Consider the following 244,757-nt stretch of genomic DNA (forward strand, 5'->3'; position numbering starts at 1 on the left):
ATAAAACAATTATAACAGAATTGTAACCTGCATGCCAACAAATTGAACAACTTACAAGAAATGTATAAGTTCCCAGAAACATATAACCTACCAAAACTAAAGCAGGAAGAAAAAGAAAATTTGAACAGACTAATCATCAGCAATGAAATTGAATCAGTAATCAAAAAAACTCCCAACAAACAAAAGCCCAGGACCTGCTGGCCTCACGGGCAAATTCTATCAAACATTTAAAGAAGAGTTAATAACCATTCTTCTCAAACTATTCAAAAAAATACAAGAGGAAGGAAGACTTCCAAATACATTCTGTGAGGTGAGTATCAGCCTGATACCAAAAACAGATAAAGACACGTCACAAAAAAAAGAGAACTACAGGCCAATATCTCTCATGAATATAGATGCAAAAATCCTCAACAAAATATTAGCAAACTGAATCCAACAATATATTTTTAAAAACCATACACCACAATCAAGTGGGATTATTCCCAGGATGCAAGGGTGGTTTAGTATTCACAAAACAATCAACATGATAATGTCACATCAATAAGAGAAATGATAAAAACCATATGATCATTTCAATAAATGCAGAAAAAGCACTCAACAAAGTACACCATCCATTCATGATAAAAACTCTCTGCAAAGCAGGTCTAGAGGGAACATACCTCAATGTAATAAAGGCTTTTATGAAAAACCCACAGCCAACATCATACCCAATGTTGAAAAACTGAGAGCTTTTCCCCTAAGGTCAGGAAAAAGAAAGGATGTCCATTTTCACCACTTTTATTCAACATAGTACTGGAAGTCCTAGCCACAGCAATCAGACAACATTAAAAAAAAAAAAAAAAAAAAAAAAAAAAAAAAGCATCCAAACTGGTAAGGAAGAAGTCAAATTCTCATTATTTGCAGACGACATATTATATATAAGAAACCCTAAAGGCTCCACCAAAAAACTACTAGAACTGATAAATGAATACAGCAAAGTCTCAGGATACAAATCAGTGTACAGAAATCTGTTGCAGGTCTATACATGAGTAATGAAGCAGCAGCAAGTGAAATTAAGAAAACAGTTCCATTTACAATTGTACCAAAAACGACAAAATACCTAGGAATAAACTTAACCAAAGAGATGTCTGAAAACCACAAAACACTGATGAAAGAAACTCAATACGACTCAGAGAAATGGAAAGACATTCCATGTTCATAGATGCAAAGAACTAATATTGTTAAAATGTCCATACTGCCCAAAGCAATCTACAGATTTAATGTAATCCCTATCAAAATACCAATACCATTTTTCACAGAACTAGAACAAATGATCCTAACATTTGTATAGAGCCACAAAAGACCTCAAAATAGCCAAAGCAATCTTGAAAACAAAACTGAACGTATCACAATTCCAGATTTCAAGTTATATTACAAAGCAATAATAATTAAAACAGTATGGTACTGGCATAAAAAAAGACAAATAGATCAAATGAATAGAACAGAAAACCCAGAAATAAACCCCAAAATTATATAGTCAACTAATCTTTGGCAAATGAGGAATGAATATACAATTGGAAAAAGACAGTCTCTTCAACAAATGGTGATGGGAAAACTGGACAGCTCCATACAAAAGAATGAAACTGAGCCACTTTCTTACACCATACACCAAAATAAACTCAAAATGGATCAAAGACCTAAATGTGATACCAAAACCATAAAAATCCTTGAAGAGTACATAGGCAGTAATTTCCCTGACATCAGCCAAAGCAACATTTTTCTAGACATGTCTCCTGAGTCAAGGGAAATAAAAACAAAAATAAAGTATTGGGACTTCATCAAGACAAAAAGCTTCTGTGCAGCAAAGGAAACAATCAACAAAACTAAAAGGCAACCTCCTGCTTGGGAGAGGATACTGGCATATTCAATAAAAGGTTAGTATCCAAAGCATACAAAGAACTGATACAACTCAACACCAAAAAAAGAACAAAACAAATAAATAATCCAATTAAAAAATGGGCAGAAGATATGAACAGACATTTCTCAAAAGAAGACATACAGATAGCCAACAGACACATGAAAAGATGTTCAACATCGTCGTAGACTCTGGGTCTGGAGTTCTCTCTTGTCCAGCAAGAGAGGGGAGGCAGGATTAAAATGCGAGAGAGGCTAATGTCCTGGAGGAGACAAGAGCCCTGAGTAAGTGTCCTTGCTCAGTTTTTATTAGGATCAGAAGGCTTACAAATGTGATGGACGTGCAGAAAGAGACAATGAAACCGTGAACATTAACTCATGTGAGTGGGAGAAAGGGGATTTTGAAGATATGGGGTGTTAGGGGTTTGGGTCAGTACAAAACAAAATCCAGGCAGCAAGGATATGGTTGTTTATGGAAGGCAGGAGGCACCTCATCTGTTTATCTTAGCTTGCCTAGGGGATAGACTTGATAGTTCCTGCTACCTCAGGGTCAACAAGGCACCTTTCTTTTGCTAATTAGCTCTGTTCTGGGCAACTTCTCCCTCCTGTGGTCTATAGCCCATTTACTCGTTTACCTATTTTGGTCCTTTCCTCCTGTGAAAGCAGCTTTCTGCTATTATACTAAGGGGCTGGAGGAGTGGGGAGGTGAGGGGTGCGTCTGCCCTGACGACCTAGATCTTGATAAACGATTCTTATGCTTTCATCCTGAGGCTTCCTATTCATTCCTATGTGCCTTGTTAACTCAGGGAATTCCTAAGCTTATTCCCCACACATCACTGTCATCAGGAAAATGCAAATCAAAACTCTAATGAGATATCACCTCACACCTGACAGAATGGCTAAACAAAAACACAAGAAACAAGTGTTGGTGAGGATGTGGAGAAAAGGGAACAACACTCTTGCACTGTTGGTGGGAATGAAAGTTGGTGCAGCCACTGTGGAACACAATATGGAGTTTCTTCAAAAAATTAAAAATAGAGCTACCCTATGATCCAGGAATCAAACTACTGGGTGTTTACCCAAAAAATACAAACACACTAACTCAAAGGGATACCTGCACCCCTGTGTTTACAGCAGCGTTGTTTACAATAGCCAAACTATGGAAGTAGCCCAAGTGTCCACCAACTAAAGAATGGATAAAGATATGGTATATAGTCAATGGAATATTATTCAGCTATTAAAATAAATGAAATCTTGCCATTTGCAACAACATGGATGGAGCTAAAGAGTATAATGCTGAGTGAAGTCAGTCAGAGAAAGACAAATACCATATGATTTCACTCATATGTGGAATTTAAAAAACAAAATAAACAGGGGCGCCTGGGTGGCGCAGTCGGTTGAGCGTCCGACTTCAGCCAGGTCACGATCTCGCGGTCCGTGAGTTCGAGCCCCGCGTCAGGCTCTGGGCCGATGGCTCGGAGCCTGGAGCCTGTTTCCGATTCTGTGTCTCCCTCTCTCTCTGCCCCTCCCCCGTTCATGCTCTGTCTCTCTCTGTCCCAAAAATAAATAAAAAACGTTGAAAAAAAAAAACAAAAAAAACAAACAAAAAAAAAACAAAATAAACAAGCAAAGGGGAAAAAAGCAAACCAGGAAACAGACTCTTAATAGAGAACACTGTTGGTTACCAGAGGGGAGATGGGGGCGGGGACTGGGGATGGGGATTAAAGAGTACACTTAACATGCTGAAAAAAATAAAATGAAATGAAATTAGTGCTCACTTTGGCAGCCCATATGCTAAAATTGGAACAATACAGAGAAGATTAGCCTGGCCCCATACAATTCGTGCAAATTCGTGAAGCTTCCATATATTTGCGTCGTTCCCCCAGCAAACTGCTACCCTTTGCAGATTAACTCAGAGGAAACAATAGGAGTCAAAACACGACATGCCACACTGAATGATGAAATTGTGATATTTTGCTAGAGAGAAATTTTTTTAATGAAATTAAAAAAATAAAAAGAATCCCAGGTGATGGATGGGCACACAGCATCAGAGGTCAGGGGAACCCACAGCATCCAGACCAAGCCTTGACCAGAATCAGCCCCAGCTTTCACAACAGTGTTGCACACTGGAGCAGCCCCAGCCCCCTCTCCATTCTCCACTCCTCGGACCCCCACCACAACCCACGGGGGCCACAGAAGGGGACTTTAGGGCTCTTTTACCTTGTTTTGCCACACGCTGGTAAGGTCAGCATCGTCCTTTGGAGAACTTCCGCAGTGGGCGCAGGCTTGTACGTCCCCTGTACTGCACCTGAAAGTACAACGCTGCAGGTGTCTGACGTCCTAATGTAGTTCTGCCTTTACAAGCCAAGGAGAGACCGGAAAGCGAGGCTGAGGCGAGAAGAAAGTATCCTTTCTAAGTTCATAGCTATCTGATTACTAGCATAATTGCTCGGCACCTGGTCCTCAGGTTAATTGTGGGGGTGGGGCCTAAAATAATGTAAGGAAAGCACATAATGAGACTAAAGACCAGTTCTGTCCGCACTTGCTGCCTGTGGGGTGACCTTGTATGGTCCCCTGAGGTCATTGAGCCTCAGTCCTGGGTTAACCCGCTGACCTGACCACCTCATGATACCCAGATGCAGTAACGCGCATGAAAGGATAGTAGGACACCATAGAGATGTTTTATGTAAAAGAACAAGACAGAATAAAGAAAACAAAACAAAATCGTTTGTCAGGTGGTATATTAGCGGCCTAGGCCAGCATAACAAAGTACCACAAACTGAACGACTTAAAACAACGGACATTTATTGTCTCTGGTTCTAGAGTCTGGAAGGCTAAAATCAAGGTGTTGGCAGAGTCCTGCTCCCCCTGAAGGTGCTAGGGAAGGAACTGCCCCATGCCTTTCTCATCTTCTGGTGGCCCCAGGTATTCTTTGGCTTGTAACTACATCACCCCAATGTTCCATGTTCACATGGCTCTTCCCTATGTCTTCACATTATTTTCCCTCCAGGTGTGTCCGTCCATTTCTAAAATGCACCTGGGGAGGCGTCTGGGTGACTCAGTTAAGCATTCCACCTTGATCTCAGCTCAGGTCTTGATCTCAGGGTTGTGAGTTCGAGCCCACACCTAGTATGGAGACGACTTTAAAAAAAGGTGGGGGGGGGGGCGTGCAGATAAAATGCACCTGGGATTTTGGTTTTATTCGAGTATGGTGAGCCAACAGATCAGGGGATGATTGCCATTGGAAACACGGTTTGTGGGGCACCTGGGTGGCTCAGTCGGTTGAGCGCCCAACTCTTGATTCTGGCTCAGGGTGTGATCTCACATTTCATGAGTTGAAGCCCCACATGGGGCTCTGCACTGACAACGAAGAGCCTGCTTGGGATTCAGTCTCTCCCTGTCTCTGCTCCTCCCCCCGCTTGTTCTCTCTCTCTCAAAATAGATAAAGAAGATTTAAAAAAAGAGTACTCATTACGGTTTTCGTGGGAAGGGAGGAGGAAGGCAAGGTGAGCAAGCTGAGGAGGCTTAGGATTGGACAGTTAGAATAATTTCGGCAAGCTCTGGGCCGTGGGGATGGTCTCTAGATAGCTAGTTCTTGGCCTCAAGGTGACTAGGAATATTGCCTCCTGGGATGTGAGAGCCAGATGGAGGAGGTGAAGTGTGGGCTCTGGAATGCTTAGTTTGCAAGGCAGGTCTCTGTGTAAGTCCTTTGCTATCTCTGGGAATTGGCCAATCATGGGAGGGCACCTTCACCCCAGTCACTGAAGCTTCAGATGTCAGAGCATCAAGAATCCAGAAAATAAGAAAATATAATTAATACAGTCTGTGTCCAGGGGCACCTGGGTGGCTCAGTCGGTTGAGGTCCGATTTCGGCTCAAGTAATGATCTCGTGGTTCATGGGTTCAAGCCCCGCGTCAGGCTCTGTGCTGACAGCTCGGAGCCTGGAGCCTGCTTCGGATTCTGTGTCTCCTTCTCTCTCTGCCCCTCCCTGGCTCATGCTCTCTCTCTCTCTCAAAGGTGAATAAACATTAAAAAGAAAGTTTTAAATATACTGTGTCCAAATTTCCTTTTTTATAAGGGCAACAGTCATATTGAAGTAGGGCTCACCCTAATGACCTCAGTTTAACTTGGTTACCTCTGTAAAGACCCTATTTCCAAATAAGACCACTTTCTGAGGTATTGGAGAGTTCAACATATCTTTTTTACAGGACTTAATTCAACCATACAGACGAGGAACAGTAAGCTTTTTCAGTAAAGGGCCTGATAGTGAATGTTTTAGGGTAGGGGGCCATAAGTCCTTTGTCACAACTATTCAGTCGCTGTTGTAGCAGGAAAGCAGCCAAAGACAATATGTAAATAAATGAGCATGGTTGTGTTGCAATAAAACTTTATTTACAGAAACAGGCAGTGAGCCATACATGGCTCACAGACCATACTTTACCAACCCCTTGATAGAGACAAATTTTCAAAACAAGAAAAAATGAGTGTAGATAGCCTTTCTGAGAGAGGGGATTCAGCCAGAGAAACAGAGGTCAGGAACAAAATTTGAGTCCCCAGAAGTATTAGGGGTGAAGTCAAGGCAGGTCTAAGCCCAGGGTCTAGGCTCAGGCACGTGTGTTCAAAATGAGAGAAGACAGAGCAGGCTGGACCCCTCACAGGTGCTAGGCACTGATCCTATAGAAAGACTGAATGGCTTTGCCAAGACTCAGGGGTAGTGGAGGCCGGAAAACAAACACAGGTGATCTCACTGAGGCGGAGTTTGTAGTCACCAACTTACACACCTCCCAGGCCGGGGGGGTCTGACTCCAGAAGACAAGGCTATGGGGGCTAGGCATCTCGAGGGCCAGAGAGCCTGGACAGAGATTGTGGAGAGCAGAAACAGAGTCCATAATGTCAGGCTTGCCACTGAAACTTGTTTGGGGAAGGGGCTTTAGAAATACCCTCCCCACAAAAGCAGCCAAAGATGGGGCACCTGTACTGAGTTCACAAAGGCTCTCTGAATTGTGTTAAACAGCAATTAATAAGTAAACACTCAGGGTTGCAAAGAAATATAAACAGAAAGGTCAGGATACTAATGGCAAGTCGCTAATTGTGCTTGTTTAGCAGTATCATAAAACTTTACCCTCATTGGCCTGTCATCCTCACACCTCATTGAAAATCCATTAAAACAATGGCTGGGCCATTAACCCTGACTTGCAGGAAAAAGCTTCCCTTGGGCACAGTTTTTGACTAGGGTCCTTTCATTAATACTTCGGGTAATTGCTCGCTTGCGAGCTGGATAATTGTGATTACACACCGCTGGATAATTGTGATTACACACCACTATTTAAATACTTAAATACGGAGGGCGAGCACCAGAGACTCTATCTTTTCTTTGCATCTTTTTAATAAATACAAGTGCAATCACCCCCCTCAGGCAAGATAATGTATTAAAACTTGAATTTTTAAAACAGACAAAAGTCCGATGTCTCCATTTACAAAAGAATTTGCCATAGGATTTCCTAAATAGTGAGCTCCCACAGCAATCAAAACTGTTTGATTTACAAAATTTCAGTTTGCTAGGGTTATTTTCCATCTTACAACCCGAGCACAAAGGTTATATGTCAGAAAGAAACATGACTGCTAGTAAGCACCCTAGTGACTGCTACACGAGAGAGCTAAAGGCTTGCATTTATAAGCAAGGTGGCCAGAAGGCATATTTTAAGGGCACCTTGAAGATCAGCCTCAAAGCCCGGGATAGGGCTGTTGACCTGCCCGGACATGCAAGGCAGATAGGGGAGCCACGGGGGTCACCATTCAGAGAAGAGCAGGTGGAGAGGCCAGACTGCAATCTGGAGCTATATACTACAGATAGACACGCCTCCCGTGTGTACAGAGGGGAAAGCCCTGGTTACTGCCATTCCCTAGCCGTACACGATGAGACAAACCTACCCAGCACCCCTTCAGACACTGTCTGATGTAAAGCTCGGGGGAATATTAAAGACTTTGCCGATAAAACAGTGGCTTCTCTTTCAGGATTCCATCAGCTTCCATGGCTCTGCATTGAAAACCAACCACATGAAATTGCAATATGCCATCTTGCAGGTGTGTGGCAACAAAGTCTGTAGGCTCAGTCGAGTAGTAACTTGTGACTAAGGATTGCTAAAAAATGGGTTTTGCTAACGATTACTCTTGGAGTTGTGGTTTTTAGAGTAAATCCATGGCTACCCCCTCTATTGGCTGCACTCTCACTCGCTTGCATTTCCTGATGCTTCTGTGAGGCAGACAGAAAGGTGTAGCAATGACGTGGTGAGCCGTGCCCAGTAGTCTCCCCACACAAGCATAGTTCCATTTGTGGCCATCAGTTGTCTAAGCCAGAAGAAAAAGCCACCTGGCCTGCTGGCTCCCAGGATTTAATGCACACACACCACCAGTAAAATGTGCACATAAAGCGTGGGGTGCTGGAGAGAATGGCAAATGTTTTATTTGCAAAATAAGAACACTTGATCAATAATCTGTCATCTGCTAAGACCAACATATTAACACCGACAAAGTCAGAAGGAGAATCTCCATGCATTCCCTCCCACAAGACAGGCATTACATTCACCTTATATATTAAAATATATGATTCACATTTTTCTCATTTTGCTGCAGATTGGTGAAAATGTTCCTTGGGAAACTACAAACATCAGTGCAATAACAGGGACAGACAGAGTGACATAGTTTGGAAACCATTCCCCAGACCTTTGCTGTCCAGTTCAGTGGCCACTAGTCACATGGGGCTATTGAGCACCTGCATTGTGGCTGGTCTGAACTGAGGTGGGATGTCATTGTAAAATTCACACCAGATTTCAAAAACATAGTACAAAGAAATGTATGTCTTTTTATATTGATTACATGTTGAAATGATCATTGATGGGGTTTCAGAGCGGTGGGGGTCCAGAGCTGACAGCCAAGAAAGAATTCTTGAGACATCTTTGGGGCCAAAAGGTGATTTTATTAAACCATGGATAGGGACAGGACCCATGGGCCGAAAGAGCTGCACTAGGGTTGTGAAGAGTGCCTGGTTATATACTATGGAGCTGGGGGAGGTAAAGGCAAAAGAGAGGCCTCCAGAAGAACTTTCACATGCTAAAGAGGACCCATAAGATACCTGGGGCTTGGCTATAGTCCAGCGGTTGTTTTCTTTCTGGTAAGTCACTAACATTAAGACAGTAGGGGGTTCCTAGAGAAATGGGATACTCTGTGTACCTCCAGTATTTGTCAATGGGCTGCAGGTTATAAGGAAATTTAATTTTACCTACCATTTTCTTCTCGCCTTTGTTCCCCACATCACTGTGGAGGGGAGGGTGATGTTGGGGCTCCAGGAAACTAAGTCTATAGGTTTTTGGAGATTAGGCCACTGTTAAGATTGCCTTTTTCTTGTAATTTACTAAGACATTTGTAAACTGATAGAGACTCTTGTCCTGTGTGACTGTGATCTCTATCAGTTAACCATTGGTTTTTCCCCTTCCTTTGTTCTTTTTCTTTTTTTTTTTTAAATTTTTTTTTTTTCAACATTTTTTATTTATTTTTGGGACAGAGAGAGACAGAGCATGAACGGGGGAGGGGCAGAGAGAGAGAGAGACACAGAATCGGAAACAGGCTCCAGGCTCCGAGCCGTCAGCCCAGAGCCTGACGCGGGGCTCGAACTCACGGACCGCGAGATCGTGACCTGGCTGAAGTCGGACACTTAACCGACTGCGCCACCCAGGCGCCCCCCCCTTCCTTTGTTCTTGAACAGCCAGGAGTGCCTGAGGAATGAATATCATACTTATCCAATGGTGGGAGGGGGGGGTAGCATTTGCAGTGTATTAGCTTACCTTATGCTCCCTCATCAATAATATTTTGGCTATATTAATACATCATTAAAGTGAATTAAACATGTCTTTTACTTTATTAAAAATGAGCCTACTAGAAAATTTTAAATTACTGTGTGGCTTACATTATATTTCTATTGAACGGTGCTGCCTAGATGGTCAGCCTCATTTGGAGAATATTATATGCCATGGAGGTCGATTACAGCTTCTGAGAATATGTATATATATCTTATATATTTGGCATTAAAGTACCAAATAAATAGGACTTGGATTGATATTTCTACACAGGGCAGGGAAGTTATGACTATGAGAACATTAATATGTTCAAGACAGACTGGTCCTCGGGCGATTTTACTTGCTGTTCCTGACTATACATTTAATGCCCATTGCGGCCACAAGAGGGCAGTAGCGTACATAAAAATGTGAGCTTTTACCCAACTATTAACTGCGAAAACCCCACAGGCAGAACCATTACAAGGCAAGCCTTCAGTAATTATTAGAGCTGATCCTTTCCCTCCCTCTTAAGTGCCATCTGCCCTGGGAAGAGGAAGAGACCACAGAGCACTGGAAGGCCCTTAAACTATGAGGCTCAGACAAAGCAGTAAAGCAGGAAAGCCATTCCATGTGAGAGAAATCATATTCAGGGACAGATGTTCAATACCCCAGGGAGTAGAGTCAGATTTACCTTCCTGGCTCTGCTACTAAGAAAGTGTGTGGCCAAAAGCAAGTCACTGGGTCTCAGTTTCCTCCTCTGTGACATGACGTGGAGTGAGATGAGCTTTAATGCACCCTCCAACTTCAGCTTCCTTACTTTCAAGAGTAAACCCTGCAGGCCTGATGTTATTGTAGATTTAATGGGAAGTCAAAGCGAGCAGTAATTCAAAGACTTGCAGGGACAATGGTACTATAGATTCACACCTTGAGGCCCCCTGTGCTCCAAACACTTAACAATAACAGATAAAATACAAAAAATTTAAAGTCAAAGCCTTACTCAAAAAGATGCACATCTCCAAAGATCAGAACAGCAGGTCCATGGCACTGTAAGCTGGATGATGCTGTGGGATCATGAGTCTCCAGGACAAGAAGCAGGCAGAGGTGGTGAGGAGCTTTTCTGTTATGGTGAGATGGGGAATACCACATGAGGAGGTGTCCCCAAACCAGGGACCGTATGGGGATCCCACACCCAAGAACCAGGGGCATAAAATGCATAACTGCTTCCAGAGCTGAGACTTACACCAAACTTCTTAGCCCCACATGAAGAAGAACTGGTTCCCTGGCCCAGTGACAGGATCAGCAGCACTCCCACATTATGACAGCATTGACACCCGACCGGACACTAGGAAATCTGGTTCTAAGCTGGGGGCTATGAAGACCAAGAGGAAGTAACTGTAAAACCACTAGTTTGGGGGGATGAGCATGACAGAGATCAAAATAACTAATAATAACTCCCCCAAGAGAAAGACTAAGAAAGGCAGTGAACACCCAAAAAGCAAATAATCCAGTTAAGAAATGGGCAGAAGACACAAACAGACATTTTTCCAAAGAAGACCTACAGATGGCTAACAGGCACATGAAAAATGCTCAATATCACTCATCTTCAAGGAAATACAAATCAAAACCATGATGAGATACCACCTCACACCTGTCAGAATGGCTAACATTAACAACACAGGAAACAACAGCTGTTGGCAAGGATGCAGAGAAAGGGGAGCCCTCTTAAACTGTTGGTAGGAATGCAAACTGGTATAGCCACTCTGGAAAACAGTACAGAGGTTCCTCAAAAAGTTGAAAATAGAACTACCCTATGACCTGGCAATTGCACTACTAGGTATTTATCCAAAGAATACAAAAATACTGATTTGAAGGGACACATGCACCATGATGTTTATAGCAGCATTATCAACAATAGCCAAACCATGGAAAGAGTCCAACTGTCCATTGACTGATGAATGAATAAATAAGATGTGGTATATATATATATATATATATATATATATATATATATATATACATGTATGTATATATATATATACATACACACACACACAATGGAGTCTTACTCAGCCATCAAGAAGAATGAAATCTTGCCATTTACAATGACATGGATGGAGCTGGAGTGTACTATGCTAAGTGAAATAAGTCAGTCAGAGAAAGACAAATACCATATGATTTTACTCATTTGTGATATTTAAGAAATGAAACAGGTGAACATAGTGTGGTAAAAAACAAGAGAGACAAACCATAAAACAGACTCTTAACTATAGAGAACAAACTGAGGGTTGTCAGAAGGGAGGTGCATGGGGGATGGGCTAAATGGGTGATAAATATTAAAGAGGGCACTTGTGACAAGCACTGGGTATTATATGTAAGTTATATGTAAATTCTACTTCTGAAACTAATATTACACTATATGTTAATTAACTAGAATTTAAATAAAAAATTGCAACAAAAAACCAAAATTGACTGCCTACATGAAACTTACATTTCTAGTGGAAATGACAATTACTAAAAATTATATAATATGCCAAGTAGTAACAAGTGTTATGAAGAACTGTTGAGAATCCTCAAAGATAGAACAGAATGATTAACAACTATATCTAAAAACAAATTATGAAACAACAAATACGCAAAATTTTAAAAAGCAAGTAATAAAAAGGAGACAATTGAAATGAAAAATTATAGATTTTGAAATATGTAAACTCAGTAGTGTTGGATAAACACTAAGAAGTCATAATGAAATACAGAGTCATTTATTAGAAGGCAGTACTAAAGAAATCACACATAATGCAGCACAAAAAGAGAACATGTTATATATATATATATATATATATATATATATATATATATATATAGTTAAGATATATAGAATGTAGAATTATAGTGGTTAAGAGGCATAGAATGTAGACTGGCAAGCACCAACATACAGCTAATATTAATTAAAAGAAAAGAATAGAAGAAATGCGAGAGAAGTGATACCTACACAGATAATACCTGAAGTTTTCCAGTATTAACATTAGAATTCAGTAAGAATTCTAGATATGGATATATAGGAACTTGTATCTTCATTATGATGTATTCAGGTGCCCACACATCATACTGAAACTGCAAAACATGTAAGGATAAATAAAAAATCATACTTGAGAAAAATAAGACTGTCTACAAAGGAAAGAAAATCTGATGGTAGCAACATCATCAGCAACAGTTGCCAAAAAACATGGGAGGAACTCTTGCAAAGTGCTGAAAATTGCCAATCAACATAGGATTCTATACCCAGCTAAAATATAGATTTTTTTTTTTTTTCAGGCACTCAAAAATTAAAAGAAATAATGACCCATAGGTCGCAGGTAAAAGAATTAGTAAGGAATGAAATCACAATGGAAATTACAAAAATTTGGAACAGAACAACAAAATCACAACATATCTGAACAACAGTAACAATAATGGTTATGATATGTTGCTTCTGGCTTTGCGCCAAGAATTACTTTAGAAATTTCCCAAGTAGTATATCTCTAAGCCCTCAAAGTCAGGAAATGAACTAGGTATTAATAAGTCCTGTGTAAGGATGAGAAAACTTTCTGGTAGAGCAAAATAATCATGTTGCTATGGACTAAATGTTTGTGTCTCCCCTAAATTCATATGTTGAAGCCCTAATCCCCAGTACAATGGTATTAGAGGTGGGACCTTTGAAAGATAATTAGGTTTAGATGAAGTTATGAGGCTGGAGCCCCCATGATGGGAGTAGTGTGACCTGATCAGAAGAGGAAGAGACCCCAGTGCTTCCTCTCTCTGCCATGTGAGGATATAGTAAGAAGGTAACCATCTGCAAACCAGGAAGAGGGCTCTCACCAGAATCCAAACATGCTGGCACCCTGGCCTCAGACTCCAGAGCTGTAAGAAATAAATGTCCATTGCTCAAGCCACCTCCTCTATGGTATTTTGTTACAGCAGCTCAAGCTGACTAAGACACATGCATAACAGTCTGGGTCTGTACAAAGATGGGGAGGCAGCCAAAGAAGCAAGAAGGCAGGTATAGATGGGTTTTACTGACCCTTAGGAATAAGAATAGGGGGCCTGTGCCAGAAACAAACAGATGTTTGACAGGCAGGAGGGGGAGGCAACTTAATTCTCAAGTATTTTGGGGCGCCTGGGTGGCTCAGTCGGTTAAGCGTCCGACTTCAGCTCAGGTCACGATCTCGCGGTCCGCGAGTTCAAGCCCCGCGTCGGGCTCTGGGCTGATGGCTCAGAGCCTGGAGCTTGCTTCTGATTCTGTGTCTCCCTCTCTCTCTGACCCTCCCCCGTTCATGCTCTGTCTCTATCTCAAAAATAAATAAACGTTAAAAAAAAAAAAATTCTCAAGTATTTCATGCTGGCGATGCCCCTTTGCTCTACTCACCTTCATTCTAGGCCCCCTGAGTTTGCTCCATTTTAAACACTATAATATCAGGAAGACCTGCCCAGCTTTTAGCCTGGACTGGATTTCTTTTTGTGTGGGGGGGTTTTTTGTTGTTGTTGTTGTTGTTGTTTGATGTTTTATTTATTTTTGAAAGAGAGCACAAGTGGGGAAGGGGCAGAGAGAGAGGGGGATAGAGGATCCGAAGTAGGCTCTGTGCGTGCAGTGGCAAGCCCCGTGTGGGGCTCGAACTCACAAACCGTTAGATTATGACCTGAGCCGAAGTCAGATGCTCAACTGACTGAGCCACCCAGGCACCCCTGGACTGGGTTTTCAAGCTGTAAACAAAGAGGCATTTACAGGAAACAACCACACACTCGGAATGAGGCCCCCAAGCCTGGCTGCACCCAGAAATCTCCTGAGGAGCTTTCAAAGATACCAATGTCTTCCCCCCAAGATTTGCATTCCATTGATCTCAGGTGCTACCTGGGCAATAAAATTTAAAAAAAAAAAAAAAGTACTGTAGTTCAACCAGAGCTGAGAACCAATGGCCTAGAGGTGGGTAAGACAAAGGAAAACGTTCTTGCTGAATGTGGTGACGGGGACTTATCAGCCTCTTCAACACCCAGGACCAGTGTTTGGCAAACCTCACTGGCTACCGTTCTGACACCTTCAAGAACTGGTTCCCATTTCCTTTAAGGAAAAGTGTCCTCTTCTCTGAAATCAGAAAAGAGGAAGCATAGAGCATTTGTCAGCAAAACTAACAATCTCCCCGAGTGGAGGAGGGGAGTTGTCTCTTCCCTTGGCATGGACAGAGTTAAGGCCAGCAGCCTAGAATAAGGGTGGTGTGGGGTAACAGTTCGGTTCCTCCTGTGCACGGCCTCACGAGGAAATGACCCAGACAACATACGATCTGTGAAACCTCATCCCCTGGGGTCTAGAAAGCACTTCCCCCTCCTCCCCTCTGCCCCCTCCCTCTCCCTTTGCTCCCTCCCTCCCTCTCCCCACCCCCACTTCTGTCCCAGGGTTCTCTAAATTCTGAGCTGGCCCTTCTTCACACGTCCCCAACTCCCCCAACTCGTACCTCATTAGGCAGGCCCCCAGCAGCCCGAGGCCTCTGGCCATTGCTCTGCTCCTTGCCGCCCACATACACCCTCATCCATGCCACCCCTGCCAGCTCAGGGTCCTGGGCGCTCAGGTCCTTAACCACTACCCAGGGGAACGCCTGAGTTTTCGATGGGACCTCTGTCGACCACCTGCCCGTCTCACAGAAGGAATTCGTCCTAAGTCACCTGCCAGGTGTTGACTGAAGCACCTTCTCAGGTTTGTGACTCCCAGTCCGCTGATTGTACAAACCCCACCTCCTCAGCAGATGCTGCAGGTCTTCCATTGGCCCTGCCCTGTCCCTCCCTGTCACCTATCTGCCTGGGCTTGGGCTGTCCACCCCACACACGAGGCTGCTGTCCCCCCGCCTCCTCTCGGGACTGACTTCAAACTTCAAACTGACTCAAACCTACTTCCTGCTCTCTTCTTCTGAAAATTCCTTCTTCCTCCCACCCCTGCTCCCCCTCTGTGGCCATATCTAGGTCCTCAGGGCTCTCCTAGCACGTGAACTCTCTGCCTTGCCCGCCTTCCTCTCTCTTCCCCCTTGATTTCATCTTGGGCCCCTAGCAGGAAGCAGAAACCGAAAAGAACCATGAGGTGGCTGTGCCCAGTTTGTCACTGGACTCGCCCCACTGTGCCCACCCAGTACCTAGCAGGTACCTAGGAAAAGGACGCTGCTGTCCAAGCAGCCCAGGAGAGAAAGAGCATTCTGGCCAAGAGGGATGGCCTGCTTCCTGACAAGTGTCTGCCATTCAGACATCCCCAGGGGCTGTCTGAGGGGACATTTTTTACCCCTGAGGAGACACACATTACCCAGACCTCAGGGCCTGTCCCACCTGCCAGGTAAGTTCTTTCCTTCACTGGACACAGAGGTACAGCCTTCTCAGGGCTCCCGGGGAAGTGGGCCACACAGACAGGTAAACAAGTGTGACCACATAAGGAGCAGACATTTGCCATGAAGCAGAAGGCAGTCGGGGGGGGGGGGGGGGGGGAAGGCACTGAAGCGAGAGGGAGCCTCTGTGGCACCCAGGCAGCTGGAGCCTCACTCTCCAGACTGAGGCTTCTGGCCATGGTTCCCCCTCACCTCCCCTTGGCCTCAGACTCTCACACTCTCTCCTGTGCCTGCAGCTGGGTCCCGGTTCTCTACCCGCCCCTCTGCTTTTCTCTCTCTGGCACTCTTTCACCCCTGGTCCCTTCTCTTCTAGTGTCGCCGCCTAACTGCACCCCACATCACCCCTTTCTTCTGGGCTGCATAGCCAGCCGCCTCCTGGACTTCCCCCCACGGTCACAGCCCTACCTCCAGTACTGCACAAGCACAACATCTCTCCCCACGAACTGAGTACCCCCATTCAGTAGCCCAAACACCATCCCTTGGAGCCATCATCCTTGACTCACCCTGCCTTGACTCACCCAGGCTGCTGTGAGACCCTGTCTATTCTCTCGTGTCCTTCCTGCCCACTCCTGCCCTACCTTCCACTCCCACTGGGGATACTGAGTCCAAGTCCCAGCCTCTCACTGCACCTAACCTGTTTCTCCCACAACACCCTTAAGCACAACACACTAGCCGCCCACACAAGGCCGCTAAAAAGTCATCCTGGGATGCTGCCTGGTATATGTTGCTGCCCATCTCTCAGAAAAACCTTCAGTGTCTCCATTGCCCACAGGACTGCGCATCCCAAGATGCTCCCCCTCCAGCCTCTGACCTCCTCCACCTTCCTACGTCCTCCTTCCTGCCCTCCTACCTCCCACCACTCAGTGACTCCACCAAATTTCATAAAGCCTCTGGGCTTTTGCTCATGTTGTTCCCCTTCCTGGAATGCCTTCTCTTTCTCTCTATTGGGTGAGTGAAATCCTTCCTTTACAGCAGGATCAAGCTCTACCTTCTCTGGGAAGCCTTCCTCAGAGCCCCAAGCATCAGCGTACCCCTCCCCAGGCACTGTGGCCATGGCTGTCGGTGGCACTCCCTCCATCAGGGCACCAGCTGCCTTGAGAGTCTGAATAGTTTCTCTGTGCACAGTCCTATCTCGACCATGCCTTTCACTGAGCTGGACAGCCAGCACCAGTGCTGGGCTGTATAGAACAGAGACTCTCGGGAGCCTGGGTAGCTCAGTCAGTTAAGCATCTGGCTTCGGCTCAGGTCATGATCTCACCTCTCATGAGTTTGAGCCCCTCATCGGGCTCTGTGCTGACAGCTCGGATCCTGGAGCCTGCTTCAGATTCTGTGTCTCCCTCTCTCTCTGGCTGCTTCCCAGCTCTTGCTCTGTCTCTGTCTCTCTCTCTCTTTCTGTCTCTCTCTCTCTCTCAAAAATAAACTTTAAAAAAAAAAGAGGCTTTCTACGGGATTGTACTGATGGTACATGGCAGGTTCTGGTCAAGAACTTGCTGCCTCCATCCCCCTCGTGGAGACTGGTTTTCAAATGACCAGAGGCCCACTCCTTCCGGTGATGCACGGGAAATAGGACGCCGTAATGAGAGGAAAGCTGGCTGCTCGGTCCCATCCCCTCCAATCAGAAAGTACCATTTATGCTCAGAGTTCAGCACTGAGCATCACAGGGGGTCCCCAGGAAGGAAAATAAGACAGGTGCCCCCGTCTTTCAGGAAAGGGAGTGAGAAAGATGCCCCCTCCTCTAGGGCTTAGAGCCAAGTTGACTTGGAAGTCCTCAAGGGACCACACCTCCCCTCAGAGACAGAGGAGTCCACGTCATAAACCCAACTCACCTGGTCCAAGTTCCCACCGGCTCATTCCCACCCAAAGGTCCAAGAAGCCTCCCAGGCCTCTGCTGATCTGTCTTGGGAGGCATGGCAGACCTCCCTTTCCGGGTCTCAAGTCGGAACATGAGACAGAGTTGATAAATGGCCACTGACGCAGTGGTTGCTGCAGGTCGCGGTGCTTGTGTGGGTGTTGTGTGGTCGTGCAGATGGGGTGGTTGCGACTGCTGTTGTGTGCTTGTGTGCTTGCTGCAGTTTACCGTAGCAATTGCTGATGTTGGTCATATGGCCCCACAGTGTGGTGGCTGCAGTTGTGGTTGCTGGGGAGTCTGCGGTCATCGTGGTTGTGTGGCCGTTGCAGGTATTCTGACTCCTTCATCACAGCCTGAGGAGGAGGCCAGCTGCAGGGAAGGTGGCCTCTTGTCACCTGACACCATCTCAATTCCCGGCACCCGGCTGAGCCCAGGCAAAAGGAAAGGAACAGGCAGAGAAAGGAAATCTTCTCCGGGTGAGCGGATGTTGGAAGCATGAGTCTCTCCAGCCCCACAGCCCCTCCCTCTTTGGCTGCTGGTGATGCCCCAGCACAGCTATGCAGACCACTTACCCAGAGCTGGGCGAGGTCCAAGCACTTGAAACCCTGAAGGCTCGCCTCTGCACAGCACCACCTCTGTTCCCAAGGATACTTTCCTGTGCAGAAACATCTGCATCACCAAAAATAGACCTTGTCCCATCCCCCCTGCCCTGAGGTTGTCAAGCAAGCCTGGCCAGACAGTGCTGATAGCCCTCAGGCAAAAATCAAGCAAACTTCTGTTGTAGGGGGCATATGGGAAGACATGTCTCACCTCAGGTCACAGTAGAGACCCAAGTAGAGGGCCCAGCCTGATGCCCATCCGATGCCCACCTCTGTGATCTTGGACCCAAACTCAGCATGAGGCAGGGCAAGCTGGTTCAGCCCTCCAATAGGCAAAACCTGGGCATCTCCTTGCTCACCTCCACCCACCACTGTTATGAAGGCCCCATGAGGGATTCGAGTCGTACTGAGGCTATGTGGTTTCCCCAGCATGGCAGACAGAGACACTCAGTTCTTAGTACCCAGGATGGAACTTTATATCTGCCTCAGGGAACCTGGGTCCTGTGCGATATATCCCCTCCCCTGAACTCTGCTCCCAATCAGAAATGTAATTGTTTTAAATGTATTAGTAGATAATACTCCACATGGTCCAATAGCCAAATGCACAAAAGGGAATACAGTGAAATACACTATACACTCTCATATCTTTCCCTTAGCCACCAGAGATCGCTTATGAATATGCAAGCAAATATGCACATGTATCCATATAAAGAAACATGGCACGTGGGAAGAGGACAAACCTTGGAGCCAGACTGCCTGAGTTTGAGACCCAGCACTGCCCAATACCAACTGATACATGACCTTGGGCAGCCTCTCTGTACCCCAGTTACCCCCATCTGCAGAGTATGACACAATCATAGTACCTTCTTCATAGGATGGGGGTGGGCTTAAACAACACATAGGAGCTTTCACTGTAATGGATGTTCTTTTCTTTCCTCTTTTACGGAAACGATATGCACTGCTTTGCACATAATAGTTCTACACCTTATCGTTTTCACTTCCCAGTGGATCAGTAGCTCATTCCCCTGTTAGTACATAAAGAGTTTCCTTGGTCTATTTCAGGGTTGCATAGTATTCCATTGGCTCAGTGCACCATAATTTATTCAGATGATCCTTCTTGGATGGACATTTTGGTGGTTTCCAATATTTTACTCTTACAAACAATGCTGCAATGAATAACTTTGTACATACTTTATTTTGTCCAAAAGTGATTAGGATAAATTCCTAGAAGTAGAACATTAGCCAACTGGTATATATGTTTGTGACTTTTTGCCATCCATAAATGCTGCACAGATTCAACATCCCATAAGCAACATATAAGACTTTCTGTTCCCCAGGCCTGTACCAGCAGAATGTATAAATAAATTTTTTTATCTTTGTCAATTTGGTACGTGGAAAACAGTAAATATTATTTCTCTGTAGTTTTATTTTATAATATCTCTTATTACACGTAATATGAAGCATCCTTTTATAAAATCATTTGTTTCCTTTTCTGTGAACTCTGTTCGTATCTTTTGCCTATTTTCTTATTATATGGTCATTTTTCTTATTGACTAGTGAAAGGTCTTTATATGTATTATTACGTATCACCATATTTTTCCTGGTTTAGCATTCCTCTGTAGAATTTGCTTGCTGGCTTTCCATACATAATTTTTAATGCAGTAGAAGTTATCCATTTTTTTCCTTATGGCTTTTGTATCTTATGTCATACTTTGAAACTTCTTCCCCATTCCAAAATAGTTATTAGATTACTTCTTTTTTTAATGTTTATTTATTTTTGAGAGAGAGGGAGTGTGAGTGGGGGAGGGGCAGAGAGAGAGGGAGACACAGAATCTGAGGCAGGCCCCAGGCTCCAAGCTGTCAGCACAGAGACCGATGTGGGGCTCGAACCCACGAACCATGAGATCATGACCTGAGTTGAAGTCGGACACTTAACCGTCTGAGCCACCCAGGCTCAGGCCTAGATTGCTTCATAATCTCCCACAGTTTGTTATTGCACTTGAAAAAATTTAAATCACTGAACTTTCCTGGTATGTTTCCTGATATAAGAAGTGAGGTATAGATCCAACTTAATTTTTTTCCAGATGGCTACTCAGTTGTCTCCACACTATTTATTGAATAATTCATCTTTTTTCCCAATGATTTGAAATGCCACCATTATCATAAACTAAATTCCCAATAGGTTTTGGTCTATTTCTGGATTTCCTATTTTGTTCCAACTGCAAGATGTCCTACACTATTTTAATTACTGTAGTTTTATAATATGCATTATAACATCTAGGGCTAGTTTCCCATTCACTTTTCACCTTCTTTTTCCATATGAACTACTTGTTTTATTGCGATTTCTTTTAATTTGTAGGTTAACTAAGGCAAAACTAACATTGAATATGTCATTGACTATGATGTTGATTCAGATTGAAGAGAATTACATTTTTTCAGAAAACTATCCAATATATCAGGCTTTACAAACTTAGGGGTTTCCGAAGACCACCCTCAGGTTTGACAGTTTGCTAGAAGGACCCACAGAACTCACTGGAAGCTGTTGTACTCGTCGTTACAGTTCATTACAGTGAAAGGATTAACGCCAGCCAAGGAAAGAGGTGCAAGATGCGTGCCGGGCAGAGTCCAGGAAACTTCTGAGCACTGAGCCTCCAGCCTTCCTGATGGACCCACGGACAGCACTGCTCTCCCCAGCGGGCACATGCAACCATACAGAGTAGTGACAGCTAGGGAAGCTCACCTGAGTGTCCAGAGTTTCTCCTGGAGCTCAACCACAAGATGGGACTGACTGCCCATGGAGCTGACGTTTAGAGCAGAGCAGGGATAGAGTGAATAGCATGTAACCCAAAGCTCCTGTCCTGAATCACATTGTTAAACTGTTTCGTGTGGCCTGAGAGCCCCCCCCCCCCCCCCCCCCCCCCCCCCCCCCGTCCCAGTAAAGAAAGACATTCTTATCAGGCAGGACATTCCAAGGTCCTGGAGCTTATCTCCCAGGAGCCAAGGAGAAAGACCAGAGCTCTCTTTGAGTAACGTCAGGTTTTTTTTACAACACAAGTTTTTAAATGTATTTACATGGAGTTGAGCAATATAGTCTCTAAGGTTTCTTTTGATTCTATTCCTCTGTGGTTGTTATCCCCTTAGCATTTCTTTTTTTGTGGCTATTTCCTTCTTTTCTCTTGACAAAGTTATCTGACAATTTATAATTCTCTTCTTTTTCCTTTTTTATACAGGCTTCACACCCAGCATGAAGCCCACTGCGGGGCTTGAACTCATAACCCTGAGATCAAGACCTGAGCTGAGATCAAGAGTTGGACACTCAGTTGACTGAATCACCAGGCACCCCAGCCGACAATTTATAAATCTTATAAATCTTATTGCTTTTTAAAAGAATTAGCTTTAGGGCGCCTGGGTGGCTCAGTCAGTTAAGCGACCCGCTCTTGATTTGGTTCAGGTCATGATCTCACGGTCATGACATCGAGCCCCAAGTGGAGCTCTGGGCTGGGCGTGGAGCCTGCTTGGGATTCTCTCCCTCTCCTCCGCCCATCCCTTACCTGCTCATGCATGTGCATGTGTCTTCTCTTTCTCTCTCTCTGGCAAAATAAATAAATAAACTAAAAAAAAAAAAAAAAAAAAAGAATTAGCTTTAAATTTAGTTATTAGCTACTTGTTATAATTTATTAATTATAAAACTTTTTTGTTTTATAATTTATTCATTTCTGCTTTAACATTTATTAATTTCTTCCTTCTGCTTTCCTTAGGTTTATGGCCTTTTTTCTAACTACTTCAGTGGGATGCGTATTTCATTTTTCATTCCTGTTTAATTTTTTATTAATTTATTATTAGACTATGTGTATGAGTCAGGGTTCTCCAGAGAAACAGAATCAATAGGATACTGATTTATATCAATATAAAAGAAATTTATGGGGCACCTGGGTGGCTCAGTCAGTTAAGCACCCGACTTTACCTCAGGTCATGATCTCGCGGTATGTGAGTTCGAGCCCCGCATTGGGCTCTGTGCTGATAGCTTGGAGCCTGGAGCCTGCTTCGGATTCTGAGTCGCCCTCTCTCCCTGCCCCTCCTCTGCTCATGCTCTGTCTCTCTCTGACTCTCAAAAATAAATAAATATTTAAAAAAATTAAAAAGAAATATATAAAAGAAATTTATTCTAAGGACTTGGCACACACAATTACAGAGACTGAGAAGTCCCAAGATTGGCAGGCAGCAAGCCGGAGCCCCAGGAGCACTGGTGGTGTGAGTTCTAGTACAAGTACAAGTCCAAAGGCAGAAGAGGATGATGTCCCAGCTCAAAGACAGGCAGGCAGAGAGAAAGAATTCTTTCTTCACCTTTTATTCTAGTCAAGCCTTCAACAGATTGGATGGGGCCCACCCATACTGGGGAGAACAATCTGCTTTGCTCAGTTTGCCAATGCATATGTTAATCTCATCCACAAACACCCGACAGAAACACTCAGAATAATGTCTGACAGAATAGCTGGGCCCTATGTGGGCCCTGATCCTATGGCCAGGTCAAGTTGACACAAAGAGTCTCACTATGCATTCTTCTCTGGACACTGCTTTAATTGTATCTTTTATGTTCTGAGAAGTTATATTTTCACTATTGATATTTCATACGTAATCATTCCATTTTGATGTCCCTTGTAGCTTACAGCAGGGATGTGGGTTTTTTTATTTTTATTTTTTTAACATTTACTTATTTCTGGGAGAAAGAGACAGAGTATGAACGGGAGAGGGGCAGAGAGAGAGGGAGACACAGAATCGGAAGCAGGCTTCAGCTTATTAGCTGTGCTGACAGCTCAGAGCCTGAAGCGGGGCTTGAACTTGCCAGCAGAGAGATCATGACCTGAGCTGAAGTCGGACGCTTAACCAACTGAGCCACCCAGGCACCCCTATAGCAGGAATGTTTTGCTACTAAATTTAGACTAAGCCATAAGTACAATGACTTTCCCTTTTGTATAAAGTTGACTGATTCTCACAGGCTAATACAAAGGTGAACCAGGACCTCCTCAGGGCCCAGATGTTGCTTTGAAAGGATTCTCTAAGGGGGCACCTGGACGACTCGGTTAAGTGGCTGACTGTTGGTTTTGGCTCAGGTCATGATCTCATGGTCGTGGGATGGAGCCCCATGTTGGGCTCTGGGCTGAGCGTGGAGCCTGGTTAAGACTCTCTCTCTCTCTCTCTCTCTCTCTCTCTCTCTCTCTCTCTCTCTCTCTCCCCCCCCCCACCTCTCTCCCACTCACACATTCCCCCTCTCTCTCAAAAAAAAAAAAGTGTAAAAAAAAAGAGGATTCTCTCAGAACTTGAAAAACCTCATTTAAATATCAATAGAAACATGTACCTTTTTTGCCTAAACAGGTTTCTTAAGAACCAAGGTCAAGAATTTCTCTGTTGAATCTAAAAGGGGAAAACAGAAGCCATCACTTCTCTCTTATCCAAATGATCATAAATAAAAATATTATTAACAAAAATTATAATAACTATCATAATACCACCTAAAATATGTTTCCTGTGTTTTATACATGACCTCTTATTTCATTTTTGCAGGAGTTCTTAGAGATATCATACTCTACATCTTAAAGATGAGAAAACTCAGCCTCAAAGGAGATACATAACTTGCTTAAGATCACACATCCTTTTAAGCGAGGGAGCTAGGATTTCACACTGGTTGTGTCTGATTTAACACTATAGGAAAGCAAACACTACTGAGCCCATCTTTACCCTCTATCTTGTTCACTGACCCCGTCCCCCTCCATGTGTTCCAGGGCCCCTAGGAGATTAATATACATTCCTTAAAATGCCTACCAAGGCTGAGATGGAGGGAGGCTAGCTTTGGCCCTCTGTAAGTTTGCTCAAGGTAATGTATCTCTCCCTTTCTTGATACACAGGTGGTGCCGTGAGATCTAATTAAATGTTAGATGTCAATTAGGTGCATGCAAACCCTTTGGTCTCACTACAGTGTCCTTCGGCACATTCCCTCGTTCTATAAAATCTGTAGATTAAGGTCCAGATTTCGCAGAGAATAACTCTGCAGCCGGATCACCATCTGCCTGATTCCCCGCACCCCCCCCCCCCCCCCCATCAGTAAGTTACCCTGAATAAAAGTCTATATCAACTGTATGGCGTGGCCTCCTTTCGTGTTTTCAGTCTCAAAGTGCCTTCTCAGTTTGGGGAATACTTTGCAGTCCCTCCTCCACCTTCTATGCAAATGCAAATGCAAAAGCCTATGCATTTTTTCAGGATGTCTCTCTTGACTCCCCTCTGCCCCAACTTGTAGCAATAAGATGGTTCTACTTCCTTTGGCAAAACTTATTTTCCAGGCAGAGAGAGGACGTTTGCTATGGTCCACCATCGATTAGGGAGAAGTCCAGCCCAGAATTCTGGAACAGAGACAGGCAGGCCACCAGCCACGGAAGGCCTTTGCCTGCAGAAGCCATATGGAAGAAGAAAATACTGAGCCAAGCACTAATGAAGAGGAAGGAGAGGGAAATCAGGGCGGGGGCTGGGAGAGTGGGGGTTAGGCACAGCTGCTTCAGGAGGGGGACACTGACCATGGATCTTGCATGTGCTGGACACACCCATCACTCATGCCAAACCCATCCAGTTCAACTCAGCTGTCTGGCAGCTGCCCTTTAATGCAACGAGCAAACAACTTGCTACATTGAAGGTTTCAGTTAGTGTCTTTGGCCAAGTCTCAGCGGGAACCAGCACAGACAACCATGGGGGGGCTGAAGGCCCCAGGAACAGCAGCCAGAGCCCAGGCGCGGCTCAGAGTGCCAGCCAACTGGGCGCATTATCAGAACCCTGCTGCAAAGAGATAAGGAACGTCCTGATCCAGCCCCTAGAAGAGCAGGACTTTATATAGCAGCCTGTGTAGGCTGCAAGGGAATGTCCTGGCCCCAGGCCTCCCAAGCCCAAGCAGAGAGGGGAGTGGGTGGGTGAGAAGCCAGGAGCTTATAAATAACCTCGTGTGCGCTGATGGGCTCAGTGGCTGTGTCTTACCAAAGCCTGAGATCTTGGGGAGGAGGGGTCACCTACAGATCGTTTTTATCTTCTTTATACTCCTCTGTATTTTCCAAGTTTTCCACAATGAACTCGAGCCCTTCTTACAGTCAGCAAACATGAACACCATGTTTAAAAAGTGAAAAAGAGAGGCCCAAAAGGAATTCCTTCAGCTAGGAATTCTGGTCACCATCCTTCCCCTGCTCATGAGTCCCCAGTCCTGGACCAGTCAGTCCTGTCCCCTCTTGTCTGATCTCTCCCAGAGATGCCCTACAGGTGCTTGCATGGACCCATTTCCCCTCTCCTCCAGGGTTCCTGCATTGCCCTTAACTTCCCCGCCCCCACCAGTGCAAATGTCACTGTTCTTGGCTTTGTTGTCTTTAGATAAGACGCCCCTGTTCCTCATCTCTGCCTGGGTGCAGAAAGGTCACTTACGTATGTCTGTCCTGCCTGCTTCCTGGCCTCCTAATGCTAACTTAGTAATGGGGGCAGGGAGGGGGGAAGCCATGATATTCCTGTATAGAGAATGTGCACTTTATGCCTCAGACTCCTTGTCTGTAAAATGGAGGTAATAATAACACCTGCCTCACAGAAATGTTATTAAGAATAAAATAAGAGTGAATGCAAAGTGCTTGACACATTAGAAATGCCCAGGTTGCCTCCTTCTCCACACTCACCCACCCCCTGAAGGACCATACTTACCAAACTTGGCCAACCTGACTTTCATTGTTTCCAAAAATAACTGCTCCTAGGAGGTGTGAGGATTCACCATCTTGACACTGGTAGTGATTCAAAGCAGGAGTTCTAAAAATGCTTCGGGAGGTGGCAGGCTCCTTGGAATAATAGCCTTCAAAGTGCCTCCTTATAAGGCAGCAGCCTCATTTGGATGTGTGAGTCATGGTTGGGCTGCTAGATAAACAGATAAAGGAATAAACATGTTGTTACTTTGTAGTAACGCCTTATGTAGTAGTCTGAGTTCAGCTCATGACCCTGGGGCAATGTTGAGGAGACAAAAGTAGGCGAAATATCAGCCAATCCCTATTTTTTGAGCAGTGCTATGTGCAAAGAGGCATTGTGCTAGGATTCGAAAATGAAACATAGACCAGATATGAAAGAGAGGCTGTGAAAGAGAGGCCAGTCTAGCTGAGGAAGTAAAATGCAGATTCAGACAGAAAGCTCACTCAGCAAACAGGATATGAGCCTGGCAGGTGATAAGGTGGAGAGTCTGGAAGAGACCTTCCACAGGGTTCTGGAGGTCAGAGCAGGTCTTGTGGAGAAAATGAACATCATTAACAAGTGGGCACCAAGCCTTGTAGTTCCCAACGCAATCAGGTTGGTCTGAGAGAAAGGATCTCACACGTTAATGTCAACAAGGCATGGGGCACACCTAAGTACGCCATCTTGTTTGATCCTGATAACGGTATTCTGTGGTGTTATTCCCATTTTACAGAACAGAAAACAGCAGCTCAGAGAAGCTCGGAGAGGTGGAGTTATGTGCTGAAAGTTACAACAGCAGAGGCAGAATTGGAACTAAGTTCTGCCTGCTCCACAGCCTCTGCTCTCGCTTCTGTCACCTGGCACCACTGAGACCTCCCTTAAAACTGTGTCCCAAGCCATGGGCTGTCTGTGACCAGCAATGGAGCTCTCATTCCAAGGCTGTGGCCTTCCAACAGAGAGGATGCTGCCCAGAGAGGCTAGCAAATTCTTTGGAGCTATATCAACATTGCATTGCCTGCCAATATCATGAGAGAAGACGGGGTGACCTCTAAAGCCCAGATCAGAATAATAACTTTGATGACATTTTATAGTTTTAAATATTTAAGCCCTTCCTTCCACATACTAGTATTTTTCCCAATTCAGAAACTCATCCCTTTTATCACCACAACAACCCATAATGAGCCGCATGAACTTTTCAGGAATGACATGGGAATAAGACAGGAACAATCTTCTAAAGGTGATTTTTGCCCCCCAGCTTTAAACCATTCAGTCTTGGAAGACTTTTGCGACATAACAAACAGCACCCGCCAGTCAGCATCGGAAAATTCCTCAGATGCACCTGGGTGCAGCCGATACTATCCTCCAAAGGGCCAACATATCATCCATGACCCTTGGTGTTATGCCCAAAGTCAACTGACACCAATATTACACAAACCCTAGGTATCACATTCCTGAAGGCATCAAACAGCAATTATTGAGCGCCAGGCTCATGGTTCTTAAAACCAGTTTGAAATTACAATCCAGTAATTCTTACAGTTATATAGAGTCTATATAACTATGTCCTAATCATGAAAGAAGATGGGAGAGCCCTTTAAAAGAACAGTGTTATGGACTGTTACATTTCCCACCACCACCACCAAAATCCATATATTGAAATCCTAACCCCCAATATGAATATATTTGGAGAGACAGACTTTCAGGAATTAAGGTTAAGTGAAGTCATAAGGGTGGGGCCCTGATTCCACAGAACTGGGGTCCAATAAGAAAAGGAAGAGCTCCTGGTGACCTTTCTGTCTGTCTGCCTGTGCACAGAAAACAGGCCATGTCCGGAGGACCCAGCAAGAAGATGGCTGTCTGCAAGCCAGGAAGAGAGGCCTTACCAGAAACCAAGCCCAATGACTCCAGAGCTGTGAGAAAATGCATTTTTGTTGTTACGCTCCCCAGTATTTTGTTATGGTGGCCCAAGCTAATGCAAACAGGAACTCAGGCTGTAAGGGAGCCATAAAATCAATACCCAGGGAATGAGGGCAGGGGACAGGGTACAGGTCATGGAAGTGACTTCCGCTCTTTTGCTGGGAGCAGTGTTGGAGAGTGTGAAACAAATACCATTCCTCTTCCATGAATTTAGTAATACTAAACCTGGTCCAGGAAGTGTGACTTAGGTACACAGTAAGAGTGGCTTCCGAACCCTGCCTCCAGGATGAGTCACTGTGGAGCCTGCTCCACAAAGCCGAGTGCCCAGCGGAAAGCTGATGATAACCTATACTCTCTGGAGGCAGACAGATTCTGAGAGTCAGGGAGAAACTGAGCCAGGTACCCTCAGTGCCTTTTCCCAGGCTCATTAAATTGTTAAACCACTAGGGAGAAGAGAGGAAGGGACAGAGAGAAGCCAAGAGTATTACCCTAATCAAACTCCCTCTGTATGGAAACATGAAGAGAGGGGAAAGAACGTTCCTCTCAACACTCATCCTAGTTCTGTTCCAGGCAAACATATACCCCTCTTCAAGGCTCTCCAATACAGTACAATGTGTGTCCAGCTTTCAAATAAACAATAAGATTCACAACTTGCAAAGAAACTCCCCTTATTACACACATACACACACACATACTTAAGCAATCCTAGGACACATCCCACATGGAAGGTAGAAATGTCCAGTTGCAGAAACTGGGTAAGCTAATTTGTGGCCTTAGTTCAGAAGGGCACAATAAACATGTGTTGAACATGGCTTGCACCCTTACAGCAGTCTCTTACTCTTTTGCTGGAAGATGGGACCATTCATTCATTTTTTTTTTTTTAACTCAACAGATATTTGCTAAATGTTTATTATGTGCCAAGCATCATGCTAGGCTGATTGATCCGGAAAACAAGAAGCCAAGAGATATTGGCAAACAGCAGCCCTAAACCAGCTATTTGCCCAGGACACCTGTGCCATAGTCCTTGTCTCCTCCCCAGCCCTCAACCTCCTTACCCAGTCAAACACCAAGTACTGACATTCTATTCTTAATGTATCAAAACCCCTTTACTTTTTTCCATCCTCTCTGTTCTTCCTGGGTCTAGGCCATCATGTTCTCTTTCTTGGATTTCTGCAGCAACCACTTAATTGGTTTTCCTGTTTTCAGACTTAACTCTCATCCAATCTAACTGCCACACCACAGTGCACAGTAAGAAATTTGGCGTCACCTAAAGATCTACCCTTTGTCTGGGTTCCTAGGAGGAAATCCCTAAACTTGCAATTTTCACAGCAAGAGGAGTGTCTTTGTTACTCAACGTTGGGCCCTCATTTATGCTCACGAGATGAGTCAGAGTGGGGCTGGCTGAGTCTGAAAGACCAACCAAGTGATTGTGGGTGGGGCTTTGGGCCATGTGACAGCCTGACCTTCAGGGAGGGGAAGTAGCCTGGAGCTTAAGTTCAACCATGTAAGTTATTATGCAATCAACCATGACTAGGTAATGAAGCCTCAATAAAAACTCTAGGGGCGCCTGGGTGGCTCAGTCGGTTAAGTCGGTTAAGCGTCTGACTCTTGGATTTCAGATCAGGTCATGATCCTACAGTCATTAGGGCTCGTTCATAGGATCGAGTCCCACACTGGGCTCCACCCTGACAGTGCTCCCTTACTAAAGCTTGCATGAACTAACGTGGTTGGCAATACTTGTGCCTATTCATGTAGAGATGCTGGGAAGTAATGCATCCTGAGGGCCTAGAAGCTTCATGTTTGGAACCCTCCTGATTCCAATTAATTATATCCTTGACTAATTCCAATTTATATCTGTTTATTATAATAAAAGTGTACTCCTAAGTATAACACTTTCCTAAATATCAGATTATCAACTGTGAGGGTAGTCATGAGAACCCTTGAATTTGCAGCCAGATGCTATGAAGAAAAGGTGATCCTGGGGACCCCGAACCTGGGGCTGGTGTCTGAAGTGAGGGCAGACTTGTGGGGACTGTGCCCTTAACCTCAAGTTGACTAACTCACTGCACACAGCCAGAGGGGTTTTCTAAAATGGGACTGTGATCACATCACATACCTGCCTAAAACCTTTGAGGGATGTCTCCTTTTCTCTAGGATGAAGTCCGAAGCCAAAATACAGCTCCCAAGACCTCTGATGCTTCTGGCCCTACATAGCTCCTCAGTCTCATATCCCTCATATCCCCCATTCCCCTGCAAATTTGGTATTCCAGCCACACTGAGCCACTTGCCACTCCCTAAGCCTTCCATGCTCTCTCATTTTTTTCAGATCTTAGAACATGTGGCCCCTCATCCTATAATATTCTCTCCTCTCTGCCTTTCTCCCACACCCTTCTCTTAGCTAACTCCTAGAAGTCCTTCAAATCTCAGCTTAGATGGCACTTCTTCTGGGAAACCTTTCCATATATCCTCCACGAAGTCAGAGCTGGGTGCTCACTCCTCTCAAGGGACTTAGCCCACGTACTGAAATGGCCTGGTTACTGGTCTGTCTCTCCAATCAGACCATGAACTTGGCGAGCATGAGGACTGTGTTTTCTTCCCTGTTATATTCCCCAGTAGTTAGCAGACTAACACAGAATTCCAAAGAGAGAAATGATACCTTTGCAGAGAAGAAACCTGGTAGACATCAACATGACTGGTGGTAAATGAGTAACTACACAAATGGGTTTTGGAAGGGTCTCCAGTCTCTTTGGCGGAGATTTGGAAAGCACCCTGGTTGTATCCAGTAGACAATTACAAGTTATCTTCCAAGATGATTCCGCCCAAAGGTTGTTAATCTTATTTCATTTGAAGTTGATTGTTGTGGGTTTCAACTTTAGAGGATAATTTTAACTTTGTCTACAAAATTCTAAGAGAAGTCCCTATCTTGAGGTTCTGTACCAACTGTGAATTGCCCTTTGGATGTTTCTTTGACCTATCAGTTTTCCACTCCATCTACAAGGTTATATGGCATTTGTGAAGACAGGGACGACAACAATGTGTTTAAACATAAATAATTGGATGATTTATTAAAGCAAAATTTATTACCAGTTCATACATGCCATATGCATCCGTCCGTGCTTTCTTACTAATCAATACTTGATAAAGCACTTGCTGATTAGGTGAAATGGCATCTCTTTTTCCCTCCTTTTAGCTTTCAGTTAAAGAATCAGCACAGACTTTTTCTTCCTTTTCCTTCCTTTCCTCTTCCCTTTCTGGCATGGAATAGTCGGCACCATGGCCCCACCAGGTACTGACAGCAGGAGAGGGCTTCCTTGTGGAGGCCCTTTGATGGCATACCTACTGGTGCCCAAGGACACAGGATGCTGGAGGGTGGGGGCAGGGAGTGGAGGTAAAAGATACACCTGGTATGATTGGGAGATTGATTATATTAAGCAAATAAGTAATCGTATTGAGCAAACAGGTACATATTGAGGATAATGAGAGCCAGGTTGAGAAAGGAATTGCAAACATAAAGAGGGAGAGAACTATAAAGAACCATGAACGTGGAATGGAATTGGATGTATAAACATCAGCTTATTTTTTTAAGTATATAAATACAGGGATATATAGAAATAGCTACAGGTTTCAGTATGTGTATATACATATTTGTGCATACACATACATGTATTTCCTAGCTCCCTCCACCAAAAGGGTCTAGAAGCAATGACACCCCACTAACAATAAACACACTAGGTGGCCAGATCTTGATTCCTAAACACCATCCTCCACTGAAAGGAAGCAGTTCTCCCTGGGGAAAGGGGTAATCCAGGCTGCAGCAGGAAAAGTACAAGATGAATCAGAGTCATGTTGTTGTATCAGACTGCCAACAAGTGCTGAGATGATGGGGGCGTGTCAGAAGGATGTGGGAGCATCCTGGAAGGAACACTGGTCGTGTCTGAGACGGTCAGAGTATCAAGCTAAACAAGGTTGGCAATGGAATACAATCTACTGAATAAAATGAGAGCCCTTACTAAAATAAATCTATAAACAAACACAGAAAATGGGAAAGCTCCTTATTAGAGTAACCTGCCAATTAACAGAAGGAGAAGGAATGATGGAAATAGAAAACAATCATTTGGCAACTTTCAGAGTGGTGGGTGCAATAAACAGAGAGAAGAGCAGCCCCGAGGAGCCACATCGAGAAAGTTATTAGCCCTGCCTGGAGATTCAGGAAAGGCTTTACTCGCAGAGGCGCCATTTGAACTAGTCCTTGAACGAATACATTTCTACCGGGCAGGAAAGGTCATTCTCTACAGATTAGGGAGAATTGGAAGATGCTAGTTCTAGTTATGTCATAAATGATTAATAACTTGCCAAAGCCCCAGGGACAAGTTTTCTCCAGTCCTGAATATTCTCTGTGATACCTCATCACACCGCACAACAGGATTCCCTCCTCATATTCTTTAACGTAATTATATATTTGAAACAACTTCTTCCTCTGTTCATTTTCTGATAACATCTGGAACTCCAACATCATGGTAGGGCTTCAGCCTCCTCACTCTCTTTTTTTGGTCTTTTGCTCTAGGTCTATCGTTAAGAATTTACCTTCTTCCTACCCTGTTACTTCCTGTTTTCCTAACTTCAGGGGCTTTTTATTCTTTGGGGTGCAAGGTTTCATTCTGCCTTGAAGCACTCTTCCCATTAGCTGGGGGATTTTTTTTGACAAGAAAGGTGTATCTAAGCCCATTTTCTGTAAAATCTGTCACTGCCTAAGTGGTACCCTGCTGCTTGAGGCCTCATCTGTCTCCATGGCAATGTTCTGAAACTATTCTGCTTGTGTAAGTTCAAGGCCCATCAAATCACTTATCATAACAGAGCCATTGTAACCCACCAATGCACACACATACACGTTCCGTGCATCACAGCAACATTCACAAATGCAGCCACGGTTTGTATTCGTTTCAAAAATCCTTTGAAACAGACAGGCCACTCATCAGCTGACTCCATTTACTCATTCACTCATTCATTTATGTATCTAGGCTTCGCGGAGGAGACACAGACATAAAACACCTCCTCCTGGGGGGCTGGGGGTGAGAATCAGGGATGGCTTCACCAAGAAGTGGCCAGCTGAGACCACCGAAGAGGAAAGGCTTTCCGGACAAAAACAAAGCGTGGGCAAAGGCATGAAGGTGTGAATGAACATTCGAGGTAACAAAGGAAAAGTGTTTGATAATGAAGCAGAAATGGGATGGAGGAGGAATGTACAGAGATGAGACAGAACTGGTGCTAGACAGAGGGGTAGCACTGAGGTCCTGAGGGGCTTGTAGAAAATACTAAGGAGTTTGTACTCCTTAAGCAATGAGGAAGGTCTTAAGAGGAGGTGCAGCATTATCAGATTTGCATTCTAGAAAGCTCTCTTCTACTGCTGCCCCAGGTTTAATTAAAGGCCCAGAGCCAGGAACAAGCCAGAAACAATCTGACCAGAGATCAACTTGGGGGGTGTGCACAGGAAAAGAGTCAAGCACCACTTAAGAGGTAAGCCAGGTTCGACTGCATGACCAATTAGATGGAGGAGTGACAGACACCTTGAAGATGGCTGGGCCCATGTGATGTCAAAGAAAGAAGCATAATGGGGGGAGAAGATGAAGCACGTAGTTGGGGACAAAGATATTCTTGTCCTCCACTTTCCCCACACCTTCAATTCTCTATCACAGGGATAATACAATGACAAGCTAATCCCCACTGAGGTAAGATGTAAGGGCTTAACATGTGACACCCTCCACCGCCACCACCCCCTCCCACCCCCCAGCCCCCCCGCCACCAGGAATCATGTTTTCAGTTAATAAGAGAGTACCGTGCAGCCAATGCTAATCAAGGGAATGACTCTCCTATAGTGAAATTCTGGGCAACGTGACGGGCAAGTTGGGGGATGTTTTCAGGTGGGGAGATCTTCCCAGCATCCCTAAAATCCCATCACAGAGGCTATGGCTAAAACTCTTAGTGAAGAGAATGCTGTTAACATTTCATCTTCATTCCAAAGAACCCCGTTCACGCCATAGATAAAGAGATCTTCCTCCTGGGCAGGCTTCTGCTCTCTTAGCACGGGGTGATGGGACAGCAGATGTCACAGAGCTATGGGGTCGCTGAGTTCAGACCCTGGCCCCGCCATTTACTTGTGTAACCGTGGTCATGTTAGTTAACCTTTCTAAGACTCGATTCCATCATTCATTAAGCAGGGGCTCAGAACACCTGCCTCTCAGATTGGCGTGAGCCTCGATGTAAATGGCAAGGTCGCAGTCCACATTAGTGCCTTCTTGCGCCACCTCACCCTTACCCCCACCATCTCATTTCAGATTTGAATCTTCATCAGTCACTCTCGCTACCTCCACCATTTATCACAGTATCTTTCAACACCCAATTCACTTGGAGAAGCCTCATTCTCTCCACGTTCATGGGCTATTAGCTGCCCTGACAACTTCAGGTGATGAAAAGCCACCGTTCGGGCTTGGGCGGCAGGCGCTCAGAGCCCGGCCGTGAGGGCTGTGCCCCAGAACCGCCTGCAGGAGGCAGCATCGGGCAGCGTGAGGCCAGCCGGGCCGCCTCCTGAAAACCGCTGGAGCCCGGCTGGGAGGAACCGCCGAGGAGGCGCTGGAATTCAGACTCCAGGTGACAAAGGACTCAGTTTACGCACGCGGCTCTGACACTCGGCCTCCCAAGGAGTCGGGTCTTTGGGGAACAGGGGAGGAGGGAGTGGCTTCGTGAAAGCACCCCGGGCCCCAGCAAGTCCAGCGAGGTTTTTCCCACACCCACACCTGGACTTAGTTACCTTTGAGCATGGCACCCGTCCTCCAGAAGCAAAAGGCATCTCCTCCTTCCCCAGCCTTAGGGCCCTTGTTGCAGACGCCCCTTCCTCCACGATGTGACGGGATGAGATGGGGAGCTAGCTCCCCCACACGCAGTTTTAGCGGCTCACGTGCTCAGCCCCATTCGGGAGTCCTGGAGGAGACAAAAGGAATCAAGGCACACAGCTCCTGACCCTTCGGAGCTATTAACATTGTTGAAGACGGGCAGATGTGAAACCGGAGAAAGACACAAGGGTACACGTCCTCACGTGCTCTGTTTCTGGGCGGGCACCGCCGGAGGCTCCTTGTTCCCCCAGCCCCGGGGCACATGGCCTGGCCCGGAGTGATTTTTATGATTTGTGAATTCATTTACATGGAAAAAAGAAAGGGACAAACTGATTAAAACCACCCAAGGCTGCCCAGAATGTGGGATCACGGTAGGGACAGATGACCCGAGCTGTGGAAATTGGGAGAAGGGATTTATTAATGCAGGTGGCATTAAGCGGCCTGCAAGATCTGGAGGACTTGGTCACTGGGGGCCTCAGAGCTCAGAGCCAATGAGAGACGGTCGTCACTAACTCTCCTGTTGACTTGAGCTGGGGTGGGGAACTGCGATGTCACCATGACATCACCACCTTCCAGGAATCACTGAGTCAGCTTGAGGCCGCAGGCAGGACCCACTCACTTCCTCCAACAGCGGGGGCCACTCCCCACCCCTGGCAAGGCTTTGAGCCTGGGTTTTCACCACCATCCACCAGTGCTCAAGACAGTGAGGGCCTGGCCCAGAGTCCGTCAGCTGGGCAGGGACACACTGGCGTGGTGCCAGCGGCACTCACTCCCACGGCGACCCATGCTGTAGGGTCCGCTGAGGAGATAGGTCCCTGAGGAGAGGTGGCCCTTTCAGCTTTTCAGTCACTTGTACCTCCTTGTGAACAAACTGAGGTGTTTCTTTCTTTTTTTTTTAAGTTTATTTATTTTGAGAGAGAGAGAGAGAGAGAGAGAGAGCAGGCACGTGAGCAGGGGGAGGGGCTGAGAGAGAGGAAGGGAGAATCCCAAGCAGGTGCCACACTTCAGCACAGAGCCCCACATGGGGCATGCTCTCATGAACCATAAGGTCATGACCTGAGCCGAGATCAAGAGTTGGACACTTACCCGACGGAGCCACCCAGGCCCCCTGACAAACTGAGGTGTTTCTAAGGAACTAAGTTGTGAAGGAGGAATTAGGCAGGAAAAAGTAAGGGGAAGTTGGGGCTGGGGGAAGAAGTGTCAGAACAGAGGTGGGGAAGGCTTCAAAAAAAACCACAAAACCTTGCCCACTTCACAAACAAGGGTCATTCCAGATACAGTGTCATACCTCAGTCAGCGTGGGGAAGCAGGGGGCTTGTCCGGCCCCACTGCTTTCTTGTAAGGTGGGCAACTAGACGGCCATACTCATCCAGTGGCCAGAAACCCAGGAACAGGGCCAGGGCTATTTGTAGCCCTCAGGTGATGACTTTCTCTTGCCCCTTCCTCCCCCAGATCAGACCCTCCCCTTCCCTGTTAGAGGATTGAAGCCAGAATCTGTGCATACTATGTCAGAGTCTATTTTGCCTTTTCCTTAAACCCAGTGCTCTGTAAGTTAGTCTTATGAAGACAAAAATTAACCAGTAGGCAGTAATGAGATTTTATAGCATGGCGAAGGTCCTGTACTTTCTTCCTCTCTCTCTCTCTCTCTCTCTCTCTCTCTCTCTCTCTCTCTCTGTCTCTCTCTCTCTCTCTCTCACTGCCTCCCCCCACCCCATATACACACACACAACCTGCTGTTTTGATCTTTTATCATATTCTTTCACTTAATGCCAACAAAAGCCTACCAGGTAAGTATTGCCATTTCATAGACAAGAAAACTGAGATTCAGAAAGGTGGAAGAAATTTTCCAGGGTCACCCAGCTAGTGGGTGACAAAGCCAGTCTCAGAAGCCAGGGCTATCTGACTCTAAGGAGCTGGGGCCTTACTACTCAGATACTCTGACTCAAAATAAGAGCCTCTCCTGAGTCATAAATTATAAAATTAGAATTTCACTCAGCAAGTCACAAAATCTTAAGGTTGGAAGACATTTTAAAGGTTGTCCAGGCAGATGTCCTGAATTACCTGAGTAATGTCCTGGCTTCTGCGTGGAGACACCAGCTCCAGAGAATGCATTGTGTCCTGATTCAGCCAACGCCCGCTCAGAATTATTAAACATTTCTTTTGGGTTTGAAGCTGAAATCTCTCTCCCTGTAATGTCCACACACTGAGTCTGCCCTCAGGAATGTGGAGGACCTTGAGTAGTGTGTCACTCCTGAATTGTTTTTCTCTAGACTACATGCTCTAGATTCTTCTTACCTACTCTCATGTGGCAGTTTCTCATTGTCTGAATGGGGTCTGGTTCGACAGGTCAGTCTCACAGTGAGACCCCAGCATGACTCCAGTGCTCAGGAAGGGAGCTGACCAGCCCAGAGAAGAATGGGACCAGACTACAACCCCTTCATTTTATCTCACAGATCTTTTTGTTGTTGTTTTCTTTTAAGTGTTTATTTGTTTTTGAGACAGAGCATGAGCAGGGAAGGGGCAGAGAGAGAGGTAGACACAGAATCTGAAGCAGCTCCAGGCTCTGAGCTGTCAGCACAGAGCCCAACGCGGGGCTCAAACCCACGAATGGCAAACTGCGAGATTGTGACCTGAGCCAGTCAGTTGCTTAACCAACTGAGCCACCCAGGCACGCCCACAGATCTTTTTTTTTTTTTTTTTTTTTTAATGTTTATTGATTTTTGAGAGACTGAGACAGAGCACAAACAGGGAAGGGGCAGAGAGAGACACTGAATCTGAAGCAGGCTCCAAGCTGTCAGTGCAGAGCCTGATGCAGGGCTCAAACCCACGAACCGTGAGATCATGACCTGAGCTGAAGTTGGATGCTTGATTGAGTGAGCCACCCAGGTGGCCCTATTTCACAGGTCTTAATATGCTGGAGACTCATTTTGCTCTTGTTATGAATGAAAACCTTTAAGTGCCTTTCCCCTGTGCTGACCCCTAAGCCACATCCTCTCCCACCCCTTGTCCAGCTGGGTTTCTGATGTTCACGACCTGTTCTTTCCATGTAGACCATGCCTAACAAGTACTCCTGGGCAGTCTGGCCATCCCTCTGCCCCGGTACCCCTGCCCCACCAGGGTTCAGCCTCACCTTCCCTCTGGCGCCAGCTCTGTCTACTCTGAGACCCTGCCAAGGGGTCCCCCTGACCCAGTCACCCCTCAACAGGCATGCTAGCTTTTAATTGTCTGCCACCTTATGCACCCCCAGGCGTCACCTGGGAAGTTCTGGAGAAGAAGCAAGGGCCACGGTGTCGGGCCGTCCCTCTGCTGAAACACAATCTGCCAGCATTTCCACTGCCATGCATACCCTGTATAGGTATGCATACAAGGGGTTCTCCTCCCACTGATCCAAATCTGCTTTCTACTTCCTGTCACCCCACCACCTTGCCCCCCCACCCCCATCTGTGGCTGGTGGGCAGGGCACACAGTGCCTCACCCCCTTCTCATCCCTTCTGAGTCTTGCTCTAAGCTCCTCTAGGCACCAGATGAATATTTCTACAGGACAGGTACTTCCTTTGTGTCAACGTCTCTATTCTCAGCATGATGGCTTAACGCATTGCTCTATGCTCAGACCCCCAAGCCTTGCTCTAGATACAGAAAGGGAATCTTCTTGAAAAGTAGAAAACCTTTTCCTTCTCAAGAACCAGGCTCTCAAGATTATTGATTATTAGCGTGGTATGGATTTTTTTTTAACCCAATTTAAAACATGAAGCCGAGAAAGACATCTTTGTTCCAGGATGGGGCTCCCCTGAAACCACAAACCCATTCAACGAGTAGGAACCTCTTGGTTCCTGAGAGCAAAAATCCAGTATTCCAATCTGAAAAATAATATCTTCTTTCTTCTTTATGCCCAAGACAAACATCTGAAAGAACTTCCCTCTTTTGCATCCCATTCTCCTTACAGTCTTCTGTCCTTGCCACCAAATCCTTCATGTGTCCCAAATTCTGTTTCCCCTAGATCTCTACTTGACTCTTAATGTTTGGGTTTTTTTTCTAATTTTTTTTTAACATTTATTTATTTTTGAGACAGAGAGAGACAGAGCATGAACGGGGGAGGGTCAGAGAGAGGGAGACACAGAATCCGAAACAGGCTACAGGCTCTGAGCTGTCAGCACAGAGCCCGATGCGGGGCTCGAACTCACAGACCGCGAGATCATGACCTGAGCCGAAGTCGGACGCTTAACCGACTGAGCCACCCAGGCGCCCCAATGTTTTTTTTATTTTTGAGAGAGAGACAGAGAGACAGAGCATGAGCAGGGGAGGGGCAGAGAGAGAGGGAGACGGAATCTGAAGCAGGCTCTAGGCTCTGAGCTGTCAGCACAGAGCCCGATACTGGGCTCAAACCCACCAACCATGAGATCATGACCTGAGCCGAAGTCAGATACTTAACCGACTGAGCTACCCAGGTGCCCGCCTACTGGACTCTTCATAACTACTTCTATTAGTGATCTTTTGAGGGTCTGTTTCGCTCACTCATCATCCCGCCTTGTAACATCATGTTCACATCCTCCAAAGGTGTGTTCCCATCTGCTCATCTCACTGGGCTTTCAACACAGGTATTAGCATATTAAAATATATTTTTTAATGTTTAATTATTTGTTTTGAGAAAGAGAGAGCAGGAGCAGGGGAGGGGCAGAGAGAGGGAGAGAGAGAATCTCAAGCAAGCTCCATGCTGCCAGCATAGAGCCTGACTCAGGGCTCAATATTGCAAACCATGAGGTCATGACCTGAGCCAAAACAAAGAGTCCAGACACTGAACCAACTGAGTCACCCAGGTGCCCCGGCATTAGCATATTTAAAACCAATTGAACTGTGATTATTTTCACCCCAGCTGTATTACTCTCAATGTACTTAATATGGATGGGAAAGTGGGGCTTGCTGTATAAATGACATGACCTGATTTATTATAAGCAATTATAAGCATAGATGCAACAAGGTCTAAACCAATGGTGACCATACCTCCCTGCCACTCTCCTGGAAACATCAGCCCCTATACCACTCCCATCAGATACTAACTCCAGCGCCTGGACTTCTAAGCTTCATTCTCATTCAACCCATCAGTTCCCTCCAACCACCAAGGCCTCACACAACTGCCTTGGCCTCAACTTGGAGCCAGTCCTCAATCAGCAGGATTCTGTGGGCTTATGCAGCCTCCACCCCCTCCCCCCAATCTCTTCCCACTCCATAAAATTTCCCTATCACAGAAGCACATTTTCATTTGTTTTCTCTAAGGCATTTCAGATTCGTTCATTCATTCTGCTAATATTTATGAACACCTTCATCGTCAGGCACTGTTCTGGGCCCTGCAGCTACAGTGATTAGCAGGCTGCACAAAGCCAGGCTTTTAAAATTCCATTCTGGTGGAGGAGATGCCAAACACACAAGGACACAGTGAACAGACAAGAGCACCGTAGATTGTGACTGCATTCTTCGAAGGAAAGAAACAGGATCTTTGTAAAAGAGCACAGAAGACAGCCCTTAAGAAAGGAAGATCAAGGAAGATTTCTCTGAGGAGGAGGCTAATATTTAAACTGACACCTGCTAGGGGGCACCTGGGTGGCTCAGTCATTTAAGCATCTGGCTCTTGGTTTTGGCTCAGGTCATGATTTCATGGTTTCATGAGTTCAAGCCCCTCGTTGGGCTCTGTGCTGGCAGCATGGAGCCTGCTTGGGATTCTCTCTCTCTCTCTCTCTCTCTCTCTCTCTCTCTCTCTCTCTCTCTTCGTTTCCCTCTCTCTCTCCCCCTCCCCAATTTGTGCTGTCCCTGTCTCTCTCAATAAACAAACAAACAATCAAACTTTAAAATAAAAAACATAAAGATAAAAATAGACACCAGCCACATGAGAAGAGGCAGCAGGGCAGCACGGAGGAAAAGTGGTCCAGACTAAAGGGTAGTCAAGAGCAAAAGCCCAGCACCAGGGAGGAGCCTGGAGGCAGGGAGACCCCCCCCCCCCACCCCCCAGGCCTGCCAAGGTCAGGGTAAGAGCTGGATTTCATACTACCTGCTGGGAGGGACGTGAACTGATAAAAATGGTCAAAGGTCCCTCTGGCCACTGTGTGGAAAATAGAACTAGGGATTGGAGCAGGGGAGGGAGTGGGGAGGAAAGAAGCCATCCAGGCTATTGCCCTTATCTCCACAAGAAATAATGACCACGGTGCGGGTAACGATGATGGAAGGCAGCGGAAAGATGGAAAGACAGAGGTACAGTTTAGAGGGAGATAGATTTTAGAGATAGGACTGACTTCCGTCATATTGTCGTTGTCAGACTTTAGGCAAGTGCGTGAAGGAGCATTCACACTGGGAGTCAGAGAGACAGGTGAGGAGTCGGGACAGGAGTCAGAGACTGGGGCCTGAGAGAGGTGTCCTGCTGTGCACAAATGATTTGAGTGAAGAGCTGAAAGCCTTCTAGAAGGATCGGTAGGGGTGGGGGTAAGGAGAGGCAGAGGTGTGCCAAATACTACAACCTGAACTTTGAAAGAAGCTGTGCTTCTTGCACGGTGTCATAACTCATGAAGTGTCTGATGGGGCATTTCCTGATATGACACAGGACTGTTGCTCTCTCCAATTGTTTCAGTGTAAACATGAGGATGGGAGCCATACACACACATTTCTAGACCAGCTCCAGAACTTGCCTGTATTTGTAACAATGATTCTGCGAAGGAAAGAATTCCAAGTTCCTGAGAAGTGACCTATAAATAAACCCTTGGAGCACAGCTTGTAGGGAAGTTACTCTGCCTTACCCCACTGAGGCAGGGGGGGGGCTAATTCCCTTTTCACACTTCACACTTGCCACAAATCTGCTTTTTCTTACAAATCAGTATTTCTGCTGCTTACTCATGTTCAGCTTGTGGCCAATTATGACACTCTAGGATTTATTTTCTTCTGTAGTGTTGCCCAGAAGGGTTTAAGCTGTTAGTGTTTGTGCCAATTCATAGTAGAATGGCCCAGAGGAGTCATAGCAGGAAACATTTTTAAGAGCCCTTTAAAGAGAGCCATACCTCCTTATAAGCAAAGGCTAAAGAAAGTAAATTATTTTAGAGTCAAGGGTGAAAACAATTCCGTTTTTAAAGACCTATAAATGTAACCCAAGATTTCCCAGACCTGCCAATCTGAGACACAAGAACAATAGGAATGCATATTTGGCTGGTTCTGAACCACATTTGCTCTAGGTCCCCCCTGAGACTCCCCACCCAGTATCTCTGGGTGTCTCCAGGAGGACGCTCAAAGTCTCCAGAAAGGACAGTGGTCAGGAGCTGACACAGATGGCACTCCACTGACGACCAGGGGTATGAGCCTCAGTTTTCTCATCCGTAAAACGCAAGATGTAAAATACGAACGTAGGGATAAATCTCACCTCAAGGGGCCGTTCTAGGGACAAAACGACCTAATACCCACAAACGATCAGAGCATGGTGTCCAGCATCTAGGAACCATTCCATAAGGAATACCCACCACTACTGCAGCCATCACATCACACGATCATCAATACCCACGCTACTCCCCCACAGCAGACCTCTCCCCCCTCCCCTGACCAAGGCATTCTTTCCAGGCCCAGCTCCAGATTACCATGCCTCAGCATCCAGTAGCAGCTCCCAAGGATCTCTGTAGTCTTCACACAAGTGGGCTCCTGGCCAGCCAGCCCCGCCAGACATGCCCAGGCTTGTCTCCCTCACTCTCAACCTCAGGCCAGACGGCCGACACACCAACTCAGAGGTCCAGGAACACATGGGCAGAGACACAGCACTAGCAGTCCTGCCACTCCCACTGGCTGCCCCCTCCCACAAGGCATGCTGCCTCCCAGGCCCCCAGGCCAGGAGACCACCAGCCCTGAAGAAACTGGCTCCTGTCAGGGATGGTAAATGGAGGCATGAGCCTTCCTGAGAGTCTCTGAAATTGTTACTAGGCCCTCAGAGGAGTCAAAGGTGGCAGCCAAAAATAAATCACCTACAATAAAACCCGGCAATTGGGAGAAAACAGCTGGGGGCACAAGGACACCTGGTGCGGAAGACAGAGGAGAGGTAGGGGTAACACATCAGCTCCCCTCAACTCTTCCCCCGCGAAAGCCCAGTGCTGCCAACACGAAGCCAAAAAAGAAAAGCACTTGAGGCAGCATCCCCTCAAATGCCAACTCTGTCATTTGTAGAGTGACCTTTGACAAGTCTTTCACCTTCTGGGGAAGCACAATTTCCTCATTTAAAGCCAAGAGAGCAGCCCACGCTGCACACCCACCTGCAAGGAGGCCACTGCCGTCACCTTCACCTTGACTCTGCTCAGTGGCACAGTCCTCTTCGTCTTCCCTGTGCACTTGCTGTGCGCGCTGGGGGCTGTCAGGCCTGGAGAGTGAAGGGGGGCAGAATACACCACCCCAAAATAGGCCACTTGGAGTAAGGATTTTCAGCTGAAAGCAACTGAGCTCTCTGCATGCCTGCTATTTGCCCAGAATCAGCGCATACATTTACAAGAGATCCCTTATCAGCCCAGAGAAGGCACCAGAGGAAGCTGCACAAACTTCACCAACCAGCCCTTATCTTCTTCCATTAATTTCCCTACGATATTTGCCTTCCCAAGTTCCCCACCCTTGGAAGGCTACAACCCTTTTCCTTTGTCCCCTCACTTTTTTACAAGTGTATTGTTCTTTTGTTAAGATGCTCTAGAAGCCCAGGTTCTGTGCACCCCTTCGGGTTACTCATCACTGAGTGCTCCCATGTGCATGTGCAATGTGTGATAACCTTGCGTCTTTTCTTTTGTTAATCTGTCCTTTGTCAAGCTAATTTGCAGGGCCCCAGTCAATGCACCTATGGCGCGCAGAAGAAAAAGAATAATTCCACCCCCCCTACAAAAGCAAAGCTGGTGGTGGCCGGAGAAGTGTTGCTCTTGAAGGGAGAAGAGGCTTCATCGCTCCCCGGGGTGTGCACTTGTAGTGCAGGCCAGGACCACCAGGGAAGCCCAGAGGATAGGTAGGCCCTTAACTCAGGAAGAGGAAGAGGGGACCTCCTGGGAGGGACACCTGACCTCCTTGAAGGACAAGCTGGGAGTGCAGGTGTAGAAGATAAAAGACCTTCCAGGAAGGGAACCGGAGGTGGGAAGGGAGCTATAAATGCAGGGTTTCTCTTGCAGGAAGGAGTTGTGAAGTGAGCGGAGAGGCGAGAAGCCAGAGGGCCTGGTGTGAGTGGGAAGGGAGCTCTGGCTGGAGCCCACGGGACTAGGGAGCACCCTGTCCAGGCCAGGAACAACAAGCCCCATGTGCTTCAGGACACAGGTCACACTGATGTCCCTGCAGGGAATGGAACCATGGCGGGGACTGGTTGGGAGACCACCGCCTAAGTCTGCAGAGAACAGGGGCCAGAGCAAGGTAGCTACGACAGAAAGAAATGAGAGGGGAAATGGAGAGAAGCCACCAGCTCAGGTCCCACAGGGAGGTCAGGCTGCAGTGAGGAGCAATTTGACAGACCCGCGGGTCTCCTTCTTCCCACCGCACCTGGTGGCTTCCACGCCTTGCTTCCTTGAACAAGACCAGCCTGTGACTAGCAAAACTCTGCAAACAACCCCGCGGTGGGTCAGTGGCGCCCTGACTGCAAGACAGAATCGTCTAGGGAGCTTTTAAAATGCCAGTGCCTGAGCCAGTCTCCAGACCCATGAAATCAGAATTTCTGGGGGTGCTTCTGTTCTCCCAGAATAGTTTCTCGTCCCCCTTCACTGGACAGTTTCCTACCTACCTGTCAACTTAGCTGAAACCTGCTTCCTGTGCAAGGACGTTCAGACTCCCCCTGGCCCTATGCTGTTCTTGCCTGTGGATGCCTCTGTGCCCCCAACTCTCAGTCCCTCGGGGGTGAGACTTCGGCTTATATATCCTTTATCTGACCCAGAGTAGACACTAGATATACACTTATTGGATGAAAAAAGGGAATGAGTGGATCTTTTTGATAAGCTGCCTCTTCCTAGACCTCTACCTCCTCATTAAGGATGGGGACTAACCCAAATCCAAGATCTGGGTTCAGTTTTTCAGCTGTTCAGGTGGAGTGTTTGAACAGACGTCAAGAATTGGTGAAATGAGGGACCAGGAGTAGTGAACAGCCTGGATGACTGTCTCTTTCCCCTCTCATGCAGAAGTAAAGCCAGGAGAAGGAAGCTGTCTCTTTTCTCCAGGGCAGGCAGGGCCATTGGCATACCCCTTGAGCCAAAATGCCACCCCTGCCCCACTGCTGGCCTTCGTGTCCCTGTGGAAGGGTGGACAAGGTCTTCCTTGAGAAAACCAGAGGAGTAGGTCTTGCAAGACGAGCCTTCTAGGGAAATCCTTCATCTATAACTTCCCTGAAGGTCTGAGGGACCCACATCTGGGAGCAGGGACTGTATAGTTATCTTTGACCCTCAGCACCAGCTGGTAACTGGGCCCCACAGCTCCCAGGGCATCTAACGTCCTGATGCCACTAGGAGATACAAAATGTAAAGGCAATCCCAATCAATGAGCTCACCACCTCAGGGGAGAATGAAGCAGACAGACATTCAAGATGAGGTTTTGGGGTTGATTCTCAGGGAGCCCCTGCTATATTCCCTGTGGCCACCTGGAAGTCGAGCCAACAACTGACCTCACCAGGTTCGAATTCAGATCTCCTTTCTGTCCCCTCCCCCACCGAAAACACCGCCACTCTGTGACTTCCCCATTTCTATAAACAACCACGTCATCCCCCCAGCCAGAGCTGCATTCCGCTCCGTGTTTGATTGATTCCTCCAGGCCGCCCGCACACCTCTCCACCCATGCCCTCCCCACTGCTCACAGGGTGGCCCCACCACTGTCCCTTCCTGCTCAGCTCCCCTCCGACCACTGCCAGCATAGCCCTGACCATGTGATTCCCTTCATCAAAACTTTTACCGGACCCCACCCCCTAGAGAAGGAACCACAACCCCCATGGTGCCTTCAAGACTCCACAAAATGGCTCCAGCTTGCCTCCCGGGCTGGATCTCCTTCCAGACGCCTGGTCACGTTCCGCAATCCGCACCAATCCCCACACGGGCCCTGTGCATCGGTGCCTGCTATTTTTTCCATTCAGAAGAAGCATCACCCTTCCAAATGTCAAAGTGCTGCTCAGTTTTCAAGGCCATTTCAAAGGCCCTCCACGAAGCCAACCCTGACCCTGCCTTGCACTGTACTCCCATCAGGCCTGGCCAGCAGCACAGCTCAGTGGAGAACCCCAGGCCTCTGTGGCCCAGTTTGAACGGTAGCTTTGCCCTCTACTAGCTGGATGATGGTGGGACAGTCTCCCTGGGCCATGATTTCCTCGCCTTCCTGGTTGCTTGTGAGGACTAACTGGGCAGCACTTTACCAGTGCTCGATAAATCACAGTTGATACAAAGTTGCCTCTGTTCCTTCTTCAGGTGGCTCCGCTGAGCCAGCCGAGAGCCCCTGTGCAGACACACCTGAATGTGAACGACATCTCCAGTCAAGCCCTGCTTGTTTCCAGCTGTCCATCAGCTACATCTGGTGCCCTCCTTGCTGGGAGGTTGCTAAGCTACAGCCTGACCTTCTTCAAGGCACAGGGGCCCCTCTGGCCGTGAGCACATCCCCCATTGCCCACCCTGCTCCTCAAGGCTCCTCCATGAGCCCTTAAGAGCCCAGCAGCACCAGTGCCATGACGTGCACGTCCACTTGGGGGTACCCCCCACCACGAGAGCTGCAAAGTGCTTCCCAGAGCCTCCAACCAACCCATGATCTTCAAGTGACTTTAATAGAGGGGAAAATCCCATGTTGATTGGTGTTAAATGGACCAATCTGCACTAAATCAACCACATTAGCGGTATGCGTTCTCCCGGCCCTCTCGGTCATGATTTCATTAGGTGCGGCTTTCCTGCTTCAAAGAAGGTAACGGTGACTTAGTCCTACTTTCCAGATGGGACCAGAAGACAGACGCCGACAAGGCCTGATGCAGAGAACAAGGCAGATTTCCAGGAGAGCAAGAGGGTGAACACACATCTCAGGGCCAGGGGCCAGGGAGGGGGGCAGCACTGCCGTGAAGAACCCCAGGAGAGCCAGCAAGCTGAGTTCTGAGAGAGGTCCAGGAATGGAGGCTGACGGGAGAAGTGCCAGGGGGAAGGATGCTTCCAACCCAAGGCCAATTTGTCCTGTCCCCAGCAGAGAACACAGACCACCTTCTGTGTCCTTCTGACACAGGCCCCGAAAAGCACAAAGCACACTTACCACTATTTGTGTCTGCTTTACTCATGCCTGGTGGCCTGCATGGAGGAGAAGGGATATTCTGCCACCTGCCCGGGGCCAACTCCCTCCAAGCCACTATAAATTCCCATCTGTGAAATTCTTTAAAGTCCATTCCCGAATGGCCTCAGAAACGCACACTTTTACTCCCCAAGTGAACCACATCAAAGGGCATTCAACACAAGTTTTCTTCCCAGCCCTAGAGACCAACCATCACATTCCTTTCTGAAAGCCTTCTGCTGGTGGCAGTTCTGACGGGGACCCAGCCTTGGCAGCTGCCGGGCAGGGCTGGGCTGGACCCTGGGGCTACTCTGACCCGAGAGCCAGGCTGCTCTGTCAGCCGCCCCCCCTCACCTACAGCTGGCCAGGGAAGGGCCGCCAGCCCACACGCTCTCACTTCCTCTTTCCTAGAACAGAAATAGGGCAGCAACTTCACACATCTGACGTGGAGAGATTTTTATACACCTTTTCCTACTCCTGGACTTCGTTCTTCTCTGTATACTTTATAGTCTCTTCCGCACCACTCACGTTTTTCTCTCCACACAGCTCACTCTCACCCTCTCTCTCTGTCTCTCACCTCTTCCCCTTTTAGCTTACCTACCAAGACCCTTGCACACCGCACCTGTTCTGAGCTTTCTTCCTTCCCTTGTGAGCCTGCCCCCTTTCACGCCCCAGATCCCTCTGTCCCTTCTTCCTGAGTCCCAAGCCCAGAGTGCCCTCCACCTCATTCCCAGGCCCCATGTCCTCTACCTCCAGCTTCTCCTCAGTTTAGAAGAGAGCTGGCCAGAGAAATCTGTCTCCTCCGCCTTTGCCCCTCCTCCCCCCCCCCCCCCCCCCCCGGCACACAAAAGAGGACAGAGGCACCAGATGGCCTGGTGCTAGCTGAGGGGCTCAGGGAGGCTGCCACCCCACAGAGGCCCCTGCTGGGCTTTCGAGCTAGTCCAAGCTGCTGCCCGGCCCAGCAGCCCAGCTGGTAGAGGAGTGGGGCATTGGGCCAGCCTCCTCAGTACACGGCCAGCTCCCCCTGCCAACTCCCCCTGCCCAGTCTGCCCCTGGGCCAGTCCGAGGGGAGGGGGCCATGCTCACCAGCTGAAAAGCAGAAACTGTCACCGCGTGTCAGAGCTTCAAGCACCAGGGGCCAGGACCAGTGGCTTGTGGGGACACTGGCTTTCTCTGGAGGAAGAGTGCCTGGCGGTCTGCTCTTTCTAGGGGACAGGCTGTGCCAAGGAGGGGCCTCAGCAATGGGTGAGTGGGCCACAGAGAAACTAACTGTCCCTCAACTCCCCGCTCAAAAAAGGTTTGATAATGCGGTGAATAGTGTTCATGGCTACCCTTTATTCAGTGGCTAGGTGAGCCAGGCACTATGCTAGGTCATTTACTGTACTATCCCTAATCCTTTAATAGTCCTGCAGGTAAGTATTTGGATCCCCATTTTACAGACAAGGAAACTGAGGCGCAGAGTTCAATGACTTGCATCACAGCCAGAAAGGCATTTAACACAGATTAAAGTTTCTAAGTCAGATTCCTTAAAGCTTGCTAAGGTCACGTTCCAAAGGTGGGTATCTACTCTCTCTTGTTGCTCCAAATGTCCCTTGAAGGGCTTTAGGGAAGCCACACGGTGCGAGGCAGAAGCTCCCAATGCTGGCTGGCCACTGCAAGAGCCTGAGGGACTTTTTAAAATATCAAGATCCCCAAGCCCCTCCTCTGAAGGTTCTCACATATACCTACCCTCTCCAGGTGACACTTGTGTAAGAGCAGGGGCTGTGGCGTCCGTGAACTCAGGCTCCCATTACCAGTCACATGACTTTGGGAAATGTTGCTTTTATCTCTCAGAGCCTGAGTTTCCTAGTATTGAAAAAAAAAAATGGAGATAATAATGTTTATTTCACCGTGTTATGAGTAGCGTATGGTGCTTGGCAAGATGCCAGGCATACCGTAAGTGAACAGTTAATGTCAGCTCCCTTCCACTTCCCTATAGAAACCTGAGGCTCCAGAGTCCAGACTTCAGAAGGCTAAAGAGAAAGGGGCGTAGCCCACGAATACTGCTCCTGTTACGCTGACCTTTGAAGATTCATGCCTGAGTAAAAGTCCATGCACCCTGACCCAGGGTCAGCTGGCTCCCACAGAGCTGCAGGACAGACTCGACCACAAGCCAACATGGGATAGGTGATTTCCAGGGGTGGGACATCGGCTCTCAGAACTTCCATGGAAAGTGCTCGAAACTGACCTACTCCACCCAGGAAAGATCAAAACCCAGCCTTGCTTAGACTTTCTAGAAACCTGTCTATCCATCAAACCTTCCCCTAGGCTACCTCCCTTCATGCACCAAGGGACATATGTCCAGAATCGCCTTTACCAGCTGCCCCTGGGGACAGTGACAGGCTTGCCCCCAGGCCCAAGCCCTCCTGCCTTGTCCAGCTGCCATCAGCCCCTCAACCAGCCCAGGGTGCCTTCTAACCCCACCCAAAACCCACTCCTCCATTTTGGAAAGGAATGAGCCCCAAATGCACCCTTCACTGCCAACACAGAGTGAGCTTTGACACTCACTCTGCCTCAGGGTGAGGCAGCCCCCTGAACCTGGATGACAATCTTGCCTTTTCACCCTTGTAGTGGAGAAGATGTGGGTTCCAGGAAAGCCCTGACCATTGTCAGAATCTGGGCGGAGGCTCCATCACACAGGCACCCTGTCGGGCACACTCATCTTCTTCCTCCCCCCACCTGAGAAACGCCGACGCAGGTGCCATTGTCTTCATCTTACAGATGCGGCGACTGAGAAGTTAGGCGACTCATACAAGCTCCCACAGTTGGTGGGTGGTGGCCTGAGATTCAATTCTGAGTCCCAGATCAGAGCATTTTCTACTCTACCCTCGTCCACCTCCCTACACTCTATCTTGAATGTATTTCTTCCTCTCCCTCTTTCCTGCGCCCAATGGACTCACCTGGGTCACTATAATAGCCTCCCAGTGGGTTTCCTTGTTCCCATTCTTGGTGCCTAAAGTCTGTTTTCCCCAACAGCCAGGGTCCCTTTCAAGAAGTGATCGTGTTATTCCCGTACTGCGTGCAAACTAAAACCTAACTCCTTACTATGGCATATAAGGTGTCAGGTGATGTGGTCCTCTGCCTCCCTCTCCCTCCTCACCTGGCACCTCACTCCCCCTCAGTGACTGCATTCCAGCCTTGCTGGCCTCCTTTCCACTCCTGGAGGTTCTCCTGAGGTCTTTGCACATGTTTCTTCTCTCCAGTTTTCACTCTGCGTAGCATCCTGTTTTATTTGCCTCATAGCACTTACAACTATCTGAAACTATATTATTTATCTGCTTCTTGGTGCTTTGTTTTGTCGTATTTTTGGGGTTTTTTTGGTTTGGCGGGGGGGCGGGGAGGGGCGGGCTGTCTGCCTCCACTGCAATCCCTTCCCACAACGTGAGCTTCACAAGATAATTTAGTCATGTACCCGACTGCGTGCCTCATGCCTGGAATAGCACCTGGCCAAAAGTAGGTGCTCAATCATCACTGGTTAGGCAAATAGACGAATGCTAAGGAGACCTCAGAGATGTGGGGCTGACAGGGCAGCCGGGACAGTTGCCCCTGCAATAGAGAAATGACCCTGCAGAATTCCAGGCAGCCAGGTGAGAACGCACATTGAGTCTGAAACTTAAAGACATAAAGACATCACATAAAGCCAGCAAATTGTCTGGCCAAGGAAGCAGGACTATTTGGAAACTAGGACGTAAAGAAAGGAGAATAGAAATGCTAGTTTTGTGCTGGTTGCTGTGATTTTTTAAGGCCACTCAAGGGGGTTTCTGCAGTGGATCAACATAAGCAAACATGAAACTTCTAGAAAATAGAGGAACTTGGTGAAGGAGAGAACTAAATGTTGTGGGCTAAAATGAAGAGGCTCCCAGAGCTTGACCACACATGTGTGAGCTCACATGATCCTCAGAGAGGCTTCCTCCAGAAGAAAACAAAAGAAGAAGGAGGGGGAGCAGGAGGGGCAGAGGGAGGAGGGGGAGGGAGAGGAAGAAAGAGGGGGAGGAGGAAGAAAGAAAGGAGGAGGAGGAGTAGAGGAAGGGGGAGGATGAGAAGGGGAGGGGGATGAGAGAAAGATGAGGAGGAAGAGGGGAGGAGGAGGTAAAGGGGGAAGAGGAAGGGAAAGAGGGGAGAGAAAGGGGGAGGGGGATTAGGAGGAAGAGGGGAAGGAGGAGGAGGAGAGGGGGAAGAAGATGAGAAGGGGAGGGGGATGAGGAGAAAGACGAGGAGGAAGAGGGGAGGAGGGGGAGGAGGAGGCAGTGAAGGATTCAGAGAAGGGGGAGGAGGATGAAAAGGATGAGGAGGAGGAAGGGAGGAGGAGTAGAGGAGAAGGGGAGGAGAAGGGGAGGAGAAGGGGAGGAGGAATGGGAAGAAGGAGGGGGAGGAAGGGGAAGAGGGGAGGAGGAGGAAGATGGGAGGAGGAGGAAGAGGGGAGGAAGAAGAAGAGGGGAGGAGGAAGAGGAGGAGGAAGAGGGGAGGAGGGAAAGAAAGAGGAGTAGTGGAAGGAGAAGGAGGAGGAACAGCAATCACAAACAAGGCAGCCTAGTGACCACGAAGCAGGAGTAGCCAGTTTCCAGATGACCTTCACAGTGAAGGTCATGTGGGGAAGTCACAGCACCCTGACTTGAGAGGGTGGCCAGTGTAGTCAGGGGAAGAGGCGGAAGGGGAAGAGCAAGGCAGCTCCACCGCGAAATGTTCCAGTCTCTCCCTGTCCAGCTTCCCAGAGAGCCCGAGCTCTTCCTGCTCTGAAACCTGGGCCTGGTGGCACAGCTCCCGCCACAGACCGTGTCTCTGGGGCTCTTCGGTGCCTCGGGATGTTGTGGCATATCTCTCCGAAGCATCACTTTTACTTGGTTACTTGGTGGGAGGCATTGTCTTGATTAAACATATAGGGACTTTTAATAGATGCAAGATGTATGTGGATTTTTAAGATGAAATGGCAGTGTTTCAGAGATTTTGCACCTGCAGTTGTCTACCAACAGCCCAAGAGGCATTCACCGTCTCCCATTGTTTACAGGTACCACTAGGATAGTGTAATGGGTATATGTGAGGGCTCTGGTGCCTGACTCCCTGAATTTGAGTCCAGACTCTGCCTGTATGACCCTGAACAAGTTATTCAACTGCTCTGTGCCTCAGTTTCCCCATCTGTGATAATGAGCCAGTATTAATAGCACTTGCCTCGTAGAACACATGCGTAAAGGACACATAATAAGCACTAGGAAAGTGTTGGCTATTTTATTGTTCCCAGTGGGAAAGCCAAGAAGTGCCATGACAGATGTCACAGCCCTCGACCATCAGATCCACGCCACCTTGAGCTACCTTCTCTCCCCAACAAGAGCACTGGTAACAGTGTCTGGCTCTCAGGCATGACTGATGAGGTACAGGAACCTGCAGCTTTCTCCCAGCCCCCTCCAGGGAGGTGGGAATGAAGGCTCTGTGGAGATCCCCCCTCAGGGCTCTGCCAACTCTACAGACATCCCTTACCTGGAAGGAGCTTCCTGGCTACTTACCATCACTATCTTCCCCTTTCTCACCAATTCCTGCATATCCTCAGGGCCAAGGCTGGGACTAAAGGAAAGCAAAGTAGATGTTCAGGGCACAACATTTAGGGAGGCTCTCACTCTCAGAGTTGTGCAAGTGGTCAGGGCTCAGTTCAAACATCTCCTCCTCCAAGAAGCCCTCCCTGAAACTCATCCATCCAAGTCTCTTTTTTTTTCAAAAATTTTTTAATGTTTATTTATTTTTGAGAGAGAGAGAGAGAGAGAGAGAGAGAGAGAGGCAGAACATGAGTGGGGTGGGGCAGAGAGAGAGGGAGACACAGAATCTGAAGCAGGCTCCAAGCTCTGAGCTGTCAGCACAGAGCCCAACGTGGGGCTCAAACTCACAAACTGTGAGATCATGACCTGAGCCGAAGCCAGATGCTTAACCGACTGAGCCACCCAGGCGCCCCAACATCCATCCAAGTCTTCTTGGACGTCCCTGATGGCTCTTACCTCCAGTCAAACTTCATTGTAACTGCCTGTTGACCTGTCTGGCTCTCCACTGGGCATAAACTCCAGAAAGTCCAGGGTACATCATCCATTTTCCTCCTGTAGAGCCTCATGCTTTGCTGAGAACAGGGAAGGAGCCCAAAAAATATTTGGTGAATAAATGTTGAATGACTCATTCTACAGGAGACCCAGCAGCCTGTGCTAATCACCCAGGTGGGGTGATGAGACGGAAAAAGAAGTGACGAGGGAAGGAAGGGCGAAGGGTAGAGGGGAGGGAGCACTTGGATGGCTTATGGTAGAAATGCCCTTGACCCGAGGGACACACACCCAAGAAAGAGCAAAGTGCTCCCTTTTCCTCCTTCCTGACAAAACATAGCACGGTATTCTAGAACCCACTCAATCATTCCTTCATCTGTGCAGCAATCCCATACAGAACACCCAAGCATTCCACCCAAGGTGAGAGACACAGGTGGATGGGCATGCCCTCCTCCAAGTCTCCCAGGAGGCCACCATGGGCCCAGCTGTTTGTGCTTCTCACCATGCTGATTACGGGGCACCCAGGCATGGGCCCCATGTGCCTGATGCTGGCATACTGAGTCACAGTGATCTCACTGTAGGGCTTGTGCTTCAGGAGAGGCACAGTGAGGGGCAATGAAAACAGACAAAAAAGACCAGGAGGTTGAGTTACGGCACTTTGGGCACTGCTGATCCTCGCATCCCTGGTCCCCTATCCCCTGTTCCCTCCCTTGTAAAGTCCTGAGAGGCCCCAAAATGGCCCAAAGAGAATCCCCACACTGGAAAACCTGCCTCCAAAATGGAGGGGACACAGGAGGCATCAAAATAGCAGAGAATTTGTCTGGGTTTGAACTGCCAGTGTGGCAGGTAAGTGCTGAGTGACTATGGTTGTACTGTTTGGAATCTCTTGTGCCCCAGTCCTGGCATTGTTGATGACATGCTATGACACAGTCCACAGTGGGCTTCAACAAATGCTGACTCTCTTCCCTTGAATAATGAACTATATGATTTTTCCATATAGCTTCGTAAAATTTCTTTTCGTAATTCGTATGTTGCAGTGTCTTGCCCACTTAAAAAAAAAAAAAACGATTTTCTAAGGCTGTCCGTTTGTCAATAATCATCAGAATCATCAAGCACCAGATCATTCTACTTCTGCTCAGCACAGACCCAAGTTCCATTCTGGGGACAGGTGGCACAAGGGAGGGGTAACTACCCGTAACTGGGGTGTCCGGAAATCTAACAAAAAGGGGGGAGGCCTGGGTTAGGTTGAAAGACATAAATGCGAGCAGGAAGGTGAATGGAGATGACTGAGGTGAAGGCCAGTCCACGAAAGACCAGCTTGAGTGAGATCTGTGGTGGGAAGCATGTGGCACCCTGGGGTAAAGAGTTAAGAGATGTGGCAACTACAATAATCAAGGCCCAGGGGCACCTGGGGGGCTCAGTTGGTTAAGCTTCCAACTTCAGCTCAGGTCATGATCTCGTGGTTTGTGAGTTCAAGTCCCACGTCAGGCTCTGTGCTGACAGCTCAGAGCCTGGAGCCTGCTTCGGATTCTGTGCCTCCCTCTCTCTCTGCCCCTCCCCTGCTCGCACTCTGTCTCTCAAAAAAATTAATTAAAAAAAATAATCAAGGTCCAGTACAAAAGGGTCTTTTTTAAGTTTATTTATGTATTTACTTTTGAGGGAGAGAGTGAGTGGGGGAGGGGCAGAGAGCGAGGGAGACAGAATCCCAAGCAGGCTCCATGCTGTCAGTGCAGAGTCCACCGCGGAGCCCGAACCCAAGAACCATGAGATCATGACCTGAGCTGAAATCAAGAGTCGGACGCTCAACCCACTAAGCCACCCAGGTGCCCCCAAAAGGACCTTTTATTCAAAATAATGGGTTTTTGTTTATCCTGGAGGTCAAAGAGAGGCACCCTCCAGCAAAAGGTCGGGTGGGAGATGGTGGAGAAGGCTCCAGGCGAGGCCACTGTGGTGACCAGGCTGATCAATTCTTAGAGCCTGCATTAGGACCATACCATGGTCAGGAATAGAAAAGAGGAAATGGGGGCACCTGGGTGGCTCAGTCGGTTAAGCGTCCGACTTCAGCTCAGGTCACGATCTCGCGGTCCGTGAGTTCGAGCCCCGCGTCGGGCTCTGTGCTGACCGCTCAGAGCCTGGAGCCTGTTTCAGATTCTGTGTCTCCCTCTCTCTCTGACCCTCCTCCATTCATGCTCTGTCCCTGTCTCAAAAATAAATAAACATTAAAAAAAATTTTAAAAAGAAAAGAAAAGAGGAAGTGGATTCAAGTGATATTTGGCTGGTAAGAACAACAAATATACAAAGTATGGATGAGAGAAAGGGAGGCATCTAAGATAACTCCACATTTCAGGTGGCTAGACCAATGGCCATTTACCTGCACAGGGAACCCAGAAGGAGTCAATTATAGTGAACTTGGCTTTATATAAAATGAACTTGAAAGGGGCACCTCAGTGGCTCAGTCAGTTAAGTGCCCAACTCTTGATCTCGGCTCAGGTCACGATCTCATGGTTTGTGAGTTCAAGCCCCTCGTCGGGCTCTGCACTGACAGCACAGAGCCTGATTGGGATTCTGTCTCTCCCTCTCTCTGCCTCTCCCCTGCTTGTTCTCTCTCTGTCTCACTCTCTCAAAATAAATAAATTTTCAAAATGATAATGAAAAAAATAAAATAAAATAAAATAAAATAAAATAACATAGTTTGAAATACTTGAAGGTAGCACTTGCAAGCAGCACAGGGTTCAGTGCTGAGGCCAGTGAGTAGATCCTATGTACTCCCTTGCCTTCAAGGCTCTCTTCCTCATCTGTCAAATGAGGCTGATACATACCTCATAGAATTACTGAGTGAATATACACTAAATAAGATAGCCATGGGAAAGCACCCAGCCCCATAGCTGGCACATAGTGCCATGAATTTCACGAATATTTATTGAACCTGAAAGTGATCATGACCATCGATGTTTCTTTGTTGGAATACCATCACCACGAATGTGTGGGCAACTTGTTCTTTTCATCATGGTCTCTTCAGGGCACCTTAGGCTAGGGGGAGAGGACTGTGGTCAAGGTTGCCAGGAGACCAGCCACTGAACTGGGAGCTCTTCATGCCCACCTCCTCAGCTCCCACCCACAAGAGGGATATGCCTTGCGTCTTCCCACTCCTCCTCAGCCTCGCTGCCCCAACGGGATTCCAGAGAAAAGGAGGTACTCTCCAGCCTGACTCAGGAAAACAGAGTGCTGGTTTCTGACACGCAGGCCCTGAGGCAAGTCTTGCTGTGGGAAGATAAACAGGTTTTTATTACCTCCACCTTAGGACAAAGCCTCAACCTCTGGCTGCTGTAAGAGGCTCATTCCCAGGAAGAAAAATGACCTCCAGCTGCAGTAGGTGCATGTGACACCTCCCTGGCTGGACTGTGAGCTCCTTGAAGGTAGGAACTAGGTCCCTCGGGTCCCCATTTCCTCCTAGCACCTAAGCATCCTGTCCACCTGAGTTCATGGTCAAGGGAGGTTTCTTGAATTTCAATCCCTTTGTGTTTGGTTTCTGCTTCGGAGCCAGGGTCTTCCGCTTAAAGTGAGCAGACGCGCTCCTCAAAACTCAACAGAAAAATGTCATTCATGCAGAGTCAAGGTTAACAGGGTCCAGGGCCAACAGTTCCTGCTGTTTCATCTTGCCCCAGCCTATGGTGCTGAGGGGCTCCGGAGTAGATTCCCAAGTCATGCCTGCGACACTGCATTAGGTCCTTCAGTAGATAAATTCAGTTCACCAGCCACCAAATGATACCACCTTGAGCAGGAAATTGAGGCAGCTCCAAGAACTTTCTTGGAGAGCCCAGCATTCCTTTAACAAGACCAGCCTCCCTGGATCCCAAATATCATCTCTGGTTCTCTCAGCTCTGGACGCTCCCTGCCCCCACGCAGGTCAAGGGTGTGTGCCCAGAACCTCGCTCACATCCTTCCTCTGGCTTCTTTGGGGGCCACTCACAGCTTTGGGGAGCTTATCCCCCCTGGTCTCAAACACGGGTCTTCGGAGCACTGGAGTAGAGCACAAGACATAGGGCCTGTTACCTGACACTCCCATGGGGGCTTGGCACTAGAAACAAGCCAATGAACACAAACCCACCCTCCTCCCCTGTGTCTTCTCCTTGCTGGGTCACCCCTGTACCCTCTGTAGCCAGTATAAAGCAGACAACTATGGGCTGATTTCCCAACTACCTAGGGCAATGACACATGCTGAGCCCCATAACAGCAAAAGGGCTGCTGGTGTTTCAGCAAAAGGGCTGCTCCAAGACTAGCCTCCCCTCCCCTGTGGTCCCCCAGGGCTGGCTGGGCAACCTCATTCAGTGACCAGCCCTGTCTATCTTTGCATTTGGACCAGCCTCTGATCCACCACCCACCCGCCCCCCCCACCCTGCAGGTTGAGCAGTCAGTGATCCAAGGTCTCCACTTGGAGAACAGTCCATTTAGATTGCAGAGGTTTTGGAGGCCTGGGGAGATATTCCTAAATGAAATCCTCTCCCACCCCCCACCCCCCACTTCCAGCACAGACTCCTAGTTGCCTAGCAACTGGAGAATGAGATCTGGGAAATCTGGAGCTGACTCCACAGCCCCCTGTGCCGTGATGAGCTCGGTGTGGCCCACCTAGGGGAGGGAATGTGCTGCAGCTGATAATTATCAGGGGTAACAACCATAATCCCAGACCTGTTATTATTACTGTGTTTACCAAGGAGCAATTGCTACAGAAGCTCACACCACTGGCCTTTCCCAGGCCCTCACCCTTCCCGCCCAGTGCTGACTAAGGGAGTAGAAATAGCCTCAGGCTGTTCCCAGGAGTAGAAGCCACAGCCTCAAAGTGCCCCAGGGTGTTCTGACACCGGTTCTACCACTTAAGCTGCTCCCCAAAGCTGTGAGTGGCCCCCAAAGAAGCCAGAGGAAGGATGTGAGCGAGGTTCTGGGCACACACCCTTGACCTGCGTGGGGGCAGGGAGTGTCCAGAGCTGAGAGAACCAGAGATGATGTTTGGGATCCAGGGAGGCTGGTCTTGTTAAGGGAATGCTGGGCTCTCTTTTTCCTTCCAGAAGCCAGTGGCCTGCTGTCTGCCCTCCTTTCTGAGTGGTCCACTCAAGGCCAGCTAAGGATGAGGAAGAGACATGCAGTTGGGAATGTGAAGCCTGCCCTCCACCCCTTATTCCCTAATGCTTCTTGTCTCTTCTCCAGCTTTGTTACCTGTGGTGGGGAAGAGTGAGAGAGAATTCCGTCCAATGTCATGATCCCAACGAGGAAGCAGTACAGAGGTCTGTACAGCCAGCCCACTTGCTTCTCTCTTGGGCACCCCCCTATTTATGATCCACCAACCTAAGCTTCACTGCTGGGAAAAAAAAACACCCTGACTTGCAGCAAATTTTCTGAGAATGACGTGTCACCCTTCCAGAAGGACCTCCAAGTCTGCCTTCTGTGTGAGTGCACCCTCCATGCCCTTGGTCATCCATCCTGGCTCTAGCAATCATATCCTGGTGGGTCCCACCCCTTTCCTTTGATTTCTTTCCCCCATGAGGCAAAGACCGGAACATCCTAGAGCCTACTTGGGAAGGAAGACCATGAGGACCAACAAATCAAAGTCCTGGAATCTTAGACTGTTAAATTTTGGCATGGCATTAAATCTAACCTAATTTAATATTCCCATTTTATAGGTGAGGAAACTGAGGCCCAGAAAGGGAAAGTGGCTGTCCCATGATCACACTGCCAACCAGTGAGTGGCAATATCGAAACTGGAGTCCAAACTTCCAGACTTCTACGCAATTGTTCTTTCCAACCTGCCCCTCAATTCTGTTTGCACTTGGGATTCAGATCACAGAAACATAAATTTTAAACAAGCAAACAAAAACCTAGCATTGTAGGATTAGATACCAAACACTTTGAACTTAAAAAAATAAAAACATTTATACGGGCCTTATCCTATCCTCAAAGCATTATTTTCAGGTAAATGAAGTTGATGATGTTACTCTCATTGTATAGATTGGGAAATTGAGGCCAGAAAGAGTCGCCCTAAGTCACAACAAAGATGTGTTGGGGGAAGAAGTGCTTGTGTTTCCTGACTCTATCCAGTGCTCCTTCCATTGTACTCCATGGCTCCGTAAACTTAGCATTGTCACCCAAATAACCAAACTAACCAAATGAAACTGTCATGGGCCCCTTCCAGAGAAGACTGGCCACACAGCTGGAACAGCCATGGCATTTTAATGCTGAGCTAACATGGTTCCTCATGCAAGTCACTGGTTCCCTGAACCTCCTTCTTGAGGTGAAGCCATTTTTCCCTCTCTCCCCGCTTCTCCAAGCCCTCGGAAAAAGAGCACTTCCACCTGATTCCCACTCCTCGTTGAGAAATGAGAACCGAGAACCGGCAGTGAGAAGTGCCCGCTCAGCACTGCTGGATGCCTCTGGTGCTGCTGTCAGTGGGTGGTGGCCTCCGGTACCTTTTGCAAACTGTGGGATGCTTACCAGGAAGCCCAGCTGGTTAGGGCAGTGACCTGCCCCTGCGTTGGCCTCCCTGCTCTGGACAAGAGTTTCTCTGCTCAGACTCTTGTAGACACTGTGATAAGGCAGTGGTTCTCAAACTTCAGAAAGCATCAAAATCACTCGGGGAGGCTGGATAAGCACAGAGTGCTGAGCCCCATCCTGAGAGTTTCTGATTCAGTAGGTCTGGGGTGAGCCTGTGAATCTGCATTTCAAGTTCCCAAGGGATTCTGCTGCTGCTGACGCAGAAGTCACACTTTAAGAACCACTGAGATAAAGGACATGACCCATGCAATCTGCCGTCAACTACACGGGTCTGGAGTGTAGGGAAGATCAGAGAGCATGGAAAGAAGGGTGGGGACTGGGAAGGAGTCTGACTGAGGACCAGCCACCTGCATTGAAATTCAGCATGTGCAAGTGGTGTTCCCATGTGTGACTATTTAAATGCTCATCCCCGATGAATGTAGCAATTTGGGATGGGAGCCTGAGATGAAAGGCCCTGGCAACTCAGATGATGATTCTCTCACTGCTTTCTCTCCCCCTTCTCTCCTGCACACTCAGCTGCTTAGCTCCAGAGAAGGTCCCCTGAGCTCTGACCCCCTGGTGCCTCACAGGCAGCATGGGGCAGGGGGGAAGGGTGCAAAGCCACAGGTGTCTAAGTGCACCTATTCACACAGCATAGAGACCTCAGGGTGGGGTGCACTGAGGAACTCAGAGAGCAATGACTGGTGATTTACTGGCCAGATGGGAACAGGACCCAGATGGATGGCTGAAGAGGGAGATGCCTGGTAGGAACAGGGAGAAGGCAGGGGCAGCCCAGCCCATCCACTGCTGTCATCTGCTGGTGACTGCCCCTCTCCCCTCCTGGGCTCCTTCAGAGGGCCCAGCCAAGGCCAGATGTCTGCCAGATTTCTAAAAGGGCAGGAATCTACCCCCTTGGGAGGTGGAAGGGGGCAGGGTGGCTCTGGGAGAAGGGGCCACCTCTGTGGTGGAGTTCAGACATTCATCCTGGCCCCAACCTCCTGTCTCCCCTGCTCCCTTGGGGTCAGGAAGCCTGGGAGAAGAGAGAAAGATAATCTCTCTGCAAATGGGTAAGCGTGGATTCTCAGAGCACGAGATGCCAAAGAGGGTGGGAAGCAGGGGCCTTACAGCTCAAAGTAGTGACTAAATGCCAAGAAAGCTGACCCAGCCCTCCTGAGTCATTTCCCAAAGAGCTTCCCAGTAGCCAGTGGGCCTACTGTGCCCAGAGCCTGCTTTACCTATAGGCTGAGGAGGCATATAGTGTATAATCTAAGGGGGAGACAGGCAGATTACCTCCCCCAGGTCTCCCCCCAGGTCTCTCTCCCATCACCAACAGTAGGCCAGAAATTAGCGTTCATTGCTTTGGGACTTAAGTTATTTCGGAGGGGAAGAATGGGGGGGGGGGGTGGGGGCAGGAACATAAAAACCGAGATTCTTCTTTGAGGCAAAAGAATGCCATCTGGGAGAGAGTATGGGGTTGATAAGAAAGCAAGTGAGGGCAGAAAGAGAACTTGAGAAGTCCCTACCCTGCCCTGCCCCACCATGAGGAGGCCCTGCACATGTGGCCTCATACTTGTACCAGAGGAGCATCTCAGACATGCCGCCCCTGGCCCCGTGAGCAATATGTTTGGCCACCTCCCTGCCTCCACACCCTTGACTCTTTCCACCTCCCACCTGTCAGGCATGTTGCAAGACTCCCTTGACCAATGTTTACATAATGCTCCAAAGAATGACCCAGTTGCCAAACACCTGAGTCATCTGGCCTAGTCACCCTTTGCTTATCTGGTCTGGCCCTCCCACCAGAGTGGAGATCACACTCAGCAACATTTTTCACCGGGCCTCACCAACCAGGAGGCCAAGCAAGCTTCCTAGACCTGCCTTTGTACAAAGACAGGTGGTAGGAAGAGAAAGAAACCTTTAGTGAGTCCCTAATATACAAGCCACTGGAGCAGACACTCTTGCATATATTATGTTATCAAATATCACAGAACTTATGAGGCTCTGTGATACTCATTTTCCAGCTGAGGCAACAGAACCAGAGAGGTTAAATGGTTTGACCCAAAGACAGAGCTGGTGAGTAGGAGAGCCAGGAGTGGAACCCAGTTGTCTTTACCTAGGTCTCCCCAAAAGCAAAGCCTGAAGGGCACGTGGCTGGCTGAGTCGGTAGAGCGTGAGACCCTTGATCTCAGAGTCATGAGTTCTAGTCTGACGTTGGTGATAGACTTTACTTTAAAAAAGTGGTTTTTGTTTTGTTTTGTTTTGTTTTGTTTTGTTTTGTCTTGTTTTAGTTACAAAAGGGAGAGCCTGAGACAAAGGCTTATATGCAAGTAGTACATTTGGGTATGTGACCCAAGAAGGCAGAAACAGGGAAGCAGAGAGAGCCAATACAGGAGAAGCTGTTCCTAAGGGCTGGCTGGTTGGCAGTCCTATGGGGGCCATCTGAGAATACTTGGAAACACATCTCAACATCATTCAAGAGGAAAAGTGGGGGAAAACATTTATCCATTGTCCACCGTTCTCCGTTGACCAAGAGTTGCCCCACAACATTAGCTCCTCTGTATCCTCTTTTTTAAGCGGGCTCCACACTCACAAACCTGAAATCAAGGGTCACACACTCTAGCATCCGCGCCAGCCAGGGGCCCCAGCTCCTCTGTATACTTGTACATACACAAGCCTGGGAGTCGTGCACAGAACTAGTCCCAGCAGCAGAGGCTGGAAGTAGATTCTTCACAGCACAGGCTTGAAGCGGTGCCTAAGGGTGATGGTTCTGGAGACAAGCCCCACCACAGCACCACATCATCCTACGTATGATGAGTAACTTACACAGGGCCACCAGGGCACCCAGGGGAAGAGCCAAAATGTGAATCACAGTGCGTGACTTCCAACTCTTCATTCAACAAATATTTATTACAGGCCCCCTATGTGCCAGACCCTGGGGTTCGGCAGGAACAAGAAAGGCAAGATCCTTGTGCTTATGGGGCGTAAATTCTGAGGACACAGACGGTTAGCAAGTAAACAAATAAACAAGTGCCGATTGTATATCAGGCACTGTGCTGAGCACTGGGAAATCCCAGAAGAAATTGGTTTCTTGTCAGGGAGTCAGAGGAGCAAAGTACCATCATCTAATTTGGTAGCCTCTATGATTAGGGTATGCATACTCTCATCTAGAACACAGAGAAAGGGCATCTTACTCCAGACAGGGGAGTGGGGCGGGGGCGGCGGGGGGGGGACATTAGGAAAGGTCCTCTGGAAAAGATGAGACACAAGTTCTTCTGAAGGCCTCTCTGGAGTGGGGGAAGGGACGGGTGCATTCCAGGGAGACAGAACAGCCCAGGTGAAGACAGAGAGGAATGAGAGTATGCCATGCTCTGGAAAACCACAAGTCACTGAGGGCGACTGGAGGGTGCTGTGTACAGGATGGCGTCAAATGGTGAATGATTAAAGGTAGGCAGGAAACAGACCACAAAGACTTGAGTACCTACCGCTGAAGTGTTTGGATTTAATTCTGAAAGTGAAGGCAAGCCTCTGTTGGTGCCCTAAGCCCAATTAGCTCTTGAAGGTCTCAGTCAAGACTGGAGGTAAAAACCAGTCAGCAAAGAGACAGGCCACAATGGCCTTGGAGGGCCTGAGAATGGCTGGATCTGAGCTGCCTGGGTTACATGGCAACAGCTTAGCTCTCCACACTTGATGAGGCACAGTGGGCTCACTCGCGATCATTCTGCCCAGTGCCCCAGCCTCAAAGTTCTTTGAAGGCTGCGGAGTTCACCTCTACCCCACCTCTTTCAGCTTCCAGCTCAGCCCCTCCCCTCCTCAGCCTTGCCTCTTGCGGGCAGAATTCCAAGGGCTGTTGCTCAGGGACACTGTGACATTGAGGACCGTGAGTTTAGATGAGGTGCCTCTGGCTCTCCTTTGGTTTGCGTGAAATACCTACCGGGGCTTTGCAGCTGAACCCCACAACTGAGAGCTAAAACCAGAAAAGCAACCAGCATCTGGCCGCATCCCTCGCAGAGGCCCATCACATCCATCATCTGGGCAGGAGAAGAGCTTCCTGCAGCCCACAGTGGCATCCCGCAACTCCCCTGCAGAGCCCTTGTCAAACTGAGCCCCTGGCTTCCGTTCATTCTTCAAAGCAAAGAACCCTGTGATGATCCGAATGCAGACACGAGCGAAACTCCCAGCAGCAGCCTTCCTGTCCTCAAATTCAGGACAGAAAAAATGAAATCCCATTCCAGCATCCTCCCATCCAAGAGAGGCTCTGACAGGACCCAGGCTCAGCCTCAGAGTCCTTCAGCAACAGGGGACGGCGTGAAGACAGCAAAACCAGCTCCTAACCCTAGCCCTGGTGTTTGGATTTTTCTCCTTTTTTTCTCCTTTGACTTGACCCTCCCCCCTGGCAAAATCCCCTGCTCCCTGATCCTGCTCCTTCAGGCCCTTGGTCTGCACTGGGTGGCCTTTTCCTGTGCCTGCATCTATTCCTTACAGCAGATGGTGATCCACAGCTTCATCATCCTCACAGAGAGAGTATTTGTCCCACCCAAAGATGCAGGCTAAGAGGAGTCACGGTTAGGGGAGAGTGGGTGCCCCTCCTCTCTCTCTGCAAGTCAGGTCCTTCCACAGCTACAGGACACGACTCCCTGAAGGACATTCTGGCCACAAGATGCTGAACACGTCCACGGCTCAGAAGGGGGTGGAAGGAGGAGGCTCTCCAGGGCTCACACAAACCTAAGCCAACAAGGCAGAGCTTGCCATCCCCAAGGATGCCAAGAACTCTAATGAAACGGACTCCTGAGTTGCTCTCTTGAACAGAGAAGCAAATTAGAATCCTTGCGACCCCTCCCTTCCTCCATTCACCATCCAGCAGTGTCACCTGCACCCCACCCTGCTGCTGGAGGTCCTGAGAGTCTTACAGATGCAAAGACTCTGCGGCGGGGGGGGGGGGGGGGGGGGGGGGGGGGGGAGGGGATGCTACTGAGCCCCCCCCCCGCCCCCCTCCCCACAGCCAGGGAAGGAGCTCCTAGGTCTTAGCAGAACTCCTCTTGCCAAAGATGGGAAAAGAAGAATGGGCCCCAGAGCTGATTCCAGGCCGCCCAAGGGCTGGGATATCATCTTTCACCACAGCCATGGCAAGCCCCCACCTGCTCCATCCTCAGGCTCCTGATGGGAGCCAACAAAACAGATCTGTCTCTATAAGGCCTGGGCCCTCTAACTGACACGTCTCATCTTTTAAAAAGACCAAGAGAGATTAAACCTCCCAGTCTCTTCTTGGATCTCAGTGACAGATTTTTCTGATTCACCTCATTACCTCCTCCTACAGGGGCCCATTCATTTCCACCTCATTTTCCTCCCGGTTCTCATTCGTGTCCCCAGCCTAGCATATCCTGACAGGCGGGCTCAATCCTCACTCAGCTTTCACCCTCACAGACACTGCCCCACTCCCTCGGCACTTCTCTCTGGATTAATAAGGTTTCTCTTTTCTGCCCCTCTCCTTCAGATCAAGCCCTGGAAATCTTTCAATCCAGCATTTCAGCAAGAAATAGACCACAGGGCAACGGTGTAAGAGGATGCTGACCGCCAGGCTTTGACTGAGAACTAATGGGGGACAGGACCTCTCACTCTGGCCTGGACCTCTTCCAGCCTTGGTTTGCTTTGAGTGTTGGTGGCCTCTGCAAAGATTTTAAACCCCACCATTCACATCTCTGAATCTCCCACAACATCAAGCAGAGCAGCAGTACGAAGTACACACTCGTAAATAATTGAAAAGAATCCCTAGAAAGCTTGAACTCATTCATTGAACACTGCCTAGGATTATTAGTATATTCCAAAATTGCAAGCTCCTGGAGTTAGAAGGGACCATGGGAGTCATTAGTTCATCCCCCACCCCAGCACCCCGCCCCCCTGAGCAGGTGCTACAGGGTTTCTGACAGACAGACATCTAGCCTAGACTCTTTGATCATCTCCAGGACCATGACTGCCTAAGGAAGCCCAGCCCCGTCATAGTTGAGGTCTCTGGTTATGAGAAAATCCTTTCTACTATTTGCCAGAAATCTCCCCGCCCCACTGCTGCATCCCATACACCTCCACACAATGACCACAAAACTGTTAGTAGGGCTTATTTCCTGGGAGAGTGTAAGTTCCCTGAGGCACTAACTCAGTGCCCCCAGTGAAGTGCCCAGGGAAAATTGGCTTGCAGATTGGTTTGCTAATTGATGGTGGTAGCAAATTCCCTCTCGAACGCCAGATGAGTAAGACAGGAGGAAAGGAAGCCAAGCCCCACAGCTCTGCCCACACTTGTCCCAACTCCATGGAGCCAGGTCTCTACTCCTTCGAATCTTCCTCCACCAATGAGATAGCAGCTTAAAACCAAAAGAAACACGAAAGGATCCTAGTTCTTGAGCCCCCTTCCTGACCCTCACCTGGGCCATCAGAGTGCTGTTGATAACACTTTCCCACTAGAAGGACACACTTAACAGACAGGGCAAGGATAAGCTTCCCCAAAATGAGCAAATGAAAACCCACTCCCTCTGGCCCCTGCTCAGTGTTCAGGACTCTGTTAACTAATCCAGAAAATGGGAACACAAACAGCAGGTTAACTTTGGACTACGTTTCAGACAAGCTCTTCCAAAGCACAAATCCATTTTTTTTTTTTTTTCATTCTGAGGCTTTCCCAGAACAAGATGCCACATGTACAGCCAGAAACCTGGTTGGCAGTTTTGTAGGCATTTGGATATTAAGTGAATGGGGATACAAAGACACACTATGCAAATAATAGTCACAGGACAAACCTCTTTCAGTCTATAACTAAGCACCTTGCCTGTGTTCCTGGGGCCTAAGATTTGGGCCAAGCTCAGAAAAAGAGTGGAGGAAATGGAGAGCAATACTGATGAGTATTTCTTTCCTAAGAAACAACTGAGTTTTAATGATAAAAAGGACCAAGTAGGGATAGTAATAATGGTTGAGATGAGGTAGTGTTAAGTGGCAGATCTTTACAAACTATAAAGCCCTATATAAATATGAAGTATTATAGACTATAAGAGCAAATTCACACCTACGAGTTCCTCCTGAAGTGTTAGATACATATTCCTTACCTACGGGATAGTTTTACCCTGGGAAATACATTTTTTACGAAAATACATTAAAAAAATAAAAGCTGACTTTGTTGGACAACAAAAAGACAAAAGAAAATGGATACATTAAAAATGTATCCGCAGCATATTGAACTCTGCCCACCTCTCTTAAATATGTCCACCAAATCCTCTGACCGTCCCCTCCAGGCTAAGGCAGGCAGTCCCAGCCGGTTTCTCAGAGATGGCAGCATAACCTTGGCTCTGGGATGGCCTTGGGCATGGCTTCACCGAGCTAAAAAGGAAAGAAGTTAAAACAATGCAAAGCCCTCCCACCGGATTCCATTTCTTCTGTTGGCCACTTCCTTCCTTCCCTCCTTTTTCCTTCCCTTCCTGCTGGAGCTACTCTGCCCCACCTTCCTTCCTGGGGAGGAGGACCTGCCCTTTCCTCTTCTAGGGCTGGTGCCAAAGGGATGAACAATGTGATGTCGAGGGGGGCAGGGACAGGGGTGAAGGGAGTCCAGAGGTGGGAAGAGGCAGATGGTGTATAAAGAGTGACCAAGCATAGGTGGACTGAGATGTTTACTCAAGTTGCATTTCAAGGGTCTCCGGCCAGTTCCCAGAAGTTTCCTTTACTTGAGCTTCCAAGCAAAGAGACTGCTAAGGGCAGTAGCAATAGAACTCCCACACTCCCAACTACAGCCACACCCACGGGACCCAAATAATGTGATTTCAGGGTCACAGAAAAAAGGGTGGTGTCAGAGAAATACAAAGGGGACTCAACCTAGGTAGCCATTCGCAATCTCTCTTCTGCTGTGAGAAAAGTGGAAAAGAAACTGGGAAAGGGGCAGATGTCAAGAGGATTTCTGGAAATCTTGAAGAGGCTGAGGACAGAAAGTAGGTTCTGATAGGAAGGGGAGTGGACAATAGAAAAGGTAATGCGAAGCTGAAAAATACGAGGGGGGTGGGGTCAGTCGCCCTTTTAACAAATGTATTAAGCTACCAAATTTGATGACATAGTGGAAGAGGGTCAAGGTCAAACAGAGTCGGTTGTTTAGGGCAAAGCTTTGGAGTGAGGGCCAAACTTAAGGTGGCGAGCACAAGAGAGAAGGCTTTCCAGAAGGCAGTTGTGAGGGATGGAAGGGTGAGAGATGAAGGCGAGAATGGAAAGAAATCAAAGTGTCCATCGAGTGAAGGGAGCGCCCGGCTTCGTCTAGCGAGGGCGGCGGCGGGGGCAGCACGTGCAGCCCGGAGCGCCTCAAGCAGCCAGGCTCCCAGCCGAGGAGGGTCCGGGAGGAGGCGCGACGTGAGGGGGGATGGGGGGGGGGGGTGGTGGCGGCGGCCCGGGCCCTCCGATTAGCCGGGCCTCTTGCCTGCGGGCCCCGCGCTACAGAAGGAGTGCATTGTTAGGTCCCAGGCCGCAGCAGATTGCCGCTGTCCTGCAATACCCTCGCACCCTGGCACCGCGCCACTGGCACCGCCCGGGGTTGGAAATAGCTGCGCCGTTCCCATGGCGACGAGGCGGCGACGAGGCAGCGACTCCGCCCCCGCCCGTGCGTCCTCCCGGGGCCCTGCCCGCCCCGCCCGCTGCGCAGCCCCGCCGGCCCCTGCAGCGGCGACCTCCCCTCCACCTGAGCGCCCCCCCCCCGGTAACCCAGGCAACGGTGGCCGCGGCGCGCGGGAGGCCCCTCCAAACGCAGCCCGGCCCCGCCTCCGCCCTCACTGCCTGCGGCGCCGCGCGCTCCGCCCCCGCCCCGGCCGGCTCTCGCGAGGGAGGGGCGCGGCCGCAGGCGCCGCGGGAACCGACGCAGGAAGCCTCTCCTCCTCTCGGGCGGCCCGGCCCGGAAAGGCGGGAGCAGGGGAGGAAGCTCCGCGGCGGCGGAGGCTGCGGGAGCGCCCGTGCGGGCCGTACAGTCTCCCCCGGAGCCTCCCTCGGCCCCGCCTGACCTCCCGGCCCCTCGAAATCCTCCCCAGATCTCCCCGCCCGTCTTCCTGGAACGGAAGGAGACCTTGGCGGAGGTTCCTTGGCCTGCTCGGCCAGATTAAAGAGGGGGCCGGAAAATAAGGCCCTCTCGTGCCCGAGGGCCGGGGTCGGAGAAACCGGGAAGTGTGGGTCAAGAGGGCTCTCGGCTGGAGGGGAAGGGCCGAAATGGGAATCGCTGTCGGGGGCCGGGGTCGTGCTTTCCAGACAGCTCCCTCCCCAAATGTACTGCATCCCGTGGGGGGGGGGGGGGGGCGGGAAACTGCCAGTTGCTCAGTGCTAGAATTACCGCTCCCCCCACCCCCAAGGTTTCGGCCGTGCAGGACCCTCGCGCATTTTGTTTGTCGGTGTGGTGAGAAGGAAGTGTTGCAGATCCCGAAAGAGTGTCTTCAGCTTCCAGGGTGACTGGGTCAGAATTCAGACTTTCTGACCGATCAAACAGCGGCGGGAGGAAAGGGGCAGACCAGAGAAAGTTCCATTTATCCCGTCTTCCTTAAGGGGCAGAGTCTACCCCTGGCTTCCTTGGAATGTGAACTCCTGCAGGGTAGAGCCCCTGGCACATAGAAGGTTCTGAACTAAATTAAGGTTTAGTGAATGGATCCGGTTAAAACCAGATCGTGCCTCCCCTCACTCAGTTGTTCTAGGTAGGCAGGGCATCTCAAGGAAATACACCAAGAAAGTATTCAGGGTTCCTTAAAATTTGGTCTCAAATCAAACAAACATAATAAAATAATAACTTTGTATTTGTAAAGTCCATTCCTCTAGGAACGTCACCTCATTCCATATATTCTACTCCAAACTCCATAAAATTTAGAGCCAGAAGGAAAGATTCATAAGGAGCAAATAAATCTAGAGTCTGGACTATCTATGGTCCTAGCAGAGGAGCTAAAGAGGTACACTGTGGTCCTTAGAGCCCTGTGTTTTCTTTGAAGTGGTATGGCTATTACATTGCATGGTGGAGTTTGGGAGTGAACAGCCGAGGACCTAGGCATGAGATTTGCTGCACCCGTTAGGCCTAAGTTTCCTCATCTGTGAAATGGTTGTTGTGAAGATGGGTTGAGTTAATGTATTAGATATTCTTCATAAGCTATAGGATATGCCAAACAAGTGCTTTAGTTATTGGGACATCTATAAATCGGTATACAAGCCATGGTTCATGCAAAGTGCTTTCCCAAGCTTGCAAGATCTTTAGCTTGCAAGTGTAGCTTGCAAAGTGCTTTCCCAAGCTTTAGCTGGTTATTTCTGCAAATAATTCTAATAAGATACAGACTACCCCCTTCCAGTCTCCTCTGAATGGGACAATTCAGTCCGAGAGAAATTCAGTTGTTTTTGCAGGACCACTCCTATACCCTTGACTTAATTTGGCAAACACCAGAGGACTTCCTTTTTACTTCTTAGCCTAAAAGACAGCTCCAGGTACTATATACTCCAAGTGTAGGCACCAAAACACAAGCCCAGAAGAGCAGCACCAATAAGAGACAAGGGATTATAAAAGAGTAAATGTTGATACCAGACCAAAAAGACAATCTATTGTCCATAGAGCAAAACAACAAACAGGGTGCCTGGAATCAGGAGGGTGCCAGTTGGGAGACATGGGGGGCAGGGCTGAAGGGTTCTATATGCTATTGAATCTCCTTTAATGTCACTATGGACTGAATTGCGTCCCCACCAGCATTTCCCCTTGTATATGTTGAAGCCCTAACTCGCAGTGTGACTATATCTGGAGATACGGTCTTTAGGAGGTAATTCAAGTTAAGTGGGTTCGTAAGAACTGTAGTCCTATGTGAAGAGGAAAAGAGAGGGGCACCCCGGGGGGCTCAGTCAGTTGAGCGTCCTACTTCTACTCAGCTCGTGATCTCACGGTTTGGGAGTTTGGGAGTTCGAGCCCCACATGGGGCTTGCTGCTGTCAGCGAAGAGCCCACTCCAAATTCGCTGTCCCAATCTCTCTCTGCCCGTCCCTACTTGTGCTCTCACTCTCTCTCAAAAATAAATAAGCATTAAAAAATAAAGAGAGAGAGGAAAAGAGAGATCTTCAACCACCACTACCATGCAAGGACACAATGAGAAAGCTGCCATCTGTGAGCCAGGAAGAGAGCCCTCACTGGAACCCAACCGTGCCGTCACCCTGGTCTCAGACTTCCATTCCCCGAAACTGTGAGCAAATACATTTCTTTTGTTGAAGCCACCCAGCCTGTGGTATTTTGTTATGGCAGTCTGAGCAGACTAAGACAGATATGTGTTCGCTTGGAGCTGAGCACCCCTCCTGCCACCCCCACCACCTGGCGTTTTGTTCAGCACTTCCACGGTTGTCTCCTTTTTAATTCGTAACCGTGTGAGTTGGAATTGGCAGGATTTATTTTCACGTGAGAAGCTAAAACTCAGAATGATTAAATGACTCGCTGCAAGTCATACAGAATGTGAATGGCCGAACCAGGACTTGAGTCTCCCCAGACAGCATCTAGTCAACTAATGCTAAGTACTTACCGCATGCTAGGTTCTGATCTAGATCATGGAGATGGAAAGATGAAGGTTGTTTTTGCAGTGGGGAGGGCACATGTGAACAAACAATTACTGCAAGGAGAAGGGTCTGCAAGGATTAATTGCCACCACAGGTATATGGGGAAAATGGTCCAGGCAGAGGACTCTTGGCTAAACACCGTCTGTTGGGGAAGCCACAAGTATTGCTGACAGCAGGGTATGGTGGAGGGAAGGAAGGGGCAGAGATGCCCCAGATGCCACTGGAGACTCTGTTCCTCCTACCTAAGGACTCTGGTTATCTCCTCAGGGCCTTGGCCAAAGGGGAGAACAAACTGGAACAGAGATCAAGGTGAAGAGTCCTTAAGGACCTAATAACTCTAAGGAGAAGCAACAGTAAACTAGGTTAGGTTTATATTGACATTCTATAGTAAATTATCTTTGTTTGTGTGTTTGTTTGACTTGAGGTCTCCCAAGGGTTAGTTTGTTGTAGCCTTAACCATTTGTAAATAAGTGATAATGTGCTTTAATTAGGAGAAGATATGAATTGCATACCTATGGCTTTTACTAGCAAGGTGTCAACGAATTCACAGGTCCCCAGAGGCACAAAATCTTAACTTCGGTCTATTCATGATCCTCCCTTGCAGTGGAAATGCAGATGAGAACCCTAGTGAATGAAGGGACTAACAGCCCTCTGTCCCCTTCCGGGAATATTAGTTTAAATTCTTGCCAGTTATAGTCAGATACAAGGATTCACTTCTCTTCTGCTGTTTTCTTCCTGAGCACAAGTTGCATATTTGTGTTTGTCACGTCTTTAGTCCACTCAGACTTTGGGGGATTTATTAAATCATAGCACTCAAATGCCCTCCCTGGGGGAGGGACTGTCGGTTGGGGAAGAAACAAGCCCAGCAGAACTACTTGCACTTCAAGCCCCTCTCCCAGAAAGCAGGTAACCAGGCCTGCCCCCCTCCCTAGGGTACCGGTTCTGAGCACCAGGCCAACAGCCAATTTAAGGGCTGGTTCTGGGATTTCAATACCTCTGTCTGCCTGGGACCAAATAAAGACTATCACCTCTACCTCACTGGAGACCTCATTAGAACTTGAACTCTGGTCTTTGTTCCTTCCCAGTGGGTTCAATGTGGTGGAGAAGGTGAGGGTAAAGGGGGGTCGGGAAGCCCACAGCTCCCAGAGCAGCGGGAGTCCGACAGCCTCTGAGAACTGGGAGTGAGTAAACAACCAATTACCTATAGGACAGCCAGTAACCAGAGAAGTGGCTGAAATGATGTGATTCTACTCACTGCCTGTGAGGATGGCTGCCTTCGTTCAAGCCCTGCTCCCACCCAGCTTCTCAAGACTAATTTCACCGCCCTCTGCCTACTTTCCAAGTGAGATTCCGCCCTCACTGGAAGCAAGATTCCAGGGCTGAGAGGCAGAAGGCTCTATTCTGGCTACATTCTTCCCAGCGTGGCCATTGTCAACATCACTGCATTTCGTCTATGTTGTGAGAAGGGGAAAGAATCAGATGGCATTTCTACCCTCCCCACTCCAACACCCCTTAAAGCCTTTGAATCCTTTGGGGGAAGAGAATTTAGGAAGAAAGAGGTGATTCAGAATTTGCTTCTTAGAAACTGGAGTGGGAACCCAGCTGGGCTGCAGGAAGTGTGGGGTCAGAGCAAAAGAAGCCTCACATTCCTTTCTCTCTTTTGGCTGTGAGCTCCCTCCTACCTGCTGCCTCTAGGCTAGTCCCCACCAACCCCTCTTTTTTTTTTTTTTTTTTTTTTTTTTAACATTCTCTGGTTCAACTGATATCAGTGCAAATCCTCACCGAAAGGCCTCTACATATATAAGATTAAGGTCTAGCACTTATCTGCAAAGAATTTACAATCTGGGGAGGTAAGGAATTTCATGCAACTAAAAAACATGTACATAAATAGCAATATGAGGCAAAGTACAATAGATGTACATTTGGAGAATTGCCACTGTGGCTATTAGCCCCAGGGATTTCTCACCTGGATGACTGAGGAGCCCTCTATGTGGCCCCTGCCTCAGCCTGCCTCATCCTTCCTCTTCTTCCACTCCCAGTCCTGGCTCCACACTATAGCTAATGATGGATCTACATGTAAATCTGAGTGGGTCCCACCCCTGGTGGGACTCTTTTGACTCTCCCACATCTTTCCAGATGAAACCAAACCCCTCCTGTGGCATGCCTAGCCTTTTGTAATCTGACCTCTCCTAATCCTTGGCACCACATCCCACTCTATACCCATGTTCCAACCAGAATAAAGCATTTGCAATATCCAGATTCTACCAGCTCTTTGGCCTCAGGGCCTTTGCACATGCAGCTCCATCTGCCTGAACTGTTTTTTTCTCTTACTTTCCATTTGGCTAACTCCCAATTTGTCTTTTGGGACTCGGCAGACAAATAAGTTCCTCTTCCCAGGACTCCTTCCTTGACACTGTCTGGGTTAAGCATCCCTCATCAATATTCCTGCATCACCATAGTATTAAGCCAAATTGTAATGAGTCTTCCATTGCTCTTTCCCCTAGACATCAAATTCCTTAACTCAACTTTGTACCCAGTGCCAGGTGCAGAGCAGACAATAACTGATGGCTGAATGAAAAGCTGAATGGCAGACAGAGGAGTTCATAGAGAATGTGGAAAGTCATTAGAGGCTTTTGATTCAGAGACTGAGAACATCGCCAAAACCATATTGTAAGATGAGTAGTCTCTTAGCTACCAGGTTGGTGGTTGGGGGGAGGTTGTTGAAGGATAGGGGAGAATAGACCAAAGTAATAAGGGCTTGACGTAAAGAATAAAGAAAGTGACAGTGAGGAGCAGGAATGGAAATGAGCTTTACAGGGAGTAATGCTAGAAGCGTTAGCAAGTGTTTAAATGTGTCGGCAAAAGAGGGAGATGAGTCTAAGGTCTGCAGCCCTGGTGTCCAAGGGAACTTGAGAAGCACAGAGAAGTCAGGAGAAGGCTCTGGATGCAGGTAGCAGTGGGGAAAGGGCCACCAGGGAATCTGTGAGAGAAGATGATCCATTTGTTTTTAGAAATAGCTTCAGGGGCACCTGGGTGGCTCAGCCAGTTGAGCGTCTGACTTTGGCTCGGGTCATGATCTCACGGCTCGTGAGTTCGAGCCCCGCGTCGGGCTCTGTGCTGACAGCTCAGAGCCTGGAGCCCGAAGCTTTGGCTTCTGTGTCTCCCTCTCTCTCTGCCCCTAACCCACTCGCATTCTGTCTCTGTCTCTCTCAAAAATAAATAAACATTAAAAAAAAAAAAAAGGAAAGAAAGAAATAGCTTCAGCTAATTAGGACAGAAAGCAACCGGACTAAAGGAATTTTGAGCTCTGGGTTGAATTTTATCTCTGGGTGGTCTAGGCAGACAAAGACTAACAAGTTAGGGCCTCATCTTAACCTTTCAGAAAATTGGGGTGAAGGTCCAACCATGATGTTGCTTTGTGACTATTTTCGCTTTAGCATAAAACGATGCCACTACCAAGTAGAGCTATTAATTCTTTTACATTCTTCCCCACCCCCGTTCCAGAAGACTTTGCTGGGGGATAATGCTGTTTCTCCATCTGGACAGGGCTATGTTTTACCAAACACACTGCACTTCTCAGTCCATTACCTTCTCCTCCTTCTCACATTCTTCCTGTTTTCTGACTCTGCGTTTATTTTAGTCTTGTGTTTCTTTTGAAATCACCACAGACATCTGTCTCTCTTGCCTTCCCCATGCGTCCACCCCTCTCCTCTCCCACTCCTATTCTCATCATTGCCTGAAGAGACCCAAAACTGCTCAGCTTCCCTCCTTCTTCTCTCAGTATCCGGAGCCTCTTTGTTGGGCAAGTCTCAACCCGTTCTCAGCCTCAGACTAATCCTCCATAACACTGAAAATGACAGATGAGGTCAGACTTTGCTTGGGAGGGAAGGAAGAGAAAATTTCTTACCCAGGAAAACCACACTCATTCATAACTGGCTTTCCAAATGAGAACAGACTAGAAGGGTGTGTGTGTGTGTGTGTGTGTGTGTGTGTGTGTGTGTTTCTGCTGACAAGAACCCCAGATTCTGCTTTCCTCATAGCACATGCCCGCATGTTCTGATGTTTTGGACTCCTGATATGTAAAGAGGATGAAGCATCAGAAACGTAGATCTTTAGATGAGTAGCTGGCGGCACTAGGGTTTGGGAGAGTGATCCTTTACCATCCAGGATCCTCTCAGTTTGTCACCTTGCCAACTGGTATGCAGGAGTTTCAGCTGCAAGTCTTTGCCGGCTGGGAATGAGGAAGACAATGCAGGCTGCTGATACTAACAAGGTCCCTGGAGTGATTTATTAGTGTCTCCAGTCTCCTTTTATTTGACAGGAGAAGAAAAAGAAAGTGTTTCTTCCTTCTGATAAGAGATGCATACTTAGCAGTTTATATATTCAAACCCCATTCGCCTCAGTTCAGTTGTCTCTGGTTGGTTCTGTCTTAAGAAATGTACAGGCCCTTTCAATTGACCTAACATCCTCTCTAGCTATCCTTCTCGTTCTCTTTTGCCTTTTATGCCAGATTTCTTGGAGGAAGCTGGAGCCTCCACATCCTTCCCTCCACACTTTATAATTGGATTTTTTCTTCCTGTCTTCTACCAGAAACTTTCTCAAAATTCGCCAGTAACTATCCTCAGTTTGGTGACCTTTTTCTTTGTTCTTGCTCTCCTTGACTGTTCTGTTGCCCATCTTCCTTGGCTCTACTCCCACCTTGCCACACAGTCCCTGCTACCAATGTCCTCTTCCTACTCCAGCCCTTACCTCCAGGCTTCCCCTTTATTACATCCTTAGCTTCTGCCCTTCTCTCTTGCTTGGAGAGTTTCTTTATGCTCTCAGGTTTAAGGACCATCTATAAACTTTGCTATGCCCTGGAGAGCAGCATATGAAAAGCAACACACACACACACACACACACACACACACACACATCCCTGCAGGCAGTACCCTAAGGCATCATGAAGGAAGGAATAGCGTGGGGGAGCTAGGCCTTGAGTGATCTCAAGCTGAGAAGTTTACACTTGACCCTGAGATCAGTGGAAATACCTGCTTTTTAAACTTTAATGTGCAAATCACCTCAGAACCTTGTTAAAATGCAGATTTAGTAGTCTGGGGTAGGGCCTGAGATCCACATTTCTGGTAAACTCCCAGATGATACCCATGTTGCTGGTCCATGGACTATACTTTGAGAAGCAAGGGGCTAGATCACACTTCATACTGTCAGGTTTTCGGGGGGGCGGGGGGGGGGGGCGGTGTCTGTGTTGTTTTCATCTGGAATGAAATCCAACTTGAGAACCAGCACGCTATTGTTTGCATCTCTGTGTTCCCCATTGATGAATTCCTTCTGGGTGTTCCTGTAAATACTTAATTGATAGGACCTAGGGCTGAGTTGTTATCTTCTAGCTATGCTTTACAAACACTGATTTATCTTTAAATAACAATGGTGAGGCAAGTGGATAATTTTTTTTTTTTTCCGGACTATAAATAGAAACCAAGAAAAGTGAATGATTCTCCCAGTAGTAAGCCACATATCAGATTCTGGTCCCTAAGTTTCTGGCTCAGAGGGGTCCCAAGGACTGGTCCAGGGTGAATTCTAACACTGCCTCTGCTTGGGTCCTCACTGGACTGTTCGAGAGGACCTACTCACTTTCTGGACCTCATCTACTCTTTCCTGACTGATAAGTAGGAGACTCTCCCCTCCGTGTCTCCTTGTCTCATAGGCAAGTTCAGGAGCCTTAAGAGCTGCAAGCTCCATGTTAGGAGGCCAGATGCCTGACGCTGAGGTGACTTCAAGTTTGGGAAGCTGACAGCTGGGCCAGCTCACATGCCAAAATCACCCCCACACCACATCTTTACAACTGCTCTTAGCAGTGCAGGGAAGGAGTGCCTTTTAAAAAGATATTTTAAAGAGGAAGTGGGGTGGTGGGGGAGAAAACCACAGAAATCATAGAGTAATAACAACCTCAACATAGTATCCCGTGTACCTTAAGTTCAGCTTCTGAAACTGAATTTTTGCTTTCAGGGATTTCTCCCATAGCCATAAAAAGAAAAGCAACTCCAGTCTCTAAAGTAGGTCACACAGAGAGAGAACAAGATGATAAATGCAGATGCCAAGGCACTTTCACCCTTTTCCAAACCAAAAATAGAACTTGGAAATTGTCTGAAGAAAATGGGTGCAGCTTGAGAAAAGCTGGGGAGAAAAAAGTGGGTGGGGTGCTCCTGCCCTGGATTCACTTGACCCACAGCAGACCTTCTGAGCAGGAGAACTTGACTCCATGGCAATTCCTCTCAATGATGGCCCCCCACCTCCACCCACGCAGTATCTCTTCACACCGTCTAGCTCACTTCCTACTGGTCACCTCAGTTGCAGGATTCCAGTGGGTTTTGACTATTCCTCCAGTAACTCACTGTAAAAAGTTTATATTAATCAGTCAAAGCCTAAAGGGGGGACGTGGGGAGAGACAAGGCAAAGAGGCACTTTTGGATTTCTTCATCAGAGCAGCTCTGTGATTCATTATCTGTTCTAAAACACGGCACTTGCAGTTCCAGGAAAGGGGGAGCGGAAATGCTGTGTAGTCCAAGTTTGGGCTCCCCTGGCTTTGCCTCTCCTTCCCTCCATCTGGCCAAAAGCCAGGCTGTTTTTCGGCAGCTGCTCCGGTTTCTAGATGGATACTCCCATACCCACCCCCTGCTATTATGATGGAATTGGGGGTCTGGTGAGGCACCAGGATTGAACGACCCACTACTACGGCTGTGGCTTGATCTCCAGGGCGTAGAGTCTCCAGATTCTGCAGGGTTCAAGGTCAAGAAATCCAACTCTGCTCCATCTTGCAGGAGGTAGCACTCCCAATCACAGCTCTTCCCTGAGCACTCAGACTCTTCCCCACAGGTAAACAATGAATGTGAGCATCCTCAGGAGAGGGTAGAGGGACGGAAGACTAGCACCCAGACAGACAGATAGGAAAGACATAACTACAGCACTGAAGGAGGTATCTAGGCCACAAAGGGCAGGGTGACACTGTGGCTAGAAAGAAACAGCCACGCAGATGTGGATCAGCCTGAAGAAAAACTTGAATGGGATCCAGGAAAGGAACCAAGTATGAGGAGTAGCCAAAGAAAATTCTGCCCCTCAGAGAAAACCTCCGTGCTTTGAGCAGGGAGAAGAGAGTAGTTTTCTTTTACCTCAGAGAAAGCAAGCTTCCAGCAGCTCTCCTGCCCCAAGACTTGAGACATTGAATAGATAGAACAAGCAGGTGGGAACACATGGTGTTTGGCACATCCCTGAGTTCTAGAAAAACTGAAAGGAGCCTTGCCTTGGCATCTAGTGCAATGATGGGCTGGGGCAGCCTGGCAGGGGCCCAGGTCATAGGGAGAAAGCAGAGGGTGACCAGATCTGCCTTGGTACTAAATGGGTAGAAAGGAGGAAACTGAGTCTTACCTTTATTGTGTAAGTTAGCGATGTGACTTATCACACAGGCATGGGGGCCTCTTGTGACCAGGTCCCAGAAAACTTTATTATATAAAAAAGTAGATTTATCAAGAAATGTCACAGGCCTACTGTATGCTAGACCCTTAAGAGATTTACCTGTGGAAGATGCTTGGTGGTAGTGACAGGCATCAGCCCTTCCTCCTGCAACTTTCAAAAGCTCATAGCTGACAATGTCTCACCTGCCCGTAAGTGGGCAGTATCCAGTGGCGGGGGGGGGGGGGGGGGGGGTGGTGGCTGTGGATCAGGAGAGTAGGGGAGAGGGAGAGGCGCTTGTAGGAATGCAGTCCCAGGAGGCTTCTCCCTCCCTGCTTGTGAGATTCCAAAGGTCTGAGATAAACCCCAGGATATAGTCCAGCAAAGACGCTTTGGGCTATGTTCTCTGAGAGAGAGCTAGAGAAGGGTTTTATTTTTAAAACCCTCATTCCTGCCGGGGGAAGGGGTGGTGGCAGGCATGGGGAAAAACCATGTTTGGATCAGGAAGGAGGCATTCTACTAGATGTGTGTATCCTTTTACACTTTCTGCTCTCACACACTCTCTTCTCTATTATACCCTCAAGATCTGTTACTGAAAAACTCCAAGGACATGAGCTAAGATTACCATGATTCCTAACATCAATTCTACTTCTACTAGATTTTTCCTCCCAAGGCTTTCCGCTGAGTAGAATTTTAAATGTGAATAATGGTTCAAAGGCTGAGAAACAAACTGCTCATTACTGGAAAGAGTGCCAGGAATCCTGGGAAGCAGACCTCACTGCCACCGGAGTTCGGCACCTAATAGTAATGGCTTCTTTCATAGTCACGGGAGGGTTGGATCGCTGTTTCTTTTCATTCTCCTCTTCTTTCAGTAACTGCTGGGATTAAAGCGAGCTTAGAAGAATAAAAAATTCACGAACAGGACAAGAATATTTAGGGCAAGAGATCAGAATGTCTTTGGTTATTCAGTGAACTGAACTAACTCTACTTAAAAAAAAAAAAAGCACAAGGAAATAAATGTCCATCGAACTCTGTATCACAGTAGGTATTAGCCTTTTGACTCCATCTCACAGGCTCTAAGGGGAGTTACCTGCCTAGCAAGTTGAGGTAAGAGATTCAGACTAATTCAGTGATAAAAAAGAGGTTTTGTCATCATTAATTCCATTCCCAATATTTACTATGTCTGTAGTCTGAGAAGATTTTTACCAATGTTGCTAAATAGTCCATTCCCTCCCACTTCTCATCCCCAAATCCAATCAGTGATAAAAGATAGGGATGGAAAGGTTATTATTACTCTACCAGGTGCCTTAGGGAAAATCTAGTCACTGTGCAGTTCAAGCTTTCCATCTTAAGTTCCTTTCCCGAAATACAATCAAGTTTCTGAGAGGAAAGACAGGTTTAAAGTAACCTGGTTAAGAAGTGTTGTACTAAAACTTATCACCTTTATTCACTATTAATGTGATCTTGAAGTACTCATCAAAAAGCACTTTTTAAACAACTAGTTTTCATGGGACAGTAAAAAAAAAAAAAAAAATGTTCCCCCTAGACCACAGCTAAGGTTTCTTTAATCAAAAGAAGAGGTCCCTCCCAGAGTGGTCAACAAGTGGTTAGGTATTAAAAACTATTGGCTTCATTTGTAGTCACAGTGAATCTGATTTAGTTGTGTGTGATAACCTTATCCTGCCACTGGGAAGGCTCTTGTCCAAGACCTATCAATTAACATGGCTTAAGAAACATTCTATGCCCAAGCAATTCAAGCTAAAAATAACTCTGTGGGCTATTTTTTTTCTTTACTCACAGAAAGCGTTTGTATGTCAACAAGATCTTTGCTCCTTGAGTGTTTTCACTCCTGCTTACTCTTCTCTGAAAAGAGTTGCTTGATACAATCAGAAAAGTCACAGAGTTGGTGTGAGACATACAGAACAGCAAAACCATGCTGATGCAACTAAGCTTTGTAACTGCCAAGTGTCCAGAGAATAAACAAACCCAGCATTCAGATAGGCTAAGTTTAAAATAGATTCCCCCTTACTTGCCTTTCTTACAAATATACACAATTTTTTGACAGTAATATATCTGATTTACACACAAAATTCACTTCTAAGTTAACAATAACTAAAAAACTGAGTGCTATGTATGCTCACTTTTCTAAGAACTTTTGAGACATTAGCTCATTAACTTTCACAACCCTACGAGATTGATACAATTATCTCAATTTCACATTTGGAAAAACTGAGGCAGAAAGAGATGAAGTCATCTGTCTAGAGTTCCTCACCTAATTCAGTGGCAGACCCAAGATACAAAATCAGAAGTCTCACTCAAGAGCCCAAGCTTTAACCATTACACTATACAGCTTCTGCAACAATTCTGCAAAACCAATCATGATCTCTTCAGATTTCCTACAAAGCTAGGTCTCCCTATCAAATATATCCACTTACGTTCTCTAAATTAAGTAGAAACATGGTCCCATGTTTTCTCTTAAATGTGAAAACAATCAACAGGAACTTCAGTCTTACCCAAAGCATACCAACTCTCTTAAACACATCAAATGTTACCCCCTTTCAAAAATAAAGATGCACTGAGATAGCTGTTCAAGCATAATTACTTTCTAGCAACAGGAAATGTTTGCAAAAGTAAGGCCCTGGACCCTTTATTCAGTTTAAGCAGTTAGCACTCAATGGATCTCTTGTGGCTAGAACTGAACTTAAATAGCTAATCTCTGAAAGAAAAACATGTCAATTTTAATAAGACCCTGATTAGACAAGGTTTAATTCTATGAATATATTGTTATGGTGATGGAGCATAAGGCCAAAAGTTCCTTATGCTTAATGAATCACTAATAGAGTTGCAAAAAATCAAAGCACTGGCCTACTGAGCTATGACAGAAGTTCACATAATCAAGACTTTAGGAATACCAAAGCACCATTCATTTGCTCCCCCTGTTCAAAGGCCATAACCTTTACTTAAAAGCTTTGTCTAATCTTTCCTCAATTTGTTCCATCTCTTAAATACTCATTTATAAGCTGTTATAGACCAATAACAGCTTTTAAAGTACTAGCAACAATATTTTAAAATAGCGTTCTAATTGATTTGCTTCTGAACTAGATTAGTGAATCCCTTTCACATATCGAATACTTGCCCGACAAAAAGCTCTCTTAAAATGCAGTAATTATTGTAAAACCAACTGATGACATAGCTGTCATCACCTAAGTGTTTACCATGACCCAAACACTGAGCAAATTAGGAAGTTTTGCTAAGCTGAATTTGCCTAGCCCTCCTTTCTTACCTAGTTTGACACAAGCAATTTCCTTTCACTTTCTACAGATAAGACAATAAGAGAAAAAAAAACAAAACAAAACACTGAAAACTCCATCCACTGAAATACAGAGGAGAATCAACCAACTGGGCGGGTCAGTCTCATCAGCTGCCCTCACGTGTCTGTTTTTTTCAATAATAAAGCTGAAAGATAACCCATATTATATAGTTTAACAGGATACTAAAAAGAAGTTTTTGTGAAAACATATTTGCATACGGGAAGGGCTTCAAAAGTTGGCACTAAAGTTAATTAATATTAGACACCATCAGATTGAGCTGCAGAAAATCAAACTGGGCTAAACGGACTTCAGAAAAGGCAGTTGTAGTGACAGGTTAACAAATTGGCTGACCACTGGTATCAGTACCTAATAGCAGTCCTCCGTTGATCTAAGGGAGACACCTTCAACACCTCTCTCCATACTTAGTGAAGTCAGAAAACAATGTCCCCAGTCTGTGCATGACTGATATTAAGAACCACTTTTCCAGCCAGGACCATAGTTATCCTTCTCCCTCTTCCCTCCCAACCCAGACAGATGATTACAGACAAGGAGGCAATTAAGTTGCTTCAAAATATTTAATACGTGTTAGACACGTAAAGTTACATTTTTATACCAAAATCAATACAACGAAGGAGAAAATACTGTACAAAAACCTTGTCGGCTCCCCCAACCTTTATACAACAAAGACTGGAGTCACCGTATCTACAAAACCATAAGGTCTTTCCACTTAGGGCTTCTGTCTGTAAACTCTGTTTCATTAAACACTTTTTAAAAGCACTCGTAGTAGTTCCGATCTAGAGCTTTTAAAAATATATCTATTCTCTATAAACTCCGTATTTCCAAGCTTGAACTCTTCTGTGAAGTTCATCAAGCTTTTTTCTTTTTTTTCCCCCCCTGTGGGGAAGACAAGAGCCGCTCAGATTCCCTTTTCCCAGAGTAATCACAGGGTACAGAAGTTTCTTCAGAGAGAGAGAAAAGTGGGGAGAGCGAAATGATACAGGTCTCTGCTCCAGACTAAATCCCTCTAGTCTTAGGAAATCCTGTGAGGAAATGCCACTCCCGGCCCTGGTGCGGGGCTAGCTTTCATGTGAGGGGTGTGTGTAAAGTCCCTTCCTCCCCCGAGCACGAAAGGGGAACTCCCCAGGCCCGGCCCTCTCCGCCGCTTCCTTCTCCGGGCTGCCGGCAAAGGAAAGTCCCCGTCTGCCCCCGATCTCCTCAGCCCTGGGAAAGGGGTGGTGCATTCCAGAAGGACAAAATGGTCTGAATTCAACAAGACAGACGTACGTACACAGACAAAACACTACACAAAAGTTAACGATCGTCCTCTTCCGACAAGCCTCCAGGGGGGAGGCGGCCGAGCCCGAGGGCAGTCGGTGCTGCCCGGCGGCACCCACGGTCCCCGCAACGCGTCCAGCGCCCTGCGGTCTCTGGGCCGTCCTCGCAGCCCCACGTCGGGGCCACCCGCCGCTCAACCTCCTTCCGAACGCGACCCGGGGGCTCAGAAGGCCACGATGGCTGTGCTCCAAGGGTTAATGTCTCTCAGCACCGGCTTATCGCAGCAGATCTGCCCGGGCTCGGCGGCTTCCGGACCGCTCTCCTCTCCCTCGGCTTCCTCCCGGCCGCCCCCGGGGCTTTTCCGCAAGAGTCCCGAGAAGCTGGAACCGAAGATGCTAATGAGGTTAGCCACGTTCCCGGTCTCCATCTCCTCCTCCTCCTCCGCCCCGCCCGGCTGCTCCTCCGAGTTCCGGCGGGGCTTCTTGAGCGGGCTGGAGCCGGGCGCCGGACCGCCCGCGGGGCCGCCACCCACGCCCGCCGCGCCGCGCTTCCGGGGGCCGACGGCAGGCGGTGCCGGGGGCTCGTCCTCGGCCGGCCGCGGCGCGCAGCGGCAGTCAACTCGGGGGCAAGCGCCCAGCGCCCCCGGCCTGTCCTCCCCTCCTGAGGGGCAGCCGCAGTGGCGGCGCGCCCCACGGGGCCCCTCAGCTCCCGCGAAGACCCCGGCTCCTCCCTCCGCCGCCTCGCGCGGTCCCTCCACGCGGCGCCAGGCAGCTTCCGCCTCCACCTCTCCGGCCCGAAGAGCGTCCCCGGCGCCCGTCACCGGGGCCGCGGGCTCCGCGGCGCCCACCCGCGGCGGGGCCGGGTCGGCCGGGCGCTCCGGCTGCGGCTCGGTCTCCGGCCAGGCGGCACAAGCGGCCGGCGGTGGCGGCTCCCCCCAGCCCGCGGGCGGCCCGGCCACCGGCTCCCCGGGCTGCTGAGGCGGCGCCGCCGGGCTCCCCGCGGGACCGGCCAAGTAGAGGCCCGGGCACGGGTCACTCAGGTAGACCTGGCGAGCGCTGCGCAGTACCAGCGAGACCAGCAGGTTCTTGTGCAGTTTGATGCCGCCGCGCTGGACCCGCGAGTTGTAGATCTTGCCCAGGGAGATGCTGACGATACGATGAGCCTCCAGCTTGAACTCCATCCTGCCTCCTTTTCGCAGGGCTGCCTCGGAGATGACGGAGAGAGCCCGGCTCACGTTCGGAAACAGGGAGGGGACGAGAGGCGTCGACAAGTCCGGTCCGGGGGTGGACCTTCGACACCTGAAGACTCTGAAAAGAAACGACTCCCGTGACGCGCTCACTGACTCCCGCTCCTACTCACGACAGACAACAGCCCGCTCCCAGGTCCGGTCGCTAACTGAGGGGGGCCCGCACTCCCGGCGTCTTATATAGGCCCCTCGCCCGCCAATCGCGAAGGGCCGCCAACCGTTCCGGGGCTGGGCGGCGCGCCCTCGTGCGCCGCGCGCGACCAATCGGAGGCCGAGGAGGGGCGCCAGGGCCATTCGAACGTTAGTCCCGCGGAGCAGTCTCTTAAAGGGGGCGACGACGTGCGGCGGTGGCCGGACGGGACGGGTCGGGGCTTGTTCTCCGCCTGTGGGTCACTGAACGGAGGCTTAGCCACAGTGTGGTTTGTAGTTAAAGATTCTGGCTTGTGCGCTGGCTTGCCAGAACCAGAGGGAACTAAACCACTGGAACTTTCATCTGAGTATCCCCCCCCCCCCCCGCCCGCCCCCGTAACAAATAGTATTACCACAAGGTATTTAGCAGATACTGATTTTGGATGAGTGCCTTGCCGCCCTGGAGTCACAAACACTCTTAGCATCTGTTAAATCTAAGAAAGAAAAAGAGAGTCCTAAAAGTTACTAAGTTTTTAGCTGCTTACCAAGGAATTGTGACTAGATACCAAGTTATTGGTTCTCTACTAAAGCAGTCATCTATCACTTTGTTCTCTATGAAACAAACACACTTGTCACAGGTTACAATGAGAGGTGGTACAGGTTCTCCACAGTGATTTTTCAACACAAGAACTGACTAGTCCACCTTGGAAGAATCTAGCAAGTTCTAAAAATACAAATAGAGAAGTCTTGTGTTCCCATCATGATGTCATAATTTTATTTTGTGTCAAGGTAAAAATATAGGGGAAGAGTGTTCCAGACTTTTCTGGTAAGTCAACAACTTAGTCCATCTACCAATCCTTAGTATGTGGCCTTAGGGCAGAATCACCACAGGATTGTCCAGGACTGGAGTTCAGTTCCTGGATTCCTGGAGAGTCAGTTTGATTTAGTCGGTCTAAGCTCCACAGACCCGCCTGATGATTCTGGTAAAGAACCTCGGGAGCTTTAGTCTCTCCACCTCTGAGAGGGAAAAATCACATACACATCTGTTCTATTATGCAGAAGATAACTAAAATATTCACCCATAAAAAAGAATGAAATCTTGCCATTTGCAACCACATGCATGAAGCTAGAGAGTATAATGCTAAGTAAGTCAGTCAGAGAAAGACTTAAATATGGTATTTACCATATGATTTCATTAATAAGTGGAATTTAAGAAATAAATAAGCAAAGGAAAAAGAAACCAAGAAACAGACTGTCTTTATTCTATAATTATTTTCTTAAAAATTTTTTTTTAATATTTATTATTTTGAAAGAGATAGAGCATAAGTGAGGGAAGGACAGAGAGAGAGAGGGAGATACAGAATACAAAGCAGGCTCCAGGCTCTGAGCTGTTGGGACAGAGTCTGACACAGGGCTCGAACTCATGAACCTCAAGATCATAACCTGAGCCAAAGTTGGATGCTTAACTGATGGAGCCACCCAAGTGCCCCTATAATTTTTTTTAACGTTTATTTATTTTTGAGAAAGAGACAGACAGACCGTGAGTGGGGGAAGGGCAGATAGAGAATCTGAAGCAGGCTCCAGGCTCTGAGCTGTCAGCACAGAGCCCAAATCGGGGCTCCAACTCATGAACTGTGAGATCATGACCTGAGCTGAAGTTGGATGCCCAACCAACTAAGCCACCCAGGTGCCCCAAGAAATAGACCCTTAACTATACAGAACAAACTGATGGTTACCAGAGGAGAGGTGGGGTGGGGGTGGGGAGTGATGGGTGAAATAGGTGATGAGGATTAAGGAGTGCACGTGTGCGATGAGCACTGGGTGATGTAGGGAATTGTTGAATCACTGTATTACACACTGAAACTAATATAACACTGTTATGGTAACTCTACTGGAATTAAAATAAAACGTAAAAAAAATGGCAACTCTCAGCCACAATCTGAATCCTAAAACTGAGCACAGCTTTCTTGGAATCCACCTGGAATAGTTGGCCTGATCCTGCCCCAGGGTTTGGCCAAGTGGGATATTTAATTAGGAGAAATAGTAAAAGGTAGGATTGATAATGGTCAATTCACAATCAAGAGTCTTCCAAAGGACGTGATGGCTCAGTAACATTACCTATGCCACAACTTATTAATGGTAACTGAGGAACCAGTCCATGAGACCCAGAGCTCCTCCCCTCTAGGAATTCTCAGCTTGCATAAAGGAGATAAAATAGTAACATGAATAATTACAAAAGCATGTCGTATATTTTGAATAAGAATGTGAAATTTTTTTTCTTCTATTTTCCTTTGAGAGCTATTAGTCACTTTTTAAAAAATGTTTATTTATTTTTTTAACGTTTATTCATTTTTGAGAGACAGAGAGAGACAGAGCAGGGAAGGGACAGAGAGAGGGAGACACAGAATCTGAAACAGGCTCCAGGCTCTGAGCTGTCAGCACAGAGCCCGTTGCGGGGCTCGAACTCACAAACTGCAAGATCCTGACCTGAGCCGAAGTCAGACGCTCAACCGACTGAGCCACCCAGGCGCCCCAAAAAATGTTTGTTTATTTTTGAGAGAGAGAGAGGGACAGAGAGAGGGAGACACAGAATCCAAAGCAGGTTCCGGGCTCTGAGCTGCTGAGCTGACAGCACAGAGCCTGATGCACACTTAACTCAGGAACCACAAGATCATGACCTGAGCTGGAGGTGGAAGCTTAACAAACTGAACCACCCAGGAGCTTAGGGAGCTATGGGTCACTTTAAAAAGCTTTAGTGCAGGCTTTGAAGGGAAGCTTTCTGAGTTGGAATCCCAGCTCCACTTTTCACTTGCTGTGTGACCTTTGGAAAGTTATTTTGCCTCTCTGTGCTTTGGTCTTTCCCATCTTTTGATTTTTTTTCCTTTAATGTTTATTTTTGAGAGAGACAGAGAGAGACAAAGCGTGAGTGGGGGAGGGGCAAAGAGAGAGGGAGACTGATAATCCCAAGCAGGCTCCAGAGCCTGATGTGGGGCTCAAACCCACAAACCATGAGATCATGACCTGAGCCGAAGTCAAACATTTAACCGCCTGAGCCACCCAGGCGCCCCTGGTCTTTTCCATCTTAAACTAGAGATAATAATAGTTTCCACCTCTTAGAGTTTTTGTGAGGACAAAACAAGGTAACACACGTGAAGCTCTTAGAATAACCTGGCATATAAGAAATTATCAACATATGTTAGTTAGAAAATACCACCCCCCATGAGACCTTAGAGTGGGCAAAGAGGCCAGGGAGGGAAGAAAGAGACAAGAGAAAGAAGTTGTACTTGAAGAGGGTGTTGAAAAAGCCTGAGGTAGGATCCACAAGTTGTAAGCAGCAGAGAAATAAAGTCTGGTATAGGGAACATATAATTTTGTAGGTGTGTCAGATGCCTATAGTAAGTGGCAACAGCTAGGAACAGAGGCTAGAACTTCAGGACAGTGGGTCATGAATGCCTCAATGAGGAGATGGGGCCTCAGGGAGCTTACCTAAGGTAGTTGAGTAAGAAAACCACAGATAGATTCTAGAACAGCCAGTGCTTTTAATTACAACTGAGCTATAAAGAGGATCACTTAATTATAAAGCTCTTGTGAGAGTTTAGGCAAGGGTCCTGAAGGCCTGAACTAGGTGGAGGTAGGAAGAATGAAAAACACAAAAACACAAGATCGGAACTGTAGTCAAGATTTGGGATGCCCCCCCCCACACACACCCACCCAAGTCACTGATAGAGAAAGCATTAGGTGAAGCCCTCCTGATCCACGTGAGCTGGGAGTTTAACCATCTGCCACTGCACTTCTTTTCCTTCAGCATTGCTCTCATCACTTGCTCCTGTCATGCTCAGGGCCCCTGTCAAATTGTGCTGTCATTGGAGGCAGGAGCCCATCTCATGTGTGTAGCCAGAAGATAGTGAGAAAATTTAACAAATGGACGACACGGGTACTAACCACCAGAACAGAATCCTGGAGGCCTTTACAGTGCCAGGGGTTATGGGGGGCTCCTGCAGGAGGTGCTGAGTGGCTAGGAAGGGGTGTACTCAGGAGCCTGGGGCAGAGATTCTGCCAACTGGCATGGAACCATTTCAATATTTTAACAACTGGGGTGGCCACACCTGTGTATACTGAGTGATTGATTACGCACTTGATGATCGAACTTCTAATAATGATGTTGTCTACCAGGCACTGTGGTAGTCACTTTAGAGACATTATTTATGATCTTTATAAAGTTCAGAAAGTAGATCTCATTATCTCTCTTTACAGATAAGGGAACTAGGACTCTGAAAGATCTCATCGTCACACAGCTATAGGTGGAGAACCTATATAACTCTACATAACTCTAAACCTAGAGTGCAGGGCTCTGGGACTAGGTTACCTCATTCTACCTATTACTTGCTGTGTGACCTTTGGAAAGTTATTTCACATCTAAGTAAAATGAGAAAACCATGCCCTAGTTTTGTAACATGTGCAAGTTATTCAACCTTTCTGTGCCTCAGTCCCCTATTATGTAAAATGGAAATAATAACAATACCTAAGGTGCTTACTATAGCCCCCAGCACCATACAGGCACTAAGTCAGTCTACTTACGGTTATTGTTAGTACTGTACAAGAGCCTAGTTCAGTACCCAGCACATAGTTAGCACTTGTTGAATTTTAAATACTTTTTCTACAACACCGCATAATAGGTGCTTAGTAAATATCTACTGACTTGAAACAGCATGACCACTACTATCATCAGGACTTCCTCTAATCCTGAGACAACAAAATGGAACATTGAGAACTCATGTCTGGAGGGCATGGGCTCTTATGTTCTGCAAGCTTTATCTCCACCTGCAAGCTTTATCTCCACCTATCGAGAGATGTAGAATATTTCCTAAACTTTAGAAAGCAGGTGATTCACAGTTGGTGGATTAGAGCCGCCTCTGCACTGACAGTGCAGAGCCTGTTTGGGATTCTCCCTCTCTCTCCCACTTGTGCTATCTCTGTCTCTCTCAAATAAATAAACTTCAAAATAAAGTTTGAGAGAGAGAGAGAGAGACAGCACGAGTGGGGGAGAAGCAGAGAGAGAGAGAGAGAGAGAGAGAGAGAGACAGGATCCAAGGCAGGCTCCAGGCAGAGCCCAACGTGGGGCTCGAACCACAAACCTTGAGATCATGAACTGAGCTGAAGTCAGACGCTTAACCGACTGAGCCACCCAGGCACCCCAGTAAATGAACTTAAAAAAAATTTGCCATTATCAATCTTTGAGACTTTCTAAGTTAAGGCAGGATGAGAAACACTAGGGGTAGGACAAGGACAAGGACAAGGAAGAAACTGCTCTGGAGGAAGTGGCCAGGACATGTTCATCAAGTCTGGTCCGTCCCTCCACCCCCAAACTCTCCTCTGGACACACAGGAGCAGGTTAGCATGCTGAGAGGTGGCCACACCTGTTCCCACTCAGGCGCTCTGACCAGAGGATTCTTCTAAGCATGGGGCTTGTGTGCCCACTGCTGTTGACTTTATTTCGTGTTGTTCTCTATTTCTTGCATGACAAATGGAAGGCTGAGTATTATCATTAGGTGATTACAGACCTTATATTGCCTTAAGTCTAGTCTGTATAAGAACAATGCAAACCGACCATGGATTATGCACTCAGTAGCTCTGTGAGAAGGCACCAGGAGTAGAAAGGAGTGGGTGAAGTAAGTTATCTGCACCAAACCTACCTTGCAATGTTAGGACACTTGGAAATTTTCAGGGGGTCAAAGTTGCTTATGTAAGTGAATAATCATTCGTATGAAATCCTGAGTGCTTTAGGGGAAAAGCGCTACAAAAATACATTATTAGCACTTTATGTAGACAATCCTGCTCTTGCTCTTGTGAGAACAAAGCCATTTTTTAATGCAACTTTTTCTCTCTCACTGTTGTAGCATATTTTACATCTTTTTTTTTTTTTTCTTTTGGCTGCTTGGCTACTAGAGAATTTCTTTTTAAATAATATTTGACAAGGAGTGGGCACCAAACGTTGCCTTTTTTTCTTTCTCCTCATTTCTTTTCCCCTAAAGCAGCCCTCCTTCTTGTCCTAAATTTTATATTTGGTTCAGAGAAACTTAGGTTGTTTTTATAACCTTTTTTGTCACATCTTTCTTCCTTTGGTACTCCTAAAGAACAAATTCCTCAATAAATAGAGTACTGAAACTCATGAAAATGAGCCTACAGCCCTCTCAAGCCACAGAATGAGAAACTACCACCATATAAAACCCTAGGCCTGCACTATTCAGTACAGTAGCCATGAAGCCAATAGGTCTAGGATGATTGAGGAACTGAATTTTAAAATTTGTTTACCTCAGATCTAAAAACTGAAACAAGATAAAATCCTTTTCCTGCAACCCAGCTTTATTATGTAATATTTTTGAAGCTTGAAAATAAAATTTTTGAAGTTTAAAATTTAGCATCTAAATTAATGCTGCAACTATAAAATACATAGCAGATTTAAAGATGTAGTATCAAAAAGAGAACATAAAAGGTCACATTCATATTTTTAGAATGGCTCCATGTTGAAATGATAACATTTTGGATATATTGGTTTAAATAAGATATATCATTAAATTTAATGTAACCGGTTTCTTTTTACATATGTGGCTCAAATTACATTTCTATTGGACAACAGTGCCCTAATGGTAATAAAGAGATAGGGTGGTGTGGACATATAAATATGCATGAGCATACTGTGAGCAATTAACAAATGTCCTTGATTGGAGAAGAGAGAAAGGAGAAGAAAGATAAAGTAAAAAGGAAGTAAGCCATAAAACACTTAGTTGTAGAGTTGAGAAGAAAATCTAAGAAAAATGTATAACACAGAGCCAATTGGCCAAATTTCTTTCTAGAACTGAGAAGGAGCCACAAAGGCAGAGAAGCACAATTCTACTTTTCTGATTATGAGAACGCAGACATTATCGCAGCATTGTTTTAAAATTCAAAATACACACATGCAAACAAATTTCAGAAACTCACTTGGATAGCATCAATCTCGTGAGCCATTAGAGTGCATTTATTCTTTTCAAATTCTGATGTCCACCTGGAAGCTGCAGGGACCATTTGTTTTCAATATGCCATTTTCCCCGCACAAAAACCTTCAATGGTTCCCCATGACCTTTATGGCAAAAATCCAACCCTCTGGCCTGGTCTCTGGAGTACTACACAATACATTGTCAAAGACAAACAGCCTGGAATGGTGAATAGAGCCTGGCTCCTCACCAGCTGTGCGTGGTCTTTATCTTATAAAATTGGGGAGTTGAACTAAATCAGTGGCCCTCAAACTATGGCCACACATTAGAATCACCTGGGGAGACTTTAAATATGGAGCTGCCCAGACCTGACCCCAGATGATTTAAATCAGAAACTCTGGGGTGAGACCCAGGCACTGGAATTGTTTTTAAACTCCATAGGTGATTACAATGTGCAGTCACGTTTGAGAACTAGTGGACTAGCTGATTGTTTTAGGATCATTTCAGGTCTAGAATTCTGTGATTCTATTAATCCAGGCAAACCTTTTCAACCTTTCTAGTACCCTGAGCAACATTAACACCCCATTTCTTTCCCAGCTAGACAGATCTAATCAAAAGCATACGTCTAGGGGCATTTGGGTGGCTCAGTCGCTTAAGCATCCAACTCTTGATTTCAGCTCAGGTCATGACTTCAGGGTCCGTGGGATCAAGGCCTGTGTCGGGCTCCCTGATGAGCGTGGAGCCTGTTTAAGATTCTCTCCCTCCCTCCTGTCCCTCCCCCGCCCCTCATGCTCTCTCTCTTTCAAAAAAAGTGTACATCTGTCTTCTACTTCCTCAGCAGAATGGGCTCTCCCTCTCCTGCCCAAATTCTGCACAACCACTTCCTCCAGGAAGTCTTCCATGCCCACTGGTGTTTACAGTTTGCTCACCTGGGCACACACTCTAATAGTCATTTGCTACTTAAAACCACAATACCGCTTATTATCTATGGTAACTTTTGTATTTTTGTTTTGCATTTTATTTCCTTGCATAGTAATTATTTAACTTTTATGTAGCTCTATTTCTCATTTCCCAATAATATTCAAGTACTGGGAGATGCTACATTATACTTTCTTTGCATCATGCCTCCTCTACACCAAGAAGCCTGAATATTGTTATGTACATATCAAGGGATCAATAACTGGTTGATAAACAAATTAGTAATGGGTTCCCCAAATCTGAGGTTAAACTACTCAAAAGCAGCCAACCGTCGGGGAGAGGGGGGGGAAGAGAACTCCACATATATTGCTCTAATGGCATATTAACCAAACTATCACATCAAATACATTTTATTTTATCCTAGCTTATTATTATTCATGACCCTAAGCTCCACCATTTCCCTAGAAAAGCTATTTTTCACATAAAATAAGTTGATTTTTGATAGCTTGCTTTTTACTGCCATGCTATTTACAAATGTGTGATTCTGTTACTGAAAAAATAATTGCTTGCCTACTCTGTTCTGATTAAACATTTATTATGGATTCATGATGTACTGAAAACTCCACTGGGTATCAGCACCTGCTTTAGGGGTAACCTATACATCTCCAGCCAATAAGAAAGTCTTGCCTCTTCTCCCCACTCCCATTCTAATTGCTGTAGCTAATAGAGCAAATTCTAATTCGTCAGTCAAGTCCATTTTGGATCAACACAGCTGATCTAAATTCTAATATGAATGCTCATTCAGTTTGAAAACCCCAAATCACTAACCCGTCTCATGTTCATCTTGACTAAGCAAATTCTGAGTAAGTATTTATACAGACACATCCTGCAATGTAAAAAAGAAGTTTCAGATCTGCTGTCTAACCAGGAGCTGGTGTGTGGATTAGCAGATTTATGTTTATAAAGCAGTCTGAGCTCTTTTGAGGAAAATGATTTTAAAATAGGCAGCACGCTCATATCCTTCCCTGCATCATAATCACTTACAAAGTTCTCTGAGTCCAACTTCTTTCCTAATAAACGATAATTCCTTATGGCATTCCCTGAAAATACCAAAAAGATCATTGCGGCAGGGTGGGGGGGCGGGGTGGGGGATAAAAGGTGTCCTTTGAAAGTCCAGTAGGACTAGGATCCTTCCATGTGAGAATTGGTCGAAGAAAAACTAGTTACAAAATACCTCGTGGCATTGCCCTTTTAAGAAGCGTAAGCATTTGGTTCCCAGTCTTTTTATCCGTGTTTCCTCGCAGGCTGACGTAATGCTTAGGAAGTTTCAGAGTCACGTGGGGGCCCCTGAGGTCAGAGTCCCGAGGAGCCTTTCCCCAGTCTGGGTCTTTTTCTGTTTGATTTTGAATTTGTTCGCGCCGTGATGGAATGAGTGCGTGTGACCGTGGGTGTTACGATTAGTGTCCCTGGGTAGGATTGTTTTCCAGTGTGTCGGTGGGGGTTGGCGGGGGAGGGGATCTGCTAAGTCACTTCGGCCCGCAGTGGTTTGTAGCAAGGCTGCGCTCAGGTCGGGTCCGAATGAATGGCAGAACCCCTCAAGTCATTTCGGTCACGGTGGGAATTTTTGTTTGTTTGGGTTTGGGGTTTGTTTGTTTGTTTTGAGGCTTACAAATGATTTTTAAACTACTTTGATTGGTTCTCGAGCCATTGTTATGGTTATTGGTTTCCAACTGGGTACATGAAATAGATTTATTTTTTAAAAATTCGTTTTTGTGCCTGTGCTTGAGAGGAAGAGGAGTTCTTTATCCTCCTCTCCTCTAGCAGATGCGAGAGTAAAATAGAATGAAGGGAAAGGGTATGACTTTTCTCTCTCTCTCTCTCTCTCTTTTTTTTTTTTTTTTTTTCAGGAGATCTAACTAGACTAGAGGGTTTGACAAACAATTAACAATCCTCCCTACTCAGCTGCTGTTTCCCAAAATAGCATCTCCTTAGCTGCCAGGGTGGATAGAGGCCTTAAGGGGAGGAAGACACAAAGGTGCCCTCTTTTTTAAAGCCTGCATCTCTGTGAGATCTTGAAGGCACAGGGGGAAACCCAGGGGATTAAATTAGCAGGCAGCCCAGGCTCCACCTGGAAGGGAGATAGATAATAGGCTTTTAAGACAGGAAACAGCTTGTGCTCCAAAATAATAATTTTCAAAAGCAAGATATGATGGATGCTGGGAAGATTATCGCCCCCCCCCCCAAGTTCATAATTTCACAATTTACCCCAATTCCATAATTAAAGGAAAATCGCCCTTTAAGATGCAGTTTGGTGAATGAGTCAGGTCTTCTGGTATTCTTGCAATTCTGCCCCACCTCGCCCCCATATTTGGAAGGACTGTTTCAGCCAGCCTGTCTCTAAAGCCCAACTCCCTGTTGCAGAAATTGCTCAACCCCAGGTCTGGGGAGATCTGATTAGGGTTGTGTTGCTTTTTCCTCCCTTTTCCTTCTTTCTTCCTTCTCTGTCTTGTCCTCTTCCAGTCTTGTTTCTTTTCCCCCTTTTCTGTCCTCTGAGCCTGCCATGTTTTACCTCTTCCTCTTCCTTTTCTCTGAAAGACTGCCTCTCACACTCCCACATGTTAATTTGTTCTGCCAGCCCAGGCTCTCTGGGGCCCTGAAATATCTCCTGTCACGAGTGGGGATGTGGATGGGAAGGGAAAGCGAACGATGCACTAAACAAAGGGAACAGACCAGCAACACGCCTTCAAGAAGGTCAGGAGCTTGAAGATAAAAGAGGAAGGCAGAGAAATATGCCCCCAAAGAATTGTACATATCAAATTGGATTCTCGATTTTGCGGTTTTAAAATTTCCTTGAAAATATACCCAAAGGGAATTAAAGCAGCTATCAAAAACAGAAACCTGTTCATGAATTAACTCACAATCAACCTCAGCTGCTAGTAACTATGGGCTTGGTTCCTTTTGCACTGTATATATGCTTCCACTTTAACAGTGACGTTCTGGTTCATGGTCTGATCGTAGGACCATGTCCCTCTGAACTGGCCCTTCCCTGAGGGCATCAGGCAGGTCTCCTGTGTGCATCTTCAGTGGGTAGCATAGCACTTGGTCTAGAGGAGGCAGTCCCATGTTGGAAGGACTCTTACAGTGTTGGGGTGAGTGGATGGATGGATGGATGGATGGATAGGAGAATAGATAGTAGAGCAAGACCCCTGGAATACTCATACATTTTCTTTTTCTCCTGATATTCCAGAAAGGGGAATATACAGTCGGCAAACTTTCTTCTGACAGGCAAAATAGAGAAGTAACATGATTGACTTTGATGTTCCAACAAGACTTCTCCTCAAATAGCCTTTTCAGCACTGAACGCTATACATGGCATGAACAGGGAACAGGGTTATATGTTTGTTGAATTAATGATTAGGAGAGGAGAAATATAGCTATTCTTCCTTGAGGAAGAGGTTTCCAGGAAAGAGAGTGGAGGAGCAGTATATAGTGATTCAAATATAAAGCATTTTATTTAGTTATTTATTTTTAAGTAGGCTCCATGCCTAGTGCGGGGCCCAACACGGGGCTTGAAACCTGAGATCAAGAGTCATATGCTCAACTGACTGAGCCACCTAGGTGCCCCTCAAATATGGAGCATTTTAGGCATATCTTCCCAACCTGAGTTCTGTGAAATATGTTAAAGAAGAAACAACGTCATGATGAGAAGGGGTATTTTGGAGACTACAGAAGGGCTTCTACAGTAAAGAGAGAGGAATGGGAGTATATATGTGGTATGATATTTCCAAAGGACCTACCTTCAAAGGTATTTGTGGCTGTCTCAAATGTTAAACATTTGGATCCAGAGATGCTTACATTCTTTTTACTTTGGCAAGGACTCTGCATGATAGAGGGATATCAGTTCGGAGCAAGGTCAATGCCAAAGCAGCTCGGAGAGCATGACTTCTGCTCTGTCCCAAAATGGGGTGTGGGAAGGGCCAGGGTGATACTAAGCAAGTGCATGATGATCCAGGTATATAATAACAAGAGGGCTCACTCAGGTTTGTCACTCAGCTAGCTTTAAGGCCTTTCATTTATCCAAATCCTCTCCCTCTCCCCAAGCCCTTCAGATGCTTCCCCCCACCCGCCAAAAAAAAAAAAAAAAAAAAAAAAAAAGCATAGGAGAGCTGATTTACAGAGGCCAGGAGCTTTACCAAATTCTGAACACAGAATATGCCTGGGAGATATTAAAAAGGGTAGTTAATTGGTTGGCTCCTGAATGTGTTAATCCTGAGCAAAGCTGTGTTACTACCTCATTAGCACACTAATTCTACTGACTATTCTCTGTAGTCCTGTATCACTTAATATCCCGGGCATTTCTGGAGGTTGTTTTACAAAATCAAGTTGTATTGACTAGAATTGCAAACTAAGACTCTTGGCTCAAAAGCTCTTATTCAGGAACATTTCAGAGTAAGAAAAGATAAGGTTGTAATTATGTGCCTGAAATACTGAGCCTGGTTCTTTCTTCTCTGCTCAGAAAACCTGTGGTTGGTCTGGGCATCGTCATGGTTCCTTGCTGTTCGTGTAAAGCAAGCACATAGTAAGAGGTGAGCAGCTGGGCTGGAAGTGGTCTCTGGGCCCAGTGAAGGATTCGATGCTCCCATCTCCACACACCCATATCCACTCTCCAAAGGACACTACCTTTACCCCTGCCACTAGCCAGTCAGGTGACCCTGTGTAAGACGTGGCATTTCAGAGCCCTCGGGATCTTAATCTATGAAATGATGAGGCTCCTCTAAGGGTCCTTCCAGTTCCAACAATCTAGAAAAAGGAGACTGAAAAAGACTTTGAGGAGCCCAAATTGTTTGCCAAATTGTGGGGGCAGTGGGAGAATATTTAAAGGAAAAAGGAGTTGAGATGTTTCCTAAATGTTTCTGAGTTTATTAAAATCCCTGCACTTCAGGTTCCAAACCAACAAAATATAACAGGGCAGAAGAGCCATCACAATATTCTATTTTTTAAAAAATGTTTATTTATTGGGGCACCTGGGTGGCTTAGCCAGTTAAGCATCTGACTTTGGCTCATCTTGTGCTTCATGGGTTTGAGCCCTGCCTCGGGCGCTGTGATGAGAACCTGTAGCCTGCTTTGGATTCTGTGTCTCCCTCTCTCTCTGCCCCTCTCTTGCTCTCTCTCAAGACAGCATGAGGACAGGGGCAGAGAGGAGAGAGAGAGAATCCCAAGCAGGCTCCATGCTCAGCATGGAGCCCAACTTGGGGCTTGAACCCACGAACTGTAGGATCATGACCTGAGCTGAAATTGAGTCAGATGCTCAACCAACTGAGCCACCCAGGAGCCCTGAAATAATTATTAGCATTTTTTAGAAAATAAAATTATTCAGCCTCTGTCGGTGAACATTCCCTGGTTGTCTGCTATATGGTAGGCACTATAGCAGGCCCTGGGGACACCAGGATGAGTATGGCCCATCCAGCGGTGACTTTATGCAGCTCACCTCCTTATAGGGGAGACAGGCAGGTAAGAATAGAAAGCCATCTATAACAGAAATAGTCATCATGATAAAGAGTCGTCATCATCAATAATAGAATGTCACTGAGAATCAGTCTTACAATACGACTATGTGCAAGGACAAGGGTGAGGTCAAAGAGGGCACAGGTAACTCTCCTGCAATGAAGGTCATGGAGGTAAGGGGAGAGCTGGGCGCCAAGGCTCATGGTGTCAGAGAAAGAGGCTTGAGCTACCTTTTCTTCTAGTTGCAAAAGTGAATAATGTACAGAAAAATGGAGGTGGGTGGGGGAGCTCTAGCCACCATCCACTCCTTAATGATTGCCCCAAGCATGCCAGGGCACCACATTTGTCTGTGTTGTTCACCGAGGTATCTCTAGCATGTAGGACAGTAGCTGGCATGTAGTGTGCTCACAAAATAGTTGAATGAATAAAAAGAATAGGGGCACCTGGTTGGCTCAGTCAGTAGAGCACACAACTCTTTTTTTTTTTAAGAGAGAGAGAGAGGGCACAAATGGGCAAGGGGCAGAGAGAGAGAAAGAGAGAGATAGAGAGACCTGGCTCACCTGAAGCAGGGCTTAAGTTCACGAACCATGAGATCATGACCTGAGCCAAAGTCAGATGCTTAACCGACTGAGCCTCCCAGGCACCCGAGCACATAACTCTTGATCCCAGAGTCATGAGTTCAAGCCCCATGTTAGGTATAGAGTTTACTCACTGCTAATAAAAAAAGAATACATTCAAACACATCCTCTGTTCTCTTTATCCTTAAGTACCTTTTTGACCAGTTCAGAAAGCTATATGGTGCCATCACAGAAGCCAAGGAAGGAGCTTTCAACAAAGAAAGTATATTCGGAGATGTTTAATTCATGTTATATGACGTGCAGAAAGGACAAGTGAAATCATACCAAGAAAGAGATTGGACAGTTGAGAGTTTCCAGTGAATTCCCCAGCAACAACATGACTTGAGGGGTAGCGACATATTCAAGTCCTTCTGCAGACCAGAAAGAGTGATAGGAAAGTGAGGAGTGGAGACAGCTAGCAGATAGCTTGCTCTTAAGATTGTGAAGATGAGGGAAGGTCTTAAGTAGAAAGAGACATCCTGGAGCTTGGGAGGGTTTCTGAATCCAGGAGAGAGTCACAGGGAATAAGAGGAAAAGGACCCAACCAACGTTGAATTCCCATAGTATGTAATCCTCCTGACAACCTTTGGAAGATATGGGGCTTTATAGGTGAGGAAACTTGGGTTTGGAGTTGGGGGGAGGGTTTGTTTTGGTGAGGTGGAGAGAGGCAGAAGGAGAGAGAGAATCCCAAGCAGGCTTCACACCTAAAGCAGAGCTCTATATGGGGCTCAATCTCAGGACCATGAGATCATGATCTTGAGCTGACATGAAGAGTTGGATACTCAACTGACTAAGCCACTCAGGCACCCCTGGAGTTGGTTTTTAAAACAATTTTTTAATGTTTATTTATTTTTGAGAGAGAAAGAGAGAGAGAGAGCGCATGCACATGAGCAGTGGAGGGGCAGAGAGAGAAGGAGTCAGAATCTGAAGCAGGATCTAGGCTCCGAGCTGTCAGCATAGAGCCCGATGTGGGGCTCGAACTCACGAGCCATGAGATCATGACCTGAGCCAAAGTCAGATGCTTAATTGACTGAGCCACCCAGGTGCCCCTGGAGTTGGTTTTTTAAAACTTGCTTATGACATGCTACAACATGGATAAACCTTGAGAACATCATGCTAAATGAAGTAAGCCTGTCACAAAGACAAATATCATGTGATTCTACCTACATGAAGTACCTAAAGTGTCAAACTGATATGGACAGAAAACAGGTGATGATGGCCAGAGGCTGGGGAGGGGTGAGTAGGGTGGTGGTGTTTAGCGGGTATAGAGCTTCAGTTTCACAAGATGAAAAGAGGTCTGGAGGTTGGTTGCACAACAATGGGAATTACTTAACCCTACTTAACTGGACATTTAAAAATGGTTAAGATGGTGAACTTTATATTATGTGCATTTCACCACAATTGTTTTAAGAAAGTGCTTAGGAGTGCATGACTAGTAAATGGAGGAGGTGGTATTCAAGACCTTGTCTGGCTGGCTATGTCTCTGTTCTTTTCTATATGCATCTGCACCAGTCTATGAAGCTAAAGCTGTAGTAGGGAGAGGGAAATTGGAGGAGGAAGTCTTGGGAGATCAGTAAAGGAAGGGATCTGGAGCCTTGGTGGGGAGCCAGCCCAGGACAAAGTAGAATACTTTGAATACATTCTCCCTCTATGGAGACTGTAGGGAAGAGGGTAAAGGGGAGAAGACTTGCGGGGCCATTTGTGACTAAAGGGCTAAGGAGCTTCTAAGAACGAACCTTGGCTTTCTCTGTGAATTTGGAGGCAAATGGGGTGAGATCACTCAGGGAGCCTGAGGGAGTGAAGAGAGTCTGGAATAGCTGTTATAGACAAAACTAACCAGATTTACATTTACAAATATATGCCAAGCAAGTTGAGATCCTGGCCATCGTGCCTAACCAAATATGTGGATGAAGTCCGTGAGGAACTGCCCCTAAGGAAATAAACAGTTAACAAAAGTTCATTCATTAGGTCGTCCAGCATAGTCACAATGAGAAGCATTAGTCATACCCCTTTGGTCACTAAGAGCCCCAGAAAATCAGCTATTTACCTGTAGATTCAGGCACAGCTCTGCCCATCTAGAAAACAGATATGCAAGGAAGCCAGCTTGAGAACTGAACAGTCAGAGTGGTTGAAGGGCAGTCAGTCTTAAGTGGTAGTCCTCTTGAATGTGCCAAAAGAGACCTCAAGTTCAAATCATCTTGAGCTGTTCACCACCCAGTGATGGGAGTTTTCAGTCATATAGGTAGGTAGATGATGCTCATCTTAGGTAGGGGCATCTTCAAATTATGAAAGACAGCAGCAAGGTCCAGACACCAAATACTTGCATTGAAATGCCCCCCATGCTCCCCAACAGATTACTCTTAATGCTATGAGATTACCAGTAATGCAGACTTTTCTGATTATTCCACTGTTAATGGGGGTCCCTTACCTATCTTAATATATAATCTACTGATTGCAAACTAAATGGGATTTTTCTAAAATCCCACTAAGTTTTATCCATGGTTATACCTTATGCAATTATGGTACAATATCAAAACCAAGAAGTTGATACCAATACAATATATGTGCATTGTTCTATGCCATTTTATCCATGTGTGGATCCGTGCCCCAACCACTGCAATCAAGATACAGGGCTACCATCCCAACAAAGATCTCTGTCATGCTACCCCTTTACTGTCACAGCTTCCCCTCTCCCTACAACCATCCCTAACTCTGGAAACCGCCAATCCATTGTCCATCTCTATAATTTTATGATTTTGAGAATGTTATAGAAATTACACGGTATGAATGATACAGTATGTGGCCTTTTGAGATTGGCTTTTTCCACTCAGCATAATGTCCTTGCAACTCATCCAAGCATATATAAATCGTTTATTCCTTTTTATTGCTGACTGGTATTCCATAATATGAATACACCATTGTTTCACCATCATACATGGAGGACATTTGGGTTGTTTCCAGTTTCAGGCTATTATAAATAAAGCTGCTATGAACAATTGTGTGCAGATTTTTGTGTGGACATAAGTTATCATCCTTCTGGAGTAAGCTGCCATGAGTGCAATTGCAGGGTAAGTATGTTTTTAGTTTTTAAAAAAATAGCCGAACTATTTTCCAGAGTGCTTGTACCATACTATGTTCCCACCAACCATAGGTGAGTGATCCAGTTTCTCCACATCCTTTCCAGCATTTGGTATTGTCCCAACTTTTTATTTTCTCTGTTCTTGTCGGTGTGTAGTGATCTCTCACTGTGATTTTATTTTATTTTTTTTTAATATTTTTTAACGTTTATTTATTTTTGAGACAGAGAGAGACAGAGCATGAACGGGGGAGGGGCAGAGAGAGGGAGACACAGAATCGGAAACAGGCTCCAGGCTCCGAGCCATCAGCCCAGAGCCCGACGCGGGGCTCGAACTCACGGACCGCGAGATCGTGACCTGAGCTGAAGTCGGACGCTTAACCAACTGAGCCACCCAGGCGCCCCTCTCACTGTGATTTTAATTGGCATCTCCCTAATGACTAATGATGTTGAACATATTTATGTAAAGAAATGATGTTTATAATTGGCTTAGGAGTTTCTATGGGCAAATCATTTTACACTCTCCAAGCCTCAATATTCTCATCTGTAAAATGAGACAATGTTTTTAAGTTTATTTATTTTGGGGGGGGTGGGTAGTATGAGTGAGGGAAGGAGCAGAGAAAGAGGGAGAGAGAGAATTCCAAGCAGGTACAGTGCTGACAGCGCAGAGCCCCACGTGGGTCTCTATCTCCCTAGGAGATCCTGACGTGAGCTGAAATCAAGAGTCAGATGCTTGACTGACTGAGCCACCTGGCACCCCTAAAACAAGAGAATTTAACTATAAAATCCTCTGGCTCTAAAATTCTAAGTCCCACTAAATTTACCTTGGGTGGGTTTCTTTGCAAGACAAAGAGCTTTTAATTTTCCCTTTGTGCATCAGCTACTCCCATCTGCCATGAATTGACAAGTAATGACTTATCTATGGGCTTCATTCAGCATTTAAGTCCCATTATCAAAAGCTAAGCAAAAAGATTCACACTTTCACAAATTTAAAGGGACTTTATTTTCTGATTCATTCATTGTAAAGTTGTTTTTATTTTGTTCCCAAGGTTCATTATAGAACAAGGTTTTGAATAGATGATACATTGCAATTCTCCACAAGCATTGCTTGAGCGCCTGGTGTGTGCAGAAAGGGTGGTGTCTGGGAAGGAGCATACACTGTATACGGAGGAGGACTTGGTTTTGAATCATACCTCTGCCCCTTGGTAACTGTGACCTTGTCAGGAAACATAACAAGTTGCCATGAAAAATAGAGATATCTGTAAAGTGTCCAGTTCATAGTTAGCACTCAGTAAATGGTAGCTCTGAGGATGTGGGGCAGGAAGAGTAGTCCCAGCATGTACCCTGCCCTGTGCACGGACGCCTTCACCAACACCCACACACACATCTCACTCAGTTCCTCCGGTAACACTGGGAGACAGGTATTTAATAGCCCTGGGTTTTTGGGGTTTTTTTGTTTGTTTGTTTTTTGTTTTTTTGTAAAAGTGCGGCTCAGAGATGTTCGACAACTTAAAATCATCCTGATACTAAGTGATGGAGATGGAATTCAAACAGTGTGCTGTTGTTGTTTTCTTCCTCCGAATGAGCAAACTGGGTTCTTAAGGGGTTAAGCCAGAATCTTGCCAGAGGGTCTAGCTGGAGTGATGACTGTGCAGAAACAGATAAATACCAACCCAGGGTAGCAAATGTCCGTTGAGTGGCAGAACCAAAAAACATTTAGGAGTTGAGAGAGGGAGTTAATTCTGAGGATTGGCCAGTTGGGGAATGGGGTAAGGCAAAAAGAAACTAGTGGATTACGACTTTCTCTGTGTCACCAGACATCTCTGAATTCCTAGATGTCACCCTCACAACTGCCTGTTGGTCCTGGAAGCCCAGCCCAGCTGCTTCTGGGAGGGAGAGAGCACTTGGCTCCTCCAATCCTTCCCTCTCTCCCTCCTCCCCTTCATTAATGGAATATTGATATGTAGGCCCTCCTTTTTCTCTCTGAAGTTTTATCCAACCCATGTTTTTCAGCATTACCACAGAGGTCACTGTGAGAGTTGTATTTCTTCTATTAACATAAATCCCAGGGTCTGTCTTTTAGACATACATTCTAGATTACCTTCTCTAAAATCATTTTCCATGATGTGAGCTCGATTTGCTTAGAAGCATGTGTCTCAGCCATTTCCACCCTTGCTCATTTTCAAAATGTCATTGAGCTTTATTGCCTATATACCCTGGCTCATAGTAGGCATTACAGAAATTCATTTAGTCTGTGTGCATGCGTATCAAGTACCTACTATGTGCCAGGCACTAGAGAATCAGGCCTCATACAACATCTATTCCATGAAAATCTGATCAATGTATGAAGGACAAAAGAATTTAATTTGAATGTCAATTTCCATGGCAGATTATTAATAATTGGAATAAATATAATTGGTGGCTTTTTTTAAATGTTTATTTTTGAGAGACAAAGACAGAGTGTGAGTGGGGGAGGGGCAGAGAGCAAGGGAGACACAGAATCTGAAGCAGGCTCTGGGCTGTCAGCACATGAGCCTATGTGGGGCTTGAACTTACAAATGGTGAGATCATGAGCTGACCAAAGTCAGATGCTTAACCAACTGAGCCACCCCGGGGAGCCTCTAGAATTGGTGGTTTTAATGAAAATATAGTGTGTGTGTTGCCACACAGATAAACTGCTAATTCCTTTTGGCAGGGGACAATCCTTGACAATTTCATCACAGGGGTTACAAACAAGTCATCCTGCAGAATGATCTCAAGTCTGTGAAGCTGGGCAAGCTTACAAATCTTTGAAATTTGATCTCAAGTTAAGGCGCTACATTGGGTTAGAGTAGCTTGCTTTCGTCTTCCCCCCCTCCTTGATCCTCAGGGATCAATGACTAATTCTGTCTTCTAAAAGTAAGGTAAAGGGTAGCCCAAATATTCAGCCTCTGGGGGTTACATCTGGTTTGGCAACTTCCTGTTGTGTGTAACGCACAGACCACGTATTTGTAGCCGTTTTGTGAGTAACATGCAGAGTATGTACTTTTAGATCTTTTAAAGTGAATCAAGGGGTTGTATTTTAGCAATTGACGGGATTCCAAATGTTTCAGCCCTTCAAATTTCCCCAGAATTGTCACCACCTAAAGTTCATGTCTTCTCAGTGCGTTCCCAGAATTCCCTATTTATGCCACTGTCCTGTCACTCAGAAAAAAAAAAAGAGCTTTAACTCAGTTCAGATAACAGATTCACCTTAGAATCCCTACTGATACCTCAAAAGGGGAAAGAAAAAAAAAAAAAAAAAAGCAAAGACTGCTTTAGCTTGGGGTTGAATGTCTCATTTCTCCCTTGGTTTCACTTCCTTTCCATTCGGGTGGCTTCCCATTTCGTCTGTAGCCTCCTGTTCCCTGAATGTATTTTCCATTTCAGAAACTGTTTTCTCAGAAGCTGTTTTTCTCGTTGGTTGTTCCCACTCTCTGGCCCCTGTTTTGCTCCTTCAGAGGTCTGGCTGCCGCCACAGTACTTGCCTGAGACCCAGGTCTGGGCTTGCCAGGGCTCCAGGCCAACTCAGCTCTCCAGCTGCCCCTCCGCCTTTCAGCTCCAACTGTCCAGCTCCAACCGACTCAGAACCTTCTGGTCTCAAACATTCTCTCACACCCCACCCCCACCAAGGGCAAATGCAGAAGTTCCTACTGGGTTCAGCCAACTCTGAAGGGAGGAAGGGGGAGAGGACAAATTATACATGATCAGTTCTGCTCAGAACAAGCAGTTTCACACACTTTCCAGGTCATTGATAAGAATTGATGAAATTTGTATTTCAAGAACTTTTGTTAAGTAAATACCCATGTAACAATGCAAAGGAAAATTCAGATTATATAACAACTCTACTGGCCTTAAGAATAAAAAGATATATGTTGGGTTTCAGATATTTGGGCCCACAAGGTGGCTGGGAACTCATTTCTCAGCACCTCTTGTCAGAGCCTTCAAGAAAAACTGTGCCTCCTGTAAGAAACTCTGAATTCTGTTATTGTCCCTGATATGTGTGACAAAAGTATAGTTAGAATGTTTGGGGTCCCTCATCTCACAGACAAGGCAATAACAAGATGGAGTATTAAATAAAGTTAATGCTGCTGAAACCTTTGAAGAACTCAGATGAGTCTTTGCAGTGTTCATTCTGGGCCCCTGGAATGTCACACCATCTAGGGTGGGATATGTCCCCTCTCTGACTTCAGTTGTAAGATGACACTGTTCTTTTGCACCAGTCCATGAGGACTAGCTAATTAAAATACTGTACTGGTTCATTCAAGAAGTATTTACTGAGTCGCTAATACATACAAGGCATCGTGCAAACAGACTGTGTGATATGACATAAAATTTTAAAAATAGATTGCCATAAATAAACTCCAAGATAGGATTATGTAAAACCTTTCAGTTAATTTTAGCCATTTGAAAATACAAACAGGGCTTCTAGTTCTACTGTTTTGAATGAATTGACCTATTTTTTCCCACCATTGCTCTCCCCTTCCAAATCAATTCATTCATCTTAGTCCACAGCCAATTTCCATCTATTTTCTAATGGTATGACTCGAGCTGCCATGTAAGGTTGAGCCCTGTACAAGAATACCCCGAGTGAGAGGGAAAATCAGGTAGAAATCTACTCTATGTTCTGCAGGGCTAAGCCATGACCTGGCCTGGGGCTGTGTCCACCAGAGAAAAAGAACAACTTTCTAATTTTCACAAATGTCCCATATGGGTTAGCTGTGGCTCTCTTTGTGTTCTTAGTTGGTTCATGAGCCAGAAATGGGCAGAGTTTACTGAGTTTACAGAGTTTATCACACGAGATTTACAACAAAAATACATTTGATGACATAGATGGCTTTTATCTTGCTATGTGGTAAGTCACCCCTGTAAGTGCCTGTATTTGGTGGTTTTTTTACTCAGCCATGCCAGCTGTGGGGAAGCAAGAAGGAAACTTGTTAGAGAAAGAGGCCACAGTGATAGCTTTGATGAGTTCCCCTGGAGCCAGCCATAGTTTGGGCGGTGGGGCATGGGGACTGGGGAGAGGGTTCCTCCTCAAGCATGGGGTTCCCATGCTCTTATGTTTCAGAAATCTTATGTCCAGGGGAGTCCAGGGTCCTGGGTTCTGAACTCATATTTAACTTACTGAAAGACATAAGCATCCCCCCCGCTGGTAGAACATGACCTTCTTACTGAGAATCAAAGATGGCAGGCATCAGAAGCCTCTGGCTCAAGAGGAGAAGCTGTTGAACAAGTAGATCAATGAGCAACTCATTTTACCATCAAGAGGCCACAAACACCCTTCCTTGTCCTAGAGGGGTTGCATGGTGAGCCTTAAAAATGGAAGAAAAGCAAGTGGTATGATTTAAAGAAAGCATCACTATTCTCCAAATTTCCCCAGAACCATCCAAACTTTCACCAGATTCATTTGACTTAACTCTTCTCATTCAAAGTTAAGAAAAGGTATACTACTAGTCAATCTCACGGTAGGGTGAACCCATTTAATTATTTTGATTTCCTAACTGCAAGCTGATTCTCTGGAGCAAAAGGAGCTTTGCTGGATCCTGTAGAGCCTTGATAGGGGTGTGCTGTAGGTTGAATTGTGTCCATCCAAAATTTATGTTTAAGTCCAAACACTCAGTACCTAAACATACGACCTTATTTGGAAATAGAGTTGTTTCAGATGTATATTACTTAAGATGAGGCCATACTGGAGTGGACTCCTAATCCAGTATGACGGGTGTCCTTATAAAAAAGGGAAATCCAGACACAGATACACACAGAAAGAACACCTTGTGAAGACTGAAATTACACAGCCACAGGCTAAGGAATTACTAGAAGCAAGGAGAGAAGCCTGGAACGGCTCTATCTCTGGTGTCTTCAGAGGAAGCATGACCTTGCCAACACCTTGGTTTGTGACTCTGCCTTCCAGAATTGTGAGACAATAAATTTCTGTTGTTTTAGAAGCCACCTAGTCTTCCTTACATTGTCATGGCAACCCTAAGAAGCCAATACAGGGTGGAATGGGGAGAGGATGGTGGGACATGGCAGTTGTGACAGATTGTATCATTCCCGAGGTGACCACAAGCATCTCCTGTCCACATGTTCTTCTTAGTGTGTCTTTGACAATCTTTCCATTGAGTATTGGGGTCCATGTCCCCTCCCCTTGAAACTGAGCAGAATTCTGAGACTTTGCCTAGAGTATGGCAAAAGTGACACTCTGTGACTTCCAGGGTGAGGTCATAGAAATACTAGGCACTTCTGCCCCGATCTTCTGGGATACTCACTGAGGGAATCTAGAGGCCATAACGCAGTCTCGCCACCCTGAGGCCACGGTGCCAATGTAATCTACACACAGAGACCACACGGAGAGTCCCTGAGTTTACTTGGAACAAGAGGTGCCTGTCCCCCACCCAGCTCCTCCAGTCCTGCACTGTTTCAGTTCCAGCCAGTATCTGACCACAGCCCGGAGCCATAAGGGCCTAGCCAAGCCCTGCCTAAAATCCTGACTCACAGAGGCTACAGAAAATAATAAAATGATTGTTGCTGCTTTAAGCCACTCGTATTGGGATTTGTTACCAGAAGACAGAAGGACACTGGAGAAAGGGAGGCAGTATAAAAGGAAGATGCAGAGATGTCCTAGAGAGACAAAAGGCTAAAAGATGGCAAAATGTCCAAAGAAAGAGAAGTGATGGGGGTGTCTGGGTGGCTCAGTCGATTAAGCATCTGACTTCAGCTCAGTCATGATTTCCTAGTTCGTGGGTTCGAGCCCCATGTCCGGTTCTGTGCTGGCAGTTCAGGGCCTGGAGCCTGCTTTGGATTCTGTGTCTCCCTCTCTCTCTGCCCCTCCCCACTCACACTCTGTTTGTCTCTCTCTGTCTCAAAAAAAATGGATCAACATTAAAAGAAAAATTTTTTTTAAAAAGAGAGAGAGGTAGTGAAGGCGCTTCAGACAGGCTCATGAGGGTCTCTTCCTCAGTCAAGTGGAAAACACCTGGTCTGGGAGACCTGTACTCCCTTCTAGCACCGCTTGCTGCCTGTGTCTTCCAGGCGCGTGCCCTCTCCTCTCCAGAGAAAGCTCTGTGAACTGACAGACTGTGTGTGAAAGGAGGAGCAAAAGAGCAAGAATGTGTCCCTTGCATCAATTCTGGGGCCACCAAGCACGCTTTTGACCCTGACTCACTGTTCTCACGTAGGCTCTGCTGCCAGAAAATTTGCTGACCAGCTGAGACAAATATCTGACCCACTTGGCAATCGTGTTTCTCACAGTAAACGAATCCACTGGCCCTCCAAGGTATGCACTCATCTGATCAGCACGTGGAGACACCTGACCTTCATATGTGAAAGACAAAGACCCCCGATATGGGTGATCAGAATAAGGTGTGACCAGTCTGAGGGATCCTGGCAGAAAATGATCTCTGGCCTGCCTGGTCAATGACTATTCTTCGTGGTCACAGCTGCAAAACAATCTCTGGCTAAAAATGAGAGAGAAGAGGAAAGACCAAGCAGTTCCTCGGAATTAAGGGAAAACTCAGAAGAGCTCAAAAATAGTGCGAGCAAGAAGAGAAAGGCAGAGGACAGAGGCCAGCCCTCTGTTGGGACAGCTCAGGACCCCTGTGGCAGGGCAGTCTGGCCCAGAAAAACCTTGTCTCACCTTCACACTGCTCTCCAAACTGCTTGCCTTTCCTCCTGATTACACTGCCATGGAAACGAACTACATCTTGGTCTGTATGCACTTAAAAAGAAAACATAAATTGAGTGTAGTTGAAGGAAGAGAAGGAGAGGACGGAGAAGAAGGAGGACAAGAAGGAGGAGGAGGAGGAGGGCGAGGAGGTGGAAGAGGAGGAGGAGGGAGAGAAGGAAGGACAGGAGGAGGAGACGGAGGAGGGAGGAAGGATGAGGAAAAGAAGGGGGAGGACTAAGTTTAAAGATTTCTCCTCCAGTGTTCTTAACCCAAATATTAAGTGAAAACCCAAAGTCAAAATGTGATTCTAGTGACAGCACAGCTTGTTTTTGATATTTAGATTATGTTGTCAAATATTTCATAGATTCCATTTGTTGAGCATCTGTCTTTAGCAAACATGAGTTAAAATTATTAAGAAATAATGAAATTTTGAACCTCTAGTAAAACAAAAATTGTAAAATTTTAGGTCTTATTTAAAAGCACCCCTTTATGTTACATGCATATGATAACTCTTAAATTATAAAATCCCCAAAGGAGAAACAGAAATGCAGCAAGCATATTACAGAAGGTCTTAGCACCACATCCTTGACCTTGTCTCTGCCCTCTCCTCTTCATCCACTGGGACATTTTAATTTTGTGTTAACTGTGACACGAAGAGGTTTTGGTCATTCCCACCTCTGATGAGAGCACCAGGCAGTTGGAGGGATGAGACATTTACATAGATATATCACCTGTATCACTGTAAGTGGTCCATCCAGAAATGTATTAAGTCTTAACTATTTTAATTGTGAGAAACTATTCCAAAAATAAAGCTGCTCTCTTCCCAGTGTAACACTGATGAGAAGACAACATAGGAACTGCCTACGGCGACCCTAAAATCAAAATAAGCAGACATCAGGGCACCTGGGTGGCTCAGTCGGTTAAGCATCCGACTTTGGCTCAGGTCATGATCTCACGGTTCGTGGGTTCGAGCCCCGTGTTGGACTCAGCTGTCAGCAGATTCTGCTTCAGATTCTGTGTCTCCCTCTCTCTCTGCCCCTCCCCTGCTCATGCTCTGTCTCTCTCTGTCTGTCAAAAGTAAATAAATGTTAATATATATAATATATATAATATCCAAAATAATATAAATATAATAATATATATATTATATAGGGCATATATTATAATATATTATATATTATATATAATATATATATATATTTTTGAGATATATATATATATATATATATATCCAAAATAAGCAGACACAGTTGTGCTCTTTTGCAAGTCAGCTGGCACCAGGAAAGAGACACTTGCCGTAGGAGCTTTATCCACGGAAGTGGGTAGACGAGTGTAATTGACGTTGATCCTAAGATCAGCAATTCAACAGGACCAGAGGTAAATGGTGGTGAGGATTAGGGGAGCAAGGAGGATCGTGGGGATGTTCGTTCTCACTGTGGGGCTTTTATTTATTCCCAGTGCATATATATGGAGAATGAGCATATGCATAAAGGTGAGTCAGGCCCATCTACCAGAAGCCAATAGAGGACAAATTGAACCCTCTTCTGAGACAGAGATATACTATCATTTTTTTTCACCAAAGGTTGCAATTGGGTCTAGGTCACTGTAGTTCCACTGAAGTGATAGAATGTCTGATCATTAGTGTTCTGATTTTCCTACAAAAATCGGAAAGAATGAGATGACTTCCACAGATCAGGCCAGGCATACTTCCAAGATTCCAAGCTACCTGGAAGATTTGCCATAAGAACAAGGCACTTTCACTTTCTCTCAGGCCAGGAAATGTGTAAAATGATCCAGCCACTCACAGGTCATTGTAGAAACTCACTGACTAATCTCCTGGACTGGTCCAATCCTGTCTGTAGGGTCACAGCAAAGGCATCTGTGATGTTCAAATCTCTTACATAATGAACATTCTCATGAAAGAAGAGAAAGACCATGTCATGGTGTAGTGAGCTGCCCTGCACTGGTGGTTTTCCAGTGGGAGCTGAATGCTCAAGTCAGAGGCACAGTAGAAGACATCTCCTTCCCTGGATCAGAAGGTTCCCTCCAGCTCTGAGATTCTCTAATTTCACAAAAATTTCATGACTTCCTATATTTCTGCCATAAATACTCAAACCTGTGATATCCATGTGTGTATTGTGGATGTGGTCAAGATTTTTTTGTGCACTGGACTTGAGTCCACAGGGGATGGGGGACCATGCTTCCTAGAGGAAAAACTGGAAAAGAGCTATCTCCAATCATAGATCTGGTGTAAGAAGGTCAATGGACTCCATTTTGCTTTGAAAGGAAAAGTCTTTAGTCAGATATATGCAATTTTCCTTGTAGCTCAAAAACAAATTACACAATGCTCAGCAAAATCTGACAAGCCAGCATGGACATTTTTAGCCTGTTTTGTCAAGATTCTCTTAGTACTTGACAGATTTTAACTCGAATTCACAAACTCCACAAGAAGGGACTCAGTGTGTATCATTCTTGAAAGGGGTGTGTCATTGTTAATTTTTTTTTTTTTCTTCAGCAGCTATTACTTCCTGGATTGGGATCACTACTATACTTATAAAGAAAATATTAATGACTCACCAACTCTCTGAGTTGATTTTCTAGTAAACGGGTTGGTTTTACTTTGACCTAATAATATGCTTTGTACACTATCACCAGAATTGAGATTGAAGTCTGTGGTTATGAAACAAAGCCAAACTCTTAGCCCACAGTGGGCTCAAACCCATAATCCAAGTGTCACCAATATTAAGCTGTGATCAATTTGTGCACCTAATGAAGCCAGAGGCAGGGGAATGACCTTATAAGACTAGTCTGTAAACTCTCTGACCACAGGAATTACATCTGTCGTTTGCTATATCCCAGCATCCACTATAGTGCCTAGCACATAGTAGGTATTAAATACATAGTTAGTGAATGAATTCATTTTTCCCCAAGGTATCAAGAACCTGTATATCTCCCATTTCTCCTTTCCCTTTTCCTTACCCTGAACCCCATTTTCCAAAGGTATCTACTCTTCAACATTTCATGTGTTGAAAGATGTTTTTTTGTTTTTTTTTTTTAGAGAGAGAGAGTGTGCCCATGCACGCATGCACACACATGAGCAGGGGAGGGTCAGAGAGAAGGAAACAGAATCCCAAGCAGGCTCCACTCTCAGCACAGAGCCCAATGTGGGGCTTGATCTCATGACTTTGAGATCATGACCTGGGTAGAAATTAAGAGTCGGTCGCTTAACGGACTGAGCCACCCAGACAGCCCTGAAAGATGATTTTAGAAGGAAAAGGATTTTCACATGATTTCAGGGAGAAAAGTGTTAAAATGGGAAAACTTACTAAAGTTTTGAAACAAAGGATAAAATCCCCTCAAAAGTTGGTATTACTTAATAATAAAGATATAGTTTGGAAAAAGACAAATCAAGATTACCATATCTTCTCTGAGTCACCTTTTAGGAGGACAGTTCACCTGGACAGAAGCTGTGCTTCTTTGCTGATGTTTAGGCGTCAGGCATCACCTACCTGTGAAACAGACCACTGTCCTCACAAGCATCATCCATGGGAGAGGTGTTCTAGGCCCTCCTGTGATCACAAAGGGAGGCCCAACCCATTTCTAAATGGAGCTTGGGGCGGGGGGCGGGGGGCGGGTGCAGAAAATGAGCTGTGGGAGTGAGTCTATACTTTATAGCCCCTGCCTCCAGGTCACTCACAGCTCAGGCCTTCTGCCCCAGGCTAGGACCAATTCCAGCTCCTAGGTTGGTGAACCCAACAACAGCTTTCAGCTGTCTGGTTCTGAACACAAGCAAGAGAGGAAAAATCCACAAGTCCCCCTCCCCTTCTATGCTAACTTTTGGGGACTTTTGTCCCTGTGATCGGCAGGTAGCCCAACACTACTTTTCTTACTGTTACCTCTCACTTCACAGCTTCAGGTGGGGTAATAAATGAAAACAGAGGAACAACAGTTCCCAAAATGTGGTCTGAATGCCCCAGGGGGTCTCAAGGCCCTTTCAGGGTGCCTATGAGGTGTACATCACGATTCCCCCCCTTTTTTTTAATCCTAATCTCTCACATGTGCACGGTGGGGTTTTCTAGAGGCTACCTGATGTGTGATGACATCCTCTCTCTGATGGCTTATAGATACGTACTTGTGTTTTCTTGTACTTAAAAATCTTTTCCATTTGTAATTGATAAGACAGTAAATAGCAATAGATATAACTCACATAAACAAAAGCTCCTTGGTGTCCTCAATAATTTTTAAGAAGAAAGGAGCTTTAAGGCCAAAATGTGAGAGAACCACTGATTTTAAAAAGCACATGGTGTTTCCTGCTTTCCCCTGTTCCTCACTCTCAATCTCCAGATAGCCATAACCCATTGTTATCCTGGGGGACCTGAACAGCCATGCAGAGGCCACAATCTGCACGGGAAGGAGTCCTCAGTTGCTCTGAGGACCCAGCTCAACTGATACCCGTGTCTGATAAGTTCCATCCCCATCGGGAAGAATGTCTCCATAACCTCTTTCTTAGACAATTTCTTCCCCGTTTTTCAACCAGATCATGCAAATTTCTGGGGGGTGAAAGCCATGAACTCTGCAGAAAGCAGTTGTAATCCTTCGAAAAGTTGTGGTTTGCTCTGACCTATGGGGCTCTAGAAAGAAGAAATAAAGTTACATACAGTACAGGTATCATAGGTACAGAGCTTACAATAGTAGAAATTGGCAACGGGGTTTCCCAATTAATTCTCTTCATTGTAGGAAACATGTAAAACCAAGAACGACCCAGAGCGCGGGTCCATCAACAACAAACTTTGTTGTGTACCTTCCTCTAGGGCAGCGTGCTGGTGAATGACGAATGTGGAGGTGAGCCAAGTTCTGTCCTCTAAGTGGGCAGAGTGGAGTAGCCTCATAGCTTTGAGTGTTTGGAAAGTGTGTCAGGATCATTTACTGTTAACCTTTGAAATACTTTTATGAGTCACAGAATAGGAAAACTGAATTACAAAATGTGTGACTGTTTGTGATGAGTAATTCAGCAAAAGACTGGAGATTAGAACTCAGCCTTCCTTTTTTTTTTTTCAACTCCATGCTAGTGCAAATAGATACCACAGCCACCTTGGCCCTGCTTGGGCTCTGAACTGCCTTGTGTCCTTGGGCCGGCACTTTTGTGATTACTATGGTATGAATGTATGTGTCTCCCGCCCACCCCCCAGATTCACTTGTGGAAACCGTAACCAGCAAGGGTGACGGTATTAGTAGGTGGGACCTTTGGGAGGTGCTTAAATCCCGCCAGTGGAACCCTTATGAATGGGATTGGTGCCTTTATAAAAGAGGTTCTGAGGGGCACCAGGGTGGCTCAGCAGGTTAAACATCTGACTTCAATTCAGGTCATGATCTCATGGTTTGTGAGTTTGAGCCCCACATCAGGCTCTGTGCTGACAACTCAGAGTCTGGAGCCTGCTTCAGATTCTGTGTTTATTTTACTCAAGAGCCTGCTTCGCATTCTTCTTTGGATTCCCTCCCTGGCCCATGGTCCATCTTTTTCTCACTCGATCTCAAAAATAAGCATTAAAACAACAAAAAAGAAAGAAGTTCTGAGAGATCCCTGGCCCAGTCCTACCATGTGAGGACGTGATGAGAAGTCCACAGTCTCCGACTGAGACCAGGGACCTCATCTGAGCCCATTGATACCCTAATCTCAGACTTCCATTTTCCAGAACTGTGAGAACTACATTTCTGTTGTTTATAAGTCACCCAGCCTGTGGTGTTTTGTTATGCAGCCAAATGGATGAAAACAGTGACCGCCATCAGAAACAAACATAGGTAATAAACAGATTGTGTTGTGGTTGGTTATGCCCTCAAATTCACAGAGATTCGCATCACAGAGGGGCACCTGTAGTGAAAGACAAAAAACAAAAACAAAAACAAAAAACAAAAAACACCACACCCTGTCCCTACGTGGACTTCCTTCTCCTTGACTATTCTGCTAATTTTCCAGATGGTGCTGTCCTTCACGTTCCCGCTAAATTGGGTCCCATCCAGATGTTAGCCACGCAGAGCCAGACAACATCCTGGAAGGGCTGCCTCCCACCCATCCGTGGGCCTCACCCCTACACCCCACCTTGCTATCTGGTACTCTGATAAAAGGAGGAGCCTTGTCTCAACAAAATCTTCCTTCTCTTTTTCCTGAGGCTTGGAGGGGGAGCAGAGGTATCCATGCCATACTTCCAGTACTCTTCCCACACAACCCAGCGGTCCAGGTTCTCCCCTGTCTTCCCAAGAGCTCCTCATCCCAGGGAGAATCAACAGGGTTGGTATTAACCCTCACATCCCAACTTACAGCAACTTTGTTCCAGTTTTCCTACCTTCTCCCTCCCTTCCCTGAGAGCAGGAGGGCAGGTAACTAACAGCTCTCTCTCTCTCTCTCTCTCTCTCTCTCTCTCTCTCTCTCTCTTAGTGTTTATTAGTTTTGAGAGAGACAGAGCATGAGCGGGAGAGAGGCAGAGAGAGAGGGAGAGACAGAATCCGAAGCAGGTTCCAGGCTCTGAGCTGTCAGCAAAGAGATCGATGCGGGGCTTGAACCCACGAACCGCGAGATCATGACCTGAGCCGAAGTCAGATGCTTATCTGACTGAGCCACCCACCCAGGCACCCCTGTTTGCACTCAAAGGTTATGCCACTCATCAAAATCTGGGAGTGGAGATTCATCTGGTCCCTCTTCCTATCTGCCCAGACTTGCCCTAAAATGTCTCCGTGATCAACGGTCCAGCACAACCCCAAGTCAGCCGTAGATTTCAGCCAGATCCTAAGCTGTCAGAGATTTTCCGGTCTGACAACAATGATGACATTTAATGTGTAAGCAGAGAACTACCGTGTACAAAGTGCTGCCATGTACGTTTTCACACCAATGTCTGTGGTCTAGGCATTATCACAACTTTATTTTACTCAAGGTTATTGCTTTGTTTGCTTAGCATCTATTAGCTCTGCTTTTTTCTGATAATAAGAACCCCTGCTCCTGACAAACACATAACACATATTAGAAAATTAGTTTCCCTGACTCTAATGTGTGCTTCTGTTAAGAAGCACCAATCTTTTTTTTTTTTTAATGTTTATTTACTTTTGAGTGAGAGAGAGAGAGAGAGCAAGCAGGGGAGGGGCAGAGAGAGAGGGAGACACAGAATCTGAAGCAAGCTCCAGGCTCTGAGCTGTCAGTACAGAGCCCAACGTGGGGCTCGAACCCACAAACCATGAGATCATGACCTGAGCTGAAGTCTGATATTTAACTGACTGAGCCACCCAGGCATCCCTAAAACATATCAATTTTAATCCTGCCACCCAAACATAGCCCACAGTGTATTGGTTTCTCTCTCTCTCTCTCTCTCTCTAGCCCCCAGATCCGGTCTCTGACCTTCTGTGTTTGGCTTCGTGCCCTGGGAGGTTATGCTCATCAGACTGCCCCTGGGGTCTCCTTGGCCTGAGTAGTTTTGGCCGGTGGAGGAGCATCCTCAGCAAATGTCAGAGAGCCAAAAGAGGGAAGGGTTGGGGTCACAAACACCTGTTCCCCAACCACCTCACTGCAGTCTGCCAGCTGCTGTGTTTCTCCACAGGCACAGCACTTGCTAGAAGGCGCTTCTTCTAGGGCACCGGTCCTTGCTCGCCCCTTCAGATTTGGGGGTGTAACGGTTTCCCTGTGCTGCAATCTCTGGGTACTTCACTGTGCCTTACTGGTCTCCCCAATCCTGATTGTATCTCTGTGCATGATCCCGTGATTGAATTCTATTCAGTGAAATCATTTTGAGTGTGCCAATTATTTCTTACTGGGATTCTGTTACCCACAGCCAATCTTAGAAACTCGTCCTGATGGTTGCAGTGATTAGTCTGGGGAGTGGCACATGATCCGATTCAGACCAACCATAGTTCTCCTGTGAAAAAAAGTATTTTTGTAGCTAGAATTGGGAGAGAGAAGCCCATTCCTCTAGAATGGTGAAGCTAGGAGGATATGCATAAGCTTTATGCTGGCTGCCACATCCCCACCTCATGGAAAAAGCCATCCAAATCTTGGTTTTAGTTTCTTGGGTTCTCACACAGCCCTGATTCTTGTCTTTCAAATAGCTTCCTCTTTGTGTCTAAGCCAGTTTGAGTAGATTTCTGTTACCAGCAACCATTGCAATTAAGATGGTTATTCAGCTAGTGAGTGGGAGGGTTGAAGTTCAAACTCTAGTCATCTGCCTCCAAAGCTGATATTCTCGGGCAGATAGTCCACATTCATAACTGTGACCCAGATGCCTCCCCAAAGCCTGTCACAGCTCTGGAAAGTCCCACCATTAAAGATCACTCCTAGGGGAAAAGGCATGTTGTATCTAGGAGTTACCCATAGCATGATGCATGATACAGACATAAATGCATTTTGAATGTTAAGATTATGTGAAAAGTCTGTATTAACTAAAAGGTGACCAACTGAGTCATATCTTTAATGTCTAAGAGGAACTTTATACTGAAAGGAATCTTGTGATAAATCTAGTAAAGACCCTCCATTTGTTTTCTTTATAAGTCCAGATTTTCGCTCATACTGGTATTGTATGAGCCCTCAGTTTAATAAACCCCTTATAGGAATGGCTCCCTCCCAAAGTTTTTCCCAGCTTATCACTGACAGGAGATGGAAGGATTTGTCTCACCGGATACCTCAAAAAGGAGGTGTCCCTTGGAAGTACTCCACTCTGTCAAGACAAGTGGAGTTGCTGAATCTTGTCTAGATGCTGATAAAAAGTAACTAAGGGAAGTTTTCACGGGGAGTTACCGATCACCACAGAGCAACTAACAAGGTGGATTTCAGAATAGGGTGACTATAACCTAGATTAGAGGAAGTTATATATAAACCCAAGGGTTCTGAGGATGTAGGGACCTGGTGTTCTCCCTTCTTGTTACCTATCCTTTGCAGGATATCTTCCCCAAACTGCAGGAACCTCTCTAATGAAGCAGTATGTTCTTCTTCTAGCCAATTCTTTTGATATTAACTCATGCCAATTAGCCTCCTGTGCCCACTTGGTAATGTGAGCCACATTATCAATAACCATCCAGGAAAGGATATCCTTAGTGAAGATCGTGAAATCTTGTCCATCATAGGCCTGCTGGAGAAACATGGTGCTTCTGTCCTCCAACAACTCTGAGCCAATGATTCTCTGGTAACTGTGAAACCCTGGCACACACGTGCAGGTCATGAAGGGGCTTAGACAGGGACGTGGAGGTGGGCATCCAGGTGATGACTAGGGGAATGGCTGGAAGCGTCCTCTGCCCCCAAATACATCACCCCACAGGCATGCCTCCAGGAGGTTCCTGTGAGATAACCCACTCATCAACAGATGTTTTCAGAATACCTCCTGCATGCCATAGGAACATGATCATTTTTGCCTTGGGGAATTATCCGATAATGGGAATGACCCACACTGATAAACTTTATAATGTGGTAAAGGAGGGAAAGATATGCAAGAGCCAAAAATATCCTGGGAAAGTTAACATAGCAAGTCACTGTACATAAGCAAGCGGCTCACTGAGCCAGGCTACCAGGAAGTGAGACACAGAATGGCCAGATTCAGAATGAGAAAGAAGATACAGGTTAGAAGCCTGAATGGGCATGGCATAGAGATATGGAGGTCAAAGGACAGAGGGCTCCTGAGAAGAGACGACTCGGAAGATGCTTAGAGCAGGTGGCAGGCACTGAACGCCATCAGGCTTTGCCAAAAGAGTGCAGCTCAGCAACCAGCTGCTCGAGTTCACTGTCAGCCCAGGGCAGCCACCTGCAGGGATGGGGGCTGGTGCAGGGGCGGACCCATCTCTGCTGCCACCTGAGTGATTGTGCTGACTCTGCAGCTGCTTCTGTTCCACCTTGAAGGTCTGCTGCTGGCCCCTTGGTGGCTGAGTGTACCTCTCCCGGTGACCAGGCATGGGGTTCTCCACCATCTACAGAGCCCATGGCTCTTTCTGCCAAGAGACATTCGTAGGTAATGATGGGATGAGAAATAAATTCAGTGAAATAAATAAATGCAGTGAATTGCCCAGGTGAAAAGATGTCAGAGTGAGTCCCCAGGAAGGAGGCCTAAAAGGAAGATATTTAGAGTCACAGACAACCCACGTTAGTGCTCTGGGTTCAGCTGCATCCTGGGACCTAGCTGTCACTTCCTTTCACAGAATCACAGAACCCTAGGAACTGGGGCCTAGAAAGGATCTTAGAGCTCCAGCCCAAGACCTGGAGGCTTTTTCTGTCCAGGTTTGGAAATTTAGGATGAAATTTTACAGGTAATCTCATCTTGGAAGTGAAGCAGAGAGCCCTGTCCTGGGCTTCAGGGAAGGACCCGTGATCACTCATTGGTCCTCCAGGGTTGCCGTAAGAGGGCTTGCAAACCCTGATAATCCACCCCCTTGTTTTATGAATGAAGGCTCTAGGTAGATAAATGAGGGCTCCCACCTTGCATGGGCAGGTGTGTGTGTGCATGGGCAGGTACGTACACAAACACATACACACGCACACCCACACACACACCCCAGATCACTCAGAGAACCCACATGAGGGCTCAGCCTCCTGAGAAAAAGTGCTTTGAAAGCACAGTGCTTTTCCTCGCTCTTTGCAGAAGGCTGTGGGGGCTGAGCAGAGTGAGGCCCTCTAACATGTGGGGCCACATCCACATCCAGGGACTTGGTTGTCTAGGGACGGTACTAGACACCTCCTCCCCAGAGTGTTTCCAGATTACCCAGGTGGATGCTGTTGTCCTTTTGTGAATTCTCTGAGAACTCAGATCTTCCCATGTGGCTCTTGCCACTGCGGAGAATCATGGATGGGTGTCAGGTTCCCATTCCCCAGGCTGAATACTACTTAATGATGTTTATTTCTTCCTCTTTATTTGTAAGATATATTTAAGAAAAAAATATCGGGGCACCTGGGGGGCTCAGTCGGTTAAGCATCTGACTTCGTGTCAGGTCATGATCTCACTGTTTATGAGTTCTAGCCCCACATCGGGCTCTGTGCTGACAGCTCAGAACCTGGAGCCTGCTTCGAATTCTGTGTCTCCCTCTCTCTGTCCCTCCCCTGCTTGTTCTCTGTCTATCTCTCTCAAAAATAAACATTAAAAAAATTTAAAATATATATAGAGAATTTAACAAAATCATCTCACAAGCGGTTAGGTCATCTTTGGTGCATACAAGTCTGTCCACACTTTTCTTTTTTCTAAAACTGTGTCTGAAAGAATTCATGTAGGCTGTCTTTTAGAACCGGCCGCCCCAAGGCCAGGATGCCTTTACCTTAACTATGAGGGGACACAGGATTCCCTGAGGCTGAAACCAGGCCTGCCGGGGCCCCTTCCGCCTGATTGCACCAGTTCTGTAAAAGCAGAACTGTTCTCTCCTTTCTCCTTGCTTCTCTAGCAGAGGTGGGGGCCGCTTGGCAGGGCTCAGAGTAGGCACCCAGCCCCGTGGGCCCCTCCGTGGAGGTGGTATTCTGCACGTCAGCTGCAGCACTGAGCAAGATAAAGTCTGGTCTTCCTTCCTTAGGCCTGGGCGGAACTGAAGACCCGAAGGCCCCTTTCCATGGCTCTGAACTTTTACCTTCTCTGTTTCCTTCCTGGGGCTGGGGGGGTGGGGGGATGAGGGTTGGGATGAGGAGGCAACAGTGGAAGACACTCTCAAGTTGGGCATAAGTGTCTTTCCCCAAAAAAGTGTTGGTTCTTGTAAAAATAAGATCCAGAGATTGAAGCAGAAGGACAAGCACTACCCCCGAATCAATAGTTATCACATTCTGCTTTCTATTCTCTTTATCTTCACTTACCTTCTACCGCCTTCTCGATGCTAAAGCCCTTAAGGACTGGGACTTTGCTTTTTTCCTTTGTGTTTCCTGCCAAGGCCTACCACAGGGAGGCTTGGCACATGGTAGGAGCTTCATAAATATTTGTGAATTAAGTTTTTGGCAGAGCATTTTATTTCTCTGCCTTGAAATATGCTGAGATGCACAGGAATCTATTTAACCTGGAATGCATACCTTTAAAAATACTTTTCGGAAAGTGCAGGCTGGCGAATGGGGAGCAGAGCTGAAATCTAATTTGCACCTAGTCTGGAATCTGCACAAGGTGTATGTGCTTGAACCTGCAACTGATTTTGAAACCGTTCCACTTCTCTACATCTGGAAAGGCTTTTGTGGCTGCTCTGCAGATACGCAACGGTTTAAAGGAGGCAAGAGGAAGAGCAAATCATGAACATTAGTTCTCACATCTTCTTAGTATCCATCCGTGTATTCGACAAGCATGTGAGCGCTTCCTCTGTGCCAGGCACTGTTCCAGGCCCTAAGCACACAGCACACAAAGCAGATACAAATGTCTGCCCTTGTGAAGGCTTCGCCCTAATAGATGGAGGGGAGGAAGGCAGACAATGCAAAATACATGAAATATATATCATGTCTCTTAAAAGGTAGAATGGATATAAAGTTGCAAAGGGGACTATGCAGTACAATTTAAAACAGGGATGCTTGTGAAAGGCGTCCCCCAGAAGGTGACCTCTGAACCAGTGACTGCCGGGAGTGAGGGAGCCAGGCAGGTATCTGGGGACACCAGTTCAGGCAGGGGACTGTACAAAGACCTGAAGGAAAGGGAAGGCAGGGCATGTTCCAGGAGCAGCAAGAAGGCCTGGGGCTCGAGCGGACAGAGGGGGGAAGAATAGTTCAGAATCGATTCCACACTTATTCATAGGAAAAAAACCTACAGAAATTAAATTCCAGGCAAAGAATGGGAGAGAAGGAAAAGGGATTTAAAAAGAGACTGTTTCTTTTTTTTCTTTTAGTTTAGTTTGAAGAGGGGGAGGGGCAGAGAGAGGGAGAGAGAGTCCTAAACAGGGTCTGTGCTAATGGAGCCCTATGGGGGGTTCAAACTCCTGAACCATGAGTTCATGACCTGAGCTGAAACCAAGAGTTGGATGCTTAACCAACTGAGCCACCCAGACACCCTCAAAGAGACTGTGTTTCTGAGCTAAGCTGGATTGGTATAGATAGAACTTCCCTTGGAATCTGGGGTTCCTTTTATGACATCAGGTCTATATGCCCAGGCCAACAAGCAAAAAACAAAACAAACAAGCATCAGCAACTTGGAGCATCCCTGCGCAACGGGAGGATCTAGGCTATGAGTGTCACTGACGTCATCTCCATACATATTTACATACATATTTACAATTCATATAACTTCACTTTCTTATGAAAATATAACCTTATAATAATCTGCATTATCCAGAGTTTATAAGAGGGAATTAGAAACATGGTCCGTCGACAATGCTGTCCAAGTACAGCGTGATGTCTTTTTGCCAACCTCAATCTCAAGCCAGGTCCTGGTTTTTCCTAGCAGTCTGTCTCCACCAGCCAGGCCTGACTTCAAAGGCTGCTCTGCCCCTGAAGGCTGGCCTTCATCTGCCGGTCATCTGCCCGCCTACCCTCCTGCAGCTGCGGCGTGGCTCTGCTCCAGGGCATCGCAGCCCTCTCCCCTTGCTTTGCTTACCCATCTGGCGTGTCCACAAGTACAGGTCACGCTTGCTCCTTAGTTGGGCTTCCGAAATGCTACTTCAGCCATGATGGGAAGTTGCTGGACAGATGTTAAGTCAGTAACTCAGAACAGAAAAGATAGGGGGAGATCCATGGTACCCTTTCTCTCTTGGCACATTAGACCTTATGATAATTTATATCCTATAGATACGTTGCTCAGATGATCAGATAGTATAATTACGCAGGTTGAGAATCATTTGAAAAAAACCTGTATCTGACCATTTTGTATTTCATACAATTCAATCTGATCTTTTGATTCTTTCTTCTTGTTCCAATAATTATGAAATTAGATTTCTCTCACCTTTTTCAAGGACAGATTATCAGCATCAACTCACTTATTGAATGGAAATTTGCAGTTTATTTTATTTTTTTTTAACGTCTATTTTTGAGAGACAGAGACAGAGCTCAAGTTGGGGGAGGGGAGAGGGCAGAGAGTGACAGAGACACAGAATCCAAAGCAGACTCCAGGCTCTGAGCTGTCATCACAGTGCCCAACGTGGGGCCCGAACCCACAAACTGTGAGATCATGACCTGAGCCAAAGTGGGAAGATCAACCCACTGAGCCACCCAGCCTCTCTGAAAATTTGCAATTTAGAATTTAGTCTTCTATCCAGGCCAGTCCAACTGCTTCTTAAAGGACCTTGGCTGCCCTGTCCCAGCAGCCTCTGACAGATATTGCTGACAAGCCTGAACACCACAACGAAACCACCCTTAGACCAGATGCAGTGGTCACATTCTAAATTACGTTCCCTTTAACCTGTAGGTTGACTAGTTGGGCCATTTTTACAAAGGACTGTGAAAATTACTGGATTATAAAATAACTGATGAGGTGTTTGCAGATATTCATCTGTGGGAGCAATGTACATTTATGGGTATCTGTGATATACAAGGAATGGTGAGGCAATGTCAGGAACAGTAAACAAATCAGATCCCAGTTCTGTCCTCCAGGAACTTACAGTATTATTGCAGACCTAAAGCATGGACAGAAATAAATACAAGGCAGCAACACAGGGCAGCAAGCAGTAAGTGCTATGAAGGAAGTACCAACAGAGTACTCCAGTAGCTCTGCAAAGACAGACTCTGTTCTCATATGAAGGAATCCAGAAATGCTCCAAGACGGAGGTAGCAAACCATCCATGAAGTTGGGCCTCCAACGGTCTGTAAGGGCAGCAGCATTTGAATCATAACCATCAGAACTCCAATTTATCTCTTGAGTACAGGCCGTGTGTTAGGTCCCATGCTAAGTCCTTGATAAACATGAGTTTCATTTATTCCTCACAGCAACCCTTTGAAGTAGGTCTTGTAATTCCCATCTCGCAGATGGAAATTAGGGGCAGAGAAATCAAGAAAATTGCCTAAGATTATCCCTAGAATCCTTAAGTGGAGGAGACAGGATTCACACTCTGATCTCTTGCATGGGCACTCCCTCCACCTTAGATTACCCAACTGGCCCTAACATAGGGGCACTTCCCCTTTCCAGGTTCTATTTCAATCTCCTCCTCGCCTGGTCATCCCTGTTCTCTCCCGCCCCCTTGTGTCACAATGACTCATTGTCCCTGATTTCCCAGTCCCTGAGGGCCCAGGCTCCAGATCTTCTTACAAGTGGCTGTGGGTCCTGATTGGATAACCAGGTCAACAAAATTCCAATTAGTATTTGTTCTTTCTCCCAAATGGCCCTATGCCTTAATACAATCAGAATGATTATGATTCCTGGGAACTACTCTTTGGAATTTCAGGCATTGTGGGAATGAGGGGGAGAAGCAGACAGTAATACTTTTAGTTAAAAGGATCTTTGGACACTCCTCAAACCATGCAGTCACGTGGATGCTTCTATGCCCAATAAAAACTGCTAATCTCTCTCCTCACCACTCACCTAAGACAGGAACTTATTGAAGGCCCCCAAGTACTGAATGTGACAAGTTGATTTTTTAAGTTCCTCTTTCAAGACTACCTTTTTGGAGGTTACCAATGTCTTATCTCATATAAATTTTATTCTTTTCTGAATTTCCAGTAGGCACAGACCCAGCTGCTAGGGATACAGCAATGAATACATCAAAGTCCTTTTCTCTGAGCTCTTTTCGATGACAAAGACTGGCAATAGATAAATACATAATACAAGATCAAGTGGTAATAACGCGTGTGAAGAAAAGTAAAGCAGAGACAGAGACCGTATGAAGAGAGCTGATCTTTTAGATAGAGGGACCAGTAAAGGCCTCTCTGAGCAGGTGGCATTTGAGAAGAAATTTGGGTACAGGGAGGAAGTGAGCCATAGGAGAAGAAACTGCCAGAGAGAACAGCAAGCCCAAGTCCTTGAGGAGGGTGCACAGAGGAATATAAATAGTAAGGAGAACCCCGTAGGGCCACGTAGAGCTTTAGAGAATGAATGAATGAGCTCTGGTAGGTTTTTTTCTTAGTATTCTCTGTATACAATGATGACCATATGGTCTCATATTTCCCAGAAGAACTCCAGCTTATGAATCTTACTCTTTTTAAGTGATTCACTGAAGTTGTAAGAAAATGTAATTTGATATGCATACTCTTGAAAGGTATTCCAGAATAAGTATAAATTGGGACATCAGAAAGAATGTCCTTTGTCCTCTGTCTCAACTTGGGTTTCATAAAACAAGTGTGTAAAGAGCCTCATCTTTAACTTATGCCCCTTCCCTCCAGTTCTTGCCAACCCCCTGGGGTAAGAAGATTGAGGTCAATGGGTTTTAAGAAAGAATAGGCAGATATTTTAACTAGTCAGAAGAAAAACCTACAAATGAGTTCAATTTCTCAAGTTTAGATAGATTCCATGTCATCCAAAAAGAAGAGAGCCTTAGGGGAGTGGAACATTGTCTTAGAGAAATTTTGGTTACACGTACCTTGGCAACAGCTCCATGGAAACAGACTGAAGTCTAATAAAGTCTATAGCAAAGGCCCACATTTTCTCATGTTAACTCTTTGAACTCTAGGCCATTTCTAAGCAGATAATCTGCAAGTCTGCCTTTTAACACTAGTCTGGTTGGCAACTTAGGGGGCTTATCCATCACCAGTCCTTGTCTCTGAAGGACCCTACCATTTGTGAAACAGATTAATATAGCAGATTGATACACCCATAGAGTTCTGAGTTAGTACCAAGAGACTGACCTTGACTATTTCAAGATGAAACACACAAACCACATATGGCTATGCAAGAGAGATCCCATATATGCCCCACACTAATTACACCCACACACATCAGGTCACAGTTTCACACAGGCTGAAGTGAAGAACAGGATGAGTTGTAAAGTGTGAAACATCATTTTTTTCCCCTACACATTCTACACACATTTCTATACACATTCTACAACTACAGAAAACCACAGTTGCAAATTTGTAGTCATGATTGCTGCCCAAATTCTATATGGCTCACAGTCAGATAACTTCAATTTCTTAGAGATAATACCTTTAATATAAATTCACTCAGGAAGTATTAGTGCCTATTGGTCACTAGGTATTGCCTGGGAAATAAAGAAGAAAAGAATGAGGTGATCTCTCCCTGCCTTTAAGGGAAGAGTTTTGCAAATAGAAAATTATAGAACTGTAGACAGGCACTATGGACTACAGACAAACAGTCTACTACAGGCTGGGGAGCCAATGAAAGCAACACTCTGGAAGTGACATTGGAGTTATCTTGACATTTCCTGGAGTCGTGACCCCAAACACTCTGGTATCTCTTCCCCATGTTTCCCCATCTAGAAGCTCCTACTCAAGGCCAGCATTAGGCACAAATATCACATAGACCAAGTCTCATTCATAACCCTGTCTCCCTTCCTTGTCAACATCCCTCAGAATGCTCAGTCGGGGTTCTGGCAAGACGCAGCCTTCACTCCAAATGAGTCACATAAATAGACCTGAAGGAAGAGACTCTTTGTGTATGTATGGGCAAGGTTAAGGGACTAAATGAGGGATGATGGCGCACATAGAAGCTAGCAATCAGGGAAAGCCATTATCACTCCTAGAGTTGCAGAGATAAGAGAAGCAAATAGTGTTATCAAGGTTCAGTGGGTCTAGATCCATGAAGAAGCGACTACTCAGGCAAAACTATATCGCAGAGGGACACAGCTACTACCAGAGGCATTGCAGAAAGAGGGCAAGGAGGAAGAAGAAAATACCCCCAACCTCTCTTTCCTCCCTGCTCTCTCATCTCTCTCCTTTCAGTGCCTCCCACTGGTGAACCCAAATTGAAATTAGCCTGCAAGAGCACTAGGTAATGCAATCTGTAGCAGTCAACTTCCTAGGGCACAAGGCAGGACAGAGAAGGCTTGGAGTCTAACGAGTCAACAGGAGAATAACCAACACAAAATGACCTTTCCTACCCTTTATAGCTGACTTGTTTTATTTCAAATTACACCAATGATCAAAGTGCCAAATATCCACATCCAAAGGTGCTGTGACATTGTGGTAAACCCCGGACTGTGGGCTCGAAAACCTGTATCTGCTTCGGACTCTGCTCATTATATGAGCTGAGTCAACCTCTCTATTCTGGGCCTGGGTTTCCTCACCTTGATTTTTTTTTTTTCCTTAGCCTACAAGTGTTAGTGAGACAATTACATGAAAGATTCTGTGCAGGGGATATTATTGGAGAGTTCTTTGAGGATAAAATGTAGGTGATATATAAGCTTTGAGCTTCTAGAATATCATCCATTTCTTTCTCCCTTCCTCTTTCCATCATTTGTATCTTATCCTCCTCACCCCTAGTCTTTCCCATTTCTGACTTGAATGGTGGGACTTTACTGGATTAAATTTCTGTGGAAGTAGGAACTATGTCTGTCTTGTTTACTGTTATATCTCCAAAAGTGCTTGACACATAGTAGCCCATCAACCAACATTTGTGGAATTAATACACAGATGATTTAAAAGAGCTCTTGACTGTCAAGTTCATGAGTCACCACCTATGGTGGTGACCCAGACCGAGTTCTAGACATTGCTTGCCAACCACTCAGGAGTACCAGTCCCTCGCTGGATGAGCAGTTGCTTAAGGCAGAGAAGCCTGGTGCTTCCAGTCCATGGGCCTTCTCCTGTATTTAGGACAACAGACGGCATCTGCTTTTCCAGTGACATGGATCCCCTAAAAAATTAAAAAAAAAATCCTCCTACTCAATTATTTTTTCTTACACCCATTAAACAAGTCCAGAACCATGGTTTTATCTTTCTAGGATCTTTTGTTATAGGTAGGGCTTATGGTAAGGAGGAAAAACAAACAAACAAACAAACAAACAAACAAACAAACAAAGTAAACCTGAGCAATGGATCTGCTCCTCTATTCAATGCCCCTGAAACTCTGGGCACATCCCCATGAGATTCACTAAGCTAGTAAAGAGAAACAAAAGGAAAGGAAAGAATTTGAGCAAAAAAGAAGGGTAGCAATGCTCAGAAGGAAAGTGAGGGGGTTACCAGGAGTGTCTTTCCAGAATGGCTTCTGCCCCTCAGCAGGTAGGTGACCTCAAAAGTCTACACACATGAACTGGAAAACTGTCCAGCTGGCCATCACTCATGCAAGTCCTGGGTTTCATAAATATGCTTTTCCACCCTTGGCTTCATCATTTCACCACAGGGGGAAGACAAGCTGTTCCCCTCAGGCTGCCTCAGCTTTGGGTTCAGAGCAAAGAAAAGTTGTGATACTCACAGGCTGTGCTTCACTGTTAATACAATGATGAGAGGTAATGAGAGAACCGTCAGCCCCTAAAGTCCTTCTCTTTACGAATCTTTGAATTGAAACACCAGCCCTTGCTCTTCAGTGACTTAACTGAGCAACACCTAGGGGAGAAATAGTGTCATCAGTTGCTAGGTAGAATAGGGAGACAAAATGACGGTGTTGACTGCCTTCTAAGGTGACTTTTAACCCTTTATTGGTCTCACACACTGCCCATTCAGCTCTACTTCCTTTTTCCTGTCTGGGCCTGTCCCCCAGCTCCCTGGACAAACTCAAGCTGCTGTTTCCCAATGTGGCATGCTCTTCTGATGACAGCGCAGTCACAGCTTGATCCTGGGGGTTGCTAATCAAGAGAGCCAAGCGGCTGTCCCTCAGAATCTTCTTTCAGGCCTTTTCCTTGCCCTCCTTTATTCAACGAGCATTTTTGAAATGCAAAAAATGCTCACACACTTCTGGTGTGCTGGTTTCAACCCTACTCCTAACTTTTAAATATTTCTGGAGCATAGCTATGTGCAAGGCACAGAAAGACTAAGAATACCTGGTCCCTTAAGGAGCTCAAAAGAAAAGAAGTCTTTGGTTCTTCCCTGGAGCTTAGATTTCACCTAAGGTCAACGCAAAAGATTCACACAAAGTTCCCAGGACTTGGAACTCCCTGCTCTGGCTTCTGACAGTCTTAGACCCCTTTGTCTGCTATTGCAGGTACCGCTTCGAGGGTCCAGTTATTTTTAGCTTACGTCTATCCTCCTTGCTGCTCTAGCACCGTGCACAATAAGCTCAAAAAATGCTTGTTGAATAAAGGAGGACAAGGAAAAGGCCTGACTGAAGATTCTGAAGAGCAGCCGCTTGGCTCGTTTGATTAGCAATCCCCAGGATCGAGCTGGGACTGCGCTGTCATCAGAAGAGCATGCCACGATGGGAAACAGCAGCTTGAGCTTATTCAGGGAGCCAGGGACAGGCCCAGACAGGAAAGAGGAAGTAGAGATGAATGGGAGAGAGGAGTGGAGGTAGGGCCACGAGGCAGGCTGGCTTGCACTGGGGTTGAGGGGCCTGGGTCTGCATCCCAGCTGTGTGACCTTGGGCAGAATCCCAAATCGCACCAAGGCTCAGTCTCTTCAGTCTCTTTGCTTTAAAAGCAAATCCTGGCATATATTGCACAAGGCTGTCGAAATATCAGATGAGGTTCTGTTCATGATGCTCCTGGCAGGTAGTAGAACTATAAATATTGGTTTCCTTCTGTGGGAGGCTGAATAATGTCCTCACCCCCACCACTCCAAAGATATCCACATCCTAATCTCCAGAACCCGTGACTATGTTACTTTACCTGGCAAAAGGGATTTAGCAGATATGATTAAATTAAGAATCTTGAGATAGGAAGTTACCCTGGATTATCTGGTGGGCCCAAGGTAATCCCAAGGGTCCTTATAAAAGGAAGGCAAAGGGGTCAGATTCAGAGAAGATGTGACAAAGGAAGCAAGGTCAAAGGGATGCCATTGTCGAAAGGGGACCTACACCGAGGAATGCAGACAACCTCTAGGACTGGAAATAGAAGGAACAGATTCTTCCCTAAGGCTCTAGAAGGAATGCCACCCTCTCAACACTTTGATTTTAGCTCACGAGATGAGATCCACTTTCAAACTTCTGACCTGCAGAACTGTACGAGAACACATGTGTTGTTGTAGGTCACTAAGTTTAGGGTCATTCGTTACAGCAGCGATAGGAGATTACTTGTCTCCCATTTCCTCAAAGAGAAAAGAAGCCAGGTAGTGAAATTAATATTTGGCAACCTCTCAGCCCTTCCAAGTACTTTCCCTTCTCAGATCTTTGTATTTCTTTTTTCTTTTTCTTCTTCCTCCTCTCCTTTGTTCCTCCCTCTGCTCCTCATTTAACAAATGTGGAGCACCTTTGTGCCCCTCCTAGAGCCCCCAGTAGTCCTACATGTCTCTTGGCAATGTATTTGCTCCTTGACAATGTATTTGTTCCTTTCACTTTCTGTTCATATCTTGTTCCAAAAATGCATACTATACCATAATCTACAGCATTTACATTAAAAAAGCAGGTATGGTGACCATGCCTTTCATGTTTAAGCCATTTTTTCAAATTGCAAATTAGCAAATACAATCCAGAAAACTTGAAAAAAAAATCAGAGTAAAAGATAAAAGTCACCCTTGAGAGAAAGCCACTGTTAACATTTAGTATATGTCTTTTATATATATATATGCATCTGACTACATATGCATGTATATAAACACACTTGGGGGGCTGTTCATTTTACCAAAAAAGGGTTTCACATCCTAATACTATTTTGTAAATTGTTTTTCACTTAGCAATATCAACAATGCATTTTAAAAAGTAGAATAGCTTTAATAGTCCTTAAATTCTTAAATAAACAGATTGGATGACAATCAAGATCCTAAAGGACAATGAAGCCTGCCCCCCCCCCCACTAAGCTGGGAATCACTGGGGTAGGGAGTGTCCTGGGAATTGTCCTTGGGAAGAGCAATTCTCCTTCTGTGGAATTGTCTAGCCTTAAATCTCAGGCTGCACTTTTCAGTGTCCTGTGCTTATCTTGTTCACTATGGATCCCTTTGTGTCTTGGCTTCGTGTGTGTGTGCGTGTGTGTGTGTCTTGACTCTTAACACCCGATTTATTATATGTATCATAAGGCTTTTCTGACGAATCTGACCTATTTGCCAGTGGGACAAATCATCCTCAAAAACCAAAAGACAAATTATCAAGTTAGCAGAAGGGTCTTGTTTGTTAAATAATGGTGTTTTCCACATAATGTAATTTATTACAGTCAATAAGTAGTTTCCTCTTAGCTATTTAAAAAAAATTTTAATGTTTATTTTTTTTATTTTTGAGACAGAGAGAGACAGAGCATGAACGGGGGAGGGTCAGAGAGAGAGGGAGACACAGAATCTGAAGCAGGCTCCAGGCTGCAAGCTGTCAGCACAGAGCCCGCTGTGGGGCTGGAACTCACGGACCATGAGATCATGACCTGAGCCAAAGTCCGCCGCTCAACCGACTGAGCCACCCAGGTGCCCCTCCCCTTGGCTATTTTTAAAAATTCAATAGGTGTGCATGTGTTCAAGCCTGTGTGAGCCTGCATGTGTATGTGCGTGGGTGTGTGTGAAGCCTGATCCATTTTCTGTGCTTAGGTAAAATCCATTTGCTAATTTTGGGACGAGGCTAGCCCTTATACAAATGGGCAGTAGGATCCTGTTGCAAAGAACACGGGTTTAGGAGTCAGAAAAACTTGTTTCCAAATGGGGCTCTGCCCTCCCTACCTATAAGACCTTGAACAAATTATCAACCTCTCTAAGCCTCAGATTTCTCATGTGGAAAATGAGGGTCATAACTCCGTACAGAGTTGTTGTGAAGATTCAATAAGATCCCCAGTGGTTCCCAGGACTTGTGGCTTGTCACTTGCTGGGACTTTAGAGCACTATTATCACACGTGCAATCACCATCATCACCCTTTAGCCATCCCAAATAAACCTGTAGTTTAAGAAAAGACAGTGGGTCTATCTGGTAATCTCAGTTCAAGCCCCTTAGCCCTGGTGTACAAACAAGTTCATTACATTCTAAAACCTGCCCAACGTAGAAATTCTGGAGCCACTTCTGAAGATTATGCATGGATGATCACTTAGCGCAATGTCTGGTACATAGTAAGTAAATGTTAGCCATCGTTATTACCATTCTAGTTATTCACTAGTATACCAAGAGAGATTATGGTTTTTACTTCTTCTCTGTGCACCGACAGATTTATAGAAAATGGTAAAGGTCATACCTACCCTCCTGCAATGGTTCAAATTCAATAACATATTTTAACTTTTAATACTTACCAATATCCATTCATTCAGACATGACTAACTTGCCTTATTCTAGGAAGAGTTTTAAACTGCTAACTTTTGATGTACTTTTTGCATATGTGGTCAGTTGGCTTTCTTATTTCTCTTTTTTGATTTTTTTTCACTTTTTGTATTTCTGATTATCCAGGTAAAAATTGCCAAACTCACATTTTCTTTTTTCTAAATATAAATATTTTCTATGTATAAAAATGTTAGTATATATGTACAAATGTGTATGTAAAAATGACAGGAGTGTATATATATGTATAAATGTGGATCTAAAGTGGACAGTGTATACCAAAATGTATATCATATATATAATTTTGTGTCTTGCTGTTTTGCATACATGTCATTATACACTTTTTAACATTTCTAACAACCATCAAATGTATCTTCCATAAATTCTTAATCACTTCTTAGTGTTTGGGATATATAAGCTGACTAGAATTCCTCTTTGTTTATTTTACACCAGTGTGTAAAGGGTAAGAGTGGGAGGTGTTGGTAACATCCAAGGAGAGGAAAGAAAACATAACCACTGTGTGGATATTTCCTGTGGTTGGGGCTAGGAAACATAGACAGCCATAGCTGGATCAATGGAAACCAATATAAGTGAATGTTTCCTACAGTGTTCTAGAACACACACATGTATATCAGTGTTTTCAGAAGATTGGGAAAATGATGAAGAGCATAATACCTAACACTTTTCTCCCTTACTCTATGCTGTTTCAAAAAGGATTTAGCGTGAACTCAACAACAAAAAACAACCCAATTAAAAGAGGAGCAAAGTGTTTGAGGGGTGCCTCGCTGGCTCAGTCAGTAGAGCATGAGACTCTTGATCTTGGGGTTGTGAGTTCCAGCCCCATATTAGGTGTAGGGATTACTTAAAAATAAAATCTAAAAAAAAAAATCTGAATAGACATTTTGCTCAAGAAGATACACAAATGGCCAATAAGCACAGAAAAGATCCTGAACATCAATAATCGTTAGAGAAATGTAAGTCAAAACCACCATGAGATACTGCCTCGTATCCATTAGGATGGCTGCTATTAAAAACAAACAAACAAACAAATAAACAAAATAACAAGTGTTGGAAAGGATGTGGAGAAATTGAAGCCCTCGTGCACTGTTAGTGGGATTGTAAAATGGTGCAGCTACTGTGCAAAACAGTCTGGTGGTTTCCGAAAAAATTAAAAATAGAATTAGCATATGATCCAGTAATTCCACTTCTGGATATATACCCAAAAGAATTGAAAGCAGGGTTTTGAAGTGATATTTGTACGCTTATGTTCATGCATTATTATTTACGAGAGCCAAAAGGTGCAAGGAACCTGAGTGACCATGGATGGATGAATGGATAAACAAAATGTGGTATGTACATACAACTGAATATTATCCAGCCTTAAAAAGGAGGGAAATCCTGGGGCTCCTGGGTGGCTCAGTTGGTTAATTGTCCAATGTCGGTTCAGGTCATGATCTCATGGTTTGTGGGTTCGAGTCCCGCATCAAGTTTTCTGCTGTCAGCACAAAGCCCAATGCAGACCCTCTGTACCCACCTCTCTCTCTGCCCCTACCCGGCTCATTCTTTCTCTTTCTCTCTCTCTCTCTCTCTCAAAAATAAATAAACATTTAAAAAAAAAGGAAGGAAATGTTGACACATGCTACAACATGAATGAACCTTGAAGACATTACGCTGAGTGAAATAAGCCAGTCACGAAAAGACAAACACTGTATGCTTTCAATTATGAGGTTCCTACAGCAGTCAAATTCACAGAGACAGAAAGCAGAATAGTGGTTGCCAGGGGGTGGGGGAAGGGGGAATAGGGAGTCGTTTAATTGGTACAGTTTTATTTTTGCAAAGACGAAAAGAGTTCTGGAAATTGGTTCAGCGACAGTGTCAATGTACTTACCACTCCTGGACTGTATACTTAAAAATGGCTAAGATGGTAAGTTTTGTTATGTGTATTTTACCACAATGAAGCGATTTTCAATTACTTTTTAAAAAAGATTTAGGGTACTTAGAGTACCCCGTTCTTTCCAAAATGCTTTCATATACATTATCCCAGTTGATCATTAGAACAACCTAGTGAGGGAGCAGGCTGGGTATTATTACTCCCATTTAGAGTAGACGAGATTGCCTTGTAGGGGTGTCATGGAGCTCCCACAGCTTTTAGGGGGAAGGGATGGCTTCCGTCTACCCAGAGTCCTTAATGACAGGATGTGATTCCATACTTTCCGATCCTCATTCTCATTGGATCCCTGGCCTAGTGGCCTGTGCCTGGGCCCCAGCAAGCTCCCTCTGTCACTCACTCTCCTAACTTTGCAGACTCACTCAGGGACCGGAGGTTCTCCTGGATGTCCTCTCAGGACTATACAGAAAACTCAGAGGTGGAGTTGCAGCCTCTGCCACCAGAATGAACAGAATCTGAGTGTTACAGTTTGATGAGTTCTAACAAAGGCATATAACTGTAACCCATGCTCCCATCAGGATAGAAAACATTTCCATCACCTCAGGAAGTTTCCCTTCCCAGTCAATACAACAAGCCCAAGGCAACTACTATTTTGGTATTTTATTCCATGAGAATTTTTAATTCTTTATTTTTGGTGGGGGGATGGGAGGAGATGGCTTTTTGCTGAGTATTCTTCCTGAGTGGTTGTTTATGCCAGGACCTTGGACCTATTAAACTTAAAAAAAAAAAAAAAAGAAAAGAAAAGAGAAGAAAAGAATAAAGTAGCTTCCTTTGTTTCTTCCTCATTTTAATTATAGCTTCCCTTTCCATGGAGCCTGTCTGTCCCAATGGTCTGAGAGTGCCTTGAAGGCAAGGACCAAGCCTATTTATCTCTGTTCTTCAGTGCCTAGCACATAGTAAGCGCACAACATGTCCCAGGCACTCTTCTAAGTGCTTTTACACATCAATTCATTTAATCCTTGTAAAACTCTAGGAGGAAGGTGTTATGATGGGGTCCATTTCACAGATGAAGACAGTGAGAGATTTAACAGTTTAGTGTTAAAGACACCATAGTCAGGAAGCAGCAGAACCGGGATTTGAACTGGAGCAACCTGGCTCCACATATGGCTCTTACTCAGTATTCTCATCTGCCCTTTAATTACATGTGCTTGTTGAATGAATGAAAAATGATCCTTTTTCACCTTCCCATCTCAGTATGTCCATAGCCAAATTAAATGGTTGTCTCCCAAAAGCTTCTCTTCCCCACATCTGACCTCACTGCTCCTGCAGGAGACCCTGCAGGGTCTAAGAAGCACAGAGCCTTTCACCTCTTGGCTCCCTAGCCTCATTTAATCTCTCATGTCTAGGTGTCCTTTTTTTTGTCTTTCCTAGAAAACATCTATCAGATTCACCCCTTCCTCTTCCTTTGTCACCCGCTAGACCCCAAGACCTGACATTTATTGCCCACCTGCCTGTACTCACTAACCTTTGTCTTACATTTTTCCTTGAGCTCTTTTTTCTGGCTTACATCTTAACTCAGGCAAATGAAACCCAAAAGCACTCCTGACAGCCCTGAAGAGAACGCCCACTGGCCCATACCACCAAGCCCTTTTGAGTTAACCAGGTGCCCCACCCCCACCCCCGCCCCAACCTTGTGCCTGAGAACATGGACCATGGAGTAACCTCTGGAATGACCTACAACTACCTTTATGACATTATAACACTAAAATATCTGCCCAAGGAGGAGCCTCAGACTCATTTACATAACATACAATGTCCATATAGGGCATGTTTCCTTAAGGTGCATGGGCAACCTTATGCCTGCCTCCACATACGATGATGAGGCTTCCCTATCTAAATATTCATCCTAGCTTAGAACAAAATCAACTCATTCACCCTCTCTTGGGGAGCCATCACTTTGGAAGTCCTTTCTTATTTGCTGCAAATTAAAGTTTTCTTTGAGCAACTACTCAACATGGTACAGTTTGGGACTCACCTAGGAGCAAACTCACATTGGTTTGGTCACACCTTTACAAGTGCTGCCTCACTCTTTGGGGGCCTTGGGGTTTACATGCATTTTTATTTAACCTTCACAATAATCCACAAGCCAAATATTATTATTCACATTTTGTAGATAAGAAACTGAATAATAGAACCCAGGTTCAAACAGGTTTTGTCTAGCTCTGAGGACTCTACCATCTCCAAAGACTGGTGACCTTGAGCAAGTCACTTAACCTCCAAGAGTCTCAGACTTCTCATTTGTAAAATGGGGATAATGGCAGTAATTACCTTATTATTAGAGCAACTGAGATAACACTTAGCACAGTGCCTGACACACAGTAAGTGCTCAGAGATAATTAGCAATTAGAGTTCACAAAGCCTATATAGCATACACAGAATGAGTTGGCTAATTGTTCTGACCAAAGTGCTATCTGAAGAGCTCTTGAACTATAGCTGGGAAGAAACTGCCATACGTGGTCTCTTCTTAATCCCTCAAAGGTGCTCTCCCCAGGGAAGCATTGTATGCTGTATGAAAAAATTACCTTACTGTTCACTTGCGCAATGCTCAGCATTAGAAAATACATCCAGTCTGGTGGAAAGTGCACAGAATCTATGGCTGTGCCCTGTCAGGTGTGTGACCATGGGAAATCTTGAAATGTCTGAACTTTGTCATTTACAAATTGGAAATAATTCCTTCCCCCCAAGAATATTGAGATAACTCACATACAGCCTTTAGGACATTGCGGGACACATAGTTAAGACCCACATAAAGGAATTGTGCAACATTATCATAGTCAGATAATGTTATATGAGCTCGTTTTAATGCAAGTCGAGGACGAGATGGATTTATAAATCATATGTTATCAAGATCAAGTGTTAAAAGTACAGGAAAGGTAAAAGAATTGTGCAAATCAGGTACTGGGGTGTATGTCTTGAAAACCTAACCAACCCCAAGGGGGGAGCAAGCAGCACCTCCCCTGAAACCTGAGTAGGGAGGCGGGGGAACACCGGCCCTCCACCCACCCCAGAGCCCCGCCTCCAGGGTTGCTCGACGCGGCGCCCAGGCTCCGCCGACGGGAGGCGGGGCCGGCCCTGGTCACGTGAGCGCGGGTGCGGAAGTGGTGCAGCGGGCCCGTGTTTGTGGTTGGACGAGGCCGCAGGTCCCGGGGGCGGGGTCAAGTCTGCCAGACGCGCCGGGAGGAGCCGGGGGTGGTGGCAGGCGCGGGGGCCGGCGTCGGAGACTGTGATTCGGTCTTCTGGGCGATCGATTGCTGGACCAGCGGCGGTCCCGTGCTCCCCGGCCTGCGCGCGCCAGCTGCTCTGGGTTCCCCAGGCCGAGGCGCCGGCGGCTGCGGCAGGCCGGTGTGGTGGGCAGAGGGAGGCTCGGAGGGCGCGGGCGCCCGGTGCACGGAGCAGGCGTGAGGCAGCCGGGGGCCGGGACGCCATGTCCATGGAGGACCCCTTCTTTGTGGTGAAAGGGTGAGTGTCCCCGAGGTCTCCACTGGAGGAGGAGGTGGCCGTGTTGCCAGCCCGCACCTCCCCGCTCTCCTCGCCGGAGGGGGAGGGGAGACAAGTGGAGGCTAGGGAGGGGACAGTGGGGACGGCTTAGCCTGCAGGGCCATGACCAAGCGTCCAGAGACATCCCTTCCCAGTCCTACCTGGACTGTGAAAACCATGTCCCCAGCCAAGCCCCTGGGGAAGGAGATCCTCTTTGGCTTGTGCGCCGAGATACAACTTATTTGGGGTTCGAGGGGACCAGCAGCTCTGCAGGTGGGGAGGGAGACGCGCGTCCTAGCCCCAACTAGGGCTCTGGTGGAGCACGGGGCCCTACTTCGAAGGAGGGAAAACAGCATCTGGGCAGGAAAAGGGAAATGGCCCTCCTGAGCTTTGTAGTTGGCGTTGATGGGGGTGAGTTCCCATTGTCCATTGAGTTTGGAGCTCTGGCCCGCAGACTGGTGAGACCACAACATGCCCAGAGGCGCCTGAGCACGTTTGCAGGCTGGGCTGCGGGGGAGCACGGCTCCGGAAGACAACTCAATTCAGTGGGGGCGTTTTTACTGAGTAATGTGAGGGGAGGAAAGCAGCCGTTCGAACTCGGCGATGATGTTGGAAGGAAAACAAAATGAAATCAGCCAAACTAAACTTTCCTCAGCTTTATATTAGCAACTGGGATTTTCCCACAGTGCTAAAGGAAGTGAGCGCTTTCTTTTTAACTCCCTGATTTCATCCAGGCTATTTGACAGGTTCCCCCCATTCTTATCCAGCCTTTCAGAACAGAACTGCCTTAACTTTTCCCTATGAGCTGTCCTGACTCCATCTTTGATTACTTGATTGTTTGGAGGTAGAAACTTGGTTTGCACTTTGTTGTATTATCTTTGTAGCCATTAAGCAAATGCAAGAAAGATGGATTCTTATGTTGTTGTAACTTGTCACTTCGATGTTTTAAGTGTTAGACATAAAAAAAAAAAAAAATCTGAGAACCACTAAATTCCCAGGAGATCAGTACTAGTAATCACGAAGTGTCCCTTTGCTTGCAACTAGTTGCTACTAGCTTCCTATTTCTGTAGTGGTAAAAGCTGACCAGTTGCTTGAGTGTTTGTGTTTTTTAAGGGTTCTTCTCAGAAAATTCACATGGTACTTTAGGTGAAGGACTTTGTTATCCATGATACAGTAAAATCTATTTATACACTTCTTAACGTTTTCCTAAAAGGGGTTTCTTCATCTTACTTTAAGGTAGATGGGAAAGTGACGAGTTGCAGATTGATTAGTAATATGTGGCTCTCTGCTTGGAAAATGTGTTATTTGTTGGAAGGATTCGTTTCGGGGTTCATTTTTAAATATCAAAGCCGTGCGTCTTTTCCTTAAAGGGATGTTCTTAATGCTTAGGTTGCAAAGGTTGTCTCTGGCAGTGGAAAGCAGAGAGAATCAGAAATTGTTTGATTTTTAATGGAATTTGCAAAAATGTTAAATTACCCTGCCATCTTGGCCTTTTTTTCCTGATAGTATCTATTACATTCTACCAATGCTTGCTCACTGATTAGATATCACTGTTGTATTGGAACACTGCCCTGGATTGTTGGTTGACTTTATATCATGTTAGCTCATGCCCTTAAGGTGTCTGAAGAAAGAGATTCACAATACTTCCAGACTGTGAGAGAGTATTTGGGGAGCCATGTACCTCTATTTATTAATATTGAAAATGTATCACACGGTGTAGAAAAATTAGATGCCTAAGTTATGGCTCTTAGCCTAGCAGCTGTGGTTCTGAGAAGCAACTCACCCCAAAATTAAGTAGAAATGACAGGTGATAAATTAAGCGCTGAAGCGAATGCTACAGAAGATTAAGTGCCCCAGTAGTTCTGAGAAAAGCAACTCATTAGAAATGGTTATGATTGGAAAAGCTTTTAGAGATAGTAGTAGGTCTTGGATTAGGGTTTGAAGATGGGTAGAATTTAGTGAATTCAGGCCCGAGTCTCATCTGGACTCTTACTAAAATGAGTCTCTTAATTGGTCTGCCTGCTTCTGGTCATCTGCCTTTGGTTCTACTGGATCAGAGCTGTCTAAAATATAACGTGAGCCATATATGCCATTTGATATTTTCTAGTAGCCATGTTAAAAACTAAAAAGAAACAGGTGAAATTAATATTAATGTCATCTTTAATATAATCAAAATATTTCAGCATGTGATTATTATAAAGATTATAATGGGGGGTGCCTGGATAGCTCAGTCGGTTAAGTGTCTGGCTTCAGCTCAGGTCATGCTCTCTTGGTCCATGAGTTCAAACCCTGCATCAGGCTCTGTGCTGACAGCTCAGAGCCTGGAGCCTGCTTTGGATGCTGTGTCTCCCTCTTTGTCTGCCCCTCCTCCCCTCACACTCTGTCTCTCTCAAAAATAAACATAAAAGAGAAGATTATAATGGGATATTTTACTTTTTTGTAGCTGGTCTTCAAATTTGGTGTCTATTTTACATGTATAGTACAGCTCAATTTGGACACTAAATTTGCATCAGAAATCTTTGATCTGTATTTAGACTTCATTAAACTTATAGTTGAAAAAGCAGATTCACATACCCAAATATTCCAAACATACTTAAAAATTTTCCAGTAACTGAATGGCGTATCAGTTTTTAAATTTAAATAGATTGAAATAAAAAAAAAAAATCAGTTCCTTCATCCTACTGGTGCATTGCAAGTGTTCAGTAGTCACTTGTGGAGCCCATATTGGGCTCTAGCTCTTCTAGAACCCAAGCAGGGGTTTCCTACTTCACATCTTTTAGTGGCTGCCTGTTGCCTACAGAACAAAGTCCAAACACTTCATGGCCACCATGATCCAGCCGTCCTTTCCCCTCCGCCCACTCTGCCTACCCTCAGCTCAGAGCTCCCACAACGTCAGACTCAGTACGGTGAGTCTGACCCGATACTGGGCGCTCTTACTTCACACGCACCCACTCTGCCTGGTTCACCCACTAAGCTTTGAAGATTCCGTGTAAGCATCTGCACTGCCTCCAGGAAGTGCTTCCCTTGGCCCTTGTGACACATTATTGCCCCTCTTCCTCTGGCTGTCTTTCATTATTAGACTATGAGCTCTGAGGGTTGGGGCTGTTTATTTTTCCTGTACTTCCAACCCGGCACTTTGAATATACAGCATAAATGTTAAATAAATACTCAAAGGTGGTGGTGGTTGTGGTGGTGGTGCTTAAGGAGTAGTGATTCATGGGTGGGAACGCTGCCAGCAAGGGCCCTGAGACGGGCATTGTGTATTAGAAATTGTCAAGGAGAGCATCTCAGGTGTGTAGGAAGTTTATTTGGGGGAAGTAATAATAATAACAAACCTTTAGGGGACGCAACTCCTATCCAGGCAGTTTGTGCTAAGTAAGCACTATCAAAATTTTCACTTGATAAGAACAGCTCTGTGATGTGAGTACTAGCCACATTTTAGAGATGAGGACCTGAGGAAGCATAGAGGGGTTAAGTTATTTGCCTAGGGTTACACAGCTAACAAGTAGTAGACCCAGGATTCAAATTTGAACTGCCTAGTTCTACTCACACTGTTAATATTTCACAGTATAGGTAGAATAGGGTCAAGGAGAGTCTCATTTTGAAGCCATGGGAGATTTTTAAATCTAGGAAATTGTGTGAAATTAGTTTGTTTTGTTTTGTTTTGTTTTTTAGGAATACTAATTTGATGGTAGTGTTGGATGCATCAATGTGAGGAAAGATTAAGAAGGGGACCAGATAGAAAGCTGTTTTAATCTAAATGTGTAGTTCTTAATGCCTGGATGTTTGAGGCTAGTTTTGTGGGGTTTGAACACTATCAACGAACGTCCTGTTCAGAGGAGAATCCCAGAACACAGAGGAGAAAATGACCACAATGGGGCAGCTGAGCTCTTAGGACACAGGAAGCCAGCCTCTACCTGGAGTAGACATTCGTAGTGGTATTTACACCACCAGACTCGGTCCCTGAAACTCCAGGTTTTACTGAATCACCTCTAGCCTGCCCTTAACCTAGCCTCTCTGGTGGATCCTCTCCCTGCGTTCTCACTGGGTGAGATTGATTATTCCCATTATGTCAGGTACTCTGTGCACATCCAGGTCAGTCTGACCCCACTCTCTTCCCCCTCGCTCCCAATGCCTGACCAGGCCTTCCTCCTCTTAGCCCTCTACTCCTGACTCCTTCGTCCCATGTCCACTAGGCATTGTGTTCTGTCAGTGCCATCCCTTAGCTATCTCCAGAATCTTATCTCCCTCTTTAGTTACGGTTCTTCTACCCTGGTTCATGTCCTTGTTCTCTCCTACCTGGACTCGTGTAAGCAACTTCTTCAGCAAGCTTCCCACTGCTACCAGATGTGTCCACAGGGACATGGTCAGATCATTTCTCTATTCAGAATCTTTTATTCTAAAATATTGAGGGTCTGTTTTGTGTGCCAGGAGCTGAGGGTATAGAGCAGCGAACAAACAACATCCCATCGTTATGGAGCTTACATTCTAAGGACAGGAAACGAACAAATATGTGGTATGTCAGGTGGTGATAAGTTCAGGTGAGAATAAAGCTGGGTGAAGAGAAAGGGAAAGTGGATTCTGGGTGTAATTTTTCTCTTTATCTGACTTCAGGAAGCAGTGAAGTTTGGTGAAAGAACTGGTTTTTGGTAATCAGGCTGATCCAATGTTGGGATCTCACCTATCAATTATTTGGTGCAACTTTTGACAAGTTAATTCTCCTCTTTGAGTCTGTTTGTACAAAATGTCTTAGCAAGGTACAAAATTGGCTTAACAATACCTGCTTTATTAGTTGTAAGGTATTAAATGAGTTAATGCATGTAACTTGCCTAGCAGTTGGGGGCACATGTTAAATGCCCAGCAGACATTCTCTTTTAAAGGTTTCCATCCAAATTGGCTGCCCTTTCTGAGAGGAAAACCCTGGTTTTTGAGTAACATTTAAAATAATGTTAGAGTAATATATGCTTCTTTTGGAAAATTAGGAAACAAAAATATAAAAAGGAAAATAAACATTTATTGAGGAAACTGGGTGGCTTAGTCGGTTAAGGATCTGACTCTTGATTTCAGCTCAAGTCATGATCTCATGGTTGTGACCTCGAGCCCTGTGTCAGGCTCCTCACCGATGGTGTGGAGCCTGCGTGGGATTCTCTCTCACCCTCTCTCTGTACCCCTCCCCTTCTCACACTCTCTCTCTCTCTCTCTTTCTCAAAAGAAATAAACCTTAAAAAATTTACTGAAATGCCACCATCCAGAAATAATTCATTAAAATTTTGGTGTCTTTTTTTTTAATGCTTATTTATTTTGAGAGAGAGAGAGAGAAAACGGGGAGGGGCAGAGAGCAAGGGAAAGAGAGAATGCCAAGCAGTCCCCTAGCCTTCAGCACAGAGCCCCCAACTCGATCTTGTGAATCAGTGAGATCATAACCTGAGCTGAAATTGTGACCTGACCTGAAATCAAGAGTCAGATACTTAACCCACTGAGCCACCCAGGCACTCCTTTTGGTGTCTTTTTTGATCTTTATTTCTATTAATAGTTTTAGGCAATACTACTAATAGAGTTTTTGATCTCTTACTATATTATCAGGCACTGTTCTAAGAACCTAATAGGAATTATCTTTTTAATCCTTATGAAGTAAGTAGTAGTACTATTATCATTTCACAAAGGAAGAAAATGAAACTTAGAGAGTAAAAAAAAGAAACAAAAAAGAAAACTTCAAGCTTATAAGCTTATCAGTGGAAAGGCTGGGATTTATATAGAAGTGTATTATTATTATATTATTTAGTAGTTGTTCTAGAAATTGGAATCATACTGTTTTAAATCTTTTAATCTGTACTTTTTATATCCTGTAAATGTCTTCAGTGAGGAGGGCTTTTAATGACTCTGTTGTATTTTGTCATACAAATTTAATATAGTTTATTACCCAGGATGACAGTTGTGATGTTTCTGATTTTTCACTATTACAATTAATGTAGTGGCAAAGAGAATGCCTGACAGGTTTTTATTGCTGCTTCTGATTATTTCCATAGTCTGCATTCCTGTAGTAGAATTGCTAATTCAGAGAGTATGCACACTTAAAAAAAATGTTTGTTTATTTTTGAGAGGAGCGGGGAGGGGCAGAGAGAGAGGGAGACACAGAATCCCAAAGCAGGCTCCAGGCTCTGAGCTATCAGCACCGAGCCTGATGCAGGGCTTGAACCCACGGACCCCGAGATCATGACCCAAGCCGAAGTCGGTTGCTTAACCGACTGAGCCACTCAGGTACCCCAGAGAGTATGCACATTTTTAAAGTTTCTGGTACATACTACTAGATTGCCCTCCAGAATACACCCCTATCTCCACTCTGTCCCTCACCCCACCCATTTCCCTTAATCTCTTAATAGTGCTGGGATTCTCATTTTAAGAAATCTGTACTAAATTGTGAGGTGAAAAAAATACCGTATTTGAATCCTATTTCATCTTTGTATTTAGTAGGGACTCATGCAGTACTTGTTTGATGAGTTTTGGATTCCGTATTTTTCCCCTATCTTGTTGACAACCTTTTAGAATTTGTGACTTCTAACCGAAGAGGCCAAGAAAACCACAACATTGAGCATTGGGTATGAGAGTCTCTTGGTACCAAGTGAGCCTCTCCTATAGGTAAAAGGCACGAATGTTGTGGCTCCTTAATATTTTGCTGTTTGGGAGGCTTTGTGCACCTGAATAAGGATAATTTCTAGGTTCTTGGCTGTGGATCAATGTTGAAATAATGGCATAAGTGAGCAGATGAGCAGTATGGTGTATGTTGTGTTGTGTTCTCTAGCCAGCACCTGTCTCTGCAGCTAGATTGTGCGTTCCTTGAAGGCAGGCATTGTGTATTTTATTCACACGTTGAGAAAACTATTAGTATAATCACTGAAAAAAATCACTTGTTTGTAGAGTAGTTTTAGTCTAATAAATTTAAATGTAAGTCAAATCTCATTTTCTACTTTTTTAATTTCTATTTTTTAACATTTATTTATCTTTGAGAGACAGAGAAAGACAGAGTGTGAGTGGGGGAAGGGCAGAGAGAGAGGGAGACAGAATCTGAAGCAGGCTCCAGGCTCTGAGCTGTCAACAATGAGCCAGACGCAGGGCTCGAACCCACGAACTGTGACATCATGACCTGAGCCGAAGTTGGATGCTTAACCTACTGAGCCACCCAGGCACCTCTCATTTTCTACTTTTTAAAAATCAGAATCAGATGTTTCACTATAAAAACAGCCTTGCAAACATTTGTTACAAATTTATCCAATGCCTAATACTATATTTGGCTGAAATTATAGTCTTGTTGGAGAATGCTATACAGAAACGCAGAGGAGTGTAGGCGAAAGACAATATGCATTGTGTGTAAGATTTTGGAAGAGAGTTAAGATGCCGTGGAGAGTAAAAAAAGTAAAGACCCCAGTGGGAATGTTGGTCAATAACATTTTAATGAAGCAAGTATAGGGTCTCAATCTGGGCCTTAAGGAAATGTCTGCTTTTCATTTGCAGAGATGTAGGGACTCTTGGCTGGGGAAGCAGCAAGCAGAAGTCTAGAGCCAGGAATGAGAAAGGGGAGGATGGGAAGGAGACCTGCCAAGTGACACAGATTTTGTTTTAATGAGAAATCAGGTTGGATATTAAAGTCGGCCAGTTTGGGGGAGGAAGGTGTGGAATACCCAGCTGAAAGAGTTTCAATTTAATCTGTTTCCTGTTACAAGTTCCTAATCAGGAGGCAGTTTTAACTAGCAGTTACTGTTCACTTGCTTTGGGCAAACAACTGTTAAGGGCTTAAACCCAGGTGTTCTGATTCCACAAAGAAAATAGATTGTCTGGAGGCTTAGCAAAGATGGGATTGAATAGGTCTTGGTGCTGGAAGGCGCCTCATAGTCAGGGTCAGAAGCATTTGAGGCAAACAGCCAAGATGCCCAAGCCCCATTCTCCTATTTGTTCAACCAGTGCAGACTAGATATCTTGAAAGTTCCTTCCAGATCTAAAATCCAGTGATTGGGCTTCAGTAGAAGCTGTGCAAGGTGAGAAGTTTAAGAGGAAAAGCGTCTAGACAAGTTTCAAGTCTTGGAAGATAGTGGCGCCATTGACTGAAAAGGGGAAGTTAGAAAGGGATGCAGACGTTTTTTCTGTTTTATCTTTTTAATACTTGCTTTTTTTTTTTTTTTTTTTGTAGGCAGGATAGGATTAGTTTGGTTTTAGGCAAATAGAATGCTCCTATGGGCAGCTAAAAATATAGGAATTAATCCTGGGTGAGTGGCTAAAGTTGGTAATGCAGTTGGGGAGTCATCAGCTTAAAGGGACATTTTGAACCTGTGAGTAAAAAAATCTATAAAAAGTGCTGAGAGGGGCACGTGTGGGGATCAGTCAGTTAAGCTTCTGACTCTTGATTTTGGCTCAGGTTGTGATCTCATGGTCATGGGATTGAGCCCCATGTCGGGCTTTGTGCTGAGCCTGCTTAAGATTCTCCCTCTCCCTCGGCCCCTCCCCCTCCTCCCACATGCTTGCTCTCTTTCTCTCATCTCCCTCTGTGAAAAGAAAAAAGTGCTCAGAAACACTGGGACCAAGTGGAGGAAGAGGAAAGAGAAAACTGGTAGAAACTAGAAGAGCACAATGACACAAAAACAAAGGAAGTGAAAGTTTCAAGAAAACAGGTTGTGGTGGCAAGTACCTTGAAAGTGAGCACGAGTGCAAGCCACTCATGACTTTGACCTGCAGTGTCATTGGTAGTATCCCCGGGGAGTTGTGGAAGCAGCAGCAAATTGAGGTCAAAATTGTATGTAACTGCAGGTGACTAAGCAGAGGCAATTTCTCCGCCACAAGAGTAATTGCAAAAGGTATCACAGTACAGTTGAATTTGGAAATGAAGTGAGGTCAAGTGAAAGGAGAGTGTGTGCGCTTTTCCCCTTAAATACAAAAGATGTGAGTGTGGAAGTCAAGCAGTAACCGGAGCTCCTCTCTCACCCTGCACGAGGGATTGGTGGCAGAATGAGGCTGGTAGGATATGGGGCGGGCCGGTGATACGGTTACAGGCGTTTCATTACTAGAGTGGAAACCATGTGCCTTTCCTAGTATATTGATGAAACAGGAACCTGTCAGTAGAGTCGTGCAGAACGAGGGCTGCCCCAGATACCGGTATTGGGGCAGATTGTATTTGTCCAAAGGTGGCCACCCCAGTATACATCCTGCCCCATTTGCTTTTCTCTGATTGCAAAGCTGGCATTCTTCTGTCAAGCTGGGATCCTTTCCCTTGAACCTGGGCAGACCTTTGTAACTGCCTCACCTGCCAGAGTGAGGGGGAAATGACACTGCTTGACTCCTGAAGCTCAGGTCCTAAAGGACAACCAGCACAGCTTCTGCCTGTATCTCTCTGACCCAGGACACAAGGCTTGGGGGTCCTGAGCTAACATGGGAAGAGTGCAGCTGTACTGAAGCCGCGAGGGAGACATGTGGACAGACGGCATAGACACCGAGGAGCACATGTTCTTGCCACCCCAGACATGGTGGAGCAGGGACCAGCCGTCTCCTCCGTGTTCGGCACAATTTCCCGACCCACAGAGTCCACGAGCATAATAACTGGTTGTTTTACACCTCTAAGTTTTGGGACGGTTGTTACACAACCACCGTAACTGGAACAGATGCCAATTCAGAGTCTGTCAGCGTGATCTGAGAAGAAAGGAGAAATCAGAAGGCTGCTTGGTGGGTGTTGCAGCTCCAATTATCCTACAACTTGTTGGTGTAGCTGAATGGAAGATTCTGCGAAACTCAAAATCCCTAATGGCTGAGATACTCCTTCCTCCAACTTTACTGATAAACTTGGTGAGATGTGGATGAGAAAACTTTGTGATTTTTATAGACATCTGGATGTATTGCCTTTAGCCCTAGAGGTTGGATGGGAGGGTGGGCCCTTCCATATGGTGGAACAGACTGGAACCTTATATGGGAGAGGCTCAGCTAGCAATGACAGGGTTAGTGTTTGCCTGGCTTCAGAAACAAACTAGGTTAGTTCTGACAGTGTCAGCTTTTTATTTATAATGAATGGAAGACTCTGGTTTCAAAAGCTTTGATGACTTCATTTTTGCCCCAAAAATACATTCTTCAAAGATACAGACTGTGTTTTCACTTTTGACAGTTATTTACCTCTAGTTCCCTGGGCATTGAGGTGGATTACAGCAAAGGACCTTCATTCTGGTGTTCTTGGAATTTAATCCACTAGGATATGACAAGTCCCATGATTTTGATTGACCATTTGGTGGACAGCGATGGGGAAGAGCTTCATCCCTAGCATTTTCCAACACTGTGACTCTCATTGCCCATGAAATGTGTAAGACAGAACCGACTTTGGAAACATCTGCAACAGATGTGGCAGCAGAAAATCGGCTTGACTGTTGTGGAGACCTTCTCTGGGTCAAGAGCTAAACCTGTAATTCCTAGGAAAATAATTAGCGAGTTTTTGGTGAAACGGTGCCAGACATGATTCCCAGTGCTGTTGGTGAGCAGATTGTTATTAACCAGGAAGTTTGCTAAGCCAAAGAGCTCCAAAAATTCAGGGTATACCTGGCCCCTCATGGAAAGTTCTGGGTGTCAGACTTCAGTTGTCCCCATCACACAGTTGAAAGAAAAACCTCAAATAGATAAACCAGACTTTACAGGAAAAAGATAGCAATATTTTGTGATTTTGACCTTTTTGGAGACCATAGACAAAAGTGATCGCTGTTGCCTGAGAAGTCAGCAGCTGCTGCTGTTTGGTCAGGGTGCCGTGTTCCTCACAGGGTGAAGTGCTCCTCACGGGGTGTGGTGCTCCTCCCAGGGTGCCATGTTCACATGGGCTGTGCTGGACTTGTGTGTGTGTGGGGGGGGAAGTACCTAACTAGTCAGTTCTTAGAGAAACAGATCCTCCCCCCCCCTTGCTGAGAAAGGAATGTGAAGAAAACTCAGTGGGCTCTCTTCTTTTTCGTTAAAACCCTCACAGATCTGAAGCAGGTGACGTTGCTATATACTCCTCTTTTTTTCTCTCTCTCTCCTCTGTTAATTGATTTACTGGGGATGCCTAGTGATTTTAAGTATTCAGCTCCAGATATTTACAAATGGTTGTTAATTGAGTTGTGTCACTAGAGTCTTGCACATTTATTGGGTGTGTCTTGTGGCTCTTGAAACCGTTCAGAAATCCCAAGTTCTTTGGAAAATTCTGGTTACCATTAATATTTGGCGTAAAAAAGAATTTGTGCCACATGTTGTTTTCTACTCTCCTTTCAGGCCTTCTTTTCCAGGCTGATGCTAAGCTGAAATGAAGTTGGGAGATGTTTTAAACTTTGAGTGACCCCTCTAGCTGCTGTTAAAATGGGATTCCTTGACACACGGCAGGTTCTGGCTTTTCAAGATTTGAACCATTGCCGATAGTTCCCATTTTTGTAATTCTTTGAAACGTGTGTCTTAGAAATGCAGTCTAATGCCTACTTTGCCTTTCTTTTGTCTGTGCCACTAACTGATAGCTAAAGATGAAACTTACTGAAAAACAAGAGATTGAGAGTGGAATAAGCCAGGTGACCAGTTGGGCCTGTGGGGTGTTGGATGTTATCCTGGAATTGCTTTCTGGCATTTTTCTGTTTCCTGCCATTTCTTTGATTACTTCTTCAGAACATGCTTAAGAGCTCCCTGATTTCACTCTGTGCTGCTAGGATTGAATCCATGCATGTGCCCCGCCTCCCCTCAAGTCTATCAGTGTCTTAAGAGTTATGGTTATGAAAGTGTGGTCCTTGAATCTCAAGGGGTTCTTGCCCCTCTCACAGAAGAGTCCCTTGGCTTAAAATGCTTTTCGTAATAAAACTCAGGTGTTGTTTGTTTTTTCCATTGTACTCACATTTACACCAATGGTGCAGAAACCTGTGGCAGATAAAACTGTTGATCCTGTCACGTAAACCCAGGCCCTACACCGGACTGGTACTCGTTGTGTTCCTCCCTCACAGTGGGGGGGTGGAGGGGGAGGTCATGTACCCTTAAGAATGCCCTTCCTGAAACAGTAAAAATTGTTAGTTGTATCAAATCTATCCTTGAAGACCTTTCTTTCTTTCTCTCTCTCTCTCTCTCTTTCTCTCTCTCTCTCTCTCTCTCTCTTTCTTTCTTTCTTTCTTTCTTTCTTTCTTTCTTTCTTTCTTTCTTTCTTTCTTATGTTTGTTTTTGAGAGAGAGAGATGGAGCATGAATGGGAGAGGGGCAGAGAGAGAGGGAGACACAGAATCCAAAGCAGGTTCTGGGCTCCGAGCTGTCTGCCCAGAGCCCATTGTGGGGCTCGAACTCACGGACGGTGAGATCAAGACCTGAGCTGAAGTCAGACGCTTAACCGACTGAGCCACCCAGGTGCCCCAAGACCCTTCTTTTTTAAAAGTTATGATTTACCTACAGTAAAACTGACCCTAATTTTTAGTGTACAGTTTTTCAAGATTTGACAAACTGATACAGTCGTGTGTAACCACCGTCTCACAAATAAGGTATGGGACCGATACATCTCCCCTAAAAAGTTTCTCTGCAAGTTTACTCCTTGGTGAGTCACAGATAGAAACTACAGCAGGTGAGGGGTGCTTGGGTGGCTCAGTGGGTTAAGCGTGCAACTTCGGCTCAGGTCATGATCTCACAGTTTGTGGGTGGGGGCTCTGTGCTGACAGCTCAGAGCCTGGAGCCTGCTTTGGATTCTGTCTCCCTCTCTCTGCCCCTCCCCCACTCGCACTCTGTCTCTCTCTCTCTCTCTCAAAAATGAATAAACATTAAAAAATTAAAAAAAAAAAACAGCAGGTGAGTTGTTGCACAAAGGAAGTATTTGCATCAAAGAAGGAGTTCACAGGGAATAACTTCTAAAACTGTGACTCCCCAAACACGTATGGATGCGTTCCTCTTACTTAGGGTTAGGATGAATATTTAAAAAGGGGAGCCTTGTCATCAAATGTGGAGGTGGGTGTAAGGTGCCTGCACCATAAGAAAACCTGCCTGTGTGAGCTTCGTATGTTATGTAAATGAGGCTTGTGCTCCTCCTCGTTGGGGGATTGGGGGAGGTTTTAGCGTTATAATGAGGGAAAGGGAGTTGTAGGTCATTCTGGAGGTCACTCCACTCTCCATCTTCCATCTTCCCCAGGCTTGAGTCAGCGGGGGTCACACTCAAACTGGTCTGGGCGCTCTGGGCTGGCCGGAGGTTTTGTCAGGGCAGGTGCTACTGCCTGAGTTGCTGTTGCTTGGGTGTTTTCAATTTTTGGCAGTGACGACTAAAGCTGCTCTAAGAATTTGCAGGTGGTTGTGTGAACGTAAGTTTTCATGTCACCTAGAAGTGAGATTGTTGGGTTATATGGTAAACGTATGTTTAATTTTAAGACACAGCCACACTATTTTACAAAGTTGCTGTGCCATTTTGCATTCCCTTGAGAAATGCAGGAGAATCCCGGCTACTCCGCTGCCCGGTCAGCATTTGGGCATCCTCGGTTTGTTTTAGGCCATGTGTAGTGGTATCTCACTGTGCATTTAATTTGCATGTCTCTAATGACTAATGGTATTGGACGTTTTATGTTCTTAAGCTGTCATCTGTATGTCATCTTTGGGGAAAGCACTATTCACATCTTTTGCCCGTTTCCCTTTTACTGTTTTTTCTTTTAAGTTTTTACTTATTTGAGAGAGAGAGAGAAAGCATAAGGTGGGGAGGGGCAAGAGAGAGGGAGAGAGAGAGAGAATCCCAAGCAGGCTCCACACTGTCAGCACAGAGCCCGATTCAGGGCTCGCGCTCACCTGCTGCGAGATCATGACCTGAACTGAAGTCAGATGTTTACCTGACTGAGGCGCCCCCCCCCCCCCCACCAGTCGCCCCTGCCCATTCCCCGCCCCCCATTTCTTTCTGGGTTTTGTTGTTGTTTGTTTGTTTGTTTGTGTTTTTGAGAGAATGAGCTCCATTGGGGGAGAGGGGCAGAGGGAGAAAAAGAGAGAATCTTAAAGAAGGCTCCACGTTCAGTGTGGAACCTGGCTTGGGGCTTGGGATCATGACCTGACCCTGAAATCAAGAGTTGGATGCTCAGCTGACTGAGCCACCCAGGTGCCTCTTTCCCTCCATTTCTTTAAAATGTCTTTTAAGTTTATTTATTTTGAGACAGCATGTGCAGGAGGAGCAGAGAGAGAGGAAAAGAGAATCCCAAACAGAGCTCTCGACACATGGGGCTCGATCTCCCAAACCCCCAAACCGTGAGATCATGACCTGAGCCAAAAGATGGACAGTTAACCGACTGAGCCACTCAGGCACCATACTCCCAGTTCTTAGTTGGGTTTGTTTTCTTATTAAGTTTTGAGAGTTTTTTAAAAATTATATTCTAGATAAAAGACATTGATCAGATATATAATTCATGAACATTTTCTCCCAGTCTTAGTACACATTTTTAAAAAATTTAATGTTTATTTTTTGAGAGAGAGACAGAGACAGAACATGAGCAGGGGAGGAGCAGAGAGAGGGAGACACAAAATCTGAAGCAGGCTCCAGGCTCTGAGCTGTCAGCACAGAGCCCAATGCGGGTCTCGAACCCACGAATCGTGAGATTATGACCTGAGCTGAAGTTGCTTAACTGACTGAGCCACCCAGGCATCCCCTTAGTACACATTTTGACATTCTGTGTGGCAAAATGAGAGTGTGCCAAAGCACTTTTGCTATATTGTGAATGAAATAAGATGGCTATCTCCAGGAAAAATAATTTGTGATTGAGTTGCAAGCTGAAATAGCTCGTTTTTTCCCTTCACAGATCCCATTTTTACTTGAAAGAATGCCTGGCAAACTTGTTATTGGAACTTGCATATGTTCTCAAATTTCAAAATTAAAAATACTTGAGATATTTTCTCAGAAATGAATGAAGTGAACCTGTCACTTAACAGAAAACAATTGACAGTATTTTCAATGATCATAAAATTAGAGCCTTTGTTTAAAAACAGAATTTTGGAAAACTTCTCTCAAGTACTATCACCTTACATATTCCCAGTAATGAAGTTTTTCTGATGATGTTGGTGGTGATATTATATGATTTTGGATAGTGTATAATGGAAAGACTCAGCATTTTCAAGACCTGTGATACTCAGTAAACTAGTATTTTCCAGATGACCAGTACATGTGATAAAATTAGACATGGGTGGGGGCGCCTGGGTGGCTCAGTCGGTTAAGCGTCCGACTTCAGCTCAGGTCACGATCTCACGGTCCATGAGTTCGAGCCCCGCGTCGGGCTCTGGGCTGATGGCTCAGAGCCTGGAGCCTGCTTCCGGTTCTGTGTCTCCCTCTCTCTCTGCCCCTCCCCTGTTCATGCTCTGTTTCTGTCTCAAAAATAAATAAACGTTAAAAAAAATTAAAAAAAAATTAGACATGGGTGGGTGAAAGATCCATTCAAAATACAAGGTAGGGCAATGGATTGTAATACATGAGAGTTCAAAAAGTCTTTGATACAGTTTCAGGTTCCACATTGCAACTAACCTTTAAGAAGCGGCCGTTTTGTTGAGTTTTGGTATAGTGGCAAAAAGGAATATCCACAATTATCTAAAAAGACTGTTAAAATACTCCTCCCTTTTCCATCTGTCTATCTGCATGAGGCTGGGCTTTCCTCATATACTTCAACAAAACATGTTGACAGACTGAATGTAGAAGCAGATAGGAGAATCTAGCTGTCTTCTGTTAAACCAGATATTAAAGAGATTTGCAAACATATGAAAGAGTGTGGATTTTTAAGATGTTATTTTTTTGTAAAAACATTATGTTAACATGTAGTAAGTTCATTGTCATGTTTTGATTACTTGATACTTTTTTAAACATGTTTGGATTTCTAATATGGTAAGTGGCAGTAGATAAATAACCCACATCAATTTAAGTTTTGGGGGTCTTCAGTAATTTTGAAGAGTGCAAAGAAACCCTGAGATCAGAAAAGTATATGAATGTTTAGTTAAGATAATTTAATTCAAGCATCATGGTTGTGTTCTGGTGATGGAGAATGAGGGATGCCCTGGCCTGAGGCTTCTGTGGTTTAAGGCTTCTAGTTCTCAAAAAGTAATTTATGTTTACTTTACAGAAGTGGTAATTTTATATTCTTTAAAATGAGATGTCATTATAGATACCTCTTTAAACTCTGTCTTTTATTATCATAGATGATACTCAATACTTACAAATAAACCAATTACCTCGGACTATGGGAAGGTGTGTACCTCCTTCTCTACCAGATCAGCCAGAAACCTTACTAAAAATTTAAAAGTGGATTTATATGTCAGTTAGTCCTTCCCCATTTTATGTTAGTTTCTCATTAGCACTGCAAGTATAAGGCTGATAGGGGAGGAACAATGAGAGAACTCTGCTAACTCATAAACTGGGTGCTGAGCTTACCTGAGGAGATTCACTGTTGGCCATATAGCTCATTGGTGTATTCAGCCTGGCCCAATAGCTGTATTCTGTGTTTAACACTCAGCGTTCTAGCTCTCATGAGTGGTCTCAAACCAAAATATTATTGTTATGCACCTTTCTTCATTTTGTAAGTGTTTTGTCTTCTGGTACTTGAAATGTCAGAGGGAATAGGATGCATGCAGTTTCTGTCTTAAAGCTACAGGTAGCAAACACCCTGAGTGTGCACCCAGAAGAATTGGTTAAGAAGTCATAGAAGGATCAAAACAGGTCTCATAGTTTGGGTGCATGAAGATTATAATCTTTGTACGCAATAGACCATATGATAGTAAAATGATTCCTTTTTGGCTTTTATAAGCAATAGTATTCAATTACAACATTTAAATTGTAGATATTGGGGGCACCTGGGTGGCTCAGTTGGTTAAGTGTCCGACTCTTGATTTTGGCTCAGGTCATGATCTCCCATTTCATGAGTTCGAGCCCCACATTGGACTCTGTGCTGACAGTGCAGAGCCTGCTTAGGATTCTCTCTCTCTGCCCCTCTCCCTCCCTTCCTCCCTCTCTCTCTTTCTTTCTCTCTCTCAATAAATAAACATAAAAAAATAAATTATGGGTGTTGGCCCATTGGTAGGGGGCAAAGTTTTGCCTTTTTTTTTTTAATGTTTATTTATTTTTGAGGGAGGGTGGACAGAGGATCCGAAATGGGCTCCATGTTGACAGCAGAGACCCTGATGTGGAGCTCGAACTCCCCAACCACAAGATGATGACCAGAGCCGGAGTCAGACACTCAACTGACTGAGCCATCTGGGCACCCCAATTTTTTGTTTGTTTTTTTCTTTTCTAGGTCTATCTGTACCTCCCAAAAGTTATATAGTGTCATTTTTACCACACCAATATAGAATGCTGCCTCAAAAGTGGTTGGTCTTTTTTAAAATGTGTATCACATTTATTTATTTATTTATTTATTTATTTATCTATTTATTTTCCCAAGTTTTTTTTTTTTTTTTTTTAATTTTTTTTTTTTCAACGTTTTTTATTTATGTTTGGGACAGAGAGAGACAGAGCATGAACGGGGGAGGGGCAGAGAGAGAGGGAGACACAGAATCGGAAACAGGCTCCAGGCTCCAGGCTCCGAGCCATCAGCCCAGAGCCTGACGCGGGGCTCGAACTCACGGACCGCGAGATCGTGACCTGGCTGAAGTCGGACGCTTAACCGACTGCGCCACCCAGGCGCCCCTCCCAAGTTTTTATTTAAATTTCAGTTAACATACAATATAATATTAGTTTCAGGTATAGAATTTAGTAATTCAACACTTGCATACCACACCTGGTGCTCATCACAACAAGTGGCCTCCTTAATTCCAACATCACCTACTCAACCCACCTCCTCCAACTGCACCCCATCATCTCCCCTCTGGTAACAACCATCAATTTGTTCTCTACACTTAAGAGTCTGTTTCTTGGTTTTCCTCTCTTTCTCCCGCCGTGTTCATTTGTTTTGTTTCTTAAATTCCACATAAGTGTGAAATCATATGGTATTTGTCTCTCTGACTGACTTACTTCACATAGCATAATACTTTTTAGCTCCATCCACATCAAATGTCAAGATTTCATTCTTTTTTACTCCACCATATCCTCTTCTTTTTTTTTTAATCTTTATTTTTGAGAGAGAGAGAGAGAGAGAGAGAGAGAGAGGGACAGAGTGGAAGCTGGGGAGGAACAGAGAGAGAGAGAGAGACATGAATCTGAAGCAGGCTCCAGGGCCTGAGCTGACAGCACAGAGCCCGACATGGGGCTTGAACTCATGAACCACGAGTTCACAACCTGAGCCAAAGTCAGACGCTTAACCGACTGAGCCACCCCAGTGCCCCTATTCCACCACATCTTTGTTACCCATTCATCAGTTGATTGACATTTGGGCTCTTTCCATAATTTGGCTGTTGTTGATAATGCTGCTATAAACATTGGGGTGCAGGTATTGCTTCAAGTTAGTATTCTTATATCCTTTGGGTAAATAACTAGTGTCATTGCTGATGGTAGGGTAGTTCTATTTTTAACTTTTTCAGGAATTTCCATATTGTTTTCCACCAACAGTATAAGAGGGCTCCCCTTTCTCTGCATCATCACTTACACCTGTTTTTTTCTGTGTTGTTAATTTTAGCCATTATGATTGGTGTGAGGTGATATCTCATTGTAGTTTTGATTTGTATTTCCATGATGTTGAGCATCTTTTCATGTGTCTGTTAGCCATCTGTATGTTTTCTTTGGAAAAATTTCTATTCATGTCTTCTGCTGTCAGCACAGAGCCTGATGTGAGGCTGGATCTCACATACCTTGAGATCATGACCTGAGCTGAAATCAAGAGTTGGACACTTAACCACCTGAGCCACCCAGGCACCTCCCTTCTGCCCATTTCTTAACTGGATTATTTGTTTTTTGGATGTTGAATTTGATAAGTTCTTTACAGATTTTGGGTACTAACCCTTTATCAGATACGTCATTTGCAAATGTCTTCTCCCATTTTGAAGGTTGCTTTTTAGTTTTGTTGTTTCCTTCACTGTGTGGAAGCTTTTTATCTTGATGAGGTCCCAATAGTTCATATTTGCTTTTCTTTCCCTTGCCTCTGGAACAAGTAAGAAGTTGCTCCAGCGGCCAAGGTCAAAGACGTTGCTGCTTCTGTTCTCCTCTAGGATTTTGAGGGTTTCCTGTCTCACATTTAGCTCTTTCATCCATTTTGAATTTATTTTTGTGTATGGTGTAAGAAAGTGGTCCAGTTTCATTCTTTTGCATGTTGCTGTCTGGTTTTCCCAGCACCATTTATTGAAGAGACTGTCTTTTTTCCATCGGATATTCTTTCCTGCTTTGTCAAAGATTAGTTGACCATATAGTTGAGTGCATTTCTGGGTTTTCTGTTCTATTCCACTGATCTGTGTGTCTGTTTTTATGCCAGTACCATACTGTCTTGATGACTACAGCTTTGTAATACAGCTTGAAGTCCGGAATTGCGAGGCTTCCAGCTTTGCTTTCTCTTTTTTAAGATTACTTTGGCTATGCAGGATCTTTTGCGGTCCCATTCAAATTTTAGGATTGTTCTAGCTCTGTGAAAAAGGCTGTTGATATTTTGATAGGGGTTGCATTAAATGTGTAGGTTCGGTGGTATAGACATTTTAACAGTATTTGTTCTTCTAACCCATGAGCATGGAAGGTGGGGGGAAGTTTTTAAAACCTTGTGACTCTATCTAAGTTGAAAGCATGCTAGATCATAACACTTAATGACCTGGTTTCCCTCTCTAAACGAGAAACACACTCACCTGCTATATGTATATTGTATACATGTATATATTTAAAGGTAATAATATTAGGAAGTCCAGTGAGATTTTGGATTTAAAAATGTCTCAGATTAAAAGACAATCTCCTAAATGGGAGAAGATATTTGCAGATGATATCTCTGATACAGGGTTAGTATCCAAAATATATAAAGAACTGATATAGCTCAACACTCAAAAAACAAATAATCCGACTTAAAAAATGGGCAGAAGACATGAGCAGGCATTTCTCCAAAGCAGACATATGGATGGCCAACAAATACATGAAAAGGTGCTCAACATCACTCATCGTCAGGGAAATGCAAATCAAGACTACAATGAGATATCACCTCACACCTATCAGAATGGCTAAATTAAAATACTTACCTTCAGATTAAAATACTTACCTTCAGGGGTGCCTGGGTGGCTCAGTCGGGTAAGCGTCTGACTTCCACTGAGGTCATGATCTCATGGTTCGTGGGTTCAAGCCCCGCATTGGGCTCTGTGCTGACAGCTCAGAGCCTGGAGCCTGCTTCAGATTTTGTGTCTCCCTCTCTCTCTGCTCCTCCCCCACTTGCTGTCTCTCTCGCTCTCTCTCTCTCTCTCTCAAAAATAAAGATTAAAAAAAATTTTTTTAAATACTTACCTTCAAAAAGACTAGCTGTGTGAGTAACCCTTCCTCCACCCTTTTTACCCTCATTTTTCCTCCATGCAGGAAAAGGGAAGCTGTGTTAGGACTTGTTCATATGAATATAAAATATCACACCAAATGGCAGCATGTGTGAATGTTAATGGCACTTTAGCTAATTTGTAGGATTGCTTCTTACAGGATTTTTAAGTATAGTCCATTGAGAGAAAAATTACATTTTGTCCTTCTCTAATCAACTTGATATAACTACTTAAATAATGGCTGTTTGATCCCCAAATCAGCTGAGAACATAATACTAGGACTGGTATCTTTAAAGGTTCGAACTTTGATATTTGTTCATGAGGAGCCTTCTGTAAAGAGCTAAAAATACTTTTAGGAGTGGTAGGTGCTGAAGATGGTACATGATCACAGGCGTCAACTTAAAGTCAAGCAGTAGTAACTTGTTCATGGAATGTGCTGTCTCTGATTTCTGCCCTTTCCCTTCACCTTGATTACAGAGAGGTACAGAAAGCAGTCAACACTGCCCAGGGCTTGTTTCAGAGATGGACAGAGCTCCTCCAGGACCCCTCCACAGCAACAAGGGAAGAAATCGACTGGACCACCAACGAGCTGAGAAACAACCTCCGGAGCATAGAGTGGGATCTGGAGGACCTCGACGAGACCATCAATATCCTTCTCTATGGTGCCTGTGCCTCTGGGATGGACAGAAAAATGAACACATTTTTGTCCAGATGTCTCAAGTACATAGATTAGATATTTCCTTTTCTAGTCGATTGATGTTGCTCTTCTTTGTACCATGATACACTCAAAATAGTTGCCTAGTGAGCTAAGGTTTAGGGGCCACGTTCTTCTACGGTGCATGATAAGTCAGGCAGTGTGGAGACAGTGTAGCGCAGTGGTTATAAGCTCAGACCCTGGAGTCAGATTGTGTGTTCAAGCCCTAACTATACCAGTTACTATCTGTTTGACTTGGAGCGTTGTTCTCTGCTTCAGTTTCCTCTTCAGTAGAAAGTTAGGATAATAGTAGTGCCTAGCTCGTAGGATTGTTGGAAGTGTAGCAGGTAGAGTATGGTGCCTGACGCACAGTGAGCTTCTGTGTTAGCGGTCATTATTACATAGAGGTGTATACAGGGCCAGTGTTATACGTTGTTGATTAGAAATCAAAAGAAGATCCTTTTGTGGATTGTCTTCTTCCAATTCAGGAGGTGATGCTAGAATGCCAGTGTCCATCGGAGAAGCATTCTAAACCATCCAGTTGCATTTGGTAAAAGCAGATCTGTTACATTTAAGTCGTGCTGTTGATGTTAAAGAAGTGCACTGACCTGACTGACGAACCAGAGAACTGTAAAAGCTGAACTATGTGGCCTTTTCTCAGGTGGAAAAATTCTAGCCAATCAAAAACGTTGACGGTATGCCAGCTGCACGTTCTCAGTTCTCTTTTGTTCTTTCAGTAACTGTGACCTAGGAAACCAGCTTTCGTCAGAATCACTCCATAGCATGGGTTCATGTGCAGTTGATGTGTGGACTGCATAATTTATATGTATTTCTGTTAACCATAATGACCCTGGGTGCCTTTTAAATTACTATTTTTTAAGTTTATTTATTGATTTTTGAGAGAGCGAGTGTGTGCACAAGCAAGGGAGGGGGGCACAAGCAAGGGAGAGAGAGGACGAGAAAATCCCAAGCAGGCTCTGCACTGTCAGTGCAGAGCCCTATGTGGGGCTCAAACCCACGAACCATGAGATCATGACCTGAGCTGAGGTCAAGAGTCGGTTGCTTAACCGACTGAGCCACCCAGGCGTCCTCTTTTTAAATTATTTTTAAAAAACAAGCATGTTCTTTAAAATTAGTGGAACAAAATATGTGACAGGATGGGATCAAAAGCACAGATACAGGAATATCCGTCTTCCCTTGAGATGGAAGAAGACAATATTGGGGAGACAGAAATTACGAGAGAAAGAGGAGATACTGTGGGTTCGGTTCTAGATCACCACAATCAAGTGAGTATCGCAATAAAGCAAGTCAAGTGAAGTTTTGGGGTTTCTCTGTGCATAGAAGTGATGTCTACACTAGACTGTACTCTGTTAAGTGTGCAATAGGATGTTGTCTAAAAACAGTGTATATACTTTAATTTAAAAATACTTTATTGCTGGGGTGCCTGGCTGACTCAGTTGGTAAAGCACGTGTCTCTTGATCTCGGGATTGTAAATTTGGGCCCCATGTTGGGTGTAGAGATTACTTAAAAATAAAATCTTTAACATAAAAATATTGCTGAAAAATCCTAGTCATCATCTGAGCTTTCAGTGAGTTACAACCACAGATCACCATAACCAATATAACAGTGAAAAGGCTTGAAATATTGCTAGAATTATCAAAAGGTGACACAGAGACACAAAGGGAACAAATGCTGTTGGAAAAATGGTACCAATAGACTTGCTTGACACTGGGTTGCCACAAACCTTCAATTGGTAAAAAACACAGTGTCTACTAAGTGCAGTAAAACAAAGCACAATAAAATGAAGTATGCGGTTTTCATCACTCATTCAGCAAGTAATCCCTGAGTGTGCCATGTATTTTGTTAGTTACTGGGATGGGACTGATGAGCAGAACAGTGTACTGGCCCTCATGGAATTTATGGTGGGGAGTAGTGAGGAGCTCTGGGGACAGGGGAACAGACATTAATCAGAATAACACAAATGTCTATTTGCAAACTGTAAGAGAAAAGTACAGAGAGCCATGTGAGTGTCTGACATGGGGCAGCAGGACCAGGCTGGGGGTGAGGAGATCAGGGGAAGCTTCACTGAAGAAGTCTCTATCTCTAGATTCGTAAGCAGGGTTAGCTTCTTGCCATAAGAGGAATGGTTTGGAATAGCACATGAAACAGGTTTTCAGAGCTGTCATGGGAAAGGTGATCTGGAGTCAGAAAAGAATAGATACAAAGTGCTGGCAGGTCTCTGGAAGAGCCCAGCTCAGCTGTGGTCAGACAGCCATGGATTTATGGTGAACCCAGTCAGCAGTCTTAACCTGGAGGGTCTTCTCCACTTTGAGGCACGGAGATCCTCATAGCTGTGGGAAGAGAGTTTGAGAATGATGTGCGTCAAGGTGCCTGTGTGTTCAGAGACATCGAGCCAGATTTTATTGCTTGCCTGTGAGAGATTCTGTGGTTTAACATGATGTCGTTTGGTAGACTTTTGATGATGAAATTGCTTTACCTTGACTCTTTGACCCACGCATAGTTGAAGCAAACCCTAGAAAATTCAACCTTGATGCGACTGAATTGAGTATAAGAAAAACCTTCATCACAAGCACTCGGCAAGTTGTCAGGGTAAGGAATATGAGCTTACTGTGTTATTTGTGCAAGAAATAGCCAAACTGCTTTTCTTAATTGTAAACTAATAGGTCGACTCTGAAACCACTTTTTAGTATGAATTAAATGCCGCTTTCCATCATAATTTCTCTGATCCAAAGAAAGAAATTTGTTTCTAGTATTGTCAGGCTTATTTCTTGGAGCAAAATGGAGAGAGTAGATGCCTGCCCCTGGGGAAGTTACTTTAAGGGTGTCCTACTTGGCCATAGCTCTCATTCCTCCAAACCAGTTCTCTTGTTTCCTCATTATTTCTTGCTCTACTGCGTTTTTGGACAAAAGGAAGAATTACCATTGTAGAAACCATTTGGTTCCTTGATGGATTGGTAATCACTTTGCATTGTGCAGAGTGACTCTTACCAGGTTTGGATAGCGGCCTCTTCCACCATCTGAATTGCTTCTGGAACTTTTGCAACCCGTGTTACTGACATTTCCATATACAACTGCTTGACAGCCTTTCGGGAGCTGTCCTGAGCAAGCATCCATCAAGAGTGTTAAAAGCTAGTCCAAGTTGAACAAATCTTTAGTCTCAAATTACATAGCTAATAATCTATTGTTAAAAAAAAACCTAAGAGAAAATATCATTTAAGTCAAATCCTGTATCCTTGAGATATGTTTGTATTTGAAACTATATGGCTAAGCCGTTTGATTAGCATAACTAGATGTAAGAGAACCAGCTGTCTTTAACATATGTACTAGAAAGCAGCTTCCTTGAATAAAAATACTTGGGATCATACCAGCGCTAACATATGGCTTTTTAAGAGTCATCTTAGGCAGGAACCTTGGTATGTGTTTGCCAAAAACTTTATGTCATGTGATTTCCTTTTGAGATTATTTCAGATGGTAGGTTATCACTGAACTTTAACTATTCTTGTTTCTTCTTTTATTCATTAGTTGCCTTTCTATATACATATATCTAAATTATTTTTAAATAAGGCCATACTTTAATGGGCCTCATATTTTTGGACCTGGGTGCCCCATCTATATACACTGAGCATTTGAATTAGACACTCTTAATTTCTAGCCGGTTCAGAACACTGTTCTAATCAGGAAGCCTTTTATTCCAATAAGGTAAATCTCCAATTACTTATTTGATACATACGGTTTGCTTTTCTATTTTTTGTAATAGATTTTCTGAAAGACACTTCTGTAGATGTTAGTATTTTTTTTTTTTTTAATTTTTTTTTTTTAACATTTTTTTTTTTTAATTTTTTTTTTTTCAACGTTTTTTATTTATTTTTGGGACAGAGAGAGACAGAGCATGAACGGGGGAGGGGCAGAGAGAGAGAGGGAGACACAGAATCGGAAACAGGCTCCAGGCTCCGAGCCATCAGCCCAGAGCCTGACGCGGGGCTCGAACTCACGGACCGCGAGATCGTGACCTGGCTGAAGTCGGACGCTTAACCGACTGCGCCACCCAGGCGCCCCTTAACATTTATTTTTGAGACAGAGAGACAGAGCATGAACGGGGGAGGGTCAGAGAGAGGGAGACACAGAATCTGAAACAGGCTCCAGGCTCCGAGCTGTGAGCACAGAGCCCGGCGCGGGGCTCGAACTCACAGACCGCGAGATCATGACCTGAGCTGAAGTCGGCCGCTTAACCGACTGAGCCACCCAGGCACCCCTGATGTTAGTATTTAAATGGTGCCTTGCAGTGAAGCATATATCCCTGACCTTAATCATTATATTTGTTCTTTCTGCAAAATAGTACTACTTGTAAGTTTTGCAAATTGAAATTCAGAGGTAAGTATATTGAAAGTTAAGTTAATTGGTATAACTGGAAGTAGAAACTGACGTTCATTTTGAAAAGCTTTTTAAAGTGTATTCTTTGATAGAACTGTTTAAAATCAAGTCCATATTTCATAATGCTGCAGCCTTTCTAGGGTTGAGGTCTAAATCATACTCCACTGTATCATCCAACTGAGTATTGTAGAGTTTTTAGTCATTCTTGTTTTAATTGTGACTCCTTTTTGGAAAGCTGTTACTGTTTGCTAGTTGTAGGTTAACAGTACCTAATTGAGCTTTTGTTGATCTCATTTTAATAAATTCTAATTGAAATCCTTCAGAAGAGAAGGACATAGTAATGAGGCTTACTTGAATTTTTTTTCTTAAAGCACCGTGTGTTGATTGAATATTATTGCATTTGGGGGGCGCCTGGGTGGCTCAGTCGGTTAAGCATCTAACTTCAGCTCGGGTCATGATCTCGCGGTTTGTGAGCTCGAGCCCCATGTCAGGCTTTGTGCTGACGGCTCAGAGCGTGGAGCCTGCTTCAGATTCTGTGTCTCCTTCTCTTTCTGCCCCTCCCCAACTTGTGCTCTGTGTCTCTCTGTCTATCAAAAATAAATAAATGTAAAAAAATTTTTTTAATTAAAAAAATATTATTGCATTTGGCTAAGCAGTATTTGCAGGGTTTTTTTTTTTTTATGTTTATTTATTTATTTTGAGAGAAAGAGAAAGTGAGTGCATGCAAGGGAGGGGCAGAGAGAGAGAGGGAGAGAGAGAATCCCAACCAGGCTTCTCGCTGACACAGGGTTCCATCCCATGAACCGTGAGATCATGACCTGAGCTGAGATTAAGTAAGAGACACTTACCCTACTGAGTCTCTAGTTAAGCAGTATTTATATACTGAGATCTCCGGGTTCTAGTTGGAGGAGGTAGAGTAGGATCAGAGAGTTAGGAGATTTTGGAAAAGAAACCTACGACCAAGCTCAGGTTTGGGATGTGTATATCACAAGCTTACATAAAGTCCTCTGTTAACCTGTTACCTGTTATCAGTACGTTTTTGTTTCTTTGCTCCAAAAGGAGTACATTTTGATCCACAGCTTTCTCATTCTTAGGCAGGAGAGTTGGTAACACATTGTACATTTGTGTGTGTGGTTGTTCTGTCTGAAGAATTACATCTTTCCCTCATTTTTCCTTGCAATTCATGTCCATTGGCTTTGCTTTTAGAAGCATCCCTGGTTTAGGGGCGCCTGGGTGGCTCAGTCGGTTAAGCGTCCGACTTCGGCTCAGGTCATGATCTCTCAGTCTGTGAGTTCGAGCCCCGCGTCGGGCTCTGTGCTGACAGCTCAGAGCCTGGAGCCTGTTTCAGATTCTGTGTCTCCCTCTCTCTGACCCTCCCCTGTTCATGCTCTGTCTCTCTCTGTCTCAAAAATAAATAAACGTTAAAAAAAAAAAAATTTTTTTTTTAAAAAGAAAAAGAAGCATCCCTGGTTTCAAGAGTCTTGTTTGTGTGTTTTCCCAAGTGTCTTTGAAGTTTATGTAGTTTTTACTAAGTTTTGCTGGCAGTTTTTATTGAAGAGAGCAAAAATATTTTTTTGTGTGTGTAAATAGCCTTTGATATTTTTGAAGTAATCATTTTTACATTTGTGGGGTCACCTACACATCGGAGATCTTGCATGTGAAATCTTTGTGTTGTGGAAATATGTTCCAGAAGTGACTTTATCTTAACTTAGTAGCAGAAGGTTTCGAAGTATATGGCAGAGGCACAGGGAATGAACTGTGAGGAGACCTGAGTTCTAGGCTCATTTGTGACCTTAATAAATTTTCATCATGGCAAGTGATTTAGCCTCTCTGGCTCTATGTTTTCTTTATCAATTAAATGGTCCTCACAGACATTCTCTTTAACTTTCAAAGATGATGAGAACTGTACCCCTTGCGAAAAAAAATCCAACTTGTTCCAACCCAAGAATTGTTTCCATTTCATTGTAAGTCAAGATAGACATGTTTAACCAAAAAGGGGGAGGTGTACAATGTGGACAGAGATGACGTTGGGATGTGTGACCTCTGAGTGCTGAGTACTGGGATGTATGGTGTCCCATTCACTCATTTTGGAAGACACCATGAAATGGGAACAGGAGCATAAGTAACTAGGACATTTATTGTATTGTGGGTTTTTTTGTTTTTGTTTTTTTGTGTTTTTTTGACAGACAAACCAAATTGTATTGGTATTAGCTGCTTCTGGACTGCTGGTTCTAAACTTCATGTGTTAGAAAGAAGATGACTGATTACCTTTTTGCCTGATAGGTTGTTACAGAATGCTTAACAGTGTTCAGTGACTTAGCTTAAAATTCCAAATCCTAGTAAGGAGGCTGGTGGCTGATAACTTTTAACGGACGTAGAAACAAATGGCGACTAGAAGTGAAAGCCTGGCTGTTTTACCTGCTGTCGTGGCCACACAGGACACACGCTGCACAGCCATTGGAAGAGTCACTCGCCATCACGGCTAACGGCCCCTCCACATATATTTTAGTAAGCAGACACTTTAAAAACCTGGAGCTTTTAAATACGTATTTCATTAAAGTAATGCATGTTCATGAAGGAAAATTAGAAAAGTTTATAAGAGGAAAAAATAGAAAAAAGAAATCTAAGCTCCAAATAATGAACACAACCTTTGCTATATTTTCTCATGGTGATTTTCTTCTCAGTGTATGATAGTTGTATTTTTACAATTGTGATCATAGTGTTAAGCCATCATAAGCATTTTGTATTTTAATTTTTAAAATTAAAAGCAATTCATACTTGCTATTTTTAAAATGCAAATAATTTTGCTGGATGAGAAAGGTAAAAAATGCCCCTTCATTCTGTCATTCCACTCCCTGGAAATCATCACTATTAACAGTTTTACATATTTCCTCTAGTCATTATATGACATTGAAATAGACTCTTTTAAAAAAAAATTTTTTTTTAAATGTTTGTTTATTTTTGAGAGAGACAGACAAAGTGTGAATGGGGGAGGGGCAGAGAGAAAGGGAGACAGAATCCCGAGCAGGCTCTAGGCTCTGAGCAAGCTGTCAGCACAGAGCCCAACATGGGGCTCGAACTCACAAGCCATAAGATCATGACCCAAGCTGAAGTTGGACACTCAACCAACTGAGCCACCCAGGCACCCCTGAAATAGACTCTTAAAAGAAATGGCACATTTGTCTGAGTTTACTCTAAGTTACTATTCTCTTCTTGGGACGTGCTGCTTTTTTCTATTTTTCTTTCCTATTATAAATAGCATTGCAGTGTACATCTTTGCTTTTTTTCTGGTATATGTTTTATACTGTTCTTTTTTTAAGATTTTATTTTTAAGTAATCCCCACACCCACCATGGGGCTCTAACAACCCTGAGATCAAGAGTTGCATGCTCTACTGACTGAGCCAGCCAGGCGCCCCTTTTATATTGTTTTCTTAAAATAAATCCTAATAATGGAATTGCTAGGTCAAGGCCGTGAATATTTGACACAAATATCAAGGCTCCTGTTACAAAATGTCAAGTTTTTTCAGTTAGTCCAGTTTACTTTCCAGCCATTGTTACAGAGCAGCAGTTTTTTTTGTTTGTTTGTTTGTTTGTTTTTTACATTTTTATTGAAGTACAAAAATAGAGAAAAGTGCATGTATCCCAGGTACACAGCTTGAAGAGTTTGTAAACTGGTGACAGCCATGGAAGCATTCCAGAGCATTCCCAGCACCCCTAGAAGCCTCCTTGTGCGCCTTTACGGTCTTTACTTCCCTGTTCACTGTGCTGACTTCTTTTTTTTTTTCTTTTCATTTTTTTAATGTTTATTTTTGAGAGACAGAGCACGAACAGGGGAGGGGGCAGAGAGAGAGGGAGACACAGAATCGGAAGCAGGCTCCAGGCTCTGAGGTGTCAGCACAGAGCCTGACGCGGGGCTCAAACTCACAAACTGTGAGATCACGACCCGAGCTGAAGTTGGATACTTAACCAACTAAGCCGCCCAGGCGCCCCACGCTGTCCTGACTTCTAACAGCAAAAACACGTTCTACAGATAAAGTTCAAGGTTTAATTGAACTTCAGTTATTTTTTCCATACATGTTTGGATACATGTTGATATTTTCATTATTTCTTTATACAAGTAATGTTCACTATTTTTTTTTAACTATTATAAAATGTATTAAGTGCATTTTTAAAGCATATATTATCCCACCAGTGAACATTTAACACCACCCCAGGTGACTCACTCAGGTAAATCTCACACATTTAAGAAACATGGCTTATACCACTGAATTCCGCTTGTTTTAAATAAGCCAATATCTGTATGTTCATGGTGAGTGCTTTTTTTTTTTTTTTAACTAAGTATATTTTTCTCAGTTTCTATGGGTGACCATTTTTTAAATTTTTTTAATTTGTATTTTTGAGGTTTGTGAACACCGAAATAGGTAGAGAATTCTAGAATTTCTGGGTCAACTGGACCCTAGACAGAACACCCCTTGGATGTGCTACCTACCCAGTGTCATTTCCAAGGGCTCACATATCCTCTTGTTGAAGGCCCCCAACAGAGGGGGTTTGCTCCTTCTGGATGCACCTGTAGATGGGCAGCACTGGGAGGGACATAGTGACAGGTTATAGTAAAATGATCTCTTTACCTTTGCTCTGCTGGATTAATAACATTTTTTTCTACAGAATACCCAAAGTGATCTTCTAAAACATGAACCAGAATACTCCATGGCCATGCTTTAAATACTTTAATGCTTCTCATTTGCCTTTGCATGGGGGCCTGCAATCTATGACCCATGAGATCTAAGAACAGTTCTACATTTTTTAAAGTATAGTTAGAAAACATGCACGTGCGCGCGCGCGCGCGCACACACACACACACACACACACACACACACACCAGTGTATGATGGGCTGAATATTTAATATTTACTCCTTTACAAACAAAGTTTGCCAGCCCCTGCCTCAGAATAAAATCTAAGCAGCCTGAGGGGCCTGCACGTTTGGCCAACCTTCTCTTCTGTCCCCTAGCCCAAACACGCAGCTGGCTCCTTGGACCACCCTGGCCTGCTTTCTCAAGAGCCAAAGGCACTGAGCTGTTTCCCACCTCCAGGCTTTTGTACTTGCTGTTCCCTTTGCCCAGATTTCCCGGCCTTTAGTTCTTTCTGTGGTTGACTCATTCTTGCCCTTCAGGTCTCGATTCCATTGTCACCCCTATCCTATGCCTCTAGAGTGGCATTCATCACCCACTCAGTTCTAGCCCTGTTTATTCCCCTCCTTCCCAACACAGCAACCACTTTGTTGACTTATCTGTGGGATTACTGTTTGCCTTTTCTCCACCATAGTGTCGGCTCCATGTGGGCAGGGACCCAGCCTGTATTGCTCACTGCTGTACATGGGCACGTATTAGGCTTTAGTGAGCATTTGGTGAGCATAAAAATGGGTGCTGGGAAAGTTGAGGCAAGGTGGTTATTATTCAGACTGCCCATAGGAATTAGGAAAACTGTGGCACTGTCTCATCTGCTGTTCACTTGTCATGCGTCTTGGAAAAAGTTTCTGAGTGCCTAATACCTCAACATTTGCATCTATAAAATAGCTACTTGCCAACAGAAAGTTATGAAGTTATTTTGGCAGCATTTATTTTTTTAAAGAAAAATTGTAGTACAGCAATCATACTCAATTCAAATAATTTTAAAGGATATTGGGTTGTGGTTAAATATGATAAGGAAAATGGCTCATATTTAATCAGGTGTTTTACTTCAGAGTAAGTAATGGGTCCATTCATTTTTCTTTCCATACAAAATTATTTTTTTAATGTTTATTTTTGAGAGAGAGACAGAGCTTGAGCAGGGGAGGGGCAGAGAGAGAGGGACAGACAGAATCCAAAGCAGGCTCCAGGCTCTAAGCTGTCAGCACAGACCCTGACGCCAGGCCCAAACCCACAAGCAGTGAGATCATGACCTGAGCTGAAGTCGGACACTTACCTGACTGAGCCATCCAAGCATCCCTTTACAAAATTATTTTTGATACTGCTCTGGAAATTCACTCTTGGATTAGAATAGTCTATACTTCACATGAATCCAACCCAGAAATAAAATAAGATAGAATACTAGGAAGTATTCTCTGGTGTTTAATGATAGATATACTTTATCCTAAAGTGCATGATTTTTCACATGTATTCTGTTTGAAGATCCCGGTCCTTGAGCACAGGTTCTTGAGTTTGTGTCCCAGGATTGCCGTTTACTGACTGTGTGACCTTAAGAGAGTATCTCAGCCTTTGTAGATCTCACACTCCTCACCTGTAAAGCAGAAATAATACCAGCTTCATAGAGTTGTTATGAAAATTCAGTGATAAATGTACGTGTTCGGTGGTGTTTCTGACCCGTGGTTGGTACTCAGGAAATCCCAGCTCCCTTCCTCTGTCTTCCTCTTTAAATTTAGTATCCAGGTTATCCCCTTTTAAAGGAATGCCAGTCCCACTATTTTATTTCCTTTAATTTTGAGACTTTAAAGAATGCTGTCTTTTTGTTTTAAAAATTTCATAATAATGTATGTGTATTTTGCTAGCATGTAAAATATTAACCATGATTTTGTTTAATCTGAGGGTATTCGTTTGTTTTCTGGTCTTCTCCTTACCTCATTAGGACATGAAGGATCACATGTCACCTTCCTCTGTGCAGGCATTAGCTGAACGAAAAAACAGACAGGTGAGTAAACATCTGAATACACAACATCAGTCAAAGAAAATAGCATGGTTAGATATTTTTAATTACAAAATGCTGATGTCTGCGTATTGTGTGTTTAAGCAGAGGACATGTACACGCTGAGCCTGGAGTGAGGTCGGCAGGTGTGAGAAAGTCTGGTCAGCTGCCCCTCCGCTCCCTCACACCCTCTGGCTCTCTCGTCTGGGCTCCCATAGCTCCCTCTGCTTACCCTTGTAGCCCCCACCACACGGCATTTCTTCTGGACGTGTTGCGCATGCTCCGTGTGCGAGGCTCTGTTAAGTGCTGTAATTGCTCCGTTTCCTGTCTTTTTCTCTGCTGGACCCCATGCTCCTTGAAAGTGAGGAACAGTTTGTGTCACAGGCTGTTTTTAAATCTCTGGCTGCTGTTACATTGCCCATAGAACTTACTAGACATTGAATGAGTAAAATTTTATGTAAAGACACTGGAGGAAACTTAATGTGTGTTAAATTAATGTAACGTGTGAATTTAAGTCCTTCGTCATTTTAAGTATTTATTCTTTTTTTTTTTTTTTTTTTTTAATTTTTTTTTTCAATGTTTTTTATTTATTTTTGGGACAGAGAGACACAGAGCATGAACGGGGGAGGGGCAGAGAGAGAGGGAGACACAGAATCCGAAGCAGGCTCCAAACTCTGAGCTGTCAGCACAGAGCCTGACATGGGGCTCAAACTCACGAATCATGACATCATGACCTGAGCCAAAGTCGGACATGTAACCAACTGAGCCACCCAAGTGCCCCTTAAATATTTTTTTGACATGAGGTCTAGTTTCTATTAGTTATTACAGATACATCATGAAATCTCATTTCAGAAACCAAAGCACAGATAATGATATATCAAAAATAAAAGCTACAAGAGACCAGTCCTTGGATTTTAAGTATCTTTTTAAAGTTAGATGCTTTGTGTAGACATTTCTTTCTGACTGATAAAATAAAATAAAATAGTTTTAAAAAATGTACAACAGGGGCACCTGGGTGGCTCAGTCGGTTAAGTGTCAGACCCTGGATTTTGGCTCAAGTCATGATCTCACAATTTGTGAGATTGAGCCCCACGTCTCTGCACTGTCAGCACAGAGATTCTCTTGGGATTCTCTCTCCCTCTCCTTCTGCCTCATCTCCCCGCCCCTCCCCCCAAATAAATACTTAATACACACACACACACACACATACACACACACACACACACCAGTCACCTAAAATTTAGATTTAACTTCAGTTCCATTCAGACTCCATAAAGTTACCAGTAGTCAGTCCATTTAGTAGACCGTTAACTCCAGAATCAGCTCATCATTTTTAACTAACTGGTATCAGTAAGTCCTTACTTTATACCTGCACGTGTTTGTTGACCCACTTAATTTTGAAAACAAGTATTGTAAGAGCTCAAAGAAAGGGAGGGGGCTCTCCAGATATCACCTAACTTAATTTTCCTGTTTCCTTTCTCGCATTTCATTTTTCAAGTCATTGTTGTGTTTTATTTTCTTCCTGTCTACCTCCCTTCCTCTTAACAGTGCAGCGAGGAAAAGCCAGTGACTGACCTGGTCCATCTGGCACTAGCTCTTGGGAGAAGCCAAGGGTCTGGCCATAGCTGGCTAGTTTTGAAGTTCCCTTTTTGTCTCCACTTCAGCTCACAGGAGCTGAGTGACCTAAGGTAGTTGTGACAGTGAGATCGGGAACTCTTGGCCTCCATTACCCTGAACTTGAATTGTTTTATTCCCCAGATAGTAGAAGTTGAGCTGACATACACAAACTGTGTAGTTACACATTGCCTTTCCAAGTGTGGACTGGAATTTTGTTTTCAGTGTTGCATGAAATGTCATAGGGTCACAAATTGTCAAAGAATCGCAGGGCTGGTTTTCTGTACGCACTCAGGCAGGCAGGCCTCGCTGCTTCCTGCCAGATCAGGTGCTGTGCAACCCCGGCTGGGCTGGGACCTCTGGCTCTGGCACCTGCACACAGTCTGGTCCTCCAGTGCCCTGGGCCCTTGCCGTCTCCTTTCCCATTAAAACAGAGTCCTGGAGGGGCGCCTGGGTGGCGCAGTCGGTTGGGCGTCCGACTTCAGCCAGGTCACGATCTCGCGGTCCGTGAGTTCGAGCCCCGCGTCGGGCTCTGGGCTGATGGCTCGGAGCCTGGAGCCTGTTTCTGATTCTGTGTCTCCCTCTCTCTCTGCCCCTCCCCCGTTCATGCTCTGTCTCTCTCTGTCCCAAAAATAAATTAAAAAAAAAAAAAAAAAAAAAAAGTTAAAAAAACAGAGTCCTGGAAGTCAGACTGGTGAAATCTAAGCTGCTTCACAGTAAAGCATAGACGACTGTTAATGGTGTGACATATGTCCACCTGAGTGTAGACCATGGATGTGCTAGAAAAATAGCCCTGATTGTGTCCCCAGGAGCACACCAGGCTGGTGGAGCCCCCAGTTCTCTGTCGGTAGCCTAATGATGCACTATATATAGCCTTATTCTGACCTTGAAAAAATTGTCACTAGGCCCCACTGCCCTCCTTAGAGATTCTTAGAGTCTTCAGCTCAGAAGGAGCAGGATCTCTTCAACTTGACAACCCTACAATCAGGGCAGGGCAGGGCCATCTTCAAAAGGCCTCGGGTCTGCTTCCTCCAGAGGCCAGGTTGCCAAGGACTGCGGGAGGCTCTCCTGTGCCCTGGTCCCCTTCTCATAATCACCTCAGCACTTAAGCTCTGTCTTCGGAGCTTTGCCAAGCCCAATACCCAAAGTGTGGCCCTTTGACCGAATTCAGCTCTGAGCATCAGGTAAAGTGGGCCACGTCAGTCCCAAGGGGCTAGTAAAGGGCTTTTCAGACAGAGAAGCAAGTAATCAGTTAGGCTTTTAACAGTTCCGGAGATAAAAAGTACCCAGTAAGAAGATCTGGCAACCGCACAAGGAGAAAGAATCTTAGTCAGCAGCATCTTCTGGCTCTCTATGCAGGACTGGTGTGAGCAGTAACTTTGACCAACTAGTCAGACAGGCTTATGGGGCTCCCAGTCCGAGCCCAAAGCCGAGAATGAGCTTTCCCATTCCTGACAGGCCTTTTCATATAAGGGAGACTTATCCTTTTTCCAGACTTATCCTGTTCTGGCTACAAACTTCCTTGAATTCATATTGGGAAACCTGACCCTGGTGAAGAGCTCTAACTTCAGGCCCAGCACTCGCCTGGGTTATCAGGATCAGGCACTCATTCGTGGCCATGTCCGCCTGTGAAGCAACCCCCAGGTCCTATCTGGGAAGCCTGTAGCCCTTTCGTTCAACTGGAAAAGCACTGGGATTTATGTATGGGTTAAACTGAAGAGACATTGGTGGTTCTTGGGGCTTCTGTGTGTGAGAGGCTGTGACTTAGCTTCTTATCATACTAGGGCGCTCTCCCACCTCCTTCCAAAACAAAACCCCAGAAACTTCCCTGGCTCACACTTGAATAAAAAGGATTCTAGATCTGTGGGATTACACCAGAACCTGTGAGTCTCTGGTGAGCTTCCCAGGGTAGGAAGAGCTGACCTACAGAGACCAAGTGCTTTTACATTATGTAGTGTGTACAGATGGGCACTTGTTGGTTTGAAGTTGACATTTATTTGCATTTTAATGGGACCAAAGGCCATTTTTGAGTCCCATTGGGAAAGCTTGGAGCCAGCGGGTGCCCTTCCCGGCATTCCTGAAATTGTGCCACGCAGGCACCAACCTCCACCACCACACAAAAGGCTGATCCGGTGGAAAATGCACCGTGAGCAGTATGAGAACTCTTTATGTTCCTGCTGTGGAGCATTTATGCAGATAGTAATGACTTGTTTCCTGCCCCCCACAACCTGGCTGCCCCGTCCTGCTCTCATAGGCACTGCTAGGGGACAGTGGTGGTCAGAACTGGAGTGCCGGAATGACGGAGAAGTATGTGCGCCTCGACCGCGAGCTCCAGTTAGCCAACTCCCATTTCATCGAGGAGCAGCAGGCCCAGCAGCAGGTACCCGAGGGCCCGTAGGCTGCGGTGGGAGCCAGGCCCTCCCTCTGTCCCGCTGCCAGCAGGTGGGGGGGGGGGGGGGAGCGGGGACTTGTCTTGCGGTGGCCTGCGTCCGCCTGTGCCGTGAACCTCCTTCGGAGCACGACCTTGTCAAGAGATCCAAGCTTGATTAGCTCTCTCAGGAAAAGCAGACCAGACATCCACAACTGACAGACAAGGCCATTGATTGAAAAAAACAAAACACAAAAAACTAGCAACCTCTTTCCCCGCCTCCACTTCTATACTCCGTTTATTGTTCATTTCAACAAAGGCACTTTCAGAAAAATTGAGTCCTTGTTGTTTCATTGAAAATCCATTATATGTAAAAATAATTGCTTTGGTGGAGGTTATACAGCAGAAAGAAAGCGAGGTTGGTTATATTCACATTGTTGCTTTTGATATGTAGTTGTATTTTAAAAAGGAAGCTGAGAACAATGTATCTGGGGATTTGAGGGTTTTCTATGCATTGAAACTGGTTCTTAAATACGAAGTTGTATGTATACATGTAGGACTGTGTGTTCTCTTTCCATTAGCATGTCTGTTTAACCAGTTGTCTACTTAAATTGCTATTAATCAAGTAGACTTTTTTATATACAGAAAATGAGGAAGGTACAGCACAATTAACAGTAATTATTTATCACTCAGTGGTTGTCCTTGAGACAGCTCACTGCCACAGGGCCGCCTCTGGTTTGTCCTTGAGCAGGAAGGAAAGGACTCGGTGTGCACAGTTTTCCCACATTCAGAGGTTTGCCAGGCTCTCTCTCGTAGTTAGGCTGTGGCAGCCTGTTGTGGATTGAGACCTTGACCCTGGTGTGGGCTTCCTCTTCCCAAATCCCCCCTGGCTCAGTGGTTACTGCACAGGTGCTTTTGGCCCTGGCCTTTTCCCTCAATGGACTCGAGCCACACGGCATCAGTCCCCCTTGGTGGTTTCAAGGTTTGCTGACTGTTCACACGTTGGATCAGCAGGAGGTATCAGTAGCCTGACAACCCAGCCTTTTGAGCAGTGTGTTCTCAGAGGCGATGGTCTGGTCCTTGGATTTCTGGGCTTTGCTTCTGAATGAGAATTGTCCCAAGTTGGCAAAGACGTGAGCAGCTGCTAGAGTACCGGGACTGGAGCCAGGTAAGATGGATTCTCATTGCTTATTTCCCGTTTCTCTGGCACCAGCTGATTGTGGAGCAGCAGGATGAGCAGTTGGAGCTGGTCTCTGGCAGCATCGGGGTGCTGAAGAACATGTCCCAGCGCATCGGAGGGGAGCTGGAGGAACAGGCAGTGTGAGTATTGACATGCCCCTCTTACTGCAGGGAAACTGGGGGGCAGAGCCGTGTTCAGAGACCCCTGAAAAGCCTGACAGTTACATGGCCAGTGAAACCAAAAGCTGTTTTACTTACAGCTCTGTCTTCATTCTGTCTTGCAGACTGACCTCCCCCAAAGAAGCAAATTTATCAGATAAAATTTTCAGCAGGGTTTAGGCAGAGTTATTCTCATGTTAGTTTTACACCTTGCAAAAACAGATCCAGTCTCCTCTGAGCAGATTCTTGGAGTGTTATGATGAATGGGAGCATGAGACAGATCTGGCTTTTGTAACCTCCCTGGGGATTTGGGTCCCGAAGAGGATGGGACATGAGCTGGCTTCACTTTATCACCCCATGACTCTCCTGCTCCATCGAATAAAACTTCTTGCTCTGCATCTTAAACTTTAACTTTATGAAAAAAAGTCTATAAATTTAACCTCAATTAATAAAAAAATCTTCCCTCAAAAGTAAAAAGTAAACACAGAGCAAACAAGAAAAAACAATTGGGTTTCTTTGTTTTTCCCTCGGGACAATCTCCTTTTGTGCTTGGAAGCATGGCCCCAAAAGCATCCTTCTAAAACCCGTTCATTTCACAATTTTTTTTTTCTGAAAAAGTAAGACCATCCACTAGGATGTTTCAGAACCTCTCCAGTTGCACTCTTAAGTTCAGCATTATACATTCATTCTTCATAAATTCAGAATGGCACCTGCTCTGCTGGAGGTCCTGGGTATTGATAGGGGAGCGATCAGAACAGACCGTCTTTGCCGTCAGAGAGTTTACCATTTACTGTGTAGAACGGACGTTCTACAAATGGTGTAAGTCATTAAGAGGTGACAGAGAAGGAAGGAGGAAGGACATGGGACCTGGGAGCCCTCACCTAGCGCAAGCTGCAGACCTGACTTAGCCCAGGTCCCTGAGAAGATGTGTTTAACTGGAACCTGAAGGGTGAGGAGAAGGTGTCCCAGTGAAGGGTTGGGGGTGAGGGGAGGGCCGACCGAGACAGAGAGTGAGGAAGTGCATGGGGCAGAAAGGTTTACTGTGTTTAGAGCATGGGAGTAGGGAGGGGTGCAGAAGTCAAGACAGGGAGGCCTTAGAAGCCCTGTTATGGGGTTAGGGCTTTCTCTTCTGAGGGTGATGGGAAACCATGAAGGTTGTGTTGGGAATGACACCATGGTCAGGTTTACATTTCAGGCAGGCCCACCTAGCCGTGGCATAAAAAAATTTTTTTAACGTTTATTTTTGAGAGAGAGAGAGAGAGACAAAGCACAAGCAGGGGAGGGGCAGAGAGAAAGGGAGACAGAATCTGAAGCAGGCTCCAAGCTCTGAGCCATCAGCACGGAACCCGACACAAGGCTCAAACCCATGAACTGTGGGATGATCATGACCTGAGCTGAAGTCAGATGCTTAACCAGCTGAGCCACCAGGCGCCATGTCTAGCTGCGGTTTAGATGACCAACCACAGTGGAGCAAGAGTGGAGGCAGGGAGACTAAGTGGGAAGCTACAAGAGCAGGAATCTAGGCATGCGTGTTTAATTTCCGTCTAAAGTGCATTCTTCCCCTAAAATACCAGTTGGGGGACGGGAAAGGACTAATTGCCTGAACTCCTTGGGCTTCGGTAGATGACAGAGAAGCCTGGTAGACTTCTAGTTAAAGATGGTGACTTTGAACACACCAAATACACCTTTTATCTCCACTCCCTCCCTAAAGCCCACTAGAGTGCAGGCAGAGGGATTTTTTTTTTTAGACGCATAAAACCTATGGGGACATAGAGCATGAAATAACAAACGATCAGCATAACATTCAGATCCTGGATGGTTACCGACTCTACCGACCAGAGAAAGCTGAACCCTCGGCCAGCCGTGGGGAGAGCCAAGGAGCAAGCTGGTGGCCACGAGCCACCGGCTGGGAAGAGCATTTGCTCGCTCTAGACAGCGTGAGTCCCGAAGGGCGATCTCCTCACACCGTGACAAAATCATGTTGGAAGGAAGGAGGAGGAGGTGTGGGGTGGATGCAGAGATGGGGAAGGAAATGGGAGCAGAGCAAAGCCCTAGCGCTTCTAGTGCAGAGTCAGCAGGACAGGATTCTGGTGCAAGCATTTACTTCAAAAAGTGGAGAAAGCCCGAGAGAAGAGTGGGAGGGGCTGGAGCAGTTGTCCTGGGGGCGGGAAACAGCTGTGTTTTTTTTGGGTTTTTTGTTTTTTTTTTTTAATGAAAACTCTTAACGTGCTATTTAGCTCTTTAAAGTGTGTGTCGAGGCACCTGGGTGGTTCAATTGGTTAAGGGTCCGACTTCGGCTCAGGTCATGATCTCACAGTTCATGGGTTCGAGCCTGGCATTGGGCTCTGTGCTGACAGCTCAGAGCCTGGAACCTGCTTCCGATTCTATGTCTCCCTCTCTCTCTCCACCCCTCCCCTGCTTGCACTCTGTCTCTCTCTCTCTCTCAAAAATAAATATATATTTTTTTAAAAATATTTAAAAATAATAGAGTATGTGTCACTTTGGTAAAAATAATAAGTAAATTCAAAGGAGAACACGTGGGTCTTGGACTCTGACCTGTGTTCCTCAGGACGTGTAGCCACTGGCAGCTGTGCCGTTGGCCACGTAACATGTGGTCAGTCTGAACTGAGATGTGGCCAAAATGTAAATGCACCAGACTTTGAAGACTTACTATGAAAAAAAAAAAAAACCCACAAAGTAGCTTGTGCATGATTTTTTAAATATTGATTACATGTTGAAACAATAATGTTTTGGCTATATGGAGCCAAATAAAGCAGATTATGAAAATTAATTTCTTCCTTTTTGTTTTAAATGTGTGGCTACCAGAAATACAAAATAGCGTACGGATTCACAGCCTGTTTCTTTTGGACAGCGCCGAAGAGATAGATCGGGGCTGGAAACCTAGTTAGTGGGTGTCCTTGGGCCGGAGGCTGGGTGACTGGCCTTTTTGTCCTCAGTCGGAAAAGTCATGCCCGGCATACAAAGGTGGCTCTTGTGTTTTCGGCGTTTGGCCCTGCCTGGATAGGTCTGCAGCTGCAGGGCTAAGATGCTACCAGGATCTAAGATGAGCTAATAATGTCTTAATGTGAAAATTCAGGTAAGGGACAAAGACTTGCTTATTTAGTTGTCAACATGGACTGTATTTCCTAATTGACTTAATGAGGAGTCGGTTGCCCTGAATTCTGAAGGGTTGTCGGCTGCTTCATGTGGGCACAGACCAAGCCCAGGACTTTCTAGCCGCCATTGATGCTGTCAGAGTACTAGAGCCTTACTAATAAGACCTCTGGTCTTAATAAGACTAATTGGTATGTTGCATTCTGTATTTGAGATGATCACATGTTAGCCCAGAGTTGAAAAGTCTGGAATGTTTGGTGATTTATGAAATAAACATTGTTGGGATGAGAGTATTTTGGTGTTTTCTTTCCCAGCTGCACCTTGGACAGCAAAATAGTGTTAGCTTCCTGGAGCCACTTCTCCCCGTGGGAAAACACTGGCTTCTCTGCGGGTGTAGGTGAGGAGCACACACCGTCAGGAATGGCAGTCCCAGGGCCTCCCGGCGTTATGACAAAGCACAGAGTGCATTACAGGCAATGATTATTAAAGTATGTTTGGCTCCTGTCGCCACGAAGTGCTTTGTGTTATGACCTGGTGCTCACGAGACCCCCGGCAGGGAAGCTACCCCATTTTACAGATGTGGAAACTGTGCCAAAGAGTTGTGGGGTGCCTTGTCAAGGTAGCAGGGGAAGCAAGTGGCAAAGCCTGGTTGTCTGACCTCACACAGCCTCTTTCTAGAGCACTGCATTGCCACTGAGTTTCTGTTCTTCTATCAGTCAGCTCCACACTGCCTGGTCTACATTTCTAAAATCTACAAAGCTCTAAAAAAATTTTTTTTAAGTTTTCAGCAAGCCCATATTACAGGAAACCTAACCTGAACTCACTGCAGCTATGATTCCTGTTAGTTTCCTCTGCAGAAACATTAACATGCTTGATTATGGGGTCTGCCCCAGACCCTGCTTGTGAGTGCTGGCTAATATCCAGCATATGTAATTCATTGCTTTTTTAAATTCCTAAAATTCTGAAATCAAAAAAACATGTCTTGTGCTAAGGAGTTTGGATAATAGATTGATCAAACCCCCACATTACCTGTTTTAGGTTTGCTAACACTGAGGTGTGGGGTAAGATCATACCTTACCATGATTTAATTTCATGGGCAGCGCGTTGCCAAGACTTTGTGCTTACCAGCCACCCCTCTGTGTCTGCTTCTGTTTCCAGTATGTTGGATGATTTCTCCCATGAGTTGGAGAGCACTCAGTCCCGGCTGGACAATGTGATGAAGAAACTTGCAAAAGTATCTCACATGACCAGTGGTATGTATGGCATTTAAAGCTTAAGAATTCCTACTTCATTCTAGAAACATGGTCTATAGCGTTCTCACAGGTGTGCCCCTTCAGATCTCTCTCCTGTCGTACATTTTTGGGTCTGCTTTCTTGTCAGAGAAGGAAGACCGGTAGGCACAGGCCTCGTCTGCCACTTGTGGCCTTCACCGGAGAAGTGGTCTTTGTGTCCCCCCACCGCACAAGGCTGGTGTGGTGGGTGGCTTTTCTCCTAGTGGAGCAACTCTCACTGCAATTACAAAATCCTTTTTTATTTCACTTTCTTATTTCCTTGCCCAAATAGGGAACAGTAATGAAGAAGCCGGTTATTGTTTTCCCTGGACTTTCTTTTATTGAAAAACTCCTACCATTTCAGAATCAGATGGCCTTACAGATCTAATTTAAATTTCTTTCAGGGGCACCTGGGTGGTTCCGTCATTTAAGCATATGACTCTTTCAACGTTTTTGTTTTTATTTTTATTTTTGGGACAGAGAGAGACAGAGCATGAACGGGGGAGGGGCAGAGAGAGAGGGAGACACAGAATCGGAAACAGGCCCCAGGCTCCGAGCCATCAGCCCAGAGCCTGACGCGGGGCTCGAACTCACGGATTGGACCGCGAGATCGTGACCTGGCTGAAGTCGGACGCTTAACCGACTGCGCCACCCAGGCGCCCCTAAGCATATGACTCTTAATTTTGGCTCAGGTCATGATCTCATTGATCTTCTAGTTTGTGAGATTGAGCCCTGCATTGGGCTCCGTGCTGACAGCGGGGATCCGGCTTGTGATTCTCTCTCTCGCTCTCTGCCCCTCCCCCACTCTCAATGCGTACGGTCTCTCTCTCTCTTTCTTTCTCAAAATAAATAAACTTAAAAAAAAATCTTTTTAAATAAAAAATAAATTGTTTTCACTTAAAGTCGTAAGTGAAATATTCCAGCAGATTTGCGCCAGAGTGGGGTGAAATTTTAACAGTTTTCAAATTGGTCACTATGTAGGAAGATATGTTCCAGGGACTCTATTTGTTGATGGCAGCAACCCACCTCCCGTAGTACATTAGAAATACTGTATTTTAAAGCGGAAGAACATCCAGTATCTCCTTTCTTCTTTAGTCGGCAGGGGGTGGCTTGGTCAAGGGAGGAACTGAGGTACTCCTCGAGGTGAGGTAAATGTTGTTGAAGCAGACCACTAGCACCCCCGCTGGAGCTTCCCATTTCTTGCCTCATTCTTCTGTGGGTTTCCTCTCATCAGGTATGTGTTACGGGGTCTAATGGTTCATTCAGCCTTCTGCGCTAAGGCTAATACAGATCTATATTTGCTTTCCAGCAGTTTAACTCATAGTCAAGTTAAAGAACAGTTGTCTGGGGCTCAGCTTCTTACCTGTAAAAAATAGGTTGTTGCCTGCTTCTTCAGAGCACTGTGGAAGTTAAATTAAATAATAGTAATTAATGTACAAGTGTTTAAAGTGTCTCCCACGTATTAGTACTTACTTAATGCTTGTTTCTTTTTTAAAAAATAGGAAGTCAGGCAGAATATGGCCCTGCAGGGCAAAGGACCTGTTTTGTTTTTTTATCCACAACAGAGGGAAGCTCGTAGCCAGACTTAGTTCCTTCTTTCTCTCCAGGGACAAATACCTTTATGCCTCCAGCAGCTTTTCACCGCCTGAAGCAGGCACCAGCTTAGTTAATCTTTCACACACTTAGAGAAAGGTTTGCAAAGCCTTCTTCCCTATTCCTCTGTTCTCTCCCACCTTCATGCTTCTACTTAAAAAAAAAAAAAATAATAATTAGTGAAGTATTACATAACCAGTGTAAACCCCAGGCCCTCTCTAGTGTGTGTATTCATCACAAAGTCAAGTAGCTACTTCAGCACCAGTTTTGTTTGGGGAAGAGCAAAGAACAAAGATGCACTGTGTCTTTGTTTCTCAGCATTCCGGGAATGAATAATTTAGAAAAGTGCTTGCATTGTGATAAGCCGTTCAGTGTGTATAAATAGCACTGAGCCTTGCTTATGCTTTATGCTACTTTATCCTGAAAGAAAAGTTTGGGGAGCAAAGTAGGGACTTCAATTATATTTGTCTAAGAAAAAGGGCCAGGAGACGGAGAATTTAGCCTGGAAGGCCCTTCAGTTTAGACAGCTTGCCCATGGTTTTTTCATTTTAAGCTTTGCCTGCTCCCAAAAGAAAGATTGCTCAGGGCCTCCTGCTTGGTGCTCTTGGCTTCAGGTTGACACCAAGGCAATTTGTATTTGCCTCTGTTCTCCATAACTTCTGGGCAAGTTCGCTGCTTTTTAATCTGTACTTGAAGTATATGAAGACACGTTGAAGTCCGATCAGGCAGTAACCGAGCTCACATGCCAGCCACACGGTTCCGGAGAATCAGAACATCTGCCCTTCCCCGTGGCTGGCTGCTTTGTGGAAGAAATCAGCCAAGATGCCACACTTGCTTTATGAGTGACCCAAGGACGGTGTATTCTTTTTTTTTTTTTTAATTTTTTTTTCAACGTTTTTAATTTATTTTTGGGACAGAGAGAGACAGAGCATGAACGGGGGAGGGGCAGAGACAGAGGGAGACACAGAAGCGGAAACAGGCTCCAGGCTCCGAGCCATCAGCCCAGAGCCTGACGCGGGGCTCGAACTCACGGACCGCGAGATCGTGACCTGGCTGAAGTCGGGCGCTTAACCGACTGCGCCACCCAGGCGCCCCAGTGTATTCTTTTGAGTAGAAGGTTCTTTTGAGTCTTCCCTCACCTTCTAGAATTTTTTTATCTTTTCTCTCCAGTGGAGGAAAATATACTGGAAGGGGAGAAACACCTGCCATTGGAGCTCTCTTTGTTCCCATCTACTTTTTGAAGCAGGTCTTGAGCTTACAAAGCTGGTTAGGCTTTTCCCTTGAGAGCGCAGAAGCCTTTGTGGTTAGTTTTGCCCCCCTTCTGGGGAGAAGTCAGCGGGTGAGGTTACCTGGTTCGGCTTCCTAGCAGCAGCTTAGCACTTCAAAGGGAAATGGCTTTAAAGGAGCGTCCCGGTTGTGCTAGCTTGTATGAGGGATGTTGTCCTTGATGAAAACCCCTATTTAATGCAATCCTGGAAGAGAGAGTGATCGGAGGTGGGAGGGGCATGGGGAGAGGCTGATGGAAAGCCAAAAAGTGGAAAACTGGTTCAATATTGGGAATCTAGGGTTGAGAATGTTGGGGGGTGGGGGGGGGACAGGGATGGTTAGGAAGCAATTATCTTGCCTGTTTTGTCCTGGAAGAATACCAACTAATCATTTTAATGAGTGTTTTGAAGTTCTTATAGGCATTTTTAAATAGATGAAAGAATGCTAGATTAACTCAAGTTCTCTTGAGCAGTGAAGTGATAGTTAAACAGATTAAAAATATTATCTGAGTAGGCCAATTCTGCCTCCCGTGCCCATTGGACTAGTCCTGTTCAGACAAGGAACCAACAGACTTGGGGTCTTTGCCCTGATCACAGTTTCTAAGTGAGTTTCTAGAGTGTCTGAAGTAGAGCAAGGTGATCACCACCAAGAAGGTACTTACTTTGCTTACTGTCACTTGGTGGCAGTCTCTTGGCCGGTTCTAAAATTTTGCCAGCCGTGGCAGTTAGATAATTTAAGTACTGGTTTGTGGACTTAGCATTGCTTTGAGGAAAGCTTTGCAATCGATTTTCCTAGATGCAGACCTTCTTATACTGTGATCCTCCATAGCCATGGTGTCCTAGAATCTGCAGGCTTTCAAGTAGACTTTTGATGAATCCGTTTACCTTCATATCTCTGTTTAAATGGAGGACCCCTCTCTAGCAGCGGAAGTACGTTTTCATAGGCCAGTGAAAGTCTGTTCTGTCAGTCTGGCCCTTTGTAGAAAGACTGCTTGTTCTTTCTACCTCCACAAGTTCAGGAGGCATCCTGGCAATGGCGGCACCCTGGGCTCCACACCCGGCCCAGCCCAGGGTGAACGAGGGTATTCGTGTTTCCTGCCAGGCACGCGGGGGATTGTGGGTGGAGCTGGGGCTCTGCTGGGATCTGTGTGGGCCCTTCTATTCCTCCGCGACTCCTTGCTCTTGGCGTTTAGATGGACTCTAGCCGCTTAGTTTCCGGTGCTTGTTCTGAAGTGTTGGTAGGGCAGGTTTCAGAGAAGGCCTTCCACTTGGATTCAGTGGTAAGCTGTGTAAGTTACTTTCCCAGTAATCTCTCCTGGAGGGGTGTGGCGTAACGGTGATTGTGCTTATGGTCCCCGGAGTTTGCTTTTTCAGCCCTTCATTTCCTGGAGTGACCAGCGGGAGCTTTTATCCTCTTTCCGTCCTCCCCTAGTGCCCGTTGAGCAAAGAACAGGATTCTTGTTGAATGAAGTGATTTGGCTTCGGTAGAGGATTAAAGCGAATGGGCTTTGATCTGTAATGCCAGTGCCAGCACCTTGCCAGGGACATGGTACCCACCAGCAGCCAGCTGAGAGCCACGGGTTTTAATGAAAGACTTGAAGCACGGAGCACGTACTGGTTACAGGCCTGTGTTCGAGGGACCGGCAGAGCTGTGGGTGCACATGCGGTGCAGGCACAGACACCCGGCCCGCGGGCGGGTTCCAGATCCTCCGAGCCCCCGTCATCGGCACACTCTGGCCCCTTTCTGCTGCGGGGAGTTGCAGGTGACTGTACCTTGGGGAACGTAGAGTCCCGAGAGTGCTAATCCTCGTCTCCTGCCTTCCAGACAGGCGCCAGTGGTGTGCCATCGCCGTCCTTTTCGTGGTCCTGCTGGTCGTGCTGGTCCTCCTCCTTGTTCTGTGACACGGCCGGCGCAGCCCCTCCTGCACTCGAACCCAGGGAGGCGGGCAGCGACGCCGGGCGTTGCCGTCCCCTCCCGCTTCTCTCTGGAAGACGCGGCCTGCACTGACCCCCCTCCCCGTGACCCCACCACTGACAGCTGCTCTGACCCGGCGCTGGCAGGGCCACGGGGAACACCGGGTGGACGACCATGAGCTCCTGGCCCGCCTGGCCCGCGCTGAGGATGGCCCGCCACTGCTTTGCCTCCCAGGCCTCACGCCCCAAGGACGGCCTCGGAGGAATCCAGAAAATTCCGCAGACTCCACTAGCGCTTGCTGTTGCTCATTCCATCCATCTCGGACAGCTCTTTTCTCCAGCCCAGACCCTTCCCCCGGCTCCGACGGCGCACCACGGTCCCGTCCTGATGAGCCCTGTCCAGAGTGCGGGCTCCCGGGCACGTTTCATGCCCCGCTGCCCCTGACAGCCGGTCGCTGATGGGAACAGAAGGCCCAAGAAGCAGTTTTTGACAGAAGACGCACCGATCCATTTTTCAGGGATAAGTGCTGGGATAAAATTGCTTTTCCAGGCACATTATTTTGTGGTAAGAAATAGCTAATGGAGAATAATGGAAAGCACTAGGCTTTGGGGATGCTAACAACGGGTGGCTTGAACTGAAGGGAGTTGAGGGTGGCAGGACCCAGTTTGCACAGCTGAGGGAACGGTGGGTGAGGCTGCTGGAGGTCAGAGCCTTGCCAAATTCACGTTGCTGTCCTGGTGCAGCTTGTATTTTTAGGACCACCTTTAACTGTATGGCTACTGCACACTTGAACGGGTTAGGGTCCCTGGCCAGCCTCCTCGACGGTTAGGTCACTCCTGTGGCACTCTGCACCGGGGGCGGGGGTGGGGGGAGGAGGTCACGGTTGGGAGTGGTTAGTACATCATTAGCACAGCGACACTCAGAAACCATAATGACAAAAAAGGCTAGTTCTGAACCAGACTTCTCTTACCCTGTGAGTCATGGCAAGAATGGGTAGGTGAACTTGAGGGTTTTTTCCCCCCTAAGATGACAACTCAGTTTTTTGGTTTTTTTAATCATCCATTCAAATAACTGAGCCAATCCAAATTTAAATAATGGATGCTTTAATTGAGTTTTAGTAGCTGAAACTGCTGAGATGCTAAATTTCAGGCTTCTGATGACTTTTTAAATGCCTCCAACGTACACGTGTCTATAGGATATTTTTATAGCCTCCCTGATGCTGTCACCACTGTTGAAGCAGCAGCTGACCCAGAGCCTGGCAGGGGAGGCCGTGGCTGTCCTCACCATCTTTTTGTGCACTTGGAAAGCACAGCCAACATCCGGATAGAGCTCTAGCTTGGACTTCTTGTTTCCTCATCTGTTGGGGTCCACTCCTCGGCACGCTGGTTGTTTTTTTTTTCTTTTTAATTTTTTTTCTTGTTTGTCTTTCTTGTTTATTTGCTTTGGGGCTCTCCCCACCCCACCCCACCCCCCGCCCTTTTTTGTGATTTGCAATGATGTACTTGCCCAGCTGACTTTTGACTTGCACTTTTTAATAAATATTTGTAACAGTTTTTTAAAGAAGGGTATTTTCTCATGGTTAGGATCATGGTAGGTAAGTAAATCTGCCTGTTGATGAAAGCTAAAAGCAGATTTATAAAACTAAAAGGGTGGTTGACATCCACGTTTACAGTCAACTCTGATATATAAATAAGTTATTTTTTTCAAATTAGCAAAAAAAAAAAAAAAGATTACTACAAAGGGCTTCCGATATAGGGTACTAGGTTATTTGTTTTACAAAGTTTTGAGACTCATTCAAATAGTCTTCTCTAAACTTAGAACAGGGATGGTCCTTAGATTTGCATTAAAATATACAGGTCTTTGTTAAACATAAATGGGGACCTTGTCTCAGTACTGTAACCACACTCCACATCACACGAGGCAGTAGGCATCCTAATGGCCTGTATGATTATGCTCTTTACAAGCCATGCTGTTGTCCTCCTATTACCAGATTTACTGTGCCCCACACAACTGTCACATGCGTCAGTGGGGCTTGTTGGGAACACGCCTGGTCGTGAATGAGTAAGATGCTTCCCTGGTGTCGGAGGGGAGGGGGGCTGGGGGGCGGCAGGTTTTGTAATCTGAAGGCTTAATTACTAAGTGTTTGGATGAATCTAGAATCGGCATGATGACCTCACCTAATTTCAAGTATTTGCTGAACAGTGGCTATTGTAGACGAGAGTCCTGAAGCCGAAGAGGGAATTATTTAGGAGGAGGAAAGTTTACTTGAAAATACAAGCACTGCATGCGTGCTCCCTGCAGGCCCCTGTCTCCTCGCCTCAGAGGAACTGTTCTTTGACAGGCAGCCTCTTAATATCTTCGTCAGAGCCAGCTCTGCCCCAGGCATAACTCCTGGCCCAGCGGGCTTGATCCTGGGCTTGACCCTGTTGGGCCTACGGGGCATCGCTACAGATGAGTGTTCATTTGAAAGCCTCCACCCAGACCGCAAACCATGGCGGTCCAAGAGAGTAACCCAGGGGCTTAGGTTGACTTTTGAGGACAAATGTTGCCTCCTCGGTGATCCCGACACTGCCGGGTTCCAGAGGGCACCTAAGTGGTTCCCCGGCCGATAGGAGGGGGAGAGCAGTGGACACCCGTGACCGCCCTGCGCTGCTCAGGGGCACATCCTAGAAGCAGTTGGGCTTTCTCCAACCTCTGCACCTCGACACGTACTCATCATTTCTAAGGAACTGGCAGAATGTGATGGATAAAGAGAAACAGCTCAACTTGCGTTTATTGCAAGAACATTTTTCTAATCAGCTGATTTGGGGGGTTAATTGGGGGAATGAACCGTTGAGAGAGTTAGCCAGAGTGGGGGGTCCAGCTGGAAAACCGAAATACCTTTAGGTTTTCATCCTCGTCTTTGATCTTGCCTTTGTGTGGACTGAAAACGCCCCGTGCTCTCTGTGTGCCCGCTGCTGGGTGGCAGTTGGAAGTCACTGTGTGTGTGTTACATGACGATCTTCACGCCAGAGCCGAAGGGGGAGAGACTTGGGAGCTTGCCCATTATTCTCTGCTTTTAGCCAGAGTTAAACAGACTGATGGGTCTGGTAGCCAACCACTTGGCAACTTCTACTCCTTCTCACCTCGTGAGATTCAGGGCTGTGAAGAGAAATCTAGCCTAACTCCAACAGAAATCTGTCTCTGTTAAGTGTTTTACCTTCTGTAAGCGAAGGTGGCAGAGCCAAGATCTTTCTTCTGGTAATTTCCCTGGCTATAAAGTGAGACCATTACCTTTCTAGAGAATTCATAGCATTTGAAGATCTAGGAACTGAATTATACATAGGAGTTGCTTTTCAGCTCTGTGGACTCGGATTGCTTGGCTTCACCTTGTACTGCAGGATGAACTTGGAAGCGAAACAAAATTGGGACAGTCTGAAAAGCAGAAGTTCCAAAACGCGGCATGCACTACCTCCCTCTTTGTGTTCCTCTCGCTGGCATCTCTTTCCCTCCCAGGTTTTTGAAGAATAACATTTTTGAAAAACGTGTTCTTTCTCCATCAAGAGCAGAGAGAGGTGAAACCAAAGAGCTCTCAGACCTTCCGACCCTCTGTCACACCGCGTCACGCCTGACCCGAGTTGGTTCACGAAGACCACGCCCCACGGAATGGGCCTGGGCTGCTGGCGGGGTGCAGCAGCGTCCCCCCCCCCCCCCCCGGGGCCTCTGCTTCTGAGGGAGGGGCAGTCCCGTCACCAGGCTGGCCTGATGAGGGGAGACCCACTCTCTATTCTGTCCGCTGCCCTGTCCCGGCTCTCATGAATGTGCTTGCGCAGCAGTCCGTCAGATGTGAATGCGGACACCAGGCTCCCCGTGTTTACTTGCCGTCCTGCTCACTGGGAAGCTGCTGACTGGTATTGAGTCCAGAAAATCAAGAGAATTCTAAGCAGAGGGAAACAGCCGTCCAGGCGAGGGCAGCCCTGCAGTGACCCTCTGAGACAGAAGCCCGCACAGCTTAGCACAGGTCGCTCGGTGGGGCCGAAACTCCAGACCTGCTGGCTTCTGGGGCCAGCATCCCTGACCTACGCTTGGAAGCGTGTGGACCACCCAGCGCGGCCCTTTTGTTTTGGAGACGAGACCACTCACTGCAGCTCCCCCAGCAGACAGGGCGGCATTTGCCGGGGTGCGTCTTGGGCTGGGCCCCAGGGAGCTCGTACACTGCGTGCGGCCAGTGACCTCAGCGGCGCAAGAGGGTAGGCCGGCAGTGACCTGTCATGTTCACCCCTCGCTCCAGTTTCTGGGCGTCTGCTTTTGGACAAACACTGAAGCTCCGAAAGTTCCAGCGGCCCCTTGGCTGTGTTGCTGCCATCTACCTGCATGTGACAGCTCCTTATTAGGTTAGAGTCTCTTTACCAATGCAGGGGTGGGGAGGTGGGGAGGAAGGAGAAAGCTTGGTTTCCCTCTGACGTAGACTAATGTGTTGGTGCTGTTTTCCTTCCAATGTGACCTTTGTCCAGAAATGCCCCTCCCCAAGGCCGTGTGGACGGTAACTGCACTTCAGCAGTCATTGTCCCAGTCACCTGCCCGACTGCTTGGTAGGGACCTGGTTTGCCAAGTGCAACCAGTGAGAGAAAGTGTATTTTACCTTCTTTTTTTTTTTTTTTTTTTTTTAAGGCTATGAATTCTTGAACCCAGAAGCTACTTGATCCTCCAGGGGGTGTTAGACATAAGACCACCCGGCTTCATTGTTTGTTGACCAAAGCTCTCGGGCCTTGTTCTGTCACCCTGGTGGTACCCCAGCTCTCCACACGAACCAGGCTCTCTGTCAGCCTGGGGGTGACCCCATGTCCAGTGTTGTTCTTGTTGGACTCTGCAGAGAGTGGGCTTTAGCCGGGACCATGCTACTGAACAGGAATCGCAGCCCTGGGGGTAAGTCTGCTCTGGGAGAGGCAGACGTCCTAGTCCTCAGGAAAAGAGAGAGTCTGCAGGGTGGGGAGAGGCCAGCCAGGTGTTCCCACTAAGAAGTTACTGGAACTTACCTGTAAGCTTGATGTGGGCGTGTCCTAACTTGACCCAGGAGAATGCCCTGGGTGAGGGTGGCCTGGAAACCAGGAAAGGGCCAAAGACCGCAAGCTGTAAATGATTGTGGATTCATTTTGTGTTAAGTGGAGATCAGCTCTCACTGGCTCATTTGTAATCAGAAATTAGCGTAATGAAAAAATCGAATGTGTAATACGTGGCAACACTCAGCAGGACTAAATTGTCGTATTTTTCTTCCAAGGATAAATAACCTACGGTGTTTTATTTTTAAATAACCAGAAGGCACAAACTAAAGAGGTGAGATCAAGGATTCGAATTTAAAATGCCTGGGTGATTTCCAGATGGTGCGCACCCCCCTTCCTCCCCACGAGAAGAGCCCAGTAGCCCTGGTGCCAGTTTACACCCCCCTCCACAGGTAGATACATTCTTGCTCTTTCGACAGGCTGGGTCTCCCAAGTGTGGTGTGGGACCAGCGGTGGCGGCATGGCCCCTGAGCTTGCTAGAAATGCAGGTTCTCAGGCCCACCTGGATCTGCCGAATCACAGACTCTGGGGGTGAGGCCAGTGGGCTGTGTTTCACAAGGCTTCCAGGGGATTCTGCTGCCCACTGTAGTTTCAGAATCACTGCTCCTGCATCATGGAATTTAGGCTACAGTAAACCATCCCTGCATAATAAAACCTCTTCCATAGCTTTGATCGTAATCCTGACATTAAACAAACTGATGACACTATAAACTTGAAAACTTTTTAAAAATACTTGCGTAAGAAAAATCTCAACTAGCCGTCTTTCAAAGTGGTATTTTTACACCCTGAAGTCTATCAGTAATGTTTCTTATTTCTGCTCTTGAAATCATGTTACAGCTGTACAAAGAATACTGTTCAGTATTAAAAGAGAAATGGAGAGACCATGACCTTTGTCAGTTGTTGTTTTTTAAGTTTTGTTTTTCTCTTATTTCTTTTCATACTTACATACAGCTCCTTCCTTCTGCCCCCACCAGTAAACACAGACATATGCGTATGCCTCGGGTGGGGAAAGCGTGTGGCTGTTGGAAGATCTGAATTATAAATTGTGCTCTCTTGGGCTGGGCAAGTTACGTGAATTATTAAACCCCAAAATAACCACATTATGGATTCAGAATACCATACGGCACAGTTTCAGTTGGGACAAGGAGTGTGGGGAGCAGAGAAACAACACAGAAGGAACTGAGTCTTTTATTTCCCCCTCACCCAAGTGTTGGCCAGCAAGAACACTGGCCATCCCAGTTGGCAGGTGAAAGAGCCTTCCTTCGATTCTGTGTCGGACAAGATGACGAGGCTATATAAGCTCCTTAAGGACAGGGACCTTCATCATCCCATCTGTCCTCATCATCTTCCCTCATTATCTGAACACCTTCTATGTGCCCAGCAGCGTTCTAGGTGCTTCATCTGTATTAATGCAGATGATAACTTAAAATGGTGTTTTGAGACTATGAAGTTACCTCATCTAGTATTATCTCGAATGTGCAGATGAGGGAACGGGGACACAAGTGATTTCTCAAGGTCACACAGCTGAGACGAGGCAGAGCCACTTGCTGGCTCTCAGTGCTACCACAGAAATTGGGACATCCGTGCTTCATGAGTCCCCAGCTTGACTTCCCCCAAATGTAATAGCTAAGGAGGGTTAACACACGTCAACATACTAACCAGCCTTGCTAGAGGAATGAATGCTTATTTTGAGGGTTACAGTTAATATTTGAGAAGGAAGGGCTGTGTGTACCCCCTGATAAAAGCAAATCTGCCCCTCTCCCAGGCCTGGGGAGCTGCGGACCGTGTGGCGTTGACGAGAAAAAGCCGGCCGTGTACAAGGCTGAGGGTTCTGGAGCCACCAGCACGTTGACTCCACTCGTGGCTCTGCTGCACAGCAAAAGAGTGATGTGCTGTCTCTCACAAGGTCCCCACTGGCTACAAGTCTTACATAAAACTCACATTGAAAATACAAGAGGAGACCTGGGACAAAAACTCCCAGGAAGGGAAGAGCTGTCCATACTGCCACAATGCTGCACTGTCCAAGAGGACACATAAACCTTGATCCTTGGCACCTTGGGGGCGTCACTTGTCTGGAAACAGGGACCCTTCTACCAAGACGACACTGACAACTGGAACATTAGCGGCGGCTCCATTTGGTGCAGATGCAGGCAGAGCCTGGGCACGAACATCCCCACCAATACACCTCTCGGTAGGTGAGGTGTTCAGAACCCAGCTTGGGTGGCCAAATCGCCAACCTTTCTGACCTCTGCAGTGGTATCCCCTTCCTCACCACATCGTCGGATGCGTTCTAGCTGCGTTCACAAAAGTTCACATTAAGATTGGCCAGCCTTTGGGAAGAGGTCATCAACTCATAGGAACAGATTTCTCAAATTTTATACCTAATTAGCAGCTAAAACTTCTGGCCAACATTTGATAAGAATCTGACGTGCTGGCAGGTCTTTGATCATGGGCATCAGGGACACGACGGGGAGTGAAATTTTGGTCATTTCATTCTTACAACCCCACAAGGGAAACCCCGTTGGTGCCCAGTTTATACCCACAAACGGGCATGAGCATCGAAGACGTTTGCCCAAGGGTAAATGAGGAAGAGGTAGGGTCAGGAGGAGGGCCCAGGTCTGACTGGACCAGTATGAGGCCAGCGTCCCTTCAAAGAGAAAAGAGCTGTAGTAGGAGTTGGTGGTGGGTTAAAGCACTGCTCTAAGAAGTGAAGATAAAGCACGGACACCAGGTACCCTGGACTTGACCGCGTCTCAAATCCCATATGCCCACTGTACAGTTAAGAGATCTGCTAAGCCAAGGACCTCAGGCAGGCTGGCCTTGCTGATAAAATGTTTTGGAGCTTTTATTTGGCTGGAAACAGGCAAAAAGTAAGTGAGCCAGACTCCTGATACGAACTCGGAAAAGCCTGGAGACGTCTGTGGAGCCCAGGGTGAGGATCAGAGCTGTGGCATCTGAATGCTGCTGTGAGCTCCCGCCACTGCTAGCGTTCCGTGCTCCTGAGAGAACACCAGAGCTTGGATGGAGGCTGCTGAGCCCACGGCTGGCTCGTCTGGGAAGCCTTTCTTCTCACCAGGTGGAGTGGGGCCTCCTGCCTGGGGCTTCCATTGTACCCCTTGGCTGTCTCTCTTCACAGCTGTAGCTGTCTCCACCCTGGGGACGTGGGCATCCCAAGGGCAGGGCAGGCCTCTCCCCAGTACCTGGCACCTGGCCAGACCCCTGAGGACAGCCCCACACTGCGAATTGGGGCCTGAGCCCAGATTGCAGAAGGACAAGACAAAGGCAGACCCAGCGGGCACCCAGGCATCCACAGAAGAGCCCCGGATGCCCTCCAGGCCTGGCAGGGCAGCTGTTAAAGCCTGGCTCCATGGGCAGAGATTCAGAGCCAATGACAGCAGCCCCTTCCTCAGGGCCCGGCGCTCCGACCTGGCCAAGCCCACAGCCTGAGAGAGCTGGGCAGAGCTTCTTGCCAAGGAAGGCTGCTGCCATTTCTAAGCAGGTGCTCTGGCTCTGTAGGAAGGAGGGAAACTTCAGAGAGGATGGTGGGGAGGGAGGGCGAGAGGGGGAGGGGAGAGAGGGGATCTGGTGACAGCCTTGTGAATGGCTCCAGAACCAACCTGGGGATTTGGGGTAGGAAATGGGTTGAACAGATGGACCAGGGAAGCCCAGGTGTTGCCAGGTAAGTTTGATGGAGGATAAGCAAGAAACTCTATTTGAAAAGAGAGCCACAATAAAGAGCCCTGGCACCCGATTATATGGGACCACAGGGAAGAGGAACAAAGTCAGCACGCAGGTGTTCCTGGAATGCTTCCCTGGGCAGCTGGACAGGCATCTCTAGTATTTTTGAAGGCTGCCAAGGAGTCCGCGGGTGGACAAGGGAAAGGGTGTTCCAGCAAGGGCATACGAATTAGCAGCAGGAAATGGGTGAGTGAATGCGGGAATCTGGGGCGTGGCCAGATCAGGGATCCAACAGTTCCTGCCCCTAAGTACCCACGCGGGAATCCCACTGCACGGAGGCCGGTTTGGAGGACCAGGAAGTCCAGTCACCTCACTGTACCCTGCCCCTGGGACACGGGCTTCTCGGCGACAAGGCTGTAGGATCAAGGATGCCTCTTCCCCTAGGGGCCACGCACATACGGACGAGCCACCAGTCCAGGAAGGTTCAGCAGCGTTCTGCAGGCAGCGCACCGCTGGAAGAGGTCGCGGAGGTCGGATGTGGAGCTCCGGGTAACAGAGGACGGAGGCAGCCTCCCCTCCAACCACCACTCCCCCAGGCGGTGCCGAGGGCGTGTTCTCAGCGCGCTCCAGAGCAGGGGTCAGAACGATCCTTTAAGCTACAGCTCAGGACACACACATACACACACACACCCCTCTGAAAAAATTGGTTCTCAAAACCTACACGTGCCTTGTGCGAAACGCTACCTTTTAAAATATTGGTGTCGACCCACAAGACATGACCCACGAGTGGGTTACGCCTGCTTTTCGGAAACTCTGTTCTGGAAAATGATCTTGTCCCCACTTCCTCCCGCCCCCCGCGGGGAGATGGGAGCGCCAACGCAATTTCCCTGCAGAAAAACTGAAGCCGAACCCCTCACGCCGTCCTGGTGAAGATGGGGGACGGGGGTGCTGGGGTCAGGGGTCGGCCCAACCCGGGTGCTCGAGGGCCTCCGGATGAGGTGAGCCCCACAGGGTTCCAGGAGGGAGGACGCGCACGGGCTGGCCGTCACAGAGGGCCGGGTTCAAATCCATTCTCCGCTAGTAATATTTGCAATGTGACCTTAGATAAATAATTTAACCTGAGTCTTCGGCTGCCAGTTTGCAAGCAGAGATAAGTAGTCCGTTCCTGGCAGAATTGCCTCAAGGATTCAGTACTGAATCCTTAACGTCCCCAACAGAGCTCTGGGAGATCGGAGGAGCAGAGCAGGCTGGGAGACGCCACAGTGACTGCACGCCTTTGAATTAACCTTCATTTCCCAAATCCGAGCTGCGCCTGTGGTTCCTCCATCCTGAGACTCGGAACACTGCGCGTACCGGTCCCCATTCTGCGTCCCCCGCCACGCGTGCCAGTCCTGAGTCGCCTCGCTTCCCGTCCCATCCCTCCTCCTGCTCAGGCCAGTCCTCCCGGTTGTCCGCTCCCACGGTCCCCAGCCGTGCGTCCCTCCGGGGCAAAGTGAGGGCCAGCCTCTTCCCGGCCTCCGGCGCCCAGCGAGGGCTCCTGCGTCGTGTGTCTGTTGGGGGCTGGGAGCGTGCAACCCGTCCCCACCCCGCCCCCAGCCTCTGGAAAACTGCCGGCTCCAGCCGTCCTGCGCCTCCAAACGAGCCCGCGCCAGGCCGGGCGGCCCCGGGGCGGGGCAGTGCGGCCAGAGCCCCGTCTCCCGCGCCGGCCCCCGCGGACGCCAGGAAGGACAGCGCGGACACGACAGCGGGAGGGCGGGCGGCGCGCAACAAAGGCCGGGAGGCCGGCGCGGAGGGCACCTCCCGGGCGGCCGAGTGGCAGGCAGGGCGCACCCGCGGGGAGCCAGCCGCCTGTGCGACCTGCCCGGACCCGCGGGATCGCCCCGCCCGGCCGTCCCGACTTGCAGGCGACACGCGCGTCGGAGCAGAGTAGCCTGGCGGGGAGGGCGTGGGGCGGTTGCCTGCGAACAGTCGCCTCCAGGTCGCTGACACGCGACAAATTTCGGTCCCCCTTCCCAGGGAACCTGGTGCCGGCCGCACTCCGCCTTGGAGATGAGCTCTCGCCCCCCGCCGGCCCCTCCGCCACCGAGAAGAGGCGCCCTGAAAAAAAAAGGTTCTAGCAGGCGACGGTGGGAGCGAGGTTGGTCAGGGACCGCCCTTCCCTCCCAGATCCCCCCACCCCGGCTTCCGCTAGCGACTTCTGACCTTGCGCCCCACCCCCACCTGTCACCCTAAGGATATTGACATGTCTGAGGCCCAAGTTGGAGCCACTTTCTGTTCTGTGTAGTCCCCAAATCTGATGGCTTCTGTGGAGAGAGCTCTGGACGCAGAATACCGATAAACTGCCCTGGGGGGTGGGGGGATGGGGGAAGGTCATAGGTTAGGTACAGGAAAAAGCCACCTTTGCGCACGCTGTTATCTTCTGTGCCTGAACGTCCTTTTCTTCATCCTTCCTGTAAGTTCCTACTCATGTTACAAAACCCTGCGTGGGTGTCCCCTGTCGGTAAGCTCCCTCCCCCCAGCTGATCACTCAGGCTGTCTACCCCAGAGGCCAGGTGCCAGGCTCTCCTGCCGCACACACCAGGCCATGTGGGCATGTTTGTGTCTCCCTGAGACTATGGCAGCTTGAGGCCGTCTTTCTCATCTCCAGGGGATCCTTGCCTGTCAAAGGGCCTGGCTCCTAGTTACTCCACTAGGTTCTAAGCAGGCGCTTTCTGACAGTCCTGTGGGTGACACAGGGCTGACCTGGTTAGCAGCTCCCCAGACAGAGCAGATGGGGATGTCAGGCAGGTGTCTGGAGGAACCAAAGTCCCCACCCACCTACACGAGTCAGGGCCCCTGGCCTCATGTTACTCAGGAAGAAGTGCAGGTCTAGTTCACACAGTCCAGAGTGTCTACTCCCCTCTGTCAAGCCTTTTTCGGGGGAGGGGGGGGGAGGTGGGAGATGTCACAGCTGGAAGAGTGGCCTTGAGTCAGAGAGGCCAGGTCTGAATGTCCTTTCACTGTTGCTCAACTCAGCTCTCCATCTGTGTAAAGGCAGATGATACACAGGGCATAAATGGCAGGTCTGTTTTTAAGGACTAAATAAGATGTGTCAAGAGCCTGGCCCTGGCCCTGGGAGGTAACAAAAGCAGATGCCCAGTATTGCTTAGAGACCTTCCCCAGTCCTGTCCTGGCCAGAGCCCCCTACTTTCCCTTCCTTCCCGGCTGGAGCTGGAAAGGCACGTTGTCCTCACCATACAGAGAAAACAGAGGTGCCTTTGCTCCCATAAGTTTTTTTCAATATGAAATTTCCCAAGTTTCATGAGCTCAAGGCCAGGAATTGGGGGTACAGGAGCTGCCAGTGTTTTCCCCATGACTACTTCCTGTCCTGCCATGGGGCCATTTCCAAGCTTTGGGGGCCCCAGGTTGGTCTCTGACATGTTCCAGCACCCTCTTCACACCCTGAAGGCTCAAACACTTGTTCCACTGGCCCCTCTGCTCCCCTGCTGGAGCCACCCCTCCTCATTCCCCATCCCAGGTGGCTCAGTCTCCCCATCCTGCAGCACTCTGGTGCTCTGGGAGCACCCTTCACCCCCTAGCCTCCAGGGGGCAGTAAAGAGGGAGTTTTAACTGGCTCCTGCAGGTAAGGCCTGGACCCAGGAGAACATTCACTATACATTCCACAGGATTGCCAGTCCCCTCCCCCCCATCACCTTTCCCTCAGGCCACATGTACCCTTCAGTGACCTTGCCCAGTGAAAGCTGCTATGAACACTCATTTTAACTAAGGCTGTGTGTTTTATCAAGTTCTAAAACAGTACTGAACTGCTCACTGCACCCCTCACCCCAGCATCACCCACCGGAGGCCCCTAGCTCCATTCTTTCCCCTGTTCATAAACGCACCTGGACTGTCCCTGGAGGCTTCTGCATCCACCCTGGCTGTCACCCCAACCCTGGGGGACTACCCTAGCCTTCCCTCTGGCATGCTCAATACAGTTCACTTCTGTCCCTGTGTCCTCCCTCCCTCTGCCCCCAATTCAGGCCCCTGCTCTTGGCCACTCAAGGTCAAGTGAACATCCAGCCCAGAATTTAGCGACTTGGAGTGAGAGAAGCTTCAGCTTTGCTTTTTAATAATTTAAGACTGACACACGGCCATCCATTCCCAGAGAGTCCCAACCCTTTGGGCCTAGAGCAGGGAAGCAACCTGGTGAGACAGCCCATCCCCCTGCCTGTACCCTGTCATTGCACTTCCTGCTGACCCACCCACAGCTGCCACCGGGGAGTCTGGGCAGAGAGCTTGTGGCTGGGGACAGCCTGGCACCAGCCACAGCCGTGCCCACACTCTACAGGAGAAGGAAGACAGGCCCTCACCGCCAGTTCCAGTGTTGCCTTGGGCAGAGGCAGAGGGCAGGCTGGTGGGGGCGGGGCTGGCCAGTCCTACTGGCCATGGCTGCTCTTCCTGGAAATTCGTCTGGTTTTTTTTTTCCCTTCAACTTTATATATCACAAAAATTTCCCAGAAACTCTTAATATTCTGGCTACCAGATAACATCTCCCAGATGTTCTCACACCAGACCACATGTTCCAATGTTTGGCTTGGAATATATGGCCAAGGGCTGTAAGGCTGTCACTCCAGGACACTTTGCCCATTTCCAGAAAAAGAACAAAGGTGTTCAATGGGATATGGAAGGAATGAGACTTTAAAGGCAGGCTCAAGGCCAATATGGCCAAGAACTTTCTTTGGTTCTGGAGTGTGGAAGGCTGGGGGAGCCCTTGACAGAGAGTGGGACAGGACTTGGGGGTGAAGAGGTGGTCAGGGGCCAACCCCAGTACCTGCCGCCTCTCTCTCCTCTTGCCAACAAAGGTAAGGAAAGAGGCTGACCCCACTTCTTGCATTGAAGGAGATCCAGGTCTTTTTTCCCCAGTTCCACGTAAATTAACATCCTTAAAACACACAAGCAGGCTCTTGCCCTCACGTATGGTGGTCAATCACGGACGCCCTGCCACAGGGGTTACATGCCACTGTCATCTGTCTTTGGTCCACAAAGCAGCTTTGTGCAGTGCATTTCCATTCCTCCTAGGCCAGTTCAGGGCTTCTGCGGGAGTGACTGTGCGGGGCGGGAGCACCGCTGGGTCACCGAGGGACGGGCCTCTGCCTCAGCACACGGATTGACAAGCTGTCTGCGTGGGCCAGGAGCTCCTTGATATGAGCCAAGCCCAGCCCTGCAACTTTGGCCCCATTTACCTCGAGGATCTCATCCCCTACCCCCAGCAGCCCTGAGTACAGCTTGGCCATGCTCGAATCAGCTATCTCCTGCACGTAGAACCCTGTAAAGGAAAACAGAACAATTTAACAGGTGAAATCCAAGGACATGCAGCTCTGTGGAACGCTGACCAGGTGGGTGCTGGTTAGCGTGGGGTGGGGAAGCAGGTGCTCACACAGGGCACTTCTCCATGCACACACATACACACACACCCTCGTTATTCTACCTCATAACCACAAGGCTTTCTACATAGATACAGTGTGCCTGCCCTCATGGTATAATTTCATTTTTCTGTCTCCTCTTTTAAAATGCCCTTTAAACTGTTATTATTTGTGTATACCCCAGTGTGAATGAGCTAACCTTATCTTTTTCTGGGATGAGCTTTGATTGTAGAATAAGGAGGAAACTGATGTTCAAAAATTAAGAAAAAGACCTACTATGTGCCTGGTACTGTGCTAGGTAGGATTCATAAATACGATCAAGTTGCTGTCTTCAAGTAGCTGGAGTGGTGGGAAGGCTCACTGGAGTAATGAACGTGGCTGAGGTCAAATGCAAATCTGGTTTGCTTCCTATTATTGTCTAGGACTAGCACTAGCTTCAATCTTCCTCGGATGCGGAGGCTCACTTGACCTTTATTCACACACATCCTGTCCCCCACACTGCCCCTAAGAAGGCCCTGCTGGCCAGTATGACCACATCCCCTGGGTCTCTTAGGTGCAGAGCGAGCTGGAGAGAGCCTGCTTCTTCCCCTTTCCCTGGATCCGACTTGGCGAACCCACATCAGTGGAGCAGGCCCTGTGGAGGCTTGGGGCTGGCGAGGCTGAGTTCCCCTTGCCTCTCCTGGCTACACAGTGCAGGGAGTCCTGCTGAGGGACCCTTCTCACCTCAACTTCTGCTGAAAACCTTCCAAACTCCCCTTGGACTTAGAGATTAAAGGGTCTTTCAGGGAAAGCTGGCCACCACCCTGCCTCACAGGCTGAGTGCACACAGGTATCTGAGCACAAGCCTGGGGTGCGGACTGTGTGCAGCAGACATCACCTGTGGAACTCAGTGGGCAGCTCAGCCCCACCGGAGACACCCTCACTGCTGCCCAGCCCGGGCTGGCCTGGCCTGCACGCTGCTCTCTACTCCTCTTCCTGGAATCAGCGTCCTTAGAAAGGGCCACATAGGGCACCTCACCCGGTTCTTCCGACTCTGGCCTGAAGGCATTTAACACACTCGGGCCAGGGGAGGTCCTCCCTCTGCTCCCCACAGCCCCATAGGAGCTTTGCTCAGCCCAGCTTCTGGCCCCAACAGAAATCAAGCTTTCCAAAGCTGCCCACTGAAATGGGAGTCTGGAAGCACCACCATCTCCTTTAAAGCACCTGAAGGCTGATAACTCTGAGTTTAGCAAAACCAATCTTCTGACACATTCCCTCTCCCGGGGCTGAGTCGTGGAACTCCCTCTAGGTGCTTCTTGGCCGATCGGTGCCTTTGCCGCAGGGTCGCCTCCCTGCCCGCCCGCCTGCCTGCCATCCGCTGCGTGAAGCTTTTCTCCCAGCCCCATCTTCCACCTCTTCCGTCTGGGGGCTCTACCCGCTTGCCTGCCTCGTCAGTGTGCTGGTAGCGTGGGGGAGGCAGTGTGCTGCCTACAGAAATGGCTGCCCTACAGCAGACAGGCGGGTGCAGAGTGATGAGAAACCCCAGAAGCATGTAGCGGCCAGAGCTGGACCAGACAGACACTGACATCATGCCAGCGTTCTCGAGGAGTCTCTGAGGTAGGCTTCACAATGGAAAGTCATGACAAAAATGTGACGGAGAGACCGCTGTTGTAGGTATTTACTGCCTGCTGGAAATGGCCTTTGTTAAGCATGTATGGTCTCTATGGTACTCAGAAGCAGAAGACAAAGCCTGCTGTTCTCAAATGCTTGTATACAATCGGATGTGACAGCCAGCAAGTGAACCCCAGCATCCTGACGTTTTAGCGGGGAATGCAGACCAGCCCCAGCTCACGGCCCGCCTGAGGCCCAGCAGAAGTGGAGCCGTGGCTGTTGGAGGCCAGTCTGTGGCAAGGAGGCCCCAGGACCAGTCATGCTCCAGGTGCCTGCGGATCTCTGTGTTATATCTGATGGCCATCTGCAGCAGGAGCAGGGCAGGGGAGAGGTCGTACCAACCCAGGGGAGGGGTGCCCTGGGGGGCAGGCCAGGGCGGAGCCCAAGGAGCCCTTGGTCATTATAGACCCCTGCCCATCCAACATCAACTCCATGACAGGTGGGGGAGGGGCTCCCACTGTCTGCAAAGGGGCCTAACGGGACTTTTGGGGAGCATGAGGCACATAGCACCATGTCTGGTTGTGTGTGACCTCACACGGACAGGCGGTACAGACCACGGTGGTCCCTGTTGGAGTTCTGCTCCCCAAATACAAGTTCTCTTTCTGAAGAGGGAAGGGGAGAAAAGAGCTGGGCATTTTCCTGTGCACATCACTGGATGCTCCTTAGGACCCTTCCAGGTAGGTTTTATTATTTTCATTTTACAGATTAGAGAACTGAGGTTCAGAGGGGTTAAGTAACCTGCTTAAGGTCACACAGCCAGCAGAGGCTCTGGAGTACGAGCCATGTCGTGTTGTCTAACTCTATGCCTCCGTACCGCCCCTCTGGGAGGCCGACCGCCTCTCACCTGAGGAGGGAGGAAGCTGAGGGAAAAGATGGAGTAGCTAACAGTCTGCTGATGATGATCAGTATAGGTTCACGAATGCCATCTCCCTGTGAGGTCATTGTACCCTCCTAAGGTCTAGAGTGGGGAGAAACTCATTTTCTTCCTCTCACGCTCATAGAAAATCCATCAGCAAACTGAGTCAAACTGCCTTCAAGTCAACCAGAATGCAACCACTTCTCACCATTTCCGCTGCCCCCCCTCCAGCCCAAGTCGCCACTGTCAAGTTTTTCCACTGAAACAACTTAAAAACCGGTCTCCCTGGTCCACCTTTAACCCACTAACGTCCATTCACAGTCCAGCAGCTGGTCAGCGACAGTGTTACAAGCACAAATCCGGGCACCATAGTCCCTGCTCCAAGCCCCTGGTGGCTCCCAGCTCACTTGGCGGGAAAGCCAAAGTCCTTCTGGGCTCAGCGCTGTCTCTTCCTCTTGCCACTCTGTCCAGATCCACCTCCTTGCAGGTCTTCTGACAGCCAAGTTCATTCCCACCCTCTGGGCCTCTTCAAGCCCCTTCCCTCTGCCTGGAATGCTCTTTCTCCAGACACCATACTGCTGCTCCTTCACTCCTGTAAGTGCTGTTGTGTCCTCTGCACAGAAAAGCTGTCGCCCCCTGCTCCCACGGGCACTCCCATCCCCCCACTCTCGGGCCCTTACCCTGCTTTGTTTGGGTTTGTGTCTCAGTACTTTCGGCTCTCTGGCACATATAATGCAAAATGTATACAAATGCAAACCTTTTTGTAGATATAGTCTATCTCCCTCACTGGAATGTGGACTTCTGAGGACAGGAGTTCTGTCTGTTCTGTTTACTGCCAGATACCCAGCATCTAAAACACCTAGTAGGTGCTCAGTATAAACGTGTTGAAACAATGAATGATGGATCAGATGTCAGAACTTGCTGTGGTCTGCATATCTGGCAGTGAGCAGATTTTTCCCAGGTTAAATGACTTTGACCTAGGAGATCAAAGCACAGGCCTAAACCCTCCTCAGCAGAGTGCAGCCAGGGCAGGATCCCTGTGAACATCACCCTTTGGAGCCAGCGCCGAGGGAGGGACCTGGATGCACAGACAGGCAGGCACATTCCACATGCCCAGACATACTCAGCAGCTGGAGGAAGGGAACCATTAAACACATCAGTCACATCAAAGGGATCGCCGGGAACCAGCAGGCACAGTCTCCCTTGGGCACTACAACAAAAAGATGGCCTTCAAGATTCTGATTTCAAGACGTCAGCAGAGAGCAGAGGGGCACTGGAGTCAGGCTTGCTATCTCTGCCCCCTCCAGCAGCCCCACACCAGACCCTTCCAGAAGAGTGCCTGAAGGGAGAATTCCAGTCCTTTTGCTAAGAGGCTGTCTGCATTGAGAGCTCCACTTCTCAGCCACAGACTGGAAATGATCACGGCCAAAAGGCATTGCTGTGGTTTACTAAGGCCCCAGGGATGTGGAGCCCAGAAGGGGGCGGGGGGCTTACCTGAGTCCCGGCGCCCATTCCCAGAGGCCACACAGAAGCCAAAAGTGCCCTCCGGGGGGCGTTGTAGCTGCAGCTGGGTTGTGCCATCTGGGAACACCTCCACCACACGACCCACTGTGCGCGCCTGGCTGGGGGCGCTCACATCCTCCACGCTGAGGGCACGCTGGGGTGGGGCCTTGGCTGGCCTGCCAGGGGACCGGAGACAGTGAGTGCAAGGAGGGCTGGGCACTGGGACCCCACCATTCCCCACCTTAAAGGTGACAGATGCCTCTTGACTGGCCTCAACCAGCAAAAACAACCTGCTAGGATCAAGACTGGAGGGTTGTCACAGAGGTGCCCCCTGCTACCCCCGCCTGGACACGTGATTTCAAATCTTTGTGGGTGCAGAGACCTCTCTGAGAATCTAACAAAGCTATAATGTTATATAAAAATTCCAGGGGTGAACAGGCCACCTGAAGACCCTCCATGGAGCCCCGGGTAAGAGCAGCTAGAGGATCTCATCAGTGGGTGGGACTTCTCTAGGCAGGGTCCCAGGTCAGGTGCTTCTTTGGGGGCCCCGTCTCTGGATCTCTAACCTGATCTTTTTTTTTTTTTTTAATTTTTTTTTAACATTTATTTATTTTTAAGACAGAGAGAGACAGAGCATGAACGGGGGAGGGTCAGAGGGAGGGAGACACAGAATCTGAAACAGGCTCCAGGCTCTGAGCTGTCAGCACAGAGCCCGACGCGGGGCTCGAACTCATGGACCGTGAGATCGTGACCTGAGCCGAAGTCAGCCGCTTAACCGACTGAGCCACCCAGGCGCCCCTCTAACCTGATCTTTAACTGGGCTAAGGAAGCTCTCTGATCTTAGGATGTTGTTAGACAGCAGAGGGATAGAGGAATCGAACCTTCCAACTCTACCCATTCCACCAACCCCACACCTTCTCAGAGCCCAGTCGCACAGGGCAAGGCATTGAGGTGTGGGTTCCAAGACTCCTCTGGCTCCCGAGGCAGGAAGGAGTTAAGCCCATAGCTCCACTGCCCATGCTCTGAGTTTACTCCTACACCAGTTGCCCACTCTTACCGGACATCTGCACTGTGGTCCCCTGGCTCTCCTACCACGTAGAGGCTGGACCTGTCCCCCTTGCCACTCAGCAGAGAATGGAGGTTCTGAAAGGAGACAGCTTTCCGATGATGGTGAGACGGTGACACCTGGTGGTAAAGGTCCAATATTGCAGGTGAGAAAAGCCACGGAGAGGGCGGGGATGCGGGAGTTGACAGAAACCTTACCCCATCCATGAAACTGAGGGTTTTTTAAGAGAGTAATGATACAAGTTTTTGTCACTACTTCCAAGTGTCCATCAGGAATCACCATGATTTACTTAAGAAGATGGACCCATACAGGTGATCTGCAGGTTCAATTTTCTTTGGCTGAAATAACTTAGTACTACTAGAATACTAATAATTTCATTGATTACGAAAATCTAATTTTCTCTAAGAAAAAAGTGAAAGCAAATTAACTACAGAATAATAAATATGATTTTAGAATTAAAATATTAAATATTTTGTGATTGTTTAGTATCCCTTTTATGGTTATTCACATTAAAAATGTTTAAGGACTTCCAGGGAAAATGGCAGAGTTCAAAGATCCTAAACTCACCTAGTCCCATGGATATAGTTATATAACACCATATTAGATAACCAGAAAACAACCCAAAGACTGGTAGAACAGACTCTCCACAGCTAAATGTAGAGAAAAGTCCATGTCCAAGAGGGTAGGAGGGGTAGAGATTTCTGTGGGAGCTAAGTGGATCTACAGGACTGTCCCAAGGAGGGAGGGAGGCTGGGTGCAGAGAGACAAGGGGACCAGATCCTCACATGAGGTACATCAGGCATGAGGAACCTGCACAGGGAAGATGAATCCCCATAACATTTGGCTTTGAAAACCAGATGGGCCTAATTTTGCCAGTTTTTAAAAAAATTTTTTTTAATGTTTATTTATTTTTGAGAGAGAGACAGAGCATGAGCATGAGCAGGGGAAGGGAAGAGAGGGAGGAAGACACAGAATCCGAAGCAGCTTCATGCTCTGAGCTGTCAGCACAGAGCCCGCCATAGGGCTCAAACTCACAAACCACAAGATCATGACCTGAGCCGAAGTCGGACGCTCAACTGACCGAGCCACCCAGGTGCCCCTAATTTTGCCAGTTCTTAAAATCAGCGAGGCTTAACACCTGGAAAAATCAGTGGGCTTGGATCTGGGAGACTTGGGAAGATGATGGGAAACTGAATCCCCACCCTTAAAGAGACAGCACAACAAACAGCCCCACTGAGGTACAGCATAGAGAAGCAGCAATTTGAAAAATGCCTGGGGTATATGGAAGGGAGATTTGTTTACTAATCTCAGAGCCTGTGCTAGAAGGGCAGGGATCTCTGGGAGAATCCTCTAGGAACAAAAAAGTTGATAGGAACCATTTCCCTCCCCTGCCCCACAGCCTAGATACACAGACAGCTGGGGGAACCAGCACAGTGCTGACACACTCCACCTAACTTGCTAACAGCACTGCCCACCCCCTCATTCTCCTGTGGCCCTGCCCCCCTCCAATAAGCCTCGGTCTGAGTGCATCCAAAAGTGGCACCACAAGTCTGGCAGTGTGTAAAGAAGCCCTGACAGTGACTCCTACCCTGAAGGGAGGGGAAAACAACCACACACAACAGTGTGTGGCCCCAGCACCACAATCTGGTCTGACATAGGCCCCACCCACTAACAAAAGCTTCTCAGAGGACAATGCAGAGAAAGAGTCTTGTAGTTCAGTGCTACTGCATCTCTGGCAAATGCCCACTCTGACTTAGCTCAAGCCTAAGGCAGGCCAGGAGTGGCCACTAATACCACAGGGGCCAAACACTGCCCACAACAGGTAAAGACAGTCATTGCAGACAACTGGACTAAAGGCAAAAACAGCTCAGCCACAACAGAAGGGTAAATGCAACACACATAAGAGACACCCCCAAAGCACCAGGTTCTGGGGAACAGGGGACACTACACTACAGTGCATTACAAGACCTCTTCTTCATAAGGCCACTACTTTCTTTTCAAAAAATTTTTAATGTTGATTTATTTTCAAAGGAGAGAGAGACAGAGCATGAATGGGGGAGGAGCAGAGAGAGAGGGAGACACAGAATCTGAAGCAGGCTCCAGGCTCTGAGCTGTCAGTACAGAGCCCGACATGGGGCTCAAACTCACAAACTGTGAGATCATGACCTGAGCTGAAGTCAGATGCTTAACCAACTGAATGACCCGGGCACCCCGGGGCCACTACTTTCAAGAGCAGGAGACATAGCTGACTTTCCTAACACACAGAAAAAGACACAGAGAATTAGACAAAATGAGGAGACAGAGAAATATGTCCCAAGTGAAAGAACAGTACAAAATCACAGCAAGAGAGCTACACAAAATGGAGATAAGTAATATGCCTGATAAAGAATCTAAAATAATGGTCATAAACATACTCAATGGACTTGAGAACAGAGTGGAGGACCTCAGACCCTTAACAAAGAGATAGAAAATATAAAAAAGAACCAATCAGAGATGAAAAGCTCAATAACTGAAATTAAAAACACACTAGAAGGAATAAATAGTAGACTAGAGGAAGCAGAATAATGGATTGCTGACCTGGAGGACAGAGTAATAGAAAGCAATCAAGCTGAACAGCAGAGAGAAAAAAAAAATGAAAAAAAAATGAAAACAGACTTAGAAAACTCAGCGACACAATCAAGTATAATAACATTTTCATTATAGCGATCCCAAAAGGAGAAGAGAGGGAAAAGGGGGCACAAAACTTCCCAAATCTGGGGAAGTTAACAGAAATCCAGAGCCAGGAAGCACAAGAACCCTCAACAAAATCAACCCAATGAAATGCTGAAGTCCACACCAAGACACTTAGTAATTAAAAAGGTAAAAAGTAGTGATAAAGAGAATTTTAAAAGCAGTAAAGAGAAAACAGTTACATACAAAAGAAACCCTATATGGCTATCAGCTGGTTTTTAGTAGAAACTTTGTAGGCCAGAAAGGAGTGGCATGATATATTCAAAGTGCTGGAAAGAAAAATCTGCAGCCAGGAATACTCTAAACAGCAAGACTATCATTCAAAATAGGAGAGATAGAGAGTTTCCCAGAGAAACAAAAGATAAAGGAGTTCATGACCACTAAATCAGTCCTATAAGAAATGTTGAAGGGAAGTTTTTTGAGTTGAAAGGAAAAACTATAAGTAGGAGTAAGAAAACTATGAAGCACAAAGGCAGTAAAATTAAGTGTATCTATAAAAAAATCAGTCAAGATATTCACAAAAGAAAAAGCTGAAAAGTATGACACCATATACTTAAAACATGGAGTGGGGGAGAGGAGTAAAGAATGGGTTCAAACTGAAGTGACCATCAACTTAATATGGACTGCTATATGCAGAAGATGTTATATACAAACCTAACAGTAACCACAAATCAAAACCAGTAACACATACACAAAAAATAAAGAGAAAGGAATCCAAGTATATGACTAAAGAATGCCAGCAAACCATGAGAGAAAAGCAACATAAGAAATGAATAGAGAAGAACTACAAAAACAACCCCAAAAGAAGTAACAAAATGGTACATATGTGTCAATAATTACTTTGAATGTAAGTGGACTAAACTCTCCAGTTAAAAGACATAGGGTGATGGAATGGATAAAAAAGCAAGACCTGCTGCCTACAAGAGACTCATTTTAGACCTAAAGACACCTGAAGATTGAACGTGAGGGGATGGAGAAGTATTTATCATGCAAAAGGATGTGAAAAGAAAGTCAGGGTAGAAATACTTACATCAGACAAAATAGACATTAAAACAAAGACTGTAACAAGAGACAAAGAAGGACACCATATCACCATTAAGGGGACAATCCAACAAGAAGATATAACAATTGTAAGTATTAATGTGTAGCGAACATGGAAGCACCCAAATTCTTAAAGCAATTAATAACAAATATAAAGGAAGTAATCGATAGTAATACAATAATAGTAGGGGACTTTAACACCCCACTAATATCAATGGACAGACTGTCCAACCAGAAAATCAACAAAGACACAGTGGCTTCTAATGACTCACTGGACCAAACAGACTTAATAGATATATTCAGAGTATTCCATCTAAATACACATTCTTTTCAAATGCACATGGAACATTCTACAGAACAGATCACATATTAGGCCACAAAACAAGTCTCAACAAATTCAAAAAGATCGAAGTCATACCATGTATCTTTTCTGACCACTTTTCTTATCTTTTCTAGTTTCTAGTTGAAACTAGAAATCAACCACAGGAAAAAAATCTGGAAAGAACACAAATACATGGAGGTTAAATAACTTGCAACTAAGAAAAAATGAATGAGTCAACCAAGCAATCAATGAAGAAATTAAAAAATACATGGAGAGAAATAAAAATGAAAACACAATGGTCCAAATCATTGGGATGCAGCAAATGCTGTTCTAAGAGGGAAGTTTACAGCAACACAGGCTTACCTCAAGAAGCAAGAAAAATCTCAAATAAACAACTTAACCTTACAACTAAAGGAACTAGAAAAAGAGCAACAAACAAAACTCAAAACAAGCAAAAGGAAGGATATAATAAGTATTAGATATAATATATAAGGATATAATAAATATTAGAGCACAAACAAAATAGAAACTAAAAAAAAACCTTATTGGCTGATCGATAAAACCAGGAGCTGGTTCTTTGAAAAGATCAACAAAACCAATAAACCTTTAGCCAAACTCATTAAAAAATTTTTAAAAAAAGAGGGGGAGAGGAGAGGATTCAAATAAACAAAATCAGAAATGAAAGACGAGAAATAACAAATGACACCACAGAAATACAAAGGATTATAAGGGAATATTATGAAACAAACTGGACAACCTAGAAGAAACAGATAAATTCCTAAAACATATAACCTCCCAAAGCCAAATCAGGAAGAAATAGAAAACTAGAACAGACTGAATACCAGCAATTAAGTTGAATCAGTAATCAAAAAACTCCAAATAAAAGTACAGGGCCAGACAGCTTTACAGGTGAATTCTACCAAACATTTATTTATTTTTTTACTTTTTAGGTGTATTTATTTTTTTGAAAGAGATAGAGAGAGAGAGAAAGAGAGAATCCCAAGCAGGCTCCATACTGTCAGCAAGGAACCTGATGTGGGGATCGAGCTCACAAACCATGAGATCATGACCTGAACCAAAATCAAGGGTTGAATGCTTAACCAATTGAGCCACTCAGACGCCCCTCTAGCAAACATTTAAAGAAGAATTAATACTATTTTTCTCAAAGTAATCCAAAAAAATAGAAAAGGAAGAACAGAAAAGAATAGAAAATAGAATAGGAAGGAATGAAGGAAGAATAGAAAAGCAATTCCACTACTGGGTTTTTACCCAAAGAAAATGAAACACTAATCCTAACAGATACATGCACCCCTATTTTACTGTAGCATTATTTACAATAGCCAAATTATGGAAGTAGTCCCAGTGTCCACTGATAGATGAATGGATAAATATAAATATAGATAGATACTTAGATAAATGGTTATATATATAATGGAATATTACTCAGCCATTAAAATGAATGCAATCTTGCCATTTGCAACAACATGGATAGATCTACAGAGTATTATGCTAAACAAAATAAGTCAGTCAGAGAAAGATAAATACCACATGATTTCAATCATATGTGGAATTTAAGAAACAAAACACATAGACAAAGAGAAAAAGAGACAAACCAAAAAACAGACTCTTAACTATAGAGAGCAAACAGGTGGTTACCAGAGGGGAGGTGTGTAGGGGGATGGTTGAAATAGGTGAAGGAGGTTAAGAGTACACATATCATGTACACATATCCTGATGAGCACTGGGTATTAAACAGAATTATTGAATCACTGTATTCTATACCTGAATCTAATTTAACACTGTATGTTAACTATACTGGAATTTTTAAAAAAATGTAAGTATGCACCTTAAAATATTCTACATTAAAAGGTGGACAAGACAAAAATACCTTAAGGAGTTCACCCATCAGTGGAGGTGGGGTGAGCACAGGTGAGTTAACATACCTAAATACATGTAAGTGCTGGGCTAAAAGATGGATGTGCAGGGAAGCAGAGAGAGACTCCAGTTTAGGAAGTTTGGGGACACTAGAGAAACTGATGCCTGAGTGAGGCTTGAAGCATGAGCTCCCCGGGTGAAGACTGGTAAGGGTGCTCCAGGCAGAAGAAACAGCAGGTGCAAAGACATGGAGAGACGACAGAAAGCATATGTTCTGGAACATGGTTTGGGTGGCTGGGCTGCAGAGGTGATAGGAGATGGGCTGGAGCCTGAGGCCGGAACTGGAAGGACCTTATATGGCCTGCTAAGGAGCCAATGAGTGATGTTAATCAGAAGGTTGTAAGATTAGATCTGCGTTCTAGAAACTGACCCAATGAGGAGGCTACTGTGGGGGTGGGGGTGGTGGAGACGTGGGCAGGGAGTAGCAGACTTTTAAACAAATACAATGCATATTATTTATCACATTTGGAACCCACACTCTCAAGCAGTAAGTGATGTTATCAAGAGGTTTAGAGGGGGCCCTAGCCTTATATTAGCATTAAGGAAGGCTTCCTGGGAGAAGTCCTGCTTAACTCAGACCTGAAAGATGAGGAGTTCCCCAAGGAGAAGACAGAGGACAGCACTCCAGATGATGCAAGGTCAAATGTCAAAAAGCCATGGCTGTGGGGTGGGGGGGGTGGGGTGGTGTCGTGGAAGCCATCAGTGTGGTTGGGTGTCAGAACGGAGCCACTGCCCACCCAGGAGGTGGGCATGAACATGAACACCAGATCCAGCCAGCACCTGTCCACATTTGGCAGCTCCAGAGTCTAAGGAAGTAAAAGACAGTCTAAAGGAGGTAGTTACCCCTGAGATGCATCACAAATATTTCTGAGTGAGACAGAGACTTGTTTTATCTTCCTTGAACAGTTCTCTGTGATGCTCAGTCCGCCCTGCACTTGTTCCCACCCTTTGTTGGCCAGCTTCCTTTCTATCTTTGCCCACGCAGCTTACATTGCTGATAACCTCACTGCCACACCAATGGCACGGTCATTTCCCTCGAGGGTTTACAGAGACCGAAGTTCTGATGGTGATACATCCAGACGCCATGGCTCAGACACACAAGGGACAAATCTAACTTCATGAGGAAAGTGAATTCCTGGAGCACGGCGTCAACTCTAGACTTTTCTGCCCAGCTTACTATCACTTTGCTTCTGTTTCTTAGCCTTCCATTGATTCATCCAGCAAATACGAAGTGAACACCGACCGCATACTAGGTACGGCTCCTAGTACAAGACAAACTGATGGCATTTTCATTCAGCCTGCATTCTCTTCCCCAATGCAGCCTGAAAAATGGAAGTCTCCATTGCCCCAAACCACAATCACCTGCCGTTGCTCTGCAAAAAGGACAGGGGCAGGGAACAAAAGAACAAACAGAATACCTGGAAACACCTGGAACAGAGCAGGGTTTTCAGAAACTTAGTTGGGAGTTAGCACACCATTGTTGATTTGCTGTTGGTTTATCTGCTAGCACATGGAGAGAGACCTTCGGCTAGCCGCCCTGCATTCATTCATACACTCACTGACTCACCTGTTCATTCACTGTGTCTTACATATATTTATATATTAGCCATTGTACTCAGCACAGGAGCATCCCCCACTTTTTGAAAGTTTGCTTTTATGAAAGACCTACATTAGTACCTGTTTTGACTAACCAAAAGAAATCCGGAGGATTTTCACTTTTACAAAAAGAGGTGAAAAGCAAAAATAGCATTCAGCATTTGTTTTGCAGTGAGCCATTATGGGGCAGTGCACCCAAAGTGGCCCCACCAAGCTCCTTCCCCAGGGACGCCACTCAGCATCTTAGCATCAAGCCACAATAGCTTTGAACAGTGTCTGTGAGCATCTGTGCTTCATCTCGATTTATTTTGTGTATCCATTAGCAAGATGTGTCCTAGGGTATCAGAAAAGCCTGAAAGGTTATTTTTTGGGTCAGGGCGTGCTCAAAAATTCTCCATATAACTTAATGGTAATTGCTTCTTCGATGTATGCCATTTCGGCTTATGGAAGTTTTCACAGGAAATGCTCTACTTTCGGACAGCGGGGGAACCTGTCCTAGGAAGAGAAAGATCAAGTGGTGTTCCCTCAAAGAATTCACACCCCAGTGAGGGGAGACAGACAAAAATCAATTAAAATACTATGTGGCAAGTTCCCTAAAGGAGGGAAGCAAAGGATGAGATGGGAACACAGAGCAGAGGCCCCTTAGTTCAGCCCAAGAAAGGATTGGAAGTGGCTTCATGGAGGAGGCAATTCCTGAAGTGTTGATGGATGAGCAGACGTTAGCAGGGAGAGAAGGTGGGGGAAACATTTCAAGTGAAGGTTCAAAGTCAGAGAGTGTATGGCCTGATTACAGAACTGGAAGGTTAAAGATAACGGGTCGGGCGTTAGAAGGCAACTGAGGAGAGATGAAGGCAGATCACAGAAGCCCTTCAGCCACGTCAGGTGATATGCACTTTATCCTGTGGGTGGTAAGGGGCCAAAGGCGGATGATCAGCAAGGGGGCAGCATGACCAGATGTGCCCATCAGAAGGACCCCTATGGAACCAGGTGGGGACAGACGTGGCAGGGATGTCAGTCAGGAGGCTGTTGTGTTGGTCTGGGTGTGGAGTGATTTGTGCTAGACTAACAGAGTCACTGTGACCATGGAGAAGGTTCCGAAATGATCAGGCAGTAGGCTCTAGGTCTTGGCAGAGGGGGCAGAGTTGAGGGAGAGAAGGGGGGGAGGAGGAGGAGGAGGAGGAGGAGGAGGAGGAGGAGGAGGAGGAGGTTAGGATGAGCCCATGCTGGGGCAGCTGGCTGGAAGAACAGAACCGTGGGATGCTGCCCACCCCATGGTGTCCAGGGGAAGCCAGGTCTCATGGATCAACTGTGGGGAGCCCAGTAGCCTCCCTTTCTCCACCTGGGCTCCCTGAGGTGGCCTCCTCTGCACTTCATTCCTCCTGTCACCTTCCATTCCATGGGCAGCTGGTGTCGCCCACCTTTTGGCTGGGGCCCTTCAGACTCACCAGATGCAGGGACTGTAACGATGGGGCTCTCTTCACTTTGGGGGTGCTGGTGTGTGACGCCGGGCCAGGCGCAGGGGTCCGCAGCTGCTCCACGCTGTAGCTGCGGGCCTTGCCCAGCTTGGGCCTTGTGCCCTGGCCCAGGGCCAAGAAGAGCTTTTTCAGCCCCAGGGTAGAGGCCAAGCTGCTGCTGCTTTTCTTGCTCCTGTCAGAAGGGGTAGCGGAGGGCGGGCCGGGTCCTGCACTGACCCCCGGTGATACTCTGAAATGCAAGGGTGGACATGAAGGGGACAGCGGGGGGCAGGGCCAGAGGCCAGGGCAGACAGCACCTCAGGGCCCCGTGGGCCCCGGCTGGGCCAGCACCCAGGCCTGGTGGAGGCCGAGATAGCGGCTGCAGAAAGAGAGACTGAGAGGGCATGTGCAGGATGCTCTGCTAGGGTGGCTTTTAGGGAAGAGAGCTCAGACAAGACCCTCAGAGCCTCTGTGCCTTCTAGGCACTGGGGCTTGTGGTAAACAGACAAGGGCCTTATTCTCAGGAGCTTACAGGCAACAGACTAGTGAACAAAGGAGAAAAACCACAGCGACTGTTGAGAAATGTCAAGCAGAGAGTGACAGGGTGGCCAGGGAAGGTCTTTCTGAGAAGATGGTGTTTAAGCTGGAAGCTGAATGATAAGGAGCCATCCTGCCGAGGCTGGAGGTGAGAAATCCTGGGTCGAGGCCACAGCGATGCCATAGCCCTGGGGCAGGAAGAGGCTCTCAGAGTTCCAGAACACAACAGGGCCAGGCCACCAGCACTGGGACACAGCGAACAAGGGGGAAAGAGGGACCGGATGAGGTAAGGCAGGTGTGCCAGATTACCTTGAGCACTTAAGCCAAGGAAAGGGGCTGGGATTCTATCCCAAGTGGGAGAAAAAAAAATCATTGGGGGTTGTAAGCAGGAGAAATGACATTATTTCACTGCAGTTTTAAAAAGATACTCAAACTTTTGACTGCTGTGTGCAGATGGAAGTGTGGAGGCAAGAGTGAAGGCAGAGAGCAGACAGTTGTCAGAAGGAAGTAATGCAGCTCAGACCCAGGAGGAAGGTGACAAAGGAGGACGCAGGAGCTGGAGGCGACATGCCCGTGGGTCAGGGAGGTAGGGAAGGAAGAGGGAGTGGCCAAAATGACGGCACGTGGATGGGATCACCGCGTGGATCGCGTGTCTGCTGGGAAGAGGACCTGGGAAGCAGTTGCGTCAGGGTCTCTCAGGCACCCTCGTGGAGACGTCCCGGGAAACCGGAGGTAGGGGTCTGCAGTTCTGGGGAGCACACAGCGCTGGCGAGGGAGAGCTGGCTCTCGGGGGTGCCAGGAATGGCATGTAGTGCAGAAAAGAAGGGCCTGGCCAGAGCACTGCCTCACCGAGGCTCCGGGGCCCCAGGGCCAGGACTCAGACCCTCTGCACTAAAGGACAGAACAGAAAGGTGGATGCTGGCCTGTTTCCTCCGCGTCCAAGTCAGAAACAAGCCCTCTCAAACAGCCTCATCCTGGGAGCACCGTGAGGGTTGGGACTGACTGCTCAGCTGTGCCCGGCACAGTACCTGGAGTGTGAGGCCTGGTGAATGAATAAGCAAGTACCTCAGACTGAAAAATGGCTGGGAGAGAAGTGTTACGGTGCCATGCCCAGAATACGTTGAGGAACCCTCTAAGGATTTGGGAGCAGTGAGGTTAGTCATGCCGGCGGGGGGGGGAGGGTCTCTTTTCCCACCCAGTGCCCCCGCTCCCCCACCTCCTGCAGCCAGGGCTCTTGCTCCCATTACTCACCGGGTTGACACATGCCCTCTGGAACCCAACTCTGTCCTCTGCAGGCCTCCCTCTGGTTCCTGGCTGGACTCTGACTCCTCTGAGGCCAGGGAGAGGGTGATGCCCACGGAGCTGACAATGCCAACAGCTGCTGAGCCGAGAAAGCCCTGGAGTCCTCCTGCAACAGCCGCAGCCCTCCCTGTCATAGAGCCACCCCCACAGGTCATGGTCAGGGGAGGGGACATGCCCAACAACAGAGGCAGGAGAGCCAGAGGAAGCTGGAGAGAGTTGGGGGCCCCAGGAGAGCAGTGGAGGCAGTGGTCAGGCACCCACAAAGCAGGCCGGGCATGAGGGGTCTTGTTTACTGCCGGGACCCATCACCCGCGGCACAGCGCCTGGCACACAAATGATTCAGAAATGTCTGTGCAGTGATGGAGCTGTTTGTGGTAAGTCGTGTCCCTCCTGTATCAGGAGACACGGGAAAACGCATCAAGACAGTTGGGAACAGGGAAAGTTTGCATCCCTGGGATGAAAACCACAGTCTTGCCGGATGTGACGTCTAATAGTTTTAGTGACAAGTGCCATTTCTGGAGCATTTCTGATGTGCCAGGCAATGAATGAAACCCTCTGCAGAGACTATTTCATGGGTTCCTAGAAGATAGGTTCTATTATTACCCCGGGTCACAGAGAAGCCTGGAGCACAGAGGGCTTATGTGGCGTGCCCAGGACCTCCTGGCTAATGACAAGCGGAGTCTGAGGAGGTAATGGCCAGGCTGCCCAGAAAGGCCAGCAGCTGGTGGAATAGAAGCTCCTCAGGAGTGGTTAGAGGTGGTCAGCAGCTGGCCCAGAGCCTACCCCATGGAAGGAGACTACACCTTAGAACAGGGCAGAAGGCAGCTCAAGGTAGTGCCTGCTTTCTTCAGGTTCACATGAGCAAGGGAGGGTGAAGGAAAACGTCTATGTCCCCTCGCACAGCGAGGGGGGGCCAACATACCTGGGGGTGGCGATGCTTGGCATCCACATCCTCAGTAAGGTCAGCACAATCTGTCAGCTCTCTGCCCTCTCCTCCTCCACTGTGTTTCCAAGCCCTGGCTCCCTCCCAAGCCGTCCCAGCCCCGGGGACACATCAAGTCATGGACACATTAAGGAGAGGCACAGACCTGCTATCTCTGCCTACGAGTGAATGGCCAAGTTGCTCACCTCACATCACAGCACCAGGGATCAGAGCCTAAGGCTACTGATGCCCGACACACTTCTGCAGCCCTGCCTGCTGAAACCACGAGCCTGCCCAGGGGGGCTAGTTGGGGTCTGGAAGGGCTCTGCCCACTGGTCACTGTATCCTCCAGACAGCACGTCTGTCCGGCCACAGAAAGTCTCAAGGGCAGGACTCCTGCTGAATTAATTCACTTATGCATTCCCTACAGTGCCTGGTATGGTGCCTGGCGTGTAATAGATGCTCAGTAATGAATGAATGAATGAATGAATGAATGAATGAATGAATGAAATGAAGACATTGAAGGAAAGGGCCTCAACCATGTGATTATTAGGCATTTACTGCTCTAAGCAAATAATAAATCTGGAGCTATTGCCTCTTCTTGCTCCCTGCCTTCTGCCTCCCCCCACCAAGAGTTGGCTAATCTGCCTCCAGGCTGATGTTGAGTCTTGCAGCCAGTCCACAGACCCCATAGCTTCCGGAACACCTGCTGCTGCTCTGAAGAGCTGCTGGGAGGGTGCACAGCTATGTCATCTATTAAGATGAAAGGTAAAGGATGACTCAGAGTGCTTGGCCTGGGGTCTCTGCTTACCATCGCTGCGTTTCTCCAGAGGCGGCTCCTGGCTGCAAGAGCCCTTGTCCATCTTGCCCTCACCCATGGCTCCTCCCCAGGGCCCCTGCAGCCCCAGAGGCATGCTCTTGTTGCAGCTGTTGGTGGACAGGGCCAGCAGTGGGTGACTGACTTGGGGGCTGTAGGGCTGGGTCTGCGTGGGTGAGAGCTCACAGGTCCTGGGAACTGCACTTCTTGAAGGAGGCAGAGGGGTGTCCACAGGCTCTCCCTGCTCACCCAGCCTGCTGGACCCAGGCAGGGCTGCCTTCCTGTGAGACACAGGTGAGGTGGTTTTCCTTGAAGGTGGAGGGGTTGGCACCCAGCCTCCAGGGGAGAAGAAAGAGGTTAGCTGCTGGGCCTGGTGCAGGGCAGAGGGCTCTGCGTGGCTCTGTCGCAGGGAGGAAGCAGAGACAGTCTCCAGAGACTCATGATTTTCTATATCCTGGGCTTGTCTGGCTGGCGCTGAGGACCCCAGCTTCATGGATGATGCCGGGGCACAGGCTGTCCTGCACAGAGCCCTGGAATCCACCGGGGGAACCCAGTGATTTCCCAGCCCGGCTTCAGGCTGCCACTGGGATCCCAGGGACGCCCTTTTAGATTCCAGGACAGGAGGCTTAGGGAAAGCATCTTCTCTGGCAAACAGAGTCCCCTCAGGGTGTCCTCTGCCTTCTTTCACCTCATCTGCAACCTCCACGTGATCAACCCCAGGCGAGTAGTGAGGGGTCTGAGGGCTGCTGGGCAGCTGAGATTCAGCCTTCCGGAACCACCTGGGGCCTCCCCGAGGCCTGGCGCCCCGCAGACGCGGGCCACTGCCTCGGGCCGGGCCGCGGGCCCTGCTTGGCTGCGAGGTCCCAGCCTCCTCGCTGTCGGTCCTGCAGCTGTCGGAGGTGTCCGTGCTGTCCAGGGCGGAGTCCACCTCCTCGGGCCGCACCGAGTCTCCGATGTGCGTTTCCCGGATCCATTCCGTGTGGAGCCCCTGCTTGGCAGGGAGGAGCCTGGAGGGGGGGCTCGGGCCCCAAGAGCTAAGGGGCTCCGCCAGCACCCCGTGCGCCCCACGGTCGCGTTCCTGGAGGGACCTCGGGGCCGGGCTCGCCTTCGCCTGGGTGGGCCGTCGGTCGTCGATGCGGCTGCCGCAGGCTCGGCACTTCCTCTCGCCGTCCGGCACGGCCTTCCGGTCCAGTAGGCCCACCAGCCTGCAGAGCGCCCCTTCGCCGGCGGCCCTGCGCGCGCAGCCCCTGTTGACGTAGTGAGCGAGGTCGGGCTTGGAGCGCAGGGGGCCCTGGCCCGCCGGCGCCTGCAGCGCGCAGCTCCGCGCCTGGTCCTGGCGCTGCTGCAGCCGCTCCAGGTAGCGGGACTCGGCGTCGCGGGCGGACTCGTCCTCAAAGCGGACGCGGGACGGGGAGGTGCCCCGCTTCGGCCACTGCCCGCTGGTGGACTCCCCGCTGGAGGAGTCACTCGTGTTCCCGTTCTGGAGGTTGTCTCTGCAGGCGAAGGTCATCCTCGGGTCCAGGGCTGGGCTTCTCCGGCCGTCTCTGCGGGGGGAAACAGGAGCAGACAGGTGACAGAAGATGGGGAGGACGGCACCACGGGGTACAGAGCTTCCAAGGTGCTCCGTGGTAATATGACTCCAGTTACCCCACACCACGTTCCTGGGGAGTCAGGCAGTAAACCAGAGTAGCTTCCAAGCCCATCTTGAAGCTGAGACATGGCGCTAAACAAAATCAACAGGAGCTTCTTTACTTTTGGCTTTCCTTCTGTTGCCTGGCTCAGCCTGAGCCAAAATAAAACATTACATTGAACACGGGATATACGGAAGGATGATAGCAAAATCCGCATGGTGTCTGTGTGTGTGTGTGTGCATGTGCCTGCATACACACACTCCACTCAAGAGGAAGTGAGCCTGGCGTTCATAGACATCTGGTAGTGATGAATTCTCCCAATGTTGTACTTGGCTATAAAGATTTAATGGGAATGGGCGCCTGGGTGTCTCAGTCTGTTAAGCGTCCGACTTCGGCTCAGGTCATGATCTCACGGTCTGTGAGTTCGAGCCCCGCATAGGGCTCTGTGCTGACAGCTCAGAGCCTGGAGCCTGCTTTGGATTCTGTGTCGCCCTCTCTCTGACCCTCCCCTGTTCATGCTCTGTCTCTCTCTGTCTCAAAAATAAATAAACATTAAAAAAATTTTTTTTTTAAGATTTAAGGGGAAGAGTGAATTATAAGTCTCTACACAGACTGTGTGGGACCTGATGTCAGGCTTTCTAAGCATTCTTGCTCCCAAAAGTGTCCACTCTGGGTTCCTAATCATCTTGGTTAGACAGAATTTAGACAATGACACCCATGTTTCTCCTTGGCCTCTCTGTCTTGTCTGTTTCAGTGCCCACCTTCTGTACCTGACCCCCCCGCCCCGCCCCTGCCCCTTCCATGCTGGAGAAAAGCTATGAGGACAAGTACTGTGCTAGGAAGAACCTCTGCATTCTGTCACCAACCTTTGCTCTGGGAAAACACTGTGCTGGCCGTCAAGTCCTGTCCACTCTGGAAAACACCTGCCTAAATCTCACCCTGGGGGCCCCCTGGAGCCAGGTAACCTGAGTCTCCCCGCATTTCCTATCAAAGGCCACCTAAGTAGGGCTCTTCTTTCCCTTCTGTTTCCCTACAGTGACGTCGCACCAATCTACTGCTAAGTGTTTGGGAGTCACACCTTTTCTCTCATTTATCGTTTATCACTCACACTGGACCCCTGCCTCGTATCCAGCCCCCACTGCCTCCTGTCAGTCTTCCCGAAGCACAGCTTCATCACACCATCCCCCAAGGGGGCACAGGATCAAGTTCAAGGTCTTTATGGTAAAAACAGAGGCCCTCCACATTCCTCACTGTTTTCCTCCCCAGCTCTGTCCTGCCACCCGGCCACTTGTATGGTCACCAGACTCCTGCCTCGTGCACCTCATGCAGCACTCTTGCATCAGATCCTGCAGACTTTTTTTCTTGACCTGCCTGCATTTGAATCCTATTTGTTAAATGTTATCTGTTGTATAGACACCACGTGTGCTGGTTAATTTTATATGTCAACTTCATTGGTACCACAATGCCCAGGGACTTTGTCAGACATTATTCTGGATGTTTTTCTGAAGACATTTTTGAATAAGATTAACATTTAAATTGGTGGATTTTGAATAAAGCTGATTACCCTCCACGACGTGGTTGACCTCATCCAATCAGTTGAAGCCCTTAACAGCACAAACACTGATCTTCCCTGAGCAAGAAAGAATTCTGCCAGTAGACTGCCTTTAGATTTGAGTTGCTATCTTCCCTGAGTCTGAAGCCTGCCAGCCTACCCTGCAGATTTTGGACTTACCATGCCTCCATGATCACATGAGTCAATTCCTTAAAATAAATCTCTCTCTCTCTCTCTCCCCATATATATATGGAGAAATACACACACACACACACACACACACACACACACACAGTCTGTTGGCTCTTTCTCTGATGGTTTTTTCTGAAGAAACCTAATACACCATGATATTATCTCCTTCCCATGAACACCTGTACCACTCATTTGTTATGACAGACTCACAAGATGTTAGTGCTGGAAGGCACTGCCATGACCACATGGTCCCTCCTCATTCCTATAAAGGAGAGGCCACACAAGACCAGTTTCTAGGCTGACCGGCACCTGAGCAGCTGAAAAGGCAAGCTGTGGATATTTTTTCTCCTTCAGAAGGAGCTGCAAAATAGAACTAGACACTGACCATACTGGTGGTCAAGTTTTATCTGGGGAGGAGCCTGGGTTTTAGGGACTTGCTATTTCTTTCCAAGTACCCAGAAGTATACCTGTTGTGTATACACAACTACCTATGCTGGCATACTTCATGTGTTATGTTGCTGTTTTTAGTCCTCAAAGTGTCTACGAAGACTTTCCTATCCTTGCCTTCCTCCTCCTCTCCCCTCCCTCTCCCCAGAGAAGTGAACTCTCCTCCAATAGCACACTGTATGTACATAGCACTGTTTGCTCAAGCTTGCCTAGACTCCCAACAACTGATTATAATGAAATGTATGTCGACAATTAGTGGATTTACTAATCCTTCCCCTAACGAGATGCTTCAGTGATTCTGGAAGAAGGGTGTCAGTGCTTTCAAAAAGGCTGTCTTAATACGAGTTCCTCCCTTACCAAGTTTATAGCTACCCAACAGAAGGACAAATATGGTACACAATTAAAAGAAAAGCAGTTCAGATAACAGCAGGAAGAAAACATACATGCTTAACAATTACTATTAAAACATGCTAGCCAGTGGGAAGAGTAGCCATTGAACCGGCTGACATCTAAACCTATTCGCAGCATTTACTGGACCAGACAGTGTGTCCCTTCTCAGCTGTACTTTGTGTATGGATCAATGGCATTGCCTGTCTGGCTCAGGTGAACATGACCTGCGCCCTGGGGGTGTCACTGCCCATTCCTAACCATCCCCTCCCTCTGTGCCTTGACAAAGCCACTGACTAGCCTCACAATCCAGATGGATTAGAATGGTCTGGATTGCTGAGGGAGTGGAATACGATGTATAAAAAATGTATACACTTTGGAATCAACGGGTGGTCTGAGAGGTTAGAGTTAAATTGTCCAAGACTGATTCTCTGCAAAGCTCCATGGGAGCCAGCTATGGCTGGGAGCTTAAGGCACTCCCTCACCTGTGCCATGTCAGACAGACAAGAGGCTCAAACCTTGGACCCCAGGCCTCTGATTGCAGAGGGGCAGGGCTCGTGGTCACCTAACTGTGAATGCTGAGCTGGCAGGATAAAGCTAGAGCCAAGGTTCCACCATGCCATAGCACTGTGTCCCCACCCCCAGTGCACACTAAGGAGGAGTAAGCACTTCCTAAATCATGCAGCTGAAAGTGCCACTCCCTGAAACCCTCCCTGGAGGCTGCGGCTACGCGTTCGCTAAATGTTTACCCTGCCCTAGGAGGCCGTGGGTGATGGGGGCCTGCACATCTGCCGATACTCCTGACTCCAGTGTTTTCTCTCAATAAGCACTGCTCCAGGAGGAATTTCTTTTTTTTGAAGAACTACTGCTAAGCAACTGATCTTCCTGCTTTGAGACTGGAGCAGAGCCTGTGCTTAAAAGGGCTGCTTTGAGGAATTCTGCAGAGCTGTCCATCATCCTGTTTTCTGGAACTCACATTCAGGCTGGGCCAATTTATCCATTAGGCACAGCAGCCACAGTGTCTATGGGCCGGGACACTTCCAGGGACCCATGAAAGTCATTTGTCTTCAAATCAGAAGAAAATAAACTCTTAAGTCCAAGAAAACATATAATGCCTTTTAAACCAGCATGGTCAGAAACTAGAATTTTTAACTTTATTTTTATGGAGGAAGGCAGAGAAGGCAAGAGTCCCTAGGACCCCCCAAAGTCATAATGTGGGTCTGCATTCAGAGAGGGGTTCACAGCAGAGATGTGAAGTTCTTCACTAGGATCATCCCTGGTGAGGATGGTTCAGGGTCTCCCTGCTTGTCTCAATATGGCTAGGGTGGTCCCCCTGATCCCTGTGCTGGTGACAGTTTTCTGTTGCTGACTGTGAGGCACTGGAGCCCCAAGCTCTTGCTCCTGAGGATCCCACCTGCACCTGTATGTCTTCAGCCTCTCAGGATCTGAGGAAGGTGCAGTGGGACAATCACTCTGGTCACGTGCATGTGGGGTTCCTGGGTCAGCTCCCCAGGGCATTCTTGCCCAGGAACAGGAGGCTCTGCCAGAGAAACAGCATCACCTCTCCTCCCCCAGAAACAAGAGGCGCCCCACTAAGCAGAATCCGCCCCCCCACCCCGATATCTGGAGGCACGTATACGCGCGCGCGCACACACACACACACACACACACACACACACACACACACACAGAGGCAGGATACCCTGGTGGCCAGGCCCACCCAATGCAGGGAGAGGCTCACCAGGAGACTCGGTACACTGGCCAGCACACGGCAACCCCTCTGTAGGCCCCAGATGGCACTGCCCTGCTATGCTGACAGGGTGTGGGCTATACTTTGGGGGAGGAAGAAGAAAGCCCAGCTTTAAAGGCAGTACATTTCTAACCTAATAAGGGAGTCCAGGTGCCATCAGCCGCATCAGTGACCTTAACTTTTCCATACAAGATGGTGAATTGAGTCATCCTGGAATTCATGCCAAAGGTAGAAATAACATTTTTTGTTCTAAAAGGAGAAATGAAGGGGAGTCTGATCACAGAAGGTACTTTCAACTCCACTGCTGAAACCAGAGGCCTCTGCCAGCAGTGCTGGGAACACGCCACACAGGTACGCTGAGGGCTTTGGAGACAACTGCACAGCAAAGACCCTTCCATAGCAAACCATACCTGCGAAGCTCCTCAAGCTGCCTCAACCATCACCCCTCTCGGGGAGGACCGTCTGGCCCAGTACCTGGAGTTGATATGGCCTCTGTGGGAAGGCCCCTTTCTGGAGGCCCACTTCCTACAGCAACGCTGTGCCAACCACACAATCAACGCAACCTACACAAGCTCTACTGTCTTAACACGGCTGCTGCTGACACAGGATGACAGCCCTCGTGGGTCACCTTCCCAGGTCCTGCATCTTGCTGACGTGTTGTGCCCTCCTGGTGTTAGGAATTCCAACCTAGGTGTGCCTGTCCCCAAAATAGCAAGAGACTGTGTTTCCGGGAGCTGCTCAATTTCTACGCTGATTTGCTTCCAGAAAATGAAGCTACTGATACATCTTCACCTCCTGGAAAAGCCTGTCTGTCCATGCTTGCCCCGGCCACCTCCAGCCTGGCCGAGGATAAAGAAGGCCTTCTGGAGACTGCTCTGCCCGACCCTACTCTTCCATCCGTCTTTTACCAAGCTGCTCTTTGGAAGGAGTGATGCCCCTGGGTTGAGGGGCGGGGAGGGTGCGGGGGTGCTCCTGCATCTGACTCGGGCCTGGGGCCTGTGTGGCATCACCATGTTAACTCAGCATGGCTCTCCAGGGTGATTTGACAAGCATAACCTTTAGAAGCATCTGCAGCAAGCCATCTGGCGTTGATTTTTCAGCTGCACCCTCTGAGGATTCACCAGGGCTGCCAAGTCAAAGTAATTCTTTTCTGGACACGGCAGCTGCTAAAGTGGGTCACCTTGCATTTCTATAGCATTTCTATGGCCAGGGGACAGCCTGACAAAAGGGAACATACTTTAAGGTTGGCGATTGGGGTTGTGATGAGCTGCTTGCCTAATCTGGGGAAGAGGAAGTGTCCAAGAGCACATTTACACAGTCACATCTGTTTTGCAAATAGTCCTGCCAATTTTGAGACTACCCAGCCCAACCTAAGTAACCTACAGAAGGTGGAACAGAGGGCTCTGTGAAAGTCTAAGGCTCTGAGCTCCATATATATGAAGAGAAGAATAGTTAGGATGCTTCAGAGAAGCCATGCCCATTCCTAACTAGTCTCCTCCAGCCAGAGTGAGACAAGGCAAAAATGTGGAAAGAAAAGGATAGTCTTTTTGGCACAGCTTGCCCAGATTTAGGATCTCCTGAGCCCCTCTCATAGGGGGGTCATAATGACACTGAACTCAGAGGCAGGCCTTAGCCCTCTGCTTATGCTGGAGTCATCTCAATGGTGCCACGACAGTCCACGGCCTTCAATGCACAGGCTCAGTGTTCCCCATCAAAGAGCATATGGCCCAGTTCCACTGAGAATCCTCTGTCCCTCCAGTATCACACAGTGATGGAAACCAGCACACCCAGCATGCCCATCATCGTGACAAAAGCACAGGTGCCCTGCTTGGGGCAGGCACAATTTGACATGGGCTGGCAGCCCCGTGTCAGGTCCACCAGGTGTACCGGCCCTGGGGTGTGCATTCCACGTGCAGGGGGTTCCAGGAGGGGCATGGCACATGGAATGGCAGGTGGGGATGGGGATGGGATGTCACTCCAGGAACAGCCACATATGTTAAGGGCTGGTCTGAATGTCCTTCAACTTGTTCTCTGCCTGCCTCTTCACCCCCAGTGAACTTGCCCTCACCCATGGCTCTAGCATCGTGAAAGCAGGGTAATGCCCAACTCTGCCATTCTGACCTCTTTTCCTCCTCTACAGATCTTGTATCCAAATGCCTGATGAACATTTCCTCCATTTGGAGGGCAACCTCCTCTAAAGCGTGACCCTGAACTTCATTCTTTGGCTAAGGCCCCACCAAACCTCCAGACACCCAGCCAGAACCCTGGGCTTCCCCTTGGATGCCTTCTCACATTTCCTATACCCGGTTAACTAAATGATTACTGGTAAGAGGTAACACTCACATAGTACTCGCTATGCCCCAGGCACAGTTCTGAACACCTTACACGTACTGACTCAATATAATCCTCACAACAACCCTGTAAGACTGGCACCATTACAATTCCCATTTTGCAGATGACAAAACTGAGGCACAGAGACTTCCCCAAAGGCACACAGCCAGCAAGTGGCAGAGCCCAAATTCAAACCCAGGGGTCTGGTTCCAGAATCTTAACCACTTTGCTGCTGCCTCAGTAAACCTGCATCCTTCTGGCTCTTGGCAATTCCTTACCTCCACACCCTGCCCTCCCTATCACATCTCACCAAGACCACCATGCAGTCTCCTTACCGCCCCAGGCCCCCAGATCCAACGCATCCCTGCAGCCAGGACAGCTATACTGAGATGCAAATGTGATGATGCTATCTACCTGCTTAAAATCCTGTAGTGGCTTCTAGCTATTACTGGAGACATCCAAATCTTTCAGGAAGCCTGGAGGCCTCCGTGACCGGCCTGCACTGAGCTTTCTGGCCTTCAAGCCACTCCCTCCCGTCTGTGAGCACGGTGTTTCTGCTCATGGTGTCTGCCCTGGGATGCTCACCCCGGCCTCCATCATCCGCCCAGGAAAGGTATACATCTCCTCCAAGCCCCAACTTAGAAGCCACATCCTCTAGAGCCTCTGCTGTCCTTCCCAGGTGGAGGTACGGGTTTCCTGCCCCGCATTCACGTCTATCCTCTCCTACACCACAACTGTATTGACCTGTTTGCCGGTCTTTCTCCCTGGAGACCGTGACATCTGTCCCCCAGGGAGCTCAGATTATGTGTCATTCACCTTCGAATCCTCCATATTTGACACTGTAGGCCCTCAGTCAAGGTGTGTTGACCGACTAAATGAATTAACTCAAGCGCCTAACATGGGAAACACACGCACAGAGGGAGCAGTGAGCAGCAGTACGTTGGCTGGATCCTACCTCTTCTCCCTGCCACAGCCCTCCTAGGCCAGCCTGACCAGGGCCCCACTCACCGGCTGCCCTGGGCAACGGCGGGCACGATATCATGGCTGGCACGGAGGGGCCGGGTCCTGGCCTTCATGCGGGCACGCTGCAGCAGATGCTTGGCTTCCTCATGCCTGGGGCTCAGCACGGACTCCGGCTTGGGACCAAAGGTCCTACAGGGTGGCACACAGGCCACAGCAGGCAGGGGAGGGATTAGAAGAAAATAACACGGATTAGAAGAGCTTTAACAGCACTGAGCATGGCGGTGCCAGAAAAAGCCCTGCATGTGCAGCCTTCCTTGTCCAGTTCCCACACAGAGGGCACCGGCCTGGGGTCTGGGCAATGACCCTGAGTGTCTCTGGACAGGGCCGGGGAGCTAACCCACCTTGGACAGATTATCCGCTCAGGAAGTGGAGACAGAAATCCCAGGAGGATCTAAGAAGGGTAGGGGAATCTCCAGATTATTCTATTGTTCCTTCCCTGGGCAGGCAGCCGGAGTTATCTGGGAGGATGGGGGAAGGGCCCGGCGTGTTGGACTGGGCCTGTGCCCAGCCAGATGGTCTTTACACACATCACCTCCTTCTCTCCTTCTGCCTCTCTCTACACCCACACGTACCCATGCAAGCCCCCACCGCAGACTCAAGAAGTCAGGCCTCAGCCTGTCACATTTTGCTCCTTTTGGGGGAATGACATTTCTATAAATCCTGGTGCTTGCTTGCCTCAGTCCCAATCCAAACCCGTTAGGCATCGGCTCAGGGCTGAGAGAAATTAAGCTGGACCCACACCAAGTCAGCAAATGGCTCGATTTTCATAATAATAAGGGTCTTCTCCCAGCCCTCCCCACCTACCAGATGTGCGGCCTCCCCAGCCAGTCCAGAGCTGCGGAAAATGATGGTGGCCCTTTTTCAAAGCTGTCTCGCAGACAGTGACATACAGCCAGTGCCAGGTTACAGCAATAACAGCAGCCCCACAACCTCCCGCTGACAAGCCATTTCTCTCCACAGAGCTCCCTCTCCCCAGCCAGGCTGGCCCAGGGCAGGTGCGCTCTCCACTTGACAGATGAGGGTGTTCCGCAGCAGAGAGGAACATTTGGCATGTTGCTCAAGGTCGAACATCAATTGAGAGCAAAGCAGACGATAGCCAGCCCCACTGCTTCCAGTATCCTTCCCACACCCTCTGTCTCCTCCTTCCTCTCCTCCTTGGATCCCAGGGCAGGCTTGAGAATGTTTGCAGCTGGAGTCAGACATGCTCTTTCATGTGACTTTGGCCTCCCCTGTCCTCACTGTCATATACGCAGGGGGTGTCCTTACCAGGGAGGGTCCACAAAAGGCAGGTAGAGGCCTAGCCAGGCATACCTAGATTTCAGACTGTAGCGCCCCAAATCCCTTGTCTTACCCACCCCGTATGTCACCCAGAGAAAGGGGCCTGACAGGGGGAAGGTACCAAGTAGTTTCCTGGATAACGGAGGACAGATGTGAGTGGAAAATGGCATAATTCCGAGGCGTCCTTGGGACATCCTTGGACAAGCTCTGGGCAGTCTAAGGCCCTTTCTTTCTCTTTCTGTTTCTCTTTTCTTTCCCTTCGCCTTCTCTTCTTTTCTTTCTTGCTCATTATTTGCACCTAACCTTTCTTTGGGGCCCAAGGGGGGGAAAGAGCTGCTAGAATAAAGGCACCATCTGTGCCCATGAACCCTGGCAGGGCCCAGGCACAGTTCTGGAACCAGGAGGGTTTACTGGAGTGACGTGAAAGTGAATCTCCAGGCCTGCAGCCCTGTGGAGCCTCCTTTGGCAGGAGAGGCCTTGCTGTGCACAGCTTCCCAAGCAGGCAGCTCCTCCGACGCACGGCTGCGAGCAGCTGTGCTCCCTGGGGCTCCTGCTCCGACAGCAGAGATAATGAGGTTACCAGCCCGAGAGACGCCCCTGCAGCCGCGGGCCTCTGGCTGTCTGCCCGCACACTTGGAGCCTTCCGGTGACAGCTGTGCTTCCCCGGCTGTCTGAGGGCATTTGTCACAAGACCTGGTGGGCAGGCAGGAGGGCCCCCAGGCAGCTGGCCAGATGCTGCCAGGATTGGCCTTGCCCCCAGGTTTTTAAGCCATTTTCCAGCCTTGCTGTTTCTTTTTTACTCCCTCTACTTGGAGCTCTTTCTTTCTTTCTTTCTTTCTTTCTTTCTTTCTTTCTTTCTTTCTTTCTTTCTTTCTTTCTTTCTTTCTTTCTTTCTTTCCTTCCTTCCTTCCTTCCTTCCTTCCTTCCTTCCTTCCTTCCTTCCTTCCTTCCTTCCTTCCTTCCTTCCTTCTTTCTTTCTTTCTTTCTTTCTTTCTTTCTTTCTTTCTTTCTTTCTTTTTTTTTTTTTTTCCATCAGCTGCCCTGCTTTGGTTCCTGGCAGACAAAGCTACTTTCTCCACTGATTAGAAAAGCAAGGCTCCTGAAGGCATCCATGCAGTAACAAGCTGAGCAGGGAGGGGAGTGGCAGCCACCTTCACAGATGGCAGTCAAGGTCAGCAGGGTAGGAACTCCTGGCCCTGACCAGCCCTGTGGAGGGGAGAGCGGTCTTCTCCCAGGAGGCAGGGGCAGGCAGCCTCGGTGTTGTGGGATGCGGAGCCTTTCCCAGCCAGACTTCCCCCCCCCGCCCCCTCCCCCCATCCATCACTGCATCCTGCTGGTCCACCCAAGGGGTGCCGGCCCTGCCAGGCACACAGGTTCAGACTCTTCCACCTGAGGGAGGCTTTCCAGTCTAATCTGGCCCTGGCCTCTGCCAAGGGCACACAGCCCTCGAGCCAACCCCTTCCCATCATGGACTATACCCCACAATCTCAGCTCCCACAACTGTGAAAATTTCCTGGAAGGGCTGGGGCAGACAGTGCAGGGCTAGATTAAAGCAACTCCATCTCAGAATAACAGCTTTTGCTACCCTCTGGAAAACCTGCATGTCTGAGACTCATTTGTTCAGCAGGCAGGGCATGGGGATAAAGTGGCTGAGTGCTTTTCTCTCCTGGGCTTTAGTCTCCCCATCTGTAAAGAGCGGGAGTTGGATACGGGAGTAGACTCACACCTGCTACCTGTGAGTCTGGGTCTGCCCAGGTAGTCCGGTGCACCACAAGGCTGGGGGAGGGATTTTGAGGTCCTCTCCCTGGGGGGATCCACACCACAGATGTTTGGCCACCAAGGAGCAGCAACACCTACCAGGAACTAATTTGGGGGGACGACCGTTGTTCCACATGAGGATTCTGGCCCTTCCCTCTGCCCCTCCAACCACCAGTGTCCCAAGATGATTTCAAGGACTCGGGCAGCATGCACCCCCCCATCTGGCTTGTTCATCTAAGCCAGTTTCCTGGTGGAGAGATACAGGCTTAGCTCCAACCTCAGCTCCCCTCAGGGCCAGACAGGTCGAGGTCTCAAGTCAGGACAGACGCCATTCCTCTCCTAGCCAAGGAGGAAGGGGCGGTCAACAGGACAGACTGGCCTCTTTCTGCAGCCATCATAATCCTGGATTAAAATAATAAGCTCCAGCAAGTCCGGGTCTAATGCTTTCATCTCAAGAACGTGAATTAGGGAAATAATTTGGACTCTAAAGAGATCTGATATTTCCCAGATTCCAGGATGCAGTGGGGTAGAGGGGAAACGTATAGCGTACAGAACATATATAAGTCTTTTCCCCCACCATTTTTTCCACCTCTGTATATCATAAAGCCTCTAGATGACCAAGGATTGAGCTCTCCTGCTGTTATACCGTGTAGTTTCCCAAGGGAGGGGAAGAAAAAAGATGGGCCTGAAACTGATTCCTGGCTGCATGTGCCATGAGGGCAGGATGGTACCCTGGGTGCACGATCACAGCCACCTTCTTCCCATGGCTGAAGGACACTGACAGGCTGCAGCCACAGTGCTGGTTAAAGCGTGGTTCTGGGGCAGCCTAACCAGGTTCTCATTCTGGGCTGTCCCCTCACGAGCCATGTCACCCTGGCAGGTTACTTTGGGGTTAAGCCTCAGTTTCCTCATCTGCTAACTAAGGGCTCAGCTGATAAGTGAGCTTGTGCTCCTTAAAAGAGCTTATCAGAGAGTTGGGCACTGGGTAAGAGTCAACCAAGGCCAGCAATCACTATTACCACTGCTGTGATTATTAGTAGTATTATTTTAAGTTACTCTCACCCCCTTATGCACAAAGGATGGAATCCCTAAACATGAACTGGAATCCCTGCCGAAGAGCTCACCTTGTCATGGTCTGCAAGGGGAAGGTACGTTTGGAAGGGAAGCCATCTTGAGGCTAGAGAAGCCTTGGTGGTTTTGCTCCAGACAGCCTCTGACAGGGCTTCACAGAAGAGGCACCTTCCATAGAATGGGAGCCAGAGGAGACTGGTAGCAGAGGGAAGCTGCTGATAATAATAAACAGGTGCTTATTCTCTTCTCAACAGGGAAGAGGAGCGGGCTCCTTCAGAATGGCTGCTGTAGGATACACCTGCCTCGCTTAACACCTTTGAAAGGATCTGGGTGGAGGCTCCCAGAGCTTTCTTAAGATGCCAACTTCTTATCCGGGGATAGTAGAGTGGCTGGCTTTGCCACTCTTCTTGAAGGCTTCTTGAAGAAGGCTAACAAACTCCCTATGGGGCTGCCCTTCTGGTCAGCACCGCCTGGCCTCAGTGTGTGGAGGCAGGTGTCCGAAACACCCCCACATAGTGGGAAGAGTGGCCGGCTCAACTCTGGAGGCCAGGAAGGAGGGTTTCCTCTTGTTGAATTTCAGACCACCCCCCACAGACGGTCTAGGGTAAAGTAATTTTCTACAGCCTCTGTTTTCACAAAGATTGGGACCATAATGAGAATGTGTGGCGTGTATGTGAGGTAATGGCATGGCAGAAAGCTCCAGGTGGCACTCGCTGTGCATTAGGGTTTCAGTGTTAGTGTCCTTCCTTCTCCACCCAGGACTTAAGAGCACTAGGTGAGTGGGAGCACAGTAAGCATTTGAAAACACTGGTGGGTGGTTTAATTTTTCTTTTTAGTTTTATTCTTGGTAGGCTTGAGATTGCTAAGGGGGCTTTCGTCCAGTTTTCCTTCGTGTCTGTATATCTTTTATTTTTTAATTTTTTTAATCTTTATTTAATATTGAAAGAGACAGACAGACCGACAAAGTATGAATGGGAGAGGAGCAGAGGGAGACGCAGAATCCAAAGCAGGCTTCAAGCTCTGAGCTGTCAGCACAGAGCCCAACATAGGGCTCGAACCCACAAACCACGAGATCTTGACTTGAGCCAAAGTCAGGCACTTAACCAACTGAGCCACCCAGGTGCCCCCGTGTCTGTATATCTGGGTAGGCAGGATGGTGGGTGGCTGGGGATATGCAGGATAGGCTGGCTCTGCCAGCTTTCATTAACCCCTTGCTCTGGGGTGTCCTCAGGTACACCTATAGCCCTGAGCATCCTGGGGATGTGCAAGAGTGGCTCTTCTCCCATGCTCACCCCCAGGACTCTTCACGTACCTCCTAATCTTAGGGGCCCAGAAGATCCAGAACTGGACCGGTAAGCCAGAGTGATCTCAAACTTTCTCACCAGTTCTGTAGCATGGGCACTAGGCCACAGGGGACAGCAACGGTCCCGCACTGTCAGAAGACGCTGTGGTCTTACCACAGAGGGAGTGGGTGTGGCAGGAGGAAGATGGTTAATGCCTCTCGTTTTTTACTGCCCTACTTAAAATCTAAATTCCAAAGCTCTCCATTTATGGAGAGCCAGCTTCCCCACCCTGTATCCCGATAGTACCCACGCATTCCACCTCACCCTTCTCCCAAGCATTCCTGTAGGTCCTACCCACCGGGAGTGTCCTCTCCTGTTTCCATCCAGATCCTATCAAGCCCACCTACACTCATGCATATGTGCTTCTGCCAAGAAGCCTGTTCTGTGCAGCTACTTGGCCGGTACCGGGCCCCGGAGATAAGACGGGCACAGTATTTGCCCCCAAGGAGCTCCAGGAGGAGACCCACCAGCAACATCTACGGCCAAAGCTGAGGCAGGCAGAGAAGGCAGTGAGCACAACAACGGGCAATTCCCTCTGAAACTATACACAGGGGTCGGTTCACAGGAGACTCTCCAAAAGTGCTAGTGAATACATTAACTTCTAAAAAGCTGGCAATATTCTCGCAGCTGTGGGTCTGACCACTAGAGCCACAGGCAAGGCCTCTGAAATTCTCGGGGGCTCCCTGCCTGCCTCACTTTAAACTGGAGTCTCACAAACTGCTTTGGGCCGGGAGTTTTGACCTCTAGCAATCCCAACAGGGGCCTGAACACTGGGACCCACCAGAGTGTGAGCTGCTGCAGGCTGGCACTCTGCCCTCTCTTTTCATGAAGAGGCGTGGGAACTGGAGACTGGGCTTCCCCTGAGCCTCAGCTTCTGAAGTGGGCACTATTCTACCACAGGGATGGGGTTGGGGTGGGGAGTGGGAATCAACAGCCTAGGGAATCCTCTGAGTTTCCTTCATTGTCAGAGCACAAATAAAACACAGCCCCAGAGACCCTCTCCTCTCCATTTCCCCCTCCCAGCAGAGTGGTAATTAAAGCCCTGCAGACACACTTGAGGACCTGGGGCACTGATCGCACACACGGAAGGTCCTGATTTGAGCCGGAGCAGCCTCAAGAGGGCGCCCTGGCACCCTGGCACCTCTGGCTTCACACAGGTTTTGCACACGCTGGGATCCCATGCTTCACTTGAGATCCTAAGGCAATCTGTAATCCTGATCTGCTCTCTCCGAGCCTCAAGATAGGGAAAAGGCTGAGCTGGTCCTGGCTATTTTACGTTGTGGGGATGGGATGCTCGCGGGCTGCGAAGAATGGAAGAGGGCAGGGCCAGGCCTGGGCAGAACACACGCTTCACTGTCCTCCCCACTCCTGTCTCTGACGAGCCCAGTTCCCAGTTGGCCCATGAACAGGTGGCTGACAGCACTGGCTCCCGTTTGCCCTCTCTGAAGTGCTTACCGCCCCCCTCCTCTCCCCAAATTCCCACTTCCCAAATCATCTCAACAGTGGCTTGGAAGAAACAAGAATGGCCTGTGGAGCCTGTCACCTCCCCTTCTTTGCCTATCCCTGAGAACACCTGGCCAGCGCTGGAGGAGGCAGAAGACCCCCACTCAAGGAGTGGCCTGCAGGGCACAGAGAGGACAGCTGTGGCAGTGTGGGAAGAGGGTTAGAGCGCAGGTTTTGGCACCAAGCAGCTCTGCATTCCCATACTTCATAGCTGTATGACCCTGGGCAAGTCATTTAATCTCTCCCCAGAGGGGCCTCTTTGTGAGCGAAACAGGAACAATCCATACAGCTAGTTATGAGGATAAAGTGAGAATGTGGTGAGCACTTAGCACAGGCCCTGGCACACAACAAGAGCTGTGGTCCTCAACAACACCTTGTCCTCCTCCCTCGCATGGTCCTCTGGAGGGAAGGACTGGCCACTGGGATGTTCCAGCTCTCTAGGACAGGACCTTCTCTTGCCCCTCAGTAGAGGGGGCAACACTGGGGTCAGGGGATGGAGGTCAGCATTTGGCCCTCAGCATGCAGGGTCCCAGCGCACTTCTGATGTTCCCGCGGCATCACAGGTACCTCACCTCCAAGGCCAACTCTCCCCGTGACCACCCCCCTCAACAGGCTGGCCACACACCCCCACCCCCGACCATCATACAGTGACGACTGTCTTAGGCTCTGCAGTAACCATCATTTCGTGAGCTTCTTGTCTTATCACCTTGCAAAGCAGTAACAATTGTAGATAATTATAATCAAATACACATTGGATTAATGTGTATTTTATAATTAAATACACTTCGGGTTAATTCCATCAAATGGTTACTTGATGCAATACTGAACGGCACTGATGCTAACCTGAGTGTGAAGCAGGACCATTTATGCCTCCAACCCTCAGAGGAGAGGACTCACTGCCCGAGCACATCCTGACCCCTTAAGGATGGCCATCTTGATGCCCGGCCATAGCTTCAGAACACCCCACTGCCCAGGGCCCTAAGCCTCTCAGTACAGACGCAAAATCCCCAGGACACCGGTCCCATGTGGTGCTCCTGGACTGCAGAGCAGAAAGTAGTATGCCTTACTTCGGAAGTCTCTTGGGGAGGTTAGCTATACAGAAATGGCATCAGTAAATCCACCCCCATCAGGGGACAGATGGAGCCTGCCGTGTCTTAGGGACCACCTTCATATCTGCCATGAGACTCAGTAATAGAATCAAATGAGGAGCCCTGTCTGAGGGGGCCTCAACACATAGCCGACCTTTCTCTCATCCTTGAACTAGACACGTTCCCTGGCCCTTCAGCGTGGGGGTCTACTCAGCAGGGGCCTGACTGTAGATTGCTAATAGAGGTCAGTGGGGCACTCTGACCTTCCAAACAAACCAGAGGATGGAGTTTTCCCCATGCCAACTCTATGCCCAGATATATGCTGGGCACAGTCTGAAAGCTCACTCACACAACTTCTCTCCACACACCCATACCCGCCCAGCAGATACCTACATATCACACAGTACACATATATGCACACATCCATGTATCCTGCACCTGCACACATACACTCGACCTGAACCCTAAAATGCTGCAGGTGTCCTGGCAGTTTAAACCACAGTCTAGAAATCGCCATCCTGAGGATTATACACAAATGCCATCTCCTCACGGTGCTGGGGGGAGAATACCTTCCTTTGCTATGGTTGAGGTTCTCCTCCTTTAAAACAGGTATTTTCATCACTTATTATCCAACATGCAAGTTGGGAGCTTTGGCTTCTCCCTTCAAGAGAGAGGTCCGGACAAAGCCCCCAGTGGCAGCACCTTGCAGCTGGGCCTCTCTCCCAGCCCCGGAAGAAAGGGTGTGAGGGGTGGGGGGCAGAAGCAGCCACAGGAAGAGGACACACCATCTTTGCCTGCCTCAGCTGCCTTCTCTGCGGGCTCTCTGAGGAAGTAGGAGGGAGAGGGAGGAGGACAGGGTGTCGCTGAGGACCACAGTCCTTTCTGCGGTCACAAACCTCCATGCCGTGGCCGGGCTACAGGGAGACCTGATGAGAGGCAGAAGACAGTGGCCGTGGAGGCGGAAGAAGAGAACCCTAGCAGAGCGGAGTCAACTATGATTCCAAGTCATAGATAGTGAGGGACGAAGGAGCCAGACAGCCCCCTGTCCACCAGGCCCTTGGCCAAGGCCACTGCAAAGGCCAGTAGCCAAGCAGGAGCTGGGTCGCCTGAATCTGGGAGTCCTCAATTTGTAAAAGCAGGGCCAAGGGGGGCCCCTCCACGTTTTCTGGAGGGCAGGTCAGATGAAGTGGAATTTATGCATGGAATGGCCTGGTGATGAAGAAGTAACAATTCCGATCTCTGACCTCCACAGAAACCATGAGACCCTCAACAAGTGACGTCACTGCACAGCCGGAGAAATGGAGCCTCTCCGGCGCCTGGCGTTCCGGAGCCAGGAGCTCGGCAAAGACTGAGGCCAAGGCCAACCTCTGAGTGGGTGCCGGAGAGAGCCGCTCACCCCAACCGAGTGCACGTCCTGCCGGGTCAGGACACTACCCATGTCAGAAAGTGGCCCCACTGCTCCAACCACCCTGGTGTGCCAGGTCCCCGAGACACTGGTGGAGGGGCTGGAGCAAAGTCTGTGGGATGTCACAGGAGAGACTGGAGGAGGTGAAATCCTTTACAGGAGCCAGCACCCCCCCGGATGGGAAAGGGACCGTGGGGTGAAAGCTCTGCATTTGTGTACCCTCCCTAAGGATTTTCAAAACTCTTCTCTCATTTTAGCCTCACGACAGTCCTGGGAAGTCAACCAGACAGATACTATTTGGGCCACTTTAAAGATAAAGAGACAGAGCCCAGAACAGGGGATGTGACCCCCAGGGAGGCAGACTCATGGCACTGTGCCCTGCACCCAGCAGTTTTGCTCAAGCGGCAGCCAGGCACCAGTGGGCGCTGGGGGTGACTGGCACATTCTATGGGGTCTCACATAGGAGGATCCCCAGCAGCCCACTGTGCACTGGTCTGCTGGTGTGGGATCTGCCTGCCTCTTGCTTTCTCGAGGTCTCCCACTCTCCCGGTGCTGGGTAAGCGAGGGGACCACAGCAAGGAGGCCAGGAGAGGAGGTGCACACCCTGGGCTCTTACCTGTTCTGGTCTGAGTCCTGCAGGGAGATGCCTGAGTCCCAGTCCACGTCCCCGGGTGGTCGTTCTAGGAGGCAGAACAGAAGCAGAGATCAGGGCAGTGCCAGAAACTGGGCTCTCAGGGGCCACTCAATGAACATGGAGAAGACAGTCTTCTTCACAAGCAGTTTGCTCCCCAGATAAATTCAACTCTACTCTGTGTCGCAGCCTAAGAAGTGGAGGCACGGCCTGTCACGGTGACAGCTGGCAGGCACTGCCATGGGCCCAGGGGACTGTGTGGGTCTTGTCAGGCGTGGGGTGAGGAGTGGACTTTGGGGTGGGAGGAAGGACGTGAAAGAAGGCGCTCTCGGACCTGAACACTTCACATCCCGCTGCCCGAGTACGGCCCACCTAATAGAACACCTGACCTGTTTGTGGGTAGGGTTTCCTCCAGGAGGCAAAGAGGTCCCCTGGGAGCTGAGGGCAAGTCAGCGGAGGGAGGTGTAAAATCCCACTCCAGAAGGACCACAAGAGAGAACGAAAGGGAAGAAATCATGGTAGCCTCCATGCCAAGCAGAGGGTGGCCTCCAGTTGGTCTGGAGGTCATGGGGTCTTCAGCAGACAGGTAGAGAATCTATGTCAGAGACAGAATAAAAGGACTTCTTGATGAATTAGGTGACAGGCAGCTGTGCTCTTCTCCCCTTCCTGCCCCACCCCTCCGCAGGTGCCCTCTTCCCCCTTGTCCCCTCCTGGACTCCCTCCTTCTGCCCCCACCACCCAGACCTACAGAGTGAGCCTCACCTGGTATACCTCTGTCCCAGGATGGAGTCCAGGCTGAGATTTCCACCTTGGCGGGGCCTTGCCCCCCAACACTGAGCATCTCCTGCAGCAGAAGGCGGTTCCTCTCCACCCGGTCAGACAGGGACAAGGCACTGCCCCCAGTGCCCAGAGCCCCCAGGTCTCCAGCTCGCCAGAGCCCCCCGAGCAGGGCTGGCCTGGAGACAAAGTCTTCCTCGGAGGTCAGAGACAAGCTGTCCAGGTCTCCACCTGTAACTAGACCATCCTGAAGGGCATATGACCTTCCTTTTCTCAGGTGGGGCACGTGGGTGATTTTGTTACAAGGACCAGGGCCCCCAGGCCGGCCCAGAGTGACTCTGTGGATAGGGCTCTCTGGCAAAGAGCCAGGCCCTGGCATCAGGCTCCTCTCATTGTCCGGCAATGCGCACACTGCTTCTGGAGGCCATGGGCTCTTCCCATTCCAGCACTCAAGCCCAGGAGAAGGCGGCCTGGGCGGTCTGGGAACCTCCTTCCTGGCAGGTTCACTCTTGTTGACAACACTGTCCATCTGTGCATCAGTCAGGTTCTGAGCAGGGAGGACCACCTCAGCATCCGGCAAGGAAGACCCCTCTGACAGAGTCCCAGCTCCACCCACCCTGACCCGCCTGCATTTGGATTTCTTAGATGGCCTCTCCTGAGAAGTGAGGCAGGGGCTCACCCCCTGTTTGCCTGCTGTCATCTTTTCCTTCAAGGCCCTCACCTTGGACTCCAGCACAGAGGGACCTTGGCGGTGTATCCCCAGTGCACCGGGGTGCTGGGGGACCATCAGGTTGGGTGTTCTGTCTTCCAGAGAGCAGGACCAGGGTCCTGGGAGGTGTCCATTATCCAGCCGTGGCTCAGGGCCACTTCTCTCCACACCTGAGGTCATCTCCATGGAGCTAGCTGTTCTGCTCCCTGTTTTGGTCCCTCTGGAAAAGAAAACAGACAAAGCTCCTGAGAACCAGCATATGGCTAGTAGCTCCAACACCCTCCTGGGTCCCCAGAGTGCCTTGGTTTTGAGCCCTGTCCAGATGAGAAAAACGTGGGGACAGAGCTTTGAAAAGTATAAATCATTGGATGGGACAAACAAGTTACTATTGAGTTTTTTCTTCCAAGTCTGAGGAGCGTTCTAGTTTTTCTACCCCCATTTTACAGATGGAGCACAATGAAGCTTCAAACAACAGCCAACTGTGGACCGGAGTGAAAACAGGGGCCAGATTTCCCAATCCCTGGCCTCTTGCTTTGCTGACAAGTGACCACAGAGGATGTCAACCTCTGCTAATAGCAGACACGCTCTTCCCTTTTTAAGGGAAGCCAGTGCAGATGAGGGGCTTCAGGAAGATACCCCACAGGATCTGACTCTCTGGTTCAAGGTGCCCACCTGTGTACAAGCCACAGGACTGCAGCATGGGGCTGTGCTCAGAGGGTGGCCATGATTAGTCGCCGACTCCTGTCCACATGTGCTGTGTACCAGGCAGGCCTGCAAGGGCTTTCAGACACTCTCAAATAACCCTCACACACTCTGTCAGGATGGGATTACCTTCCTCATTTTCACAGACAGGGAAACTGAGGCACACAGAGATTCGGTCACTCAGGCGGAGGCCGGGTTTGCAACGCAAAGCTTCTCCTTCCAAGGCCAGGGCTTTTTCAAAGCACTCAGTGATCAAGTGATCACTTACCCCCCACCCCCCTCATTCTGTAGAGGAGAATATCCAGACTGGAGGGGTTAAGTGACTTGCCAGAATCACAACACACCTTGGTGGCATGGTTGATGTCATAGTCTTCACAGGGAATGAAAATGAGCACGGGATTTTATTCACCAAGTGGTTCAGTGCACACATACGTGCCACGACGTGTTAATATCCACCCGCTCTCTGAGAAAATGCTCTGAAACACCATACGTTTATATATGTCTCACTTGAAGTAAACGGCTTGTGTAGAAAAATCCATATTTACTTAAGTTACAAATTAGGAGTTAATTTTTCACTTCATATATTGACTAAAAAGTTCATCACAGAATTCCCCGAAATAGTCGTTTACGACCAATCGACTTCAACATGTTGCAGGAATGTACACACTTCATAAAGCAAAGGACACAGTGCAAATGTCACATCAGCCTTACGCCGGGGAAGCGCAAGGGGTATCGTCAGGCGGGCGAGATCATTTCCTCCACCGGTTGATCTAGAAGTTACCAACTTTCTCCTGCAGCCCGGCCGCCGAATCCTCTCTTGTAAAGTTCAGTTCAGAAAACAGGGGGTTCGGGGCAATCCCAGCCAGGGGAAAAGCACTTCCGACGGGGAGCCTCTGGCACCGCGTCCCCGGAGAACCCGTCTCCTCCAACGGGGGCTCCCCGGGGCGCGGGCAGCCTTCCGGGGAGGCGCCGGCTCTCGCTCCCACAGGCTGAAGCGGGAAGGACTCTCCGCGCCCTCCCCCGCGCCCCTGCTCGCACCCCCCCCACCCTCCCCCACCCCTCCGCCCCGGCCGGCCCGGCGCCTCGCTCCCGCGTACTCACTGGGGGCCGCCGCCCGCCGGCTGGGCCGCCGCCGCCTCCGGCACCCCCTCCATCCCGCGGCGCGGCCCTGCTCCGGCCCTCCGCCCTCCGGCCCCGCCGTGCGGTGTGGGGTGCGGGCCGCCGCCTGCCTGCGGGGTCCGAGGGCCAAGCGGGCGCGGCCCGGGCTGGAAGGAAGCGGCATGGGCTGCCAGGTCCCGGCTCTGCCCGCGCGGAGAGAGGCCGAGCCGGGCGCGCCCCGGGCCGGGAGCGGAGAGAGGGAGCGCGGAGGGCAGAAAGGCGGGGCGGCGGAAGGGGCTGGAGGAGCGGGACCGGGCCCCCACCCAGGCCTCCGCCGCCCTCCGCTCGCCTCCTTCTCGCGGCGGCGGCGGCGGCGGGGCGTCCCAAGGGCGGGAGGACGAGCGGGGCCCGGGCGCCGGGGGACCGACCCCTTGGCGCGGGGCCGGGCCAGGCTTCGGGGCGTGCGCAGCGGGGGACGCGGCTCCACGCGGGCGAGGGCCAGGAAGACCCCGCGTTCCTCCCCGGCTCCCCGGGGAAGCGTGCAACTCCACACCCGGGGCTTGGGGAGCAGGCTCGGCTGTCCCGGGGGAAGCTAAGGAATGCCCTTTGTTTAGACAACTTTTCCCGAGGTCTCGGTCCGCCCTCCCCGAGGTGCCCTTTCCAGACGCTCGCGGGTACCCGGAGTGGAGGCGGGCTCCCTCATCCTGCCGGGTCAGGGGGAGAGCCTGGTCCCTGCGTTGCCAGCCCCTGGGATAGGGATCGGTTCTCAGAGTCCTGGGGACTCTTGAAGAGACCGGGTCGCTTCTTCCACACCCGGGAGCAGGTAGCAGCCAAGGGCTTTACCTGCAGCTGTGACCCAAACCAATGGGACTTTCTTTCTCTTTCCACCCAGAGGGAGGTAACAGAATCTCACCTGTTACCAAACATTTCTACACAAAGGACGGGAAACAGCAAAAGAGTTAGGACCCAGGAGATTCCAGAAATCTCTACAAAGGCAAAGTGCTCATCCATCTTTGCTTCAGATGACAAGCTTCTCACTCAAAATGGTTTGCTCTCCTGTTTGTACCTTGCTCACTACCATCACCATCCAGATGACAGGCACGGGCACGATGAGGACCACACAATGGGGCGGGCGGGGGGGGGGGGGGCGGGAAGGATGGTTTCCAGAGGAGGCCTGGCTCTGGAGTGAGCAGGACTTACCCTGCAGCAGGTGGGGGCATCCAGGCACAACCCCCCAGGCCTGAGAGCAGCTGTTTGGGGAACTGTGCTAGATTGGCTTTGGGCTACTTTAGGAACCCAAGGGATTATCTAGGGCAAACCCTTTGTGTTACAGAACACACGCAAGCTCAAACAGCTCTCTCCTGTCAGGTGTCCAAAGCCTGGGACCAAAGCTCTTGCATCCCCTCTCTCTCCATTATTCCCAGAGCAATCAGTTCCTCCAACAGGGCACTTTGTGCTGTTGATTAATCCTGATCACTTCATAATAACGGTTATGTGCCGTCTATGGAGGGTGTACAGAGCATCCTTTCTACAGATTAGGAAACTGAGTGAGGTGATCTCGCCAGAATCACAGAGCTAGTGAGCGGTAGGCTCTCTAGAGTCCGAGACCCTCCCCTCAACCACACTGCTCGGCGCTGTCGCCAGCCTTCTGCTTGTGCACATTCAGCATGGAAGGATTTAAAGAATCAAAAACTTGTGAAGTGCTGTAAGAGCAAAGTTACGCTGCCGCACAGTCTGGCCCTCCCTGTCTGGATACCTTCTGCCATCCTTATTCCTGAGATCCGGGGTAAAGTCCCGTAAACCTTGCAAACCTCTCTTCCATGTGCGGTGTCAAGGCTAACAACAGTACTGTTACGGTTATTGGGGAATTTCTATGAGCTAAGGTACTCAATATAGGATCCTTTAGGTCTTTACAACAATCACAACGCCAGTATAGTACATCTCCACTTTAGGGATAAGGAAATTGGGGTACAGACAGGTTACACGACTTGCCTGAGGACCCACAGCTAATATAGTCAGAATCTGAATCCAGTCCTGTATGGCTCCACGATCTTCTGCCTTGCTTCCTTCTTCCAGAGGCTCTCAGAGCTCAGACTCTTAAGGGTAACTTTAGGACTCCTGCTCCCCACCCCCAGAAGTTAATGATCTGTAAGGCAAGTTTCTGAAAGTTCCAGCAAAAGCTTAATGTTTAAAGGAAACCTGCTCCCCCCACCTTTTGAGATGCAAATAATCACCTTCAGTTGACTCATTACGTTTGTTACTTTACACTTAATGTAGGGGGAATGGGTGTCACATCTCTATAGAGGTTTTAAAAGCCATCTAAAAATACCAACAGGCAAATCCTCAGAAGCTATTAAATTATCACGGCATTCACATGTCTGAGAGCGCTTCTCATTCATCTGGATTCTGTCTGGTTCAGCAAGTATCTGTTGAGTTTCTACTACGTGCCAGGCACTGAAAAGACACAATGTAATACCATAAGCCCTGTCCTTGAGGAATTTCTGGTCAAGTTGGGGCAGGGGAAGGGAAACAAAACTTCCATATGAGTGCTCCCCAGGCAGGGTAGCACAGGGTGGAGGTATAGGTCTGCTCCTAGGAACAGCAAGTCTGAGGTGTGTGTTGGGTGGGAGGGGTATCGCAGAGAGTGGGTCTTGGAGTTAGCCAGACAGAGGGGGAGGGGTGGGAGAGCCATTTCTGTCAGAGAGATTAGCATAACCACAGGCATCCAGGTGTGAAACTGCCTGGTTTCACTGTTCTAAAGTGCAAAAGTTACACTGGAAAAGGCAAGGGCAGGGCTGAAGCGGCAAAGCAGGGGTGACTCCTCTGGGGTCCAGTTGAGGAGCTTGGGTGCTGTTCTGTGTCGTGGGAACCCCTAGGAGGTGGGCTACCTTGAGCACAGCACGTTTCTGGACTGGAGAACTAATTTACGTCCTGTGTATCAGAATCCATCATTACCATTTTCTGGAGAGAAGTCTAGGAGGAGGGACACAATCACACTAGGAGGTACGAAGCCATCACATAGCCTTCTTCCTAGGGCTCATACAACTAGGGAACCGCTTTGAACAACTAAGGAAACCCACCATCCCAAGAAGCCTCCTTCCCCTTAGCCTGGGTGAAAACATGGCCTCAGTCCTCCTCCTCACCTTCCCCCAACACGTTCTGAACACGCAGCTTGAATAAGGAGCCGTATAGAATGTGGAAATTGGGTTTCATGTAGGATGAAGGGATGGGTGAGAGATGGTCCTATAAGGTGACACCGTTAGGGGTGAGTGGAGTGGGAATGGGGTGGGAGGGACACCTCTCCCGTCCCTCTACTGTACTACCTGAAGGAGCTTGTCCAACTGGAAACCCCAATTCTGTGCCTGCCCCTGTCTCAGTCATGAGACACCTGGTCTCAACACACAGGCAACCGGACCCTGGCAGAAGCTTCTGGGGATGCTGTTCATAGCCCCAGGGACTTTTCTTTCCAGCAGAGGCCCAGGAGAGCACTGAGAGTTGTCTCCCTTGTGCCTGCCTCTCCCCTGCTTAGAACTCCCCCACCACTTCCTTGGGCCTGTGCGGACTCTTCTGAGACACGGCGAAGGGTTGATTCCGAGGTCTGACTCGTGGAGGTTCTGATTCTGTAGGCTGGAGTAAGGCCCAGGGGTCTGTCTCCTAATAGGCTTCCTGAGTGCTTTTCAGGCTCAGTCAGTTTGGAGAAGCACGGGCCCTGTGTGCAAACTCAAACCCCTTCGTATGGCCCTGTGGGCATCCGGTGTGAGCTCACGGCCCGACAGCCCATCCTGCACGCCTGCCACACGGAACTACTTCCAGCACCCCCCCGCCCCCCCACGGGCATGCTGGGTCATGTCTTCTTGCCTTTGCCCAGGCTTTCCTCCAGCCTGAACCACCTGCTTCCCTCCACATACGTGCCAACTTGACTGTCTCCTCCTGGAACTCCCACACAGCTCACATGGCACCTTCTCAGGAAAGCCTTCCCCAGTGCCCGCCACAGTCCTCCTAACCTGGGTTACAGCACCCTGGGCCTGCTGCTTCCAGACCATTTGTCACACTGGCACTTCACAGAGCACTTCCTGATCGGGATCTGTGTCCCTGGCCCCTGAAACGTGCCTGCCACATAAAAGGTATTGACTAAATGCCAGGCAGTTAAAAGAAGGAAAAAAAAATCCTTGTCAGGTAAGGATGCCTGACAGGAGAAGAGGGGCGCTGCTTGTTCAAAGGATCAAGGTCACCTTCCAAAGGATTTGGTTCATTCTCTTGACTTGGCCCGTCCTGCCCCAGGGTCTGTGAGAAAGTAGGTCACTGGCAGGGCCAGGACCAGCACCCAGACTTCCTGGCCAACTCTGATTTTCACCTGATGTCCAGGCCTACTTGCCTCTGCCCTTCCTCCCTCTTTTCCAAACAGCCGTTTGTCACCGGCAGTGGTATGGGACTCCAATTCTGAGTGAGCCTGGAAATTTGGAGATAAAATAGCTCCCAGAAGAAGAAATGGATGGGGGAGGAGAGAGAGCAGATCATGAGAGGGAAGCACAAACAGGGTGGGAGAGGATCCCAGAAATACATACGGTCAGGCAACGTGACATCTGGGCCCTCCAGAGAGCAACTACCTTGTCATGCCTCTCTGCACAGTCCAATACACACACACACACACACACACACACACACACACACAGGTGCGGGAACACATACATGCCATGCTCTCCTATGCCACACCTGCCTGAATGGACCAAGTCCCAGGGAGAACAGAAGCGTGGTTCTTACCTGGCCTCAGTTAGTCTGAACCACTCCCCCCCACAGGGAGCCCACTGGGGCAGGACAGGGACCTTCCCTGAAGATAAAGACTTTGGACATCACTGCCTTTGATGCCCACTCACCCCACATCTGCCCTGACTCTGCTAGGCATCTGTTCTTATGCCCAAGTCCAAACAGCAGCTTTTCATTTCATAATCCTAATCACAGGGAAATGACTAGGATTAGGAAAATATTTTAATACTCTCCCTCCTACTCTACCATGGCCTGCTCTGTGGTGGGGGCATCAATATGAGGAGAGGGCACCTGGCTTTAACTTATCTGTCAATAATCACTATCATCTTGGCTGAGTCAATTTTCTCATCTACAAATGAAAGCAGATTCAGGGAGAAAGATATTGGAGGATGAACTCAGGCCTGAAGTCATGTTTGTGACAGTTTTTCATCTTGAGAAAAGACAGAAAAGTGCTCAGAAATCTATTAATAATTTGCTTAAGACATATGAGAGATGATGAAGGAATATATTAGTATAATCTGAAAAAGTAATAGCCCATTTAGAAATAACTTTTATGCCAAAAGACATTTACAAGAAAGTTAATGGCAACATTGTTCACAGTACAAAACATCTGAAGACCATCCAAATGTTTATCAATAGTAGAAAAGATAATTTTAGCATATTTGTAAAATGGAATA

At 47.2% G+C, this 244,757-nt stretch overlaps 4 protein-coding genes, 4 long non-coding RNA genes and 1 pseudogene across 11 annotated transcripts in view; 3 read left to right on the forward strand and 6 right to left on the reverse strand.

Moving 5' to 3' along the window:
• LOC131495478 (uncharacterized) overlaps positions 1–11,705 on the reverse strand; it is a 34,810-nt gene extending 23,105 nt beyond the window's left edge. The window contains exons 1-2 of the long non-coding RNA XR_009253975.1: positions 10,723–11,705; positions 4,114–4,281 (exon numbers count right to left, since the gene is read on the reverse strand). This is a non-coding gene — a long non-coding RNA (uncharacterized LOC131495478). The remainder of the gene's footprint in view (positions 1–4,113; positions 4,282–10,722) is intronic.
• LOC131496656 (U6 spliceosomal RNA) lies at positions 3,664–3,764 on the forward strand (annotated as a pseudogene).
• A 4,509-nt stretch (positions 11,706–16,214) lies between the features above and the next one.
• LOC131495653 (uncharacterized) lies at positions 16,215–37,764 on the reverse strand. Of its 2 annotated transcripts, XR_009254047.1 has the most exons (5): positions 37,162–37,764; positions 35,019–35,188; positions 26,299–26,491; positions 18,539–18,621; positions 16,215–18,390 (listed from the first exon to the last, which is right to left on the reverse strand). It is a non-coding gene; the product is annotated as an uncharacterized LOC131495653 (long non-coding RNA). The 2 variants fall into 2 exon arrangements; XR_009254046.1 differs by lacking the exon at positions 26,299–26,491.
• Positions 37,765–53,873: 16,109 nt separating this feature from the next.
• Positions 53,874–65,704, forward strand: LOC131495853 (uncharacterized). Its single transcript, XR_009254160.1, has 4 exons — positions 53,874–54,245; positions 56,701–56,815; positions 58,602–58,840; positions 65,410–65,704. It is a non-coding gene; the product is annotated as an uncharacterized LOC131495853 (long non-coding RNA).
• A 17,088-nt stretch (positions 65,705–82,792) lies between these two features.
• Positions 82,793–84,925, reverse strand: IER5 (immediate early response 5). The gene has a single exon (XM_058700491.1). The coding sequence runs from the start codon at positions 84,689–84,691 to the stop codon at positions 83,735–83,737; it is 957 nt and encodes a 318-aa protein (XP_058556474.1). The 5' UTR covers positions 84,692–84,925; the 3' UTR covers positions 82,793–83,734.
• Positions 84,926–114,076: 29,151 nt separating this feature from the next.
• On the reverse strand, positions 114,077–119,642 carry LOC131496125 (major histocompatibility complex class I-related gene protein). Its single transcript, XM_058701360.1, is given in 4 exon segments — positions 114,077–114,207; positions 118,559–118,644; positions 118,646–118,829; positions 119,476–119,642. Coding segments are annotated over 4 exon segments (516 nt in total). The 5' UTR covers positions 119,591–119,642.
• A 15,641-nt stretch (positions 119,643–135,283) lies between these two features.
• Positions 135,284–136,293, reverse strand: LOC131496127 (uncharacterized). The gene is made up of 2 exons (XR_009254328.1): positions 136,206–136,293; positions 135,284–135,413 (listed from the first exon to the last, which is right to left on the reverse strand). It is a non-coding gene; the product is annotated as an uncharacterized LOC131496127 (long non-coding RNA).
• Positions 136,294–137,846: 1,553 nt separating this feature from the next.
• Positions 137,847–184,885, forward strand: STX6 (syntaxin 6). Of its 2 annotated transcripts, XM_058702404.1 has the most exons (8): positions 137,855–138,157; positions 159,022–159,191; positions 161,755–161,849; positions 170,256–170,318; positions 174,181–174,306; positions 175,508–175,614; positions 179,905–179,999; positions 184,701–184,885. In XM_058702404.1, the coding sequence occupies exons 1-8, from the start codon at positions 138,123–138,125 to the stop codon at positions 184,775–184,777; spliced, it is 768 nt and encodes a 255-aa protein (XP_058558387.1). In that variant the 5' UTR covers positions 137,855–138,122; the 3' UTR covers positions 184,778–184,885. The 2 variants fall into 2 exon arrangements, with proteins under 2 accessions (XP_058558388.1, XP_058558387.1); XM_058702405.1 differs by lacking the exons at positions 179,905–179,999; positions 184,701–184,885 and adding an exon at positions 179,061–179,878 and having other exon boundaries at positions 137,847–138,157.
• Positions 184,886–197,598: 12,713 nt separating this feature from the next.
• Positions 197,599–239,756, reverse strand: KIAA1614 (KIAA1614 ortholog). Of its 2 annotated transcripts, none has more exons than XM_058700137.1 (10): positions 239,320–239,756; positions 236,793–237,736; positions 236,016–236,079; positions 225,939–226,082; positions 216,635–218,184; positions 214,851–215,007; positions 213,054–213,312; positions 203,976–204,103; positions 202,910–203,094; positions 197,599–198,812 (listed from the first exon to the last, which is right to left on the reverse strand). In XM_058700137.1, the coding sequence occupies exons 1-10, from the start codon at positions 239,370–239,372 to the stop codon at positions 198,619–198,621; spliced, it is 3,678 nt and encodes a 1,225-aa protein (XP_058556120.1). In that variant the 5' UTR covers positions 239,373–239,756; the 3' UTR covers positions 197,599–198,618. The 2 variants fall into 2 exon arrangements, with proteins under 2 accessions (XP_058556120.1, XP_058556119.1); XM_058700136.1 differs by having other exon boundaries at positions 214,851–215,028; positions 239,320–239,755.
• Between the last annotated feature and the right edge of the window lie 5,001 nt (positions 239,757–244,757).

Source organism: Neofelis nebulosa, chromosome 15 (assembly GCF_028018385.1).
Source record: "Neofelis nebulosa isolate mNeoNeb1 chromosome 15, mNeoNeb1.pri, whole genome shotgun sequence".
In the NCBI taxonomy this organism is placed as follows: domain Eukaryota; kingdom Metazoa; phylum Chordata; class Mammalia; order Carnivora; family Felidae; genus Neofelis; species Neofelis nebulosa.

Excerpts from the sequence above, each read along its gene's own strand:
- IER5 (XM_058700491.1), bottom strand. The coding sequence starts at position 84,691 with ATGGAGTTCAAGCTGGAGGCTCATCGTATCGTCAGCATCTCCCTGGGC.
- STX6 (XM_058702404.1), top strand. The coding sequence starts at position 138,123 with ATGTCCATGGAGGACCCCTTCTTTGTGGTGAAAGG. Across the intron at positions 174,307-175,507 it reads AGCAGCAGGCCCAGCAGCAG|CTGATTGTGGAGCAGCAGGA; the intron begins GTACCCGAGGGC and ends CTCTGGCACCAG. Across the intron at positions 175,615-179,904 it reads GAGCTGGAGGAACAGGCAGT|TATGTTGGATGATTTCTCCC; the intron begins GTGAGTATTGAC and ends TTCTGTTTCCAG.
- KIAA1614 (XM_058700136.1), bottom strand. The coding sequence starts at position 239,372 with ATGGAGGGGGTGCCGGAGGCGGCGGCGGCCCAGCCGGCGGGCGGCGGC. Across the intron at positions 236,080-236,792 it reads CTGGGACAGAGGTATACCAG|AACGACCACCCGGGGACGTG; the intron begins GTGAGGCTCACT and ends TCTGCCTCCTAG. Across the intron at positions 218,185-225,938 it reads GCCGTTGCCCAGGGCAGCCG|AGACGGCCGGAGAAGCCCAG; the intron begins GTGAGTGGGGCC and ends TTCCCCCCGCAG.